General features: G+C 39.5%; 9 protein-coding genes, 1 long non-coding RNA gene, 1 other non-coding gene and 1 pseudogene across 30 annotated transcripts in view; 4 read left to right on the top strand and 8 right to left on the bottom strand.

Annotated features, from left to right (window-relative positions):
* ZKSCAN4 (zinc finger with KRAB and SCAN domains 4) overlaps positions 1–7,117 on the top strand; it is a 10,811-nt gene extending 3,694 nt beyond the window's left edge. Inside the window, exons 3-5 of one of the 2 annotated variants that reach the window (XM_023191630.3) lie at positions 724–806; positions 1,759–1,882; positions 2,867–7,117. In XM_023191630.3, coding sequence (XP_023047398.1) covers positions 724–806; positions 1,759–1,882; positions 2,867–3,729 — 1,070 coding nt within the window. In that variant the 3' untranslated portion in view covers positions 3,730–7,117. The remainder of the gene's footprint in view (positions 1–723; positions 807–1,758; positions 1,883–2,866) is intronic. The other variant, XM_023191631.2, reaches the window with a different exon arrangement.
* Positions 7,118–15,393: 8,276 nt separating this feature from the next.
* Positions 15,394–23,939, bottom strand: ZSCAN9 (zinc finger and SCAN domain containing 9). The gene is made up of 4 exons (XM_023191655.3): positions 23,882–23,939; positions 21,702–22,194; positions 21,383–21,515; positions 15,394–16,336 (listed from the first exon to the last, which is right to left on the bottom strand). The coding sequence occupies exons 2-4, from the start codon at positions 22,119–22,121 to the stop codon at positions 15,720–15,722; spliced, it is 1,170 nt and encodes a 389-aa protein (XP_023047423.2). The 5' UTR covers positions 22,122–22,194; positions 23,882–23,939; the 3' UTR covers positions 15,394–15,719.
* A 6,125-nt stretch (positions 23,940–30,064) lies between these two features.
* On the top strand, positions 30,065–31,491 carry LOC111525981 (protein Tob2-like). Its single transcript, XM_023191656.2, has one exon. It carries the CDS (start codon positions 30,550–30,552, stop codon positions 30,961–30,963), a length of 414 nt encoding a protein of 137 aa, XP_023047424.1. The 5' UTR covers positions 30,065–30,549; the 3' UTR covers positions 30,964–31,491.
* A 2,976-nt stretch (positions 31,492–34,467) lies between these two features.
* On the bottom strand, positions 34,468–34,815 carry LOC111525982 (annotated as a pseudogene).
* Positions 34,816–43,394: 8,579 nt separating this feature from the next.
* TRNAS-GCU lies at positions 43,395–43,476 on the bottom strand. The gene has a single exon. It is a non-coding gene; the product is annotated as a tRNA-Ser (tRNA).
* A 45,133-nt stretch (positions 43,477–88,609) lies between these two features.
* LOC111525997 lies at positions 88,610–89,735 on the bottom strand. The gene is made up of 2 exons (XR_002726255.1): positions 89,677–89,735; positions 88,610–88,806 (listed from the first exon to the last, which is right to left on the bottom strand). It is a non-coding gene; the product is annotated as an uncharacterized LOC111525997 (long non-coding RNA).
* A 4-nt stretch (positions 89,736–89,739) lies between these two features.
* On the bottom strand, positions 89,740–97,362 carry LOC111525994 (zinc finger protein with KRAB and SCAN domains 8-like). 5 transcript variants are annotated; one of them, XR_002726252.2, is made up of 4 exons: positions 96,392–97,362; positions 95,451–95,636; positions 90,641–93,618; positions 89,740–89,797 (listed from the first exon to the last, which is right to left on the bottom strand). XR_002726252.2 is itself a non-coding variant. In XM_023191672.2 (4 exons), the coding sequence occupies exon 4, from the start codon at positions 91,654–91,656 to the stop codon at positions 90,847–90,849; it is 810 nt and encodes a 269-aa protein (XP_023047440.1). In that variant the 5' UTR covers positions 91,657–91,722; positions 93,316–93,618; positions 95,451–95,636; positions 96,392–97,362; the 3' UTR covers positions 89,825–90,846. The 5 variants fall into 5 exon arrangements, 3 of the variants coding, with proteins under 3 accessions (XP_023047440.1, XP_023047441.1, XP_023047439.1); XR_002726253.2 differs by having other exon boundaries at positions 89,743–89,794; XM_023191672.2 differs by lacking the exon at positions 89,740–89,797 and having other exon boundaries at positions 89,825–91,722; positions 93,316–93,618.
* Positions 97,363–98,730: 1,368 nt separating this feature from the next.
* LOC111525992 (zinc finger protein with KRAB and SCAN domains 8) lies at positions 98,731–121,634 on the bottom strand. 5 transcript variants are annotated; one of them, XM_023191666.3, is made up of 7 exons: positions 121,481–121,634; positions 120,577–120,704; positions 109,614–110,122; positions 108,804–108,945; positions 106,256–106,347; positions 105,810–105,933; positions 98,731–105,140 (listed from the first exon to the last, which is right to left on the bottom strand). In XM_023191666.3, the coding sequence occupies exons 3-7, from the start codon at positions 110,028–110,030 to the stop codon at positions 104,179–104,181; spliced, it is 1,737 nt and encodes a 578-aa protein (XP_023047434.1). In that variant the 5' UTR covers positions 110,031–110,122; positions 120,577–120,704; positions 121,481–121,634; the 3' UTR covers positions 98,731–104,178. The 5 variants fall into 5 exon arrangements, with proteins under 5 accessions (XP_023047434.1, XP_023047435.1, XP_023047436.1 ...); XM_023191667.3 differs by having other exon boundaries at positions 120,577–120,747; positions 121,481–121,632; XM_023191668.2 differs by lacking the exons at positions 120,577–120,704; positions 121,481–121,634 and adding an exon at positions 116,806–117,426.
* Positions 120,935–184,141, top strand: LOC111525995. Of its 10 annotated transcripts, XM_023191676.3 has the most exons (4): positions 120,935–121,772; positions 126,441–126,497; positions 137,876–138,036; positions 146,706–146,808. In XM_023191676.3, exons 1-3 carry the CDS (start codon positions 121,429–121,431, stop codon positions 138,000–138,002), a joined length of 528 nt encoding a protein of 175 aa, XP_023047444.2. In that variant the 5' UTR covers positions 120,935–121,428; the 3' UTR covers positions 138,003–138,036; positions 146,706–146,808. The 10 variants fall into 10 exon arrangements, with proteins under 10 accessions (XP_023047444.2, XP_023047449.2, XP_023047443.2 ...); XM_023191681.3 differs by lacking the exon at positions 137,876–138,036 and having other exon boundaries at positions 146,706–148,911; XM_023191675.3 differs by lacking the exon at positions 146,706–146,808 and having other exon boundaries at positions 137,876–138,387.
* Positions 128,467–133,999, bottom strand: ZSCAN16 (zinc finger and SCAN domain containing 16). Its single transcript, XM_023191670.2, has 4 exons — positions 133,878–133,999; positions 132,737–133,154; positions 131,733–131,871; positions 128,467–129,124 (listed from the first exon to the last, which is right to left on the bottom strand). The coding sequence occupies exons 2-4, from the start codon at positions 133,121–133,123 to the stop codon at positions 128,604–128,606; spliced, it is 1,047 nt and encodes a 348-aa protein (XP_023047438.1). The 5' UTR covers positions 133,124–133,154; positions 133,878–133,999; the 3' UTR covers positions 128,467–128,603.
* Positions 184,142–185,207: 1,066 nt separating the features above from the next.
* ZNF165 (zinc finger protein 165) lies at positions 185,208–194,411 on the bottom strand. 2 transcript variants are annotated; one of them, XM_023191635.2, is made up of 4 exons: positions 194,010–194,411; positions 188,941–189,351; positions 188,522–188,660; positions 185,208–186,208 (listed from the first exon to the last, which is right to left on the bottom strand). In XM_023191635.2, the coding sequence occupies exons 2-4, from the start codon at positions 189,349–189,351 to the stop codon at positions 185,301–185,303; spliced, it is 1,458 nt and encodes a 485-aa protein (XP_023047403.1). In that variant the 5' UTR covers positions 194,010–194,411; the 3' UTR covers positions 185,208–185,300. The 2 variants fall into 2 exon arrangements, with proteins under 2 accessions (XP_023047403.1, XP_023047404.1); XM_023191636.2 differs by having other exon boundaries at positions 193,450–194,399.
* A 34,830-nt stretch (positions 194,412–229,241) lies between these two features.
* LOC111525915 (olfactory receptor 2B2) lies at positions 229,242–236,301 on the top strand. The gene is given in 5 exon segments (XM_023191576.2): positions 229,242–229,598; positions 229,601–229,790; positions 229,793–230,107; positions 230,110–230,206; positions 236,233–236,301. Coding segments are annotated over 4 exon segments (945 nt in total). The 3' UTR covers positions 230,193–230,206; positions 236,233–236,301.
* The last annotated feature ends 3,870 nt before the right edge of the window (positions 236,302–240,171 follow it).

Genomic DNA, 240,171 nt, shown 5'->3' on the forward strand with positions numbered 1-240,171 from the left:
TTCTTTTCTTTTCTTTTCTTTTCTTTTCTTTTCTTTTCTTTTCTTTTTTTTGAGATGGGGTTCTCACTGTGTTACCCAGGCTGGAGTGCAGTGGTGAGACCTTGGCTCACTGCAACCTGTCTCCCAGGCTCAAGCAATCCTCCCACCTCAGCCTCCTGAGTAGCTGGGACCGCAGGCCTATGCCACTACACCCACCAATTTTTTGTAATTTTGGTTCAGACGGGTTTCTCCAGGTTGCCCAGGATGGTGTTGAACTCCAGAACTCGGGCAACCCACCTGTCTCAGCCTCCCAAAGTGCTGGGATTACAGGGATGCGCCACTGTGCCTGGCCTCCTCCTAGTTTTTCATACCTGAAGTAGAAAGCATCCTAATGTCTACTAAAGACATTTTAACCAAAACAAAAACAAAAAACCCTCTTTACTCCCCGTCTCCTAGCAAAATTCAAAACCCAAAGGTCTTCAAATGGAAAGCTTTGTTACGTTACTTTCATTTCACCACTCCTACCAAGGATTCTGCACGTGGTTTTTGTATATCTGCAGAGCACACCAGATTTCTTTGGGCCCTAGGGTTGGAGCTGGTGGGAATCAGGAATTTTTGGAAGGAACACGTTCTGTATAAACTTACTGGCAAGAACTTACTGCCCCAGTTTTTGAACTTGGATTTTGCAAGGCGGGGAGGCTGAATACTAGGGTAGTTCTCATCCAGAGCTTCTTTCCTTCTTAGTTCTCCAGGTTCCTGGGCTTGCCCAGGGAGGGTGCTGCAGAGAAGATGCAATGGTAGCTTCCAGGCTCACTCCAGGGTCCCAGGTGAGCTGGAGCTCCTCTCCCTCCCCAGCACCCCATACCTTTCACTACTGTTGGGCTCCGCATTAGGTTCCTCCCTCCCCGGTCCTACCCCACCCCTATCCTAGATCTCTATGGATTTGAGTTTTCTCATCTATCCCAAAGTTGCCTATTATTGTCTACCTTCATTTTGGTGCCCACCTAAGAGGATTTTCCTGTTTCACAATAACCTTGGAATGTTATTTGTGCTTCTCAGATCTTTCCTACTACATTTCTTAGGTCAGCCTCTTCCTCAATGTGATTTTTCTTCTTCAACAAGGGCACCGCAAAAGCAAACTGAAGGTTTTGTTGGGATGGTCATTCTGTTTTGCTTTTTAAAATATAATAAGCTGTGCTGTTGGTGAGGGATATAAAGGCCTGGCCCTTGCCCTCAAAGAACTTATACCTGAAAGGTCAGATAAGGCATAGTCTCTTAAAGTTATTTATATTACAATATGAACAATCTTTTCTCAACCTAGATTTCAATTTACTATGCAGCCTTGCATGTCCTGCTTGAAGATCTCAGTGTTTGAGGCTCTATAGTATCCTTTTTCCCCCTAATTTTTCTCCCTTCAGTCCTAGATTTCATTGTATTTTGAAAACTATTAATGTAAATGAACCTCTACCCTCACTTTGCCAAAGCATACTGCAAATCTTTTGAAAATTTTCAACATAGTTCCATTCCTTTTGCTGCATTGACCCTTGTTTTCCAAACCTTTTCACTTTCTGGACTGTTTCGATATTTATTGAAAGTACGTATTTTAAAATGTGTGTAATATTGCTTTCATTTGGCAGGTGTTTTTGGTAAAGACGTTATTAGAGATAAAGCTAAATCGGTGTAGGTGTGCCACACTTGCTCTTTAAAAGTGATGTTCATTCTTTGTTTTGAGAGTAATTTTAGGCAAGAGGAGCTAGTTAGGACTACCTATTGTTTTAGGGGTTGCTGAAAATGGAAGATGTGGCTCTGACCCTCTCTCCTGGGTGGACACAGCTGGATTCATCTCAGGTGAACATCTACAGAGATGAAAAGCAGGAGAACCATAGCAACCTGGTCTCCCTTGGTAAGACTGAGACACTAATTTGTCTTAAGATTGCTTGGCATTCTTTTGTGTATTAGAACCTATTGGGCTGTTAGAAGCTGTTGAGTCCCCATTATGTTTGGATTCAGAATCACCATCCCTGAAAGCCTGTTACTCACTACTAGCTTCTTACTCCTTCTGACCTTGCTTTCTCCTCTGCCATGCCAGTGTTCTAGTTAGGATAAGTGGGGTGAAATTGACACAACTCCTAGTACAGGTCTGGCTCATAGGAGATGCTCAGTAAATGTTGATGTCCTCTTGTTCCTATCCCTGACTGAAGAGGAAAGCTGGGGGGCCTCTTCAGGAAATGAGCCATGGATTCAGAATGTGAGAGCCAGAAGCAACCTTAGACATCAACTACAGACCCTGACCTTAGGGTTGAGGGTACAGAGGCGTAAATTACCTCAATTGTTTGAAATTTCATAGCTTATTGGTGGATAGTGGGGACTCTAACTCAGAACTCCTAGTGCCAGTGCCAGCTCTGTTTGAGAACTTTGCCTCTGCCTGGGGCACAGTTAGAGACGACGGCCCATGTCATTGATCCATCACCAATTTCCAGTCTTTGCTTTTGCCATTTCTTGCAGATGCTTCAGAAATCCTTCCACTTGCCCGGTTACTATCACCCTCTGCTCAGCCCTTTCAAAATCTAATCCTAGGTGCATGGCCCTGCCTTACTATTCTTAGAGCTTAGAACCACTACATATGTCCCCTGCATAGTCCTGGGTCCTCACCACTTTCCCTCCATTCCCAGTTTGAACCCTTCCAGTGGCCCCATTCTCATTCTTAGGTCTCCCTCCTCCCCAGCACCCCTGTTCTCCCCTTTTATTCCCATCCTTATTCTAGCACTTAAATCCTCATCCTGGGCATATATAGACTTCTGTAATTCTTGCTTCCCTGGTACTCATCACAGAGCTTTCCTCCCATGGCAGGGCATAACCCACAGTTGCTGGCCATTTGTTGTTTCAGGTGGTGAAATACAGACTGACAGCAGGGACTTGCCTCCAGTCAAGAAACTTTCAAAAAAGGAGCATGGGAAGATATTGTGCCACCTGAGGGAAGACATTCCCCAGAATCCTACATGTGCAGAAGCTGGTGAACAGGAGGGCAGGTTACAAAGAAAGCAGAAAAATGCTGTAGGGAGTAAGCGACATTATTGCCATGAATGTGGAAAGAGTTTTGCTCAAAGTTCAGGCCTGACTAAACACAGGAGAATCCACACTGGCGAGAAACCATATGAATGTGAAGACTGTGGGAAGACCTTCATTGGGAGCTCTGCCCTTGTCATTCATCAGAGAGTTCACACTGGTGAGAAACCATATGAGTGTGAAGAATGTGGTAAGGTCTTCAGTCACAGCTCAAATCTTATCAAACACCAGAGAACCCACACTGGGGAGAAGCCCTATGAGTGTGATGACTGTGGGAAGACCTTCAGTCAGAGCTGCAGCCTCCTTGAACATCACAAAATTCATACTGGGGAGAAGCCATACCAGTGCAATATGTGTGGCAAAACCTTTAGGCGGAATTCACATCTCCTGAGACATCAGAGGATTCATGGTGATAAAAATGTTCAGAATCCTGAGCATGGGGAGTCCTGGGAAAGTCAGGGTAGGACAGAAAGCCAGTGGGAAAATATTGAGGCACCCATGTCTTATAAATGTAATGAGTGTGAGAGAAGTTTCACCAGGAATAGAAGTCTTATTGAACATCAAAAAATCCACACTGGTGAGAAACCCTATCAGTGTGATACATGTGGAAAAGGTTTCACTCGAACCTCATACCTTGTTCAACATCAGAGAAGCCATGTAGGAAAAAAAATTATTTCACAGTGACCCATAGTATTCATGCCAACATTGGTGCTCATTTGTCACTGAACTGAAGCCACCTTGGAGCCCTTAATGGTTACAGAAGTTGTGGACCAGGGGTTTATTTACCACTATACATCATTGGGTATGGGAAAATGTAGTCTGGCTGAGATGATGAGTTATCGTCTACATTCTAGAAAGTGATTAGAAGAAGAAGTCATTTGATAGGAGGCCATGGGAGAGTGGTCTGGAAGTTGTAGGACCTAAAATAGTTTGTTCTCACCCAGTGGATTTAAATGGCCTTCTGGACTTGTTAATTGCCCTCAGCTAGCACTTTAGGACATCTGGTTGGATGGCTCTGATCTGGGGGGCTGCTGCTCTGACCATTTTGCCTCAAATGAATCTTTCACAAATTGGTCAGATCGATGAGGTCTTTTACTCTTCATTGTGCCTTGCATGATAGGTGCTAATAAACATCTATTAAATGTACCAGTAAAATGGCTTTTGTAGCTCCAAAAATTTGATGTTGTCTGTATTTCTGAGAAATTTCTAACTTATGCCATTTTTGTTTATGTATTCTTCTCTGAGGTTCTAGATTCTGGGTCAGTCTAGTGTATTTGTTGCCATGTACATACTGTTTTCAGAATTGGGGTGGGGGAATCCATATTTCTCTACCATGATAGTACAGATGACAAGAATGCCTTAAACAGCTTCTTTATCATTAGGACATTGTGAGATTGCTCCATCCATAGAACTCCACTGTTTAGTCAATGTTAATTATGTTAGTTTACATTAATTTTGCTACACTTTAGGGGGAATCTTTCACATTCAGGTAAATAAAAATCAACCTATCAAGTTAGATCAAAATGATTATTATGAATTTTGAAGACATTCTGTAAGACTTACCATCTTGTTTCTTACCTTTTAGTTATCTTGGGCCTAACCAAGTGCTAAGACATCATCTGTGTCCCTCTTCCCCAGTTTATAGCTGACTGTGCATCAAGGCTTATGCCAGCTAAGCTTAAACTTTCTCCAGGTCTGAAGATTCATACCAAATATTTATAATTATTATTCATGGTTTCAAAACTGCCCTGTCAATTGGAGACAGGAAGATCAGGTTAGAGGCAGCCTACAAGGAGAGAAACTCACGTCTTGAGTGGTAGGAGAAAATGTATCTGTTCAGGCTGGGTGCCATGGCTTACACCTGTAATCCCAGCACTTTTGGAGGCTGAGGTGAGCAGATCACATGAAGTCAGAAGTTTGAGACCAGCCTGGCCAAGATGGTGAAACCCCATCTCTTCAAAAAATACAAAAATTAGCCAGGCATGGTGACACATGCCTGTAATCCCTGCTACTTGGGAGGCCAAGGTAGGAGAATTGCTTGAACCTGGGAGATTGAAGTTACAGTGAGCCGAGATGGTGCCACTGCACTCCAGCCTGGGTTTCAGAGTGAGATTCTGTCTCAAAAAGAAAATGTGTCTGTTCAGAAGCACATTGGGAATCCTAAGTATCTGATGAAAAGAATTTCACAATATCCAAAGTGTTGATATGTGATGTCAAGGCTCAATGCTGTGAGTTATTCACAAGAAATAAGACTTTTTTGATATCTTCTGTTTTCACCCAAATCACCTGTGTGCTTAAAGACTGATTTCTGAAGTGCTCAAGTGCCTCTTACCATCTTCCAGCATTGCCAGATTTTCATGAATGGATTCTGCTTCTGATGAATTACCTGACCATGTTTTATTCAGTCACCAGCATAGTGTTCTTATCTATTCTCAAATACCCTTTCTGGATTTCTGCTCTGAAATACCACAGGCTGACCAGAGACTTTCAAAACCATAAAGCTCTCCCTTTATTAGTTCCCTACAATCTTTTATTGCCTTCATTATCTCCTTCTTTTCAGTCTAATTTAAAACTTCTTTAGCATTCCAAAGTTCTGTAGACTTTCTCCACTCAATCTTTTCTAGCCTTTTAATTTCTTTAAAATCAGCTTTATTTATGTTATTTCCACAAAGCTAGCCATTTCTTTTTCTCCTTTAATTTTTACTTTTCCTAAATATTTGCTAATAGCTCTGATTTTACACACTCAAACTCATTACAGACAACTCTATTCACTTTTCTGTGGTATTTGTTTCTGATGTTACATGAAGAGATACATGTGAAAGCTTTTTACAAACCAGAAAGTATTATATGAATAGAACTTCCTGAGATTAACTAAGGACCACTGTGCCTCCTTTCACTCCTGCGCCTCCAAACCTAAAAGTCTTCTCTGTAGAGGAGGAAAATTGTTGAAAAGTACTTTTCAGTGTCTGCTATGCTAGACAAGGGAAGAAATAAAGCCTCTATTTGTGTGTGTGTGTATATACACACTTGGGTTTAGGCCTTTAGTACAATCAGGTTGGTAAGACTTGCACACAAATAAGGCAGTGCAATGATAAATGCCTTATGAGTGGTAAACTGAGGCTTATAGAAATTCAGAGAAGAAAAAGGATACTTTCAGCTGTGCAAGCTGTTATTATTATATGGACAGCTTTACATGTTAGAAACTGAATGGACTCACAACTTTGTCTAATTGAGTAAATAAAGCAAATTTTAAGAGATAGGGACATTGTAGGGGCCTTCAGTGCCAGAGCAAAAAGTTTAAATTTTATTCAGTAAGCACTAGGGAGTCATGATATTTCATAATCAAAATATTATCTAGGAAACTTTATCTGGTGTATTATATAATATCAAGTAAGAATTATTTTGCTTACAGTCTTTTAGATACTCCACTTTTGTATAAAACAGAGGTATGTGTTTATAAATAGCTGAATTATAAAATGGATTCATCTGTAGCCTATTGAAAAGGATGGCCAAAAAAGTTATTTTCCAATGAAATCAGATCCAGTAAAATAAACTATTTAGTTAAGATATAAGCAGTATATAAAGCATAATAAAATGTCACTTTTCATATTTTCTTAAATTGTTTTTAGGAATTTTAGTGGTAACTAGTCTGCCATTCTATTTCATTTCTGTAACTGAAGCAATGCAGAAATCCTCTATTTTCTTTTTTCTCCCTTTGCTTGAATAGTAACTGGTTATAGCATTTTTTTCTACTTTCGATAGAATGAATGGTTATAATGAAAAAGCTTTTGATGAATGGCACTCTTGGATTTGTTCTTAATTTTGGCAAAGACGTATATAATTCTGCAAAAGACTTTCTCTGCCTCTTCCTTTAGTGAAAAAAAAAAAAGTAGGAGTGACAACCTACTTCACAGGATTCTGAGGATCTGCTTATACAAATAAGAAGTGCTATGTAAAAACTCTGAAAATGTTGCTAATTGGTAGAGAAGTTGAGATTGAACACTTTGTTAATGGAAACCTCCATATAAAGGTATTACAATTATTTAATAATAAAGACTATATTTTAAAAATGTCCTGTAACTATTTGACAGTATTGGTCTTCTTATCTTCGAATAATTTCCCAAACCTATATGGTACCATTTCCTCAATTTATTCATAAGAACTTTAACTACTAAGTAAATTCAATTTATCTACTTTTCTCTAAATACCTGTTTTAGTCCATTTTTTGTTTTTCCTCATGATAGTCAAAATTGGGTCTGATAGATTCAAATGAGTAAACTTTATTTTTCAGTCAGCTTTGTGTAAGTAGTTTCTCTTTTGTACATTTCAAAGGGAGTTGCTATGACAAATTTTTCGGGATGAATATTTTCCATGACTACTTTCTTGTGAACTTTTTTTTTATATGTATCATGTTCCCTTATTATAGAAATATCCTTTCATTGTTGTATTTACCCAGATTTCTTACTTAGTTTCTGGCATTTGCAGTCTCCTTCTATTTACAATGTCAACCTATGACCCTGGAATTTGAATGCAGTAAGATTTCCTGGACTCCTTTCTGAATTAATGGTTGAATATTGGGGTATATTCCTGCCTGTTTTGTGTATGTTGTTGAGTTGGAAGATTACCCAAAATCCTCTGCACATTTTTTCAAATTCCTGTTTTTATTGCCATTTCTAAGGTTGGTACTTCAAGGTTTTCAGGGATCTAGGAAAGCAGTCCTAATGTAACTTATTTGTATACAAGTAATAAACCATATGATTATTCCTTTCCTCTCAATGAATTCTTAAGTAAGACAATGGACTGTGTAATTTCCAAACTGTCAGAAAATAACTATCATTTCAGGTATTAACTAAAGCATTAAAACCTTTAACAATTTTCTCCCTTTTTTTCTCTCCCACCAGTTCTCCCCATAAGCATTGGGAGCCTGGGAAATGGAGTTTGTAGCCTTACAGACCCACTTATAGCACAGGGTATACAAGGCCTGCTGAGGGGCTGAGAGATATGAGGGACACATGAGATATACGAGATATATGACTGGCTTTTCATTGTAACCTCAGCACCTAAAAGAGTTCCTCTTAGATCAGTGAATGTGGAAATTGTCTGACTCAACTTTTTCTTTTGTATTATTTAAGTAAATCAAGATTCCTTGATAGCCAAAGTATTTGCATATCTGCTTCCAGAAATACTAGGCTTTCCCTATTTCTAAACAAGTTATGTATTCCTAACCATTCATTCAACAACCCCCAATTGCTTATGTCATGTCTATGCTCAGGCACTAAGGAAATAAAGATGAACAAGGTGTTGTCTTTGCTTTGGAAAAGCTTGAGAGCTACTCTCTATTTTTACCTGCTAGGTTTTGATTTGTAGCTCACTTTTAAGGTAGATTGAGAAGCTGATCATTTCTCACCACCTCCACTGCTACCATCCTGGCCTGAGCCACTCTTGCTCTCCCATGATTATTACTATGGAAGCCTACAAATAAGTCCCCCCTACAGTTTCTTCTCAATATCTCAGTCAGAATAACCCTTTTTAAATCCCTGCATAATCTAAGTTGGATCACACACATCATTCTTCCACTCAAAACCCTGCAATGGTTTCCATTTTCACCAAAATTAACAGCCCAAGCCCTTACAGAAGTGGGCAAGGCTCTTCATAGTCTGGCTTCACATTACCTCTCTGACCTCAGCGTTTTTTTTTTTTTTTTTTTTTTTTTTTTTTTTTTGAGGTGGGGGGTCTCACTCTGTTGCAATTTACCTATATAACAAACCTGTGCATGTACCCCTGAACCTAAAATAAAAGTCTAAAAAGAAGTACTTAAAGTGTTGAAGAATACGACTGTCAACCTGAGCAGACTGAGTTAATGAGGGCTCTCTAACTTACTGCAGACACATGGAAACTACCATTCAGGGGTAAGGGTTAAATAAAAACATGTTAACACAAAGCCTGAGAGAATTTGCAGTTGCTATACAAACCACTGAAACATGTGCTTCAGTGAGAAGAAAAACGAATCTTCAAGAAAGCCCCAGTGAGTAAAACCAATTTGTTAAAATGTATACATGGAAACCTAGTTAATCATTGATGATAAAAATCCAATAATAACAACAACGATAATAACAATGATCACTTTGGGTAAAGGAAAGCTTAAAAACAAGAAGAAATAAAGTATTAATCAATAACGTTATAATATTGGAGGGGGTTGATAGGACGCATTCCAAGTTTTGTATAATATGGAGAAGGGTGGGGAAAGAGATTAGTTTCATAATCTCACAAGCTAGGTGGGTATATGGACACTTTATGCTCATGTGTAAATGTATGGTTTTCAAACATGTAAATGGGGGAAAAGAAGAAAATATAAATTAATCAACACAAGACAGGAACTAACAAAAAATCAAAGAAAGATCATGAAAAATAGAATGACAAAATCAGGTGGTGGAAATAAATCAATAATCATAAAAATGTCTATGGATGAAAGGGATTCATAGTTAAAAGATAAGATTTGGACATAAAAATATTGTAAAAGGATATTAAAATCAATTAAAACATACTACTTAGGAATGCATATATATGCAATAAAATTTTATATAAAAAAGGAAAGCAAGAAATGATAGAACTGGGATTCAGGATGATGTTCCCTCAATTGGAAGAAGTCAGGTGGCTGAAATAAGGAGTACCAAATGATTAGATATATATGTGGTTTTCAAGGTCTTTTGTTTTGAATGGCAGGTTAAAGAGTGCTAATTTAATTATTTAAAATAACTACTTAAATTAAGAAAGTAATAATCAAAAGCATGCCATTCATGGGCTGACATGGTTTGGATCTGTGTCCCCATGAAATTTCATGTTAAATTGTAATCCCCAATATCGGCAGCAAGTCCTAGTGAGAGGTGACTGGATCATGAGGGTGGGTTTCTCGTGAATGGTTTAGCACCATCCTCCCTGGTTCTGTCCTTGCAATAGTGAATTCTCGTGAGACTGGGCTGTTTAAAAGTGTGTGGCATCTTCCCTCTCTCTTTCTTACATCTGCTCTAGCTATGTGACATGCCCACTCCCTTTTTGCCTTTCGCCACAAGTGTAAGCTTCCTGAGGCCTCCCCAGAAGCCAAGCAGAGCCAACATCATGCTTCCTGTACAAGATACAGAACCATGAGCCAAGTAAACCTCTTTTCTTTATAAATTACCTAGTCTCGGGTATTTCTTTAGAAAAATGAGAGAATAGACTAATACATGGACCAATGATATCAGTGTGTTATGAATCACATAAAGGAATATGAATAATAAAATTCTGTGCACTTGATGTCCAAAGGAAATAATTTTTTTTTAAATGCAAAGGGATGAGAAAGAGAGACGAGGCTAATAATCTCTAAAAGATTTTGGCCTAGTTACATTAATATCAGACCACACAAGCATTGTTAGCGATAAAAACATCATGATTAAAGGAATAATTCCTCAAGATTTATTTGCATGTCAAGAAGACATGCAATTCCTGAACTTCTATATACCTCAACTCATAACCTTAGAATATGCAAAGCAAAATTGACATAATACAAGGAGAAACTGACAAGTCTTTTCCCCACAGCAAAGTATTGACAAACCTCTCCCAATAATCAATAGATCAGGCCAGGTGGGGTGGCTCACACCTGTAATCCCAGCACTTTGGGAGGCCGAGGCAGGCGGATCACTTGAGGCCAAGAGTTCAAGACCAACCTGACCAACATGATGAAACCCCAATTCTACTAAAAAATACAAAAATTAGCCAGGCATGGTAGCAAAGGCCTGTATTCCCAGTCACTCAGGAGGCTGAGGTTGCAGTGAGCTGAGATCATGCCACTGCATTCCAGCCTGGGTGACAGAGCAAGTTTCTGTCCCCCCACCAAAAAAAAAAAAAAAAAAAAAAAAAAAAAAATCAGAGGGCAAACAAAAACTTAGGCTATAGAAAAATTTGAATAGTTAACAAACTCGAAAAACTGATATTTTAACAACAGAAAATCTGTTAATTCACATTAAGATCAAAGGAGGAAACACTATACCATCATTTTAACATATGCAGAAACATTATTTGATAAAATTCAATACCCATTTGTGAGAAAGAGTTTTAGTAAATGAGGACTAAATGGGAATGTTCTTAATATTATGGAGGATAATTATCAGAAACTCACAACAAATATGATATGAATCATTAGATGCATCCATTCAAAATCAGGAATAAGATGACTATTAGTATGATTTCTACCCAACATTGTCCAGGAGAGATTGGCCACTGCATCAAGACAAGAAAGGGAAATAAGCAAGGGAAGAAATAAAACTCTCCTTATTCACAACAATGTTATTTTTAAAACTCAATGTTAGTTCTCAAACAGAGCTAAAGAAACAATTGAGGGAGATGTTTTGAGAGCAGAATAGAGGTAGTGAGGCAGGGTGGGAAGAGCAGGGAAGGAAAGAAGTTAGGATCAAAGAACATTTAGATGGATTAGTTGAGAGACTGTTGCAGAACAAATGGAATTTATGTATGATTAAATGATTAGGTTGGGTAGAGACATATATAAAAAATGGAGAATTTCATTCAATACAGAAACCTTTACTTTTTAATATTAATTTACTTTTAAAACCCATGTGAGTACAGTCTGTAATACACTTTTAAAAAAAAATGAGGCAAAAGAAAAAGTCTCACAAAAACTTCAACTTAAAACTCTCTCACCAGTATGTCAGATACTCCTTTTACCTTGGCATATTATATGCAAATTTGGTAATATCTCCTTCTATTTGTTTGATGCAGCATTTTATAGATTGCATTGTCCTTTCATATAGTCATGTGCCACATAACGTTTCAGTCACCTAGTGACATTGTAGCTATCTTAACAGCTTAACGCAATGCATTATTCATGTGTTTGTAGTGATGGTGTCAACAAATATTTTAAAAATAAATTTGGTGTAGTCAAAGTGTACAATGTTTATAAAGTCTATAGTAGTATAATGTCTTCACATTCACTCTTCACTCACTTACTGACTCATCCTGAGCAACTTCCAGTCCTACAGACTGCATTCATGGTGTCCTATACAGGTATACCGTTTTATCTTTCATACTGCATTTTTACTACATTTTTCTATGTTTAGATACACAAATACAGCATTGTACTACAAATGTCTGCTGTATTCAACACAGTAGCATGCTGTACAGGTTTGCAGGTAGGGGCAACAGACTATACCACCTACCCTACGTGCGTAGTAGGGTGTATCATCTAGGTTGTGTAAGTACATTCTATGATGCTTGCACAGTGACAAAAATCATACAACAGCACATTTCTCAGGATGTATCCCTGTCATTTATAGGACTGTAATTGCTAGCTGCTGGTTTTCAAAAACAATCCTGCAAATAGGAGGATAAGTGAAGAAACTGGGGCCTGAGAGGTTAAGTGTGGTGATGGATGCCAGTGGTATCCTGCCCAGGTCCCCTTTTCCAAGTCAGTACACCCATTCTCCATTTGCCAGGAAGGTCAGTGCACCCATTCCCTGATTATCAGGAGCACTGGCTGCTACTGGCTCACAGTCTTCACCTTCTCTGAAGAATTGTCCTTGGAAAAGGGAGATAATCTATTATCTCCAGGAAGTCCTCAATCCACACGGCACTGATTGAGGTACAAAAGGCTGGCCCCTTTCCTCAAGGGTAAGGTTTGTTCCAAAGATCCTTCTTCCAAATTAGACTAAACTAGACTTAAGCTCAGACCACATCTTGCTCAGCCCATTTCCTCTTCCATATCTTGCTTCCCTCTCTGCCTTGCAGCTTTTTTTCTGCAGCTTATTTTGCCTCAATAAATTCCCTAGACTTGAATCCATGTCTAGGCTCCGCTTCTAGGAAACCCAACCCAAGTGACTTATCTAAGGTCCAAACTCTAGAATTGATTAGGCATGGACTCCATCTCAGAGGTCCCAACTCCTGGTCCACTCCTTTTTTTTTTTAACTATACCACGTGGTATTAAGACATAACAAAAAAAAAAAAGAGAAGAGACTACTTTAACATTTAAATTTTTGAATTTTAACTCACTCAAGACAATTAATGTCATCATTAATAAGTAATTCCCATACCATTTGTTTGGTATAGGAAGGTATTATATTTAACATTTCTGTCAGATGATCCTGGAGTTTATCCTTTAAACCTACTATGACACAAAAATTCTTCTTAGGCTTCCCTACAATGTGTAAAACTTTTTCCTGATGCAAAAGGAGAAATGAGTATCTTAGTTTAAGCTGATATTTTGTGGCGTTTTTAGGTGATGCTAAGTATTAGGTAATTTATTTTCCCTCTGATGGGAAAGTGTTGCTAAGGGTTTTGACTTAAAAATCCAATTTCCTTGGCCACTCATTCAGTGGAGAAACAAGAAAAAAGAAACATTTACAACCTGCTCTCTCTCTGAAGTCTGCTACCTGAGAGATTCCTCTGTACGACAAAACTTCATCTCCACAATCCTTTCTCTTAGCCTAAACATTCCTTTCCATTAATCCCAGGTCTTTGGATAAACTCAACCAATTGTCAACCAGAAAATGTTTAAATTTACCTATAGCCTGGAAGCCCATGCTTTGAGTTATCCCGCCTTTCTGAACCAAACCAATCTATTTCTTAAATGTATTTGATTGATGTTTCATGCCTCCCTAAAATATATAAAACCAAGCTGTACCCTGACCACCTTGGGCGCATGTTCTCAGGACCCCCTTGAGGGCCGTGTCACAGGCCATGGTCACTCACATTTGGCTCAGAATAAGTGTCTTCAAATATTTTAGAGAGTTTGACTCTTCTCATCAACAAGTTCATGGGGTTCACTATGCTATTCCATTTCTGTTTGAATCTTATATAAAAAAGTTAAATTACACAATCCCCAATTCAAGAGTTGGCTGCTCTGCAAAACATTTAGGAGTTACTGAAAACAGTGCAAAATTCAACTGTGTATGGACTCATCCTAAGCAAATTGCAGCATTTTTCCTTTTCCATCTGTCAGGAAACCTCTGAACATTTAAATCAAATAGATGAAAGGACAGAGATGGGGTTGCAGCCTTAGTAATCATAAAAGGGAGTAAGGGAGGGCAGGCAAAGAGCCTTGGAAAACCTCAAGTCTCAAGTCTTTAGTCCTAAGAAGGGGAGATTCCTCTTCTCCATGAGTAAACTTCACTGAGAAAGAGTCTCCTCTGGGGCAGAACACCTAAGGCTACGTAAGTCTTCTCTGGTTTTTTAAAAAATTTTCTTCCTTTTTACATTTTCTCATGGAGGCAGCATAATTGGATTTTTTTTTGAGACAAGGTTTCTGGGTTTTTGTTTTGTTTTGTTTTGAGACAGGGTCTCTCTCTGTGGCCAGGCTGGAGTGCAGTGGCATGATCACTGCCATCTTGAACTCCTAGGTTCAAGTGATCCTGTCACTTCAGCCTCCTACCTGGGGACTACAGGCACATACCACCACACCCAGCTAATTTAAAATTTTTTTTTGTAGAAACAGGGTCTCACTATGTTGCATAGACTGGTCTCAAACTCCTGGCCTCAAGCAATACTGCTGCTTTGGCCTCTGAAAGCTGTGGGATTATAGGCTTGTACCACCACGCCTGGCGTACAATCGATTTTCTTAAAGATCTATACAGGGAAGAAATTTTTTTTCTCTAGACCTAAGCCAAGCAAACAGAAGAGAAAGACTGAGGACATTTTGGACAGTAGCTAGCATCTTATCTGGATTAATCCAGTTCTCTAATGTGGCCTGGTACTCAGGATACAGATGACTTTCTAACACTGAAGTTGTGATAGAAAAACTCTGAGGGAGTTCCAGGTGACTAAAATGTAGAAATCTGATATCAGTATGAAGCATGACATCGTAAAGAAATTGAGATTTGGAGTTAAAAGACAAGGTTTAACTAAAAAGATGTGATGTTATAAGTTAACATTAGGGGAATCTAGGTGAAGGGAATATGAGAACTCTATCTTTGCAACATTTCTGTAAGTCTAAAATTATTCCAAAATTAAAGCATTACTAAAAACGAAAGTTCAGGGTTTCAGCCTTGGCTCTGATGCCTGGATTTTCTGAGCCTTAGAGTCCTCATCTGTAAAACAGGATAATGATAACGCTCATTTCCCTGTATGGCTGTTGTGAGGACCAACTATGGTTAAGTAAGTGGACACACACTGCAGACACTGAAACACACGGCCCATGCTGGTCACCTTCCAAGGGAGAGTCACATAGGTATCAGAGAGAAGCAGTAAGGTGGAAAAGGTGTTTATAGTGTAGACCCTGGTCACAGGGAACACCAAAGACCCAACTGTTATAAACCATCAGTAGAACTCTGTTATCCTTTGTAGTTAAACATAGACACAAAATCTTTCAGGCATGCTGGCTCTGGCAGTGCCATTTATTATATTATTAGAAGGGTTTAGCAGCCATCTCAAAAAATAATAATAATAATAATAATAAATAATAATGAATAAGAGGGACACAGTTAGTAAGAATAAGAAAGAGGTAAAACGAACAGAAGGGAAAACAGTAGCTTCAAACACCCAACTTTCCTTTTAGGAAGTCCCTGGGCTGTAAGTCATTATTTGTTTCAAACACACTTAGTGGAGAAAGGAAGAGAGAGAGGCATTTTCTAACCTCAAGCTACCCCACATGACTTGGCTGGTGATCTGGAAAACTTGCTCATAGCAAGCCCTAGACCAGCTCAGCCAGTGTGTGGATCTTCTGATGGCGAATGAGGTTGCAGTGTCGATTAAAGCTTTTCCCACATTCAATGCACTGGTGAGGTCGCTCCCCTGTGTGGCTTCTCTGATGTTCAATGAGAAATGAACGACGACTGTAGCTCTTACTGCACTGGCTGCACTGATACGGCTTTTCTCCTTTGTGGATTCTCTGATGCTGGATAAGACCCGCACTCTGACTGAAGGCCTTCCCACACTCCTTACAGTGATACCGTTTCTGTATATTGTGGATTCCTTGGTGATTAAAAAGACCAGAACTTCGACTGAAGGCTTTTCCACACTCATTACATTCATAAGGTCTTTCTCCAGTGTGAATTCTTTGATGTCGAATGAGACCTGAGCTCTGAGTAAAGCTCTTCCCACATTCATCACATTTGTGTTGCCCCTCTCCTAAGAGGTTTCCCCACTGCCTCTCTATCCTATCCATATGTTCACCAACTTCTCCATGTGGGGGATCCTGCTGTGATACCTCCCAGGTCTGCTCATTAAACATTTTCTCATGTGGTTCCACTATCTTAGGACAGTCTTTCCTTAGCACCAACTCTCTGTCCTCAGTCTTGGTTATTTCATCTGAAACAAAGAAATAGGCTAGGTAAATGTCACTTGTTCCCTGAGCATATGGGAAGGTGACTATGTCTATAAAAATATATCAAAGGAAAGCAAGTGGGCTAGAAACAGAAGGGCTAGTGTGGTAACACCTTCCCCTAGATAAGGAGGAAAGTTTGCCCTCTTTGGCAAAATGCAGGTCAGTCCATCCCCACGTAGACTTCAACTGGGGAGTTGTTTTTTTTGTTTTGTTTTGTTTTTTTGAGACAGAATGTTGCTGTGGAGCCCAGGCTGGAGTGCAATGGTGTGATCTCAGCTCACTGTGGCCTCCACTTCCCAGGTTCAAGCGATTCTCCTGCCTCAGCCTCCCAAGTAGTTGAAACTACAGGCACGCACCCCCATGCCCAACTAATTTTGTATTTTTAGTACAGATGGGGTTTTGCCATGTTGGATATCCTGGTCTCGAACTCCTGACCTCAGGTGGTCCACCCACCTCGGCCTCCCAAAATGCTGGAATGAAAGGCATGAGCCACTGCACCCAGTTGGCAGTATTTTTTTATACTTCTTCATGGGGAGGGATGGGTAAAGGTCAGGGTGGCTTCTCTGGAGTCTTCCCTTAGACCTCTCTCTTCTTTCTGAGATAACCTCAAAGTGACCCTTTCCAAGGAAAGTTACTTAATGTATTCATTCATTCATTTTCAGAACAAGTATTAAAATTCTACTATTCTAGGTGCTTCAGACAGCACAGTAGTCCCCACTTACCTGTGGTTTTACCCTACAAAGTTTCAGCTACCCACAGTCAACCACAGTTCACATATACTAAATGGAAGATTCCAGAAACAAACAATTCTTTTTTTCTTTTTTTTTTTTTTGAGACGAAGCCTCACTCTGTCGCCCAGGCTGCAGTGCAATGGTGTGAACTTGGCTCACTGCAACCTCTGCTTCCTGGGTTCAAGCGATTCTCCTGCCTCAGCCTCCTGAGTAGCTGGGACTACAGGCACATGCCACCATGCCCGGCTAATTTTTTGTTTTTCTTTTTTGTATTTTTAGTAGAGATGAGATTTCACCATGCTGGCCAGGCTGGTCTTGAACTCCTGGCCTCATGATCCATCTGTCTTGGCCTCCCAAAGTGCTGGCACTACAGGCGTAAGCCACTGCACCTGGTACAAACAATTCTTAAGTTTTAAATTTGGCACCATTCTGACTAGTATGATGAAATCTCATGCCATCTGGCTCTGTCTCACCCAGGATATGCGTCCTCCTTTTGTCCAGCATATCCGCTCTGTACATGCTGCCCGCCTGTTGCACACTTAGTAGCCATCTTGGTTATCAGATTGACTGTTGCAGGGTCACAGTGCTTGTGTTGACATACCCCTTATTTTACTTAATAATGGCCCCAAAGTGCAAAAGTAGTGAGGCTGGCATATTATTATAATTGTTCCATTTTATTATTAGTTATTGTTGTTAATCTCTTACTATGCCTAATTTATAAATTAAACTTTATCTTAGGTATGTATAGGAAAAAAAATAGTATTACAGAGTTCATTCAGTATTAGCTTTGGTTTCAGGCATCTACTGGGGGTCTTGGAATGTATCCCCTTAAATAGTGGGGACTACCATATTATATGACTTTCAAATCCACAATTATCCAAGGTGTATTCCCATCATAAGACCTTTGCTCTAGTGCTTCTCTCTTCCTGGAAACTTCTCACCTCAAATGAAAGCAAGGCCCACTCTCTCGCTTCCTTCAAGTCTTTGTTCAACTCACCTTCTCAATGAGGTCTATCTTAATTCTTCTATTTAATATCACGATCTGTTTGCCTTATCCATAGCACTCTTAATCTCCCTTATCCTGTTCTATTTTTGCCTTATTCCATAGTCTCATCACCTTCTAACACACTGTATCATCTCTTTACGTTTATATTTATTATTGTCTCCCTCTTGCTACAATCTAATCTCTATGAGAGGAGGATCCTTCTGTTTTATCCCTGAGAATCATGCCTGGCACACAGTAGTTGCTCAAAAAATATTTGTTGAATGATTGAACAAATAAAAGGGGAAGGATTGAAACCAATTCTACTACTATGGCCTCAACCGACTGGCCCAGGAACTGGCATCTGGAGCAAAGGCTGCCACACAGGACTGGTCCATAATGAACAGTGTCCAGCCAACCCAATCAAACCCTTTCTGCTTGGAGGAGTTGAAGGTAAAATGGAGAGAAACAGACCCAAACTGTCTAAACACTAAAGAGCAGATGCTATGGTATCCTTAGTATGTCTTGGGTTCCCCAGGTCTGATTTCACTTTGCAACCCAGAAAAAGGCCAAGGACAACAGACCCAGACCTCCTCTTTTGACCAAAATATTTGCCTCTTTCTCCCACATCTAACTGTCCTGTCTCTCACACACAAGAATAAGTACCTCTTAGAACTCCCTCTGTTGTTAGGCTGTGGTTCTCCTCCTCCTTTTAGCTGGGGGATCACAACAGGTTTGGAAAATAAAAATGTGTCTGCAGAGAAGAGATGGGCCCCAAGTGGAATCAGTAGTGCCCTTTTGCTCAAACTTCGTATTAAATGTGAAATCCATAAGGGAGCTGGGTAGAATATAAAAACTCAGACATTTCCCACCTTTTAATGATTACCATTTATATAACTTTCATGACTTATGAAGCACTTTCAAATATATTATCAAACTGACTCACCACAAAACTCCTTGATGTTATTATTCCATCTCTTTAAAGAACTACAGAAAAATATGGCAAGATACATATGTATGGGTAGACAGACTATATAGAGAAACATCTGGAAAATATGCAGCAAAGTGACAAGAGTAGTTACCTCTAGGGAGTAGGATGTGCAGAACTTTCATTTTTTTACTACATAAACTTTTGTATTATTTGGATTTTTAAATAATCAGCATTACTTAAAAAGAAACTCAAACTTACCTATTAAATATTGCTTGGCTAAGAATTTGAAAAGCTGGAACTTGAACTTGGTCCTTGTAATTTCAAACACTATGTTGTTTTATAATATTGGCTTTACCTAAATTTGTAACACATACCTGCACTGATATCCTACAAGGAGAACTCTACAATCTCTAGATGCCCTCTGGACACTCTCCTACAGCCATAGTAGATGCTTAGTAAACATTTGTTGAATGATAGATGGATAGAGGAGTGGACAGATGGAAAATGTAGACGTGCTTCTTGGAAAAGGGGGTTCTCAGCAGGGTTCTAGATGCAGTTTGGAAGGTAGAAGAAAGGAAGTGGCTAGAAAATAAAAGGTCCAAGTTCATAGAGAGAGGAAGAAGAAAGAAAGAAATTGACTGGAAAGATGCTCATAAAGAGGGAAAATGATATCAGAAGTAATTTTAACCTGATAAAGCCATGGGAACTATAAAGGTCTGCACAGAATTTACTCAACACATACACTTTAATTTAAATCGAGAGATGTGTTCCATGTAACAGAAATCCATAATTTTTTTTTTTTTTTTGAGACGGAGTCTCGCTCTGTTGCCCAGGCTGAAGTGCAGTGGCGCGATCTCGGCTCACTGCAAGCTCCGCCTCCCGGGTTTACGCCATTCTTCCGCCTCAGCCTCCCGAGTAGCTGGGACTACAGGCGCCCGCCATCTCGCCCGGCTAGTTTTTTGTATTTTTTAATAGAGACGGGGTTTCACCGTGTAGGCCAGGATGGTCTCGATCTCCTGACCTCGTGATCCGCCCACCTCGGCCTCCCAAAGTGCTGGGATTACAGGCTTGAGCCACCGCACCCGGCCCATAATTGTTAGGGTAAATGAAATAAACAGAAGCTAGAGACAAAGAGGCAAGGGAAGTTGCAGCTTTGATGTATATGGGGGTAATATGAAACTGAAAACAGCAGAACCTTGCCACAGATTGATTGTCAGAAGATTAACAAAAAGTCAGTAAGAGGGTATGATTTTATGTGTAGGAAATCAGACAAGCTGGAGATAATTCCTGCAGAGAGGGCTAGAATGGGGAAGCAGCTGACTCAGTCCCATGTGCTCAGTTCTATATCCACAAGGGTGGCCACTGCCACCATTCAGAAGATTACAGAGAAGGAAATGGTAAAGTCTGATTTCACTGGATTCTCCCATACAGTCTGCCACTTACTAAGCATATCTCATATTTTTCTACTGCAACTATGAACCCAAATCAGCAAGGGTGGCACTGGTGATTTGTGGCAATAGCGATCATGTATCAAGCATAATGCATGCCAGGTGCTTTTCATAAATTGTTTGTATTTGATGCTCACAATGACTTTCTGAGGTACATACTGGTTATGGACTAAATTGTATTCCTCACATATGTTGAGGTCCTAACCCTCAATATGATTATAGTTGGAGATAGGGCCTTGAGGGAGGTACTAAAAATTAAATGAGGTTATAAGGTAGGGCTCTATCTGGTAGGAATGGTATCTGCCTTTATAAGAAGATGAGAGAGCTTGCTCTCTCTCTGTATGCACACAAAGAAAGGCCATGTGAGGATACAGCAAGAAGACGGCCATCTATAAGCCAGGAAGAGGCCTCACCAGAAACCAAACCTGATGGCATCTTGATCTTGGACTACTAGCCTTCAGAAATGTGAGAAAATAAATTTCTGTTAAAGACAACCAGTCTGTGGTATTGTCTTAAGGCAGCGCAAGTAGACTAAACCAAAGCTATTATCAACCCCATTTTGTAGATGAGGGATCTGAGATCAAGTGGTTAAGTAATCTGCCCAATACAAGCAGCTTCCATGAGGCGATGCCAGGATCTGAACCTGTCTGTCAAACCTTGAAGTCCATTCTCTGAAGCTGTGCTCCACAGCGATCCCTGAAAGCCTTCCTCATGTACCATGCATCAGAAGTCCAGAGAGCTTCCAGGATGGTACTCAGAGAGAAGTCTGCACACAGGGAGAAGGGTCAAAGATGAGCACACTTGGGTCTAAGAAGCACTGAACATTGCTGCTATCTGGTAAGTCTTTGGATCTCCTGTTTTCCCAGCTCTGGGTTTATTGTTTGTTTTTGCTTGACCAGGCGAGATTCATTCAACATCAAATAAATGCTGTCCCTCACCTGTCTCTCCAATAGAATGGCACTTCTGAGCAGAGTCATGTGTGGGCTGGGACTGAAGGCTCAATGGTGTCTGCTCTGCTAGAGGCACCATCTCTTTAGAGAGGACTTCTTGTCTGTGTCTGTGGGCTACCATCTGGAGACAAAAAGACAAGATTTGACTTTTGAAGAAATCAACTGTCTGAAATAAACACTTCCAAAAAAGAAGGAAACAGGAAGGAGAGTATTTTATCACCAATGTCAAGGAGACACAAAGCAGAAGATACAAAGATTCTTGGCATGCCAAAATACACTTTTTTCTCTAGCAAATCTCCCTTCCTACCTCATGTTGTGGTTCATCGAGCTCTCTCTCCAGATCCTCCAGCAAAATCACAGCCTCTTCTCCACTCTCTGGACAGTGTTCCCTCACCCAGCCCTGGAGCTCCTTGGGCAGGATGGACAGAAACTGCTCCAGCACCAGCAGATCCAAAATGTGCTCCTTTGTGCTCACATGTGGCCTCAACCACTGGTAGCAAAGTTCCTGGAGTCGGGTAAGAGCCTCCCTTGGTCCAGGGGTCTCTTGGTAGCACAGCTGTCGAAAGTGCCTTCGGAAGATTTCCCTTGCCAGTGGATTACTGCGTTTCATTCTGGATTCCTGCCTTTGGAGGTGACTTTTTGCTTCCACTTTCATTGTCAGAAGTTCTTCCCATGCCTGGGGAACTTGAACACCCAGGGATAAAACCTCCTTTGAGTTTGTATTCATCTTGACCTTGAACAGCTTAAAAGGTACCCTCCAACTGCAGCTATGCTTCAAGACAAACTTTGGAGGTGCCTGCCTAAGTAGTAAAAATAAATTATTTATATGGAAAAATGATAATAACTGATGACAGAAACTGATAATATAAGCATTTATCATAGGCCCTAAAGCTCTCCTCTGAAAAGTGATTTGGTGACCAAAGGATGGAAAAACGGAAATATATATATATATTCATAATGTGCAAAGAGTATAGGCTTTTAAGTTACCCAGATATGGGTTTTCTTTCTTTCTTTATTTTTTAAAAAGGGGGAATTTCACTCTGTTTCCCAGGCTGGAGTGCAGTGGCATAATGACAGCTCGCTGCAACCTCAAACTCCTGGGTTTAAGGGATCCTCCCACCTTGGCTTCCCAAAGTGCTGGGATTACAGGTGTCAGCCACCACACCTGACCCAGACCTAGGTTTTATTCTGATCCTAACATTTACTAATTGTGTGACCTTGTGCCAAGTTTTTAAATCTTCTTTCAGTCTTGGTTTCTTTATGTGAAAAAGAAATAGCAATAATACTTTACAGGGTTTGTGGAGGAAAACAGCCCATGAATTTGGGAATGCACAGATCACTCAGAAAGTCTGAATAAAAAGTTTGAGCTCACTGTATAAACATCAAATTAGAGAAAGAATAAATGGAAATATTGTTACTGTCGACTAAATGAATGAACCAACATTTACTTTACCATTTACTTCAGTTTTCTTAAATTAATCTTCAAAACAACCATTTAAAGTTGGTATTATTTACACTAAATTTAGAGAAAGAAAGGCTTGGGTGGATTCCAAGCCCTGGAGCTTTCCACACCACCCTGCTGCTACTTAAGAGTTAACAGTCAACATTGCACAAGTCTACAATATGCTTTCAGATACAAGACCATATTTCATCCTCACAATTACCCACTGAGGTTTTATTATAATAATTATTTCATTAGATAAGAAATGGAAGCCAGGGAAAGTTAAGTAGATTGCCCAAGGTCAACTTCTTTGCGAGGACAATCCTAAGAAGCCAAAGAAGCCCAAGGGAGAAGTTTTCTCCAGAGACCCAGACAGCGCCTGAAACACAGGGGGTGTTCCCAAAATGTGGGTCTCCAAAATGTCACAAGGCACAGCGCAGCAGCTTAACTGCAGCTTGACAGGTTCTATGGCAGACATCTGGGGAATCTGAATTGGGAGGTGGAGAGAAGTACAGGGAACCCCAGAATATGCACCTTTAACGGGCTCCTCAGTGATTTGTATGTATTATAAGGTTTGAGAATCAAAGAACTAAGGAAATCGGGAACTGTTACATTCTGCACTTTAAAACCAGTCCATTCAACGCCCCTTAATTTGCTTTTAGAATCTAGAGGTGAGAGGGTATACGGGCTCTCCATCTTGAAGGCTGCCAAAGTCTTAACTGTCCTTAACTTCCTCTCCCGGGTGTTTCTTTCCCTGAGTCCTAAGCCTGTTGTCGTTATTCACCGAGGTGACCCTTCAGCCTCTCAGTCTTCCTACAACCCTTTCTCGTACAATGTCCCCACAGCTGGGGATGACCACCCTGGTCTAGGGGACGCCTGAAGCCGGGCACTGACCGCCGCCCGCTCCTCCGTCTCCCACTTCCCAGCGGCTGAGGTTCACTTTCCACACCCCTTTCCCAGCCCCACCCTCCCCAACACTCCTCCATTCTCGGCCCCCACAGCCAACTCACGAGACCCGGCACGCGCGAGGAGGCAGAGGGGATTACCGGCGCGGCGTTGCTAGGAGCCCGACACGAACAATGGCGAGGCGGGGAAGATGCCCACCCCTCCTCGAAGGCGAACGGAGCAGAGGCACTTCCGGGCCGGTCTAGGATTCCGTGTCTCGTTGTCCGGCGTCCACCTTGCCTCGGACTCAACCCCGAATTTCTTGGCGTCCACTTCTTTTTCAGCAGTGAATCACATAACCAGAATGTCATACGTGTATGGGCCGCACACAGGTTTTAAACGGAAAACGTTGATGAAGCATAGACCGTTAACTATTGAAAATGCTGATTTTAAAAGCATTTTTTAAATTAATACATTATTTATGATTTTTAAAAAACCCTCAGACAATACCAAAATTAATAAAGTAAAATGTCAAACCCCACCTACCCCTTCTTAGTCCCATTCCCTGAGGCAGCCACTTGTCACCGTTAGCCTGGAATTTGTATATCATTGTGATCCTCTCACACACGGTGGCATTATTTTATATTTAGCCTTTTCTCCACCGCTTATTTAAATGTTTTCACGTCATGTATCCTAAACAGATTTACTCATCATGTAGGTCTAACTTATTCTATGGGTGCATAATAGTCCATAAAGCAATTTATTTGTCCAGGCCCCTATGTATTCTTTATTTAGGCATCCGCCTGCCTGCCTGCCTGCCTTCTTTCCTCCCTCCCTCCCTCTTTTCCTCCCTCCCTCCCTCCCTTCCTGCCTTTCTCCTATCCTCCTTTCCTTTTCTTCTTTTTTGTTTTTGTTTGTTTGTTTGTTTGTTTGTTTTGCTATAAAAGTTTTCTGGAGTTTTAGTAATAATATGATAATACAAAGTCAAACCAAAACCAATTAAATAAATTTGTCACCCAGGCTGGAGTGCAGTGGCACCATGATAGCTCACTGCAGACTCCAACTCCTGGCTCAAGCAATCCTGCTTCAGCCTCCTGAGTAGCTGGGACTACAGTCACATACCACCTTGCCCAGCTTTTTTTTGTGGGGGGAGGTAGAGATCAGTGTCTCGATTTCTTGGCCAGGCTGGTGTCTAACTCCTGGCCTCAAGCGATCCTCCCACCTCGGCCTGGCAAAGTGCTGGAATTACAGGCATGAGCCACCATGCCCAGCCTTAAATAAACTTTATTGGTACAAAAGAGCATAATTGTAGGTGCCGTTAGTCATTCATCAGTTTTACTATGCCAACTAGAATGATGGTGTTGCATAGATTAAACTATATTCTGTTTGTTTTAACAGAATCTTATCATTTATTTTATTAAAGCAGTAAGAAAGTATCTTGTGTGTTAATGGAGGCTCTATGATCTGTTTTAACTCCCAAACGGTAGTAGCTCTGAAAATTTCTTTATTGTTTTCCTCAACCTAGCCTTCTGAGGGCATTAAATAAACCTGAGTTTTATGCTTTACTTCTATTTCTTTCAAATATCCAATAAGTATATAATCATCAAGAGCACTAACATGCAGAAAATTTGCTCAAAAATTCTCCTCACTTTTTCCACCATACCATGTTCACTTGCAAATTCCTCATTACAAACTTTCCTAACAAACTATGAAATGAGAGTAAATGCTCAACTTCTCTTGGACTTGAATAGACTATTTAAATATGTTATTCTTTTCCATTTTGGATGACCATCTGTGACAAGTAAACGTGATTTAATATTTGTATGAAACTTCTTAAATGTCTCACTGGCAGTTGGTTAGGGTCTCTCACTGGTTTACACGTGTTTGCTAAGTGGGTCAACTATAGGGCTGAGGCAGGCTCCAGCTCAGAGTCAAGTGGGCAGCACATTGGACTTCACAGTGGTTAAACAGCCCTGATAGAGACTAGCTTTCATTTGTCTGTTTCGGGGAAGATTCCACTATAGCAATACTTTGATGAGTGTCCTGGGACAGAAGAGATTATTTTTAACTTATAATTGGAAATCCCTACTGAATATTGAAAATGCCACACCAACTCAAAGACAAGAAATACTGACTGCAAGATCAACCCAAAAGGTTGAGGATTACCTGAATCTAGAAGCAGACATATTGGGATACTAACTCTGCTGTGGGTTATGCCATAAGCTAAAAAAAATTAAAATGAAATAAAGCAAAAAAAGAAAAAGAAAGAAAGGGCAAGCAAGAAGGAAGGAAGGAAAGAAGGAAGGAAGGAAGAAAAAGAAGAAAGAAAGGAAGGAAGGAAGGAAGAAAGAGAAAGAAAGAAAGAAAGAAAGAAAGAAAGAAAGAAAGAAAGAAAGAAAGAAAGAAAGAAAGAAAGAAAGAAAGAGAAAGAAAGGAAGGAAAAGAGGGAGGGAGGGAAGAAGGAAGGAAGGACTTGGAGGATTGGTGACAAAGAGATTATTGATGGAACTAGCTCACATGTGGATAGATCTTTTAGAATGGATACCAAATGTACAAGTATTTGTATCCTGTATGAATCTTCATTAACCCACTATGTCAGAGGGTTTCACAGTAAGCAAGTGAACAAGATGATGTTGAAAGAGAACATGGACTCCTCCTCTTCACAGCCTACTGGGATGTCTCCTTAAGCTTGAAAATAAAGGAAAAATTGTGAGTCCCTTCAAGGGAAATTCCGGGCACCCTGCAACCAGCAACTAGGGAAATAAATTAATAACCTGCTAAGCAAGAAGATAATAATAGCATAAACAATAGTCACTCAAGTGAGTCAGTCATGAGATGTTTGGTTCCTTATAGAAACTAAAGATAACATTTGGACATATGTCCTTGAGTTGAGTTGTTTTTCAGAAACCAGGACCTCCACCAGATGGAAAATGTTGGTCACTGTCATATAGACTTTGACAAACAGGAACCAGAAGATGGATAAGGAAGTCCTAGAAATTTTCCAGCCTTTAACTCACATTGGAGAACCCCTCATCCATGGCTTAAAAACTCTTGCTTGTAAGCCATCTTACAAAGATTTCAGATCTTAAGTGTTAGTGGCCCATTAACCTTGCTTGGTGCTCTGCAATAAATGCCTTACTTTCTCTCACTGCAAATCCTAGTGTCAATGTTTGGCTTTGCTGCACTGGAGACGCAGACCCAAGTTTTGTTGCTTAACAATCTGCTCTATGGATATCAGCAACTCTTTTTTCAGCTATTTCAGCATTTGCTCAAGAAACTTTTGAACATAGTGACCATGACTGCCATGATGAAGGCTGTACATAGGCTCAAAAAAACAAGACAAAAGCTTTTCTGTTGAAATCCATCTTGCAAGAGCCAAAACCAATCCTAATCCCTAGATATGATGTAATATCACAGTGGAAACAGCCAGTCACCTGATGGTAAATTGATTACATTCAACTCTTTCCATGATGGAGAGGACAAAACTTTTCTTCAAAGCAACAGATACTTTGGAATTTGGATTGACTTTTCATACCTACCATGCTCTGTCAGTACTGACTTGTTGAAAGCCCCACTTACACCAGCCTCAACTTAGGTGGGCATTAAAATATAATGATTTGATTTTTTCCTTTTTTTTTTTTTTTTTTTTTGAGACTGTTCAACTTGTTCTTGTAAATCCTTTCCTGTCCCTTAATGATGCCTTGAGCAGCTCCCATAGCTTTCTGGCAATTTTAAGTATTAAAGGTCTTATTCAGTTTATTTTTAATTTTAAATTTTATTGTTTATTGAATAAGTTACATAGCCAAGGATTCAAAATATAAGAGGTACAAAAGGGCATGCATTGAAAAATCTCTGTGATACTTTAAATTTTGTTATGTGTGATGACGATATTGTAGTTCTGTAGGAAAATGTTCTTACTTTTTAGGGATGGGTACTGAAGTATTCAAAGATGGTATGCCATGATGTCTATAATTTAATTTAAAATACTTCAGCAGAGAGAAAGAAAGGCGGGGAGTTAAATATGACAAAATATGAACAATTATAAAATCTAAATGATAAGTATATAGATGTTCATTACACATTATATAACGTAAACTAGAAATAAAATCCAATCCCCACCCCAACCCTGGCCAACCAAACAGACCCCTTGTGGCAAAAGTGATACCAGAAAAAAACTTAAAAACTGAATTCCCAGCCCTGACAGAGTGAGAGGTCAGACACAACTCATTATACCCTCCTCCCTTTTGTGGTTTAGACACAACTGATCAGCATTAAAGTTAAAATAGAGATCATTAGACTCATAGAATAGACTCTTTGTGGCAATAAGATACCAAATTATAAGCAGAACCTAAGTCCATGCCAGGGAAGGGTTAAGTCATGCATTCTTTCACTTAAAGAAGAAACTATGTTCTAACTGCCCCAAGGTTTTCCTTTTTCTCTGGCAGCTAAACAAGCACTGGCCCTGAGATAAGCAATATTCAAACAATTTGCAGCTACACTAGATGCTGACTAACTGTATCCTCTTCCACCAACTGTAACTATAGCTTTGATTGGACATGAGACTGATTTCAGTAGCTTTCTCCTGATAAGACCAATCATGGACTGATTCTAGCTCTTTTACAGAGATTGTGCACTTCTGTGCTCTCCTGTCCTAAACTGACCATTTGACATATACAGTCTAGTTGTAATACATGCAAATGTTAAGTCTCCACTTCAAAGTGAACATGTAACATGCATGTTTGTTCAATGTGCATGTGTCATGGCCCCTTCCTGAATATTCATAGCTCCTTCAGTAACCTGTTGAATATGTATGTTTGGTCAACTCATTCAGTATAAAGCTTCCACTTCAACCCCTCCTCCTTCAAAGTGCCTGTCTCTGGATGTGGCCGGAGGAAGGCTTCCCAGCCTGCAGTTTGGCCACCTGGCAGGCTGTAACCCTTAAGAAGAAATACAGTCTTTTCTCTCCTTTTCTAAATTTGTATCTTTTTTTTTTTTTTTTTTTTGAGGCGGAGTCTCGCTCTGTCGCCCGGACTAGAGTGCAGTGGCCGGTAAATTTGTATCTTGTGATCTTTTCTTTAAGCTAAAAATACATAAACCTTTGGGAGCAGATGTGTTTCCAAATTCAGGTTTTTTTTTTTTTTTTAATTTTAGAAAGATAATGTGCATACACTGTATATAATGTAACTTCCAGCAGAGTTTCAGAGCATATCAAACACCTCAATATTTCTGCTTTGAGATTTATGATTACTCACTTTAAATGAGTTAAAGGCTATAAAGAAGTTCAGGTTTTCCCTTCAGATAGATTGTAGTGCCAAATTTATGGAGGAAAGATTTGGAGTTTTTAGAATTTTATGGATTTCGGAAAAGGAAGATCTAACGTTTTCAACACTTAAGATCGGAAATCTTTGTAAGATGGCTTACAAGCATTTTCAAAATAAAAATTTTAACATTTTCAAAATAAAAAATTTTTAAATAAAAATATACAATCTATTCCTACCACTAGTCACCTAATTTCATTCACTAGAAACAGCCAAAGGTATTGATTTGTTTTTTTTCTTCTAGACAGGGTCTCTCTCTGTTGCCAAGGCTGGAGTGCTGTCACCAACACTGGAGTGCAGTAGCATGATCTCAGCTCACTGCAACCTCCACCTCCCAGACTCAAGAGATTCTCCCACCTCAGCCCCTCAAGTAGCTGGGGACCACAGGCATGCACCACCATGCCTGAAGAATTTTTGTATTTTTAGTAAAGACGGGGTTTTACCGTGTTGCCCAGGCAGGTCTCGAACTCCGGAGCTCAAGTGATCTGCCCGCCTCCTCATCCCAAAGTGCTAGGATTCCAGGTGTAAGCCACCATGCGCGGCCTTCATTTCTTATACAGCCTTTCAGAGATATTTTAGGTATGTAGAAGCAAATATTTATATATAATTTTGCCCTGGGATTTTACAGAAATAGTAGAAATTTTTCCTGTAGCCATACATACAAAGCTGCATCTCTATTTTGACAGCTGCATACTATGTCATTATGCAGCCAGTCCTTTATTGATGGGCAATTAAGCTATTAATATTTCCTATCACTTTCCATTTATAAACGCTGCTGAGCTTCAGACACTTATTATCTTACATATGTGTGAGTCTGTCTCTAGGATAAATTCCTAGAAGTAGAATTCCTGCGTCAAATAATATGCACATTTAAAAAATGTATAGACTTCGGGCCCGGGCGCTGAAAGGTAGGGGTCTTCCGCGGAGAAAAGCCAGCAGCTCGAGCGACGCAGGGCCAGGAGGGCAGGACCGCCCCGCGGCCGCAGCCCGGAGCTTCTTCAGCCCCCCGACACGGGCCACCCTCTGGTCCGTTCTCCCCGCCAGGTCGCCGCCCGCCAGCCCTCCATCCCCCAACCGCCCCGACCTCCTAAAAGCTGAAAGAATCATTTTTGAGAGTCATGACCCATAGCTGCCTGCTTCGTCCCCCAACCCTCGACGACGAAAAGGACTTCGGCTCCAGGCCGCGCGGCTCCGGGGAAGGAAGAGAGAGCGACCTCCGCCCCGCGCTCAGGGCCACTCTAGAGGGAGAAGCCGCCCCGAGGCCGGCAGAGCGCCCAGCCGCGGCGGAGACCTGAAGCCTTTTGGAGCCCAAGGCTGTGCACGAGCCCTGTGCTGATTCTCTGCCTAGGAAAGGACTATGCTGCTAGAGATCAAAGCACCCCTGAACTTCATCATTTTCTACTCTTGTACAACAAGCTACTCTGGCGCTTCTGAAAAAGAAATAAGAAGTCCACTGGTACCCTGACAAACCGCTGAAGGGCTCTGGCTTCCACCATGTCCACACTGGGGAGATGGTGGACCCCTTTGGGGAGCTGGCCGCCAAGCGAGGTGGCCTGGCAGTGGAAGATGTGCGGGCCACTGTGCCTGAGGAGATAAGCATATGGATTGACCCCTTCGAGGTGTCCTACCAGATTGGCGAGAAAGGAGCAGTGAAAGTGCTCTACCTGGATGACAGTGAGGGCTGCGGGGCCCTGGAGCTGGACATGGAGATCAAGAGCAGTTTCAGCCCTGACGACCAGATACTTGTGCCCATCGGAAGCCAGGACAGCTCCTTGTCCAACTCCCCGTCGCCATGCTTTTCCCATCACCCAGCCCCACCTTCATCCTCTGCCTCGCCAGCCCATCACCTTCACCATAGACTCCTTTGCTGCCACCAAATTAGGCTCCACGAAGATAAAGAAGAGGGGTGGGGCAGCAAGTGGTAGAGGAGCAGCCAGCGGTGAGGCAGATGGCCAGCAGCCACCACAGTAGCCTCCATTGCCCGCTTCAGCACCAACAGCTTGTTGAAACACAAGAGTCTTTGTCTATGCATGCACTGAACTTCGTCCCACTCACGGGGCCCTCAATCCTAGCTCTCGCCCAAGGCCACGTACAGTCTCAAGTACAACAGTGGTGGCTCGCCCAGTTTCTTCTTTGATGGGGCCAATGGCCAGGGTGGTGGCACTCCATCCCCCTTTGGAGGCAGTGGGACTGTCACCTGCAACAACAGCAGCTTCTGCATGGTCTAGGTATTTGGAGGCCACCCGCCTCTTCCTGGAGAAGCCACCCTTCATGGAAGGCCTCAGCTACAACCTGAACACCACGCAATATCCTAGTCAACCGTTCCAGTCCGTGGTGCTGGCCAACGGACTGTCTACCTGCCCTGGGGCCAGGCACCCAAGACCACAGAAAAGAGAAAGAAAAGGAAAGGCCAAAAAAAAAAAAAAACCAAAAAAAAGGAAAAGAAAAATGTACAAGAAGATTTTCTCACTCTCACTTCTAGAAAAAAAGATCTAGTGCAGGCACGGAATGGGAGGGGCTCCCAAAGCACCAAAATGTGTTTAACTTAACCCCCTACTACTTACAACTTGCCCATCGGCCTGTATGGTTTGGGTTTTATATTTATTTTTTCTGTCTTTGTTTTTTTAACATGTAGTTCTTTATATAACATCTTTAATTGGTGGCTTCCTTTGCTAAGAATGGTCCAGAAATTAATTTCTGCTCCCTGTTCCTCCCTTCCTCCTCACACTCCTGGTTTAGGATTGGTGTGTCCAAGCTCACATGGAAGGAAGAGCTGCAGCTGGAACCTGACTCTCCCTGGAACAGGGAGAGGCTGGCCTGTGTCACTGCCTCTGTCACCCAGCTATCCTCACACTCAAAGCCATCCAATCTTGGCAGGCCTTCTCAGGCCCTGCCACCGAAATAGGCCTGACTCCAGCCCCCACTCCATTTCAGGCTGGGCCACAAGGAGCTGCCAGTTGGCCACTTGACACCCCCCACACACACCCTAGAGCTGATGTCTGTGACTACAGTAAGGTTAGCATTTTATCTAGTTTAATTCCTGTCATCTCTGTCCTGAGGCCCCACCTCACCATTCCCTCCAGGCCCAGACCATCATCAAGGCCCTGGCCACCCAGCCACTGATGCATATGGCCTTTTCTTTCTCTCATGCAGCTTCTTCTCCCCTGGGCCAGAGAGGTGGTGTGTGTGTGTGTGTGTGTGTGTGTGTGTGTGTGTGTATGGTTTTATGTCCAGTTTTAAAGGATTCCAAGCCATGTGAAACTTACTCTCTAGATGTGATTCTGGGTTGCGACAAATGCTTATTAATGAGTGAGGCTGGGGAGTGGGCTGGGAGTATTAGCAGTCCTTTTGCAGTGTGTGTGGTGGGGTCACACCACTATGGTTAAGCCTAAGACACTCCCAGAGAGAAGCACTGCAGAAAGAACTGGTTTCCAGACTGCAGAGGGATCTGCACTTTTGTTTTTGACCACCTCCACCAGAAAAATAGGTTAGCTCTGAAGGGCCGAGGGAATACCCAAGCCTCTGATGCCTATGAGAAGTCCTTGGACTTCGACCCTCCTGTTGTGTGACCTTAGCCACGTGGGAAGCTGCTCACCTGAGCACCTATGGGGGTGAGAAGGGAGGCAGGGTGGGATACTGGAGTCAGCATCTGCATTGGGCAGCCCTGAGCCTGGAGTGGATACTTTTTGGTCTTTTGGTTGTAGATGTTATTTGAGTACATTTGTGCCCCTGCCTGATAGAGCTTCTCAGTACTTCCTACTATCCCCCTCACTGCCCTGACCTAACCCCACTGGACCTTAATACAGTGAGGGGTAGTGTCCTGGACAGGGACTCTGCACTCCCAGCTGACGTGTTTGGATCACAGAAGAGTGTTTGTTCCTCTGCCTTTGCTAGAAGAGGGTTTGTTTCTCCAACCCTAGAAGGCCAGGCAAACGTGGGCAGGAGCCAGGGGAGCAGGGTAATAAACATTTTATTCTTTGGCAAGTGGGGCACTTGGCATCAGGGTCCCATCACCAGAAAGCACCAAAACCCCTGCCGCCACACTCACTCCATCCTCCCCAGGGACCTCAAGTGGGCAACTGCTGTGGCTGTGGGTCCAGCCCAGGCAGGCAGTGCCAGCCTCCTCTCCCTGCAGTGGGCACTAGCTTTACTTCCCCCAGCAGGAAGTGCCCTGATTTCTCAGCCCAGCACTATCTGTTCCCCTAGACTTCTCAGGGGCCAGCCCAGTTTGGGCCACGCTGTCCCTCATTCACAGCTCCCACATAGGTGATAGGCCCAGCAGATACCTTCTCTCTGGGAAAGGTTGGATGCTGTCTTACATCCCCTTCTAGCCCTCCTATCATCCACGCACACAGGCATCCGCCCACATCTAGGTCAGCTTGTTTCTCACCACATGCAGGGAGAAAGGGGTGACCAATCCCTTCGTGTCTTTTGAAATATGAGAAAAACTGTGTGTTCAGGAGCATGACTTCAGTGCTGGGCTCTAGAGCCCAGTTCAATCTGTCTTGTCTCAAATCTAGGCATTTTCGCTTCAATTTTATTTTTTTAAGAAAACAAAAACAGAAACCTGCACTAATTTACATGGTTTCATAGGAAAACTTTCTAAAAATTTTTACATTTTTTGATGTCCATTTGTATTGAATAATTTGCTATACTTGTGAAATGTAAGAGGTATGTATAATAGATGTATATTTCTAACACAATAAACATATTTTTTTACTTTTCAAGATTTTTCCTTAAAAAGATGAGAGAAACATTTTTTTTTTCAGGAAAAACAAACTTTAGAAAAGAGAATAAAATCTTTTCTCCCCTTTCCCCATCCTGTCTCTATCTATCCCTCTTTCCCAGGAACAAATCAGAAGGTAGATTATCTTGTGAAGAACGTGAACTGTTAGTCTGGAATGATGTCTTTTCCTCAATGCAGTGAGCTATGGATCCTCTAGTTTTCTCCCTAGGGATGGGAAGGGGGCATTGAGGCAAGCCTAGAGAGGAACCAGGAGAGCAGGGTCATGAGCTTTTTTCTTTAGCGAAGGAAGAATACAATCAAGGGGCTTGTATTCAGAATGTTGTGCAATATTTTGGAATGGGACATTGGTATGTTTAGAAATTTTTAGTTTAAAAACAAAACAAAAAGATTTATGAAATCGGTAGAGTTTCTACTGTTCCAGATTGTTTTAAGTTTATATGGAAAGCATGATATATTATATAATTTTTAAAAATGTGTACATACTGCTAGATTGCCCCCAAAGTAGTTATAAAAATTTACAGCTCTCTAACAATACCTGAAAGTTATTTCCCCTCCTACCTTCACCGAAGTTTTTGATCTTTGACAGTCTTATTGGGAAAAAATGGCATATTATTGTGGTATTAATGAACGTTTTTTAAAAAACAAGCTCTGGCGAGTTTATTTAAAGAAATTTTTGCATGATTTACTTTTCACTAGTCTGTGCTGGCATGCTTCTAAAGATATCAGAATCACCTGGATCAATGATAGCCAGTGTGCATACTCTATAGTATTTTCCGCATCCTGTGGCCAGTTCAATATTATTGCTGCTATAGTGATGGACACCAGTTTTGGCCAAAATTGTGTAGTACTCTATTTCAGATTTCTTCAAAGGTAGGCAGTTGTTAGCGAGAATGACCAATTTCGCTTTGCCTTGTCTGATCATCTTCAGAGTCCACTTGTACCCCAGCACATCCTTTCCTCTTTTCAAAACAAGTTGGAGCCTAGAGTTGCTGGACTCCAGTGATTTTTTCGTTTTCTTTGCAGCCACCATCTTCCTGCCTTAGGTGCCAGATGGCCTCCAACCAAAAGCAGCCACCAGGATGCTGCAAGGGAGTGAGAAAGGAATATTTCTTTAAATATGAATGCGGTTGAATGAATTAGTATTCATGCATATTTCCTTCCTGTGAATTTTCTGTTTATGTCTTTTCCATTTTTTCTGTTTGTGATGGTGTTTCTTTTTGTTTTTGAGACATAGTCTCCCTCTGCTGCCCAAAGCTGGAGTGCAGTGGTGTGATCTTGGCTCACTACAACCTCCACCTCCCAAGTTCAAGCGATTCTCGTGTGCCTCAGCCTTCTTAGTAGCTGGGACTGCAGGCCAACACCCTGCTAAGTTTTGTATTTTTTGGTAGAGACAGAGTCTCACCATGTTGGCCAGGCTGGTCTTGAACTGCTGAACTCAAGTGATCTGCCCACCTCAGCCAAAGTGCTAGGATTAAGGCGTGAGTCATTGCAGGCGGCCTGTGATAGTATTTCTTTTGTTGACTTGTATGATTATCATGTATTAGGGAAATCAGTCCTTTGTGATAAACACAGAATTTTTCTATTTAACTTTGTTCGTGGTTTTTGTTATACGGAAATTTTAAATTTTTAAGTAGTTTAATTTAATAATCTTTTATGTTTTCTAGGTTTTCTGTGATACTTAGAAAGACCTCCTCATGCCAAAACTATAAAAGAAAATTCTCTCTTTTATTTATTTTTTTTAGTGCTTCTATGGGATTTTTTTTCTGTTTAAATTTTGAATTCCCTGGTTGTGAGATGTGAGATGTGGATTATGCTCTATTTTTTTCAGATGTCTATCTAGATATTCCAGTACCCTTTATAGCATAATTCATCTTTTCTCCACTGCCTTGAAATGTCAACTTTATCAAATGCTTAAATATTTGTGCCTGCTTCTGGATTTTCTATCCTATTTGTACTACAATGTTTTATTCGCTGTGCCTTAAAATATGTCTAAATACCCAAAAGGTGTATGTCTGCCTCATTATTCTTTTCTGAATTTTCTTGGCTACTAATGTTGTTTATTTTCCATGTAAACTTTAGAAGCAATATATACAGTTTGAAAACAAAACTCTATTTTAATTGATATTGGCATTATGTTAAATATGTAGACTAACTTGTAGAGAAGATTGACAAAGTGTTCTTTATATTCGTCTTGTAATTTCCTTCTAAATTTATTTCTCAATGTTTTATCTCTTTTGTTGCCATTGTAAATGGGGTCTTTTCTTCCACTGTGTGTGGGTAGGAAGGCAAGTGATTTATCTTATTTATTTGTATAAATATCTTTAATTTCATAAATAAATCCTGTGTACCTTCATATATCCAATGTAATGATACTTTTATCCCCTTCTTTTGAATTTATTTATTTAAATAATTCTGACTAACCCAAAACACTACAAAATTCTTGTGATGAAAGTGGACATCTTTCTAACTTGTTGCTAACTTCAAAGGCAATGCATATAATGTATTCTCTGAAAAGCAGGATGATGACCATTGATGTAAGTTAGATATGTTTTCTAATGTGAGGTAAGGAGCTATCCTCTTTTATTAAAAGTTTCAAAAATTACAACCAAAAAAATGGATCTTAATGCAACCAAATGCCATTTCCACATTTACCTAAATCCTTATATGCTTTTTCTCCTCACGTATGCTAATGTGGTGAATTATGTTTAAAGATTTTTCTATTTTAAATAATACTTACGCTTATCTCCATTTTGTCATTGTGAATTATTTATTCCTTTAGTGTGCTGCTGGATTCTGTTCGCTATCATTTTATTTAGGATTCGGCATAAGAAAGAATGAAAAATGGGGTTTTCCTATTGGTAATTATCTTGAGTTTTGAGATCACTCTTAGAATTGTTTCTGAAAAAAATCGAATATTCCCTTTGCTTTTTACATTCTGGAATCATTTTAAATGCATTGAAATTATCTGTTCCTTAATGGTTTATTAAAATTTATCTGTGAAACTGTTATGTCTAATGCTTTTTTCTGGGGGAAGTCTGTTGACAACTTTTATTTGTTCTATTCTAATTGGTATGTTTGATTTTCCATTTCTTCTAAAGGTTGTCTGGTATGTTTTGTAGAAATACATTGTAACCAGGTGTTTCAATCATATTGCAGAGCATTAAACAAAATAATATCTTTTAATTTCATCTGCATTTGCGGTACAAGCATTGCTACCAGCACTGACTCGCTGGAGTGAGAGCAGTTACAGGAACTAACCACTGAGAGAATGGCAGAGCTCAGAATAGAAACTGAAGCGGAGGGGGAACTCAACTTCCACCTAACACACGGTTTTGGCAGCGCGCGCTTTGTCAGCCAGGGTATTTAAAGTTCACGGGAACTAGAGGTGCAAAAGGAGGAAAAACCAACAGGCTGCGCGCCGGTGGCTGGCTGTAATCCCAGCGTTTAGGGAGGCCGAGTGGGAGGATCACTTGAGCCCAAGAGTTGGAGACTAGCCTGGCCAACTTGGCAAGACTCCGTCTCTACAAAACGAACAAACAAAAATCAAGAAATTAGATCTGGATCAAAAAGGAAATTCCTCGAAAGAAAAAGGTCCGGGCCGCGAGATTCTGCCAAGAGTGGGGAAGCACAGTATCCATTGCGTGGCCAGCCCGGATTGCACCGCCTGCTCTCACTGCACACTCCAACGAGTAAGAGGTGCTTGAGGAATATTTATTAAGTAGATCTTCCTCACTCTGTTGTTTTCCTGCTTTGTACTCTGATTCTTAAATTTTGGTCTTTCTGATTCAGACATTTTAAACCTAGAAGGACCTGGGAACGCATCCAGTAAAGATTACACGTCGTCCCACCCACTGCTCTTTGCTCTGAGATTCCATCCCCCAATCCCACCTTAGTGTCCTACCTTGAGGTTCCTGGATGGTCGCCAGAGAATCTCCCAAACCGTGAATTTCAAGAGTCTTTCCTCAGATCCTTAAAGGGCTACCCAAATGGTCCCGCTGGACGAAGATCAGATCTCCCAATTCCTTTGCCCAGACACTACTAACACCTCACCCCCACCCCCGCCCCGTGCTTTTTAGCACTCCGAATCCCCATCTCTGCCAGGCAAAGCATGACAAATCCTTTGCAGGTAGAAATTCTACCTTTTACTTTTTTCACAGTCTTCACACTACCGTCACCACTAAGCTCAACGCAGTAGGTGGTCAGCGCCGAATGTAACATTGACTTTGGAGTCCTATGTAAGTGACTATTAATTGTATTATACAGATTATTTATTTATTTACTTAATGCTGGATCTCGCACAGTCTCCCAGGCTGGAGTGCAGTGGTGCAATCCTAGTTCAGGGCAGCCTCCAACTCCTGCGTTCAAGCAATCTTTGCGCCTAACTAAGCCTCTCAAAGTGCTGGGATTTCGCGGGTGAGCCACCGTGCCCCACCCCAATTTTTAAAATGATATAAAGTTATATGCTCCTCTGCCTGCCAACCCCTTCAGACCTTGCAAAAGCAAATTTAGTATTAACCAAAAAGCCCTTGCACCCCCCCCCATTCAGTTCCTAAAAATAAAAACATAATAATCTGCAAGAGTTTGGCTTTGACGTGTATTCCTCAAAGCTACTTAAAAATGAATATATAATTGTATGTGTACTTCTAGACTTATATTTACAAAAACAGAAACTGCTACACAATATTGTTCTGCAGCACGCTTTTTATATCAGTTACTACCTGTCTATTTTATTCTTTTTGATGGTTGTATAGTAGTACAATTAAGTTGATGCACCATAATTTGTTTAACCAACCTTACACCAACCCTCTTTCAAAGGCTGCTACCTTGAACATTCTTTTATGCTCTTGTTCATACCTTGTTGAATGTATGCAAATATTTCTGTAGAACAGAGTTTTAGAAGTGGAATAGCGAAGTGATGATATCTACCTTTTAAAAAATCAGTTTATTGAAGTTTAATTTCCATTCAGTACAATTTACCTTTTTATATGTAGTTGGATGAATTTTGGCAGACACATGTAGTCATGTAAAGATCTCTACAATAACAAGATATACATTTTCAATTCTTCCTCACTTCTCTTTAGTCAGTCTTTCCCTCTACTCCCAGGCAGACAATTACTAATGTGATTTTTTACTTTATCTTTTGTCTTATCTGGAATAGAATCATACAGTACAAGCATTTAAGTCTCGTTTCTACTTTCTTTCACTTGGCACACTGCTTTTGAGACTCATTTATGTTGTGTTTATCTGGTTTGTTCTTTATGCTGCTGAATAATATTCCATTACATAGATGTACCACAATTTGCTTATCTATTCACTAGGTGATAGACATTTGGATTGTTTCCAGTTTTGGCAATTACACATAAAACTGCTATAAACATTTGTGTACAGGTGGACATGTTTTCAGTTTTTCTGAGTAAATATCTAGGAGGAGGATTATTGGGTCATGGAGTAAGAATATACTTAACTTCATTTTAAAAACCTGTCAAACTGTTTTTCCAAGTGGCCATACCATTTTTACATTCTTACTGACAAAGTCTGAGAGTTTCAATTTTTCCATACCCTCATCAACACTTAGTATTGGTTTTTAATTTTTGAAAAAGTTTTGCCATTGTAATAGGCATGTAGTGGTTTTAATTTGAATTTTCCTAATGACAATGATATTGAAGTTTTCTCATGTGCTTGTTTGCTATCTGTATATCATTTTTGTTAAAGTGTAATTCAAATCTTTTCCCCATTTTTACTGGGGAGGGTGGAATTGTTTTCCTATTGTTGTGCAAAATCTACACGTTTTCTCTGAGTCAGAGAGTTGTCCATTTTTACTAACAGTACCTTTCAAAGAACAGAAGTTTTTAATTTTGACTGTCAAATTATCAATTTTTTATGATTTATGGTTTTTTTCTATTTTAAAATCCTTGTCTAACGAAGTCATAAGGATTTTCTCTGAAGTTTTCTTTAAGAAATCTTAAAGTCATAGGTTTAGCTTTAGGTTTTATTTTGGTCTGTGGGCTGTTGTGAGTTAATTTTTGTATACAGTGTTAGGTAAGGATGGAGATTCATGTTTTTGTTTTGTTTTGTTTTTGCACATGGCTCTTGTCCAATTGGTACATCACCATTAGTTGAAAAGACTTTCCTTTCCCCTCTAAAGGATTAACTGAATCACCTTGGCAACTTTGATGAAAATCAGTTGATATCATGAGTCTATTTTTGAACTCTAATATCTACTTTTAAATTGTGATAAATGATAGGCAAATTTGCCATCCCCGCCAGAAAAGTGTTACATCAGCCTTACAACTGACTCCCAGTTCATTTGGACCCTTGCCTCTTCCTCACCAGAAACAGAAGTAGTACCCTGTGCTCCAGTTTCTCTTCCCTCAGCCCAAACCCAGCTCTTCTTAAAGTCTCATGAGCTGATGCCACTGCACAGCTTGGTAGCAGACAACATAGCAACTTCTATATTCACCAGAAACTCTTTATGAAGCAGCCAATTCATTTCTCTATGCTAGATATGTGGAGGCAACTGCTCTTGGGCTGGGTAAGGATTTATTACTGCGCTTAGAATCTGGGGATGTGAGTTCAAGACTCAACCAGACCTGGGGGTCTAGTTTTGCTTTTACCTCTCCAGTAACTGCTCATTTCTCTCCTTTACTGAGTAAAACTCCTTTCCAAGTTGATATATTTAATTCCAAGGAGTGAGAATGTTATGTTTCAAAACGAAAGTGTTCTCACGTTGTAATTTAATGCCTCTTCTCTGTGAATCAAGTTGGGCTGAGCCCTGGAGACCTCAGAAAAGGACACTATCTTAGGTTTATCAACTGCTTGGCAGCCAGGTGAAAAAGCCCGAATGGGAAGGTTTCAAAGGATGCGACACCCACTGGCCTCATCTTCCGAAGATCCTCGGCTCTCACTTTGCCCCTTAGCCTGCTCACAGACGCCCGGCCTCACCAGGTCACGTGTTGCTTGATTTGTATGCAAAAATTTTGTTCGTCCTTTATCTGAAATTCAAATTTAATTGGGTATTCTGTATCTTATCTGGCAATCCTACCGCGAACCCGACCTCAGGCCGGCGGAGGAGAAATTGCGTTCAGTGTAACTTCCTACCCCACTGAGCCAGAGAACAGTTTCCTAAGTGTTGGGAAGAGTGAAAACCTGTCACCATGAAAAGAAAGGAAGTCTCCAATTGAAAACAAACAAACAAAAACCAAAAGCTGTTAACCGGGGACTGGGAGGACAGGTAAAGCCAGATGCAAAGTTAACGGGAAACACTGTTTTCCAAGATCATGCAGCAGCTGTAAAATGTAGCAGTGGCCCCTCTTTGAGCAATTGCTGCCTTTTTACGAGTGCGCAGACCCGCTTTGCCACACCCATCCATGTACTACTGGGGATATCGAAGATCACCCTTTCCTTATGACCAAGCCCAATCCCTAGCTAATCCCCGCTACTCTTAACCCCGCCTCGGAAACACCAAGCAACCCAGAACTGATCCCGCTTCTCTTAGAGACTCCTCAGAATCCTCGAATAGGAACCCCAACCTTACACAAGACAGCTCTCTCTAGCCTCTTGTTGAACTGCATTTCTCCGTTACTCTGGAATACCTTGTCACTTCATCTATGTATTAAATCTGATTTTGGTTTGTTCCTGGTGGTCTTCGGCTAGTGTCTTTAACACCACATTACCGCTCTGTGGACACCGACAGTGCAGGAGTTAGAGGGATTAATTCTGGCGTTATAGACAGATTAATTCTGTAATTAATTATAGACAGATTAATTCTGGCATTATAGCCATCGCATCAGGCCAAAAGCTAATAATGCTTTGAAGCCAGTGATCCAATTTCAGACCTCTGACTTAAGACGCTTTAAAATTCTCATTCCCGGTGGGGCGCGGGGGCTCACACCTGTAATCCCAGCACTTTGGGAGGCCGAAGCGGGCGGATCACTAGGTCAGGAGATCGAGACCGCCCTGGCTAACACGGTGAAACCTCGTCTCTACTAAAAATACAAAAAATTAGCCGGGCGTGGTGAGGGGCGCCTGTAGTCCAGCTACTCGGGAAGCTGAGGCAGGAGAATGGTGTGAACCCGGGAGGCGGAGCTTGCAGTGAGCGGAGATCACGCCACTGCACTCCAGCCTGGGCAACAACGAGGAAGGCTCCGTCTCAAAAAAAAAAAAAAAAAAAAAAAAAAAAAATTCCCATTAAAAAAAAAATCAAATGAGTCGTACTCTCAAATCACACAAAGCTCAACACCATTAATGCCTAAAAGTCCATTAAGTATTGAATATTTATGAAGCCCAATGTATAAACTGCCAGTAGTTACCCAGAAAATCTGAAATAAACTAAGGTCACTGAGTTTATGAGAATCCAGATTCTCAATCACTTCCTCCTGCCTGTGAGTACTTAAGCTTCCATTTAGATGATCTGGGACAATGTTAGTTGAAACAACAATCTCTCTTGTAAGGGCTGTGCATAAGCAGGTGTGGTCTGACCTCCTTTTCACTTTGTTGGGAGGGTAAATCAACACAACTTATATGGAAGAAATTTGACAATATCTTACAAATGAATATTGCCTAGGACACAGTATATCTACTAGACATTAGTATTGTAAATATAGACACACACATAAAATGCTATGTTCAAAATTATGTGTGTATATATATATTCAGATACAGGTATGTTTACTGCTTTTTACAAGTAGCACCTATATATATTGTCTTACATCATGCTTTTTTCACTTAATAGTATATCTTGGAGAGATTAGTAGTCTTATATATGCAAGTCTTATAAATAATAGTCTTAATTTGTTTCTGGAAGGATACATGAAAGCTAATAAGAGTGTCCTACTGGTGGCAACGGTAATTAGTGACAAAACTTTGCTATACAACTTTTCATACTTTTTGAATCATGTGAATGCAGTACTTATTTTAAAAATGAAAATAATTAAATAAATTGAATAAAATTATGTGTGTTCCTTTTTTTCTCTCAAAAGATCAGCCAAGATGGAAGTTACAAATAGAAACTATGTAATATTGACATTCTTCTTTCCTTTCTCAAGAGGAAATACTTTAGTACTAACTAGAAATGTTCTATGGAATGTATTTGTAAGCTTTGTTATATCTCTATGAGACACTCTCACTCTCCTTCCTTTTTCAAAGACAGGGATCCTTAGACAATAGTGACTGCTTTAAAAGTTAGCATTAAGATAATAAATGAAAATTGCAGTAGAGGTATACAATTAGGCTGAAAATGCCTTAAGTAACCCATATGGTTCAATACACATAATGTTGTGTATGTAACTCTTTATGATTTTATAAGTACCTTTAACTTTTTTAGGCAATGGTTTTCTTTAGCCCTCAATTAAATCTTCAATTGTTGCCTCAATGGGGAATCATGCTAAGTAAAACTTGTGAAGGAATGAAAATTTGAGTGAGAATGAAACATGAATCAAATAAATCAACTAACAAATTACATTCACAGCAAAGACAAGTGTTACTAAAGAAGCAGAGAACAGGAAAGATCAGAGGGAATTATTGAAATGGCTGGTGAATGGGGAATGAATTCGCCAAATAAAGTGTTTACCACATCATTTGATTCCTGGAACAAAACGGTTGCAAAGCAGCCGACGAGGATGGGATTCGAACCCACGCGTGCAGAGCACAATGGATTAGCAGTCCATCGCCTTAACCACTCGGCCACCTCGTCACACAAAGAATTGACAGCTTGAATTTCTTCCTCTGTGTAGTGCTCCCAGTGAGTCTTGTAGCAACACGATCTAATCTTTTTTTCCTGGTTTAATCCCCATAACTACACTCTGACTCAGGTGTCTTAATTAAGGCACATTTCACAACCACCATAAAGATGACGGATGTCACTTAGAGTAGTGAACTTACTTGGCAAATATCTAATAATAGGTTGAACCAGTGCCGGCATTCATTGGTAGACACAAATCAGCTGCTTCGCTGTTGACCCGGCTCCAGTTGGCTGACCTGCATGCCCCTCGAGACATACGCTGGGACCTTCGCCGGGTCCTTTTGCCGCTTTATTCTGCATTCGAGAGATTGATTTGCTTCCCGATCTAAACTTTGTCCTTAGATTCCTGTTTTATGTGACGTACCAGAAACCTGACTGTAATTCCTTTTCATTTGCTTCTGTAATATCCCCGAGGGCCAGGAGATGCCCTCCTTTCTCTTTTGTTACTTTCTCTAGGTGTTGTTATTGATCAGTCTATGATAAATCAGCAACAGGTGAGAACATGCTTTTTTACAAAAATTAGAGGCGCACAGGCGCCCCAATGGCGCTCCTGTTGGCTTTGGTCAGTACACTGAAAGAAAGAAAATCTTTCTGTGTCTAGCACAAGATTGGCTCAGTCCAGTTGCTGCCGACACTGGGAAGGGCCTGTGGGGTGGGTAACTCCCTGGTGCGGGAGTCAGGATGCATGGTCCTAATTGTGGCTCTTAACTAAGCCACCTCACTAAATCCAACCCAACTTGGGAAGCAGAACAGTAACCCCTAACGTTCCTTCCAACTCTGACAACCTCAATTATAAAATGATCATAAAGAAAAGAAGCCTGAGGCTGGGTGCGGTGGCTCACGCTTGTAATTCCAGCACTGTGGGAGGCCAAGACGGGTGGATCGCTTGAGCTCAGAATTTCAAGACCAGCCGGGGCAACATGGAGAAACCCTATCTCTACAAAAATTGCAAAAATCAGCCGAAAGCGGTGGCCCGCACCTGTGGTCTCAGCTACTCAGGAGGTTGAGGCGAAGGATCGCTGGAGCACTGGGGGCGTAAAGGCTGCAGTGAGCCCTGATTGCAGCCATTGCACTCCAGCCTGGGCCACAGAATGAGACCCTGTCAAAAAAAAAAAAAAAAAAAAGAAGGAAGGAAGGAAGGAGAGAGGGAGAGAAGGAAAGAAGACTCTTAAACTCGTTAGAGTTTGTGTGCTTTTTGATATTTGGTGCAGAATTTTGGAGGGGAAAGTTTTCTTTTCTACCAGAAGAATGTTCGTGCTTTTTTCCCTCCCTGTGAAATGTCCTACCTCTGTTCTCAGTTTTGTTGGGAGAGGCTTTTTTTTTTTTCTCACACCCGTGTTAAACATTAAAACTACCAAATGTCCACCAAAGTGGAATACTTAATTAAATAAATTATGATTAAGCAAAACATTAAAGTGGTATGTGATTATTAATAAAAATAATGCCGTTCTATACATAGTAGTTTGTAAATATTCTCCCACTTTTTTTTTTTTTTTTTTTTGAGATTGAGTCTCGCTGTGTCGCCCAGGCTGCATGCAGTGGGGTGATCTCGGCTCACTGCAATCTCCAACTCCCGAGTTCAAGCGATTCTCCTGCCTCAGCCTCCGGAATAGCTGGGATTACAGGCACATGCCACCACGCCTGGCTAATTTTTGTATTTTAATACAGATGGGGTTTTGCCATGTTGGCCAGCTGGTCTCCAACTCCTGGCCTCAAGTGATCCGCCCCACTCGGCCTCCTAAAGTGCTGGGATTACAGGCATGAGTTACTGTGCCCAGCCTATTTTCCCACTTCTAAGTTTTAAAAAAAGGCAAGTTGCAGAACAGTATGTATAGTACAGTTGTTTGTTTTAGATGATAGAGAGTTTAGATATTTAATATTGGTGAGGGGCATTTAGCTTCAGCCTCAGTTTTATGAAGGTTCTGAACATAGACTTTTCATGTTATCTTTAAAGGAGTATTGTGTATGTATATCTGTGTATGTATTATACATAAAACTACTGTGTATTTTTTAAGAGCGAAATTAAAGGTTTTCAATATTCCCAACATTTTCAAATCTTATTTGGGATTTTTTTTTTATACACTGAAAATGAAGATGTCATGAACCTTTTGGACTTCTGGAAGGTTCTGCTTGATATAAACATTAAAAAAATCCAGAAGGATATATACTACATGTTAATAGCTGGTATCTCTAAGAGTGGGACTATGAAGCTTTTTAACTTTCTATATTAAACATTTTTTCAAGATTTTACTTTTTTCATGATGAATACGTTACTTAGTAGTTAATTTTTTTAAAGTAAAGATAAATTTAAACAAATTACTTAAGGCATAAGAGTGAACAGAGTCAAATGCAGCTGAGAAATAAAGTATAATATTAAGAAATGACCATTAGATTTACCAATGAAACCATTTTATGTAGGACAAGATGGAGTTTTGCCCTAACATCTTGCAGTTCAAGCTGCAGACACTAACCATAAAGGGTCTGATTCCACAGACTGCTTCAGGACAGTGGAAACCCTTCTTTTAATTATGTTCTCTAGTATAGTGATTCTAATTGCTATTTTTTTCACCAGGTCCTGCCTGGGCTTTCTTCTTACCAAAGCTTTCTAACTTCATTTTAAAATTCTCACTAAGTTACAGGGGATCAGGACTATAGTTTCCCTCCTTTTTTCATTGCAGATCTGGGGTATATTTCCCATTTCCACAGGGAAAGCAAATGATTTCCAGGAAAAGATATTTGATTACAAACCCCTTTGAAGCAAAGTCTCAGCAGAATTCTCATTCAGCACTGTGCATTAGTTTCCCACGTTCCAGTTCCTCTCCTGGTAACCTGATACCTAACCCTTCAACTCTGAGAGCCTTCAGATGATCTCACTGTCCTCTGTGTCTGTTCTGATTTTCTCCTCTTTCCTGGCATGAACAAATGTAGCTAAATCACTGAGTGGTCTGGGGGATTTACTGTTTCAGCTTGGACCATCTTAAGATCATTTTTTAACATTCTATAGTTTCAGAAAAATGAGGGATTGCTGCATATCTACTGGACAACAAATGTGTATTTGTGTGTGATGAAATCACACCATCTATATCTGTTTTCTCAACAGTTATTTAATAAATGCCTCTTCTATTCCAGGTGCTGTGCTATGCAAAGTTTATACAATATAGTGGGGAAGACAGACATGAAACAAAAAGAACACAAATAAATACATGATCACAAATTTTATTGAGAGATGTGGAAAATGTACAAAATGTCATGAGAAAAACTACAGGTGAGAATTAATGTAACTGGGAGATCAGAAAAGTTCTCTCCAAATAGATATCCTTTGGGTGAATGAGCAATATTAGGACAAAACCTGAGAGAAGAGTAGAAGATAGGGTGGGAGAAAATGAAACAGAGTGTTCTAGGCAGAATGAAAAACATGTGTGAAGGTACCAAAGCAGGAGGAACTGGGAAAGTTAGAAAATTGAGCGAAGGTCAGTGTGACCTGAACAGAACTGAACAAGGGAGACAGTCAGGAAATGCGACTGGAGAGATTGGCCAAATCTCACAGGCAATACACACCATCTTTAGGATATAAATACTGTAATACCCAAATTGCAATGGGAGCCTACTGAAGTTTTATAAGTAGGGAAGAATGTGACCTGTTCAATTTTTTTTGAGATGGAGTCTTACTCTGTGACCCCAGGCTGGAGTGCAATGGTGTGATCTTGGTTCACTGCAACTTCCTCCTCCTGGGTTCAAGCAATTCTCTTGCTTTAGCCTCCTGAGTAGCTGAGACTACAGGCACACACCGCCACTCTTGGCTTTTTTTTTTTTTTTTGTATTTTTAGTAGAGGCAGGGTTTCACCATGTTGGCCAGGCTAGTCTTGAACTCCTGACCTCAGATGATGTTTCACCTCAGCCTCCCAAAGTGCTCGGATTACAGGCATGAGCCACCGCTCCCAGCCCTGTTTAATTTTTTTTGAAAGATCATTCTAGCTGTTCTGGAGAGACTAGGTGTCCAGAAATAGTTGTGAGTAGATCAGTTGGGAAGCCAGCACAGCAGTTGTCATGAGAGGTGGTGGTGGCTCAGACTAGGAGAGTGGCAATAGGAAAGGAGAGAGATGGACGGGTCCAAGACATATATTGGAGATAAAATGGTGGACACACACTGTGAGCAATGAGTAGGGTGAACAATTCATCCTAGTTTGCTGGGAACTTTTCTGTTTCAGCACAGAAAGTTCCATGTCTTTGGAAGACCCCCCAGTCCCAGGTAAACCTAAACAGTTGGTGACAGGGAAGGACCAATGATGAGTTTCCTGCTTCTTGCTTGAGTGGTGGGGCAAGTGGAAGTAGTGTTTATTAAAACTGGAAAGACTGAGGAAGTGGTAGGTATTGTGGAAATGACAATTTAGCTTTTACGTGTTAAGACTCGTCATAAACCAACCTATGCAGGCCGTCTGCAGTAGAATGATTTTTCCTTTGACTTTGAGTCAGGAGAAGAATTTGTTATTTCAAAAGACTATAGGAAATATGAGATTTATATCCATCATGGGGAACTCTCCTTATTCAAGATTTTAACTACCAACGATTAATATTCTCGAATTTCTATTTCTTGGAGTAAATCTAATTTACAGGAAATCATTTGCTGATTCCTTAGCTTATTTCCCATTTTAAATAAATATATTCTTTATTTTGTCCACTTTTCTAAATACTACAAGGGCAAGTTGTACGTATTTAGTTTAGTCAAAAGAATAAAATCTTAAAAACAAAATATCTCCAATCTTGCACAAGTTTTAACAGCTAATTTTTTCGTATCCACATCAACTGGAATAAAAATAATTTATTAGCAGACGTCTTCTTAGCAAAGGTGACAGGTGAGCCTTGAATACTAAAGATCCTAGGTGCAAACCTCTGAAAAGAGTATGTTTTCACCAAAGTAATATTCTGGGTTAATTATAAAGAGTACTATGTGAAATCCAGGGAAAGGAAATTTTTAGGAGACAAATGCAAGGCACTCAATTAGAGCAGAGAGATGAGGGAAATACCACACTCTGTCAAAGACATTATATTTAGGTGACTCTGTTATTGAACAATATTGTGGATTATGTTCAAATTAAATAGGGATAAGATCAGTATTTAACATTGGCCAATAGAAGGAAAATTATCTTGCTGCCCATGAAAGTAAAAGTCTGCCCTAGCAACTTTGTGCTATGAAGTAATTCACCTAATCCTTTAAGTCCATTCTAAGAAAATTAACACACTGGTGAAAATAGGAAAAAACAAATCTGAGAAAGCCGTTTTAAAAATTAGACATTCCCAGTAAATAAGCAGTAAGATATAGTATTTTAATATATAATGTTTTAAAATGCTATTTCTCAAAATAAAATTAAAAAGCTCTCACTTTTACACAGTGAAGTTTTTATGAATAAAATTATATGCTTGCTTTAAAATGCAGAAGGAAAAAGTTTGAAATATATATAAAATATTGACAAAATATTGTTAATTCTGAGGTTGGGTGATGGATATACGAGGCTACATCATATGAGTTTTTTCCATTTTTTTTTGTATTTTACATTTCCATAGTGAAAAGTTATAATATGTTTAACCCCTTTTTTTTCGTTGAGTATCCCAAATGTTGCAGTCTCTGCACAGAAAGAATTAATAAAATGGTCAGGGAGAGTGTCAGTAGATAAGCAAACACACTATGCTGACAAGAAAAGCAAAGGCTGAGTGAGGCTTAATACCCTATTTGTCGGAAATTCCTCGACAATCTAAAAAAAAAAAAAGTAAATGAGACTACAAAACTGAAGAAACATCACCTTTCATGGGATTCAAACCTGTGCAGAAAGTTCTCACTGGCCTGCAGGCTCTCGGTAGTTGCGACCCCACGCTCTAAGCTGGGGCTTTATGTGTGTCAAAGTGCAGGAGGTGGAGGTGCACAACTTGGTGGCGACGCCACGAAACCTAACATGCTCCACGAGGTCTTGCAGGGGTAGGGGCCGGGGTTTGGGGAGGGACGTCTCTGTAGATTTACTTTATTCCCGGTTCTGTCTTCCAAGATCCCTCACACGTTAACAACAACAATAATAATGGCAAACACCTAAATAGTGCGGACTCAGGCTAGCGCTCTCGCAAGCGCTTTCCGTGCATTAATTCATAGAATCCCAGAATCACCCTTAGAAGGTGAGTGCCTGCCCAGGATCACGCGGCAAAGAGTGGCCGAGCTGAGGCTTTCCCCGGGTCTGTTTCTACGGCCATGCTCTTAACCATCACGCCGTATTTTAGACGCGAGAATCTTAAAGTATTTTTCCCCAAAGCGCAATGGAGACGCAATCGAGTTTGAGTGGTTTGAGTCTGGGGGAGGGGGTGGGGTGTGAAACCCGTGGTGTCAAAAAATCAAAAGCGGAACAAAGCTTTTTGAAGACCAGAAGCCACTTTTAGGACCCAGTTTCCCAAATATCAACCAAAAGCTGTAAAGCGAAGTTTGCTCAGTGAGCAGCTAAGGAGCGCCCTGGGTATCTCCGGTGGCTTTCGAACCACGCTACTCCGAGCCGCGGCTCGCTCGGGGGAGGGAGTTGGGTTTATAAACAGTTCCATGCGCTGCCCCGCGGCCCTTCCCCTGGCCACAACCTCCGCATCCACCCAAATCAGCTGCCCCTGTTTGCAGCCGCGAGGGAGTCGGGGACCAAGTCCTGACCACCGTCTCCTAGAGGATTACATGTCCCTGCACACACGGAGAATAAAGCCGAGAAGGATAAGTGGTAAATTATAGGGAATTTGGGCGGTGGTGACATCGTTAACGCCATTCTCGCCCTGCTAGGACGCGCACTTTGCGTTTCTGAAATTATCAGTCTATAGTGTGATATCCCAGGAAAGCTGCCCGAGTCCTCCCATTTGTTAAGTACCCTTCGATTCATTCTATGGGTAAATCAACTGTTAGTAGAGGAAATTGAAATTTTTTAACTATTCAAAGCCGTGAGTGCGGGAGCGGGATGTTAGGGTGGATGGTGACCAGGAGGAGTTTCCAACATTTTTCCATCTTAAGATCTGGAGCCCAGCAGGGCCATAATTTTCCACTCACTTGTGATTGGTGCCAAGTAGCTTTTGGACATTCCAAAACCACAGATGTTTCTCTCAAATTGTCCTCCCACTCTGTTAAAATCTGTTGGGGAGCGTAGCTGACTTGCTGTCTCACCAGAAACGCGAAGAAGGTGGATGCAAGAAGGGCTCTGTGGAAATTGATCCAGTACTGGAGCACTGCCTGAGTGCTGGGTTTAACAGCCCTTATCCAGTCAGCCAGATGAGGCCCGTTCTGTAGTTGAAGGAATTGCTTTCCCAGACTCTAATGAATCAGTGCTCACTTGTGATTTTGCCCTAGTTTATTTTTATTTTTATTTTTAAGATTGTGGTTACCTTAAAAAAAAATTACAAACATTCCTAAAATTCTTCCTTTAACATCCCTTTTAGTAGAATACAAAACTGTCATATACCCAGAGTTAAATAATAAAACCCTAAAATATTTTTTCTTTCTCCGTTTTCTGGGAGTGTCTGTTTGCCCTTGGTGAGGATCTTTGATATGGTTTATACGATTGTATATTGGTTGATAATCCAGTGCTGAAGGCTGGGAACCAGCATTTCCAAGGAGATAAGAATTCCTTAGAAGAAATTACATTAAACTTTGATCCTTGACTATTTGTCTTATTTACTATTTGGAGACAATTCTCAGAGAAAATGTCTGCTTCTCAATAAATTGTGGCAAGAAATAAGCCAAACATTCTTCTTACCCTCTCTCAGTTGATCTTCCAGCGATGAATCTTTGATATTTTCCACTATTTTTTATTTCCCCCAATTTCATTCAAAACGTTGTCTTTATTTGTGATTTGCATTCAGGTCTTTCGAATTGTGGATGGCAGTTGCTCTCCTAAGTAGACACTACCTTACTTTTTCCTGATCTCTAGAGTTTGGGCCAGACTTTTGCTTGGTTGTAGATGTTCTTAAGTGTTAATTTCTCCTAACTGGCTTGAAATGAGCAGATGATTAAATAAGAAGGTAGCTGGTCCATCAAAGAAAAGTTATGTCATCATCCAACTTGTATTAGAGACTAAGAATTCATTCAATTAATGTTACCCAGTCTTCAAATTGTTCCACTAGTATAATTTGATTTTTAAAATAGTGATACCATAGCTTGTCCAGCAAAGGGTTGGCAGATCCTTGACACTTTTCACATTTTTGTTTTGCAACACTCTTTACTAGTTGCCTAACAGGGTAATTGTTTCCTAATGGATTCTCTCTGAAAGAGAAAGAACAGCCTCTGCTAATTGGGAGTCTTCCTCACCTCTTTTCTTTTTCTAAAAATTAATTTTCTTTAAAAATAATCTCTGTTCAATTTTACCCATGCGCAAGACTGTTCTGTTGGAGATGGCCAAAATAAAAATTGAGCTTTAAACAACTGAAGCTCAAAGAATTGAGCATTAAACAACTGGGCGTCCAATATTTTCTTGCCTTTGTTTTCTATTCTTCTCTTCTTTCCACATCAACTTGAGACCGCATCAGTATAGCATAATGTCAGCAAGGAAATTTTCTGATATTTCTCTTTCCAGTTAAGGATCATCTGGAAAGACTAGGGGTATGTGTTTGTGTGTGTGTGTGTGCGTGCGTGTGTGTGTGTGTTGAAAGAGAAAGTAGATAGCATACTTCCCACATCGGTGATCTTGGATTTACTTCTCTCACACATGCCCTATTGTAGAGTGATGACAGTCACATTTTTAAAAATTAATAAACTTTCTTTTTATAGAGCACTTTTAGGTTCACAGCAAAATTAAGCTGACGATACAGAGATTTCCCCCATATCCCCTGTTCCCATACTAGCACAACCTCCCCCATTATCAATATCTCCCACCAGAGTGTTACACTTGTTACAATCAATGAACCTTTATTGACACATAATTATCACTCAAGGTGCATTGTTTACCATTCACTCTTGCTGTTGTACATTTCGACAAGTGTATAATGACATGTATCCACCATTACAGTATCATAAAGAATAATTTCACTGCCCTAAAAATCCTCTATGTTCTGCCTGTTTATCCCTTCCTCCCCTCTAAACTCTGGAAACCACTGATACTTTTACTATCTCCACAGTTATGCCTTTTTCAGAATGTCATCTAATTGGAATCATAAGTATGTAGCCTTTTCAGATTTGTTTCTTTCATTCAGCAATGTGGATGTGTCTCCTCCACATGAAAAACTCCGTGTTTTTCACAGCTTGATAGTTTCTCTTTTTTTTTTTTCCCAGAACTGAATAATATTCCATTGTCTGGATGTATTACAGTTTACTTATCCACTCATCTAGTGAAGGACAGTTTTGTAAGCTCAGTTGCTTACAAATTTTGGCAATTACAAATAAAACCACTATTAACATTCATGTGCATGTTTTTGTGTGGGCATAAGTTTGGGGTAAGTACTAAGGAATGTGATTGCTGGATCATATGGTAAGAGTATATTTAATTTTGTAAGACACTGCCAAGCTGTATTTTGTATTTCTTTCAGGAATGAATGAGAGTTCCTGTTGTTTCACATCCTTGCCAGCATTTGGTGTTATCAGTGTTCTGGATTTTGGCCATTTTAATAGATGTGTGGTGGCATCTCGTTGTTTTAACTTTTTGTGGTTTTAAATGAGCACTTTATATGATTTACTTTTCTCTCCTTTCTTAGTATATCAATTATCTTATCTTTCTGTATGTCCTTTTTTTTTTTTTTTTTTTTTTTTGAGGCAGTCTCGCTCTGTCACCAGTCACCAGGCTGGAGGGCAGTGGTGTGATCTTGGCTCACTGCAACCTCCACCTCCCGGGTACAAGCAATTCTCCTGCCTCAGCCTCCTGAGTAGCTGGGACTACAGGAGCATGCCACCGCATCCAGCTAATTTTTGTATTTTTAGTAGAGGCGGGGTTTCACCATGTTGGCCAGGATGGTCTCGATTTCTTGACCTCGTGATCCGCCTGTCTCGGCCTCCCAAAGTGCTGGGGTTATAGGCATCAGCCACCGCACCCAGCCTGTATTTACTTTTTTTAAGTGGTCGCCCTGGAGCTTGCAATATGCATTTACAGCTAATCGAAACACACTTGCAAATAACACTATACTGTTTCTTGGGTAGTGTATGTACCTTTTAATAACAAAATATTCCTAATTCCTGGAACCCTCCTGTCCTTTTATCATTGCTGTCATTGGTTTCACTTATACATAAGCATACATAATTGAATACGTTATTGCTATTATTATTTGAACAAACTGTTATCTATTAGATCAATTAAGAATTAAAAAAGTATTTCACTTTAATGTATTCATTTTTTGATGTTCATCCTTTCTATAAGTAGATCCAAATTTTGGACCTATATTATTTTCCTCCTCTCTGAATAACTTCTTTTAACATTTCTTACCAGGCAAGTCTACTGGTAACAAATTCCCTCAGTTTTTCTTTGTCTCAGAAAATCTTTATTTCTCCTTCAGTTTTGAAGGATAATTCTGCAGGGTACAGAATTCTAGGTTGATAGTATTTTCTCTCAACAGTGTAAAAATTTTATTTCGCTATCTTCTTGCTTACATGGTTTTTAAGGACAATTGGATATAATTGTTATCTTTGATTTTTCTATAGATAAGGTATTTTTTCCTCCTTTGGATTCTTTTAAGAATTTTTAAAAATCTTTGATTTCATGAAGTTTGAATACTGTGATATAACAAGAAATATATGTGTTCTGTGCCCCTGGTTCCTGAGCTAATATTTGGTCTTTGACCTGGGTTCCTGACACAGAGCTCCTAAGACTTTTGTAATTTCCTGAATGATAGGAGTGTGTCTAACACTAATCTTCTAAATCTCTTGGAATTTCCTGAGTTATAGGAACATCTTTTGTTCTAACAAGAAAAATCTTGGTGAGCTCCTAGGTAACCTCAAGAGGAGGGCTGGTTGCCAGGGCAACCAACCATACTATTTGAGAGTTTGAACTTTTAGCCCCACCCCCTACCTCAAGGGAGGTAAGAGGGACTGAAGTTTGAGTTGATCACCAGTAGCCAGTGATATATGCAACGAATCATGCTTACATAAGGAAGCCTCCATAAAATCTCAAAAGGACAGGGTTCCTGGAGCTTCCTTGTTGCTGCACATGTGGAGGTTCTTGAAGGGTGGTGCTCCTGAAGAGGGCTTGGAAGCTCCATGCTTCTTCCCACATACCTTTCCCTATGTACCTCTTCCATCTGGCTATTCATCTGTATCCTTCATAATATCCATTATAATAAATGGGTAAGCATAAGTATAGTGTTTTCCTGAGTTATATGAGTCATCCTAGCAAACTAAACCCAAGCAGTGAGTAGAGGGAACCCCAATTTATAACTGGTTGGTCAGAAGTATGGGTGACAATCTGCTACTGGTGTTTGGCATCTAAAGCTGGTTGCAATCTTATGGGACTGGGCCTTTAACCTATGGGATCCAACTCTAACTCCAGGTAAATTGTGTCAGAATTGAATTGGATTAGAAGACACCCAGCTGACGTTTGCTACAGGATAGACTGCTTGCTTGTTGGTGGGAAGAAATTCCCACACATTTGGTCACAGAAGTCTTCTGTGTTGATTGCTATGGTGTGAAAGCAGAAGGAAAAAAAGATAAAATTTTGAGTCTTTTTCCATTCAATTATTCTTATTCTTAGTGGATCTGCGGTAGTTCCTCATTGTGCTTACATATTTGTAAGGATTAGCATTGCAGGAGTCAATTAAGCATCATTTCCTGTTAGGGCAACATTTCACAGGAAATAGGCCCATGGTTTCATCTATTCAGAGACAGATGGAACTAAGAAGATAATTTTAAAATGTTTTAAAAATCAGACTGTTGATAATTTAACAAAATTTTAAATCAACTTGTCTTTCTCTTACATATCAGTAAAGTATAAATGAGGCTAAATGCATTTGTTATGCTACCTTCTGATTTGCCTTCTTCAGTGTGATGTTATGTCATCGTATGAGATGAATTATTATTTGTGTGAACTGGGTAGCTACAATCCTACCACCATAGCATAAGCATTAGAGGCACATAAATGCTAGCAGGGCCAAAATTAGGCATTGAAATAGCCATCCCTTCTATTCAGGTAGTAATTTGGCAAGCCTAGGCCAAAGGTTGCAGGCTTCTGAGGAGTCATCTGTTATACCATGATTAGGCACTCCAGTTTTCGTTCTTTGTTTCTTTCCAGCAGATGGTTTGTTACATACTCCTTAGCAGATTCTGACATCCATGACCACTGTCTTGCCCAGTTTTCTTATTTTTAATATAATGTCTTTCATGGATTGCAATAAATTTTAAAATCCCAGATAAATTGGCAACAATATAACATTCTTCCCAGAGTTTCTTTCTCTCTAAATAATAAGAGAGTAGTAAGTTTATTCTAACTCAACAGTCAAAATAACAGCTATTATCTAGGACAGTGATGCTTCCAAGACTGTAGTAAAGCCTATAAAACATAAAATAATCAAGTTAATGTACGGCTGTGAAGAATTTAAAAAATTAAAAATACCTCTGTCTTCCTTTTAGAAGCTAAATCTATCATGTATCTGAACTCTCAAAGCTCTTTATCTATACCTACTATAGTATGTACAACATTCTCTGGATATTATAGTTACTTTTGCCCACGTCTCATTTTCTGTACACAGCTATAAAAATTTTGTAGGCAAGACCTTCAGTGACTGATTAATCTTTACATGCCCCAGAACATACCACATAGGCTTAGGTGTGCAAGTAACAGAGGTGAATTCTGTTGGGATTAAAAGTTAGTGTAGGAGAAGCAGACACAAATAACACTGAAAAACTAGGTACTGTCTAGTGCCTGCCATTAGTGAGGCAGAGTTTCCAAGTGCCAATTCCAATATTTATTACGTCTTTCCTAAGCAACAAGAACATTTATTGGAAAGCCCCATCACTACCATCACCACCAGATGTATACCAATGACATGTATAAATAAAAATGTTATGTGACCTCACATCTGTTAGAATAGCATATGTGTGTGTGTATACATATATATATATATAGAGAGAGAGAGAATTGTACAGACAACGCTTGTTACTTTCATGTATATTATATATATGCTATTCTAACAGATATGATACACACACACACACACACACACATACCTATATATGAAAGTAACACGTGTTGGTGAGAATGTAGGGAAATTGGAGTTCTTGTGCATTGTTGGTGGGAATGTAAAACGGTGCAGCCACTATAGAAAACACTATGGTGGTTCTTAAAAAACTTTAATATAGAATCACCATATCATCCAGCCATTTCATTTCTGGGTATACACCCAAAAGAATTGAAAGAATGGTCTTAAAGAGATATTTGTACACTCATGTTCATAGCGATATTATTCACAATAGCCAAAAGGTAAAAGCAACCCGGGTGTCCATTGATAGATGAATAATAAACAAAATGTGGTATATGCATATATAATGGATAATTGTTCAACCTTAAAAAGGAAAAGAATTCTGACATATGCTACAGGGATGAAACTTGATGGCATTACACTAAATGAAATAAAACAGTCACAAAAAGGCAAATACTATATCATTCCACTTATATGAGGTACTTAGAATAGTCAAATTCATAGAGATAGAAAGTAGAAAGCTGAGGGCGGGGGAAAATAGGCAGTTGTTTTCTAATGGGAATAGAGTTTAGTTTTGTAAGATAAAAAGAATTCTGGAGATTGGTTGCAGAACAATGTGAATATTCTTAACATTATTAAACTGTACACTTGAAAAACAGGATGATACATTTGTGTTACATGCACAGTAGTGCCCCTTTATCCACAGTTTTGCTCTCTATGGTTTCAGTTATCCACGGTCAGGTTCTATTCAAAAATATTAAATGGAAAATTCCAGAAATAAACCATTCATATGTTTTAAATTGCACAGTTTTCTCAGTAGTGTGATGAAATCTCTCACTGCTGTGCTTCGTCCCACCCAGGATGCAAATGATCCCTTTTTACAGCATATCTGAGCTGCAGATGCTACCAGCCCATTAGGCACTTAGTAGCTGTTCTGCTTATCAGATTGACTGTCATAGTACCACAGTGCATGTGTTCAACTAATCCTTATTTTACATAATGGCCCTAAAGTGCAAAAGTAGTAATTCTGGCAATTTGGATATGACAGATAGAAGCCATAAAGTGCCTTCTTTAAGTGAAGAGATGGAAGTCCTTGACTTAATAAGAAAAAAGATCATACGCTGATGTTGTTAAGATCTACAGTGAGAATGAGTCTTCTATCTATGAAATTGTCAAGAGGAAAAAGAAATTCATGCATAGTATATATAGGGTTTGGTGCTATCCACAGCTTCAGGCATACACTGGGGATCTTAGAATGTACCACCTGCAAATAAGTGTCTTTTATTATAATTAAATAATTATAATTAAATTACAATAAATAAACTGTCTTTTATTATAATTAAATATTAAAAAGTTATGTGAGGCCTCCAATAAGTGGCCCTTCTGTTTTCTCCCTTCCTAGAACAGATATGTGGACTGAGGTTCTAGAACTTCATTGGACTATGAGGTGATACTGAGAAAAAGAGCTACAAACCATGTTGTAGCAGAGATAAAGGGAGAATGGGTCCCTAATGCTCCTAGAGCGATTGACCAACCCCTGGACTGCTTTCCTCTCAGCATCTGATATGGTTTGGATGTTTGTCATCTCCAAATCTCATATTGAAAATTGATCCCGGTGTTGGAGGTGGGGCCTGGTGGGAGGTGTTTGGGTCATGGAGGTGGATCCCTCATGAATGGCCTGGTGCCCTCCTTATGATGAGTTCCTGCTCTAAGTTCATGTGAGATCTGGTTGTTTGAAAAGCGTGGCACCTCCTCCATGGCTCTCTTGCTTCCTGTCTTGCCATGTGACATGCTTCTCCTGTTTCACCTTCCACCATGAATAAAAGCTCCCTGAGGCCTCACCAGAAGCTGAGCAGATGCCAGCACCATCTGCTTCCTGTAAAGCCAGTGAGCCAATTGGCTTCCTGCAGAACCGTGAGCCAATTAAACCTCTTTTCTTTATAAATTACCCAGTCTCAGGTATTCCTTCATGGCACCACAGAACAGATTAATACAGCTTCTACCTATTCAATACCTTTAAATCTTTCCCTCTCTGTCTTATAATCCAATTGTATTTTGACCATGACATTTACTAGTGCCTAAAATGCTTTTATTTGTTATTTATCTCTCCTTCTTACTTCATGTTCACTAGAATATAAGCTCCATTTTCATGGAAGGACTGTCTGTTTTGTATGCCACTGTTAGTTCCATTGCCTAGAAGTGCCTGACATATAAAAAAAACAAGCACTTAATACATGTTTATACAATAAGAGAAAGAATAACAATACAAATGGAAAATAAGGGACATACTCAAGCATTCTGTAGAGATAGAATAGTTCTGCTTGACTGTGGAGTGGAGAAATAAGATAGATGGAAACAAGGATGACTCCAAGATTTGGAGCCTGGGTGACTAGGTCAGGTGGCATCAATACAGGAAGTCATCAGAACAAGATGATGAAATATATAGCAAAGGGAAATGAAAATAAAACCTACATATAATAGGATACCAGGGGGTGAAATAAATGTAATATGGTGAAAATGTGGGTCATGGGTGTTTGGAGGAGCTGCTACACACCCACTAAAGCTCAGTTAGGTTTCCAGTGTGGGATGGAAAGAGAGACAAATGATCTAACACCAAACTCTTTTTATATGTCAATGACCATCAATCACTATTAAGGGGGGAAAAAAAGTAGTACCAGTACTGGCTACGCCAAAAATAATTAGAAATAAATATAATGTGCACAAAATAACATAAATTTCAAAAGAAAAAAGAATTTTCTATGGCAGTTTCAGCGTAGCTATTTTATTGCATGAACACTTTATTGTACTGAATAGGGTCAAATCACAAATAAAGTTCTCTAAATCCTTGTTTTTTTCAGAATTTATTACCCATGCAGACTCACTCTCCAATGTGGCACCAAAGATGTTCCTTATTTAATAACAGATTAATAACATTGAGTCTCATAATGGATAAGCCTTTTCATAGTGACTGATTCTCATGTTGACAAAAAAAAAAAAAGAAAAGAAAAAATCAGCCTTGCTTACAGTTCTCACTGAACATTGCACCCCAGAGATTGCTAGGTGTCATAATTTTCAGGTTCAGACAGGGTCCTATGGAATCCTCGTAGCAGCAGCAGTGTCTAAACTGCTGGCTGAAGGTCTTTTCTCTGGAAGGTAAAAACCCTAATCCCTGAGGTGGTCTTCCTCAAACTTCACCTTTACTATCACAAAACCTTCCAGGAGGAGCTGCTAGTCAGCAGGCTTCTTTGCATCCACAACCATCTGGGACAACAGGAGCTGTGACCTCAGCAGTGTCTTGGTCGGGAGATGTTAAAGGAGCACCCTGAGGAACAAGAAGTAAATGATAAATGTAAATTGAATTTTTTGCTAAAATTGACATAAGTTAAAAAGATGAATTAATGAGAGTACTTCATTAAAAATAAAGTGAGGATTCTGGGATGGTGAAGTAGATGTACTTTTCCCTGTTCTTTCTACTAAGTACAACTAAAAACTCTGGAGACTATATATAAAACAAACATAAGAAGTCTCTAAAAGGTGAAGAGAAGGCAGACTGGATAGGAACCTCAGGATTCAAGGAATTACCCAGTAATGAGTTCCCTAGGTTTTCTTTTGGCCATATTTATCCTAAACTTGAAAGTGAAGACAGTAGCAACCTGAAAATGCCAACAGAAGCAGATTTAACAGTAACAAAAGCTTGCTGCTGCAGCCCAAGGATCAAGAAAGGGGCAGCTTAGCAAGATAAAAAACCCTTTTAGATAATAACTGCTCTACTCCAGCCAAACATGTCAGAAAAACTCCCCCTGCCAGAGTAGTATCAGAGAAAGCCAGGTTAAACAATAGATTCTGAATAAGATCCAGAGTTTCAGAACATAATATAACAATTTCCAGGTTTCAGTCAAAAATCCTTTTGCATACCAAGGAGCAAGACATTCTCAGACTGAATGAAAAAAAAAAAAACAATTAATATTAAAACTGAGAGGACAAATATTAGAATTATCTAACAAAGATTTTAAAGCCGCCATGACAAAAAAGCTTGACCAAGCAATTACTAACATGCCTGAAACAAATAATAAGAAAAAACAGACACAGCAAAGACACAGAAAATTTCAGCAAATAGGAGATAAAAGAAGAACCAAATGGAAACTTTAGAAATGAAAAACACAATAACTGAAATAAAAAAAGCTCCGTAGATAGGCAGAATGGCAGAATTGAGGGGGGAAAAGGAAAGAATCACTGAACCGAAAGAGAACAACAGAAATTAACCAATCTGAATACCAGAGAAAACAGACTGAGGAAATTAAAAACAGCCCCAGGAATCTGTGAACTACAACCAAAGAGCTAATGTTCATATCATTGGAGTACCAGAGGGAAAGAAGAGGGGGGCAAGGATGAAAAAGCAAAAAAAAAATAATGACTGAAAATTTCCCAAATTTGTCAAAAGACATAAACCTACTAAATTCAATTAAGTTGAGAAAATCCTAAACATAATAAACCCAAAGAAATCCATACCAAGACAGGTAATAAGTAACCTTCTGAAAACCAAAGACAAAGAAAAAACTCTTGAAAGTAGCCAAAGAAAAATGATACCTTAAAAATACAGGAAAAACAATGAGAATGACAGGGATTTTTCATCAGAAACAATAGAGGCTAGAAGGAAGTGTCACAATATTTTTCAAGTGATGAAAGAAAAGAACTGTCAGTCCAGAATCCTATATCCAGAGAAAATATCCTTTACAGATGAAGGCGAAATCAAGATACTTTTAGATGAAGGAAAACAGACTTTGTTATCAGCAGAGCTACCATAAAATAATGGCTAATAGAAATTCTCTGAACAATAGGAAATGATTTAAAAGAAAAAAAAAAAAAAAGGAACATTGTAACACCAGAAAAGAAGACAAACACAGTAAGCAAAAATATTGGGCTGGGCACAGTGGCCTACACTGTAATCCCAGTGCTTTGGGAGGCTGAGACAGGAGGATTGCTTGGGGCCACAAGTTCAAGATCAGCCTAAGCAACATAGTGAGACCCCCATCTATACAACAACGACAACAAAAATAACTGGGTGTGGTGGCACTCACCTGTAGTCCTAGGTACTTGGGAGGCTGAGGCTAAGGCTGGAGGATCGCTTGAGCCTAGGAGCTTGAGGCTGCCGTGAGCTATGTTCATACTACCTCACTCTGGCCTGAGAGGGTGAGACCTTGTCTCTAAAAAGCAAACAACAACAACAACAACAACAACAACAACAAGAATTGGCACATGTAATAGACTTTCATTCTCCTCCTGAGTTTTCTAAATTGTGTTTGATGATTGTAGCAAAAACTACAACACTGTCTAAAGTAATTCTAAATGTATGTAGAGTATGTATTTACAAGAATTATAAGTTGGGAAAGGTAAGTATGGAAATACTTTATGTGAACTTGACACTGGTAGACTGTGACAACTTATATACATATAATGCAATATATAGAGAATCCCCTAAAAATGCCATACAAAGATACACACACACACACACACACACACATATATATATACAGATAAAAATGGACTTTAAAAAAAAGTCCCAGTTACCCACAGGAAAGCAGAAAAAAAAAAAAAAAAAAAAAAAGAAAATGCAACACAGAGAACAAACAAAAAACAAAAAATAAAACGGCACCAAGTATATGCTGTCTACAAGAAATTCACTTCAAATATAATGATGTAAGTATATTAAAAGTAGGCCAGATACAGTGGCTCACACCTGTAATCCCAGGACTTTGGGAGGTTGAGGCAGGAGGATCACTTGAAGTCAGGAGTTTGAGACCAGCCTGACCAACATGGTGAAACCCCATCTCTACTAAAAATACAAAAATTAGCCGGGCATGGTGGCAGGCACCTGTAATCCCAGCTACTCAGGAGACTAAGACAGGAGGAATCACTTGAACCTAGGAGGTGTAGGTTGCAGTGAGCCAAGATCATGCTACTGCACCCCAGCCTGGGCGACAGAGCAAGACTCTATCTAAAAAAAAAAAAAAAAAAAAAAAGTAAATGGGGCCAGGCACAGTGGCTCATGCCTGTAATCCCAGCACTTTGGGAGGCCAAGGCGGGTGGATCACCTGAGGTCAAGAGTTCAAGACCAGCATGGCCAACATGGTGAAACCCTGTCTCCTCTAAAAATACAAAATTTAGCCAGGTGTGGTGGCTTGCGCCTGTAGTCCCAGCTACTCAGGAGGCTGTGGCAGGAGAATCACTTAAACCGGGGAGGTGGACTTTGCAGTGAGCCAAGATCGCACCACTGCACTCCAGCCTGGGTGACAGAGTGAGATTTCCTCTCAAAAAAAAAAAAAAAAAAAAAAAAAAAGTAAATGGATGAAAAAGGGTAGACCATGCAAATATCAGTTAAAGTAAAGGAGGAGCAACTACATTAATGTGAGATAGAGTAGACTACAGAACAAAGAAAAGTACCAGTCACAGAGGGGACATTACATAATGACAAGAGTGAATTCTCACTAATGCGACGTAATAATCCTAAATGTATCTGTACCAAAGAATAGGTAGGCAAAATATGTGAACAAAAACTGATAGAACTGAAAAGAGAGATAGACAAATCTACAATTATATTAGAGAACAATTGATAGGACAACTAGACAGAAAATCATCAAGGATACAGAAGAACTGAACAATACCATCAGCCAACCAATAGACATTTATAAAACAGTCTGCCCAACACCAGCAGAACACATATTTATTTTTAAGTACCTATAGAATATATAACAATATGGACCATATCCTAGGCCAAAAGACAAACCTCAACAAGTTTAAAAGAACTAGAATGCGTTCTGCATCCATAAGGAAACCAAACTAGGAATTATAACAGAAAGATAGGGAACAGCTGCCAAATTCTTGAAAACTGAATACATTCCTAAATAAGTCAATAACCAAAGAGGATGTCTTAAGGAAAATGAAAAAATACATTGAACTAAATGAAAATTGTAAAACAATAATATTTGTAGGACATAGCTAAAGCAGAAGAAGCAAATTTATAGCATTAAGTGCATATGTTAGAAAAGAGAAAAAGTCTCAAATCAATAATTGAAACTTTCACTTCAAGAGCCTAGAAAAAGAAGAAGAAAACCACCACAAAGCAAGCAGAAAGAATCAAATAATAAAAATAAGAGCAAAGCTCAAATGGAAAAATTTAAAAACTATAACAAAATCAATAAAACAAAAAGCACGTTTTTTGAAAAGATCAATAAATTAAAACCTCTAGTAAGATTGATAAATAAAAAATTAGGGAGGACACAAATGACCAATAACTACAATGAAACAGGAGCTAACACAGCAGACTCTGCAAACATCAAAAGGATAATAGGGAATACTATGGACAATTCTCCACATATATATTTATTCTGTTTTTGAGACAAGGTCTTGCTCTGTTACCCAGGCTGGAGTGCAGTGGTGTATGTGATCATAGCTCACTTCTAACTAGAACTCCTAGTCTCAAACAATCCTCTTGTCATCCTCCTGAGTAGCTATAACTATAGGTGTTCACCACCATGCCCAGCTAATTTTTAAATTTTTTTGTGGGGATGGGGGTTTTGCTGTGTTGCCTAGGCTGGTCTCCAACCTCTAGCCTCAAGCAATCTTCTTGCCTTGGCCTCCCAAGTTGTTGGGATTATAAGCGTGAGCCACTGCGCCCAGACTGTACACATAAATTTAACAACATAGACCAATTCTTTGAAAACACCAACTATCGCAACTCATCCAATATGAAATAATTTTAATGTCCTAATAAATACCAAGAAAATTGAGCTCAAAATGATTAACTTTTTTTCAAAACAGAGTTTCACTGTCACCCAGGCTGGAGTGCAGTGGTGTGATCACAGCTCACTGCAGCCTTGATGTCCTGGGCTTAAGCACTCCTCCAGCTTCAGCCTCCTGAATAGCTGGGACTATAGGCATGCACCACCACATGTTGCTATTTTTGTTTTTTGTAGAGATGGGGGTCTTTCTATGTTGCCCAGGTTGCTCCTGGGCTCCTGCCTCAGCCTCCCAAAGTGCTGGGGTTACAGGTGGGAGCTACCGTGCCTGGCCAACATTTAACTTTTAAATCCATGATCCATTTTTTGTTAATTTGTATATAAGGCATGATACTTAGGTCAAGGTTCATAGTAAGACCGTCTCTACAAAAAATTAAAACACTTAGCCAGGAATGGTGGTGCACACTTCTAGTCCCAGCTGTTTAGGAGGCTGAGGCTGGAGGATCGTTTCAGTAGCTGTGGTGGCACACATCTGTAGTTCTAGCTATTTGGGAGGCTGAGGGGGAAGGGTTGTTTGGGCCCAGAAGGTCAGGGCTGCAGTGAGCTGTCATAATGCCACTGTATTCCCACATGAGCAACAGAGTAAGACCTTGTCTCAACAAAACCAAAAGAAAAAAACAGTAAATGTAAAACTATAACATTTTTATGAAAAAAAGCCATAGAAGATCTTTAGGATCTAGGGTTAGGCAAAGAGTTCTTAGACTTGATACCATCAACATGATCCATAAAAGGAAGAATTGACCACTGGGACTTGATAAAAATTTAAAACTTGTGCTCTGTTAAAGGTCCTCTTAGAAGGATAAAAAGATAAAGTTGTAGACGGGGAGAAAATACTTACAAACCCATATCTGATGATACTAGTTTCTATAATATATAAAAAACCCTCAAAAATGAATAGTAAGATAGCAATAAGAACATGGCAAAAGACATGAAAAGACATTTTACCAAAGAATGTTCAACATCATTAACAATTAGGGAAATGGAAGTTACAAGCATAGTAAGAAATAACTGTTCTATCAAAATATCTATTAGGATAAAAACAGAGACAAACACCAAATGATAGAAAAAAATGTAGAGAAATTGGATCACTTATATTTTGCTAGTGGGAGTGTAAAATAGTAGAGCTACTCTGGAAAAGTCTTGTAGTTTCTTTCTTTTTCCTTTTTATTTATTTATTATTATTATTATTATTATTATTTTCAGACAGAGTCTTGCTGTGTCACCCAGGCTAGAGTGCAGTGGTGCGATCTCGGCTCACTGCAAGCTCTGCCTCCCAGGTTCACACCATTCTCCTGCCTCAACCTCCCGAGTAGCTGGGACTATAGGCACCCGCCAAGGTCTGGTAGTTTCTTTAAAAAAAAAAAACTGAACATGTGGCCAGGTGCAGTGACTCACACCTGAAATCCCAGCACTTTGGAAGGTTGAGGTGGGCAGATTTCTTGAGGCCAGGAGTTTGAGACTAGCCTGACCAACATGGTGAAACCCCATCTCTACTAAAAAGACAAAAGTTAGCCAGGTGTGGTGGCAGGTGCCTGTAATCCCAGTTTCTCAGGAGGCTGAGGCAGAAGAATTGCTTGAACCCGGGAAGCGCAGGTTGCAGTGAACCGAGATCATGTCACTGCACTCCAGCCTGGGTGACAGAGTCTCAAAACAAACAAACAAACAAACAAAAAACTAAAAACTAAATATGTGACTATACCAGATGACCTGACAATTGCATTTCTGGTCATTATTGCAGAGAAATGATGACTTATGCTCACACAAATACCTGTACATGAATGTTCACAGCAGCTTTATTCATAATAGCCAAAACTCCAAACAATCCAGATGTCTTTCAATGATGAATGATTAAACAAACTTTAGTACACACATACCATGAAATACTACTCTGCATCGAAAAGGAACAAGTTATTGATATACCCAACAACCTGGATAAATCTCTAACAAATTACAGTGAGTGCAAAAAGCCAATCGCAAAAGGTTACATACTACATGATTTATATAATACTACTGAAATGACAAAATGATAGCAGTGGAGAACAGATTGTAACTTATCCACACAATGGAATGCTACTCAGCCGTAAAAAGGAACAAATACAGGCAACATGAATTAGAGGTGGGTAGGAGCCTGACCAAAGAGACTCAGAGCTTGAGTGTTAAATTTTCCAGAATTCTGTAAGACATTAAAAAATACATTATTAAAACTGAAAACTAAATTATTAATGTTAATATTTTTTTGAGACAGGGTCTCACTCTGTCACCCAGGTTGAAGTGCAGTGGTGTGATCACAGCTCACTACAGCCCCGAACTCCCATACAATCATCCCACCTCAGCCTCCCAAGTAGCTGGGAACCACAGGGGTGCACCACCACGCTCAGCTACAATTTAATTATTAAAAGGTAATATATACTCAAAATATATCAATTCCCAATTTACTACATTTTACTATTACTTCTGCTCTTGAGGTTGTCTGTATATCTATATAGTAGAAAGAATCTATAGTCCTGTGCTACCCCACATCTCTTCTCAACTCCATGACTTCAGTGATTTCACTGGTAACCAGCCATGGTGCAAGTACTGTACACCACAGAAAGCTGGATGTTGGCAAACACTTCAAATCAGGGCTTGGTTTATTATTTTCTTGGCCGTGCAGATTAAGGAAAATGTTAGATAAAATGTTAACAATGCAGAGTAAACTTAAAAGTATGTCATGTCTAGAGCTGTTACACTGTGACTAGCACAAAGAAATCCAATTCTTCCAGTGTTTGAAAATAGCTTTGGCAAAGAAGTCCCTCATATCCTTGACCAGTGAGGGACAGTTAGTGCTGAAGTTGAAAGGGGTTTCAGTTGAGGAAATATAATTTGTAGGAGGGTGAAAATGCTGAAATGAAAGGTTTGTCCATCTCCATTTGAACTCAAGGAGCTGTGTTCACAATGGAAAATATATCCCCTGGGCTTTAGCCATGATGGCCCCACTAAATTTTGAGTTACTAGGGGCCAAAATTGCTATGTCCTCCACACTACTTAGAATATTACACATCCTTTTTTCACTAGGAAATGATGATTCTGGAGTTGAGATGTGGAAGGGTCTTTAACCCATCTTCTAGATTGTGGCTTGCTTGGTCAGGTAGCCAAAGTAGGAAAGAAACAGAGACAACGTACCTCGCACATTCCAAGCTCTTAGATATTCCAGTGTCCTCAACTGGTACTCAAACAAGTAATTTCAACACTAGGCTATGCTAAAGTTAGTTAGAAATTGAAATGACTTCAAAACAAAATAAACAGAATCAGTAGAAAAATATATTTTTTAAACAACTGCCCTTGTATACTTTTTTGTTGCACTGATACTTCATTGCATTTAAAAAAGGTAATTGCAGGTAAATTCCTTGATGTTTATTTTCCTAAATTCTCAACTTTCACAGTACTTATGATTTTTATAAAAAGTCTTCAATGTGGCATCCGTGATGTTCTTAAACAATGAAGTTCAAGAAACAGTTTATCTCAGTAAGAAAAAATCCTGGATACTATTTGAAGTTGTCACCAAACACATGGGCAAGGTGTTCAGTTGTAGCGGATTCTCTGGTGATTAATCAGGGCTGAGCTTCCACTGCAGGCTTTGCACCACTTGCCCCACTCCCAGGTCTTGGCACAATATGGCTTCTCTGATGTTGAACCAGGGTTGCTCTCTGCCTATAGGCTTTCCCTCACTCTTCACATTTATAGGGTTTTTCCTCAGAGTGGACTCTTTCATGTTTGTTGAGATCTGACTTCCAGCAGAAAGCTCGCCCGCATTCAGAACACTCAAAAGGTTTCTCTCCTGGGGGGATTCTGAGATGATAACTAAGACCTGTCTTCTGACTGAGGGTTTTGCCACACACTTGACACTGATAGGGCTTCACCTTATTGTGAATCCCCTGGTGTTCTATAAGATCCTCTCCCCTTGTGAGGGCCTTTCCACCCTCAGGACATTGGTATATCTTATCTCCAGTGTGGATTCTTTTGTGGTTCCTCAGGCCAGCTGACCGAGTAAAGGTCTTTATACACTTATCACATTGATATTTTTCTAGGCTCAGGAGGATTTCCATGCTTGCCTCCTAACTTGTGTTTATTAAGCCTGAACATTGACTAAAGGCTTCAGACACTCATCACATTTGTAGGACTTTTCCCCAGTGTGACTTCTCTGATGTATGATCAGGGTTGAGCTCACATTAAAGGTTTTTCCACACTCAGCGCATTCATAGGATTTTTCCCTTGAGTGGATTCTGTGATGTATTAGTTCTGAGCTCCAGCTAAAGGCTCGTCCACATACAGGACATTCAAAAATTTCTCTCCAGTGTGGATTCTCTGGTGTTGGTTAAGTCCGGCATACTGAGTGAAGGCTTTTCCACATACTTTACATTCATAGGGCTTTTCTTCACTGTGAATTCATTGATATTTATTTATTTATTTATTTATTTATTTATTTATTTATTTATTTATTTTTGAGACAGAGTCTCGCTCTGTTGCCCTGGCTGGAGTACAGTGGCCAGATCTCAGTTCACTGCAAACTCCGCCTCCCGGGTTTACACCATTCTCCGGCCTCAGCCTGCCGAGTAGCTGGGACTACAGGCGCCCGCCACCTCACCCAGCTAGTTTTTTGTATTTTTTAGTAGAGATGGGGTTTCACCATGTTAGCCAGGATGGTCTCGATCTCCTGACCTCGTGATCCGCCCGTCTCGGCCTCCCAAAGTGCTGGGATTACAGGCTTGAGCCACGGCGCCCGGCCAAATTCATTGATATTTAATAAGAGGTGAACACTGCCTGAAGGCTTTCCCACATTCATTACATTCATAAGGTTTCTCTTTGTTGTGGAATTGCTGATGTTCAATGAGGTGTGAACTATGGCAGAAGGCTTTCCCACAGTTCATACATTTCAAAGGTTTATCTCCAGTGTGGAGACTTTGATGCTTCTTAAGAACTGATCTCCAACTAAAACATCTGCCACATTTACTACATTGATGGGGCTTTTCTCCAGTGTGGATTTTAAGATGTTGGAAGAGTCCTGCCTTTTCACTGAAGCTTTTCCCACACTCTTTACATTTATGAGTTTTTTTCTTGCTGTGAAGCCCCTGATGCTGGGGCATATATATGTATATGCATGTATACATACACACAATACATATCTATGTGTGTGTATATACATTTATACTTATGTTTATATATTTGCATGTGTATGACATATAAACAGAAAGTAGAAGAAAATTATATTAAGATCAAACATAGCTGTCATATCAATAAATGCAAATAGGCTTAATCTACCTGTTAGATCAAATTAGATTTGATCAGAACAAAACCCAATTTTATTATGTATGTAAGAGATATAACTAAAATAAAATGATTGAGAAAAGTTGCAAATAAAGAATGAACAAGGGTAAATTAAGCAAATACAAATAAAAAGAAAGAATTCATCAAAATCTAAATTTCAGAAAAAGACCAAAGAATAAAGTGAGACAAAGAAGAGTACTTTATAATGTTAAAGAATACAGTTTAAATGATGATGGAACAGATATGAATAATTATGCAGAAAATAACAGGAGTAACTTTCTTAAAGCAAAATTTATAGGAGATAAAAAAACATAGACTTTGTCCTCCGCCTAAAAAAACACCAAATGAACAAAAGTGAATGAAATCAATAAATTAAATCTCATGGAATATTTACATATGTCAAGCTCTATACCCTAAAAATAGAGAATTATCTTTTTCAGGTATACAGTGAACATTAATGAAAACTGATTACTTATTTGGCCACAAAAAAACCACAATAAATTCTAAAAGGTACCAAGAACATAAATATTCTCAGATAACAATGCAACAAATCTAAAATTAATAACACAGTCAGAAAACAAACAAGTACTTCCATTTAAAAATTTCAAAATTTTCAACCAATTACTGGTTCGAAAGCAAAATACAAATATAAATTTCATATTTTCTAGAAAATAATAAAAATACTACATTTAAAACATTTGAGATTCATCTAAATCAGTGTTCAAGGAAATATTCATAGCACCATATAAATCAGTAATAGAGGGAGAGTGGAAACAGAGGGAGAATAAAACCAACCCAGCTTAAAAGTTAGGAAAAAAACACACAACAGAATAATCCAAGATAGCCTGCTCATTAATGCACACTTTGTTGACTTTTTTCCCTTTCCTGTTTCAATAATCCCTCCTTGTGCTTCCTGGAATCACTTCTGATACAATCTACTACAACTTAAAATATGTAAATAAATAAATGAACCAAAGGAGAACACATGGAAGGAATTAACCAAAATAAATGCAGAAACAAATTAAATATTAAAAATAAATGCTATCATGTTAAAACTGAATTGAATACATCAATAGGAACTCATGAATTTTTAGAAAAGAAATGTCCATTGAGCTCTGTCCAGGAAATGTCCTAAAAGCAGTGTTACCCTAGTGATAAGGACACCCCTAGCACCCAGATTTTGTTTTCCAGTACTAGTCTCCATTAAAAAGAACCAAAGCTCCTTCAGAAATGCTCGAGACCAGATCTGAGAACAGGGGAGGTACAAAGTGAGCCTGGAACAATTAATTTTGCTCAGAAAGCAAGCATTCAAAAATTAGTAGGGTCATGGCAAACAGATGTAGACGCAAAACTTAAGATGTCTACACAAGCCAAAGATGTGTCAATTTGAGCATTAAAAAATGTAATGACTATGGTGGATTAAAACCCTGATTCAATGAAAATCTGTAACTCTATTACGATACTAACATAGAGAAAGTCCTAAAATCTCATGTCACAATTTGAAGTGCCTATTAAACCACTCCTTGGACTTAAACATTGGTAAATAAAGGGAAAAAAAACTAAGTACTAATCATAACTTCCTAGTAGGAAGTGACCAAACTGACATATTTGATGAGGGAAAACTCTACTATAAATAAAAATGTCAGTTAATAATGTAGAAGGAATGAAATAATTATAAAATCATTCTGTCACCCTTGATAAAATGACTGACCCATAAAAAGATTATCCAACATTATGTATTTTGTTGATGAGAAACTGGCCATTCACATAGTGCCAAAGTGACACCACAAAGTTAGTAACAAGGTGAAAAATTAGCTGTTCAATGGAGGGATCAGACTCTCGTCATACTAAGAAAGTGATTTAATAGTGGGTCACCCAGATATCAGTGTCTCCTATCACCTAATATTAATTTTATCCCCAAACATTTAACTTGAATCCTTCAAGCCTTTTGATCTAACTTGCAGTTTATAGGAAATATAGGGAATGTGGGTATCAAAGAAAGTGACATAATGAAGAAACAATCAAAATTTCAGAGGGTGAGACAACTAGCCTGGACTCATCGAAAAGACTGTTTAATGGGGGGGAGGGGGGCAGGCAAGAGACAGTAGGACTGCTCTAGAATAAAAAATTAAGAGGCATAACAGCCATAGGTATCATGTAGCTCTGGTTTGGGCAAATCAATGTTAAAGACATTATGGAAAAACTGGGCTAATTTGAATTTGGGCTGAATTTAGGTAACATTAAAATGTAATGACAGGGAAAGGAGATTATAAACTGAAGAGAATCGGTTATAAAATACCATACATAATATAATCAGATTTTTGTAAAAGGTATATGTGTGTATACATATACACACACACACACATATATAAACATGGAAAAAGATGTACAGATATAAAAGGCATCAATCATAATCTCTGGGTGGTAGAATATAATGCTTTATTTTCTTTATTTTTATTTTTATTTTTTGAGATGGAGTCTCGCTCTGTCGCTCAGGCTGGAGTGCAGTGGCGCAATCTCCGCTCACTGCAAGCTCCACCTCCCGAGTTCAGGCCATTCTCCTGCCTCAGCCTCCTGAGCAGCTGGGACTACAGGTGCCCACCACCATGCCTGCCTAATTTTTGTATTTTTAGTAGAGACAGGGTTTCACTGTGCTAGCCAGATGGTCTTGATCTCCTGACCTTGTGATCCACCCGCCTTGGTCTCCCAGAGTGCTGGGATTACAGGCATGCACTACCATCCCTGGCAAATTTTGTATTTTTAAGAGATGGGGTTTCTTCATGTTGGTCAGGCTGGTCTCGAACTCCCGACCTCAGGCGATCTGCCTGCCTTGGCCTACCAAAGTGCTGGGATTACAGGCATGAGCCACTGCACCTGGCTGGCTCTTTTTTTTTTTTTTTTTTTTCAATGCACATTACAGTTTCTGACCTATATCATTATGCTCCTTTCTAAAGAACTATTTTTTTGCAAATGATGTGTATGGGCGACAAATTCTCCCACTTTTTGTCTGAGGAAATCTTTTGTTTTTTCCTTCATTTTTGAAGGATAATTTTGCTGAATATAGAATTCTAGGTTGGTGAGATTTTTTTCAACATTTTACATATTTCACTCTACTCTCTTCTTGCTTGCATGCTTTCTGAAGAGAAGGCCAATGTAATTCTTATTCTGGCTTCCATATAGGTGAAGTAAATTTTCCTCTAGCTTATGATTTTATTTCTTTGGTTTTCTGCAGTTTGAGTATGATATGCCTAGGTGTAGATGTTCTGTTTATTCTGCTTCACATTCTCTTGGGCTTCCTAGATTTGTAGCTTGGTGTTTATGATTAACTTTGGAAAAAACTCAGTCATCATTGCTTCAAATATTTCTTCTGTTCCTTTTTCTCTTCTCCTTATGGCATTTCCATTACATGCTGTTATGGACTGAATGTTTTTGTCCCCTGCTCCCATTCACATATTGAAGCCCTAACCTCCACTGGGGTGGCATTTGGGGATGGGGCCTTTGGGAGGTAACTAGGGTTAGATGAGGTCATGATGGTGGGGCACTTATAATGGGATTATAAGTACCCTTATATTAAGAGACACCTAAGAGCTTTCTCACTCTTTTTGCCACGTGAGTATACAGCAAGAAGGCAACCCTCACCAGAAACCACATTTTTAGCCTAGGGAAATGTAGTAGGCAGAAATTTCCCCACCTACCCAAAGATGTCTATGCGCTAATCTCTAGGATCTGTGAATATGATGTTATGTGGCAAGAGGGAAGTTTAAGGTTCGCTATCACCTGACCTTAAAATAGGGAGATTATCCTGTATTATCTGTGTAGGCCCAATGTAATTACAAGTATCCTTAAAAAAGTAGAAGGGGGAGTCCAAAGAGAGCTTGGAATGATATGACATGAGGAAGACTCAACTCAATGTTGGCTTTGAAGATGGAAAAATAGGGCCAAGGGATGTGAACAACCTCTAGAACCTGGAAAAGACAATAAACCAGACTCTCCTCATTAAGTCCCCTAAATGAATGCATCTCTGCTGACATCTTGATTTTACCCCTCAAGTTCTTCTGCTCTGGAAAAAAGAGATTTTAGCCCAGTAATACTCATTTTGGACTTTTGATTTCCAGGACTGTATGATAATACACTTGTGTTAAGTGACAGCTTGTGGTCATCTGTTGTAGCAGCAATAGGAAACTAATATAGCTACCTATTACTCACTGTTGAGGCAGACCCCTTCCAAGTGCTTTACCCAGTGCTTTGTGAATTAGGAGATTCTTCCATCTTGCTGGTGGGAATATGTACCGTTTCCAGCTTTGTCTTGAGTGTTTTGAGGACCTATAGATGTTGATTTATCTCAGCTTCTATTTATCTGAAAATGTCTTTACTTTTGTTCTTAAAATGTTTTGCTTAGTACAGAATTCTGTGTTGGCAGTTACTTTCCACAAATTTCAGTGTCTTTGGCACTGACTTTTTTTTATTTAGCTGCCAATCTAATTGTTGCTTCTTTTAAGGTACTTTTTTTTCTTGCTTTTAAAATACTTCTGCTGGGTGCAGTGGCTCACGTCTGCAATCCCAGCACTTTGGGAGGCCGAGGTGGGCAAATCGCTTGAGCTCAGGAGTTCAAGACCAGCCTGGCCAACATGGCAAAATGCTGTCTTTACAAAAAATACAAAAATTAGTCAAGCATGGTGGTGTGCACCTATAGTCCCACCTACTCAAGAGGCTGAGGAGATAATTGCTTGAGCCTGGGAGGTAAAGGGTGCAGAGATTGCACCACTGCACTCCAGCCTGGGCAACAGAGCAAGACCCTGTCTCAAAGAAAAAAACAAGATATTTCTGTCTTTAATTTTTAGTAGTTTTACTATGATATATCTAAATAATTTTTTTCATTTATCTTATTTGGGGTTCATATGGTTCTTATGGTCCCTGAATCTGTGCTTGATACCCTTCATAAATCTTAGGAAGTTCTCACCTATTCTCTCTGCAAATATGGTGTCTGTCTCATTTCCTCTCATTTCTCCTGCAATCCTAATGACAAATATTTTGGATCTATATTCTCTGTGTCTTACCCTTTTCCTATATAGCCCATACTTTGTCCCCTTGTGCCTCATTCTGGATATTTTTTTCTAAACTATTGTCTTCAGCTGTTTCATCTGATGCTATATCCATCCACTACTATTTCAGTTGTTTTCCAATTTCAGGATTTCCATTTCATTGTCCGCCCCCAACTGCCCCCCTTGCCTGCCTGCCTCCCCCTCCCCCCGGCATTTTGTTAAACTTTTTTTTTTGTTGTTGAGACGGAGTCTCACTCTGTCACCAGGCTGGAGTGCAGTGGCATGACCTCTGCCTCCCAGGTTCAAGCGATTCCCCTGCCTCAGCCTCCCGAGTAGCTGGGATTGCAGGTGTGTGCCACCATGCCCGGCTAATTTTTTGTATTTTAGTAGAGGAGAGGTTTCACCTTGTTGGTCAGGATGGTCTTGATCTCCTGACCTCGTGATCCACCCGCCTTGGCCTCCGAAAGTGCTGGGATTGCAGGTGTGAACCACTGCGCCTGACCTGTTAAACTTCTTAATCCTGTCACTTATATTTGAACACTGTATACATAGTTATTTAAAAATCTTGTATGATAACTGCAATTCTATATTCCTCTTCAATGTATTTCTATTATCTGTTGCTTCTGTTGGGTTTTCCTTTGTGTCATTTTTTCTTCTCATATGCCTAGCTTTTAAAATGTTTTGCAAAATTGTTTGAGAAATAATTTGAGAGCTATGATAATATTTCCTCATAGAGAGGATTTCCAGGAAGCTATAGCATTATGGAATCACTGAAATTCAACTGCAGAAGAATATTCAAATTTGAGCTACAGTCCTGGGAAGGCCTGCCTGTCTGGTTCACCCTTACTTATCCTTTGGGGGTCCCACATCATCAGTGAGGAAGTTAGTCAGTCCTGTCTTTCCCCAAACCGCAACTTGGAAGTTCCCAGAATTCAACTTTGGTGTCTTTTTCTTTTGTGAACTTATCAAACATTTGACTCACTTTCTCAGGTGCCCCTCCTAGAATCAGAAGATACCTAGAAAAACAATGGCCCCAAGGACAGGGCTCATCTCCGTCTATCTCCATGCTCCTCTAATCTAGCAATCTTTCACTCTCTAATTAGTTTTCTAATGCCATTAGGTAGATTTTTTTTTAAAGCATTCTTCCCAGCTTTTCCACTTCTCCTCAGTGGAAGAGTTGGTTCATAGTACCTTGTCTGCTATTATCAGAATCAGAATTCTGGTCATATGTTTTTGCAGGGTAGACGTAATTAGAAAAGTGATTTCAGCTCCAATTCCTATGAATTATTTTGACATTCTAACTTAAGGAAACATTTACATTTAACTTATTTGATTAAAAGTTATTTAAAAAAGAATATATTATAAGCAATTCTTCCTGAGAAACTATCAATTTTGAAAAAATTCTCTAATTTTAGACCAGATAATTTCAGAATGTCCTTCAGCGTTTTAAGCCTAAATCCTTTAAAAAATCCCAGTGAGGGCCGGGTGCAGTGGCTCATGCCTGTAATCCCGGTCTGCAATTGCCTGTAATCACCTTGGGAGGCCAAGGTGGGAGGACAGCTTGAACTCAGGAGTCCAAGACCAGTCTGGGCAACATGGCAAAGCCCCATCTCTACAAAAAATACAAAAATTAGCCAGGCATGGTGGTGTGCGCCTGTTATCCTATTCGGAAGTCTGAGGCTGGAGGATGACTTGAGTTGGGAGGTCAAGGCTGCAGTGAGCTGAGATCGCACCACTGCACTACAGCCTAGGTGAGAGAGACCTTGTCTTAAAAAAAATAAAAATAAAAATCCAGTTGAGAAAAATATTGCTTTCTTAACTCTTGGTCTTTAGCAGTGTCTGGGGTGAAGAGAAAAGGGGATTGCCTGTAATTAAAACTTTCACCGGGACTGACAGGTGTAGCTGGGGAATGCTTCTGGACTGAGGGGCAGAAGCTGTCTCAAGAATGCCCCTTTTTTCTTAAATGTCAAACTTTGTGTGAGGTACTAACAGATATCCCAGACTTAACATGTTCAATAAAAATAAAAAAAAAAAAAAAATAGAAAAAATCCCTGCTCCAACTGCATTCTCCCATCACTGTTAAAGTAACTCCATTCTTTCATTCTTTCAGTTGCTCAGTGCCAAAACATTAAGATTCTAAATAAAAAATGAGTCAAAAGAAAATAATTTTGAGACAGGGTCTTGCTCTGTCACCCAGGCTGGAGTACAGTCACCAGATCATGGCTTGCTGCAGCCTTGACCTCCCTGGGCTCAGGTGATCCTTCCCTCAGCCTTGTGAGGAGCTGGGACTACAGGTGCATGCCTCCACACCTAATTTTTTGTTGTTGTTGTTGTTCTTTGCAGAGACGGGGTTTCACCATGTTGCCCAGACTGGTCTTGAACTCTGGAGCTTGAGCTATCTGCCTGCCTCAGCCTTCGAAGGTGCTGGGATCACAGGCATGAGCTACCAAGCTGGGCCTTAAGAGACATTCTTGCCTCTTCTCGTTCTCTGTAGCTCTATGTCTAATCCATCAACAAAATCTTCTTGGCACTGCCTTCAATGTATATCTAGAATCTGATCACATCTCGCCACCTCTGCTACCTTTATCTAAGCCATTCTCATTTCCTTTCTGGATTAGCTTTAATTCATTAATGCAAATAAAAACTAAAGAAAGCCTAAATAGCTCCTAACTGTTCTCCCAGCTCTCACCCTGGCCCCATATAGTCTATTATAAGTTTTGACTTTTTAAAAACTGACATGTCATATCTTTCCTTACAATCCTGTAATAACTTTCAATTCACTTGGGATAAAATTCGAAAGTCCATAAACTGGCTTACAGGTCTATTTCTTTTTCTTTTCCTTTTTTTTTTTATTTTTTCAGGCTGAGTCTCACTCTGTCACCCAGGGTGGTGTGCAATGGCATTATCTTGTCTCACTGCAACCTCCACCTCCTGGTTCAAGTGATTCTCTTGCCTCCTGAGTAGCTGGGACTACAGACGTGCACCACCACGCCGGACTTATTTTTGTATTTTTAGTAGAGACAGGATTTCACCCCGTTGGCCAGGCTGATCTCGAACTCCTGACCTCCAGTGATCTGTTCACCTCGGCCTCCCAAAGTGTTGGGATTATAGGTGTGAGCCACCATGCCTAGCCTGCTTACAAGTCTATTTCTACAGGCCCTCTCCCCTGTCTCTCTGACCTCATTTCCTACTACTGTCTCACTGGCCTTGCTGTTTCTCCAATGTCAGCATCTTTGCAATGGCTGTACTCCCTTTCTGAGATGATGCTCTTAGGTAAAAAGGAATAATATTTTATTTTCCCTTTGCTCATAGCATAGTCTGATATATGCCTTCTTAGTTTACATTGTAGTTTAAGTAGTATAATCAGTTTGCATCACCAGACCCTGAAAAGTCAGGCATTATTTCTGAGGTTGAGGTTTTCTCATTCTTTTATGTTGGAGATTCATCTCACTCCAGGCTGCTAGCAGATGAGAATATGCCTGCCTGGTTTAGTTGTCAGTTGCTCTCAGAAATTCATGCAGAAAAGGGGCTATCACGATCAGGCTAAGCTGCCAGACAGGTCTCTTAGTTCACAAAGAACAGAAACCATTACTTGCTAGTGATATTGACACGGTGCATACTTGTGACCCAGCAATTTGACTCCTGGGTATGTTCTCCAGAAAAACACTCCCAAAAGTGTTCAGAGCAAGACTGTTTATTATAAAGAGTTGTTTAAAATAACCTTCATTAGAGGAATGAATCAATGACTAAGCATTGCACAGCAGTTAAGGGGGTGAACTAGACTTTCATATATTAACATGAATAAACCTCAAAAAGCAGAATGGCATAAAATGAGACATATTAACACAAGACCAGTTTTGTAAATCAAGTATTTAAAGATGGGAGAAACACGACTGGGATGAAAGTAAGGAGAAAAAGTATGTAAGAATGAAAGCAAGGCCTCACACAGACCAATGATCATGATGTGCCAGGAAGTGAGTTCATAATCAGTCCACACTGAGTACCCGAAGTTATTCATTGATCAGGTCTGGGAAGAGGGTAGAATCCTATGGCAAACATAATTAGAGGCCCCTCTGTAGGCTGGATTGAGACCAACCCATAAACAGAACCCTTGGAGTAGTCAATCAACAAGCATGTTTTGAGGGCCTTTTCTGTATCAGTCATTATTCTGTATATTAGAGACACAAAGATGAACAAGGCAATAAGGTCTGTTGTTCATCATACTGCAAGTTCACACAGTCTATGCACATTTCTACGCCTTTTTTTTAAACAAAGGAATAGGAAATTTTGGGAAATATTTGCCAAAACACACATATTTATTTGCAGCATTTCTGAGACTAACATCATAAAAAACAAAAGGGAGTAAGTCTGGAAGAAGTGATACACTTATTGGGTCCCAGGAATAAATGTCAAAATCATTCTTAGAAAAATTTTAGTGAGCATTATTAATTCCAAGCAAACAACAATATAGTCAATAATGTTTGGATTATCCAGGTTATAGTTATGTGATTAGTTATAAAGACTTACCCTCTACTCTCTACCTCTACTACAGAAAATAAAAAGTTAATAGTATCAAAGACAGTTAAATATCCATAGAGATTGGTCACAGATTAATTCCTCAACTCTGCCCATGAAGTGACATGCCAGTCTTTTTCTAATAACAATTGTCTTTAATTCCATAAAATAATGTCAAAGTGATAATATGCATTTGGTCTACTTTTTTTACTGCCACCATTTCTATTTAATGGTCTTTTCCTTAATCATGACAGATGACATTGAAAAATTACTATCTCTCTACCACATATTTGATTATTGAGGTCCATTTTTGTTGTGTATCCTTTGTTGCTTAGTAAAGGATGAGTTCATCGAAATGTTTTCTTACATTTGTCCAAGTCATAAAGCTTCTATCTAGTGTGGACTCTGATGCTGGATAAGATCTGAGCTTTGACTGAAGGTTTTCCCACATAATTTACAAAGAGCTTTTCCCTCTATGGGAATCTTGATGCCCTTTAAGCAATGAGCTAATATGGTTAGCTTCCCTATGGTGGTATGCATACAGATTTGTTCCAGTGTGGATTTTCTGATGTATACGATTGAGTTTTTTTACATTTTTACATTTATAAATTTTCACTTCAGCATGGGTATTCTAATGATTGGAAAGTGCTAGCTTCCAAAGAAAGGCCTTCCCTCACACACTACATTCATAATGGTGCTGCTCTCCAGTGTGGATTCTCCGGTGGGTGACCAGAGCTGAACCACAATGAACCTTTTACTATCTTCTTCAGACCAATGGGGTTTTTCTCCAGTGCAGATTCTCTGATGTTTAATAAGGCTGTCACAGCACTTTGAGGCTTTGCTACACCCACGAATATAGATAAGGCTCTTGTCCAAAATGAATTTACTTATGTTCAATAATACTGAGTTCACACAGAAGGCCTTCCACATTGAAGATATCCATAAGAGCTCTCTGATGTCTGACAAGATCCAGTGTCTTAAGATTTTGCCACATTCTTTACTCTCATGCAAGCCCTCTTCAGGATGGCTTCTCTGTTGTTTCATGGAACTTGGGTTTACACTGAAGGTCCTTCCATGTTGAGGATAAACATAGGGCTTTCCTCCAGTTTGGACATGCTGGTGTTTAAGTCAGGGCTGCTGGTGTTTTAAGGCTTTTCTAAATAGGAGGGATATTTTCAGAAAAATGACTTTCCCACTAACTTTACATTGAGAGCCTGCTTGTTTTATTACAGTTGCTGAGGTTGAAAATCATGTGCAAACTGAAAGGAGGGTTTCCTACTCTCAGAGCATTGGCAGGACTGAATTTCAGAGCAAATTCTCCCAGGTGTCTCAGGTTCCTTTATCAGTGATACTCTCCTTAGCTTTAGGCAATGTCTGTTGTGCTTCCTCAAAGGGGATCTCCCCTCACTTGGGAAAACTATTCAGAAGCCCATGAACTTGTTCAGTGTTGGGTCCCTAATAAATGTTTCTATTTAGTCCCCTGGACATCACTCTGTGTTGGACTTCTTCTGGAAAAGTCTTGCTTTGAAACAGACTCCTGTTTAAGGCCAGGAGTCACCATCTGAAAGAACAGGTTGATTATGCAATTAGCACCTTTTTCCTGAAGACAGAAATGGGAATTCTAATGTAACATATATGAGTAGCCTACAGAGAGAACCTACCTAAAACACACTCTTTATATATGAAGGCTCTAAGTAAGGATATATGTTTGCTTTTTCATTGATTTCTGCTCTTATCTTTAGTACTTTCTTTCTTCAGCTTTCTTTGGGTTTATTTTCCTGTTCTGAAACAGCAGGTCTCAATAAATGGTAGATAGTAGTAGTAGTAGTAGTAGTATCGTTAAAGTAAAACAGGAGAAGTAAAATAGAAGTAAGAGGATTGGGGAGATTCAATACTGATACAAGATCTACTATGAAGATAATAACATAGAAAGCAGAAGATGAAAGAGGTCATATCAACACCAACAATGTATTTTACTAGGTACTTGGAGAAAGGATAAGAAATTCAAAGCTGACGGGGTATCAGAGAATATCTGGTCTATTTACCTCATTTTTAAGGATATAGAAATTGAGGCCCAGGTATGGGGCATGAGCCTAGGTAATATGGTTACTCAGAGGTAACGACTGGATGAGACCAAGGGCTCCTGAATCTCACTTTTAGAGTTTTTACTAGCACACTTCATGACTCTTTAAAGCCCAACATGGTACATAGACATAAACCTTCAGATTAAAACTCTCATAATACAGCACTGTGGTTAAAAGATTGTGAAGTCAGACTTCCGGTTTCAATTCCTGGCTCTACCATTTCCTAATGGACAGGATATTCAATGTCTCTGTTCTTCAACTTCTTCAGTTGTAAAATGGGAATATAGAAGTATCTGTCTCATAGCATTGTTATGTATTGAGAAAAAATTTATATATAGGCATTCAGGAAAAGCCCTGGTATAGAAAGCATACCATAAATATTGGCTATCAGGGTAGATACGCTATCTCAATAATAGATTATTGTTATTACACACTGACTTCTTTGTAAGGATTATTTTCCCCACCCCACAGATACTAGGCTTGGTAATTTGAGTTGTTTTAGCTAACGAAGTGGAAGTTACATATGCTCCTCCAGAGTAGCTAATTTAAATCCATCACATAGTCCTACAACTGTTTTTTCTATTGCTGTAAGAGCAACACATTCAAGGTAGGCCTGCCCCTCTAGCCTGGATCGTAGAACAGAGAGAATGTATTGCACAGCTGCAACTGACTCATAACTGATGTGCAGTAAGAATAAACCTTTGTTATTGCAAGCCACTGAGATTTGGGAGGTTGTTGGTTACATGACAAAAAGTTAATTGATCCTAATTAGCCCAAGATGGCTTGTACAATCTCAAGCCATACTAAGGGCTGCAAAGAATCCATAAAGAATAATAATAATAATAATAATCCCTGCAGTCAAAAAACTCACAATCAAAGGAGCAGGACAAGAGAGACAGATACAAAGTAAAACAGGGCCGGGTGCAGTGGTTCACGTCTGTAATCCTAGCACTTTGGCAGACCATGGCAGGTGGATTAGCTGAGCTCAGAAGTTTGAGACCAGCCCAGGCAACATGGTAAAACCATCTCTATTGAAAGTACAAAAATGAGCTAGGCAAGGTGGCGCATGCCTATAGTCCCAGCTACTGAAGAGGCCGAGGTATGAGAATCGCTTGAAACTGGGAATTGGAAGTTGCCTTGAGTTGACATTGTGCCACTGCATCCCAGGCTAAGCAAAAGAGTGAGAAACTGGCTCAAAACAAAAAAAAAAAAACAAACAAACAAACAAAGCAAAAGAGAAGATGAATGTTCTAAGAAAGAAACAATGTGCTATGGGAGGTGAAAGAAGGGGAAAATTGGAAGTAGTTACAGAAATGCAAATATGTTTGTTTAGAAATCAGACATCAATGGAGCTCAACCTAAAATGTTTTAATGAACTGTGCAACTTGTTCTAAACATCTTCCAGGTTGAAGCTTTCCTACTTTTTGATAAAGAAGTTTGGAATCCCAACTAAGCACCCAAACTGTGATGTAGAAGATCCAGAGTTTTTTCCTGAGGAACAAATTGTCTTTACTTGGAAATTCGTCTACTACTCATGCTCATGCTGAAGTGGGTTGGCTTTATAGCTGGGCAAGAATAAAGTTTAGCTATCTATTCACACATCCATCCCCTAAATCATCACAAAAAGAATCTGAGGTAGCTATAAAGAATATGTGATCAGATACTTGTCACAGAATTCAATCATGAATCTTAAGCCAATACTTGCTTAATGTATGTGAAATCTGAGAGACACTACTTGATAATCATTTAACTTTCCATGCATTTAGATTCTTGAAGTTGAACCCTTTTGATTATCAAAATCAAGATTATATAAAGCAAATCCCTGAACATACTCTTAGCATCATGTAGAAATGCTTCACTAAGTTAGAAATTTCATGGGAGAATGAACTAAAATTATATTCAATAGCATGGATCCATCTCACAATATCAAAAGAAACAAGTCAGCCACAAAGGAGTTACGTGGTATACACAAAGTTCAAAAATAGGCATAATTCATCATGGTGTTACAAGGAATCATGGGGATAAAGGCTCCTGGAAGGCTGAAAATATTATTTCTTGACGTGGGTGTGGGCTACACAAGTGTGTTCACTTAGTTTAAGTGATAAAATTGTATGCTTATGATTTGTATATTGTAGGTGTGTTGTAATTTAATAGAAGTTAACACAAGATTTTGTGGGATTGTTTTAGGGTTCACTATGACCCATTTTTTCTCTTTTAAAAACTATAGTTGAAGACAATATCTATTATTTAATATATTTTACACGGGGATTCAAGCAATATGTTTATTTGAATTTAGTTCCAGGAAAAAGTTTACCTCTGCAGTCAAAGACAGTTGCTTTCTTTTGTTAGGCAAATAAAAAACAATATAAAACAACCTATTTTCCCTTTTGCTAATTGCCAGAAAACTTCCACTTCAGTGCTCAAGTATGTTAATTATTTCTGAGAAGAGAAAAATTTATCATCTGCAGTAGGTTGAGTGGTAGCCCCCAAAAAGTAATGTCTATGTCCTAACCCCTGGAATCTGTGAATGTGACCTTATTTGAAAAAAGGGTCTTGGCAGATAATTACTAAGTTTATGATCTCAAGATAAGATCAGCCTGGAATATCCAGGTGGGCCCTAAATCCAGTGACAAGGATCCCTATAAGAGATAGGAAAGGAGAAGACAGAGTAGACAAAAGCTGTGCGAATACAAAGGCTGAGATTTGAGTGATGTGGCTACAAGCCTAGGGTTCCTAGAATCTGGAAGAGGCCAGGAAGTACCCTAGAGCTTTCAGATGGAGTGCAGCCCTGCCAACAACTTAATTTGGACTTTTGGCCTCCAGAGCAGTGTGAAAATAAATTTCTGTTGTTTCATGCCACCAAGTTTGTGGTAATCTACTATGGCAACCCTATGAAACTAATACCATCTGAAGAGTTCAAACAAGGGGACACTCTGCCTTCGTTTTAGCTCTCATCAAGTTTCCTTTTGGGACATAACTAGTGCCCCATTTTGGGGGTAATTTTTGTTTAAAATGGTACCCAGATATAGTGGTAAAGTGCTGTCTAGTGTTCCTAAGTGCAACAAGACTGTCATGTGCCTTACAGAGAAAATAGGTGTTAGATAAGCTTCATTCATGCATGAGTGATAGTGCTGTTGGCTATAAATACAATGTTAATGATTCAACAATTCAGTACATCCAGAAAAAGGAAGACAAAATTTGGTCATCTGTACATGAAGTCACTAGGGAAAATGCTAAAAAGCCACATCTACAGTGTGAGATGAAGCTAGGAAAAAGCCAGGCATGGTGGCACATGCCTGTAATCCCAGCTACTCAGGAGGTTGAGGCAGGAGAATCGCTTGAACCAGAGAGGCGGAGGTGGCGGTGAGCCAATATTGCACCATTGCACTCTAGCCTGGGCAACAAGAGTGAAACTCCATCTCAAAAAAAAAAAAAAAAAATTGAGAATTCATGAGATGACAACTAATTAAAGAAAAAAACCAAGAACATGTGAAACCCTTCTAAGCTAGTACTGGCTGGCTCCCACATTGATAGTAGGGAAAATGTTAAAGTTTCAGGCAAGACAGGTTTTAAAGATTAGAAGGCTATGGAATATTTTTAAAACACCTGTGTAGTATTATACAGAAAAGGGTTATGTGGAAGAGCTGCTTTCCTTATTTATTTTTATTTTTTATTTCTAGAGACAGGGTCTTGTTATGGTGCTTAGGGTGGTCTCAAACTTCTGGGCTCGTGATCCTCCTGCCCTGTCCTCCCAATGTGCTGGAATTACAGGTGTGAGCCACCTACCTGCTCAGCCAAGGAAGAGCTGCTTTCACAGGCTCATGGGAATTTAACCCCCCATTAACTCTAGGAACAACAGTTCAGTACTCATTAATTCAGTGTTTGTGGTAACATTATAGGACCCAACTAACTGTAAGTAATGCAAACTGACTGTATATAGTCGTTCCTCGGTATCTGTTGGGGACTGGTTCCAGGACACCTCAGCATGCATAAGTCCCTTATATAAAACAACATGGTATTTACATATAACTACACACATCCTCCTATATACTTTTAAATCATCTCAAGGTTACTGATCATACCTAATTTAATGAAAATGCTATGTAAATAGTTGCTATACTATATTTTAAAAATGTTGTATTATTTTAGAACTCATCTACCAACGGAGCTCAACCTAAAATATGTTAATGAACTGTGCAACCACCAAGTAACACTTGTTCTAAAGTCTTATTTTTGTGCAGGTTAAACAGAGTCAAGAAAATGTGAAACCCTTCTCAGCTAGTGCTGGTTGGCTCGCACACAGGTAGTGTGAAAAATGTTAAATTTTCAGGCAAGGCAGGTTGTAAAGATCAGGATCAAGATAACTATTTATTTATTTTTGTTTTTTTATTATTATTATTTCTGAATACTGACAATACATGGTTGAATCCATGGATGTGGAACCTGTGGATGGGAAGAGCCAATTTCTGAGGGTAACAAATGGGAAAATGATTTCGTTTGAGTCTAAGAGGTTGGCAACCTTCTATTTCTCTTTTGCTGAGTGTATCCAAAGAAGGGAATGGTTAGCAAAGGCTTGGAATATCCAAGTCTCAAAAATGTTGGAGGTATGAGAGAAGGGTAATCTCAAGATGAGTCACTGGAGAAAGGAACCTACAGTTGAGGTCACAGCAGGCCTTCCAGACAAAGACGCCAGCTATTACTACTTCTTTTTATCATGGTAGTAGAGGTCATACTAATGTAATAAGGGGGAAAAAAAGTATAAAGATTTGAAAGGAAGAAATACAACTGTCATTATTTGCAAATGGTATATGTAAAGACCAAAAATATCTATATGTTGTTAGAATGCTGGCTACAAAGTCAATATATAAAAATCAATGCTAAGTCTCTGTAAACAGAAATTTTTTAAAATGACACTACTAACAATTACATGGAAGCAATGCAAATGTCTAGAGATAAATCTAATAAAGATCATTAAGACCAACACAGAAAACCATAAAATATTATTGGGAAAAATTAAGACCCTAAAGAAATGGAATGCTATACCATGTTCATGAATTAGAAAATTCATGCAAGAATGTTGATTCTCCCCATTAATCTATAGATTCAATACACTCTCAATCAAAATCCCAATAATTTTTTAGAAGGGAGTGGGTCAAATTTGACAGCTGATCGTAAAATTTATATGTAAACGCAAAGAGCCAGAACAGTCAAGGCACTTATGAAGTAGGAGAAGAAGGTGGTGTTAAGAACTAAGCTGATGCAGAAAGAAGTGAGCTGTCAGGTGTTGTGGTGGTCAGTTAAAACATGCCAAAACGGTAAGGTATCAGTCAAGCCTTCGATCAGCAGTAGCATTCGATCAGCAGTAGCATTAGCAAGAGGCTCAGCAGGAAAATGTGCTGGCTCCTGCAGTGTTACATTCTTACCCATGGAACAGAGTCAAGCAAGCGTCAAAAGAATCAGCAAAGTATGGGGATCATCTCACTACTAAGACAAACCTGAATAAAAGGCTCCATCCATTTTATGGGCCTAAGGGCTGGTAGGAGAAAGAGGGAAAATTGCTAGGAGTGGAAAAGTACTAAATATTGAAAGTGAAGACAAGTGGCATCAAGGTTCCTGATCCCAGTAAAAAGGTCTCAGAATTGTTTAGAGGAGGCCACCAATAAAGAGACCTCCAAATAGAGGTGCTTGGACTAGGTATGCAGATATGCCTAACAGCATGGCTGGGCCGGAGGTCTGGGTCCTTGACTGCAGCTTTCTTCAGAGACTGCAATGCATTGGCTGTGCCCCAAGTCTGGCATGGGGAGCGTAGCTTTCCTTCATGAGGTGTACGGACTTTTTGGCATGGAGTCTGACTCTTCAAGTAGGATGATTTGCTCCACTGGATACCAGAACAATGTAAAGCTACAATAATTAGGAAAATCTCGTATTGATGTAGGGAGAGCCAAATAAAGCAATGGAACGTAACAGGGAGACTAGAAACAGATCCATGCATTTTTGGAAAATTAATTAATGACAAATTGGCACTGTATAACAGTGGGAAATAACAGGCATTCCCATAAGTGATGAAGGATGAAAAGCATATCCATATGGGAAAAGAATGAAATTAGACTTTACCTCACTCAGGCAGAAAAATAAATTTCAAATGGATTACAGATACAAATGAGAAAGCAAATTAGAAAACTTTTTAAAGTGGTAGAGATTATCTTCATGATCTTAAGGGAGAGAAAGAATTATTCAAAAGACACAAGACACACATGAAACAAAAAGATTGATAAATTGGACTATATTAAAATTAAAAACATATTCATCAAAAGACACCATTAAGATAATAAAAGGCAAGCTATAAAGATGGAGATAATATTTGCATCCTCTATGAAAAGAGCTCATATCCAGAATATGTAAATAATTCCTATAAACATGTAAAAAAATTGAACAGGAACTTTCCAAAAGAATACCAAACAGTAATAAGTAAGCAAGCAAGGTAACCTACTCTTAGTCAAAGAGATGTCACCTCATCTTTCAAGGTTACTAGCTGCATGACAATAAAAAGTGGCCTGAGTAAGAGCTGCTATGCCCTTGCAATGTTGGCACACCCAACAAGACATGTAGGAGTGCAAGGCCCAAGGAGGATGGTCTCTCCCAAAAATGGTACACTGAGTTACAACATAAAATGGGTTTTTTACTGCACAAAATGTTTGAAGAAACACTGGTCTAAAGAATATGCTTCACATTTCTTAGCAGAACAAAGAATGTCATGGTCTGGTCATAATATACTACTTTCATATGCATATTCTATGATTCTCGAAATATAATCAAGGTCCGTGAAAACTTCCTTCTTTATTCCCAGATGCATTGTGCTTTTTCACATGCTATTCTCACTGTACCTTCCCTCATTCTTCTTTATCATGTGGCTCAAGAACTCATTTTTTTTCCTTCAAACTTTCGTCCTCCTCCAAAGCCTTTTCAATTGTTTTCGTGAGTCATTGTTAAACCTTCTTCAGTGCAAAGTACTCTACAAATCCAGTGGCTTTATCACAGTATTCATTGTTTTCTATCTACTCTCTTCTCCCTGTCACCAAATAACCTGCAAGTCCCCTGAGATTAGGGTGCTTTTTTCACTTATTGTTGTATTCCTAGCACCTGGCACAAGACCCAACCTAAAACAAATAATTACTAGTACCTTACTTTGAGCTCAAAAGGAATAACCACAGTACACATATCCTGATTGCTTAATGGTTAAATTCTTCAACAAAATAAATTTATTTTCAGAAATAGCTCCTCCTTCAAAGTCTTCAGAATACCACTCACTGCTTAGTATTTATAGTTGTGCTGGTTTGGAGTGGGATATGGCATCACATTCAGTGCTGATCCCAAAAGGGTGTCCTCCACCCAGATGACTCTGTCTGTTAATTAACCTCCATTCTAGAAACAAACCAAGACAGCTGGGGTTAGAAAGGTAAACACTAAAAACATTGAAGATAACAGCACAGAAATGGGGTGACAGGTCAAATCAAGGAAAACCTAGTCTCCTTCAATTGCCAAAGACAGGAAGAAGCAGGGCAAAAGAATTCACACATGAAGTCAGCAAAGCAAAGAGAACTTCTTGAAGCCCTTCACTTCTGCTATAAGTACAGTATGTGTTTTACCTTCTCTAATGTGCCCCAATCCCTAAGGTCCATTTCCTCAATGTGAGCTCCAGAACCATGATCTTCTTTGCCTTCAATCCCCATATCCAGGCCTTGGGCAGGGCTGTAGGCACTACTCCAATACCAGAGGCTTCATCATGTGCTTTTCCACATGCATCTCTGACCTTAGTGCCTACTGGCCACAAGTTGGCTCAGAGCTTCATGAGGTCCAGTGTATTTTACAGCTGACTTGCCTGAAGTGTTGATTAGGATAATTCATGGAAACTGTGCATCCCTTTGCAACACAGAGCTTCTTTCTGAGAAGTGAATAACATTTCACCTTCCCAGAGAGCGTTCTCTATAATCTATTCCAAATGTGAACCACCAAAGCTATCTGTAATTTCTATCAATTTGGCATATTCATCTTGAACCTCACATTAATTAAATTTCAGGAATAAAAAATTTCAGGACTATTACTCAGGAGGGAGAAATCACTGTTAAAATAGAAAAATAGCCTAACCCGGTGGCTTATGCCTGTAATTCCAGCACTTAGGTAGGATAAGGCAGGAGGATTGCTTGAGCAGGGGAAGTGGAGACCAGCCTGGGTAACATAGTAAGACCTTGTCTCTACAAAAAATAAGAAATTAGCAGGCATGGTGGTACAAACCTGTAGAACCAGCTATTTGGGAGGTTGAGATGGGAGGATCACTTGAGCCCAGGAAGCTGAAGCGGCAGTGAGGTGGGATCACACTACTGTACTCCAGTCTGGGTGATAGAGCAAGATCCTGCTTCAAAAGGAAAAAAAAAAAAAAAAAAAAGAAAGAAAAATAGTAACAAAGTAATTTTAAAGTCCAGATTTCTCTCCTGAGTTTCACATGTGCAAATACATGTGAGATTAGGGTAAGGAAGTGAGATTATGGTCTGGTGGACAGCTCTAGTGGGATTCCCATAGACAAAGCAAAAACATTTTCAAAATCAAACTCACCTCTCAAATCTGAGTACTCTTGGTTGACACTAGTATCAAGCTTCACAGTCATCCTAAAACCAACACCGACCTCGAAAATTCCCCAAATGTCCCATTATTATACCTCTGAGCCTTTGCATATACGACACCACACACAGCAGTGAGCTATGATCAGCTATGAGCAAGGGTCAGAAGTAAGAAACACTTAAATCTCCTTGGGAAGTTTTCGTCTTTGTTTTGTTTGCGTTGGTTGAGGAACCTCAGTCAAACTCAAAAGCTTATTGAGTCAGTAAGTCAAAAAAGGTTTAAGGCTTTTTGACTATGCAAGAATCACCCTGAAAAATTATCTGTTGGGTTTCCTACCTAAAAAGATGCTCTACCTTCTGCCAAGAAGTCACAAACACATCTAATCATCCTAAGAGCACAGTGGTACATCAAAGGCAAAGAAAAATAAATGGGTTGGTATTTTCCAGATGCAACTAAGGATATGTCCTTTCTCTCTCACCAATTGCTTCCCATGTCAAAATCGAATGTTTTATCTATAACACCAACAGCAACAAAACAACGACAAAAGGCTTGCTCATAAGAGGAAAATGTTTGAATTGCTAGTTTGCTCTAAGCCAACATAAACTACATTATATACTATATAGTTTTTAAATGGCTTTACCTTATGAGTTGCAAAATTACATTCTCAGAAGTAGATGTGATTTTAGAGCCTTAGAAACAATGCTGATGGAGTTACTTTTCAGTGATTTCTCACTTCAGTATTTTAAGGATGAAGTGTCAATTAAGGGATTAACTTTAACCATACTCTTCTTTCGATGGTATCTTCTGATGTAACAAAAGCCCTTTGGAATATATTTGCCACATAAATCACTGATGACACTTTCCTTTGGCATGTATTTTCTGGTGTTTAGTAAGATTAGAACTCCCACGGAAAGCTTTCCCACACTCTTCACACTCATATGGTTTCTCTCCAGTATGGATTCTCTGGTGATGAATAAGGGTTGAGATCTGGCTGAACGCTTTTCCACACTCTCCACACTCATAGGGCTTTTCTCCAGAGTGAATCCTCTGGTGATTAATAAGCGCTGAGTTCACATAGAAGGCCTTCCCACATTCCTTACACTCATATGGCTTTTCTCCTGTATGGATTCTCTGATGCTTGATGAGGGCTGAGCTCACACTGAAAGCTTTTCCACACTCATCACACTCATAAGGTTTCTCACCAGTATGGATTCTCTGGTGTTTGATAAGGTCTGAGCTCACACTAAATGCTTTGCCACACTCATTACATTCATAGGGTTTCTCTCCATTGTGGATTCTCTGATGTATAATCAGGTGTGCCCTTACACTGAAGGCTTTCTTACACTCATTACAAGTATAAGGCTTCTCACCAGTGTGGATTCTTTCATGCACAGTAAGGGTTGAGCGCACGCTAAAGGCTTTTCCACAGTGATCACACTCATAGGGTTTCTCTCCAGTGTGGATTCTCTGATGTCGAACAAGGCCTGAGCTCTGGGCAAACTTCTTTCCACATTCATTGCATTTATACCGTCTTTCTTCCATGCGCCTACCCTCATGCCTTTCTAACTGGTCCTCATACTGAGAGACTTTTTCATACTCAGGAGTCTGTAAAGTATCCCCATTATATATGCTAGGGACCTTCTGGTGTGGGTCCATCCTTAGAAAAACCTTCCCTTCAGCCCTTCAAAGTTGACACCTTGTTCACACTTCTGGCCTTGAATCCTAAAATAATAAACAGACCTTTGAAATGTGCTTTATTCCCTGTTGCTAAAGCAATATAATATGATACAGACTAGAGCTCTCAAACACGTTCAGTAATCCCAGGACACGCCAATCATATGGTACTCACATAAAATGTTTTCATTCAGCCTGTATCATGTCTCAATAACATCAAAGAACTGCTGGAATGAATATCTAACTCAAACAGCTATTTAAATATATCTTCATGGCACACGCCTATCATCTCAGCTACTTGGGAGGCAAAGGCAGAAGGATCACTTGAGTCTGGGAGATTGAGGCTGCAGTGAGCTGTGATCACGCCACTGCACTCCAATCTGGGCAATAGAGCAAGACCCTGTCTCAAAAAATATATATTAATAAATAAAATATCCTCTATAAAGGCATCTAAAACATACACATATAATCTGGAATATAAATAAATATAAAAATAATATATAGTTCCTACTTTTAAAGGCGAATCATATGTAATTAAATTGGAAAACAAGACAGAAACTCAAGAGATTTGCAGATAGAGCAGATGAAGGAGTATGGGAATAGAAATGGCAATAGAAACAAATTCAACTGATAAGAAGTTTGGAAAAATGACAACAACATCATTAACAGGTATGTTGTACCACCCACAGGAGTCCATACTATTTGAGATGGAAGAGAGAAATGGGGACGAAAAAAGCTCTGTTCATTGCTATGCCACTACTATTTCTGCAGCTGTTGTTGCTATGATAAACAGTATCTCAGCAACAGGGATGCTTTGTCTCTGCTGGAATTGTGACAGAATAAACCCTTCACCTCTCCAAAGAAAACGGATGGCTGCTACTTTCTTGGGAACAAACCCAGTTTTGTGTCCAAACTTGATAAAATTTTTGCTCCCAACTCAAATTACACTAATAACGTCTCTCTGCTTTTTTCCACCTTACAAACTGTTTTATGTCTCGACAGTTATAAGTTAATAGTATGCACCCTTGATATGATGAGAATGGCACTTCAACTTTGTGGCCTTCCTCCCCAGAATGTATAACCTCAGTATAATAATGACAAAAACAGTTAAATCCCAATGGAATGATATTCTACAAAACAAACAACAACATTAACAACAAAAACCAACACAAAGCAGAACCGAGGATCCAGACCAAGAGAAAATAAGGTCTCCATTCCTGCACCCCACTCTCGCAAATTTAGCCCTGTCAGAAAAGCAAGTCAGAGTCACTCCTCTAATTAGGAGTTTTAAGAGCCTCAGAGACAGCCAAGGACAGGACTGAAGACATCAGCCTGCCCCAGCCATCCTCTCTCCCAGGGTTTCTGAGGGTCTACTCTGCCAGTGCAGAAGGGCCAGGCAGGAGATGGGGTAGTGAAGGGAAAGAAATATAAAAGGGAGGATGATGGAGAGGGAGGAAAAGGGAGGAAAGAGAAAAGAGGAGGAGTGTGAGAAAGTGGGTGGAAGAGGGGAGGGGTGGGGAAGGATGGAGGGAAAAGGCAGGCCTGAGGTGACCTGGCGCAGTACATAGTTTTTCCCATCCTCCGAGGGTGTCCCCCCAGGGCACATGCAAAACCCTAGAAGAAAGTCAAGAGGGAACTCACCTGAAAAACTGCGGTTAGACTATCTGACCAAGCGACTGAGGACAGCTGTTGGCCTAGAAAGCTTGACTTTCCCTTCCACAGATCCCACGCCTGGGCATCTGGTCATCTACTCTAGGATCCTGGAGGCTTCCCTCTCAGTGGTTTGTGAACTGGCCAGAATGGACCGTGTGAAGAAAGGATCGCTTACTCCCAAGAAGGCATTTTATGCTTTTTATCTCATTTAATCCTACAGGGCAGACATTCAAGTCCTCCTCGCATATATATAAAAACTGAGAAGCAAATAAATTTTCCGAGGTCAGGCACCTGTTAAAACAGCCAAGATGAAATTTCAATCTAGGGCTTGCTTCCCAGATTAAGCCACTTTATGGCTCCTCAGGGGTTAGTACTCAGAGAGTAATCTCCAAATTAATTTGTAAATTCAACACTATTTCCATGAAAATATCAACTTTTTAAAAGATTTTAATGTTCACGTAGAAGACTAAACATGCAGGACTACCTGGGGAAACTGAGAAAGAAGGGCACTTGTCCTAAAGAACTTACACATTATAAAGCTTTAATACTTAAAGTGTGTACTACTCATGAAAATGGTACAGAAGGCCCAGAAATAGGCACATACATTTAGCATACGATAAAGGTAGCAAATAAGTTAAAAAAAAAAAAAAAAGTGAACTCTTCAAATGCATGGTGAGAACTGGATAACCATCTGGAAAGATGGTAAATTAGATTTCTACCTTACTCTACAAACTAGGATATATTCCAAATAAACCAGTTTTAAATGTTATAAATGAAACCATAAAGTACCAGAGGAAAACATGAGGTGAGTCCTTTATAACCTCAGAATAGAAAGGCCTTCCTCCTGGCCGGGCACAGTTGCTCACGCCTGTAATCCCAGAACTTTGGGAGGCCAAGGTGGGTGGATCACAAGGTCAGGAGTTCGAGACCAGCCTGACCAACAGGGTGAAACCCCATCTCAACTAAAAATACAAAAATTAGCCGGGTGTGGTGGTGCATGCCTGTAATCCCAGCTACTCAGGAGGCTGAGGCAGGAGAATTGCTTGAACCCGGGAGGCAGAGGTTGCAGTGAGCAGAGATCGCACCACTGCACTCCAGCCTGGGTGACAGAGCGAGACTCCATCTCAAAAAAGAAAGGCCCCCCTCTATGAGACAATATCCAGAGGTCATTAATGAAAAGATTGATAAACTTGACCCACATAGAATAAAAACTCCCGTGAGGTAAAACAAACAAACAAACAAACAAAAGCACTTTAAGCAAAGTCAAAGACAAAAAAATGGAAATACAGTTACAATTTCTATTTCTGAAAACTGGCAGCCAAGATGAAGCTCCTGAACGATAGAAAACGTGGAAATGGCAGATCTGAGCTGGATTCTCTCCTGCTCTAGTCTCACTCTGAACTTAATCAGACTCTGCTAAGCATTCACAACTCACTTATCCTGATCCTGTCCTATAGCAGTTGTTTTTAAGTCTCCTCAGGTCCCTTACTTCCAGAATCCCCAGAAGACCACAAAACGCCAAGTTTAGCACAACTCTCCTGTAGAGGGAAGAGTCTGTCATTGACACCTCAGTGGCATATTCCTGGGTGGCACTAGAGAATATCTTATTCTCCCTCTGCTTCCAGAGCTGGCATTTCTTGCCTACTTCCTGACTGTATCTAAGAGCTGTGGCCAGAAAAAAAATAAACACATGAATTTATGAAAGAATTGCTGTAGAAATGAATAAATCAGCAGAACAGGCTAATCCCAGGGAGGTAAGGAGAATAAGAAATAATTACAACAAATACCTGGATAGCACTTCCTATGTAGTAGGTACTGTTCATGTAATCCTCATAACAACTCTAGGCAGGTGCTTTTATTATCCCCATTGACAGATGGCATATAGGCACAGAAAGATAAAATGACTTGGACAAAATCAGTTAGTCTGGCTTCTGATTTAAGTGCTTAAAAAGTAGAGGAAGAAAGGGAAGAATCCCTAAGGGACCAAAAGTTTTAAGATAACTTGATAATATCTCTCCCCACCTGCTGTCTGGATTCACTCAATTCCTTGAAATCATCCAGCTTAGCCACTTCCCCAAGGAAAATCCTCCCTCCCCTGGTCAGTGCTGCTCCCTATCCCAGACCTGGTGTTCCTCAGATAGGATGATCAGGAACTGGTCTCAGCCACTGTCAACTGGACTGCTGGAGCCAGCTTACAGAATGCTGGCCTGTGGGGTTTTCTCATTAACAGAATCCTTGGAACCAGCGAAACCAACTCCTCTAAAGATGCAGTCAAGCGGCTTTTCTTGTAAGAGTCTTCAGGAACACTTCTGTAAAAGAAACATTATTTTACTCAAAGAAAAAGCATATTGCCATAGGTGTTACACTACTAAGGGTTATGGGGGGAAAGAAGTGCAATGCTAAATAAGGAGCTAATTTGCAAAGGGCTCTCAGATCACATGCTGGGGCAGCAGGTCTGCAGTGGTAATCTTCCCCATTGCCTATGAGCACCGGTTGGGATAGTGGAAGGGCTCATGACAGAACAGCATTAAGGTTGCTGTAAGGTGGTCCTGGCGTGGATGGAGGTGACTGTTAAAGGGAAGGGTAGCCATTTATTGCCAGGGTGAAGTAGAGAGAGAACGAATTCTGCATTCAAAATGAAACGTCACGGGCACAATTAAGTGGTGGAAGAAGCCTCTCCTGAATTTAGAGCTCCGAACACTTATTTCCAATTATTTGCAATTTCCCCCTTTTGTTTGAAAAAGCTGAAGATCTGGTGGGCAGTGATACCAATTGGTACCAGAAGCACACTTGTAGTTGGTACTCAATGAAGTTCTGAAGATGGCAGTAAAGACCAGGGTTGTAGCTGAAAGGGAAGTAGTCCCAACTCTGGGCCCCTGCAGCACTAAATCTCAAGGAAAAACCCTTTCCTGGAAGACTGCATTTGGATACAATCCCCGCCGTCCCAGGAGGGGTTGCCTCTCCTGGGGTTCCTGCTCACATTCCACCCAGGCAGGGGCGGAGAGAGGAGGTCTAAGGGGTTGCAGCTGTGCAACACCCACCCCAGCGGCACCCAAATGCATACCAGCGTTTCTGTGCCTGTGAGCAGCAACCAGCTCCGAGGCCTCGCCGCAGGGAGGAAGTCCCTCTCAGCACTTCCGGGGCGTGCCCCGGAAATCTCTGGGCGGGGCCTGGCTGCGCCCGAGTTTGCCAGAGAGGGGTTGAAACCTCAACCTGTCCCGGCTGTGGTGCAGGCGGGGTCTAGACCGGGAGCGATTTGCTCTGCACCGTCGGCAATGCTATGACTTCCTACCTCACCTCTCCCGAAGGTTGTTTTTGCTTGCTGAGTTTTATCCAGGGCAGGACCACCTGTGTATGTTGGAATTTAAAGATAGTGCAGCTGGTGAAATATCTCGTGTGGGCCCTACAGGATCCCTTAAACCGACAAACGGGGCCACAGAAATCTGGTCTTATTAGTGATCTGAAAGCCAACACACTATATCCTGTGTGCTTTCTCAAAGATTAGAGACAAGAACCAAGAGCAATCTTTTCAAAACATGGCTGCGATACTGCAAAATTTCTCCGGCTATTCAATTATTTATGAAAGAATTTAACTCAAAACACTGTAGTCAGTAAATATACTGGCTTGAATATAAAGCTGATAAAAGGAGTAGTTCGTAAAACTAAACATTAGAGGTGGAAGCACAAAGTTTGAATCCATCTTATGGCAGAGCATGAATTAATATACAAGAGTCACACCTGAGAGCATAACTAGGGGAGAATGGGCAAAGCCCCAGGAAACCTAACCAAGTGGCCTCTTTGAGCCTCCATTTACAGAATAATGGATTGGAACACTAAACTTAGCATTCTAGACTATGAATATTTAAATATGACAGAACAAGCTGTTATTTCTTTGGTGTATTACACATTTAAACTGATTTTCTAACTTGGGTTAAACTTTTGAGACCTCTGTCGCCCAGTGGCATAATCATAGCTCACTGCAAGGGCTCAAGGGATCCTCCCACCATATTCTTTTGAGCAGCTGGGACTACAGACGCATCCCACCACACCTGATTAATTTTTTTATTTTTTAAGTTTTTTTGTAGAGACAGTCTTGCTGTTGCTCAGGCTGCTCTTGAACTCCTGGCCTTAAGCAATCCTTCTGTCTTGGCCTACCAAAGTGCTGGGATTACAAGCATGAGCCACTGCACCCAGGGGTTGAACCTTTTTAAACCTGCTGGATTAAGTACCACTGAACTGCAAAAGGAAGCTAGTGCTTCTAAAGGCCTGCTTTTTAACGATTTAATTTAGGAAATCACATTTCCTCCTACATATTTGCCTTCCTATATAGGATTAACACAGTATGTTAAAAACTATGTTAAAAACAAGTAAAGCTGGAATACTTTTTACTTGGCAAACTGACAATATTCTGGCTTGTGGTTTCCTTGGCGTGCTGGTAATTCCTGCCTAGTGGCTGTCCAAGGGACTGAGGGTCATATGTTGACCTCAAGGATAAATCTTTGATGTTACAGCCCCTCTGCTAAAGAGACAGCCCTCAGCATTTTACCTTTGATGCTATAATGAATCAAGATGTAGAAGACTAAAACTAGTACTTCTGTAACACTTGTATGCTGAAACACTTGGCATAGGGATGATGGCATATCTGAGGCTGAAAGCAACCTTAAAACATCATCGATAACTTTATTGTTTCTCAATAACCTGACATATGTTGCTATGAATGCCAAACACTAAGTCTTCTTTTTCTTTTGTAGTCTTAAAAACCACAAAATATGCACACACTTAGGATTCTCTTAAAGCTTGGCATAGCTAATTTTTCTAATTGTACTGCCAGTACTTCATATCTCTTTCTCCTATTTACCTTAAATATATCAAGTCTCGCAACCTCAGCATTAAGGATTTTGGGCCAGATAATTCTTTGTTGTGGGGCGGGGGCAGGGGCGGGGCAATGTGAGGGGGCGGGGTTGTCCTGTGCAAACATGATGCTTAGCAGCATCCCCAGCCTCTACCTACTAGATGGCCAGTAGCATCCCAGCTGCCCACCAATGGTATGACCAAAAATGTCCCCAAACACTGCCAAATTTCTCCCAAAGAGAATCACTAATCTCATATACCAAAGCCTATTCTCAAGCACTTTTGGAATTATAACCTTAACACAGTAGTCTTAGTGCTTCTTATTTTCTTTCTTGACCAATAAGGCTGGCCAAATGGAGAGCTTCAGCTTTTTACACATAATTTCCTAAAGTTGAATTTTTTTGGCCTTACTCTTAGGTAGAGGCAGATCCTGATATACTCTATTAGCATACGAAAATAGGTCTGTACATTTTTGAGCACCCAAAGTGGTAAGACACGTTCTTGAAAACAGCTTAAAAATTTCTGTAGATACCACCACAAATAATCCACACAATACTTCAACAAGCATTTATTAAACGCCTACTATGTGCTCAGCACTATACTAGGCACTCGGGGGTGCAGAGATACAAATGTAAAAGTTATTATTCCTGCCCTCAAGGAGCTTACAATTTAATTTTGGAAATAAATACAAATATGAAACTATAACACAGAGTGCTAGAAAATAATTACAAAGCAACATATTAGTAAGTACATGGACCACAGTATAAACTCAAAAGATAAGTGCTGAGGCAGCACAGAATGAGGGAGGTCACCACATGAGGTGATGTCAATCAGGGAGAGCTAACTCAGAAGATATAAAGATAAGCTTTGAAGGGAGTGATGAACATGAGCTGGGACCAAAGAGCAATCTAAGCAAAAAGAATAGCATGAGAAAGGCACAGAGGCAAGAGCTTGTAAGACATCAGTAGAAGGCTGTAGGAAGTTTGAATCTGTTGAATCAAGGTGAATATGCTAGAGAGTAATGAAGGCTGATGAGTATTAAGCATAGAGGTAATGGAGAATTTGGAACACCACTGCTCCATAGGAATTATCTACTGGGTGTTACTTAGTGAAATGAAATTTTACAATAGAGATATTGTAAAAAACAGGTGTTTGAAGAGGATTGCCTTGGAAAAATTATCTACTGGGTGTTACTTAGTGAAAATGAAAATTTTACAATACAGATATTGTAAAAATGGAGTTTGAGGAGGACCACCTTGGAAACTTTATACAAGATGGGGATCCTGGGAGCAAGGAAATTGGAAAAAAAAGAATTACAGTAACCTGGACCTCAGATCTACATGAAAGGCTATAATGGGATGTGAGAAATGGGAGATCAAGCCTCAAGGAGAAAACTGATTAAAAACTAGACTGACAGCAAGTTTTTGGACATGGAGAATGGAGAGCAGAAAAAGATAACTCCAAGGCTGGGGTAAAAATATGAAAGGTGGTGACACTTTTCAGGAATTAGGCAATGAGGCCTGTTTAAAAAGAAAACAGGGGTTGGCGATATATGGTAATGAATCCTATTTTCAAATATCAAGTTGTACAGGTACCTGTGGAAAATTCCAAAAGTCACAGACTGACCCACAGGGTGGGAAAAATGAAGTCATTCGAATACAAATAGTAGGTATAAACAATCAAAATGGATAAATAGGAGTATAGAAAATGAAGTGAATAAAAGACAGGGAGATTATTCTCAGCAGAGAAGAGAAGGGGGAGTGGGTGGAAAGATCAGTTGAAAAAAGAAAGCCAGATATTAGACAAAAAGGTTCCCACAAGCCAAAGGAGGGAGAATTCAACAATATAAAATATAAATTAGATCAAAAAGGACATCAAAAAAAAAAAAAAAAAAGGCCTTACTATAAGGCCTTACTATTCGCCCACTGGTGAGTCTACAAACATTTCACTGGAATGCTAAGTATGAAAGCCAGCAAGAAGTTGTTTTAAGAACAGATTAAAGAAAAAGGGGGGTTGAAAAAACGGAAGACATGTTTGAAAAACCACGAACAACAGAGGAGAAATAAATGGTAGTTAGAAATGGGCAATGAGGTTGAAAGCATTTCACATTTTATGCTGCAGTTGAACTTACTATTGTTATCCTAACTGACCATCTGCCTGGCCTGGTACATGGATATTTCATTTCCCTCCACAATTCTACTTTCCCTTTGGCAGTTTAGAGAAAAATTATATTTGAATTTATTATTGCTGTATCCTTCCAGTTACTCTGTTAAATATGTTTTTTTTTTTTGCACAATTTAGCTTTATGGTACTACAAAGCATCAGCACTTAAAAATGATATAACTATAACCCCAAAGGGCATTTTCAACCAATTTTCCAGTAATTGTAATGTATGTGTACTCTACTGCATCTTCTTTTCCCCAGTACCTCTCATGACAAGGGCTACATATTTTTAAACAGCTGACTAGATTACCATGTACGTTATACACAGCATAGCACAGTAGTCAGGAGCACAGGCTCTAGCCTAGAATCAAACTGTGTGGGTCAGAATCAGTTTTATCACATACTGGCTGTGTGATATTGGTCAACTCACTCAACTCTCTAAGCCTCCGTTTCCTCATCTATAAAATGGGGGATAAAATAATACCTATTGATATGGTTTGGCTGTGTCCCCATCCAAATCTCATCTTGAATTGTAGCTCCCACAATTCCCATGTGTCGTGGGTGGGACCAAGTGGGAGATAACTGAATCATGGGGGCAGAACTTTCCCGTGCTGTTCTTGTGACAGTAAGTCTCATGAGATCACACTGTTTTATAAAGAGGAGTTCCCCTGCACAAGTTCTCTCTTTGCCTGCTGCCATCCATGTATAAGACATGATTTGCTCCTCCTTGCCTTCCACCATGAGTGTGAGGCATCCCCAGCCATGCAACTGTGAGTCCATTAAACCTCTTTCCTTTATAAATTACCCAGTCTCAGGTATGTCTCTTTATTAGCAGCATGAGAACAGACTAATACACTTATCATGAGCCTGAGAAAGGCATAACAGGGTTGGGCACACAGTAAGTGCTCAATAAATGTCAGCTATTATTATCTGGAGACTCAGAACCAACAGTAAAGTTAACTGCTCTGTTTGGGAATCAACCACCATATTCTAGCACTGTACATTGCTCCAAGGAGAAAATCTCTGAAACCTAACATGCCTCTCCCAGGGCTATGTTGGATGGCATTAGAGTTATGAAAGAACCACCTCACCATGTCAGTTCCTAAAATGAGCAGCTTAGGATGGGAGGAAAAAGTACTGATGAATAGTTCATTTCAGATAACATAAAGATAGAATCTACAGGATAAAGGAGCTTAATGAATGCCATTCATAGTTAAGAGCTCAAAATAACACACAGCCTGGTCAATAATATTCTATGCTAAGAGTGGGAACTTGAGACAAAATGATTTATAGTGATGTCCTCAAAGAATCCACAGCCTTTTTCTATTGTCTTATACCGTTTGGCTAATTCTATATATGTGCTCTATCAGCTTTGATAATTCTTTAAGACACAGTCTTTTCTCATACCCAATATAACACTAATTTTTCTAGTCATTATTTTCTCCGAATTTATGCCAGATGCTTAGTAATTCTGAGATTTAAGTAATCTGGCTACACATTACTCTGAATACTGACACATAAAGAGACTTTAGCTAGTACATATGTACACATTCAATATCTTGCTCTGGTCTATCGCCATACCACCCTGAATGCACCCAATCTTGTTACTATGTTGCTTTGCTAAAAGGGCTTTTTATTAGAATAGAAGAGAAGCATTCTTCTAAAGTGTATACACACACACACGTGTACACACACATGTATTTTCCCTCTGACAATGTACCTATCATATGTAATACCTGCATACAAGGTAGTACTGGCCCCAGGAAGCCTCAGTATCTTACAGAGGGTAAGGCACAACTGAAACAGAGAGTGAAGATCTAGATACAACCAGATTTACTTGTTTCTGGTTTCTTAAAATTTCAAATACAAAGAAATTAGGAATGGTAACTTATAAATTAAAAAAAGAAACAAGAGAAGGGAGGATAATAAAATAATGGATAATGAAAAGGACTGTTGGAAACCAATATGACAAGTGATGGGTGCCTTCATTCACCAATAGCTCAATGAAATTGATGTAGATAATTCTGATGTTGTTAGTAGTCAAAGTGGGCCATAGGGAGGCAGAGAAGGAATGTTATAGGGAAAGAATTTATGATCCAAAAGGTGGTCCTCTATGAGATAAGATTTTGATTGCTATTTTTGACCCATCAATCATAAAATAATATGATTAAGTGTTATTTCTTTTCAAGATAGTCATAGGGTGAAATTATGAAGCTTTCATCAGAACCTGTATTTTTTTTTTGTCTGAATAGGCTTAAGTAATCAATTTTAAGTTTGAAGGTTAATTTTGGAAAGCCCAAAATTAATTCCAACTCTGGTAAATAAGTGGCTACTCAAATGGTAAAACTAAAGTGTAAGAGTAATAGAGGGTTTTCTCATATGGTTTATTAAATGGGAATTCTAAGAATGTTCCAAATATTTGGAAGAATACAGTAGTACTATTGGAATAACAGTACTTGGGAATAACAAGTGACAACCCACATTGGATGCATAAGTTCTGGCATGTTACTTTAAACCAGTCTCATTACTTTATATAGTATTCCTTGGTATAATGAAAGCCTCAAAGATGAAATATAGTGCCTGGTGATACCGAGTTTAATGTACATCTCTGTTGGTAGATTACAGACATGGATTACAGATGGAGTGCACCAGAGTTCAAAAGAATGAAAAACTGTGAGGTAAGGTATTAGATTACCACTGTGGATATTAAAGTCACATAAACTAATGGCAAGAAACAGATGGAGAATAACGAGTGAGGTCCTAAGGCCATCTAAAGAGGTGGGTGCAAGGTAATGGTAGGAGTGACAGACCATCTAGTCAGGGAGTTTGCACAGGCTGATAAAACCTGAGAAAGCAGTACTGTAATGGGCCAAAAAGGATGAATATACATTCTTTGTAAGGTTTTTATCTTCCTAAAGCATCTTTGTCTCCTTCTCCTACCTGATGCCATAACTAGGATAGTGCAAACTATTTGTACCACAGTGTACAGTTGGGAGGTAGAAGGAGAGTCAGAAGTCAGCAAAATGTATAATTATCCAAGCTCAAGAGCAGCTGGGCTGAGTCTCCACTCACCTCTTTCTCTGTATTACTCCCATAACCATAACTAATGTGTCCACTTCCTTTGCTGACACAGGTACTGAGACTAGGGGTGGTGAAGGATATGTATAGATGCTCAATGACTCAATGGAGTCAGTGAAGGTGATACATGAAGAAAAATGCTGGAGTGCTGTTAAAAATACAGCATTCTGAGTTTGTATGGGAATACAAATTTCCACTGACTAGAAGGAATATTAGAATAAAAAAATGCACACTTAAGCATAAATACATTAAGTGTCTGTAAAATTTTCCTAGAAAGCTACATACAAATATAAGTTTCACACAGAAGCTACTTGTGACTCTAAAGCAGCTTCTTAGATCAGATTAGGAATACAAGGGCACCTTCAAGGGAATAAATGGGAGAAGGGGATCACAGGAGATAGGAAGAAGCAGAGGAACTAGGAGTAGCAGCCTCTCTCAAACCTATAGCTACTCACCCAAAAGACAAACTTAAGCGCCTCAAGCCACGACAAGCAACTTGCTCTAATGCTATTTTAAATTTCTAAAGGATACATTAGGTCATCAGGAGCTCCATCAGATACTTTCAAAGACAGTCAAGCTAATCAAACCCCAAAGCACTGGACCCAAATTACTGAAGAGCTATCCTAATTTTGCCACCACTATAGATTCTGACACTAAAGTTGTGATGACCTTTCTGCCTTTTAGTACACTGAAAGACCTCTCACTAATGTGTGGTTTCTCTAATGCTGAATAATGCTCAAATTGTAACTGAAGTTGTTCCTAAATGCCTATGGATTCAGATTTTTCACCACTGTGGATTCTCTGATGTCGAATGAGACTCGACCTCTGAATAAAGGCTTTCCCACACTCATTACATTGGTAGGGCTTCTCCCCTGTGTGAATTCTCAGGTGTTGAATGAGACCAGTGTTCCCATTGAAAGCTTTCCCACATTCTTTACATTTATAGGGTCTTTCTCCAGTGTGGATTCTCTGATGTTCAATAAGGCCTGACTTCTGACTGAAGGCCCTCCCACACTCATTGCATTTGTAGGGTTTCTCCCCAGTGTGGCTCCTCTGATGACCAATAAGATGTGAGCTCCGCCTGAAGGTTTTCCCACACTCATCACACTCATAGGGCTTCTCCCCTGTGTGGATTCTCTGATGTCCAATGAGGTGTGAGCTATGACTGAAAGCTTTCCCACACTCATTACATTCATAGGGTCTCTCCCCACTGTGGATTCTTTGGTGCAGAATAAGGCCCGCACTCTGACTGAAAGCCTTCCCACACTGATTGCACTGATATGGCTTCTCCCCAGTGTGGATTCTCTGGTGCAGAATCAGGCCTGTGTTCTGACTGAAGGCTTTACCACACTCCTTACAGTGATAGCGTTTTACTTTGTTGTGGATATCCTGATGTGAAAGAAGGGCTGACCTGTAACTGAAGGCTTTACCACATACATTACACTGATAGGGTTTCTCCCCAGTGTGGATTCTCCAGTGGCGAACAAGGCCTGAGCTCTGAGCAAAGCTTTTCCCACATTCATCACATTTATGTCGTCTCTCTTGTGTGAGATTTCCCCGCTGCCTCTCTAATCTGCCCAGAAGGTCACGGGCTTCTCCATGCTCAAGACCCCCGATAATATCCCCGTTGCATTTTGCAGCTGTCTCTCCATGTGGTTGGATTCCAGTAGATATTACCTGTTTTGATGCTAATTCTCTGTTCTCACTCCTGGTCTCACCACCTGAAATAAAAATGTAATAATAAACATCAAGCCAATGTCACATCCTATTCTTTATGGTAGGAGAAAGGAACTGAAGATAGGGGAAAAGGAAAGTACACATGAACAGCTATAAGTAAACACAAAACTTCTGTCTCCAAAACAGCTTCTTAATAGTGACCTTGCTTAATATGAGTCAACTGGGAAAGAGGTACCATTAAAAAAAAAAAAAGAGTTAATTGGAAGGGGAACTAAAGTCAGGAAAGGATCAACTGAGGTAAGATGAAAGCTGGGGAGTGAGACGAATATGAAACTACTAAAAAAACTAATGAGCAGGACAGAAATGGGAAAATGCCCCAAACGGGAGGAGATACAATTAATTTATGTGAGAAAAATCTATGTAGGAATCTCATGACAACTTGGAGAAGAAATGTATGCACTCAGAGAGCACCTGTGAGATGTCAATTTCCAACTGGCAAACATGCCAGTACCCTAGTACAAAATATAAGGAAGTTCTGGACAGGAGAACAGAAGTTTCATGAAAGATGTCAAGAAGTCTAAACATTATAACCCTCTGTTGGATCCTGAGCTTAAACTCAACTATGTCTTTCAGAAAGGCTGTAGCTACTATACACATAAACAACAAACAAACAAAAAATCTAAAATGACAATAATAACCACAGCTCTCCTTACCCAGGGAGAACACGTTTCTGAAATTTTCTGGCCTGTTATCTCTACTCAGATCCTTCTGTGATGGATCAAGAAGCCACTCCTCTCGAATAAGGGACACGGCCATGTCTTCAATCTTCTCCAAAGTCTGAAACAAAACAAGATACCCATTTGGGGACTGTGATTCTTCCACAGCTCAAACCTAGAGCTTGGGAGATCCACCAGTATTGGGAGAAGATTACAACTTGGAAATGTACTATGTAAAGGGATCTGAATAGCCAGGAAGAAGAGGAAAATGCATGAGATCAATTGGGGGAAATTTAGGATCGATCTGTCCCTAGGCAAAAGAATTTTTGGGACAAGTTTTTGGGTAGGTACTGCTACAAACTAGACAGTCTAGATATAGGGCAGATGCCACAAACACTGACAAGCACAGCTATGGGGTTTCAGTGAGAAGGAGCACAACTCACCTGGAACCCTGCTGTGAGAAGTGTAGCTGTCATTTCCTGGTCTCCAGAACTTCCTTTCTGGGAAGGAGTAGGACTCTGGGAAGTAGACATGGCTGAGAGGAGAAAGGAGCTATGAATGAGACCAGTCCTGTCCTGTGGTTGTGGGAGTCGGCAGTCACCAATTCCAAATTATTTGTATTTCAGCAGATATACATGTATGCCAAAGATTTTGCACATGAAATGCTGATATCTTGGATTCTGGGCCCATATCTATGGTTGCCCCACAAAACATATGCACTCCAATGTCCCTGAAGTCAGACTGAAGTTACACTCAAAAATGGAAAGTATACTGGTTTCCTAACAGGAATCACTTTTCAATTTCTTCTCTACCATCAAAACTACTTCTATCTTTGTGCTTGTATACAGTATTTCCTTAGGTCCTGTTCTCTTGGCAAACCAAGTATTAGCATCAATCAATCTCTATTAATTCATTATCTTTCTGAAATGTCTACTATGGCTTCCAGTATTTGCTTTCTATAAATATCAAACAACTTATTATTAAAATATAGATTACTGTATCTCAGGCAACAAGCTTTAGGACTTTAGACAAGAATTATTAAGAGTGTTTTAATGCTTCTTTAGAAATATTAAAAATTCATATTTATAAACTAAATCACATAAATGAAAAAATATGAAATGCAGGGGAAGATGAGATTGGAACATCTCATTCTGCAATAAAGTAAAAAAAAACTCTCAAAAACCGATGGGAAAATGTCAAGAGGATACAAAAGCCAGACTGAAGGGGCCTTCTGTGGCCAAATCTGAGATGATTTAGCAAAATAAAGACAGTGGCTGAGCACAGTGGCTCATGCCTGTAATCCCAGCACTTTGGGAGGCTGAAGTGGGCAGATCACTTGAGGCTAGTAATTTGAGACCAGCCTGGCCAATATAGTGAAACCTCGTCTCTACAAAAATTAGCCAGGCATGGTGGCGTGTGCCTGTAATCCCAGCTACTGGGGAGGCTGAGGCATAAAAATCGCTGGAACCTGAGAGGCAGAGGGTCCAGTGAGCTGAGATCACTGTGATCACAGTGAGCCACTGCACTCCAGCCTGGATGACAGTGAGACTCTGTCTCAAAGACAAAACAAAAACAAAATAAAGACAGTAACAGAATATTTATGGAATAAATAGGAATTTATGAGTCCATACTGATAAAGAAAAAATAATAAAATTGGCACAAGGGAACACTCTCCTTTACAATAAAGAAATGTAGAAGAAATGACAGAGTTAGAAAACCACTATTTCATAACTATTTCAGTAATCACTAAGTCAGTCAAGAAGCACCAATGAACACTAAAACTAGTGTTTTAGCAACAAAAGTTTAATGAGGACTAAGATATTTAAATACATTCAAAAGTATCTTCCACAAATTATTTATTACTTATTAGTTACAAATTACTTATTAGTTACAAAGGGAAAAACAGTAACTATACAAGAATAACCTTAACCAAGTCATCAAAGATAACACCACCAATAACAGGACAAATTCCTATTATACCCTTAAGAAGGAGTACAACATCTCTTGTTAAGATTTAGGTCCTGTATCCTTGGCAGGGTGAGGTGTTCCTGCCAAGTATATATGACCTCAATGTAAACATGATCAAACATCATGCAAATCCAAATTGCAGCCATTCTACAAAATAACACACCTGTACTGTTCAAAAAAAAGAAAGGTTGAGGAACTGTTCCAAATTAAAGGAGATTAAAGAGCCATGACAACTAACTACAAAGTGTGAATCTGGACTAGACTCTGAACCAGAAAGAACATAATTGGGGCAACTGGTAAAATATGAACTGTGGCCTAGGTTGGTATTGTAGCAATACTACATTTCTTAATTGTGATAAATTTAGGAATGTATTTATTTAAGTTACCTAAGAAATGCTCTTGTCTGAGGATACACATACTGAATATTTCCAAATGAAGTAGCATGACACTACCAGCATAACCTCAAAAACGCCTGTGTTGTAAACGTACTGGGCTAACAGAAATATGTAACTACATAAAAAATAGCCAAATTATTTAATTTGTCCATGAGTTTACCACTAGAATGAATAATCTATATTTGAAGCCTAAACATTTAAACACAGACATTGGGACTGGTTTGTAAACAGGATTTTAGTTCCTGGTTCTTCAGGAACGAGATAGGTATCCCAAATGGACTTTTTTTTTTTTTTTTGAGACGGAGTCTCGCTCTGTTGCCCAGGCTGGAATGCAGTGGCGCGATCTTGGCTCACTGCAAGCTCCGCCTCCTGAGTTCACGCCATTCTCCTGCCTCAGCCTCCTGAGTAGCTGACTACAGGTGCCCGCTAATTTTTTGTATTTTTTTTTTTTTAGTAGAGATGGGGTTTCACCATGTTAGCCAGGATGGTCTCGATCTCCTGACCTCGTGATCCGCCCACCTCGGCCTCCCAAAATGCTGGGATTACAGGCATGAGCCACCACACCGGCCCCAAATGGACTTTTATTTCTACTTCCCTTCCTTATTATCAATGAAATCTGGCTACTCACCTCTCTCTTGTGACCCTTGGGGCACTGGAGATTTATGCTGGGTTGCTTCAGATTGGAGCTCAGTATTTGGAGGCTCTGGTGCAGATTCTGAATGTACTACCTCCTCCCAGAGTACCCTACGTCCATGTACACGAGCTGAGACCTGGAAACAAAAGACTGTTGGATAGTAAGAAATTCCTTTGCGAAATGTAATGAACAATGAAAGAGGACGAAGAACACATCTATAGGGATATATGCTTGGGGAAGGAAGCAGCAGACTCTCCCTTACTCCTTAGGGACAGTAAGGAACACCAATATGTAGATGAGCACAGAAAGAAAGGCATCATTTTTGCTTAGCACTAAAGGAAAAGATTTCTGCTGATGCCTTCCCTGCTACACAGAACACCAGTATTTTGTGCTCCTAAGGCAGAGGAAGGAGGAAAACAACAAACTTAAAGCAGTGCTATGCAGTAGAAAAATCTTTTAATAAGGAACTAGAAAGCCTGATTTCTGGTCTCAAATTTACCTTTAATTATTTGAATGTCCCTGAAAAAGTAACTTAAGCTTCCTATGCATCAAGTTCTCATCTGGCAAATAAGAACAACACAGTTGTAGGGACATTATGACGACAAAAAAAAAAAAATGGATTTATATCCTTTACAAACATAAAAAGAACTCTACAAGTATGAGTCATACTACACTAAAACTATTTTCATCTTTATCCAACAGAAACTGATGCTAAGCATCTGTTCTCCCACTGTGATGCCTATGTCCCTCTACCAAGCTTCCAGGACTCCCACAGTCACAGCATGCACACCTCCTTCTACTTACTGGTCGTCCTAGTATATCAATCTGCCTTTCCAAATCCTCTAATAGGGTCACCACCTCCTCTCCGTTCTCTAGCTGATGTTCCTTAACCAGAGTCTGGAGTTCCTCAGGTAGGATGGTCAAGAACTGCTCCAGCACCAGCAGCTCCAGGATCTGCTCCTTGGTGTTCAAATCTGGCCTCAGCCACTGATGGCAAAGTGCCCGTAGCTGGATCAGAGCTTCTCGGGGTCCTAGTGTCTCCTGGTAGCATAACTGCCTGAAGCGCAGGCGGAACAGTTCTTGGCCAGGAGGGTTATTCTCATGCAGACTAGATTCCTGGTCCCAACCATGATCCTCCTCTACCTTGACAATTACAAGATCCTCTTCAGGAGTCTGGTCTGGTGGGGATGGGGCTGACGGCTTTCTTGATTCTTCAGCCATTAGAGCCTGAAAAGTTCAGTAGGCTCGTTTCCACTATCTTCTTTATCTTCTTAAGAGAAGACTCTTCTGAGGGCCTCTTTCTAAGGGTACTTCTTCATGAAGAAAATATGATAGCGTTAAGGCAAGTCAAAAGTCACTGTAACTTACTACAGTATCTTAACAAGTTCCTTATCATGACACGGACTTCACGGTTCAGCCAACTAAATGATCCTCCCCACTGTTCCAGAAATAACTTCTTACTTCCTTAATTTTCCGCCATGCCAGTCATGCCAAACCCATCCACAGAAAAACTCCTTTCTTCTGCTTTCATCACCATGTTTGGGGATGTGGAACATGGCTAAGCAAAGTCAGGAAACTATGTAGACTGGGTCTAGTTGAAATTCACTGTTCAATCTCAGCTAGCCTTCAGGGCTGCTCCTTTAACCCCTTTTAGCCTTTGTTACACCAGCTGTACTAACCTGGTTCTACACCCTTCAGCTCTCAACCTTTCCCTTACTAATTTCCATATAATCTAATTCAAGGTATTGTCAAAAACTTTCCTAACACTTTGCTCTTCTCCACCCAACATTCCTTATCCTACCTGTGCCCCCCATCTTTCCTCCTATCTCAAGGTTAATTTCCTCTACTATGGACGTGACCTCCAACTCAAAAACTCTCTATGGAGCACTCCAAGAAACAGGGATGCCCTATTGACACCTACAATCCAAAAGTCTACTCCTACACTAAAAAGGCTACATACTATATGATTTTATTGATGTGAGATTCCTATAAAATCATATAGTATGTAGCCTTTTGAGTCTGGCATCTTTTACATAGCACAATACATTTGTTTTTAATCAATGATGCATCAGCAGTTTGTTCCTTACGTGGATGAATGTTTAAATGTTTATGCATTTCCCAGTTAAGCAATATCTGAGTTGTTTTGTTATCACTGAATAAAGCCCCTATGAACATCTGCATGAGTTCTGGTGTGAGTGTAGTTTTCATTTTATTTGGGCAAATATTCAGAGGTAAACTTGCTGTGTCATAAAACACATATATGTATAACTTTATAAGAAACTGCGAAACTGTTTTCCAAAGCCCTTTGCATTCCACTACCTGTATATGAGAACTGCAGTTGCTCACCAATCTGACCAGCTCTTGATATTGTTTTTGTTTTAAATTTTAAATATTCTAATAGGTGTATGTGTAGTGGCAACTCATTATGGTTTTAACATCTCGTATGATTTTAGTATGCATTTCTCTACCAATAATGTTGAGCATCTTTTTCTATGCTTACTTAACATCTGTATATCTTCTTTAGTGAAGTATTTGTTCAAAACTTTTACCTATTTTTTAATTTAGTTATTTTAAAATTAGGTTTTAAGCGTTCCTTATATACTCTGGACACAAGTCCTTTATGAGATATGTAATTTGCAAGTATTCACTCTTTTTCATTCTTTACACAGGGTCTTTTGAAGAAAAAAAGTTCATTTTTTTTTAGTGACTGTGCTTTTTGTGTCATATCTAAGAAATCTTTGCTTAATCCAAGGTCACAAATATTTTCTCCTGTTTTTTACTAAAAGTTTTATAATTTTAAGTTTTACATTTAGGCCTATGATCCATTTTGAGTTAATTTTTGTATAGATTTTGAGGTATGGATGGAGGTTCATTCTAAGGATTCTCCTTTACGTACTCAACTCTCTTTGTATATTTGTCAAATATCAGCTCACTATATGTATGTATATATATAAGGGTCTATTTCTGGAATCTCTATTTTGTTCTTTGACCTATACATCTATTCTTTCACCAATACAGAATAGTCTTGATTGTGTGACTTTTAAAATCTTGAAACCAAGTAGGTGTGAGTCTTGCAACTTTGTTGTTCATTTTCAAAATTATTTTCACTTTTCTAGTTCTGTTGTCTTTTGATACACATTTTAGAATCAGTGTATTAATTTCTACAAAAATTCTTGAATTGGATTTGTACTGAATCCATAGCTCACTTTAGGGACAACTGATTTCTCAACAATACTGAGTTTTCCATTCCATGAATACAATATGTCTCTCCATTGAAGTCTTCTTTGACTTCTTTCGTCAGTACTGACACTACCTTCTTAAAGAACAAGATAAAATACTGTTGCCTTTAAAATCCTTCCCTGGTGTCTCCAATTCTAAATTATTTTCCTCTCATTCTATACCTCTGTTACTTAAATGTGTATTGCTTTAATGTGACTTTTCCCATAACTGCATATTTATTAGTTCTAAAGGAATTCTGACTTTGTAACTTAATTGTATTTTCCCCATGGGCAAAGGTCCGTATCTTTATCTTATTGATAGAATCGAAGAACATTAGCTGTATTTACAATAGCAAACACAGAACATGTTTATATTTCTTGTAAGAGTGAGGTTTAAAAACAAGACCTGATGTCCAAGAAAGTTCAATTTCATGATTTTATTTCTTTGTGAAATATGTCTATGGTTTCCATCTTTGGTATAGACATTATCTCTTGCCTAGAATTGCAATGGTAACTTTGGTTATGCTTTTTTCCCATTCATGTTCTACAGTATTGCCTAATGTGGGTTGAAATGTGTCCCCCAAAAAGATACACTGATTTCCTAACCTCTAGTACCTGTTGATATGACCTTATTTGGAAACAGGGGCTTTGCAGATGTAATCAAGTTAAGATGAAGTTATACTGGAATGGGTAGGACATTAAGCCAATAAGACTGGCACACTTTTAAAAGGAGAAAAGACACAGAGAGACTCTCAGAAAGGAGAAGGTCATGTGAAGACACAGACACAGACACAGACACAGATGAATGACAGCTAAGTGACTACAGAAGCAGAGATGGAGTTATGCAGCGCAAGCCAAAGTTTGTCAATGACAAGAAGCTAGAAGAGCATGGCTCTGGCGACACCCTGATTTTGGACATCTAGCCTCCCTAACTATGAGACAGTTAAGTGTCTATTGTATTAAACTACCAGGTTTATGATACTTTTTTTTTTTTTACAGTAGCCCTATACTGCCAGAGAGATTTTTTAAAAATATGTAATATGACTCACCTTCTGAAAATATTTCAATAGGAACCAAATTATTTAGCATGGTATGCAAGGCCCTTTATGAATGTAAACCTGGCTGGTTTTATCTACTTTAAACTCACATAAAGCCTTTTTGGGCTGTGGCTTTCTCATACTTCCATTCTACTACAGAGTTCTTTACTTTAGCTCAGTGGTTCAAAACTGATGCCAATATTGTTCTTACTCCCATCCCAGGGACCTTTGGTAATGTCTGTAAATATATTTGTTGTCACAACTTGGGGGGAAGGGGTGTTACTATTATCTCATACATAGAGGCCAGGGATTCTACAATGCTCAACACAGCACCCACCACAAAGAATTATTTGGCCCAAAGTGTCAACGCCAAGGTTGATAAATCTGGGTCTAGCTAAAACCATTCAACTTTTTTTTTTTTTGAGACAGAGTCTCACTCTGCCGCCCAGCCTGGAGTGCAGTGGCGCAATCTCAGCTCACTGAAAGCTCTGCCTCCCGTGTTCACGCCATTCTCCTGCCTCAGCCTCCCAAGTAGCTGGGACTACAGGCTCCTGCCACCATGCCTGGATAATTTTTTTGTATTTTTAGTAGAGATGGGGTTTCACTGTGTTAGCCAGGATGGTCTTGATCTCCTGACCTCGTGATCCGCCCACCTCAGCCTCCCAAAGTGCTGGGATTACAGGTGTGAGCCACTGCGCCCGGCCTAAAACCATTCAACTCTTAACTATAATTTATCTATTACCTTTTTCATGAGTTCTTCTCTGTCATCCCCCTGCCATTTGTCATTCCTACAAAGCATTTTTTACATGGTCCAAATTTAGGACTTACTACATTGTGAGAATGTGGCCATAGCCTTATTGCAAATGTTTATTGACAGAGGTGATCATTAGCTTTGTATTTCAGGAAACACTGTAGAGAATGAAGAAGAGCGTAAGTAAAGGTAGCATACCCAAAACCAGTTGTCATAAGATGCTAACATCAAGATAAAACTAGAGATCTATAGTCCACAAAGAAGAGACAGGTACTTAGGAAAAAAATCAGATTACTGTACATATAGTTCCCCATACGGATCATCAAGGCAGTGCTTATCTTTCTAGTTTTTGGAGTTGCAGCGGGGGGTGGGGGTGGGGGTGGGGGTTGGTTTATAGACTCTTCAACCTAAAGAAAACACAGAACTTCTTTCCAGCAAAATGTCCACAGACACAAAATTGTACATTCAATTTCAGCAGGGTTCACAGACTCAAAGGCCATCTAAGTATGACAGAAAGGTTAAAAACAAACAAACAAATCCTACATAGAGAGTATGTACAGAAAAGGAAGCGAATTTGAAAATTATTTTTAAAGTTAGACAAGGCCAGAACAACCGGGTGGAGAGTAAACTACAGATTAGAAGAACCAAAGAGCAAAAGATATGGTTAAATATAACAACTAACATCAGGGGTATAGTTCACTGATTACGACTTTACAGGAAAGTGGAGGAATTTGCTAGAATAGTGAGATTTGGGGGAAGAGTGAATTTAAGGAAGATGCTGAGATTTTGTTGAGAAAGGGTAATCAATTTGGTTTCAACAAATTACCTATTTGTTTTTGTTTGAATAAATTATAATTTTAAGATAATTTATTTTAAAATGGTCTTAGCTCATTTTAAAATAATTTAATTTTTCAAATCAAAACAAACTCTTAAATTTTCTTAAAATAGCTACTTATGGTTTAATGTTAAAAAACTTAAAGGTCATTACACGGGACATAAATTCTAACTGTTTAGAATGTGATGTTATATAGTGATAGTCTTACCATGTTTTCTTGTAAATTTCCTTAAAGCCAAGGTTCATTTTTAACTACTGAACAACTGGCCATCTATTACTGAACAATCCTCATCCATAATGGCTATAAAATAATAATAATTATTATTATTATCATTATTATTATTATTATTTAGGGACAGGGTCTCACTATGTTGCTCAGGCTTGAGTGCAGTGTCTATTCACAGATGCAATCCCACTACTTACCAGTACAGGAGGCTATAAAATATTTTAATGTGAAGTGTGCAGCATTCAAGAACTTTATATTGTTGATGTGGTATTAAAAAGTCTCAATAGTAATACTGATGAAAACCAGCTATTATCAGGTTTGTTCATTTTTTATACCAAATCGGCCAACAGGTCTTGCCCATTGCCCATCTTGATTATTATATTTAGTGGCTAATTTTCCATATTTTTAAGTCTCTTCCCTCTCTAATCAGCTAGTTTTTGAGAATTACAACCTATAAATAACTGAGTGCAAAATTACTCCACTATGTACTTTCCTCTCAGTTTTGTGCGTACATGTCTGTATTAAGTTGGTGAGCACTGTGTGGCTACAGACTGATTTTTAGTCTCCTTAAATAACACCTAGTCAAGTTTACATGAGTTTAATATGCCATCTTTAAAGCTTCCTCTGAATTTTAAATGCTGTAATCCTGTGAGATACTGAAGGCATAACTCAATTTTAACGGCATTATTTTTTCAATAGTTGTAGAAGGAATGTATTCTTCCTTCAGACTAAGTCTAATCTGAGAAATGTTTGGGAACTGAAAACAAAACAAAAAAGACATTTTCCAGGATTTAAAATCCAAAAAAAAGTAGGTGAAGCAAATACTATGCTTTGTTATCTCAAATTGCATTAGCTGAAAGTTTTAATTAACATCACATTTTACATTTAACCACAACAGAAATTCAAACATGTATGTATTTGCTAAAACAATGACTGTACGTAAATATACTCAACGGAACTAACAAATAACAGAAATATATTTTTAAAGGTGGTGGTGGCAGTCAAAGTAGCCTGACAAAAATTATTCATGACTAACCAGAGTTTTGGAAATGGGGACCTCCCAGAGTTCCTCGTTGGCTAACTTAAGTTTGCTTTAACAAATGAAATAGGCATTCTGATAACGCTGAATTCTGAATTACCCTGAAATAAAAAAAAAAACCAAACAAACTTTCGTACAATTATGTAGTCAACACACCACCAATTTCTGAAAACACTAAAGAAAGCAGAGTAACAGCAAAAATCGGTTTCCATGGAAAACTGAGGCTTCCAAAAGCAAAATATGTCTTTGTTAAAAACTGAGAATTTTGTTGTGCCCGAAACGCAAAATAGCGCTAAGTGAAAACAATTCAGACCCTAGAAATAGTTGGATAAAAAAATAACATGGGGGGGGTCAGTTCCCCATTTTAAGATAAACACGATCGACTACAAAATCATACCACAAAACGATTATCTATGAAGAAAGCTTCATAAAAGGTTCTCTCGCAAAAAGTTCGAGGGCAATGCGTGGGGACGTACTCTTACACCAGCAACTAAGGCGTCGGAATCGGTCCACCGCGACGACCACCGCACAGGCCCCTCTGCGGACCCCTCAGGCCAGTCCTCAGCTGAGGCCTGGACCAGCCACAAAGCACCCACTTTCCTCCGACCCAGAGCCCGACCGTACTCACTGTGAGTTGCAGAGGCGCCCCGGCGTGGGGAAGGTACGCTGCAACGGATAAACACACCCGGAGAAAGGTCGGGAAGTAAAGGGGATGAAAACTGTACTCCGACTAGGCCCCTCCGGACACTAACTTCCAAATCTGCGGAGGCACAACACAGGCCAGCACGCATCTTGCCCCAAAGGCACTTCCGGAAGCTCTCTAGGAGTCCTGGAGGTCTAAAAGCTCTATGGTCTGCCGACTGAGGGTACCGGAGTACCATGCCCCTCACCTGCTGTGTGCTGTGCCTCGGGTTCGTCCGCGTGCCTCAGGCTTGCCCCGTCGCTGGGGCAGTGAACGTGCTGGGGAATAACGGACCTTGGTGTCCCCTCCGCCTTGTGTGCCTGTGCAGCTCCGCGCGTTCGCTGACAATAGTAACGGTCCCCTGGGGGTAGATATCCGACGTGGGGAGGCTGGAGCTGTGTACAGGAGGCTAGGAAAGTGTTGGAGGAGGGAGCACTTCATGGTTCCTTAGGATTCCAACTGGACTAGCGTTTGGCCCCGTTACATACCCTGTACTTTACTGTTCTCGATTCATAAATATATCCAGTCCCCCCCACATAGAGTACAAACTTCATGAGGAATTCCTGCTAATCACAGTTCATAGTTTTGTGAAATCCCTATGGTATGGCACTTAGGAATAGCATACTTTATTAAGTATTAAAAAAATCGTAATTAAATATATATTCTTTTTGGATCTTTACATATTTCCCACTCTTTCCTATCTTAATGAATTTCAATCGCTTACAACATCTGCTTTGCTGTTAGCTGTTTTAATGCTAAACCTATGATGTAAGCTTGGGGAGTAGACCCTAGTTTTAATACCACAAAATTTGGGGAACAAATCTATGTTCATCCTTTTTTTGCTAGTCTTTTTTTTTTTTTTTTTTTTTTTTTTTGAGACAGGGGCTGTATTGCAGAGTGTGGTGGTGTGATCATAGCTCACGGCAGCCTCAACCTTCTGGGCTCAAGCAATCTTCCCACCTAAGTCCCCCAAGTAGCTGGGACTACAGGTGTGCACCAACTTCGCTTTTTAAAAAATTTTTTTGTAGATACGGGGTGGCGGGGGGCCTCACTATGTTGCCCAGGCTGGTTTTGAACTCCTGGGCTCAAGTGATCCTCCTGCCTCAGTCTTCCAAAGTCCTGGGATTACAGGCATGAGCCACCGCCCTGGCCCTATGTAATGAACAGACCTGTTGCATTACAGCTTTTTGACTTTTGGGACTAATAGGATTTCAGGGGTGGAGGTTGTGGCAAGTGTTATTTTTTGTTGTTTAGGTCTCATGTATTTATTTCCTTCAGTGCCTTTCCCAACCACCTATTTATTGAGTTCTCAGGGCTCCTCCAATTTTCACCTTAATTTCCCTCTTTATCTGCTCCTGCTGGTAGCCACCACCACCGTTTCTATCCCTTTCCAATTACTAACTTCCCAATATTTTGTGTACTGACAAAGTTGTTTTGATTTAAGGGTTTTGTCATCTAATTATCACATGAAAACAAGTAAATAATAGTAAACACTAGGAAGCTACAGTGCTTCTGGACTCCTTCAAAGTACTTATTTTTGCTTTTTATTTCACAGCTGTTGCTTTCCACCTGGGATGGTAACTGGAAGTAACTGGTGACAGACTAGAACTCTACTTTCAGTTTCTTTTTTTACATTTAAAAAATAACTTTTTTGGCTGAGCAAGGTGGCTCATGACTGTAACCCCAGCACTTTGGAAGCTGCGGGAGGATCACCTGAGCTCAGGAGTTTGAGACCAGCCTGGCCAACATGGCAAAACCCCATCTCGGCAAAAAATACAAAAATTAGCTGGGCATGGTGGTGGGCTCCTGTAGTCCCAGCTACTCCAGAGGCTGGGACAGGAGAATCACATGAGCCTGGGAGGCAGAGGCTGCAGTGAGCTGAGATCCTGCCATTGCACTCCAACCTGGTCAGTGGAGCAAGACCCTGTCTCATCTTAAATAAACAAACAAATAATTTTTAAGTCTGAAGTTGTGTACATATGTAGTTGTACAAATTCAACGTGCACACAACTATGCACATACTATGTATAAAATTGTGTACACATAGGAAGTAAAATAGCATCATGCTATAGGCAGTTTTCTCAAACTGGACACACAGACACTGATTATAAGATAAAATTGATAAATTTGACTTCAAAATTTTAAATTTAAATTCTCATCAGAATTTAAATCTTCTCAAAAAAAGCACCATTAAGAAAGTGAAGAAAAAGCTATACACTGGAAAATATTTGTAATACATCTATCTGACAAAGAACTATCCAGAATATATAAAGAACTCTCACAATTAAATGAATAAGATAATTCAACACAAATAGGCAAAATATTTGAACACTTTGTTTACAAAAGATAAAAGAATGGCCAGTATGCACACTAAAAAGTAATAATTATTCATCAGGGAAATGCAAAGTTAAAACCACAATGAGTTACCACCACATATCCATTAGAATGGTTGATAATATCACCAATTTCTAAGTTATCCAGGCTTGAGAGGCTTCCTTAGCTTACTCAATGAAATATGGAGATAAAAGAGAAATTATCAGCACCAGATTTCTCCTTTGAAATGTTACTTTTCTCCATTAATGTAACCACCATCCTCAGTTCTAATTACTTCATACCTATGTGACTGCAACAGCCTTGAGATAGTCTTCCTAACTATCCAAGACATGGTCCTGAAATATCATGATCATTCTTCCAATCACTAACCCTGAGTGGTTCCTTATCTCTAAGTAAAATTTAAACTTCTCTGCTTGCCTTTTATTTTTTGTATTTTTAAAAATAAATGAAACATGATACAAATTAATATTATATAAAATTATTAAAAGCTGGTATCTCTACCCTCAAATGGTATTTACCTAGAATGTTGGGAGATAATTCTTTAATGGTCTCTCAGATTACTCCTAGTCTTATGGTAGATTTTTCTTTCAGGTTAGCTTTTCAAGGCTATTTGTCTCTCCTTTTAGAGCACAGTTGTTTCCTGACCAGAATAAAGATAATGGCTCATTCTGGAGCAAGGCTAAGCAAAGGATGGGCTTCCTACGCTTGGCATTCCTCTGTTAGTTTGTAAACCCACTGTTCCATCCTAGCAGAGGAATGCCAAGCTTAGGCCACTCTGTGGGCTTTGGGAACATAAGCTTTGGGAACAAGGGAATATAAAGCTTATGTTGCCTGTGTTATTAAGTAATAAAGTCTTATGTCTCTGACACAGGAGTCCAGTGTCTTCTGTTAGTATTCATAAAACTGTGGCAAGTTAAATTGTTAGCTTGCAAAGTAGGGTAAAAGTTTCACAATTTTCGACATGGGGTAATCACTGTTAAGTTTGGAGTGCATCCTTTTCCTGTACAAATACCCCACAAATTATATCTATATACACAAAATTTTTCAACAAAAATGGAATATGTATTGTTCTGACACTCCTTTTGTCACTGATCATTTATCATTTTAACGGCTGAAAGGTATTCCTCAATAGCATATGTCATATGCAATTCTTCCCCCATTGATAGACATTGATAAACAAGTGTTTTCCTTTTTTCATACCACTAGCGTCCAGTCTGCCTTTTATTGCCTTCCAGAATGACCTTCTCCCTATCCCATACCCCTGGTCACAATTCCCTTGTACCCCCATGTCAAAGGACTTACCTCGTTGATCACTACTCAATCTAAACCCCCCTCAAGACTTTATTATTCGATTTTGCACTGATCACATTCTGTCTTATATTACTTGCTATTGTTACATTTGCTGTCAATAGATTAAAGCTTCTGTAGTTGAGGTGTGGGTTCTGAGATCTCCCTCCCAGTTTTAGTGAGTGGCAGCCCTTGAAATATGCAGATGTGCCATACATTTCTGACAGGAAAAGTGGTTTGCCTTTTTTTGTCAAGTAGTTAATCAATCTGATTCATCCTCTTCCTTCAATTCTAGTCTTATTCAATAATTCCTTCTTAGGTAGGTCCTCATTCACCCAAGTACTTATCAAGCACCCACCATGTGACAGACGACAAGTGAGGAGAAAGTGCTGGGATGAGCATCTCTGTGGATCATCCATCCATCTTTTGCATCCTTCTTGGTTTTTCCTTTACCCAAGTCCTGCACTTCACTCTTCTTCACCCGTGCTTCAGAAAAGCGGAAGTTGGTTAATTAATTCCATTTGTCTGACTTGGATGAGAGTGACAGCAGACAAGGGGAAAGACAGGGAAATGCCCTTAGACTGTTCTTACATGCACTCTCACACTTAATAGTCAAAGCCACCCTATGAAATAGGCACTACGTTATTAGCCTGACTTACATAAACGAGTAAACAGAGGCTTGAAGAAGTTAAAAAATAAATTGCCCTAAGTCCTAGCTGGAGAGTGGTGGAGTCCGGATTTGAATCCAGGTTTAAATAATTCCAGTGCCGGCACTCTGCACCTATTTCGCTCTAGACACTCATTTACCCTAAGGACCAGAGAAACTCAATATTTTGAGTTTCCGTAAGTCCGCAAGGTCCTGCCAGTTCACAGTGAGCAGGGCACCGGCAAATACAGTCTGCGACCGTGAGACGTAAAGGGAGGAATGCTCCTCGGCGCCCCTCCCCAGTCTATCCTAAAGTCAAGAACGGCCGAGGCTGCCTTTCTCCGGGGGCGGGCTGCACTAAAACAGTAAAATCCCCCATTCCCCATCAGCAGTCGATTGGGGGCTCTCCCGAAGCGGCAGCTCTATAGGACCACTCTTCTACCCCAAGATCCCTGGGCTTCGGCCCCCTCGGTGCCAGGGTTTGCGGGACCCCACGCTCAAAGCCTCAGGCTGGGGTCGATAACTGCAGAGAGGGTCGGGATAGGAAATTGCGGGTAGCGGCAGATGCGGGTCCCCAGGCATCCCGGAGGTTCCCACAGGTCTGCAGCGGACCTACTTTGCGAAAAGGGCCCGGCTGCGGCGAGCCTCGTTCAAATCAGATGCCAGACAGTGTTTCTTCGGATCCATCCAAATAGGTCCCTAATTTCTCCTTGTGGGAGCCCTGGGCCTCCTTCCAGGCCGGAACCCAAGTGTTTAGGCAGCTGGGAAAGACCGGCCCCCTTTTTCAGTTCTCTCGCGACCTCTAGCCACTTCCGGTTGCTAACGGTTCCCAAGCAGCCCACGAAAACGCTACGTGAGCGGGGCCCTGGGCCAGAGGCAGAAAATGGACGGAAGAAAAGTTCTGGCCGGTGAGTGTCAGAGTGAGGGCGAGGTTGGGTGGTGTTCTCTGCCGGTGGATAGGCTCGACCGTCCGGTTTGGGATTGGGGTTAACTATTAGGGAGTGGTTCAAAATTATGCTAATTGTTAAGATTACGAGTATTATTTAAAAATACACACAACAGCAATAATACAATGAGTCCGTGAAGATCAAATGTCAGTTAACTGATTTAAGCAGCTTTGATAGGAAAAAAATGCTGAATTTAAGGCTAACAAAAAGATCTAAGTGCGCTAATGTTAAGGACTAAGAGTTTTATAACATTATGGGGCAGTCACTCTTCTAAACCTTTCACATTTGGTCACTCATTTAATTCCTACTTTATGAGGTAGATATCATTATAATACTGTTTTACAGATGGGGAACCTGAGTTTCAGAGAGAATAAGTGTATTAGCCAAGGTCATATAATTAGTAACTGGCAGAAAAAAGATTCATATCCAGGCATTCTTCCTTTAAATTCTGTACTCTCGCCTTTCATTGATAACCTGGTTTTATCAGCTTAGGAAATTTGCTGTCCAGATGAAAGTATAAGTTTCTACAGAGATACGTTATTGCAGCAGTGTTCTGAATCTCATCGGGTTTGTTGGCAATTTGTCTTTAAACAAAGGTTTTTCTTGTTTTGTTTTTGTTTTTTCTTTTTCTTATTTTTGACAAGGGTGCCTTCCACGGAGAGATTTAAGGAGAAGAGAACAATAAAAATTTTCACTTTAATAAACAAGCCCTATTTCAATGTCCCCTCTCCAGTTTCATGCCTCTGATTCTTCTCTGTCATTATTTGTTTCTATTAGGTTAAATAATTTTACCTTTCCGGTATTTAACCGTTTTGACCCACAAAAACAGGGATTTCATTTGTTTAACCTAATACAGAAACATCTTTTCAAGCAGAATTTAGGAATCTACAACAATGAGCAAGATTATATTTTCATCTCCAAAATGTACCTTAAATCTGTTTGTTTCTCTTTATACCCACTGGAAACCCATGGTCCATGCCACCACCTTCTCTCACTTGGATTACTACAGTAGCCTCTGGACTGATTTCCTTACTTCTGCTATTTTCTCATTCTTGCCTCTTTAAGGAGCCAGAATGATCTTTTAAAAACAAACATTGGATTATGTTCCTCCCTTCTAGTAGTTCCCCATCACGTTTAGAATACACATCCCGGGCCCCTGCTCACCTCTCTAACCTAATCTTGTGTCACCTTCCCCTTAATCCAGAGCTTTCAACACGTGACCTTTTTCAGTTCCTGTAACACACCAAATTCATTTCTAATCAGAGACTTTGCATTACCTCTCCCCTTTGTGTGGAATGGTCTTCTGCAGAACTGAAGGTCAGTTCTGTCTAATAAATAGGAATATAATAGGATTTACCTATGTAATTTAAAACTTTCTTATTAATAGCCATATTAAAATGCAAAAAGGTGAAATTATCTTTAGTTTAAACCATCATATCCAAAATATTACTATATCAACATCTAATCATTATAAAAATTATTAATATCCTGTATTCCATTTTTTGAAAGCCAGTGTGTTTATACTTATTGGACATCTCAATTCACATATTACATTTTCATAAATAATTTATATTGAGATTACATAAAATTTAAAGTGGAAAAAATAGATTCGCATATCCAAATTATTTCAAACATACTTAAAAGTTATCTAGTGAATTATGAGTTTTAAAGTTTAATTAAAATTATAAATTTAGTTCCTCAGTGGCAGAGCCGAATGTACCTCGTGGCTACTACACTGGACAGTACAGATTTAGATCAAGGATAAAATGTCTATATTCATGTTTGGGTCAAGGGGCAAAGAAGAAAATTGCACCAGAAGTGTGGCAAGGAGGGAAGGGGAAGGTCTGCAAAAATGCAGTGTAAGCTCTTTATGCAAGTCACATTGAAGTCACATTATTAGTCCTCACTAGTAAATAAGGTAAGGCTTTCTAAAGTAGACTACTTTTTAGCATCATTGCTGCACTGAGTTTAGGTATGTTGGGAATAATTTTCTGGGGTAGGAAAAGGGTCCAGTAGTGCTGGTCACATGTAGCATTTCTTTCTTCTCTTTCCTTCCTTTCCCTCCTTTCTTTCCCTCCTCTCTTTCCTTTCCTTCTTTCTTTCCTTTCCCTTTCCCTTTCCCTTCCTTTCGTTTCTGCTGTTGTTGCCCAGGCTGGGGTGCAATGGCACGATGATCTCGGCTCACTGCAAACTCCGCCTCCCGGGTTCAAGCCATTCTCCTGCCTCAGCCTCCTGAGTAGCTGGGATTACAGGCATGCGCCACCATGCCCTGCTAAGTTTGTATTTTTAGTAGAGACGTGGTTTCTCCATGATGGTCAGGGTGGTCTGGAACTCCCAACCTCAGATGATCCACCCACCTCGGCCTCCCAAAGTGTTGGGATTACAGGCGTGAGTCACCACGCCTGGACACATGTAGCATTTCTAAGTAGAATTTTATTGTATATGATACAATAAACAGTCATAGAAATCTGATCATTTTCCTATAGTTCAGGGGTTCTCAACTGGGGGTGATTTTGCCTCTCAGGGGACATTTGCCTCACTCAGCCTGCCCACCAAATTGCCTGGAGACGTTTTTGGATATCACAAGTGGAAGTACTAGTAACATCTAGTGGGTAGAGGCTAGGGATACTGCTAAACATCCTACAGGGCAGAGGACAGCCCCTGACATCAAAGAATTGTCTGGCCCAGAATGTCAATAGAAATAGTTTCTCAAGGTTGAGAAACCTTGCTCTAGAGGATCTGAGTAAGAAAGACTGAGATACCTACTCTTTTAAAACCTCAGCCGAACTCCCTTGTAATATTATGATGGGAAAAACAGGTTGTTTTGAAGCATTTCCGTTTCCATTTGTTTCCACTGTTGATGGATTTTGTGATGAGACTATAATAAAATAATTTCATCCCCAGGATAAGAATGTAGACCATTTAATAAAGCTAATACAGTGTGTGCTGTACACATAAGACTCAAAGCACCTTGGGATCGGGAGCTAGTCTTTTTACCTTTATATGGCTTGTATCAGATGATTCTACTGTCTCCAACAATGATTGATGCCAATATATTAGAATCACTTGTCTATCTTTCCTGTCTCCATCCCTTGTTTTATAGTTGTTCCTCTCCCTATGCCCTTGCCCTCCTTTTAAAATCATTCTCTTTTCATCCCTTTCTCCTCATTTTCCCCCTCTTCATCAATACCCACTGACACCTCCTATAGACCCTCCCTCAACACTCATCTATTCCATTCATACCTGTTGACACCCTCACTTAGAACTGCCAGTTCACTACCAACCCATCTGTGTCTGAGAGAGCTGACTCCCATATTCCCTATAGCTGTCGTAATTACTGTCTTGTTAGTCCATGAAACTACAAAATATAAATTCTTGACTCCTCCCCCAGAAAAAAAAACCCTCCGGAAAGATATGAAGAACAACAACACATTTGCTTTTGATACAACTCTCTGAGGAACTGCTTTTGATGTTCAGGGTTTTTTGTTTTTTTGTTTTTTTTTTCAGACCAGGTGCTGTCCATTCGGGATGGCTCTCTTCTAGAACTGATGCAGTGTCCAAAATATTACACCTCCTCTTCCAAGAAATGTGGCTTGATTGAGCTGTGTTATTTCCAACTGGTTGCACTCCCACCCGTTTCTTCTGTGGGTTTCTACATGCTTACTAAGACACCGCCTGCGTCTCCATAGTACCAGCAACTACTTCGATTTCCTTTGACCTCATGCCTCTTTTGCCTTTTGCCTGCAATTATCCTACATCCCACTGACTGTTCTTCTCTTACCTACATCATGCTAGGCTGTCTCTGGCCCCATGTCTTTCTGTCCCTCCCTGACTCTTACCATTACCCTTCTGATTAACATTAGACCAAACCTGTGGTGGGCACTGTGGTGGCAATTTGGAATCAACATAAAATCTAAAAAGGGTAGAATGGTTGTAGTGCTCCAGACTACTCTTCACTCAGCCTTTAAGGGTGCAGAACTCTAAGACTAGAACAGCTCTTTTTACATAATACGTATTCAAAACTACTAGCTGAATGGAATGTTCTGTCATATATAGCAGGAGTCCCCATGTCCCCGCCATGGCCAGGAAAGCAGGAGGTGAGGGGCCAGTGAGCAAGCAAAGCGGAGCTCTACCTCCTGTCAGATGAGCAGTGGGATTAGATTCTCACAGGGTCGCAAACCCTATCGTGAACTGCACATGCGAGGGATCTAGGTTGCACTTTCCTTATGAGAATCCAATGATAAATGAAACCACACCCCCTTCCCTGTCCCTGGAAAAATTGTCTTTCATGAGACCAGTCCCTGGTTCCAGAAAGGTTGGGGACTGCTGATACAGAGGATAAGGAAAATCAGTCTGTCATGTGTTTATCAATTTTAGGAAATCTAATCTTGGGGTAGCCAAAATCATCTTTCTTACCATTGCAGAAGCCTCCCTAAATTCAAGGAAGGATAAGATCAGAAACGTGAGTTTCCCCTTTAAAGATATGAACAGTTTCTAAGCATTGTAGTGTTTCTCAGAAAGACTAAAGGTAAAAGGGGAAAAGCCATTATTCAGAAAGCACCTAACTTTATTTTTAAAATAAGGATGTTTCTGATACTAATATTAAATATTTCATATTTTACTTTTCAGGACCATTAAAGAAAATCCTTTCTTTGACTGTTTCAAATACTTTGAAATATTGCTCAGGTAATTATAGTAAGTCACAAAACAAGTATTCATGTGAAACCTGACTTTTAAAAAATGTGTTGATGTAAGATATTCAAAGTAAATATACATTTTTTTTAAAGGATCATTATGTTAAAGGGACATAAAAGCTCAGTTTATGTTTAGGGCATTATGAGAAATACCTCAAGATTCATTTTCTTGGCGGGGCATGGTGGTTCATGCCTGTAATATCCAGCATTTTGGGAGGAGGATGGGAGGATTGTTTGAGGCCATAAATTCAATACTAGCCTGAGTAACACAGTCAGACCCTATCTTTAAACAAACAAACAAAAGAAACCCAGACACAGTGGTGTGTGCTTGTAGTCCCAGCTACTCGGAAGGCTGAGGTGGGAGGATCGCTGGAGTCCAGGAGTTCCAGGCTGCAGTGAGGTATGATTGTGCCACTGTACTCCAGCCTGGACAATGAAGCTAAACTCTTTATTATTATTATTTTTTAAAGATCCATGTTCCTATAGTTGTAGACATAAAAATGATTCTTGTAGTTTTCCTGATCTTAAACACAACGATAAAGCAGGTGTTCTTAATAGATATCTTCAATTGAAATATCTTAATTGAAAACAACAGATTTGAAGAGATTAGATCACTTCTTTCCTGATTGTTTTGGTGATCATTATTCCTAGAACTAAGCAAAGAACCAGAGTTCTGCTCTTGGCAGTTTGATTGGTGGTGTAAATTTGAATGTGCAAGGCCTTCGGCCATAATTCCTGTCATGCTATAAGATTCTCAAATTAGAGATGTGGCCAGGTGCGGTGGCTCACACCTTTAATCCCAGCATTTTGGGAGGCTGAGGTAGATCACTTGAGTTTGAGACCAGCCTGGCCAACATGGCAAAATCCTGCTAAAAATACAAAAATTAGCCAGGCATGGTGGTGCATGCATGTAATCTCAGCTACTCAGGAGGCTGAGGCAGGAGAATCGCTTGAACCCGGGAGGTGGAGCTTGCAGTGAACAGAGGATCACTCCAGCCTGGGCGAAAAAAAGACAAAAAAAGTGTATATCTGTGCTGTCCAATATAGTGGCCACTAACATGTAGCTATGAGCACTTGAAATGTGAGGAACTGAATTTTCCATTTTATTTGAGTTAATGTGAGTACTGGCCACCAATCTGGACAAACTGGACCAAGTTAGATCAACCCCTTCCTATCTCCCTCAGTTTAAAATAACCTGAAATCCAGAAAAGAAGTTATTTATCTAGTTATAGATCCTTTCCTCTCCCCAGCAACTCCTAATGATCACAGACTGCCTTCTCCTCCATTTTGTTTTCCTCAGCCTCCTTTTAAGGTCTTGCTGTTGCCTAGGCTGGAGTGCAATGGTGCAATCACGTCTCACTACAGCCTTGAACTCCTGGGTTCAAGTGATCTTCCCACCTCAGCCTCCTAAATAGTTGGGTGGGACTACAGGTGTGTGCCACCATGCCTGGCTAATTTTTCTTAAATTTCTGTAGAGGTGGGGTCGCTGTGTTGACCAGGCTGGCCTCCTGTCTTCTGATGGCTTATTCTTTATCGTTGGCAAACAAAAATTTCCAAAAAATAATCATACTCCCCATTTTAAGATAAAAAAGAGATATTCAGGATATTATATGAGTAATGCTGGAAAACAAATAATTAGCATTGTTTTATATCTTAATCTCAAAAGTAGTTTTCATCTGTTTTAACTTGTCAAAACATACCTGGTGAGCTTCCATTATCATCTGTACAGAAGGGGAAATGAAGGCAGAGAAAAACTGTATGTCTTGCCTAAAGTCAGACAGTGAATGGTCAACTAAAAGGATCTAGAGCAGAGACAGAATTAATTCACTGTCTTTCATCCAGGAACCATTGATCTTGGACTGCAGGTGGCCAATGTTGTCAGTGGACAAGGCTTTCTGAAAGAATTCTTGATTCCCCCTCAAAACTGAACTAATCTGAAATAAAAGGACATTTTACTCAGGTAGATTCTTTGGTGCCAGAGTAGTTTAATGATGACTGAAGCTTTGACCACATTGAGGAAACTCAAGGTTTCTAAATTAGATTCTCTGATAACTAGTTAGGCCTGAGTGTCTAAAGAACTTTTGATATCACTACCATATTAGTAGAGTTTATTTGCTGTATGAATTCTTTGATGTCTAATAAGAGCTGAACTTACTCGGAAAGGTCTTCCACACTCATCACATTCATAGGGTTTTTCACCTGTGTGGATTCTCTGATGTTGAATAAGACCTGTGCGCCCACTGAAATCCTTCCCACATTCTTTACATTTATAGGGTTTTACTCCAGTGTGTACTCTATGATGTCCAATGAGATGTGAGCGCTGAATGAAGGCTTTTCCACACTCATCACATTTATAGGGCTTCTCTCCAGTGTGAGTTCTCCTGTGTTTACTAAGGTCTGAGCTATGACTGAAACTTTTCCCACATTCATCACATTTATATCGTCTTCTTTCCCTCTGTTGCCATTCTGATCCGCCCTCATTTTCCATAATATCTTTGGACTTGGGATGCTGAGGAGTATCTTTGTTCAGTCTGTCATTTATCTCCCCAAGGAATTCCTTGTCTTTGGGCATATCTTCCTTCTGGAACAACTCTTCATTCTTAGTCCTAGTTTTATCACCTGTAACAAACAGTACACAAATGGGTCCTATTATATGTTTGAGAAGCAAACAGCCTATGGAAGAAAGAACATGTAAATGTTATAAATGTGTTATAAAATAATGAGAAGTCAACATACAACACACATATCAAATATTTGGTACCATCTTATTTTTGGTATCATTGTAGCACAGAGTCACAATGGAGGGAAGAAATTAAGAAGGAAGATACCAGCAGAAGAAGTTGTTTGAGAGTAGATTAAGAAGAAAAGGCAAAAATAGAGCTCAAGAGATAAGCTAGCAATACTGTGTAAGGGAAGAAGGATAAATGAGAGGACTACCGATATGCCAAGGATAATGAGAGAGACTGGAGAACAGAGATGGGGATGGAGGTAAAAGTTTGGGAGAAACATGCGGGGGCCTGAAACATAGGTGGCAAGTAAAATCAAGTAAAAGTGAATGGAGAGGATAATAGGATTTGGGGTCTGAGAGGAATACAGTGAATAGGAACCATCCAAGGAGAGGCGTGTGTTTGAAGGATAATAATTAGCTGGAAGCAGGGTGACAACATGCAGGTCAGGGTAAATAGAGGAATGAAAAGGAATAGGAAATGACAATGGATAGTCAGTGTATATGCTGGATAAAATATTTTTTTCCTGAAACTGATGTTCTTGCTGTTATCTCCTCCTGTCTAAATCCTAGCTTAGTGGTTTCTAACCTTACTGTGCATCAGAATCAGCTGGATGGTTTATTAAAACACAGATTGCTGATTTTCCCTCCCACAGATGACTCCTTATCAGAATCAAACTCAGAGCAGTTGCTATTCTTAGAATGTTATTCTCTGATGCTATTTTTTTTCACTGTTTCTTTGCCTAAAATGTCACCCCCTTTCAGTTCCCACATGACCTTCTCAGCTCAAGCAAGCCTAGTCTGTGATACTTTTGCAGGTGCACCTTAGGGATAGCTATCCTCTTTGCAGTTCACAGTGTATCTCTAGTACAGTAATTATTATACTATTGTAAGTGCTCACTCTCCTGCTTCTTGAAGAGAAGTAATGTGTCTTACCTTTGGATTCCTTACATTTAGTATAGTGCCTGGCATATAGCTGCTATTTAGTAAATGCTCAATGAAAGATGAATGAATCAAAAGATGGGTTGAGCTAGGCACAGTGGCTCACGCTTATAATCCTAGCACTTTGGGAAACTTAGGTGGGAGGATCACTTGAGCCCAGGAGTTTGAGACAAGCCTGGGAAACATAGTGAGACCTCTCTTCTAAAATAACATAACATAACATAACATAACATAACATAACATAACATAACATAACATAAAATATAAAAAATGTAAAATAAAATATAAAATATAAAATAAAATATAAAATAAAATATAAAATAAAATAAAATATAAAATAAAATAAAATAAAATAAAATAGATAGGAGGTTCTCAATCTCACTTCTAAAGTCAAACAGTAACCAGTACTCCACTCCTAGAGTTAAAGCACTTAAAGGCTTCTTTATGTTACATATAATTAAATGTCATCCTTTCCAGATAGCAGCTAGGAACATCTTCACTCAAAATAATTTTTCAGATTAGACAAATCATCTGGTAGGGATCCTACAAAATGGGAGAACTATATTGGTAAAACTTAAGTAGTAAGAATACAAAATAGGCTGGAGTATAAGGAACTACCCGGAGAGGCATTATTAGACACGAGAGCCTCTAGAGAAAGGGCGGTAAGCACTGAAAAAGGTAGGGTTTGGACAAACTGGAATTTAAAATTCACCTGCTTTTTAATGTAGCCTGGGGGATACACTAGACACCCTCATTTGTAATTAGGGAGCTGGGATGGGGGACAAAACCCAGTTAATTTGACATGCAGATAAAAACAAGAAACTTTGCTGTACTGACTGATCATTGTCTCTCTTCCCTACTTCTTTCATCATGGGAATGTGTTATGGATTAACTTGTCTTCCTCCACAAATTCACACATTGAAGCCCTAACCCCTTTCAAAGATTACTGTATATGATGATAGGGCCTTTAATGAAGTAATTAAGGTTGAATGAATTCATAAGGGTAGAACCCTAATCCAGTAGTACTAGTGTCCTTACAAGGGGAAGAGACACCAGGAGTGTGTGTGTACAGAGAAAGGCCATGTGAAGACACAGCAAGAAGTCTGCAAGCCAAGGAGAGAAGCCTCACTAGAAACTAACCCTGTAAGCATCTTCTTCTTGGACTTCCAGCCTCCAGAACTGTGAGAAAATAAATTTCTATTGTTAAGCCACCCATAAGTCTATGATATTTTGTATGGCAGGCCTCACCAATACAGGGTGCCATAAGTTCACCTGTCTCAAAATGGAAATTTAGGGAGATTTGGAACTAGAATCATTAGATAACAACAGAATTATAAGGATATTAAATAAACTCCATCCTCATCCCTTAGGTTTTTTTATCCAGTGAGAAACTAAAATATAACTCCATCATGGAGCAAGGGTAATAAGAGGATAAAATTATCCATAGTGAGGTGGAGGACAAGCAGGGAATCTTTAAAAGGAGAAAGTTCTCCCCTAACCTAAGGAAGCACCTCTTCCCTCATATACTTCCCTCATATACTAAGAGCTGTTCCTGCTTACCATTCCTTTGTGGTTTCCCAGCTTCCTGCTCCAGTTGGGTCGTCTTGGGATAGAGCTGGACAGTCAGTGATTCATATGGCCTTCCCAAGGGGGCCAACTTGTCCATGAGTATGTCCTGTCTTTCTGAATTGCCTGGGACCTAGGGAAAATGAGGTGTGTAAGGTGAACTTTATGGAAACTTAAGTAACTTCACATAAAACAATCAAAGGAAACATCTGCCACGGACATAGGAAGGGGGGACAAATTCTCATTTCATTGTAAATGGCAATAATGGCTAGGAAAAGGAACAGAGGCTAATCTCTACAATTCAGGACACTACAGAGTAAAATTCAGTGTCTCTTCTTTCATTGATCTGCAGAAGTCCAGGATCAGAGCACTGGGATTTGGAAGGTAGCTTAAAAATCATCTAGCCCAACTTCCAGCAAATGGGAGCATTTCTTCTATAACCATGCTGTCTGATATGGTAGTCACTAGCAAAATGTGGTCACTGAGTACTTAAAATATGGCTAGTACAAATGAGATAAATATTGTGGGTTAAAAATATATTTCACCTGTTTTTTTTTTTTAATGTGGCTACTAGAAAATTTAAATACATATACAACTTTCATTACATTTCTGTTGGACAGTTCTATTCTGCAATATCCTTGACATCTACTTGAATCTCTGCTTGAATACCTATTTGGAAAGGGAGTTTCTTATGGGGTAGCCTATTTTATTTATGGGTATCTATGAATGGCAGAAAATTATTTCTTTTCCTCTGATACCTGATTGCCTTTTGGTAACTTCCCACTGATCTTAGCCTTCCAAACAGGCATAGAATCAGTCTAGTGACTCTTTTCTCTTTACCCAGCCACACTTTAATTATTTGACATAGGTAGTCAGGTCCCTTCCTATGCCTTGTTCTTTAGAGTATAAATATTTTGAGATTTTTTTTCATATGCGTTTTGCTTTGGCTCTGTCCATATGCCCTGATCACTCACAGCCAGATGACTGCCCCTCCACACCTGCTTTCCAGGTTCATCAAGCTCTCTCTCCAGATCCTCCAGCACAGTCACTGCCTCCTCTCCAGTCTCTGGATGGTGTGCCTGCACCCATGCTTGCAGGTCTTTAGGAAGAATGCTCAGGAACTGTTCTAGCACCAGCAGGTCTAAAATCTGCTCCTTGGTGTGGCATTCTGGCCTCAACCACTGACGGCAGAGCTCCCACAGCTGGGTAAGAGCTTCACGGGGTCCAGGTGCATCCTGATAGCACAGCTTCCTGAAGTGCTGTCTACAGAGTTCCCTCCTGTGAGGACTGCATTTTGGTGAGCTGGAATCCTGTCCCCAGTAATGGTCTTCTGCCTTAATTATTGGAAGTCCTTTTTGTTCCTCAGGTTCCAGGGCTGTGGTCATTATGGGCTTTGTCAGGAGATTTATCCTCTATCTGGGATTAAGTCAAAGAGAATCTCTTAGAATCCTGCCTCAGAGACACTCCTAAGGCATAAAAAGTTGTTACCATAGAGAAATTACAAAAATTGCTGTGAACATAAACACATCATAATGAAGTCAAGCCACCAGAAGTCAATCAGAGAAAACAGTCTTACAGGAAGCTGAAAACAACAAAACAATAAACAGTGACACAGGGACATGGTTTGAATCTGTGCTCTATTGTGTAACTTAGAGGAAGTTATTTATCTGGACTAGAACTACAGATCCTCATGTACAATTCTCATGTGTGTTACAGGGTTGAAACATAGATTACATGAGAACGTATGCAACGTCTCTGGCATGGCAGCAGGCACTAGTAAGCACTAAATAAACACCAAATATTATTAACTGCTTTGTTAAAAGGCTCTTCATTCTGTTACCATGAGATGCATGGGCCATTTGTGTCCCCAGGATTCACTGGTTATAGGATATGTGTGCCAACCCTGGAAGGGGATCAGACAGATGCCTCTGCAAAGGAACCCGCAACCAGTGTCCCCCTTCCACCCGTCCTCTCCCAGAAGGTCGGGCCAACTCCTCTCCTGTAGATCTGTTGGGGGACGGAGGGAGGGAGAGCAGTATTACACTCTGCCCGCGACAGGGAGGTGTGGGGAGGGTGTTGCTGCTGACCACAGCTGCGCCTTGTCCCCTTTTCTCCACCTGGGAGCCGGGAGACACTCACCTTATGCGCGGGGAGGAACAGGTGCAATAGCTAGCGTCCTTTGGACAGCCCCGAACAAAGACTAGACTCAAAGACACCAATCAGCGCCCGGCCACTTCAGCCGGGCACTTCCGGGCCGCTCTAGGAAGCCTCGCCTCTGTGGCAGCTTTAGGGCTTGCCTCCTCAGCCCTAGGCAGTGGAGGACCCGGGTTCTACGCCTCGTATTGATGGGACTGCGGGGCCTGCGAGCAAGTCTTATTTCTACTTTTTAAAAATGTTTTCCGGTTTAGTTATTAAGTACGTAATATGGATAAGTAATGCATTCACATACATTTATTAAAAAGAGTAAATGTCCCCCAGCGTCTAGTGTGACAGCATTTTTCGTGACTTGTATATCCTTCCATAGATATATTACACCGTTATAGATTGTCCGCGCTTTTCCCCCTCTGCATAAAGAGTAGCATTTCTGTAACTTTCTTATTTTTCTTTTTACCAAGTGATCTTGGTAAAGACTGTACATAAGTATTTCCTTGATCTTGGTCTTTTTTAAACAACTGCACAGTATTCAACTGTGTATTATGTGCCATAATATATTAATAAACTACCCCATTGGTGATCATGAGGTTGTTTCCAATTTTTCTTTTTCAAACATTGCTGCAATAACTTACTGTGAACTCACATTTTTCATGTGTAAGGATATATCCATAGTCTGTATTTCTAGAAAGGGAGTTACTACAGCATAGAAGAGGGAAATTTGTACTTTTGTTAATGCCAAATCACCAATCATAGAATCTACTAGCAATATTCTTATTTACCTATACCTGTCAACACAGTGTTATAAAATATTTTGATCTTTGCTAAACTGATGGTTGAAAAATGCTCTTAGTTTTTTCCTCCCTCTTCCTGTTTCTTCCACAAATATTGATTTACCTACTATGCCAGGCACTACTGTGGAAGCTGGAACTAATTTTGAGCAAAACAATGCCCTTTCTTTCGTGGAATTTATAATCGTGTGTGTGTGTGGTGGGAAGGCAGGCAATAAACCAAAAAATATATAGTGTATAGATGGTGAATATTAGTGCTAAGGAGAAAATAAAGGAAATAGAGAATTTGGGGTGAGAATGAAGTGATACAGTTTAAATAGGATATTCATGGAGGACCTGACTAGTAAATTGACATTTGAGCAAAGATTGAGGGAGCTGAGGGAATGGGCCATCAGGGATAAAGATGTTTCAGGGAGAGGGATAACAAATGCAAAAGCCTGGAGTGAGGTGTGTTTTAAGTAATTTGGGCAAAGGAAGGATACTTGTTTTTCTGGAGCTGAGTGAGCAAAAGATCATTGGGTGGAGAGAGAGTGAGAACCTTCCGTGAGTGCAAGGGTATTTTTACTCTAAAATGATAAAATACTAAGCTACTGAAAGTTTATTTTCTTTTCTCTTTTCTTTCCTTTTCCTTTTTTTTAAGTGATGGGTCTCATTCTGTCACCCAGACTGGAGTGCAGTGAGTGGTGTGATCATAGCTCACTGCAGCCTGAAACTCCTGGGCTCAAGTGATCCTCTTGCCTCAGCCTCCTGACTAGCTGGAACTACAGGTGTGAGCTACACAGCATGGCTCATTCGAGATTTCTGAGTAGAGAAGTAACATGATTAAACTTGGGTATTGAAATTATTATTTTGGCTGCTATGTTAACAGTAGACTTGAATGTGAAGGGGTTGGGCAAGGGCAGAAGCAGGGAGACAGTTTGGAAAACTGGACTGGGAAGGGCCTTTTTAAGAATAACACAAAACCCTAAAGACATAAAACTGAAAAGGCCATGAAGGAAAAGATAAATGAAACTGGCCTTGTAAAATTAAAATATCTGAATGAAAAAAGTAAAAATAAAATATAAACTAAAAGTAAAATATGCCATACATCTAAAAGACACAGCTGATTTTCGTTATATACAAAGACCTTTTATCTTACCAAAAAATAAAAATATGAACAAGCCAATAGAAAAATAGACAAAGTACTTAACCTACATGCATTTATTGTCAGGCCTCTGACAATATGATAAAAAGCCATCATAACCCCTGTGACCAGCAAGTATACATCCAGATGACCTGGAGCAACTGCAAAACCACAAAAGATGACATTCCACCATTGTGATTTGTTCCTGCCCCACCCCGACTAATCAATCAACCTTGTGACATTCCCCCCACCCCTGACAATGAGTCTCATGATCTCCCCACCCTGCACCTTGTGACCCCCGCCCCTACCCACAAGAGATAACCACATTTAACTGTAATTTCCCACTACCTACCCAAATCCTGTAACACTGCCCCATCCCTATTTCCCTTTGCTGACTCTCCTTTTGGACTCAGCCCACTTGCACCCAAGTGAAATAAACAGCCCTGTTGCTCACACAAAGCCTGTTGGTGGACTCTCTTCACACAAACTCACCTGACATTTATAAAACACAAAACTAAGAATAATGAATATGAAAAGATTCACTAATAAGAATTTAAATAAAACAAGAAAGATGTTTAAAAATCTTTCAGATTGCTAAAGACAGACAATTTATAATATTCAGTGTTAGGAAGTGTATGGATATACGGGCATACTTAGTTGTACATTTTTAGAAGGTAAGACTTATTTAGAAGGTGAGAAGTTGTCCATATCCCTTGATTCAAAACTTAGCTTCTTGGATTTATCCATATAGAAATGCTTACTTAAATGTTTGAACGTATGTACAAAGAAGCACCGTTTATTTAAATTGGGAAATTTGAATGCCTATTATTTGGAATTTAAATTTCTATATGTCTATTCATTAAAATACCACCCAGTTTTTAGAAACTAAGAGATGCCAAAGGTATATTGAGTAAAATAAAAAGTTACAAAAGATATGGTATGATGGTTTTTGTGAAAATTTTTATCTTAAAAATGTTGGCCAGGCACAGTGGCTCACACCTGTAATCCTAGCACTTTGGGAGGCTGAGGCAGGCAGATCACAAGATCAAGAGATCGAGACCATGCTGGCCAACATAGTGAAACCCTGTCTCTACTAAGAATACAAAAATTAGCTGGGCATGGTGGCATGTGCTTGTTAGTCCCAGCTACTCAGGAGGCTTAGGCAGGAGAATCACTTGAACCCAGGAGGTGGAAGTTGCAGTGAGCCGAGATCATGCCACCGCACTCCAGCCTGGTGACAGAGTGAGACTCTGTCTCAGGAAAAACAAAACAAAATAAAATAAAATAAAATAAATAAATAAATAAATAAAATTCACCGTGAGTATCAGCTGGGGGTAATCTTAAGGAGAACTTGCATTTTATACATTGTATATTTCTGGAATATTTCAGTTTCTTATGAAGATTTGCTACTGGTATAAATGGGAAAAGATAATTGTTCTTAAAACCCTATTTATTCTCCACAACCTACAAAAAAATTTTCCTATTTGAAGAATTTCATCAATATCTATTTTCCTCCTCTGAAATTCTTTGCCTGACAAGTCAAAGATAAGTAATGCATTCACATAAATTTATTAAAAAGAATAAATGTCCCCAGCATCTAGTTTGACAATTTTTTTTGTGAAATGTATATCCTTCCGTAGATATATACCTTTTGTAGATACATACCTTTCATCTTACCCTTTTACAAGGGTGTAATTCCTTTAAGATGAAAATCAGATTCAAATTCCATGTGCTTTTAAACAGTAAATATAAGTAAGCAAATAAATTTATGTGGAACATTTAGAAAGTGTAGATATAAATAATTTTCAAATAAGCTTTAGAACACTCTCCACTCTGAGAAGAAAATTTTAGAAAAAGGATAACCCCTGCATTTCTTTCCATTAGAAGTACATGATCAAAAGCCAAAGTCCCTTTTTTGACTGTGACATAACATGTCCCTCATAGGCAACTGAACAGATAAAAAATCCAGACAATGCTTAGTAATTTCCTGCTTCCCCTTTAGTGCACAGTGTATTATCAGTATGTTTTGCTCTCTTTATTTAATATCTTACTGAATTAAATTATCTCATCAGGTTTTTAAGCACAAGCCCAGCCTGCTTTGTGGATGACACCTGCCACAGATCAACCTTCCTGTACTTCCTAAATAGCCCAGAATATTCAAATGTGCCCCTGGCTCATCATCCAACTTCAGAGAATTAACTGGCTAGCACCTTGGAGCACCTGCTGTGGTAACGTGAGTGGCTGAACACCAGACAAAAGGAGGATGCCAATCACTGTTGCAGATCTTGTTAAAATCCTGGCTCTATCCTCAGCTTAGGTGTATTCTTCCTGTACTAGGATAAAGCCTCTCTGACCTCTTCATTAAGGTCTAAGTATACAGTCTGGTATATGACAAGCAGGACCTTCCTCTCCTCCCCCTGTATCTTCCAAAACTATAAAAACAGAAAGCCCCAACCTTCTCACCCCTGCCACACACAAATCCCCACAGTGGACTATTTAAAAAATAACAGTACTTGGTAGATGTATATTCTCACTTGCTTTCGTTATAGAAAAAAGAAAGAAAATAAATGAACTAAGCATCCAACTCAAGGAATTACAAAAAGGAGAAAGCCTCCCCTGCCCCCAAGGAAAAAGCTAGAAAAAAATAAAGTAAAAGCAGAAGAGAATGGATTAGAAAATAGAAAAATAGTGACATTAATAAATAAATACAAAAATAAAATCTTTGTTAACAAGCCCATAAAAGCAACAAGCCTATGGTAAATCCAATTGAGAGAAAACATGTAAACATTATAAATCACAAATAGCAGAGGAAAATAGCCTGCTAACATTTTTGAAAATCTCAATGAAATTAGTGATTTTCTGGGAAAAAATATTAGTTCCAAAATTCATTTGAGAAGTAGAAAAATCTAAAACCAACCCTACCCTAAAGACAATAATTGAAAATGTTATGAAAGAATAATCTCTGGACTCAGATAATTCTGTAGCATTTTAATTTTTCAGAAGCATTTACATGTGTGTGATGAATTCTTTCTAACTTTTGCATTTGGAATATACAGAAATTGGAAGAAAAAGGGGGAAATCACTATTTTCATCACCTAAATACAGTTGAGTTTGTTGTCATTTCCTTTCAATTTTTAATATTTTAAATATTTTACATAGTTGTGATTATATTATGTAATATATTCAGTGATGAAAAGAACACAAACACGGCTATGCTGCTTGACTTTTTTTTTTTTTTTTTGAGATGGAGTATCGCTCTTTCCCAAGGCTGGAGTGCAGTGGCGCTACCTCAGCTCACTGCAGCCTCTTCCTCCCAGGCTCAAGTGATTCTCCTCCCTCAGCCTCCCGAGTAGCTGGGACTACAGGCACACACCATGCCCAGCTAATTGTTGAATTTTTAGTAGAGACAGGGTTTCACCATGTTGGCCAAGATGGTATCAATCTCTTGACCTCGTGATCCACCCACCTCAGCCTCCCAAAGTGCTGGGATTAAGGTGTGAGACGCCATGCCTGGCCCGCTACTTGACATTTTAATGTAATAAAAACTTGTCATTTTATTATAAACTTTTCATAAGAATAATTTATATCTATACATTGTTTAAGAAAATATATAGAACCTAAAAGAAGAATTGGAAAGTTTACATTAAATATATAAGGTGCTTGGTACAATGTTTGAACCACAGTAAGTGCTCAACAAATGGCAGCTACTATTGCTATACTTTATAAGGGCTTTTCCTTTTGCATGTATCATTTATTTAATTCAGAATGAGTGTTATTATCTCAGAAAATCCTGTTGCAGGGTGGAGAGGGGGAATAGACAAACTTCTTCCCACAAAGGAGCACTCTGGATGCCTCTGGAGAAGCCAAGCATATATTTTTGCTCCTCAGGAGAACCTATTTTGCTGAAGTGGCATCTAGGCTAAGCAGGATTCAACAAACTGGGGCCTAGAGTGGTAGACAGAAGAGGTATCCTGTGTCAGCACTCAGAGACTAACACAGGACAAGGATCCTGAGTGGCCCTTAAGGAATAGTAGTAAACTTAGATTTGGGTTAGGATCCTTCATATAAGGCATTTGGCCTACATGGCTTGGAAATAAAAGGTTGATTATTACTCTGAAGTCAGTGATAAAAAGAACATAAAGTACTCCTACCTCCAGAGACCTTCAGCTTCCATCTCACATTTCTCTAAAGGTTGCTGCGTTCTCCCCTACTATACTTTCACTAGCTTGGCTTCCATTTCCTCTTTGCAGTTTGTTTTTGTCATGTCCTTGTCCTTTTAAACCACTTTTTCCCTCCCCTCTCCCAATTTCTCTTCACTTTCCTTTGCTCATAGAGTTTATTCCCATCCTTCCCTTATTCTTAGCTGCTTTTTTCCCCCTACCTCTCCATTTTCCCACTTTGGCCCCATTCTACCATTTTCCCACAACTGCTCCTAATACTAAATACTTCAAATGTAAATGATTCTCTCCTCAGTTTAATACCTGCTTTTGGCCCAGTGTTTTTTCACTATTACACTTAAGGTTGACCCCCTTTTTTTTTTTTTTTTTTTTTTTTGAGACGGAGTCTCGCTCTGTCGCCCAGGCTGGAGTGCAGTGGCCAGATCTCAGCTCACTGCAAGCCCCGCCTCCCGGGTTCCCGCCATTCTCCTGCCTCAGCCTCCCGAGTAGCTGGGATTACAGGCGCCGCCACCTCGCCCGGCTAGTTTTTTTTTGTATTTTTTAGTAGAGACGGGGTTTCACCGTGTTAGCCAGGATGGTCTCGATCTCCTGACCTCGTGATCCGCCCGTCTCGGCCTCCCAAAGTGCTGGGATTACAGGCTTGAGCCACCGCGCCCAGCCAATGTTGACCCCCTTCATGTGTTTTTTATCTTACCCAAAGAACTAGTCTCTAAGGAGTCTCCTAGAAGCTATTATATTTGACTTCCTGTAGATTACCTACAAATTCTATCCAAATAAAATTTCGAAGTGGCTTTCCTCTAACTTCAGGTGTTCGAAGAATATATTTAAAATTTTTTATCTAAATCTTCAGATTTGTTAGCAGAAATCTGTTCTTCATAGAAAACTTTAATTGGAAGGCTAATATATAAAACTAATGAAAGTGAAGCTGTTTGGGTGGTAAAGCATCTAGAGTCCTTGAAGCCTCACTAAGAAATCCTTAGGGCACACAGTTTAAATGGGTGAATGAAGGGGACAGTATAAAGCAACAGAAGCTGTGTGGCAGTGAGGACCGTGTCCAACTGGAGAGTAGAATGAATTTGAATGAATTATTAGAATGAATTATTATTTACACAGGTAGGATGGTTCAGTGAGGGTAAAACAAGATTCGTCATGCAAATTCCCAGTGACCTTTCACATCTTAAAGATGGCAGACAGTCCAAATGGGCTGTATTTGGCCTGCATAGGCATTTCCCCACCCAATGCAGTATTTTTAGTACTTTATGTTCTAGGTGAGAGTAGAATGAATCAGCTCGTCAACTGTTGCCATGTGGGAATGTGGTGTCTAGTGTAGTCACGTCATGCATTTTTGTAAGAGTATCTGGAAAGTTAGATTTTATGTGAAATCTCCAGATTCTTAAATAATGGCAATAGTTTTAAATATTTTTAAAAATACTGCATTGGGGGGAAATGCCTGTGCAGGCCAAATACAGCCCATTTGGACTGTTTGCCTTCTATAAGATGTGAAAGGTTACTGGGAATTTGTATGATGTATCTTGTTTTACCCTCACTGAACCATCCTACCTGTGTAAATAATAATTCACTCTAATATTACAAAATGGCTTTTGTATTTCACAATGCTTTTAGGGTAAGTAAGTAAAAAGCTATAGTATTTTATCAAGTTAAAAAAATACAGGGCTTTTTTATGTAGATCAGATGTTCTAATTTCACACTCTAGAGAAGATTATTACTCCAACTTCAAAGAAAGCAAATAGAAGAGGAGAAAAAGGGAAGGGGAAAGAGAACAGTAGTAATTGCTAAAACCTCCAATATATGTCTAATAGAATTTTTAGATTTCCTGAGCCACTTGCTTTAGAGACATTTTGAGAGTATGGAATAAGCCCCTGCAGAGTCCCAGTTTATCAGGTGATGTGCCTAATGGCAGAGAATCAGAAAGCCTTGTTTAGCAAGCCTGCAGGTGCTTGCCCATTTCAGCCTTCACATGTATTTTCTTTCCTTTTTTCTGGGACAGAGTCTTGCTCTGTTGTTCATGCTGGAGTATGGTGGTGTAACTATAACTCATTGTGGCCTTGAACTCCTGAGCTCAAGCAGTCCTCCTGCCTCAGACTCCTGAGTAGCTGGAACTATAGGCATGCACCACTATGTCCACCTAATTTTTAAATTTGTTGTATGTTGTATGTAATTTTTTGTTATATGTAATTTTTCTATGTTGCCCAGGCTGGTCTTGAACTCCTTGTCTCAAGTGATCCCCCACCTTTACCTCCCAAACTACTGGGATTACACGCCTGAGCCACCATGCCTGGCTATATTTTTAAATGACTGCTGAAATTGCAATAGTGATTGCAGAGTTCCCTACAAGATTGTATTGGTAGCATCTTTTTCTAGTTGGGCTTTTTTGATGTTCCACAGGAATAAGCGTAGATGAACAATGTTGCACCATGCTTGACATCACCGGGGCTTCTTTTCAGTGTGGATTTGCTGATGTAAAATGAGGTGTAAGCTCCGCTGGAAAGGTTTTCCATATGCACCACATTTGCAGGGCTTTTCTCCAGTGTGAGTTCTTCAGTGTCCCAAAAGATGTGAGCTGTTACTGAAAGCTTTCCCACACGCATCACACTCATAGGGCTTCTCTCCACCATGGATTCACTGGTGTCCAACAAGAGCTGAACTGTATCTGAAGGCCTTTCCATGCGTGTCACATTCATATGGTTTCTCTCCACTGTGGATTTTCTTGTGACAGAAGAGGCCCAAGCACTAGCTAAAGCTTTTCCCTCACTCACTACACTGCTATGGCTTCTCTTCAGTATGAACTCTGATGTCTCAGATATGAGCTCAGAGAGGATTTCCCACAATCATTACACTGGTATGGTTTCTCTTCCGTGTGAGTTCTCTGGTATCAAATAACATCTGAGCTGTCATGAAAAACTTCCCCACACTCACTACATTGGAAATGTTTCTCCTGTGTGGGTCCTTCAATGCTGAATAAGATATGAACTGTAATAAAAGACTTTCAGACTCATCACACTGATAGGGTTTTATTTGGCTAAACTAAAATTTACTGATGGTCAGTAAGTTGTGAGCTCTGAGTAAAAGTTTTGATACATACATTACATACATGAACAGGGTGTCTTACTGGTACAGATTCTTTTATGTCTAATGAGGCTTGAGTTTTGAGTGAATGTTTTCCCACATTCATCACACTTATATTTTCTCTCAGTTGATTGTGTTTCTCTGATATACTTCTTTGCTTTTTTTTTTTTAAGACGGAGTCTCGCTATGTCGCCCAGGCTGGAGTGCAGTGGTGCGATCTCAGTTCACTACAACCTCCAGCTCCCAGGTTCAAGTGATTCTCCTCTCAGCCTCCCAAGTAGCTAGGATTACAGGCTTGCACCACCACACCTGGCTAATTTTTGTATTTTTAGTAGAGATGGGGTTTCACTATGTTGGCCAGGCTAGTCTCAAACTCCTGACCTCAGGTGATCCGCCCATCTCTGCCTGGAGTGGTGGGATTACAAGCCACTGCACTCGGCTGTCTGATATATTTCTGTCCGTCCTTCATGTTCTTGGGTTTCTCCTCATTCAGAAGCCTTTCCATTGATTTTGCCAGGCAAATTTTCTTGGGATTCTATATCGACAGTAAGTTCCTGCCCTTGAATCAGTTCTATATTATTGATTCTGATAACATAATCTGAAATAAAAAGTAGAGCATTCAAATGTCACTGGGGTATACAGGAACTAAAATCATATACTAGAAGTAGATGGCTTAAATATACCAACAAAATGGTTTTAAAACATTTGAGGAGGAAATTGGGGGATGGCAATGGAAGAGAGGATGGACAGAACTTCGAAGGCATGATTGAAGAAAAGAATGGAGAAAAATAGGGAGGAATGATAATCATGATCCAATGAGCAAGCACAGTAAACAACAGAAGAGATCTAAGATAAAAATATGTTCACCAGGAAAGGCTGAAAGTTGAGTAGAGAAAAATAAAAAGACAGGAAGTCAACAGTGGCAGATACCCCATGAGTGCCATGAAATAGTTCTGTGCAGGTTGCCCTGAAGGCCTCTGGGAATACCGAAAAAAATCAGGGAATCAGAGCACAGGGAAGTATCCCATTTCCCATGTGCAGAACAAACAGATTAGGCACCTTAGACAAAACAAGATGTTATCACGGGGATAGAACAGAAATTGCTTTAGTCCCTAAAGACCTCACTACTTTTTTTGTAGAGAACACTGGGGATCTGTCAAGCTTGAAGCTGCATTCTGTGGGTCATTTCAGACTCCCCGGCTAACAGTCACTAAGAGAGAGAAGCTTCTTTAACAGACCCTCAACTTGCATCTGTCTTTGCCCAGGGGATCCATGTTCCTATAATTCCTCTGCCTATCTTTTCTGGAGAGGTTCCTCTGAGCAGGGTCTCAATACCCTCATTTCTCCAGGGCAGGAGATGTGGCCATATCCTCAGTAATCTATGGTTTTTGAAAGCATGAGATTTTCATACCCAAGGCATATTTGCCTGAACTTAATCCCATTTTTAGGACCCAGAGTAAAGGGGAGAATTTGTAACTACATAGGAAGAACACAGAGAAAAGCAGTGTTTTGAGTGGATAAGGAACATTAAATGGAAAAAAATCAAAACAAATCATGAAGACAGTTGAAGCACTAGGACATGGACAAGTCACAGCTAACTCTAGGCAGAGGCAGTGGGATTCATTGTGCTAAAATGTGTTGACTAAACAGACTCGGATGAAGAAGAGAAGGAGCCATGGTGAGACAGTGAATTCAAATCTTCGAGAACGTGGATGAGGAATAATGTCTGAGAAAATGACTCTCATCCGGGTCTTGGAACTTTTGTGAAGGGCAGGAACAAGGGATGAGGCAGAGCTGAGAAAGCACATTGCCAAGAGTGAGATCAACCTTCTCTGGGGGCCTTGTTTTACACCAGAGCCTGCAATAATCTCACCATACCAGCTTGCCACACTGCTTAAAAACCCCTCACTGTTAGTGGCTATTTAAGGTTATCTTAAAGTCTTTGGGTACTTTAAAACTTTATGTTACAGCTACCTGTCTTGGTCCATTTCATGCTGCTATAACAGAATACATAGACAAGGTAATTTATAAAGAACAGAAATTTATTTCCTGACTTCTGGAGGCTCGAAGGTCCAAGATCAAGATGCTGACATCTGGTGAGGGCCTTCCTGCAGTGTCATCCTATGTCAGAAGATGGAGGGGAAGAGAAAGAAAAGGGGAAAGAGGTGTTGGAGGAAAAAACACACCAAACTCATCCTTTTATTAGGAACCTACTCCCATGATAACTAACCCACTCCCACAATAAAGACATTAATCTTTTCATGAGGGCAGAGCCCTCATAACCTAGTCACCTCCTAAATATCTCACCTCTCAACACTGTTGCACTGGGGAATTAGTTTCCAGCATGTGAACTCTGGGGGACAGGTTCGAACCATAGAGCTACCTGAAATATATCTGTGTGCAGAATCTGAAAGCAAATTGCACTGATACACATTTATAAAAGAACATAGTCTTTTAGAACCATTAGCTGATAAAAAAGTGACTATCATAGATGGCATCCAAAAGACTACTACAGATACAGTAACTAAAATCCATATTAGCATCAGAAGAAAATATATGGATTATTATAAAAAAGAAGCACTACATAGAAACTTAATTAGTAACTGAATAAAAGAGGTTGAGGAAAATGGTGTATTTCCAGTCAAGATGGCACAATGAGTTTGAAGGGGTGGCCTGCCCCTCCACACCTGTGAGTGTTTCTCGTTAGGTGGAACGAGAGACTTGAGAAAAGAAATGAGACACAGAGACAAAGTATAGAGAAAGAAAAAGTGGGCCCAGGGGACCAGTGCTCAGCATACAGAGGACCCACCCACACCAGCACCGGTCTCTGAGTTCCCTTAGTATTTATTGATAATTACCTTTACTATCTTAGAAAAAGGGAAGTGGCAGGATAATAGAATCATCATAGGGAGAAGGTCAGCAGTAAGACATATGAATAAAGATCTCTGTGACATAAGTTTAAGGAAAAATGTTGTGCCTTGATATGCATATGCAAACATCTTCATAAACCTTTTTAGTGCATAAAGAGCGGCGTTGCGCTAGCAAGTCCCACCTTTTGCCCTAAGACGGTTTTCTCCTTTCTCAGTAAACAGAACATACAATCGGGTTTTACACCGAGATGTTCCATTGCCCAGGGACGGGCAGGAGACAGATTCTTTTCTCTATCTCAACCGTCAACAACCGCCGAGAGGCCTTCTTTCCTCTTGTACTAGTCCTCCTCAGCACAGACCCTTCACGGGTGTCAGGCTGGGGGATGATCAGGTCTTTCCCTTCCCACGAGGCCATATTTCAGACTATCACATGGAGAGAAACCTTGGACAATACCTAGCTTTCTTAAGCAGAGGTCCCTGACACATTTGGCAGTGTACGTGTCCCTGGGTACTTGAGATTAAGAGAATGGTGATGACTTTTAACCAGCAAGCTGCCTTCAGGCACTTGTTTAACAAAGCACACCCTGCACAGGCCAAAATCCTTTAAACCTTGAGTCACCACAGCACATGTCTCTTGCAAGGACAAGGTTGGGGGTAGGGTTACAGATTAACAGCATCTCAAATACAGAACAAAATGGAGTCTCTTATGTCTACTTCTTTCTATATAGACACAGTAACAGGCTGATCTCTCTTTCTTTTCCCCACAGAGTTCATACTTCACCTCCAAATACAAAAAGTAATAGATAAAAATTAAAAATCTGTAAACACATCTGTGCTAAAAAAAAAAAAAAAAAAGGAAAAGGAAAAAAACCCAACAAGATAAACATTTCTGTGTACCAGAAAGGAAGCAAAAACACAGAATGGTGGCTATAGCTGAAGCTCTGGGCCTGCTGGGCTCCTGGTCTTACAAAATGACTGAAGTCTTGTCACCAGGGGAACCTGGAGAACTACAAGTGCTCCATGAGAGGAAGGACTGGCACCATCACACTGCATGGTGCCAAAGGCTAGGTGGAACAGACAGGCACCCACATACACAAGTACCTTAACATGCACAGAGCAAGACAGTACCCTGTGACCAAGAACCTCATGTGAAGCCATCTGGAAGCCTGTGACTACGTTGATGATATTTGTGATATCACATGGAACAGGAGTCCTAAAATATCACTGTATAAAACTCGTTCTGGGGGAGGAGGTGCAGGTAAAGGTACAACAGAATTGGTAAACAAAGAAGAAGAGAAAGTAAATAGACCAGAACTCCAAATGAGCCTAGAAATAGAAATTTCAAAACGAATGAATTGAATGCTAAGAAAGATGGTGACAAAATCACCAACTGGAAGATGAATTCAATCTAGATGAAATTGCTTTCATCAAACAGCCTGATGAAATTAATAGATTAAAGATATGGGGAAAAAAGATAAATAACATACCATCCATGGCAAATAAACATAAATTTATGAAACGAAATAAGCAGAACAAGGATAATTGCTATGAAAACCGAATAGAAATTTTAGAAGTAATAGTTTTTGAAATAAAATCTTCAGTGGAATGGATAAGCTGAAGACAGTCAAAGGGAGAATAAACTGGAAGATAGTAGAAGAGGAATCCACTAGAATGTACCACAGAGAGACAAAGACATAAAACATGAAAAAGCAGTTAAGTGGAATCGATGATTGGTAAGTGGTTTTAATGAGTACATGTTGGAAGCTCCAGCAGATGATAATATAAGGAATAAAAAAGATGCTTATTTAAGGAACTCATAGCTGAGAATTCCCCAGATTGAAGAAAAACATGGGTATTAGAGCAAAAGTGCATTTATAGGCCAAGTGAGCTGAATAAAGATAAAACCGTATTGGACATACTTAGTGAAACTCAGAGCATAAAAGTTAAGAGTAAATTTAAAAAGCTACTAAAGAGAAAAAATGGAATCTTTTTTTTTTTTTTTAAAAAAGGCAGACTACTAGTAGCTTTTTGCTAGCAAACAATAGAAGCTAGAAGAGAGTAAAGTATTAATAGTATCTTCAAAATGCTAAAGGAAAAAAAATGTCAGTTTAGAATTTTATCCCAGCTACATGATTTCAAAGGAAAGGCAAAATAAGAGAACTTTCAAACATGCAAAAGCTCAGTCTACCACCCAAAGAACCTCACTAAAATAATTTTTAAAGGATAGACTTCAACAAGAGTGAACCCAGAGGAAAGGTGTTAGTATACAAGAATGGTGACCTCAGAAATTGATAAAAATTATCAAAAAATTTAATTTACTATTAAAGAACTCATCTGTTGAGCGTACAAGCCCTTCATGATCCTAGAACTGGGATTCTCGACGCTAGCTACACCTGGAGAGTTAAGAAGAAAAAGTAAGCCCATGCCTGGGCCCCACTGTAGTCCAAAGAAAATCAGTTTCTGAGGGTGAGGCCCAGCCACTGATAAATTTTTAAAGTCATCCAGATGCACAATCACATCACTCTGATGTGAGACTGCCCTGCCTACCTTTCCAATTTCATTTTCCTAACTCTTCACCTCTCTCACATTTTTACATTCCATCTCTACTATAGAGTTAAGAACATGGGCTCTGGAGACAGGCTATTTAAATTCTACATCTGCTATCTATTAATATGGCAGTCTAATACCATTTTAGGATAAATCTGATAGACCTACCTACCTAGAGCCTCTAAGGGCAGCAGTGATTTGCAGGCCAGAGTGAGCACTCATGTCCATAATTTATAAAAATTTCTAAATTATGAACAATAGTTTTATTAATTAATTATAATTAATTTAAATCTTCATGAAAAGGATCATTTGTGTTCACCCTACTCCAAGAATATGTTATACATCTCAGTAAGATGACCATTAAATAATAAAGTTTGACCAACAAATGGCAAGCTTCAGTTATTTAGGGAAACCCTAGCCTGTAGAACACCTTATTTTCTAATAATGCTATTTATTACTATCTATTTCTATTATTACTAGAAAATTTGGAAAACATGCATTTCACAATATACCAGAATGAACAAACATACCCCTATAGGTAAGATGTATTCTACAGTCATTAAAAGTCCTCCCTAGGTATAATGAGGAAGACCATAATGAAGAAAGTATAGCTCATATTTTTTAGATGACACTATTTCCAAAAATGATGTTCTTCATTTCCGTTGGGAAAGTGAGCATCATTTCCACCCATCAGACACAGGAAGATTCCAACCCTGATACCTGGATCCTTACTGAAGCCAGGAGAGGTGTCAGAAAGAGCCATTCTGTCCTCTTTCCAGTACCCTCAGGAGCTTTAGAACAAGTGATCTAGCTACATCTCTCACTCCCTCTCCATCCACCACCTGAAACTATGCTACTGTTGGCCCTCATAATGTTGAGTTGGAACTATAGCAACAGTCTTCAAAGTGGTCCTTTTTCTCCTCCCTCTGCAATACAGCTTATCTCTAGTTTATAGGGCACATGTTAGTTCCTGCTTGTATAGTCAGTTTTCACACTGCTATAAAGATTGAGACTGGGTAATTTATAAACAAAAGAGGCTTAATTGACTCAGTTCTGCCTGCCTGGGAAGGCCTCAGGAAACTTACAATCATGGCGGAAGGTTAAGGAGAAGCATTGCGGAAGGTTCGGGAGAAGCAAGTACCTTCTTCACAAGGTGGCAGGAAAGAGAAAGTGCACAGGGAAAACTGCCACTTTTAAAACCATCAGATCTCATGAGAACTCCCTCACTATCACGAGAACAGCATGGGGGAAGTTGCCCCCATGATCCAGTCATCTACCACCAGGTTTCTCCCTGGACACATGGGGTTACAATTCGAGATGAGATTTGGGTGGGGACACAGAGCCAAACCAACTGCTCAAATCAACCCCCATCTCAAGAAGAAAAGAAAAATAGGCTGTCTACAATTTTGTTCCAGACCACCTTGTTAGCATTATTCCTCTATTGGCTACTCCGTCTCAGCCAAACTGATACACTCACATCCTCTTATCATTGTTTGTACTTTTCCACAGTATTCCTCTGCTTAGACTTCATCATTCACCTTTACTGAGCATTTTCTACATATCAGTTGCAGGGGATATACAGGAACTTCAGACAAGTGAAGCAGTAATACAGTATGCTAATACTATGACAGAAGTATGCACAAGACGCATCATATAACTCAAACATGTGGGCGGGTATCAAGAAAGGCTTCCTAAAGAAGGTGACAACTGAGTTGAATCTTGAAGAATAGCTATGAATTGGGTTGGCAGAACAATGGAGAAGGTTTGGTCAGAGGTGGTATTTTACAAGACTAGCTCAACAAGGTGGAAGTGTGTGTGTACATGTGAGTATGTGGCAGTGGGGTAGAAAAATGTTGGCCATATTTGCAAAAAACTAAAATGTACCATGGGTCTGATGCAAAAATCTGAAATGTACCATGGGTCTGATGGGACAGGGAAGGAAAGAAACATTGAGAAGAAAAAAGGGATGAATGACTATAAGTCTTAATGTGACAGAAGAAGATAATACAGGGACAGAGAGCTAGAAGAGGGGTAAGTATGAGGAACATCGTTCCTGATACTGTCTGCCCAGTGAAATGTCACCAGTTCTTTATGATCCAGTTCAAATTCCAATCATTCCACTAACATTACCACCAGGGCCTGAAAAGACAGATTTCTCCCTTCTCGGAACTGTTATCTCTTATTTGGCAATCATTCATTGCCTCAAATGAGGCAATCTTTTTATTGGTACCCAACTCCTTTAGGGCAGGGACCCTCATAGAAACCAGAGCTAGGTTTTACACACTGTGAAAGCTACATATTTAGTGAAGTTTTGGTGGGGGGACTGGAGTCTTGCTGTGTTGCCCAGGTTGGTCTCAGACACTTAGACTCAAGCGATCTTCCTTCCTCAGCCTCCTGAGTAGCTGACATTTTCTTTCTTCTTAACAGGAGCCACGAAGCTCTCATGTCCTGGTCCCTGACCACCTCTTCTCTGGGGCTCTGCCTCCATGCACCAGTCACACTGGTTTTCTTTCAATTCCTCAAACCCACCAATTTCTTTCCCACTCCAGTTTTTGCACATGCTCTTTTGGTCTGGAATGCTTTCCTTTCTATTATTCACTTGGCTAATTTCTACACCACCTTTAAGATTCAGCTTCCATATTACTTCCTCAAAGAGGCGTTCCCTGACTACCCTCTCTCCCCGTATACAATCTGTCACAGTGTGTTTATTTGTGTGTTTAGTACCTATGTCACAAGACTGTCTCCATGAAAGCAAAGATCATGTCTGCTTTGTTCACTATTCCTAGAGCTTTGCACAGTGCCTAGCACATAAAAAGTAAATATATATTTGCCAAATGATGGATGATTCTAAGGTCTCCAGGGGAGCCATATGACCCAAGTGTCAACACTAACCACAATCCTTTTGCTGTTGAGAGTCCTGAGAGTCACTTTTAAGCTGATCTCCACGGAAGGATTGAGAGGCACTGAAGTCTCAGAAAGCACTTCCTGACCGGGTGCAGTGGCTCACGTCTGTAATCCCAGCACTTTGGGAGGCCGAGGCAGGTGGATCATTTGAGGTCAGGGGTTCAAGACCAGACCGACCAACATGGCGAAACCCCATCTCTCCTGAAAGTACAAAAAAATTAGTTGGGCATGGTGGCATGCACCTGTACTCAGCTACTCAGGAGGCTGAGGCAGGAGAATTGCTTGAACCTGGGAGGTGGAGGTTGCAGTGAGCCAAGATCGTGCCACCACATTCCAGCCTGGGTGACAAAGTGAGACTCTGTCTCAAAAAAACTAAAAAGAAAAGAAAAAGAAAAACAGAAAGCACTTCCTGCACATGGACCTGGGCTGAAACCTGAGGACTAGCAGGCTCACTTGGGCATCTGAAGGGGCGACAGTGTACATGATCCCCAGAGATCCCACAAAGGACCAGCTTGGATACCCTCTCCAGGCTGTTCTACCTAAGTGTATAGGACCCTTTCTTACCTCCAGCAAAGCCACTGCCTCCTCTCCATTCTTTGGATGATGCTCATGCATCCAGGGCAGGAGCTCCTTGGGCAGAATGGCCAGGAACTGCTCAAGCACCAAGTCTAACATCTGCTCCTTAGTGTGCATCTCAGGCCTTAACCACTCACAGCAGAGCATCCAGGGCTGGCTCAAGGCCTCATAGGGCCCAGGAGTCTCCTTGTATCAGAACTGTCAGAAGTGCTGGCAGAATAACTCCTGTTTGTTTGGGCTACTCCTTTTTGGGCTGGATCCCTGCTCCATGGCAAGGCTTTCTTTGTTGTTTACTTCAAAGAGCTGCTTTGTCTCTTCAGGAACCCATGAAAGGGACACAGTGGGCATTCTAGCTCCAGTGGGCTAAGAGGATTACTGCTGTAAGTGTTATGTTAAGGCACACTCCTAAAGTAACAGAAACTATAGTTGAAAAAATAAAAGTGTAAAGCAGTTCAAACCTTTTCTCAAATAGAAGGAATGTTCATCAAGAAACAGCAGTTTTCACAGTCCTGAGAAAATTTTTGGATGCTTGTTTCCCAAAAGTAACAACAAAGCATGTTGGTAAGGCAAAATGAAGTTTATTCTTGTGCGTGATAAAAAGCACTACCTTGACAGAGTCCTAGTAGCATCTCTGAGGGAGGAAGGCAAAGTCAGGATATTTACAAGATTTGAAAGGTTTAATGATGATCTTTCAAAGCAGAATTAAGACTGGGCAAGGATGGTGATACAATAATTTAAGATTGATGGACACATTCATTAAGATGAAGGTTTTGGCCGGGCGCGGTGGCTCAAGCCTGTAATCCCAGCACTTTGGGAGGCCGAGACGGGCGGATCACGAGGTCAGGAGATCAAGACCATCCTGGCTAACACGGTGAAACCCCGTCTCTACTAAAAATACAAAAAACTAGCCGGGCGAGGTGGCGGGCGCCTGTAGTCCCAGCTACTCCGGAGGCTGAGGCAGGAGAATGGCGTAAACCCGGGAGGCGGAGCTTGCAGTGAGCTGAGATCCGGCCACAGCACTCCAGCCCGGGCGACAGAGCAAGACTCCATCTCAAAAAAAAAAAAAAAAAAAAAAAAAAAGATGAAGGTTTTGAGGTGAGGTTTTCAAAAAGTCTGGACGCTAATTATTTAAAGTTGAAGAATGTGATGTTCATTTAAATAGATTTTTTGAGGGGGAAGTTCTTGAAACAAAAATATTTGTAATTTTTATCTCCTACAGCAATAATGTCCTGGAATACTAAAGTCATGTTAATAAAGACAGTGCAATAGTAGTATCACATTAGTAAAGACAGTTGAATAGTAAAATTATGCTGTGTGGGTATAGGCGTTTCCAATTTTCCAAGTAATAACTGATTTAGGCGGGGCCTGTCTGTTACCCAGGATTAACATGGTGGGCAGTGGTTAAGGGCATGGGCTGAGGATTCCAAAAGTCCTGGGCTGGAATCTTATCACATTCTCTTATGTGTAGTGGCCTCATCTCTCTAAATTTCTATTCCCCTTCCGCTGTTAAAAACAAACTTCTAATTTTGTTTGTAACTTTTTATTTTGAACTAATTTTAAACTTACAGAAAATTTCCAAAAAGGTATAGAATAGTCCCTATATCCTTCACCCAGTTTCCTATTATATTAACATCTTACATAACCATAGCACAATTGCAAGGCCAAAAAATAGTATTGGTACAATGTGATTAAACCACAGACCTGATAATATAGGGTGTTTTAGAAAAATTACAAAAAGCATTAGATGCAGTGCCTGGAAAGCGTTAGACTCAGTGCCTAGCACTTAGTAAGACCTCAGTAAAGGACTGCCGTTATTGCTATGACCTGGTCATCTAGGGGCTGGCAGGGGAGTCCACACCTGGTGCTCAGGGACACTTCTCTGTTTTTTGGCACACAACTTACGACCACGCAATAAGGCCCTCTACTGCCTTCTCTGTGCTTAACTTCTGTTACGCAATCGGCATCTCTGAAAGATATCTTCACTTCCTGGGCTGTAAGGATTAATTCAGGGGCTTCTGGAGCAGGTTTGGAGAAAGGCTGTTTCAGGAATCATTCAAGATAAAGGACATGTAAGCGGGTTCTACAGGTTGCCTTCCACTAGTTTAGATCTTTGAAAGCATAAGGCAAAATACAGTCTTAACCAACCAGACTGCAAACACCTTCCCTGTTTACTCTGTAACATAAACGAAATGGCAGATCATCAGTGGACAACCATAACGAGCCTCGGACTCGACAAGATCTGGCTATGTTCCTTAAGCCATCAGGGCCTGACAGATCCCCAAATAATTCCAGTAGTCGGCAGTCACGTTGGAGAAAAGGGTGGTCCGCATAGACCGACCAGGTGGGCATCTGTGAACCAGAGTCGGACTTAGCAACCTCTGGGGAAAAACGTCTGGGCCGCGTGGGGAGCTGGGCTCCGGTTGGCTAGGGCAACCCGGCGGTGAGAGGGCCGGGACGCCCACCAGTCCGCCCCGTGCAGTGTCTCCGGACGGCGCTTCCAGCGCGGGGATGAGCAAACACGGGGCTCCTCCTGCCTGCACCTGGCTGAGCTGGGAGACTCGGGCGGCGGCGTCCTGCTCTCTTCCCGCCAGTCCTACTACCTGGGCCGAGTGGCCACTACAGCCCAGCTCTAACTAGCTCCTCTGCGCCCTGCCTGGCCGCCGGCGGAAGTGCGTCTGCGAACCCCTTCCGGCCTTGCGCCCCAGCTTCCAGAGGCTTCAAAGAGGTGCGCGCCGTGTGAGGTCCCCAGTGCGCGCCGCGGAGTCTGTAAATGGGGTCACTTAGGCATGGGGTTTTGTTTCACAACTTGTCTCATCCCAAACAAAGGATTTGAGTGCCAGTTCTGCAGCGATGAGTCCGTCAGTCCTCCCCGCTCGGGTCAGCAGGCAGGAACCTCCCCCACTTCATCCCTGTCCACATACCTGGAATTTCAGTTTTCTCACAAAAGTACACTTTTCCCAATCACTGTAACCATAAATGGCTCAAAGTAAAAATGAAGTTTTTCTTGACTCTAAAAAACAAAACAAAACAAAAAGAATCAGAATTGTTTCAAACAAAAAGTCATAAAAGATCACTGCAGTCCTCTATCAGATTAGGCCCATGTTGTTTAGTCTTGTTCTGCTTGATGTTGGGTTTGTAATCTTCATGAATCCATCAGTTTTTGTTTTGTTTTGTTTTGTTTTTTTAAGAGTTCTGGAAGTTTTTAGTTAGTCCAGTGGTGTGATTTCCAAAGTCATTGGAGGCCTGCATTCAAGAGTACTTGGCAGTGTCCTTTCCATGAATTTCCTTGAAGAAAAATAAAATTTTAGACTGTAGCGAATTGTAAATCACTTTTGGAGAAGTAAAGAAAGACAATAATTGTCTGGGGATGGCAAAAGGCTTAGAGTAGCCATGGTTAAACACACAGTTAACAAGAAAATTTAGTTACTTCTGTGGCCTACAAAATTTGCCATAATCATAATTATGACTGATAACAAAGACACGTCAGAATTTAAGAATATACGATTTTGGAACACATGTTAATAACACATTTATACAGATGTGACTGAACGTTTTGGGTTTTTTTTTTGTTTTTGTTTTTTCTCACATCTTCTAGTCAATGGAAGTTAAATGCCATTTCTTATTTGACAATGCTTCCTGTGTGATTTTAACGTGCGAAATAAGCCTAATATGTCTCTCTTGGACTATCAGGCATTCCTTATAGAAAATAGTTAATTTTAGAATTTGAAATTTGATTTTGGGAAGTATGCCAAATATCAAAGTCTTAAAACCTTTGATATCAAAAATAAGATCACAAGTCATAATAATCATTTATTTAGCAAAAGTGATAATTGAAATATTTCAAAAAGCATAAACCTTTACTCTTTGAAAGAGAGGAGATTCAAAACAAGAATCTGTCTCTCCTTTTTAAATTTTTAACAGTTTATTCAAAAGATGAACACCAGTCTTATATCTCTTATTAATATTATATTGTTCAAGCAAGAAAATGAAATTCTACTTTGTATCAGTGTATTGTTAATATTAAACCTAATTTTAATAATACCTTATAAACAGATCCATCTATTCTCATTAGCTTTGACCATGAACTTTTTATAACCTTTTCCACACTTTTTATAACCTTTTACAATTTTTCCTATTCTCTTTTCCCAAATTTCTGTATCCATTCAGTTTATTATTCTTTTTAAGCCTTTCACTTTAAAGCAACCATTTTTTAAAAAATTTTACTTTAAATTCCGGGATACAAGTGCAGAACATGTAGGTTTGTTACACAGATATATGTGTGTCATGGCGGTTTGCGGCACCTGTCAACTCGTCATTTAGGTTTTAGGCCTGCATGCATTAGCTATTTGTTCAAATGCTATCCCTCCCCTTGTCTCCACCCCCAGACAAGCCCCCATGTGTAATGCTCTCCTCCCTGTGTCCATGTGTTCTCACTGTTCAACTCCCACTTATGAGTGAGAACACACAGTATTTGTTTTTCTGTTCCTGTGTTAGTTTGCTGAGGATGATGGCTTCCAGTTTCATCCATGTCCCTGCATAAAGGACATGATCTCATTTCTTTTCATGGCTGCATAGTACTCCATGGTGTATATGTGCCACATTTTCTTATCCAGTCTATCACTGATGGACATTTGGGTTGGTTCCATGTCTTTGCTATTGTGAATAGTGTTACAATAAACAGACGTGTGCCTGTGTCTTTATAGTAGAATGATTTATATTCCTTTGGGTATATACCCAGTAATGGGATTGCTGGGTCAATAAGTATTTCTGGTTCTAGATATTTGAAGAATCACCACACTGTCTTCCACAGTGGTTGAACTAATTTACATTCCCACCAACAGTGTAAAAGCGTTCCTATTTCTCCACAGCCTCAACAGCTTCTGTTGTTTCTTTTTCTTTTTTTTTTTTTTTTTTTGAGATGGAGTCTTGCTCTGTCGCCCAGGCTGGAGTGCAGTGGCCGGATCTCAGCTCACTGCAAGCTCCGCCTTCTGGGTTCACGCCATTCTCCTGCCTCAGCCTCCTGAGTAGCTGGGACTACAGGTGCCCGCCACCTCGCCCGGCTAGTTTTTTTGTATTTTTTTAGTAGAGACGGGGTTTCACCGTGTTAACCAGCATGGTCTCAATCTCCTGACCTCGTGATCCGCCCGTCTCGGCCTCCCAAAGTGCTGGGATTACAGGCTTGAGCCACCGTGCCCAGCCTGTTGTTTCTTGACTTTTTAATAATCGCCATTTTGACTGGCATGAAATGCTATTTCATTGTAGTTTTGATTTGCATTTCTCTAATGATTCGTGATGTTGAACTTTTTTTCTTATGTTTGTTGGCCATATAAATGTCTTCTTTTGAGAAGTGTCTGTTCATATCCTTCACCCACTTTTTGATGGGGTTGTTGTTTCCTTGTAAATTTGTTTAAGTTCCTTGTAGATTCTGGATATTAGACCTTTGTCAGATGGGTAGATTGCAAACATTTTCTCCCATTCTGTACGTTGCCTGTTCACACTGATGATAGTTTCTTTTGCTGTGCAGAAGCTCTTTAGTTTAATTAGATCCCATTTGTCAATTTTGACTTTTGTCGCAATTGCTTTTGGAGTTTCATAATGAAGTCTTTGCTCATGCCTATGTCCTGAATGGTATTGCCTAGGTTTTCTTCTAGGGTTTTCATGGTTTTGGGTTTTACTCTTAAGTCTTTAATCCATCTTGAGTTAATTTTTGTATAAGGTGTAAGGAAGGGGTCCAGTTCAGTTTTCTGCATATGGCTAGCCAGTTTTCCCAGCACCATTTATGGAATAGGGAAACATTTCCCCCATTGCTTGTTTTTGTCAGGTTTGTCAAAGATCAGATGGTTGTAGATGTGTGGTGTTATTTCTGAGGTCTCTGTTCTGTTCCATTGGTCTATATGTCTGTTTTACTACCAGTACCATATTGTTTTGGTTACTGTAGCCTTGTAGTGTATAGTTTGAAGTCAGGTAGGCATGATACCTCCAGCTTTGTTCTTTTTGCTTAGGATTGTCTTGGTTATATGGGCTCTTTTGTGGTTCTATATTAAATTTAAAGTAGTTTTTTTCTAATTATGTGAAGAATGTTAGTGGTAGTTTGATGGGAATAGCATTGAATCTATAAATTACTTTAGGCAGTATGGCCATTTTCACAATATTGATTCTTTTCTTCTGTGAGGATGGAATTTTTTCATTTCTTTGTGTCCTCTCTTATTTCCTTGAGCAGTGGTTTATAGTTCTCTTTGAAGATATCCTTCACATCCCTTGTCAGCTGTATTCCTAGGTATTTTACTCTGTTTTTAGCAATTGTGAATGGAAGTTCATTCATGATTTTGCTCTCTGTTTATTACTGGTGTATAGGAATGCTTGTGATTTTTGCACAATGATTTTGTATCCTGAGACTTTGCTGAAGTTGCTTATCTGCTTAAGGAGTTTTGGGGCTGAGATGATGGGGTTTTCTAAATATACAATCATGTCATCTGCAAACAGAGACAATTTGACTTCCTCTCTTTTTATTTGAATGCCATTTATTTCTTTCTCTTGCCTGATTTTCTGGCCAGAACTTTCAACACTATGTTGAATAGGAGTGGTGAGAGAAGGCATCCTTGTTTTGTGCCAGTTTTCAAAGTGAATGCTTCCACCTTTGACCATTTAGTATGCTATTGGCTGTGAGTTTGTCATAAATAGCTCTTGTTATTTTGAGATATGTTCCATCACTACCTAGTTTATTGAGAGTTTTTAACATGAAAAAGATGAATTTTATCCAAGCCCTTTTCTGCATCTATTGAGATGATCATGTGCTTTTTGTCATTGGTTCTGTTTATGTGATGGATTATGTTTATCGATTTACGTATGTTGAACCAGCCTTGCATCCCAGAGATGAAGCCAACTTGATCATGGTGGATAACCTTTTTGATGTGCTGGTGGATCTGGCTTGCCAATATTTTATTGAGCACTTTCACATCAATGTTAATCAGGGATGTTCGGGACTTGAACTCAGCTCTGGATCAAGTGGACCTGAGAGACATCTACAGAACTCTCTACCCAAAATCAACAGAATATACATTCTTCTTAGTGCCACAGGGCACTTATTCTAAAATCAACCACATAATTGGAAGTAAAACACTCTTTAGCAAATGCAAAATAACTGAAATAATAATAGTTTCTCAGACCACATTGCAATCAAATTAGAATTCAAGATTAACAAACTCACTCAAAACCACACAACTACATGGAAATTGAACAACTTCCTCCTGAATGAGGTCTGATGTTAGTGTGATGGGCTTCTCTTTGTAGATAACCTTGCCTTTCTCTCTGACTGCCTTTAACATTTTTTCCTTCATTTCTACCTTGGAGAATCTGATGATTTTGTGTCTTGGGGTTGATCTTCTCATCGGGTATCTTAGTGGTGTTCTCTGTATTTCCTGAATTTGGATGTTGGCCTGTCTTGCTAGGTTGGGGAAGTTCTCCTGGATGATATCCTGAAGTGTGTTTTCCAGCTTGGTTCCATTCTCCCTATCTTTTTCAGAAACTCCAATCAATCGTAGGTTTGATCTTTTTACATAGTCCCATATGTCTCGGAAGTTTTGTTCATTCCTTTTCATTCTTTTTCTCTAATCTTGTGTGCATGCCTTATTTCAGCAAGAGGGTCTTCAAACTTTGATATCCTTTCTTCTGCTAGGTTGATTTGGCTGTTGATACTTGCGTATGCTTCACATACTTCTTGTGCTGTGAGCTCCATCAGGTCATTTATGTTTCTGTCTGAACTGGTTATTCTAGTTACCAGCTCCTGTATTTTTTTTGTCATGTTTTTACCTTCTTTGCATTGGGTTAGAACATGCTCTTTTAGCTCAGCAGAGTTTATTAGCCACCTTCTGAAGCCTACTTCTGTCAATTTGTCCATCTCATCCTCTGTCCAGTTCTGTGCCCCTACTGGAGAGGCATTGCAATCATCTGGAAGAGAAGAACCACTCTGGCCTTTTTGGTTTTCAGCATTTTTTCATTGATTCTTTCTCATTTTCATAAATTTGTCTAGTATCAATCTTTGAGGCTGCTGACCCTTGGATGGGGTTTTTGTGGGGAGTTTTCTCTTTGTTGTTGAGCTGTTGTTGTTGCTTTCTATTTGTTTTTCTTGCAGTGGTCAGGTCCTTGTTCTGCAGGGCTGCTGCAGTTTGCTGGGGGTTCACTTCAGGCCCTATTCACCTGGTTCACTGCAGCTTACAGTGAGACCAATGCAGAAGGTGAGTGATTTCTGCCTTTCCACCTGAGGTAACTGGTTCATCTCACTGGGACTGGTTAGACAGTGGGTGCAGCACACAGAGGGCGAGATGTCACTCGAGGAGGCTGGAGAGCACAAAATGGGTGCCTGCTCCTTCCTCTAGGATCTCTGACCTCAAGGGGCACCGAACTGATACCAGTAGGAACACTCCTGTATAGGGTGTCTGACAACCCCTCTTGCAGGGTCTCACCCAGTTGGGTGGAACGGGGAACAGGACCCATTAAACAAAGCATTTTGACTGTCCCTTGGTGGAGGGGGTGTGCTTCTTGGTGGGGAAGCCCACTCGTTTGGTCTGCCTGGATTCCTCAGAACTAGCAGCAGGAAAGTCTACATCTTTTGGTCTGTGGAGACTATAGCCACCCCCTCCCTAGGGGCTCAGGCCAGCAAGTGATCCTATTGTCTTGGCCTCCCAAAGTGCCAGGATTACAGGTGTAAGCCACTGTGCTGATCCCGAGTAAGCAATTTAAGCAATTTTCATTGTTATGTACCAGATGAAGAGTCCAGGACAAAAGATAGATTTGTGAAGAGAATGTCTGGTGAAACTAACTCTTCCTAGCATGTCCAGGAGATACAGCTGGGCCAGGGAATATACTTGTTTGGTACTTCCCTGCAGCTATTGGCCCAAGTGCTGTCATCATACATATATTCCCAGGCCTTAACATGGCCACTTGTCTAGATTTCAGAATTTAATGGCTCTAAGACATATGCTCACAGACAAATTGAGCAAGTATTGAAGAATATGACAGAAGGAACAGTTTTATGACTTAAAACATTTAGTAGAGCTAAGCCTAAACCTGTCTGACCAGCAGACCCAAGCAATATGTCTGAATTATATTTAATACTGACAATTCTGAAGACATTTTTACTTTACCAACAATGTTTTTCCTAGAGATATGAACACAAAAGAAAATTTACCAACAACTTTAAAACTAGTTTTATTTACTGAAGATTACTAAAGCCCCATGAACCTGAAAAATATTTGGGCTTATTAATTTATGAGTGCTCAGTTATTTATAAGTCAACTTGGTACCAAGTAGATAATATACAAACAGATAGGTATACAGGTATACATAAAATTAGAGACAAAAACTTTTATAGCATTTTTAAAAATTATTTTATTTTTATTTATTTTTTCTTTTTTTGAGACAAAGTCTCGCTCTGTCACCCAGGCTGGAGTGCAGTGGCATGATCTCGGCTCACTGCAAGCTCCACCTCCTGGGTTCACGCCATTCTCCTGCCTCAGCCTCTCGAGTAGCTGGGACTACAGGCATCCATCACTGTGCCCGGCTTTTTTTGGTATTTTTAGTAGAGATGAGTTTCACCATGTTAGCCAGGATGGTCTTGATCTCCTGACCTCATGATCCACCCACCTCAGCCTCCCAAAGTGATGGTATTACAGGCGTGAGCCACTGCGCCCAGCCTATAGCTTTTATTTTAAAACTTTTGCCATGAAGTAGATAAAACTCACTAGTTTAAAAGGATGATTGTGCCTTTGTAAATGGAAGAAGTTAAAGTTTATCTATTTCACAAGGCTGAAGCCTTAACTGAGTTTTAGAGAACAAGTTAGCAAGTTTACATCTCAAAGTGAAGAGAAAGAATTTAAGCTTTCCAAAAGGCCAATTAAGTTTTACATTTTTCTCAGCAAAAGTCATGACAAAGGGATCTGACAAGATGGCCTAATAGGAACAGCTCCAGTCTGCAGCTCTCAGCAAGTCCAATGCAGAAGGTGGTTATTTCTGCATTTCCAACTGAGATACCCGGTTCATCTCATTGGGACTGGTTAGACCGTGGATGCAGCCTATGGAGGGCAAACAGAAGCAGGGTGGGGCATCGCCTCACCTGGGAAGTGGCAAGGGGCAGGGGACCTCCCTCCCCTAACCAAGGAAAGCTGTGAGGGACTGTGCTATCTGGCCCAGATACCATGCTTTTCCCATGGTTTTTGCAACCCACAGAACAGGAGATTCTCTCATGTGCCTACATCACCAGGGCCCTGGGTTTCAAGCACAAAACCCAGGCGGCTGTTTGGGCAGACACCAAGCTAGCTGCCGGAGTATTATTTTTCACAGTGTTGCCTAGTGTTGCCTGAAACCTCAGGGAGACCGAACCATTCACTTCCCTGGAAAGGGGGCTGAAGCCAGGGAACCAAGTGGTTTTGCTCAGCAGGTCCCACTCCCATGGGGCCCAGCAAGCTAAGAACCACTGGCTTGAAATTCTCACTGCCATCACATCAGTCTGGAATCAACCTGGGACAATCAAGCTTGGTGGGGGGAGGGGCACCCACCATTACTGAAGCTTTAGTAGGCGGTTTTCCCCTCACAGTATTAAGGAAGCCACCGTCAAGTTCGGATTGGGTGGAACTCACCGCAACATGGCAAAGCGGCTGTGACCAGATTGCCTTTCTAGATTCCTCTTCACTGGGCAGGGCATCTCTGAAAGAAAGGCAGCAGCCCCAGTCAGGGGCTTATAGATAAAACTTGCATCTCCCTGGGACAGAGCACCTGGAGGGAAGGCAGCTGTGGGTGCAGCTTCAGCAGACTTGAACATTCCTGCCTGCCAGCTCTGAAGAGAGCAGCAGATCTCCCACAGCACTCGAGCTCTGATAAAGGACAGGCTGCCTCCTCAAGTGCGTCTGTGATACCCATGCCTCCTGACTTGGAGACACCTCCCAGCAGGAGTCAACAGCCACCTCATACAGGAGCACTCTGGCTGGCATCAGGCAGGTTCCCCTCTGGAATGAAGCTTCCAGAGGAAGGATCAGGCAGCAATCTTTGTTGTTCTGCAGCCTCCACTGGTGACACTCTGGCAAACAGATCTGGAATGGACTTCCAACAAACTCCAGCCAACCTGCAGAAGAGGGCCTGACTATTAGAAGGAAAACTAACAAACAGAAAGCAATAACATCAACTTCAACAAAAAGGACACCTACCCCAAATCTCCATCCAAAGGTCATCAGCATCAAAGATCAAAGGTGGATAAATCCACAAAGATGAGGAAAAACCAGCCCCCAAAATGCTGAAAATTCCAAAACCAGAATGCCTCTTCTCCTCCAAATGATCACAACACCTCTCCAGCAAGGGCACAAAACTGGACAGAGAATGAGTTTGATGAATTGACAGAAGTAGGCTTCAGAAGGTGGATAATAACAAACTCCTCTGATCTAAAGGAGCATGTTCTAACCCAATGCAAGCAAGCTAAGAATCTTAATAAAAGGTTACAGGAACTGCTAACTAGAATAACCAGTTTAGAGAAGAACATAAATGACCTGATGGAGCTGAAAAACACAGCACAAGAACTTTGTGAAGCCTACAAGTATCAATAGCCAAATCGATCAAGCAGAAGGAAGGATATCAGAGATTCAAGATGAACTTAATGAAATAAAGCATGAAGACAAGATTAGAGAAAAAAGAATGAAAAGGAATGAACAAAGCGTCCAAGAAATATGGGACTATGTGAAAAGACTAAACCTACGATTGATTGGTATACCTGAAAGTGACAGACAGAATGGAACCAAGTTGGAAAACACATTTCAGAATATCATCCAGGAGGACTTCTCCAACCTAGTAAGACAAGCCATTATTCCATTTCAGGAAATACAGAGAACATGATTAAGATACTTCTCAAGAAGAGCAATCCCAAGACATATAATTATCAGATTCTCCAAGGTTGAAATGAAGGAAAAAATGTTAAGGGCAGCCAGAGAGAAAGGTCAGGTTACCTACAACGGGAAGCCCATCAGACTAACAGTGGATCTCTCTGCAGAAACCTTACAAGCCAGAACAGAGTGGGGGCCAATAGTCAACTTTCTTATAAAGAAGAATTTTCAACCCAGAATTTCATATCCAGCCAAACTAAGCTTCATAAGCAAAGGAGAAAAATAGAATCCTTTACAGACAGGCAAATGCTGAGGGATTTTTGTCACCACCAGGCCTGCCTTACAAGAGCTCCTGAAGAAAGCACTAAATATGGAAAGGAAAAACCAGTACCAGTCACTGCAAAAACACACCATAATATAAAGACCAATGACACTATGAAGAAACTGCATCAACTAATGTGCAAAATAACTAGCTAGCATCATGATGACAGGATCAAATTCACACATAACAATATTAACCTTAAATGTAAATGGGCTAAATGCCCAATTTAAAAGACATAGACTGGCAAATTGGATAAAGAGTCAAGAGCCATTGGTGTGCTTTATTCAGGAGACTCATCTCATGTGCAGAGACACATGTAGGCTCAAAATAAAGGCATGGAGGAATATTTTCCAAGCAGAAAAAAAAAAAACCAAAAAAAAAAAAAAAAAAAAAAAAAAGGGGTTGCAATCCTAGTCTCCGATAAAACAGACTTTAAACCAACAAAGATCAAAAAAGACAAAGAAGGGCATTACATAATGGTAAAGGGTTCAATGCAACAAGAAGAGCTAACTATCCTAAATATAAATGCACCCAATATAGGAGGACCCAGATTCATAAAGCAAGTCCTTAGAGACCTACAAAGAGCCTTAGTCTCCCACACAATAATAGTGGGAGACTTTAACAACCCACTGTCAATATTAGACAGATCAATGAGACAGAAAATTAACAATCATATTCAGGATTTGAACTCAGCTCTGGACCAAGCATACCTAATAGACATCTACAGAACTCTCCAACCCAAATCAGTAGAATATACATTCTTCTCAGCATCACATAGCACTTATTCTAAAATTGACCACATAATTGGAAGCAAAACACTTCTCAGCAATTGCAAAAGATCAGAAATCATAACAGTCTGTCACACCACAGTGCAATCAAATTAGAACTCAGGATAAAGAAAGTCATTCAAAACCACACAGCTACATGGAAACTGAACCACCTGCTCCTGAATGACTACTGGGTAAATAACGAAATTAAGGCAGAAATAAATAAGTTATTTGAAACCATTGAGAACAAAGAGACAACATACCAGAATCTCTGAGACACAGCTAAAGCAGTGTTTAGAGGGAAATTTATAGCACAAAGTGCCCACATCAGAAAGCGGGAAAGATCTAAAATCAACACCCTAACATCACAATTAAAAGAACTAGAGAAGCAAGAGCAAACACATTCAAAAGCTAGCAGCAGACAAGAAATAACTAAGATCAGAGCAGAACTGAAGGAGATAGAGACACAAAAAAGCCTTCAAAAAATCAATGAATCCAGGAGCTGATTTTTTGAAAAGATTAAAAAAAAAAAAAAAAAGACCACCAGCCAGATTAATAAAGAAGAAAAGAGAGAAGAATCAAATAGACACAATAAAAATGATGAGGGGAGTATCACCACTGGTACCACAGAAATACAAACTACCATCAGAGAATACTATAAACATCTTTATGCAAATAAACTAGAACATCTAGAAGAAATGGATAAATTCCTGGACACATACACCCTCCCAAGACTAAACCAGGAAGAAGTCGAATCCCTGAATAGACCAATAACAAGTTCTGAAATTGAGGCAGCATAATAGCCTACCAACCAAAAAAGCCCAGGACCAGGTGGATTCACAGCTGAATTCTACCAGAGGTACAAAGAGGAGATGATCCGATTCTTTCTGAAACTATTCCAAACAATAGAAAAAGAGGGAATCATCCCTAACTCATTTTATGAGGCCAGCATCATCCTGATACCAAAACCTGGCAGAGACACATCAAAAAAAGAAAATTTCAGGTCAATATCCCTGATGATCATCAATGCGAAAATCCTCAATAAAATACCGTCAAACCAAATCCAACAGCACATCAGAAAGCTTATCTACCACAATCAAGTCAGTTTTATCCCTGGGATGCAAGGCTGGCTCAACATACACAAATCAATAAACGTAATCAATACATAAACAGAACCAATGACAAAAACCACATGATTATCTCAATAGATGTGGAAAAGGCCTTCAAAAAAATTCAACACCCCTTCATGCTGAAAACACTCAATATGGTGGATGACGCCCGTAATCCCAGCACTTTGGGAGGGCAACGTGGGTGGATCACGAGGTCTGAAGATTGAGACCATCCTGGCTCACACGGTGAAACCCTGTCTCTACTAAAAATACAAAAATTAGCCTGGCGTGGTGGTGCACGCCTGTAGTTCCAGCTACTCAGGAGGCTGAGGCAGAATTGCTTGAACCTGGGAGGTGGAGGTTACAGTGAGCTGAGATTGTGCCACTGCATGCCAGCCTGGGTGACAGAGGGAGACTTCATCTCAAAACAAACAAACAAACAAACACATTCAATAAGCTAGGTATTGATGGAACATATCTCAAAATAATAAGAGCTATTTATGTCAGACCCATAGCTAGTATCATACTGAATAGGCAAAAGCTGGAAGTATTCACTTGAAAACCAGCACAAGGCAAGGATGTCCTCTCTCACCACTCCTATTCAACATAGTATCAGAAGTTCTGGTCAGGGCAATCAGGGAAGAGAAAGAAATAAAGGGTATTCAAATAGGAAAAGAGGATGTCAAATTGTCTCTGTTTGCAGATGACATGATTGTATATTTAGAAAACCCCATCATCTCAGTCCCAAAACTCCTTAAGCAGATAAGCAACTTCAGCAAAGTCTCAGGATACAAAATCATTGGGCAAAAATCACAAGCATTTCTATACACCAATAACAGAGAGCAAAATCATGAATGAACTTCCATTCACAATTGCTAAAAACAGAGTAAAATACCTAGGAATACAGCTGACAAGGGATGTGAAGGATGTCTTCAAGGAGAACTACAAACCACTGCTCAAGGAAATAAGAGAGGACAAAGAAACTAGAAGTGGAAATGGAAAAAAAATTCCATGTTCATGGATAGGAAGAATCAATATCGTGAAAATGGCCATACTGCCTAAAGTAATTTATAGATTAAATGCTATTCCCATCAAGGTACCATTGACTTTCATCACAGAATTGGAAAAAAACTACCTTAACTTTCATATGGAGCCAAAAAAGAGCCCATATAGTCAAGACAATCCTAAACAAAAAGAACAAAGCTGGAGGCATCATGCCTACCTAACTTCAAACTACATACTACGAGGCTACAGTAACGAAAACAACATGGTACTTGTAGTAAAACAGACATATAGACCAATGGAACAGAACAGAGACCTCAGAAATAACACCACACATCTACAACCATCTGATTTTTCATAAACCTGACAAAAACAAGCAATGGGGAAATGATTCCCTATTCCATAAATGGTGCTGGGAAAACTGACTAGCCATATGCAGAAAACTGAACTGGACCCCTTCCTTACACCTTATACAAAAATTAACTCAAGATGGATTAAAGACTTAAGTGTAAAACCCAAAACCATAAAAACCCTAGAAGAAAACCTAGGCAATACCATTCAGGACATAGGCAGAGACTTCAAAGACTTCATGACGAAAACTCCAAAAGCAATTGCAACGAAAGCCAAAATTGGCAAATGGGATCTAATTAAAGAGCTTCTGCATAGCAAAAGAAACTATCATCAGCGTGAACTGGCAACGTACAGAATGGGAGAAAATGTTTGCAATGTATCCATCTAACAAAGGTCTAATATTCAGCATCTGAGGGAACTTAAACAAATATACAAGGAAAAAACAACCCCATCAAAAAGTGGGTGAAGGATGTGAACAGACACTCCTCAAAAGAAGACATTTATATGGCCAACAAACATAAGAAAAAAAGTTCAACATCACTCATCATTAGAGAAATGCAAATCAAAACCACCATGAGATACCATCTCATGCCAGTTAGAATGGTGATCATTAAAAAGTCAGGAAACGAAAGATGCTGGAGAGGATGTGGAGAAATAGGAACACTTTTACACTGTTGGTGGGAGTATAAATTAGTTTAACCATTGTGGAAGACAGTGTGGTGATTCCTCAAGGACCTAGAATCAGAAATACCATTTGACCCAGCAATACCATTACTGGGTATATACCCAAAGAAATATAAATCATCTTACTATAAAGACACATGCACACGTATATTTATTGCAGCACTGTTTACAATAGCAAAGACTTGGAACCACCCCCAGTGCTCACCAATGATAGACTGGACAAAGAAAATATGGCACATATACACCATGGAATACTATGCAACTATAAGAAAGAATGAGTTCATGTCCTTTTCAGGGACATGGATGAAGCTGGAAACCATCATTCTCAGCAAACTAACACAGGAACAGAAAACCAAACACCACATGTTCTCACTTATAATTGGGAGTTGAACAATGAGAACACACTGACACAGTGAGGGGAACATCACACACTGGGGCCTGTTGCAGTGTTGGGGGCAAGGGGAGGGAGAGCATTAGGACAAATGCCTAATGCATGCGGGGCTTAAAACCTAGATGATGGGTTGATGGGTACAGCAAACCACCATGGCACATGTGTACCTATGTAACAAACCTGCACATTCTGCACATGTATCCCAGAACTTAAAGTATAATAATAATTAAAAAAAAAAAAAAAAAAAAAGTCATGCAAGCAAAGCGAGGGACCAAACATATAATTAAAAGGTGGTTTATGTTGATGGAAAAAACAAACAAACAAAAATTCCTGGAAACAGAATCCAAAAGAGAAAAAGCAGAAAGGCCATATATACATACATCTCACGCACACACACACAGACTCACACACACACACACACACACACGCCTGATTATCAGCTTTTAATTAAGCTGACTTCTGACCATAGATCTCTTAATAAAATTCTTTTCACATCTTTTATCAGATTTCATCTGGGACAAACAGCCAATATTCCTAGTTTTTAAGCTTTTTTTTTTCTTTCTTTCTTTTAAACTAAAGATACCTTTTCAAGTGACTCACCTGAACCAATAAGCCTTACCTAAGGCCTTGTGCATCTTAACCAAAGATGCACAAGGAAATCTCTAAAGAGGTGCAAAGTAGTCCTCACAAGACCCAGAACCACCTCAAATGTCAAAGAAAGAAATTCTTGCAAGCCACAAATTGTATACAACCCATGTTTTAGTCAGGCCATATTCTCTAGGGTCTCTGCTTCTCAGCTGATGTCCTACACATAAAGGCCAAATGGAAGATTGAAAGAGACAGCTGGTAAAACAGGAAAACCAAAGGTGCCTATAGGGGTAGTGCCAAAGGTGGCAAAATATGGAAAAGTGAATTTATGGGAAGAGTAAAGTCTGCTTCTAGATTCTCTGGGGCTGCCTCTGAGCTGATATGTAAGCTTTGTAAAAGGACTAGTCTTCAGGTGGGAAAAGGCAGGAAAACCTTTGTCTTTGAAAATGGCTTTCCTGCCATCAGGCAAGCAAGGAAGGAGGCAGAATGTCCTCATGCATTTTTACCTTTTCTAGCTCAGTATTTTAGAGAGGAGTATTTTAGTTTCCTATAGTAGAAAAAATTACAAATGGCCGTGCGCGGTGGCTCAAGCCTGTAATCCCAGCACTTTGGGAGGCCGAGACGGGCGGATCACGAGGTCAGGAGATCCAGACCATCCTGGCTAACATGGTGAAACCCCGTCTCTACTAAAAAAATACAAAAATCTAGCCGGGCGAGGTGGCGGGCGCCTGTAATCCCAGCTAATGTAGTCCCAGCTACTCGGGAGGCTGAGGCAGGAGAATGGCGTAAACCCAGAAGGCGGAGCTTGCAGTGAGCTGAGATCCGGCCACTGCACTCTAGCCTGGGCGACAGAGCGAGACTCCGTCTCAAAAAAGAAGAAAAAAAAAAAAAAAGAATCACAAATGAGTACCCCAAAATGTCAAGAGTCATGCAAATAATTTGAAACAAATAACTCAAATTTATTCTAATATATGTTTGTTTATTTGTTTTCTCCTGAGCTAATGGTGTCTGCTAGAGGTGTGTGAACCAGAGCAACCCCATCCTGAAAAGGGGCTGGGCAAAATACAGGCTGAGACCTATTGGGCTACATTCTAGGAGGTAAGGCATTCTAAGTCACGGATGAGATAGGAGGTCGGCACAAGATACAGGTCACAAAGACTTTGCTGATAAAACAGGATGCAGTAAAGAAGCTAGCCAAAACCTACCAAAACCAAGATGGCTAAGAAAGGGATCTCTGATTGTCCTTGCTGCTTATTATATGCTAATTATAATGCATTAGCATGCTAAAAGACACTTCCACCAGCACCATGACAGTTTACAAATGCCATGGCAACATCAGGAAGTTACCCTATATGGTCTAAAATGGGGAGAAACCCTCTGTTCTGGGGAATTACCTATCCCTTTCCCAGAAAACTCATGAATAATCTACCCCTTGTTTAGCACATACTCAAGTATTATCAGTCAAGCAGCCCAAGCTGCTGCTCTGCCTATGGAGTAGCCATTTTTTATTCCTTTACTTTGCTAATAAACTTGCTTTCACTTTACTCCATGGATTTGCCTTGAATTCTTGCACGAGATCCAAGAACCCTCCCTTGGGGTCTGGATCAGAACCCTTTTCTGGTAACATATCCACTGAGGAAAGGAATTTTGTGATGGCCTAAAGAATTTTAACTCTTTCAAATCTGATCTCAGCTAGAATGCTGCTTAGCTAATTCCTTGGATGTTAACATTTCAAATAAATAATAAGATTTATATCTTCAAGAGACTGCAAAATCCAGCAAGACATTCAAAGGGTATTGGCTGATATTGGGTAAGGATTTAATCGGGTTTACTTCCACTTTAATGGTGGCAGCTGAATACATTTTACCAATGTCAGCGGAGGAGCGGGACCATAAATGATCTGGCAAAGCTTGCAATAAATTATCAGTGGCATTTATTAGTCCCAGTGTAGAAAAATATTATTGGATATATATTTTTTATAATCTTAGGAGTTTCATTCTTATTCTGTAGTTGTTCATTTGCTCCTTCTGTTACAAATTTAAATACATTTCTCCCTTTCAAGAGAAGAAAATGTGTGCATTTTGAAATTCCAAAAAATATTTGCCTAAGAGATATATGGGAGCTGAGGGAACAAGCAGAAAGGAACAACACTGAGTAAGCCTACCTGGAATTCTAAGGTTTTGGACTTACATACAGTAATAGGTTGATTAGATACCCCTACCATTTAGTTTCATTACTCTGAGGAAGCAGACAGTTTAAGGTCGTAGGGTAGAGGACAGAAAAAGTAGCTCTGGTGTTTTGAGGGTATGTGTCTGTTCTCCATTCATGAAGATTTAAGATACATTTGGAGAAATGGGAAAGCCCCCTTTTGGTCCTTGAAGCAACCCTACTTATCTTGTCAGGCCCTGTCCTCTTGTTGTTCCTGCTGTCATTTAAGTTTTCCACAATCCTTTTAAAAATGGCCAGGCATGGCCGGGCACGGTGGCTCACGCCTGTAATCCCAACCCTCTGGGAGGCCGAGGTGGGCGGATCACCTGAGGTCAGGAGTTCGATATCAGCCTGACCAACATGGAGAAACCCTGTCTCTACTCAAAATACAAAATTAATTGGTCGTGGTGGCACATGCCTGTAATCCCAGCTACTTGGGAGGCTGAGGCAGGAGAATCGCTTGAATCCAGGAAGTGGAGGTTGCAATGAGCTGAGATCGCACTCTAGCCTGGGCAACAAGAGCGAAACTCCATCTCAAATAAATAAATAAATAAATAAAATGGCCAGGCTTTTTGCAATAGAAGCAAATGCCTCTTTTGTCATTAGAAAGAGGATCATTCATCTTTTCTCAAAAGGCCTAGTTTGACTAGTCAATTGTCGTAGTTACAAACTAAGGCCTCTTTGAGGCCTTAGTTATTTTCTTTTTTCTTAGTAGCTTTAGAAAGTTGATCTGCTAAGCTTGCTAATTCATGAATTTATATACTCACCCAATTAAGCTGGTGTCTTTTAACTAAGATAACCAAGTCCTCATTTAAGTCGTTGAGGAAAGTAGAATTTATAAGATAATCATTCTGGTGATCTTGGAGATTAGAATCAGCCATTCGGAATTTTGTTTAAAAGTTGTCTTCAAATCGTTCAAAATAATCAAGTACAGAATCAACTGATGTTTGAGTACCTTGTGGAATTCTACTCTAATCTACATGTTTAGAAAAGACCTAGGAGACTTCCTCAGGCAGTGATAATGGAAGGAGAGGCAAGTTAGGACAGGGGAGTTCAGATAAGAAAGAATATGAAGGCATAGGGATGTAACCACTCAACAGATTTACCTTGCCCACTGCCTAGACAAAGTTGATATATCAAGACAGGGGAACTGCAATAGAGAAAGAGTTATTCATGCAGAGCCTATGGTGTGGGAGACTGGAGTTTTATTATTACTCAAATTAGTCTCTGAAAACTCAAGGATCAGAGTTTTAAACTATAATTTAGCAGGTAGGGGCTTGGGAAGTGGGGAGTGCTGATTGGTCAGGTTGGAGATGGAATCACAGGGGGTCCAAGTGAGTTTTTCTTGCTGTCTTCTGTTCCTGGGTGAGACTGCAGAACTGGTTGATCCAGATTACCCGTCTGGTGGTGTCAGCTGATGCACTGGAATGTAGGATCTGCAAAATATCTCAAGCACTGATCTTGGGGTTTACAACAGTGATGTTATTCCCAGGAGCCCCTTGAGGAGGTTCAGACTCTTGCAGCTGGAGGCTGCATGGTCTCAAACAGTAATCTTACAGCTAATTTGTTAGTACTACTAAAGTAGACTGGTCCCCAGGTAGGAAGGGTTTGTGTGTTTTTTTTGTTTTGTTTTTCTGGGAAAGGGCTATTATAATTTTTGTTTCAAAGTTAAATGATAAATTCCTTCCCAAGGTTAGTTCGGCCTATGCCCAGGGATGAACAAGGACAGCTTAGAGGTTACAAACAAGATGGAGTTGGTTAGTTTGATCTCTTTCATTGTCATAATTTCCTGAGTTATAATTTTTGCAGAGGCTATTTTAGGAGTAGAAGGAGGAAGAGCTGGAGGTGAAAGAAAGCAAGTCTCTGAAGTCTTTTAAAATTCAGAAATAGTTTCAGATATTCTTTTGTTTACCTCTTGTGAACCCCGAAAACTTGAGACAGGTCTCAGTTAATTTAGAAAGTTTATTTTGCCAAGGTGAGGACACACACCCGTGACACAGCCTCAGGAAGTCCTGACAACATGTACCCAAGGTGGTCAGGGCACAGCTTGGTTTTATACATTTTAGGGAGACATGAGACATCTATCAATACATATAAGAAGTACATAGCTTCGGTTCAGAAAGGCGGGACAACTGGAGGCAAAGGCAGGAAGACTGGAAGTGGGAAGGGGGCTTCCAGGTCACAGATAGATGAGAGACAAACGGTTGTATTCTTTTGAGTTTCTGATTAGCCTTTCCAAAGGAGGCAATCAGATATGCATTTATCTCAGCGAGCAGAGAGAAAACTTTGAATAGAATGAGAGACAGGTTTGCCCTAAGTAGCTCCCAGCTTGAGTTTTCCCTTCAGCTTAGTGATTTTGGGGGCCCAAGGTATTTTCCTGTCACATTCTTGAATAGAGGAATTTTCTCAGAATTTCTTTAGAAGTTTCTAGTTGCTGTTGGAAGTAAGTCTCCCCATTCAATTTGTCTGGTTCTAAACCAGCTTCTTCCAACTGTGTGCACCAATAAATGATTTTAGCCATTTCTAAAGATGCCTATTTTGGCCATTGCTGCTATGACCATCCTGGTTTAGGTGGGTCCACGTTCCTAGGTGTTTATAAGAGGACACTCCATAAACATTATAAATTCAGTTGGTATTTCTAAAGGTGGCTGTCCCTTAAAAGAGTGCTCAGATTTTTAGGCTTGATTTCTCATATTTTAGGAACTTTTCAAAAGTGACTAAGGCTAGGAATGTGTTTAGAGTCCAAGTGTGCTGCTTGTAAGTGTCACTGCTCTAGGTGTCACCCAAGAGTTGTGAATTGCTCTCTTACATATCTTGGGCTATCTCTAACTACCAGGTGACATTAGAGTGCTCAAGGTATAGGGGACCATACCCTCATATTATACCTGAAGAGCAGAAAGGGATCCCTAAAATGTTATTTTGGTGAGGAATGCTCTACGAGGCCACTTCACATCCTAGGCCATATACCTGACACCTCTGCAAAGTCTTCAGTCATCTGGAACACCTGAATGGGTCAGAAGGCGCAATTGCTTCTTTTCTTCAGGGCAAGAGAACTCACCCTCATATATTTTTCAGTTATAACTAACAGGAATTGGTAACAAATGAAAATCTACATCTGGATTTCCAGCAATAGAAAACACCTGTAGTCTTAAAAGCATGCCATGTAAAATGAAACCACCAGTGCCTAATTGCCAGTACTTTGAACCGAACCCTCTGTGGGACAGAGGTGGAAGAGGCAGGAATTCTCTGCAAAGCTCATTGCCTGACTGTGACCTGAACCTTCTGTCCTCAGGCAGAGGCAGAAAAGGCAGTTTTTCCTGTAACCCAAATCTTCTATCTGCAGGGTAACAATAGAAAACCTTCATTCTCGAAAGGGAGGATTGGAAAGAATAGCTGAAACAAAGTATAGACTTTAAACCAAAAAGTGAAAAGGTACAGATTTTCAGTAGAACTCACCCCTTTATCTTCAACAATTTCTCTCGGAGTCAGAAGAATGAACATAAGGGGTTGGAGGTGGCCAACCTCTTGAGTCCAGGAGGAATGTTGTATGGTAGGGGATGGGTTGTTCTGAATCCTGCTCACAGTGGCAAAAATGTCAACCTAAAAGGAAGAGATTGAGGCACAAAATATAATTTAAGGAGTTTACTTGAGCCAAAGTGAGGACAGCTGCCCAGGACACACTTCCAAGTTGCCTGGGGAGTGCTGTGCCAGCCTTGGTTACAAGGCTTTTAAAGTCAAAGGGAACAAGGAGTGAACTGATGCAACATTGTTTGACAGTAATTCTCATTGGTTTACAGAGATAACATTGATTAATGATTGGCTATATGTTAACATTGGCTATATGAACTATGGGGTATGAGTTATGGTGTCCAGCATATTGTACTTTATTGCTTCTTGGCATCAGTTATTTGAGAGTCCACACAGCAGGTGGCTTCAAGAGATAATTATTTAACTTGAGGTAGAGTGACATGACTGCTGTTTCATTCTAATGTCTCTCTGGGCCTGATAATTTAAAGGGGCTCACATTTCTTAGATAAAAGGTTTATTTTCTTTTTTCCCCCCACAACCCCAAATACACTTTTTTGACATAAGGATTATTCTGAGAAACAGCAAACACAGGAGAAGATCTGAAAACAAGGTAGAAGTTACCCTAATGAAAGTGAAACTTGTATTTATAAAACAGGACATCTCTGTTTATAAGGGTGTCTCCCTCTCTATACCAGGAAGAGAAGGAAGACTCTGAATTACAAGACAGTCATATCAATAGAGAAGGCACAAACTTTAATTTGTACAACAAACCTTATTCTTGTTTACTTTTCCTGGTCATTCCCATAACTGGTCTCTCTCACACCTCTTTGTTTTTAGCTAAAGATGGTGTTTAAGCCGGAATTCTAAGCCATCTCTTTGAGAGTTACTCTTTCTTTGAGCTTTTCCCCATGCATACATGAGATATAATACTACATGTTAACCATCTTATTTGTTTTTTTCTTATTAATTTGTCTTTTGTTACAGGGGCCCCAACAAAAACTTAGAAGGGTAAAGGGAAAATTATTTTTCCCTCTTTTATAGACCAGTCAGGGAAACATAATAGCTAGGGGTGGATTTTAAATTATTAGCATTAATTTTATTGTTCATCTTTATATTATGCAATGCCAGTTTTAAATGCAAACATAAAAGCATTTATCTCATGTAGAATTACCAAGATTACACAAAATTCATATTTTGTAGCTTCTACATGCATATGTATTTTGTTCTTACCACATTAGTGAAAACACTGTATAAAACGAACTCATCACTTGAAAGGCACACAGTCTACCAAAACTCTCTATCTTTAGCTTACTGATGAGTTAGGAAGGATTGAAAGAAAAAAGAACTATGAGTTACTCGATCTTTCCCTTTCCTTCTGTGTCATTTTCAGGAAGTGTTTGCCTAATATAAAAAGTAACATGAATAAAAAAGAAATACTTTTTCCTTATGAAACACAGGAGTCATGGCTGACACACCTATAACAAAAGACGTATTAACAAGAGGAAAGCATTACAAATTTATCTAATTAAAGTTTTACATGCCACAAGAACCTTCAGAAATGAAGACTGAATCAGGGAAAACTGTATTTTTAGCCTAAGTATGATGAAAAAAGCAGATGGTTGTGAAGAAACCTGATTGAACAAAAAGGGTATGATTTTATGGTAATAAACTGAGCAAGGTCTCTTTGTTCAGATTCTTCTTGGTCTCTCTGCATGAATTCCTTTCCTTTAAGTATAAGGCAGGACATCTGACCCATGAGGATCTTGTGACCTACTTTCAAGGGAGGTAGGTCAGAGAGAGTGACCTTTTATAGTTTGCTTGCAAACTATAAAAAGAGAAAGATGGGCAAGAGACAGGAGGCAGGAGAAGGTCAGAGAGACTTTCTTGCTTCTGAAGTCCTCCTATCTCCTTCAGCACATGCCAAGGTGCCATACTTTGGCACACCATGCTTTGAGCCCTGACAGTTCCTTGGCTACTCCAGTTTTTTAGACCCTGCCATTGACAGATTTCTGACTTAAAAGCAAGTTCTAGCTCCTGCAGAAAGCATGATCTCTCCAGGCTATGAGTGCCCCAGCTTACTCAAATACTTTCCTTGTACTCACTTTGAATCTTGCTGAATGAACTGTGATGCATTGTTGACCCACCAGAATTCCATGCTCATGGAGGATCACAAGTGCCATACGTGAATGGTGCAGCAAGAAATCACAGATAACACATATAGCATGGAGAGCTTCTGCTCATGTGTATGCTCTATTGTTCTACTTACCTCACTTACAAAACACAAGTTCAAAGGTAAAATTAACAGTTTCAAGCCTGTGACAACAGAGCACTAAACTGTGCTCAGGGCCCTCTAAACACAGTACCCTCGTGAATACTGGGCCCTGTGGCCTGTGTGACTGCATAGATCACACATCTTTGAGGCCAGGCATGAAGATCTAGCAGACTCAATGGGGAAACTGACAAGGAAGACAATTGCAGAGAAGCCTTTAAACATACAGGTTGTAATTGTGAGGATAATTTTGCCTGGAACTCAAATCTCATTAGACACAGAAGAAACCAGACTGGAGAAAAACCTTATAATTATATTGAGTGGGAAAATGTTTATTTAGTGTTTCCAACTTAACTGGGTATCTGAGAAGTCACTCTTGGGAGAACTGTATCATTGTAATAAGTGTAATTGGTCAACACTCTTATCCTGAAAATCTATGTCAAAGTGAGGTTTTATAAATGTAAAGAATGTGGGTAAGCTTTAAATTAAAGTGCCAGCCTTATTCAGTACAAGAGACTTCACACAGTAGAGAAACTCTATGAATGCAATGAATGTAAGAGACGTTTTTGGGTGAACTCAGCTCTGATAAGGCACCAAACTTCCATGTAGATAAGAGACCCTAATAATGGAATAAATATGGGGGCCAATTTTGCTAAGAATTCAGGCCGTTCCCAATGGATAATGCATTTTGGAAAAGGATGCTATGAGAAGGAGCACAAAGAAAGCTCCAAGGTCATTTCCTTCTCACATGGCACATTTTTTCCTGACTTGATGGCCCTCATATGGAGATGATTCTTCAAAATGTCTTGCAAGGTGAAAAGACTTTCCCTCTACCCTCTGAGGATTTGATAACTGAGTCTATGACAGAAATTGATAACAGGCAGGTTAACATGAGAAGATGTACAATTTTATTATGTGCATGGAGGCAGTACAGAAAAAAAAGCATACACCTAAACCACCAGTGAGATTCAGGAGTTTATATCTCTGTCTACAGGGGAGGGGAGGTGAGATGTAGGCAATTTAGGGGAGAAATAATTTTTGGGCAAGATGAATGGGTCCTCAGAAGAAGAGATGATAGTTTTTGAAGAAGTTTGTCTAGGTGTTGTGTCAACTTCTAGCCCCTTCTCTTGTGATAAGAGTTAATCTTCCCTGGTTGATGAAACTCTCAGGGAGGGGACTGATGACAACTGAGCTCCTTTTGGAGGATCTGTCTTTAGGCAGATAGGGGGAGTTCAGAGAAAGCTTCTCCTTATGTTTGTTGTTTTTCAAGTGGCTTTGGCTAGAATTAACCCATATACCAAATTGGCATATTTTGGAGTGACATTTCCTGAATTCCTTCAGTCTTCTAGCTAAACACTCATAAGTCTTCTTTGCAACGCACTAGACACTTATAATGTAAGGGTTTATGTATTGTCTTTGTATAAATAGCTGTAGCTTTGGAGATTGTTGCTGCTTTGCCTCATAACCGTGTAACTGTTGACAAGTTATTTGACTTCCTTATACTCAGAATTTTCTTCAATAAGATGAGGGTAATATCTGCCGTACTATCTGCCAAGGATATCTGAGGATAAAAGAAGGTAATACATGGAAAGCATTTTGAATACAGCGTTCTTGTGCTGGCATAAGAAAGCTGTAGTATAGGTGAGTATTGGCTCTGCCAAATCAAAACAGAAGAACAAAAGGATTATATGACATATAAGTAAAGAAATAAACAATAATAAAATACATGTTAAAATGTCATGAGTCTCATTTAAGCAACATATTACAATGTTTCTAGGCTATGGACCAAAATCTTTTCCCAGGGTTTATGTTATAAAGGGTTTTTAATTTTGTCTTTATAAAATGTACATACTCAGAAGACAAACTTTGCTGTGTTTCTAACCAAATTTTTTTCTTGAAAAAACATGGAATGTCAGTGCTTTCAGATGAGAAAGATGGGATTAAAATATAATATTTTAAGACTTCTACAAAATTTTAGGAAATGATGTGGATACATAAAAAGTTATGTTTGAGAGTTAGTGTATTAGTTCATTCTCACATTGCTACAACGAAATACCTGAGACTGGGTAATTTATAAAGAAAAGAGGTTTAATTGGCTCATGGTTCTGTAGGCTGTACAGGAAGCATGACGCTGGTATCTGCTTGGCTTCTGAGGAGGCCTCAGAAAACTTACAATTATGGCAGAAGGCAAAGGGAGAGCAGGATTCTTACATGGCAGGAGCAGGAGCAAGAGAGACAGAGAAGGGAGAAGTGCCACACACTTGTAAAGAACGAGATCACACAAGAATTCACTATCAGGAGAACTGATGGCGCTAAACCATTCAGAAGGATCCAACTCCATGACCCAATCACCTCCCACCAGGCCCGATCTCCAATATTGGGGATTACAATTCAACATGAGATTTGGGTGGAGACACATATCTGAACTGTATCAGTAAGTAACTTTGGGTTGAAATGAAAAGAATAAAGAGGAATTATTTCTAAATTCAAATTTGTTACACAGTATGAATTTAAAATTTGGCTTATTATCTGTAATAGTGGATGACTAAAGAATGTTTATTATATTGTATTATGAACCTTCATAATTTGCCTTTTTCAGTGCTTCTGAGAAGTGGGTTCCTTTGTAGGAGCTACATATCAGAGAGCTATCTTGGCCTACATTTCACTGCTGGAGACACATTATTTAGAGCCAGAGCTGGAAATGAAAAATAATTCCTTAACTCCCCCAAACTGGTGCTGATTGGGAGGAAACTAAGGGGTGAGAGTTTCCAACTACAGACTCATTTGGAAGATGGGGAACCAGAATAAAGAAAAGGAAAACTAGGCTAGTTAAGTCTGAGTCTTGAATCGTAAAGATCTCCATATCTCAAGGGTATAATCTCAGTAACTAAAGTTTCCCCAAATTAAGGGAAAGAAATATAGTACAGAGTAATACTTAGGGATTTTCTAGGATATAGCCACTGTGAATGGAGTATGCATCCTATATTTTTAAAATTTTTCATGAATTCTATTCCTAAGTATATGTTTCACTTTGAATAAAATACTAAATTGGGTTACTTATACTTTTGGGAGCACACACTGGTTTTCTGTGAAAAAATGGCCCTTAGAAAATGTAAATGGTTCTTCAGTCAAAATCTACTATTAATACTTTTGTCCTTTTCTTTAAGCAAGCAAGCTATGCCGCATGCAGATAACTATCTTCCCTGCTTGTGATATCTCTAAGAATATATTCCTTGTAAGTGAGGAATAAGATAGCTGGTAAATGGAAGGAGACCTCTCGTGCACATTATTGCCACAGAATTGGGACATGAAGTGGTGTTAAGTTGGGCTGCCATAACAAAATACTATACTGGTGGTTTTAAATAAGAGAAATTTATTTTCTCACAGTTCTGGAGGTTGAGATCAGGGTACTAATATGGTTGGTTTCTGGTGAGGGCTCTCCTTCTGGCTTTCAGATGATCACTTTTTTGCTCTTTTGCTCACAAGACCTTACCGTCACATGTGTATGGAAGAGATATCAAGCTCTCTGGTGTCTGCTTTTAAAAGGGCATTAATCCTATTATACTAGGGCCCTGCCCTCAAACTAATTACCTCTCAAAGGCCGCATCTATAACACCAACTGATTGGAGGTTAGGGCCTCAATGTATAAATTGTTTGGGGGTTGTTGGTGGGACCACAAACATTCAGTCCAAACCACTGAGCAAAGGAAGAGACAGAATAAAGGAACAACCAAGAGGAGAGCTATGTTGAGTAATGGGATTAAAAATGAGTGTCAAAAGTAGAGGAGGATGAAAGTGAGTGGAAGGTCTGAAGATGGCATGTGGAAAGTGACAGGTAAGAGAAAAATAATTTGTTTCTATTGAGAGTCAGGACAAATTCCAACATACCGAAGTTAGAAGTAATGGGTCCAATGAGGAAGTAATACTGAAGACGACTGACCTAAGGGACATTTTAGAATTATTTGTAATGTTTGAATTAAAGACAACAGGGACTAAAGAATACAAATGTTTAGATGAGTCTAAAAGATCAGGTCAATGATGTAGCTTCTATTACAAGGGAACAGAAAAGAGGGTACAAAATGGCTTTAGGTGATCCAGGGGATTCAGAAAAGGTAATTTTAAGACAAAAGAGTAAAGTCTACTTTACAGAGAAAGCACTAAGTGTGTAGTAGAGATTGGTATATGAAGTTATATATTATGAAAATATTACAAAAAAGTAAAGGTACTTTTGTTTTATAAGAATGGCCTAGAATAGCTTTTTAAAAGAAATTAGGGAAGCTAGTGTACAACTTCCTGCTGAGGCTGATATGAGGGAGGACAGCATTATGCCATTCTGCATCAGGTCCTTTGTTAGTGCCACATAAGCTGGAATGTAGTACTTCGGGGGATGGACCTTCAGTCTGATTCAGCATGGTGTTATGTCTGAGATGCTCCTGATGCTGTTCAGCCTGGGTAACTGGCAGAGCTTTCAACTACTCCCTTTCTCTTGAGATGGATTGCGATGCTCACCTTGCTCATGAATGGCCTGGAATTCTGGATATTCCCATTTAAACTGTCTTTTCATTGGCTGGAAAGGAATAGTTGGTGGCTCCTGTGCTGCTTGATGATGATATTCTGAGTGCAGTCCCATTCCACATGCACTGGCTGCAACTTGCAAACAATTAGATATGGCTGGGCTTATGAAAGACTCAACGAGGGAACCACAGTTAATATATTTAAAAGACATCTTAGAGAACACATCTCAGGGCATAGAATAGAGAAAGAATGCTGACACAGTCTTCTTCCACCCTTAAGAAGTAAGGAGCAACCAGAAAGGATGAGAGTGAGAAACACAGAGAAGGGAGTGGAGATTGAGCTCTGCAACCTTGCTTCCCTGGGTGTGTGGCTGCTTCTTTCTCTGGCTAGGGTGTTCATGTGCCTTTTAATCACACCTGACATTCTGTTTCATTAAGCTCTCCTTCCAAATCCTCCGCCATGATCACCACGTCCTCTTTGTTCTCCGGCTGATGCTCTAACATCTGGGCTTGGAGCTCCTCTGGCAGGATAGTCAAGAACTGCTCCAGCACCAGCAATGGATCTGTTCTTGGGTGCGGGTCTCTGGCCTCAGCCACTGATGGCAAAGTTCCCAGAATCAGCTCAAAGCCTCACAGGGTCCAGGTGTCTCCTGGTAGCAGAAATGCCTAACGTTCTGATGAGCTACCTCCTGGTTGCTGGAGTTCTTCCATATGAAGTAGCCCATATCTTGGCCCCAAGTGTAGTCCTATGCTTTAACTGTCAGGCGACTTTTCTATTCCCTTTGAGATTTAATAGTCAAGACTGCAGCTGTTATGGGCTGTAACAGTTCACGTAAAGTCTTATTTTGCAGGTTGGGGTATATGGAAGTCTGCTTTAAGGAGGCTGTCCTTGGGCAAGTTTCTTTTGGGTCACTCCCAAGGCAAAATAAATCATTACTAACTTCCAGAAATGAAAAGGTTGCTAAGAACATTTATTTATTTTTTTAAGATTAAAGACATCCTAGTCATCTTGAAGCTCATTGATTGAACCACTAATTCAAAAGGAAAATGGACAATTCGGGTGAATTTTATCATGTGCGACAGAAAGCACAAACTAGGTAAGACAGACATACAATTAATAATATGATTTGAAAACTGCAGATACGAGGATGAAATCACTTTTGTCAGACCCAGGTAAAATACGGCTGGGAAGGCATGAAGGAGAGGAGGCTCATGCTTACATGTTTGAGATAAGAACTGTTTCCAAGGACTTTCTAAACACCGCACAAGAAACCCTTTCATTTCCTCCATGCATCTCCTGCTTTGACAAGGTTTATCAGTAGACATTCTTTATGACTGCTGTAATTCAGATGCGATGTTCTGGAAAGAACACTTGCCTAATTATGGGATCTCCACCATGAATTGACAACTCCAGCTTTGAGCCTCTGAAACCAGTGAACACGACCTCTAAGCAGCTTATATGAACCTCTCTTTTTGCTAATAAAAACTTGCCTTTACCCTTCCCTCACTGAATGCATTAGTGGCTTGCCATTCTGTGCATTCTAGGTTATAATCTTCATTTCTCATTTGCGAGTCAACTTTTTTTAAGTTTAACAATGGAAATGATGTGAAGCTTGACTACAAATATTATAAAATTAAGACACCAAAGCAAGTATACTAGTGTGTCTCACTACAAATACATCTACATATAACACTTCTGATCATTAGAAAATGATCCAATTGTGTTTAGAGGTTCAATGACAGCATAAACAGATTTAATTGTGATTATACACCTCATTTCTCCCACAGGGCTCCTCTACTAATGCCTCTGGGAGCTTCATACTGCCAGCGCCAGGAGGGGAGAGGAGAAGAAAGGAAGTCTTCTCTCCATGCCCTCCTGGGGCCCATCTTGGTGTTGTGTGTGGTGGAGGGGGGACGAATCTGGGGTCTCAGTTGCAGCCTCCTCTTGCAGCTGCCACTTTCATCCCCGAAATCCTGTTCGTAACAATCAACAGGAACCCTGAGAAAAGTTAGAGGTGTGAAGTCCGCACATAACCCTGGGCCACAAACTTGGTCCCGGACGCCACAGGACACTCACTCACCCCGGACACACATCCCTGACGGAAGATGGGCGTGTACCGGGGCTCCTGCTGCTTCTGGCCCCTCTAGGAAGAGGCTCTCCGTGGTGGTCTCCCGCGCCCCGTACAGGGAGGGAGCCGCCGCGGGGTTTAAGGGTGCAGTCGGCTCCTAGCCTAGCGGGTGGCAGCTCCCTCCATGATTTTGAAATGTTGATGGATTAACCTTCTACAAGGGTGCTAGGTCTCCCTCTTTCTCCCGCCACCAACTTTAGAGTTGTGGTGTACAAGCGCTATCTTTTCTGATGTTATATTCCATAGGAATATTTTCAGTGACATAATCAAGTTTAAGCGTTAAGAACTAGGGCCCTGGAATAAAATGTGCGTGAAAATCTTGGTTCTACCACTTACTATGTGATCTTTAGCAAGATAGTTAACTTCATTACTGCTGAATTTTCTCATCTATAAAATGTGAAAAATAATAACCGTTACAGAATGAGGTAGGACATACTAGCACAGTACCTGTAAAAAACTGTGGGCTCAACATTACCTTAAAAAACAAACCAAATATTGTGTTACTTAGATCCCGTCAGGACATTTTTAAAGTCATTGAAAGTAAATGCTATCTCTTACAAAGCCTCTTGGTGGGAGATTTTGTACATTTCACATGATCATACATAAAACATCAAGCTCCTGTTTACATTTTATAATGTAAAAAAACCTTACATACTATGGAATGTTTCAGACTTAAATCATTCCTCCCTACCCTCTTTCATATACTATCGCTCTACACTCTCTTCTCAGTCTTTTCTGTAGACAGCAGCCAGCAGCAATGAAATAACATTTCAGGACCATTATTTCCAGTACTAACTTCCTCAGTAATCTACCACAATTGCCAGTAGCCAGAGAATCCTATCACTTTCTGTCAGGAGAGCTCCCTATAGTCCCTATCAACCTACCCCAGAAAGGTGCCAAAAACCAGTAAAAGCCCGGTTATCCTGTGTCTATCCTCCAATTTCTGAGGTTTAGTTCAATTTGAACACATTTTCTCACTCCTAACCCAATTCTATTCTCTTCCTATCTTACTTAAATATCTGGATTCTGGCCTCTTCCCTGGGGTGCTCTTCTGCTTTTTTACTTCCTGGTATGACCTCTGGACACAGATTTTGGCCTTATATAGGAATGCCACCATTACATATGTCCTTATTTGACATGACTCTCTAACTTAACATGAGCATCTAACTTAGTTTTGTGGTCTTCAGTTTTTAAAGGGATGCTCTGAAAACACTGTTCTGCAGTGCACTGTGCAAAGCTGACTTCTTTTTGTGCAAAACTAACTAGGAAAATAAACTAGGACTGATTATCAGTCTCTTTACTGATAAATAAAATAAATCTTTATTTTCTTCCCACACTGTAATCACGCTTGTTTCCCCAGTCTCTATTTCTTTACATTGCACTGCCATAGACTACCCTATTTATTAGGCCCCCTAAATGTAGCTCTTTTGGTTTGACTTTAGTAGTCAATGAAAGAAGGGGTACATCATCAGTCTCACAGAAAGCACACACACACAGATGAAGACCAGACACTGGTCTTTCAGTCTTTCATCTTGCCCAATATTTATTTTTTATTTAATATTTTTCATATTGTGTCATTTCCTCAGCATTTACATACAAATTTAAGTCCCTTACATTAATAGGTTTTCCCTCATGTGAATTCTCTGGTGTTGACTAAGGTTTGAGCTCCTACTGAAGGCTCTTCCACACTCACTGCATTCATAGGGTTTTTCTCCAGTGTGAATTCTAAAGTGTCGAATAAGATGTGAGCTCACTCGGAAGGTTTTCCCACATTCACTACACTCATAGGGTTTCTCTCTGGTGTGAATTCTCTGATGCCGGATAAGATGTGAGTTCAGGTTGAATGCTCTCCCACATTCTTTGCACCCAAAGGGTCTTTCCCCAGTGTGAATTCGCCGATGTCTAGTAAGATCTGAGCTCTCTGCAAAGCTTTTCCCACATTCATTACATTCATAGCGTCTCTCTCCAGTGTGGATTCTCTGATGCCTAGCAAGTTTTGAGCTGTGCCTGAAAGCTTTCCCACATTCATTACACTGATGAGTTTTATCTGCACTGAAAACTGCTGCATGTTTAGCAAGTTTTGGACTCTTGAAAGATTTTCCATATTGGTGAATTTTTTCTCCAGCATAAATTCTTTGAGGGTTAATAAAATCTGAGTTCCATTTGAAGCTCTGGTCACAGGTACTATGTTTACAAGATTTCTGATGTGTGAATTCATTTGAGTTCAGATTTAATCTCCTCTCACATCCATCATGGCTTATTATTTCACCTCTGACTGTATTTTTGTGGGCGAGGATTTTACCAAAACCTTCATCCTGGGCAGATGACAGTCTCTGAGACTCCCCTGATTCTTTTTCCCATTGCCTCTTTACCCTGCCTGCAGACTTACAGATGTCTTGAGATTCACCAGATGCTTCTGATATGTATCCTGAGATTCTTCCAGATGTAATTCTCTGTGATTCAATTTTTTCAAAAATTTCCAGCTTTGGCATGGATCTACTGTTTTCACTCTCATTATCTAAAATAAAAAAGAAAGAGGTAAATATCACCTGTTTGCTGCACTAGAAGAAAGAAAATTTTGCAGCATGCTCAAGATAGTTACATATTGATATGCCCACTTTAATATATGACCTTTCATATAAGAGGAATGATAGAAGGAAAGAGGATGACAGGAATGAAAGAAACATTGGTAAGAACAAGTAATGCCTGCAGTGGTTGGCAGAGAGAGGAATCAGACATGTGAAGCATATATATTAGAAAAGATTGGGAGGAGGATTGCCATCAGCAAGAACTCAAGAGACAGGGGGAGACAGAGTAAGGAGAAGGAACTCTACAATGTTGACTGAAGGGGATCTTGGGAACCTTGGATCTATGATACATTTCTAGAGGGAAAATGGAGGCACTACCTCAAAGAAAGCAGATGAGAACACAAGAAAAGTAAAGCTATGAAGTATGTGTGAGAAAACTTCCATCCAACTATCGTCTATTTCTCTGAAGTATGTGTGAGAAAACTTCCATCCAACTATCGTCTATTTCTTCCTCATATTCCAGGGTTAATCAGTCTTCTAAATCCTGTCATCTCTGTCCGCTAAGTGTCCCTTGTATAAATCCCTTCCTTTACATTTCTGCTACCATTGCTATAGCCTTCAACCTCACCATTTCCTATCTAGACTTTAACTGCCTCCTTGCTGTTTTGACTGCACTTTTCTTCTTCCTAGTTATCCTAAAGATCCTTACTAGACTAATGGTCATTAAACACTGTCATCCTTACATACTCTACTCAAAAACCTTGAATCTCTCTCTCTCTCTCTCTTTTTTGTTACAAGACTAAACTCCCCAGCCTGGTTTCCAAGATCCATTTATGATCTAGTCTTCACAAATCCCACCTTGTAGCTCACAACTCTATACCATGCTGGAGTTGAACTGCCCTTCGTTGTTATAAGGTATCCTTTGTCTACAATATGCTAGGGCAGGAAAGAGGGTTAGGGAGTGCTGTTCATGGGGTGAAGGAAATTTACAATTTTATATAGGATAGATGGAGATGTTTCCAGAACAAACCTGAAGGCAGAATGTGTAGAAATTAAAAATTAATGGTGGCTGGGCACGGTGGCTCATGTCTGTAATCCCAGTACTCTGTAAGGCTGAGGCAGGTGGATCACGAGGTCAGGAGTTTGAGACCAGCCTGGCCAACATGGTGAAACCCCGTCTCTACTAAAAATACCAAAATTAGCCAGGCTTGGTGGCAGGCACATGTAATCCCAGCTACTCGGGAGGCTGAGGCAGGAGAATTGCTTGAACCCAGGAAACAGAGGTTGCAGTAAGCCGAGATCACGCCACTGCACTCCAGCCTGGGTGACAGAGCAAGACTCCGTCTCAGGAAAAAACCAAACAAAACAAAACAAAACAAAACAAACAAACAGCAAGTTATTCTTGGGTTTACTATAGGGACCATTCACACCTTAAGTGATACTGTATCTATGAATCTTTTAAATAGATGAGTTTTAGAACAGAGATGCATAGTCTATGGAAGTAGTCTCTAGAAGTATAGCTAACTTTCTATAAAAGTGTAAAAGAGCTTTATAAGACCAAGAGCATAAGAGGAAAAATATGGACCACGGTCTATGTTACTTGTGAATTATATACTATTTCTCAGTATATCATCGTGTATCTGTTTCTCTTGATCATTATATGTACTTCTCTATGAACATGTTTTGCTTCTGCCCATGTATTTCTTTTTCTTTTGCTTCTTTTCTCTTTTTATGATATTTTCTCACTCATTCACTTTTATTTCCTTTAATTTGGTCATATCATAAAAATGTCCTGTGTTTTGGAAATATTCTGGATAAGGAACAAAATTATCTTTTCCCCCACAATTGGCCAAAGACTCACAGGAAAACAAGTTCTCTCTTTTCATTTTTTTTTTTCTTTTTGAGATTGAGTCTCGCTCTGTCACCGAGGCTGGAGTGCGGTGGCGCGATCTTGGCTCACTGCAAGCTCCGCCTCCTGGGTTCACACCATTCTCCTGCCTCAGCCTCCCGAGCAGCTGGGACTACAGGTGCCTGCCACCATGCCCAGCTAATTTTTTAGTACAGACGGGGTTTCACCATGTTAGCCAGGATGGTCTCAATCTCCTGACTTCATGATCTGCCTGCCTCGGCCTCCCAAAGTGCTAGGATTATAGGCATGAGTCACCACACCTGGCCACAAGTTCTCTCTTTTCATTGGGTAATAAAGGAAAGGACCACCTACAGTTACCAAGACTAGTTTGTGAAGGGAGATTCATTCTCTTGTTTCTTTAGTGATGTGCACTGTATGGCATTCTGCCCCTTACCACAGTCCCATAGGAGCTGGGGTTCTGATGAATCAAAATGGGCCTTGGTTTCCACTGGCTGTAACTGGACACTAAGTGCTGGTCTAGGTGGTGACACTTTTTTCCTGAATATTTCTTGTCCATGTTCATGGGCTTGAACCTGAGAAAAATAAAGTACATTTGGACTTATAAAAGAATCTCTGTGTTAAACATCTTCTAACAACGAAGAGAAACTCCCATAGGAATACAAAACTGGGGAAGGAAGAATCGAGTCTGAGTCATTTGTAAAATGTCACGTGGAATCAAACAGACAGGAAAGGAGACATAAATGCACATTCAACCAATAGCTCCTGCAAGCTAGATACGCAATCTCAGGCCTCTCCTCCCATTGTGGGACTTTATCCATTATGGAGGTGTTAGATCTCCCATACCGTATGTACCTGGAGTACTGCTTTATCAGTGCCTCTTTCCAAATCTTCCACTATGGTCACTGCCTCCTCTCCACTCTCTGGGTAATGTTCATGCACCCAGGCCTGCAAATCTCCTGGCAGGATGGTCAGGAACTGCTCCAGCACCAGCAGTTCCAGAATCTGTTCCTTGGTATGGATCTCCGGCTTCAACCACTGACAACAGAGCTCCCGGAGCTGGCTCAGTGCCTCGCGAGGTCCAGGAGAATCCTGGTAGCAGAACTGCCTAAAAAGCTGCCTGCAGAGCTCCTGCTTAAGAAGTTCACTTCTCTGTAAGCAAGCGTCCTGCCTGTGGATAAATTCTTCCTCTTCTATCTTCACTATCAAAAGTCCTTCATCCTCTGGAGAGTTCTGGGCTGCAGCTTTCTTTGATTCCGTAGCCATCTGTGGAAAGAATATATTATCAGAACTGCTTTGGAAAGGGTCTTCTTTAGTTTCAAGAGTCCTCCTGAGGGATCACAAATTACTATTACTGTCTAAGAAGATGAAAGACCACGTAATAAAAATCATCATTCTCCATTACACAAAAATTTACTGGGCATTTATTGTATGCAAAAGCACTGACATACTTGGTTTGTAGAATACAACTGTTATGATTTCTGCTTCAAGATAGCTTAATGTTTAAATTTAAAAATAAGAATTTAAATTAGAAACAATAAACTTAAATGTAATACTAAATATTAACAAAGTACATGTTATTAAATTTTAAAAGTCACAGAGAAAATAAGGATGAAAAAGAAAAATGATAGAAGTGCTTCATAAAATAGGAGATGGGAAAAATACAGATGGTTGCAGTTGTCAAGGGAAGCTTAATGAAAAAATGAAATTCTGAAGAATAGAAAAGATTTGACTGGGATGTGGGAGAGAAAGAAATAGGAAACTACAAACAGAGAAACAGTCTGAACAATTGGGTAAGGGCAGGAATACAGAAGTGGGAAAGCAAAACGTTTAGTAGGTTTGTATAAGAAAATTATCGAGGCAAAGCTTGGAGATGTCACTGTAGAAAACATCAAATGTCAAGTTCATGAATTTGGAGTTTATCTTTTAGGCACTAAGGAGTCATTGAAGAGGAGTCAATTCTTCTGAGCAGAATGACCTGCTGAACACTGTAGAGATGAATATGTTCTTCATTTCTAGGGTGGGTAGTAATAGGAAAAGACAGAAGCCACTGTATTCATGAAAGTATGAGGTTCTTTTTTTGTTTGTTTGTTTTTTGAGAGGGAGTCTCACTCTGTCACCCAGGCTGGAGTGCAATGGCACAATCTCGGCTCACTGCAACCTCCGCCTCCCAGGTTCCAGTGATTCTCCTGCTTTAGCCTCCTGAGTAGCTAGGATTTCAGATGCACATCACCACACCTGGCTAATGTTTTTGTATTTTTGGTAGATATGGGGTTTCACCATGTTGGCCAAGCTGGTCTCAAACTCCTGACCTTGTGACCTGCCCACTGCCCACCTCGGCCTCCCAAAGTGCTGGGATTACAGGTGTGAGCCCCCGTGCCAGGCCTGAGGTTCTTTTACTGAACATTTCACTAAGTTGACTACTGACTGATGCAATCACATACATTTTATTAAGAATCTTATCACAAGCAAAGTGTTGGGCTATATGTTGTATAGCAATGGTTTACAAGAAAGTCTGAATATAACACTGGGCTTGCTGCCTAATCATCATATGGGATCTTTGGTAGAAACAGGTTCTTAGACCCTACCTCTGGAGATGCTGACTTGGGCCCTGCTCCTAGAGATGGTAACTTGGTCAGTATGGCATATGCCTGGAAAATCTGTATTCTAATATACAGCTTAATGGATTAAACAAGAAGTGTTTGAGTTTGTGAACTAGTTGGGAAGAAATGATAAAACATGGAAATAAAAGATTTAAATGAGAAAACATTTAACATGACATATACATTGCACATGTTTGTTAAATGTTGAATATCGAAGTATAAAATGAATTTATGGTGGAGATGCTGAATGTTCTAACTGTCCTGCGGTGGGAAGAGACTGTGAATGGTAGAAGGTATTTCCCAGAGGTGGTGGGTGTTAGAAATAAATTTTTGGTGCGGCAAAAGAAACAGCACTCAAACATGAATTTTCTCATCAAGGCAATTTTGCTTCTATAGAAAGGTGTGTCTCATAGATGGAGCAATGGCGAGAGCACACCTGAACAACGGAGAGGAAGGGGTTCTTATCACTGACGCAGGTAGCCCTTACTGCTGTGTCGTTCCCCTATTGGCTAGGGTTAGACTGCACAGTCTAAGCTAATTCCGATTGGCTATGTTAAAGAGAGTAGGGGTATGAACCAGAGTGGTGGGGTGAGCAGTTTCAGCAGGAAGGACAGTTATGGAAGGGGTAACTAAGGTGATGCAGGTCAGAGCAAGTGACCAGGGGTGACTCAGGTCAGAGCAAGTGACCAGGGGAATAGATGTGAACTACTGATTGGAACTGGTGGAAAAGGTTGTTTACTGAAACTAGGGGCAAGGAGACGAGGATAAACTTTAAAATGGAGAGCAAAGAAATGAACATACTGACATAATAATTCTTTGAAGAGAAATTTAGAATTCACTGTATTTAACATAGGGCTTAAATTGGACAATAAAGGATGAGAAAGATTCAGAAAGGAAAGGACAGGAACAGAGTTGAGGAAGTGGGAATGAGCAGCAGGTTGATGGTGAGATCAGCTTACAGGGTGTGGTGGCTGGAGTGACTAAGAATTCTACTGCCTCTGTTAAGAAATTGCTCAACTCTAGTCTGAGTTCTTACAATTCCTAACACATACATATATGAATATATAAGTCCTTGTATTATTTTTAGTTGTTTGGCTGTTTTTTTCATCAACTGATTGCTGTTCCATGAGGTTAAGGACCATGCATTCTTAAGTGTTCTTAAGGCTTCATATTTGTTGATTGAATGAAAGGAAAAATTTGGAAAGTTTCAGATGACTTCTGTTTTGGATGATCTGTATTTAAGATGATAATAAGACATCTACTTGGAAAAATATTTCCAACAGAAACAATGATATTTCAATAATGGAAAAGAACTTGTAATGGGAAGACAGATTTTGACAAGTGTTGGGAACAGGCCCCCAAATCTGGCCATAAACTGGCCCCCAAACTGGCCATAAACAAAATCTCTGCAGCACTGTGACATGCTTGTGATGGCCTTGATGCCCTCGCTGGAAGGTGATCGGTTTACCGGAATGAGGGCAAGGAACACGTGGCCCACCAGGGTGGTAAATGGCTTAAGGAGTTCTTAAACTGTGCACAAACAATAGCATGAGCGATCTGTGCCTTAAGGACATGTTCATGCTGCAGATAACTAGCCAGAGCCCATCCCTTTATTTCGGCCCATCCCTTTATTTCCCATAAGGAATACTTTTTTTTTTAAATGCTACTAATATTTAGATGAATTTATTTCTTTTATGCATATATCTATACATTTTTAAACATATAGAAATTAAATTCAACGTGCATTTACTTAACATTTGCAAGAAATTAACTTTATATGAATATTTAATATATATTCATTAACATACTTTTAGTAAATCTTATGACTGGCTTGCTGTCAATAAACATGTGGGTAAATCTCTGTTCAAGGCTCTCAGCTCTGAAGGCTGTAAGACCCCTGATTTCCCACTTCACATTCTATATTTCTGTGTGTGTGTCTTTAATTTCTCTAGCGCCTGGGTTAGGGTCTCTACAACCGAGTTGGTCTCCGCAGACAAGATTCATGAAAAGGGTAGTTGAAGATATCTATCAGTATTAATTCTCCAAGAGTATGAAATAAATATCACAGGTTCAGACTGAACCTTGGAAAACAAACAGTTTGAGTGAGTATAAGAACAAAATTTATCAATGATTAAAAAAAGTGTGTGGGGGGGGTTAGTTCCATGGTATATTAACCAGAGAGTCTCAATCCCTTATATTTTACTGGGCCATTCCTTTGATGTTTCTTGTTATGTTTCCTAGATGCCCTAACCAAGCAGTGTCCTAATGCTTAATGAGCATGATCTCATTTACCATAGTAAGATGGGTATAAAGTAGGCCCATATAATCCGAATGAAACTTCAATTATGCTAAACAGCTGGTTCTACGACATGTTATCTCAGCTGATAGTCCTATCTCCAGGTATTTTATCATTTCTCATCCATTTAAAACCTAGTCCTCCTAAAGTTAGTAGCTTTAATAAATATTTATTGAGCATCTAGTGCCTTATAATACTGTGTTAGGAGGACTTACAAAAACGGGTAAGCAGAAGTGTAAACAAACGCTAGGAGAACAGAGAGGAACGAGTAATTAATTATAAGAAAGGGGGAGGTTAAAGAGGAGGGCTCCTGATGGATGAACATGCCTTGGTGGGTATATGGAGGAGGGGAAGACGGGTGAGAGTTTTGTTGGTGGAGGAGGAGAGAGTCAGGGGAAATCCGGTAGAGACCACAAAGCAGAACAGAGGCTTCAAGGGGCATGCTGGTAAAGGCTCCCATAGTACCTTGTGTTTCTCAAGGGTAGGAGGCCAGTGTTGGTTTCACTGCATCCTCAGTACACAGGAAATACTATTTACCGTGTCGATAAATTTCAGGACAAGCCGGGGTTGTCCCCAAGTGTCCTACAAAAGGGCAGTTACTCTTCCCAAGGGAAGCAGGGGACTGGGGATGGTCGTCACAGCAGTTTCTTTTGGCAGACAATGACAGATCCGAGACATCTGACACCCTCCCCGTTCCACCTGGCTGGAATGGGCGACTCCTCTTACCAGTGACCCCAAATTCAGGATCAGCAGGACAGCCCCCACCCCACGCCACCACGCCCTCAGCGCTCCACTATGACGTCACGCGCGGCGGAGGTAACTATGGAGACCGCCAAACCCTCACTAAATACGTAAGCGTGCCTGCCCTCCCAACGCCGAAGCTGGTTCCACTTTTCTCCGGGATTCCTCTGAGGTCCAAGGTCTAGTCACCCAGAGGCTGCTAATTTCAAAGGCAATATGAGAGGGACTGGATGTTTGGAGGGGGAAACAGGGCTGGACGTCTGGGTCCCCAAACCCGGACTCACCTCTCGGACCGGGCTGATTCCGATCGGACACTTCCGGTGGAAGGACTGAGCGGCACTACACTTCAAGGATTCCGTCCACAGGGACTTGTGAGTCTGCGCAGAAGGCGGGATGCCTTTGGACTACGATTCCAAGAATCCTTCCTGGGTCGCTTCAGGCGCAGACTTTTCGCCAAAGTCCTGAAGCTCTCAGGGCTTGAAGGAGGAGGCGTCTTTTTTCTCCATTGTAGTAGTGTGTCTCGCTAAATAACAGAGGGGACGCTCGAAAAGAAAATGACGTTGGCCGGGCGCGGTGGCTCACGCCTGTAATCCCAGCACTTTGGGAGGCCAAGGCGGGCGTATCACGAGGTCAGAAGATCAAGACTATCTTGGCTTGCAGGGTGACACCCTGTATCTACTGAAAATGCAAAAAAAAAAAAAAAAAAAAAAAAAAAAAATTGCCGGGCGTGGTGGCACGCCCCTGTAGTCCCAGCTGCTTGGGAGGCTGAGGCAGGAGACTCGCTTGAACCCGGGAGGCGGGGCTTGCAGTGAGCTGAGACCACGCCACTACACTCCAGCTTGGGTGACAGAGTGAGACTCGGTCTCAGAAAAAGAAGAAGAAGGAAAAAAAAAAAAAAACATATACACTCGAGCACAAATTTTCTCAGCAAAGCGATTTACTTCTATAGAAGGGTGCGTCTCACGGATAGAGTAATGGCTAGAGCACACCTGATCAAAGGAGGGGAAGGAGTTCTTATCCCTGGCGCAGGTAGTCCCTAGTGCTGTGTGGTTCCCGTGCTGGCTAGGGTTGGACCGCACAGTCTAAGTTAATTCCGATTGGCTATTTTAAAGAGAGAAGGGGTATGAGCCGGGGTGGTGAGGTGAGTAGTTTCGGCGCGAAGGACGGTTACGGAACAGGTGACTAAAGGTGACTCAGGTCAGAGCAGGTCACCAGGGGTGACTCACGACAGAGCAGGTGACCAGGGGTGACTCAGGACGGAGCAGGTCACCAGGGAAACAGTTGTGAACTACTACTGATTAGAACTGGCAGAAAAGGTCGTTTACTGAAACTAGAGGCTAGGACATGAGGAAAACGAGGAAGTTAAACTTTAAAATGGAGAACAAAGAGCTGAAGTACTGACATACTGGTTCTTTGAAGAGAAATTTAGAACTCACTGTATTTAACAAGGAATTCAAAGCCAGCCTGGCCAACATGGTGAAACCCCGTCTCTACTAAAAATAGAAACATTTGCTGGGTGTGGTGGCGAGCGCCTGTAGTCCCAGCTACTTGGGAGGCTGAGACAGGAGTATCGCTTGAACCCAGGAAGTGAAGGTTGCAGTGAGCCAAGATCATGCCACTGCACTCCAGCCTAGGCATCAGAGCAAGACTCCATCTAAAAAAATAAAAAATTAAAAAAAAAATTTATTCGGGAATAGGAAATTGCATTAAAGAATAGACTTGCCAGAGTAAACTATGTTTCTATTCAGGGAGATAAGGGAAGACAAAGGTTTTTAAAAGAAGGATGAGGAGGTTTATGTGATTGTTTTGAAATTATTATCCTTGACTACAAAGATTGGTAACAAGGATGACACCAGTCTGAGGTTAGACAAACAGTTGCTGGGCAGATGTCCTTGCAGAAGTATTTTTGGTGTAAGGTGGGTTTTGCAGTCATATGTGATAGTTTTCTTATGAGGCATACAAGCCTGAGAAGGGCTATGAAGAGACCCTTGAAGAGACCTGGCTCTATCTGTCAGATTCTTGCTTTTGTTTTTATTTTTTAACACTAGTGTGTTGGCTAACTTTTCTAATTCCCCACTTTGCGAGGCAAACGTGGGAGGATTAATTGAATGCAGGAGTTCGAGACCAGCCTGGGCAACATAGCTGGGACCTCGTCTCTACAAAAATTAAAAAAAAAAAAAATAGTCGAGGGTTGTGGAGTGCACCTGTACTCCCAGCTATTCACGAAGCTGAGGCAGGAGGATCACCTGAGTCCAGGAAGTGGTGGCTGCAATAGTGAGCTGTGATTGCACCACTGCACTCTAGCCTGAGTGACTCCTGCCTCTATTTAAATCTCAGACGGTGAAATTGAAGCCCACGCAGCAGGGATGTAACTGAAACTTCACCTCCTCTGCAAAACCTTCCTGCATTCCCATGCAACTTTTCTTCTAAGGCCTTGTTTGATTCATCCCCTTACTCCAGTGGAACTCAGATATTCAAAATGGTATTAATTATAACCACTGGCTGTCATTGGTCCGTGCGTGGCCTTAAAGTATGAACATTTTTTAATCCATTACCTGATCTATAAGAACTATAGATTGACAACAACTTAGATTTAGTACTACTCTTTTTCTAGTCCCTCTCTGTACTACCTCTCATCTGAGGAAATACTATCACAAATTTCGTATTTGTTGTTCCCTTGCTTTTTAACAAGATGATTCTATTAGATATGTACTGTTTTGTCCCTCAAAAGTGGTGGCAGGGGAGTTCACACAAGGGAGTGCCCAAAACTGTCCTAGTTGGGGCTGGTTGGAATTCCAAAGAAAGAAGCACTATGTGCCAAGGTGATCAGTCTAAAGCATTTATTGAGGGAACTGACATCATGTTGCAGAAATCCTCCCCATGGATAGAAGAGAAAAGAGGTGTTCTACCTAGATATGTCTGCAGTGAGGGGGTCAGGGTATGGAGTTTATATGAGGGTTTAAAGAATTTGGCTCAGGGCCAGAGCTAGTTTCTTTCAGTGTTTTTGGCGACAACTTAGATACCTTTATCAGTGCCTGAGAATGTTCAAGACCCAAGTTTGGGTTCAAGCATGCTGGGAAAAATCTGCAGCTGGCTAGGTCAAAGAGAGGTCAAGGCACTCTGATTTTCAGTCACAGAATAGTTAAGGCTCTGTGATTTCCAGTCAGAGATCCTGCAATCCATTTTCCTGATTGGCTCTTACAATTTCACATGCCCATCTCTTCCTATATGTTCCCTGAGCTGGTCAGAAAGGGTGGGATCATTGGCAATTTTTTTCCCCTGGCTTTATGAAACACAGCAAACAAAACCTATGCTAACAGTAAATACAAGTGCACATGACAAGATCTAAAATCACATTTTCTAAAACGCTTGCTAGCAGAGCTTTCCACCAAGGACCCCATCCTGGAAAACATGACTTTGTGTAGACCACTAGGCATACCCTATGCGGTCAGTAAGCTGTAATTGCTTTTATAAGTGAAGGATGGATTGATTAACTTCAGCTTCTTTGTCTGGAATATACACACAATGTTCACTTTTGAAAAGGGCGCAGGTTCCCCCTTGCACAGATGTCAGCATCTCTAGGGCCATTTGGTTTTGTAGACCACTTTTTTCATTGCTGCTTTTTCAATGTTCAAGGCCTCCATACCATGTTTGGTGTCATTCAAAGCTGTGGAGACACATCTCTGAAGGGCTTCCAGCTTCTACATGATATCAGAAGAACCTACTGGAGGCACAAATATAGTCAATAAGTAATCCCACCAAGAAAAAACAGACCTACTCCACTGACTTCTCCAGATGGGCTCATTGAGGGATACAGGAATGGTGTCAGAGATTCTGGAGTCATCCAAGCCACCCCAGGGGAAGCCTGGGCTGGAGGTTAGTAGCACAGAGCCACTGGGTACCATTTGGGGCAATTCAGTATATTCCTGGCCTACAAGACTGTTTGTGATAAATCAATCTGTGTCCTTAAGGATAATGGTGTATTGGCATTGGGCAGTTGGGAGGAAACCTAGGTACTAGGAGAATACCTTAGGTATTACCTGAATGTCTTTAGTGTGATTAAGTTGTTCCTAACAGATCTCTGCAACTCAAGAGACCATCCTTGCTGTAGGGATGAGCTAAAGAAAGCCATCCCACATTTGCCAGTATGATCTCCATTGCCAGAAACTGGTGCTCTTCAGGGCAGTTTTCACTTTGATGGCTGCCTCCTGTGGGACATGTTTAGGGAAAAACTTAAATTTTGTCTATAGTTGTTCAATGTCATATCTCAATCACTCACATTTGCATGTGTGGTGTTAGAGGGATCTAGGGTATCTATTTATATGTATTGTCCGGGTATCCAAGTTTGTACAGAGATCCAGTCTTCACCCAGTAGTAGCTCAGTCCACCATGGAGTTTCTACATGGCTATTCAAGGTCATAAGTCCAAACACTCAGGAGTTAGGTTGGCCATGCAGGTGGGCTATGTGATGGCCCCAGGCCAGGAAGACATTTTGGAAGGATTTCCAGGTGCCACTGGGAATGATATAACAGCAAAGGAGAGGGCAACTCAAGCTAACAGTGAAATGACAAAAATTTGTTAGAAACACATGGGATGTCTCCCACCCTCTGGCATAATAAAACTGGTATTAACTCTGCCTTGCTACAATAATTTTGGTTTCCTTGGGAATCTTCCAGGAGCCTCTGCCCAGTATGGGAAGAGTTGTAGACTCTACAGTGATAGGGTTGGATGACACTGTACTGGTGTCTCTTTGGTTCCCATTGGTATGGGGGCACTGCCTGCCCACTGCCATTGTGCCTCCCCAGAGCCTTCATTGAAAAAGAAAATGAGGGTCAGTTCCAGGGAGATAGTGGCCTCCTGCCTCTATTCCCTCAGGGGATAAGGATACCAATCCAGCATGGTGGCACTTTCCTCCCCAGGTCTCATCTCAGTGTTCCCTGCCCAGGCTTTATGAGGCCAGGGGACTGCAAAATCGGGCATTTGTGGGGGACTGAGTTAGGGCTTAAGACAGTGTCTAATTTTTTTCACACCTGCATGCTTTGCACCAGACTATGCCTACCAGACATTCATAAACTCATTCTCCTCCCGTAACAGAGGGCCCATGCAAGAACATACAGCTTCCATTAAAGCCACAGCCCAATTTGTCAATGAGGGGAATCCTGTCAAGAGTTCAATTCATTCCTTTAAGGTTTGTTTTTTTTTTTTCTCTCTCTCTCTATAAGTCCTGTTCCCTGTGCGTTGTAGGGCAGATGAAATTGCCGTGTAATGCCCTCGTTTTCTGCCCAGTCTAAAATCAGGGAACCTGTGAAATGTGTTCCTTAATCACTGATAATTTTTCTGAAGTACCGTACATTAATTGCAAGTGTTGCAGACCCTGTATAGTCAAGGTCTGGTTTGCTTTTCGACAGGGAAAAGCTTGCAAAAGGCCACTCACATTGCCTATGGATGTGAGTGCATATCAGTATCCCTTCTCTTAGAGAGTGGGCCAATATAATCTATTTGCCATGTGTCAATGACTTTCTCTCCTCTTTTTATGTTTTTAGTGGTCATTGGCACTTGCTGGTGATGGGCCTGGCAACAAATAGGACAGTTCTTTATTGTCTTTTTTACTTTTGTTTGGACACTGGTAAGCCAGCTTGTTGGGCTAGTTTCTACATAGTATGCAGCCTCGTATGACCTCTCTTCCAATATTTCCAGTGTGTTGTATCTGTTTCTTCAGAGGTGATCACTGACTAGGCTCAGGCCAGAATATTCTCTTACATATTTCCATTAGGGGGTGATTGTTTGAGCTGCTACATGGAACACTGTGACTTCAGCCCTTGCTTGCTGTAATTGGTCCCAAATGTCTGCCCATAGTTGTGCTCCCCACAATGCCTTTCATTTATGGACCATTGATCCTTTTTCCACTGCTGGATTCCTTTTGCTAATATTTATATATATTTTTGCCTCATAATTATGAATGGAATTTGTCTAGTTCAATGTTGCCTAATCTCTGCCAGATGTTGATATTAATATTGCTCATTCTGAATACATTTTATAGGTTTTAAAAAATGTTCTGGTAATTGTTTAAGTTTGGTATAAATACCTTATGAACTCTTCCAGGTTTGGTTCTTTTTGGATGTTAGTCCTTCGAAAAGTTTATTCATTCTATGGAAATCAATCTGTCCTGATTTTATATCTGTCAGTTTTGATAAATTTGTTTACCTAGAAAATTGCTCATTTTGTTTAGATGTCCAGACTTTTTTGCATAAAGTAGTAAAACACCTTAGTTTTATGTTTCTTCACATTTTCTGTTTCTGTCGATATTTCCTCTGTTTCTTATTGTGTATATTTGTGCTCTTCTCTTTTTTTGTTAATTAGTTTAGGTAGTAGTTTCTCTATTTTCTTTTCTGTTTGTTTTTTTTTTTTTTCTGAAGGGGTGGCCTGCCCCTCCACACCTGTGGGTGTTTCTCATTAGGTGGAATGAGAGACTTGAGAAAAGAAATGAGACACAGAGAGAAAGTATAGGGAAGGAAAAAGTGGGCCCAGGGGACCAGTGCTCAGCAGACAGAGGACCTACGCCGGCACCGGTCTTTGAGTTCCCTCAGTATTTATTGATCATTATCTTTACCATCTTAGAAAAAGGGAAGTGGCAGGATAATAGGATCATCATAGGGAGAAGGGCAGCAGTAAGACACATGAATAAAGATCTCTGTGACATGAATAAATTTAAGGAAAAGTGCTGTGCCTTGATATGCATATGCAAACATCTCCATAAACCTTTTTAGTGCATAAAGAGCAGCATTGCACGTCCCACCTTCAGCCCTAAGGCGGTTTTCTCCTTTCTCAGTAAATAGAACATACAATCGGGTTTTACACAGAGATGTTCCATTGCCCAGGGACGGGCAGGAGACAGATGCTTTTCTCTATCTCAACTGCCAAGAGGCCTTCTTTCCTCTTACATTAATCCTCCTCAGCACAGACCCTTCACAGGTGTCAGGCTGGGGGACGATTAGGTCTTTCCCTTCCCAGGAGGCCATATTTCAGACTATCACATGGGGAGAAACCTTGGACAATACCTACCTTTCATAGGCAAAGGTCCCTGCGACCTTTGGCAGTGTATGTGTCCCTGGGTACTTGAGATTAAGAGAATGGTGATGACTTTTCACAAGCATACTGCCTTCAGGCACTTGTTTAACAAAGCACACCCGCCACAGCCCAAAATCCCTTAAACCTTGAGTCACCACAGCACATGTCTCTTGGAAGGACAAGGTGGGGGTGGAGAAGTAGTAAATGTTTCTAGCCATACGTGACCCTTGGATAGACAAAGTGGATTGGGCCAGGCATGGTGGTGGTTTACACCTGTAATCCTAGCACTTTGGGAGGCCAAGGTGGGTGGATTAACTTGAGGTCAGGAGTTCAAAACCAGCCTGGCCAACATGGTAAAACCCTATATCTACTAAAAATACAAAAAAAAAAAAAAAAAGCTGGGTGTGGTGGCTGGCGCTTGTAATCCCAGCTACTTGGGAGGCTGAGGCAGGGGAATTGCTTGAACCTCTGAGGTGGAGGTTGCAGGGCGGTGAGATCACACCACTGCACTCCAGCCTAGGTGACAGAGCCAGACACCATCTCAAAAAAAGAAAGAAAGAAATAGTGGTTTGTATCTCTGGATCAGAGAACCAGACTTGCTATTAGGTGAAATCTCATTCTAAATACTGTCTCATAAATACTGGAAAACCTAGAGTCATATCTAAACTCAACAAGGTGCAAGCGATCAAGCAAAATTTTAGGAAGAAGATTACTTCATTATTATTTATATCTACATCTCTGATCCTATTCATTTTATTTACTGGCATGACTCTGACATAGATGTGTCAGACAAGACAGCAATGAAAAGCTTATATCATCACCTCAATATCCTCAGCCTATCCAAAGCCTCTGTGATCAATTGTTTTACACCACTGAGATGTATTTAAACCCTGGGATTGAGTGACTTTTCTGATGTTGGGAATGCTTTTCCACACGGATAGAAAGACAGAAATAAGGCAATCCCCAAACTCAATTCCAATGGAACTAGTATTCCACATTTTATTCTCACAAAGAATCCACTTCTAAGAAGCCGAATCGAATATTGTATTTAGCTGATTCTTATGATCTCATAGAATGAAAAGATTTCATTCCTTACATCTTTAATTAGTTGGTGGTGATTTTATGTCTTAAGGTGAATGCACTATATAATATTAATTAACTAAAGGCAGAGTCCCACTTACTAATATTTTTGAATATTTTTCTTACTAAGCAGTTAGTAAAAAGTAATAGCATTGTGACTCTTAAAAGGGAATCTTTTGTATCTCTCAGGTACATTGAGGCACAAAATAGGGTTCAAACCCACTGTTATAAGAATGCTTTGCCATAATTAAATCATGTTATGACATGTGTTCCCAGCAACAGCTTTAAGATTTTATACATTAAACTTTGACACTTAATTTAAGTCACCATAATCTTTGCAGAAACATACACTCACACACAAATGTTGACACTGGAAATTAAAGGATTGTCAAAATCATCAGTACAGAGGCTGCAACAAATTTTTATAGTAGTGAAGGGTGGATGTGATAATATCTAGCTGGATAAACAATTCTTTGATTTGATAACTAAGAAATAATACTTTTAATCAAGCCAGCATTGTTAGTAAGGGCTTTCCCTCCACCTCTCATAAAATGGGAATTTTAAAAGATGATGTTATATAATGGTTAAAGAAGAACATATAGGTACCTACAAAAGAACTGGAAAGGTCGATACCAAACTGATGATACTGGATGCCTCTGGAGAGAAAATTGGATTAAGGACTGGGACTTTATCTAAAATGTTTTATTTCTTTAAAAATATCTGGAAGAAAATATGACCATAAAGGAATAGCTATTAATTCTGAATGGTAGAGTATACATATTTTCTTCTATTAGTTTTTGTGAATTTCTATGTTTTAGATATCTCAAAATGTTTTAGAAATATAAATTACAAGTTATTTAAATATTAATGTAACTGATATGTACCTCTTATGAGCTAAGGCACTAACGTTAACTGTGTGATAGAGTTTACCTCACTTCATTCTCAAAGAAGTCCCAGGAGGTCAGCAGTTTTATTTGTCAACATTAAGCTGTTGAGAGCGATGAAATAATCTGCCCCAGATTACAGGACTGGGTCATGGAGCCGACTAGATCCCCTGTGATTTCACTCCAAAGATCACTTCATCAATCACAATTCTCACCGTAGAGTTGAGCAGTGAAGTAATTATACTAAATCTGCACATAAAGAGAGAAAATAAGTTGTAAAATTTGACTAAACTAATGTCCTTTGACTTGTTGCACAAAATTCAATATAAAAAGACTTATTGGTTATAAATTGAATAAGGTAGGTAGGTAACTGTCTTGGTATTACCAGCAAAGATGTAGAGAAACAAATCACATTTTTATTCGGAAAATGAGAAATACAGTTAAAATTTGCCTGCTAGGATGGGTTAACACTAAGTTCACTGGACACAGAAACTCTGCTGCCAAAATAAGCCTAGGCCTGGCATCATCTGTACTTACAGGAAGAAAGTGCAAGGCGACTGTGATTGGCAGTGACTGTCTCATTCCATAGTTATCATAATCAGCATTTTCCCTATGAATATTTATCGGCCATAAAGTGGAATATAACAAACCCAAGTTGTTTTATTATTTTTCTTCTTTCTCAAATCAACCAGGGATTATTCAACTAGGATTATCTTCATGAATTTTTCATTTTGATTCAAAGTGGTTAAGCCATCTGTTCACTGCCTTTCTCCTTATATGGTCATATCAATTCAGTTATTACTCTTCCTTATCGAACCTTCCCTTTGTGAGAATTGCATTCTTGTGTTTATGGACTTTAAATAACTAATGCATAATTTTAAATGATATGTGTATGTCTATCCTTACTTGAATTCAATAGAATGGCTTCTAAACACAGTGACATGACAATTTTCTCGTAAGGGCCATACACATTAACTATTTAATTATAGTGTAGCAGCTGATCAATTCTGGCATTTAAATGTGTTACTATTGTTTTGGAAAACAAGACAAACTTGTTTTCTTGAGTGACTTCTGTAACCATGACCAGGTAATATAAATTTCACAATATTTTTAAAAAATTGAACCAAATAATACTCCAACACTAACTATTAGCTAATTAGCTTATAAAGAGCCAGAATGGGGATTTACTGCTTAGTTGGTTTGAAGGAATGGATTATCAGGTCCCAGGGTTAAGAAACATGTGGGCACACTTCATAGCTAGATAGGCTGCTCATTCTGTGCCAAATGGAAAATGAGGTAAATTCAAAGTCATAAGAAACCTAGAAGAACATTTTATGTTTCTTTCATTGACTCTCCATGTTGGAGTTCAAAGTCCCAGTATCAATACTTACCACTCACAATTACTGAGAGCTCATTATTCAACATACTCTCATGCAATGCAGAACTACAGTTCATAATTTTATTCTTAAGATTTTCTAATACATTAAGTTCTACTCTCTAAATTAAGTTTTTGGTAATAACTCCACTAATAAACTCAAAGATCTCTCTCTAGTTTCCTCCTAACATTAATGGTATTACACCACAATCTTTAAAATTTGACCAAATCTATGTAAATAAAGTGCATAGACAGACTGTGAGGTATTGGCATAATACATTTAATTGTCCATGGTTTGGCCACAGCCTAAGGTTCTAGGGAAACCAGATCCTCAGGTAGTTTAGAGGCCTAGGTCACATTTCTTACTACACCATTAACTTACCAAATTTGACTGCAATCTCAGAAAAGCCATGTCTGTGTTGCTTCTCTTTTGGGGACTTCACTTGGAAGTCCAAATGGGATGATCAGAGTGCAGACAAGGAGAGGAGAAAGATGACATTTAGGAAATCCAAAAGAATGGGAAAAAAACAAAGGGGCAACAGTACCTAGCAGAGCTAAATCTGAGTGAATGAAGAGAGAATGTTGATGAGCACGCAATAGTTACGTCACCCGAGGTACAGCTATGAGGTACATCCACATACTCCACCACCCAGCCCCAGATAAGGAGCCAGATAAGAAGCAGCATGAGGGAAGGTGGGGGGTCTCTAATGTACACCCAGCACAGGAAACACTTAAAGATTCAAGTCTGGAAAGGAAGCTCTCCTTATAGGGTTCGGAGTTGATATGGGATTGGATACTTCCTTTTCTGATCACCCTATGGAGTAAAACTTGCTTTTCAAAAACTCCCATCACTAATTATCCCTAACAAGGTTTGGGGGACAGTATGGCCTCAGAGGAAATATCACTCTTCCCAGCACACACAGACACACACATAGGCATGCACACACACACTGCAGATTCACCCAAGAGAGAGACAAGAGACAGCACCAAATCTTCAAGAGTCTATTTTCGTCATCAAGACCAGTACATAGTAATAAGCATTAAGGTACCAAAAGTGGCCACCTTATACTTAGTTCAGAGCAGAACCTAGAGTCATGGAAAAGATGTACCAGGATATATGTGTGCTTTGGTTTCTTTTTGTGTTTCCTATCCTCTACCACTTGCTTAGTGTATGCAGTGCAAAGAAGTGCTATTATTAAAGTGTTTTTACCATTTTGTTTACTTAAGATGAATTTTCTATGCAATTTTAAGATCCTTAACAATAAAGTTTAACTTGAATGTTTTCTATTTAAGACAAATATAGGTATATCAAGAGGAGGGTGACTTAAAAAAAGGAAAAGATTGATTTTTGACATTTAAAATTAATATTAAAAAGGCCAAAAATATTAAAATAATTTTATTTCAAAATTGCCAAATTTGGTATAAAATTATTTCAAGAGAGTTACTATCAATCTAACTGACAAATGACATCAGCTAAGTCAGAATAAATTAACAAGTTTTGGTTTTTTAAAAAGGCAGTAAATAACAGTATGCAATCGTTTCAGATCACTTGATTATCTGTTATAGTCATAAGGTAAACAATATAGAAACAACTGAATCTCAAAAGCATATGTTCTATATATCAAAGACTTCTAAGGGAGATAAATTTTACATTTTACCTCTGCAACCAAAGGTTTTAATTGATGATACACATGAAATACAACATATAAATGCAGTTTGTACTTTTAAAATGTTATTTAAATTTTAATAGTATGCTAATAGTCTACTAACTTCAGTGACTATTTCCAGGTACTTTTGTCAACAGAACAGAAAATATCTGGTCATTAGTTTGTCAAATACTACGTTTTAAATATAAACATTATTAAAGTCATGTAATCTTAATACCACTAACTATATAAGTAGAGATAGAATATATTAGCTAGAAACAATGATAATACTATCATCTCCATTAATTTACAGACAAATGACATGCAACTTGTTTTCTTTAAACAGAAATACTGAAACACATAGAGGTACAGTCAAAATTAATCACTATTAATTCTGTATGCCAACAAACTTCTTGGCATTGTCAGGTGACTATTCCTCCTGATAATTGCTTTCTATGCTTAGATTTAGTTATTAGCTCATATTACTATCTGTTAGCTAATATTTTCTCTTGGAAATTAGGGAAAAATACCTAGAGAATTTGATGCTCTCAAGAATTTCCTATCTGAGATAATGAGTCCCCCTGAGAAGTGAAGGAGATGAGGTCCTTATGGGGCAGTTAACTCAAGAAGGGATATTAAGTTATTAAACAAAGAAGAAAATTTAGAAGCAATATTTAAATTTATTTTTTGCCCCCTCGGTTCTACCCCTTTTATTCACTCTTGGCCCACCACCATTCCTAACTCATTACAAATACATTTAAACTTGTAACTGATGGAACTATTATAATCATGGAAAGCTACTTTCTGTGAAATAAAATAATGCAATCAAAGGGTTATATGTGATGCAAGAAGTACTTCCCAACGTGTTACCATACGACTTAACATTTTGTAATATGACATCATAGAATGTCTTCAGGAAAAGAAATGAAAGCTACATCAGTCATCTTTTCCATCAGATGCAATTACATTTAATTCAATCTTTTTTATTGCAATTTAATTGTTATCATTGTAGATTTTGTGGAAGTGAAGAACAGATTACTTATAATAGTTACATCACAAGTATGTATAAAATTTGATGTCAAATGTCCATTATTTCTTCAAACTTTATTTTTCAAACCTGCTCTTTTTGATTTTCATCCCTTTGTGATTTGTCCAGTCAACAAGTCTTGAAATACCACCATTTTCTTAGGTCATCTATTTCCCTGAATGCTCATATTCAATAAGTTTCTAGGGCTACTTTTAACCTCTGTCTTTCATACCTCCAACTAACTTTTTTGCTTTTACTCATCTTGTGCTAGCTTAGTAGCTCATTAACTTTTGCATGATTTGTTATACTAGCCTGTTCCTTTGTTAATCTCTAGTATCTTGCTACTTCAAACCATCTTTTGCTTTGCTACAGAAGGAGCCCTCCTAAAATATAGGCTTTGTTATGCCTATACGTAAAGTCCTGAAATGACCCTGTCTAGAGAAATACATGCATATTCTTTAATATTGATGTGGTTCTGTGCCAACTTCACATTTTCAACTCTATCTAAAGAGCGCCTATTGTTTTATGCTCCAAATGCATTAAACTACTGACCATTTTTCATAAAGAATAAGATTTTAAATCATCTCTGGAATAAAGAGAAAGAAGAATAGCTTTTAGAGAATGGCTGAAACTCCAGCTCAGAAACAATCACTGCAGGGTCGAAAATTAGGAAGGCTCATTTACTATCATTAGAGAGAAAAATTGCTTTGAAGAGTTGTTGTGAAAGTTAAATAAGGTAAGAAACACTAAATATTTAGCATTGTCCCTGACATACAGTAGCTCTCTGATAATTATCATTACGCCTTTAACTATATCTCCTTCCTTATGATGTTCTTTCAGATGAGGATGTTCATCTTATAAAAATAATACTGAAAGAATCAAGGCCCAGGTGAAAAATTCTTCCTGTTGCACTTGACTATTGATATGGTTTGACTGTGTTCCCACCCAAATCTCATCTTGAATTCCCATGTGTTGTGGGAGGGACCCAGTGAGAGGTAACTGAATCATGGGGGCAGGTCTTTCCCATGGTGTTCTTGTGGTAGTGAATAAGTCTCACGAGATCTGATGGTTTTAAAAATGGGAGTTTTTCTCCATAAGCTCTCTTTTTGCCTGCCACCATCCATGTAAGACGTGACTTGTTCCTCCTTGCCTTCCACTATGATTGTAAGGCCTCCTCAGCTATGTGGAACTGTAAGTCCATTAAACCTCGTTTTCTTCTCATTCTCGGGTATGTCTGTATCAGCAGCATGAAAACAGACTAATACAGTAAATTGGTACCAGGAAAGTGGGATGCTGCTGAAAAGATATCCGAAAATGTGGAAGCAAGTTTGGAACTGGGTAACAGGCAGAAGTTGGAACAGTGTGGAGTGCTCAGAAGAAGACAGGAAAATGTGGGAAAATTTGTAGTTCCCTACAGACTTGTTGAATAGCTTTGACCAAAATGCTGATAATGATATGGACAATGAAATCCAGGTTGTGGTGGTCTCAGATGGAGATGAGGAACTTGCTGAGAGCTGCAGCAAAGGTGATTCTTGTTATGTTTTAGCAAAGAGACTGGCATCATTTTGTCCCTACCCTAGAGATGTGTGGAACTCTGAACTTGAGAGAAATGATTTAGGGTAGCTGGTGGAAGAAACTTATAAGCAGCAAAGCATTGAAGAGGTGACTTGGGTGCTGTTAAAGGCATTCAGCTTCAAAAGGGAAACAGAACATAAAAATTTGGAAAATTTGCAGCCTAACAATGCAATGGAAAAGAATATCTCATTTTTGAGGAAAGATTCAAGCTGGCTTCAGAAATTTGCATAAGTAACAAGGAGCCACATGTTAATCACCAAGACAATGGGAAAATGTCTTTAGGGCATGTCAGAGAACTTTGCAGTAGCCTGGAGACCTAGGAGGAAAAAATAGTTTCATCGACCAGGCCCAGGGTCCCCATGCTGTGTGCAGTCTAGGGACTTGGTGCCCTGTATGCCAGCCACTCCAGCTGTGACTAAAAGGGGCCAATGTACAGCTTGGGCAGTGGTTTCAGAGAGTGCAAGCCCCAATCCTTGACAGCTTCCTTGTGGTGTTGAGCCTGCAGGTGGACAGAAAGTCAAGAATTGAAGTTTGGGAACCTCTGCCTAGATTTCAGAGGATATATGGAAATGCCTGGATATCCAGGCAGAAGTTTGCTTCAGGGGAAAGGCTCTCATGGAGAACCTCTGCTAGGACAGTGTGGAAAGGAAATGTGGGGTTGGAGCCCCCACACAGAGTCCTTACTAGGGTACTGCCTAGCGGAGCTATGAGAAGAGAGTCACTGTCTTCCAGGCCCCAGAATGGTAGATCCACCAACAGCTTGCACCATGTGACTGGAAAAGCTACAGACACTCAGCACTAGCACATGAAAGCAGCTAGGAGGGAGGCTGTACCCTGCAGAGCCACAAGGGTGGAGCTGCCGAAGACCAAGGGAACCCACCTCTTACATCAGCATGACCTGGATGAGAGACATGGAACCAAAGGAGATCACTTTGGAGCTTTAAGATTTGACTGCCCCACTAGATTTTGGACTTGCCTGGGGCCTGTAGCCCTTTTGTTTTGGCCAATTTCTCCCATTTGGAACAGCTGTATTGACCCAATGCCTGTACTCACATTGTATCTAGGAAGTAACTAATTTGCTTTTGATTTTACAGGCTCATAGGTGGAAGGGACTTTCCTTATCTCAAATGAGACTTTGGACTGTTGACTTTTGAGTCAATGCTGAAATGAGTTAAGACTTTGGGGGACTGTTGGGAAGGCATAATTGGTTTTGAAATGTGAGGACATGAGATTTGGTAGGGGCCAGGAGCAGAATGATATAGTTTGGCTATGTTTCTACCCAAATCTCATCTTGAATTCCCACGTGTTGTGGGAGGGACCTGGTGGGAGGTAATTGAATCATGTGGGCAGGTCTTTCCTGTGCTGTTCTGATCATAGTGAATAAGTCTCCCGAGATCGGATGGTTTTAAAAATGGGAGTTTTCCTGCATAAGCTCTCTTTTTGCCTGCTGCCATCTATGTAAGATGTGACTTGCTGCTCCTTGCCTTCCACCATAATTGTGAGGCTTCCTGAGCCATGTGGAACTGTAAGTCCATTAAATCTTTTTTTCTTTTTTTTTTTTTTTGTGGGGGGATACAGAGTCTCACACTGTCACCTGGGCTGGAGTGCAGTGGTACAATCTTGGCTCACTGCAACCTCTGCCTCCCAGGTTCAAGTGATTCTCCTGGCTCAGCCTCCTGAGTAGCTGGAATTACAGATGCCCACCATAATGCCCAGCTAATTTTTTATATTTTTAGTAGAGATGGGGTTTCACTATCTTTGCCAGGCTGGCTCTAAACTCCTGATCTCGTGATCCGCCTGCCTCAGCCTCCCAAAGTGCTGGGATTACAGGCATGAGCCACCGCAGCTGGCCTAAACCTTTTTTTTTTCTTTCCCACTCTTGGGTATGTCTTTATCAGCAGCATGAAAATGGACTAAATACAGCTATTCCTCTCTGTTGTATTTGGCAGAATACCAGAAGCTCTTTATTTGCAGTTCGACTTTAGCACTTATTTTACTCTACATTGATTTTAGTTTATTTTGAAGAAAATTTAGAGAGATGGATGATTAAGGGGTGAATTACTAATAAAAAGAACAAAATATACATAGAGAGAGAGGAAAAGGGATAATTTAGAAGAATTTACCAAAATGAAAGAATAAAAATGCTTACTGTGGCTGGTATGTGAGGAGATATGAAAGTAGGGGTGAAGGACAGTGAAGTGGAAGAAAATCTGCTTACTTGATCTACCTAAAGGAGAAACCCCTTTGGTGGCAAGTAACATCATCTATTGCTCCTATTGTCCACTTACACAATGTCTAGTATATAATAAAAAGTTACTAGACATGAGAAGAGCAAGAAGACCATATAATCAATAATCAAAAAATTTTAAAGAGGCCGTAGAAAGAGATCCCTAGATGAACCAGATTTTAAGGTTAGCAAACAAATATTTGATCATAACTATGATTATTTTGTTAGAGAAAAATATGGATAAAATACGTAAACTTATAGAATTTTCGCCAGAGAATTGAAATACACAAAAAAGAAAAAAATATGCATTCTAGAAATAAAAGGTAAAATAATAACAAATTACAAATTTAGTCTGGCTACACTGTTGTTGGGAGCGTAAATTAGTGCAGCCATTGTGGAAAGCTGGAGATTTCTCAAAGAATTTAAAACAGAACTAACATTAAACCCAGCAATCCCATTACTGGATATATATCCAAAGAAAAATCATTCTACCAAAAGACACTTGCACTTATAAGTTCATTGCAGCACTATTCACAATAGCAGAGACATGGACTCAACCTAGGTGCCAATCAAGAGTAGACTGGATAAAGAAAATGTAGTACATACACACCATGGAATTCTATGCAGCCATTAAAAATATCAAAATCATGTCCTTTGCAGCAACACGGATGCAGCTGGAGGGCATTATCCTAAGCAAATTAATGCAGGAACATAAAACCAAATACAGCATGTTCATTGGGTATGCACAGATATAAAGATAGACACTGGGGGTTACAAGGGAGAAGGGATGATATCAAGGTTAAAAAACTAACTATTGGATACTATACTCAATACTTGGATGACGAGATCAATCAGACCCCAAACTTCAGCATTACAAAATATGCCCATGTAACAAACCTACACATGTATCCCCTGAATCTAAGGTAAAAGTTGAAATTATTTTTAAAAATATATAAATGTAATTCATTTTTCAAGGTAAACCCTCCCCAAAGAAACAAAACAAAACAAAAAACCCCACCAAACCCTGTAGTCTTATTTTAACCTCATAATACAGGAATTGTGACTGGAAGACAAATAAGTAGAAGAAATCCCAAACTAAAAACAAGAAAGAAAAAAAGAATAGAAACAAATTATGAACATAATGATTTATATAGATATACACAAATAATTTAAGATACAAATAATTAGAGTACCAGAAAGAGAAGTGAGAAAATACAAGGCAGAAGCAAAATTTGAAGAGATAATGGCTAAGAATTTTTCAAAACCAATGAAAAACATCAGCCAACATATTCCAGAATCTCAGTAAATGCTAAAATGTGACAGCAAAAGTGTAATCCATAAAAGGAAAACAAATAAGTTGACTTCACCAAAATTGAAAATGTTTTTCTGTGAAAGGCCCTGTTAAAAGCATTAAAAAAACAGTTATAGACAGGGAGAAAGTATTTACAAACCATATATCTGACAAAAGACTCCTAACTAGAATATATTTTTTAAAACTGTCAAAACTCAACAGTGAAAACGCAAATAATCCAACTAGAAAATGGGCAAAAGACAGGAGCTAATGTTTACCACAGAACTGATGTTTACCACTGACAGCAATAAGCACACGAAAATATGTTCAACATCGTTACCTATTAGGGAAATGAAAATTAAAATCACAAAGAGATATCACTACATACTTAATAGAAAAATTTTTTAAAATAATGATGACACCAAAGCTGACAAGAATACAGAGAAATGAGCTGTAATACATCACTGATAGAAATGTAAATAGTACAACCACTCTAGAAAATAACTGCTTAAAAAATTAAACATACACTTACCATATAACCCAGCCGTCACATTTCTTGACAGTTATCTCAGAAAAATGAAAACTTATGCTCACAGAAAATTCTAGACATTGCTGTTTATCGTAGTTTTATTTGTAGTACCAAAACACAGACACAACCTAAATGTCCTTCAATGAGTGAATGGTTAAACAAACTATGGTTCTTCCATGTCATGAAATATTACTCAACAGTAAAAAAGAACAAACTATTGATACATGCAACAGCTTGAATGAATGTCAAAGGAATTAAGCTGAGTGAAAGAAGTTCATCTTAAAAGGTTACATGCTATATGATTTCATTTATGAGCAAACATTCTCAAAAATGACAAAGCAATGGAGATAGTGAACAAATTAGTGGTTGCCAAGAGTTAGGGATGGGGCATCGAGAACAGAAAGAGATAGGTGTAATTAGAAAGGAGTAACACAAGAGATATTTGTAGAAATGGAACAATAGTGTATCTTGATTGTGGCAATAGTTAAACAAATCTACATGTGACAAGTTACACAGAACTATATACACACACATGCTTGTAAAAGTAGTTAAATGAGTAAAACCTATGGATTGTATAAAAGTCAATTTCCTTGTTATTTTACTATTATCATGTAAGATGTTCCACTGTGGGAAACTGGGTAAAGGGATAGAAAAGACCTCTATTTTTACTTTTGCAACTTCTTGTAAATCTGTAACTTTTTCAAAATAAAAAGTTTTTTAAAAGACTTTTAAAATAGAATAAAGATCTGTATGAACTAATACAGAGTGAGTTCAGGTTATACTGTTAAATGGAAAAAGCAAAGTGCAAAGAGTATTATATATCATCATTCTATTTTGTTTGTTTGTTTGTTTTTTAGATGAAGTCTCACTTTATCACCCAGGCTGGAGTGCAGTGGAATGATCTCAGCTCACTGCAACCTCTGCCTCCCAGGTTCAAGCGATTCTCCTGCCTCAGTCTCCAAAGTAGCTGGGATTATAGGTGCACACCACCACACCCAGTTAATTTTTATATTTTTAGTGTAGACAGGGTTTTGCCATGTTGGCCAGGCTGGTCTCAAACTCCTGACCTCAAGTGATCCACCTGCCTGGGCCTCCCAAAGTGCTGGGATTACAGGCGTGAGCCACTGCACCCAGTCTATACTACCTTTCATATAATGTACTATCTTACAGTTCTTTCATATAAGAAAGAAGGACATGTAATGAACTATACACATATATGCCCCTTTATACAAAAAGAAAGACAGGAATGATAAACCAGAAACTAATGAGATTAGTTACCCACAGGGTTGGAGGAAGTGGTGATTTGGAATACAGTATAAAAAATGGGAGAATTAGTGGAATGGAAAGGCTGAGGGGGAGTGACACTTTTGTAAGTACGTATAACATTTTGTGTGTTCTAACTTTTGTAGCCATAGTAATGCTTCACATATCCAAATTTAAATAAACAATTAAAGTCAACCAGAATGAGAGGTACCCAAAAGAAATACAGAGAATAATAAATTAACCCACCTGCATTACAGATGAACAACAAAAGCAAGTTAAAGAGGGTAAGGAAGAAAAAAAAACTAACCTAATTAACTTTGGGAAAAAGAGTATCTTGACTATTTTGCTGATGACAGATTCATCTAAGGATAAAAGCAAAAAAAACTGTACATAAATATTGTACTCTAGTTAGTAAAATTGTTATTCCCAACAGAGTGGATTAGTAATTCTAAAGCTATTTGTGTATTAGAATTGAGCAAATAAGTACATATATTATGGATAATGAGAGCCAAATTTCTCACTGTCCAAGAAAGAAGGTACAAGAAAGGAATGGAGGGAGTTTATGCAGATAAACTCTGTGGTATTTGGATTGGAATTGGAGGCATTAGTATGAACTGTGGTCACACAAATACACATACACACACACACCCACAGAGCTAGGTATAGAAATAAAAATGTATGTGTGTGCTCTGTTCACTGAGAGAGTGATAGTTCACTGGAAGCAATAACAAATCAGTAGCAATGAGCACACCTGGTGCCTAGATCTTGATTTCTAAATATATTTTCCAGTAAAAGGAACCAAGGATCCTTAGAAAAATTATTGATTCCAGGGCTGGGGAAGTAAAAGTCCAAGATGACCCTAGAACAGCTGGTGGTGATACAGAGTATAGAAGTTCTCAAATAGTGATGGGGCGTGTTAAAAAGATACATGAGTCAACTTGAAGGAGCTCCCAAAGGCCAAATCTAGAACAATTTTAGCAGTAAATTAAATAATGATAGTATTGGGACTACAAATAATAGAATAAAACAAATACCCATGAGTCTATATGAGTTTAAATAAATGACTGAACAAATAACAAACGGGGGAAAAATAACAACTCTTCTTTACAGTAGAATTCCAATAAATAAATGTAGAATTAGCAATAGAAATAGAAAATAGATGCTACAGAAATAATGATTGCAGGCAAGAATCACTGATGAACACCAACGTAAGTAGCAAAAATATGATGAGAAACAGAATATTTGCATAATCTCAAAATATTCCCTCTCAAGATAATTATAAATTTAAAAAGGAAAAATGGTCACTTTACAGTGAAGACACCTGGAAGAAATTATCTTAACCAAGTGTTCAAAGTTATCGTCATAGTAATACAATAAAACATTGTTAACATCTTGATATGAGGTACTAAAATGGGCACCTCAACATTCTTGTGATATTCTTGCCAAACATGTATAACCTCAATATATGCCATAAGAAAACATCAGACAAACCCAAACTGAAGGTATTTCTGTAAAATAATTGGCTAATAATCTTCAAAGGTGTCAAAGTCATGAAAGACAGACTGAGGAACTGTCCCAGGTTGGAGGAGGAGACTAAAGAGATACAGCAACTAAATGCAATGTAGGATCCTGGATGAGATCCTGAGATCATTTGTGAAAGAGTTTGCTTTTTTTTCTTCTTTCTTTTTTTGAGACAGAGCCTCGCTGTGTCACCCAGACTGGAGTGCAATGACTTGATCTTGCTCCCTGCAACCTCCACCTCCCAGGTTCAAGCGATTCTCCTGCCTCAGCCTCCTGAGTAGCTAGGATTACAGGAGTGCACCGCTACACCTGGCTGATTTTTGTGCTTTTGGTAGAGAACTGGGTTTCACCATGTTGGCCAGGCTGGTCTTGAACTTCTGATCTTCGGTGATCCTCCCACCTCGGCCTCCCAAAGTGCTGGGATTACAGGTGTGAGCATCTGCAGCTGGCCCAGTTTGCAAAATTTTAACAGTATTTTTTCAATGGTAATTTCCTGTGGTTTGATAATTATGCTATGATTATGTAAAATGTCTAGTTGAAGAGTATACATGAGTTCTCTCAACTATTTTTGTAACTTTTTTGTAAGTCTAAAATTATTTCAAAATAAAAAGATAATAGAATCAGTAAAACACACTCAGCAATTCATTTAAAGAGCTTTGCATTTAAATATGCACAGATATATGTGTATCTATATATCTATAATCTATATTTCTTAAGACAATTAAGAATGTGAGGTCTCCTTTTATTTTATTTTATTTTTTTTAGCCGTGAGCCTGAAGATCTGAATGTCCTGTTTTTAAAGCAGTAATTTAGGATTCTCTACCTTTCTATTTCCCTCAGTTGATCTTTTTTTTGCTAAAGAAGGCGTGGCTGTGCTGCAGAAATCTGGTAGCCTCTGCTAAAATACTTCTATCAAGGCATATACGGCCTCCATATAGCATTCCAATCTGCTTCAGACAGATCAAGCACTTTTGGATTTTCTTGGGTATGACAGCTAAAAGCCACAATTGCTCACCCATAGATGGACAGATTCAAGATCTTTCTCTTGCTTTCAGCCACACACAAAGCCAACAGTCTCATGACTTGATTCAGAAATAGAAGCAGAACATTCAAATACAGTTAATTTCTTCTCCAAAGTTGAAATTTAGCTCACTTAGTTTATTATATCCCTGTGGCAGCTTTTACAAATTGCCACATACGGTGACTTAAAACAACATAAATGTACTATCCTACAGTTCTGGAGATCAAAAGATAAAAATCTATTTCAGTGGGCTAAAATCAAGGTGTCAGTGAGAGGTTGCCAGATGTCAAGGTGGTCAAATAGGACAGCAAGCCAAACTGAAAGTAACAATCAATTAAAATTGCCACCTTATGAAGCTTATAATAATCCATTTCATTCATCAATCTCAATTTGTTTTATGTACAGGCTAAAGAGATAATGCAACTGGAGTTCAATACATCTTTCAAGTCTTTAACAGAAACATTATTCTCTGAAATCTCCCCAGAAGGGAGATTCTACTTGGTCAACTACTGAGTGTGGAGATTCGTGGCAGTCAAATGATAAATACTGTTTTCACCTAAATTCATTTCATGTAGGCCTTGGGAGTCCATAAATCCAGTCTGTGGTCATTTCCTCTGATTCAGGATGTTCCCCTTTTCCTTTGCTAGGCAGAAAGGAATTTATCCAGGCAATGCCGGAGGTGAGGCAGTACTCGGTTGCCATATTGGAAAGGTTTGGCCGATCTCTTTATAGTCCTAGGGCTTTCAACTGAGAGACTAATATATTTGCCAGTGTTCATTCTCTGGGTTAGTCATGAATTCTAAACTTTAATTCCTCAGTACCTTAAGACGGTTGAAAATTCAGCTGCATTTTTCAGAGGTTTTTGACATAGCTTGTTAAATGTTCTTCCTTACACAAAAATGTTTCAAATGCCTAAGGGAAAACTGCCTTGTATCAGGCTCTCAATTGACGCTGTGTGACTTACGCTTTGCAAAAGTAACAAATTTCTGGGCTTTTTCCATGTATTCCCTATTAGTGGTCCTTTTACCAGCTTTATGCTTGCATCCAGAATCAGTAAGTTCCACAGGGTATGGTGGCTCATGCCTGTAATCCCAGCTCTCAGGGAGGCAGAGGTGAGAGGACAGCTTGAGCCCAGGAGTTTGAGACCTACCTGGGCAATATAGTGAGATGCTGTTCTCCATAAAAAGTGTATATTAGGGGAAAAAACAAAAAACAAGTGTAACTCCCCTCCGAATCAGCAAATTTCCCCAGGGAAAAAGCAACTTCAGCTCAACTTCATAGTTCTTCACTGCCTGGAATATGAACTTTTTTGTTTTTTGTTTTTTTGCTTCAATGGTTCTGCAATCTGTTATGCAAATTATTTTCATACTTATTTTCACTTTTCTAGCTCTTGAAGGATGGTTAGACTTCCAAAAACTATTCTGTTTTGCCTATGAGAGGAATTCATAATCTGGGTTTGAGCTAAATTTGTAGTAAACACTGCAGATTTTGCTGGTGTGGGTGGCTTCATAGGCAATGTCACAGGTAGATTTACTGTGAAATCAATGTAGCATAATTTCATAGTGTATCACATGCATAGGCCCTTTCCAAGACCCTGGGAGAGATCCTAGCAATGTGTTCATATAAACATATGTTTATGTAAAATTTGTAAAAATATATTTTATCCTTAATTCATTAGGGACACTCACTTTTCCATTTCAACTTCTCTCTATCATAGTTCTCATGTCAATTGACAATGAAATGGCCGTGAGAATTTTCATCATCTGGCTAGGAGAAAGTGTATTAGAGATATAATTATGGGCTTAAAGTCGTGTATACAGATAGGTAAGTTGTTGTTAGCCCTCCTGGTGTAGGAATGGTTTCTAGGAATACTCAGACTTTTGACACCACCTGCTGACTGACATTGCCAACTCAGCAGCATCAGGATGTAAGTCACAGAGCCAGAATATGAAGAGGCCTGATGATGTCAGGTGCCACACTTCTGCACTGTGAAGGCAGTGGACAGTGATAACAAATCTCATAAATATTAAACTTTTCTGCTCATCAAAAGATACTATTAGTAAAATAAGTAGGCAAGCCACAGACTGGGAGAAAATAACTTGCACATCTGACAAAGGACTTGTAACCAGAATATATATATATATTACTCTTACAAATAAATGATCAAAAGACAAACAATCCTATTTCCTATTTTTTAAACGAACAAAGGCTTAAATTGACACAAGAGAAGTTATATGGTCAATAAGCACATAAAATAGGGCTCACCATTATTAGCCAATAGTGGAATACATGTTAAACCATAATGAGAAATATCTACACACCCACTAGATTGGATAAAATTTAAAACACTGACAACATCAAATGTTGGCAAAGATATGAAGCAACCAGAACTCTCAAACCGCAGTTGGGTAAGTGTAAAATGGTATCTCTACTTGGGAAATTATTTGGAAGATTCTAATATAGCAATTATACACCTTAATATCTACCCAAGAAGAAGGAAAACACATGTCCACAATAGATATTATACAGGGATGTTCACACTAGTCCCATTATATAATAACCCCAAACAGGAAACAATAAAAATATCAATCAGCAAAAGAATGGATAAACAAATTATGGTGTATTAATACAATGTAATTATTCTTGGCAATAAAAAGAAAAAAAACAGATGCAATAATGTGGATGAATTTCAAAAACATTATACTCAGTTGAAGAATCCAGAGAAAAAAGTTTACATAGTATATGACTTCATTCACAAGAAGTTCCAGTGTAGAGGAAGAGTGTGATGCTCATACTGAGTACCCAACATGTGTGAAGATATCAGGACTCAAATGAGATGGCCTGCATGGTAGAGAGATTGATTACATATAGAGGACTGAGAAAATAAGCAAATATATTGAGAAGCTAGGTTTCTTCTAGTTAGAGAAAGAAGGTGTAAGCAGGGAAAGTAAGAATTGCATAAACCTAGTGAATTAGATTGAAATTGAAGGTATAATTGTGGACTCATGATATTTAATATATGTAGATGAGTGGGCATAGAAAGAGATACAGTGTGTCTGTGAGTATGTGTGGGTATAAAATAGTAATGAACCCACCATGTTCCTAGATTAGGTTTCTAACTACCCTTCTCCACTGAAAGAAATTAGGGCTCTTTGGATAAACAGCTGATTTCAGGCACCTCTTGTGCTTAAAGTAAGAAAGTGCCTATAGAAACAAGGGAAAATGACAAAATGATATAGGAGCTGGCTTGCAGAGGTTCCTACTAGCCTAACTTGGGAAAACTTGAGCATAAAAATAAAGATAGCAATAGATTACAACCAACTGAATTTAACTGAAATCCATTAGTCCATACTGCTTTAAAGCTGTGAGTAAGTAAGTCAGCATTTGGTAGAATATAAACTAATAAATACAGAGGAATGGTGGGATTAGAAAATCATCATCATTTCATAATCATTATAATAATTGATTCAGATAAGAATCAATGAAATGCTAAATCTGGGGGTAAAATTTCAATAAGAAGCATGATGTCTATATAGTTTCAAAGTAACACTCTACAACATACATCTCAGTTAATAAATGCAAAATACTTATTAATTAGTTTTGTAGCAGACAAACTTAGCAGACACTTCATAAACCAGGTAATAAAGTAAAAAATCTCAAATAATGAGACACATGGATATCAGATGCCTCTTAATATGATGAATGAGAAGACAACAGTATTTCTGTTGTATTCCTGCCAAAAATGAATAATGAAGAAAAGTTAAATGCCCCAAATTGACAGACAACCTACTAAGTGACAGGCCAACATTCTTGAAAAATACCATGTCATGAAAGATGAGGAAAAGCTGAAGAACTGCTCCTGATATAGGCAAACTAAGGAGACATCACAACTAAATACAACACATAACTCTTAGTTGGATCCTAGACCAAAAGGAAAAGTTGATTATGAAGGACACTCCTAAGGCAACTGACAAAATTTAAATGTGGTGTGTAGATTGGATGGCAGTCTTGCAATGGTGTGAATTTCCTAGTTGTGATGGTTATGCTGGAAATGGAGAATATTCTTGTTTGGAGGATATACACTCTGAAAACTTTAGGAGTAGTGGGTATTAGGTCCAAAACACACACAAATGCTTCAAAAAATTTACACATGCACACATACATATCTAGAGAGAGACAGAGAGAGAACTATAAAACAGGACTTGATTCTTTGTATAAGGCTTTGCATTTTTGGATTTCTTATGGCAACATGGAATTAGTTGAGGAAATTATTGTTGGACTAGCCTTGTTTGGAGAAAGCTTCATCATTCCCTTTGATTTCTTAGAATACTACCCACTCTCTTTGGACTCCAGTACTAAGGGTTCATTTTAAATGTTAGTAAAATTTGGTCCTTATCCCATCTCCATTTCTCCTGGGGAAGTTATTATATCCAGTCTTTCATGCTTCTATAATATTTATCTGACAGAAAACACTTTGCCCACCTTGCTACTTACAGAATTTTGTTCTAATATTCGATACATTTTCTATTTTAAAATGCTAACAAGTAAATTTCTGAAAAATAAGTCCTAGTGGTAAGAAGGAAGGCATGTAAAAAAAAAAAAAAAAAGAACAACAAAAATACAAAATACAAAAATAAATAAAAGTGGAACAGCCATATTATGTCACCAGTTCCCTGACACATTCTATTTTAATCACCCTAAGCCTCAGTTTCTACATCTATAGAATGGAGATAGTGAATTGCTTTCTCAGAGAGCACTTATGAGGACTGAGTGAGATAATCCTTTGAAAGGATGGCACATGTCTGGCTAGTAATAATAAATTCAGCAGATCCTTCCCTACTTCCAGAACTTGCATAAGTGGGTATCCCTTGATAGTTTCTAAGTTTCAGAACTTTTGAAATCATTCCCATTTATGCATAATTGGTTCATTCTACAGAATATTTATATTTATTCATATTTTCTTGCTTAGTTCTTTACTTTCTTTTCAAACTATACTTTTGTTTATTTAAATTACAACCTCTTAGCCAGGCCCGGTGGCTCACACCAGTAATCCCAGCACTTTGGGAGGCCGATGCAGGCAGATCACTTGAGGTCAGAAGTTCGAGACCAGGCTGGCCAACATGGTGAAACCCTGTCTCTACTAAAAACACAAAAAAATTAGTTGGGCATGGTGTTGCATGCCTGTAGTCCCAGCTATTCGGGAGGTTGAGGCAGGAGAATTGCTTGAACTCAGAAGGTGGAGATTGCAGTAAGCCAAGGTCACGCCACTGCACTCCAGCCTGGGCCACAAAGCAAGACTCTTGTCTAAATAAATAAATACATACATACATACATACATAAATAAATAAATAAAACCTTTTTGAAAATGTTGTAAAAAACCAAGTTCACACACCAGTACAATTTTTCCCCTTATTCCTGGTCTTCTAGTCAGGGGTAACCACTGCTATTACATTTTTTAAAAATCAATTGTATGTGAAATCTTAATTTCTTTATCTTTCCAGTTTTACTTCATGTCCCATCTACCTCTTTCTCCTCCTCACCCCGCTCTTCCTCCTAATATTACTGTCTGCCTCTCTCCAAGTTACTCTTGTTAGTTATGTAAGAAGTAGCCTTTCTTACTATTCTGGGGGAAAAAAAGGTCTTTTGTTATGTAATCTCACACAGACACATAATAGAGAAAATCATATTTATGGTGCCTTAAATAATTATTCTATAAAACTGGGACCATGTTTTTTTTACCTTTTTTGCTTCTTTATTTGCTCACTCAGCGATACCTCAGGAAAATATCTCCAAGCTGTCTGTTAGACCTATAGTTCCTTATTTTAGATAGATGCATATTATTCTGTTCAGTGAACATATTAATTATTTAGAAAACTATCTACCAAAAAAACACGTTTTTCCTCTATCTCTGGTCATTAAAATATCTCTACAATAAACGTCATTGCCCACGTGTCCTTACATACTGTTAATTTCCTTTCCCTAGGAAAGAGTCCCAGGAGTAACAGTGCTAAATTGACAATATATATAGTTTGTAAGCAACTATTGCCATATTTCTCACCAGAATGCCTATAACACTTTAAATATCCACTAGTAATCTGTGAGTAACTGTCTTCCTTCATCTACCTTAGCAATAAAATTCATTTATCCTTTTGTTTCTGATCTGGTGAAAATGGGGAGCTTTATCATCATTACTTTAATATATCCTTCTCTCAGAAGGAGATGTTGAACTAAAAATATATATCTTTCTATATTTGATAACTTGATCATATTTCCTTATATCTATTGATCATTTGAATGTGCTATTCTCTAAACTGCCTATGTAATTTATTTTCCTATTGAGCTATTTGTAGTATTTTTCAAAATTGTTAAAAGTGTTTTTTTCTATTTAATAGATACCAAATATTTTTTCTAGAATTATAAACATATGTCTTCTAATTTTATTAATCTAGAAAAGCAACTCAAATGAATCTGCATATTACAACATATAAAAAATAAAAGTATTACATTTGGATTAAATACTGTACTATAAATAAACTTCAAACCAGGCAATTTAAGGGGCCAGATACAATTCTGAACTGAGTAAGACCTTAGAAACTGAGAATGAAAACTCAAAATCCATCAAAGAAAATATATACTAGATATATTGCTGTACATTAACTTTTTAAAAAGCCATTTTATATAAAATATACCATAAATCAAATTAATGCACTATTTTCTGGAGATAAATGGTAGCTTATTTTCTGATATAGAAATCAAAGTTTTGGGAACATGATCTCAGATCGCATCTTAGAGATTTTACACTTGAAATAAAAAAATTCTTCCCTTGGGCTGGGCGCGATGGCTCATGCCTATAATCCCAGCACTTTGAGAGGCCAAGGTGGGCGGATCACGAGGTCAGGAGATTGAGACCAGCCTGGCCAACATGGTGAAATCCCGTCTCTACTAAAAATACAAAAAAATTAGCCCATGCGTGGTGGCACGCACCTGTAGTCCCAGCTACTCGGAAGGCTGAGGCAGGAGAATTATTTGAGCCGGGAGGCAGAGGTTGTGATGAGCTGAGATCATGCCATTGCACTCCAGCCTGGGCAACACAGTGAGACTCTGTCTCAAAAAAAAAAAAATGATTCCCTTGGTATGTGCAGCTGTGATTTAAAAAAATAGTAATAAAAATAAAGACTTTTTTCCTGATAGAAGTAATTGGCTTTAAAGAACTCATGAAATAGTTTACAGAAGAAAACTAACTTCAATTCAATAGCGTAAAATTCCAGTGTTTTTTGATAAAGTAGTTTAGTCTCCATTGTCATTCCTTTTGCATTAGAAAAAGTTGAGGATTCAGTCCCTAGAGAAAGGACTTTGCTTAGCAAATCAGTTTTGAAAGAGGAACATCACTTCATAGAGATCTCCTCTCTCTTCCCACTGGGTATGCTGTTAATTACTATAAACTGGGGTCGCCGGGGCGGGGAGGGGTTTTGCAGTTTAGTGATTGAGATTTCTGCCAGTGACCAAAACAAACACTACAATCAATAGAGAAAATTCTTTTATCCATTTTGCAAAACTGACTCGAAAGAGTCTCTGAGAATAGCAGTTGACACCCTAAATTCCAAGTGATGTGATGCTGCACACCACATTCTGGTCATCTGCAATGTTTCATCCTTATTATCTAGTTAACTCTGAGTAGAGACTTCATGACTTACTCCATATTGAGTGGAATTAAAATAAGTAAAAAAATTTCATGAAATCAATTATACAACTAAGTGTATGAAGATGTTTATCTGTGTACTTTAAATTAGTCCTGTTTGAACTCAAGCTTTCTTATACCAAAAAAAGAAAGAAAGAAAAAAAAAAAGATCTACCTCTAATGGAGGTAAGTAGAAAACATTTCTAAAAATTATGAAATAAACTTACATTAAAATTTGAGTGTTCTAAGTAAGCACTCATGTTATAGTCTGTAATTCAAATCTCAGCAAAGACTAAATTATCTGCTGGAAAAATCTGACTTAGCTTCATCTTTTAGGTGCTTTATTGTTATACATAATGTTATTTTGAGCATATCTGTAATTTCTATGGGAAATAAGAACTTTAGAGAAGGTCAGTCTTTTGTTCTAATCTTCAGTTTGCTGCTTACAAGACCTAGGACTTCGGGAAAGTAATTTCTTTTAGTATATAATTTCAGGTTTCTACCTACAAAATTAATCTTTTATAAACAGGAATCTTTTTCTTTTACAAACTTCCTTGTACAATGCATCAGCTGTGTGGAGAAAATGGTCCTATGATTCATTCTTATACTCCAGCAAAAAGAAATGTGGAAATGTATCTCACAGGGATATGAGAAACTTTAAGAAAACATAGAAGTAAATAGTTTTTATGCTGTAAGGAAAATAGCAACCCTATAATGTTACAGAAAATAAAACGGAAGGCCAAAGCTATTAACTAACTCGCCCAATTATACGTTGACTTCGGATGGCAGGTTTGGGACTAAAACTCTTGTTGCCTCTCTTGTCTCGATTTTTTTTTCCCACAGTGCAATTTAAAAAGATGCTTCCAAGACTCTGTTGAACCTCATCTTTTTTTAATGTTAAAAATATATAATGAGAAAATTCAAGAGGGAGATGACAAATATAAGGTCAACCAATACACAGGTAAGAAAAGAGGTAAGGATGCATATTCATCTAGGTAAGTATTCTAAACTAGGGATTAAAACATTCTAAAGTGATCACAGATAAAAACTATAAAGATCCCCTCAGCAGCTTTCTAAAATTCTCTTCCATTAACTTCTGTTTTAATCCAATTGCTATGCTCTCTTTCTGATCTGCTAGATATATCACATAATTCAAATGTTTTGTTTTGCTAATCAATGGAATGTTTGCTATTCAAAATAAGAATAATTGTATCTGGAGATGCTGGCAATGTGATTTTATTGGAAAGCACAGAAATCTACCACCTTTAAGACATTAGCCACAATTGCAAGCAATTGGAGCAGGTGTTAACAGGTAAGTACTCAGTAGCCTATTTGATATAATCTTAAAGATGCAGATAAGGACTTCTTAGTTTTGTTTTGTTTTGCTTTTTAGTTGTTAACAAACACTTTAATTCTAAAATTAGGGATATGAATCAGAATTTAAATTACGTAAAATGTATGAAATACAAAAGGATACCACAGCTATTTAAAGACATCCTTTTAACAGTGGATAAATATTTGAGGCAACTGTTTGTTCAGAAGATGAGAAAGTACGCAAAGATGAGTAAGACAGAATATTAGAATTCAGTGCTCTGAAATCTCCGGCTTCCTCCCCTCACTGCTTTCTGGCTGCATCATTGTTATTCAGCTCCAGGGCTTCCTACCTGAGTGATAAATATTTCCCCCCTCCTTGTGCCCTTACTACAGAATGTGAGGTGATATTACATAACAGGATACACTAATATGTTATATTGATGAGAAAGCAGTTTATTTATTTTGTAAGGACTGAATCTCAGAGTGAGGCAGTCAATTAATTTGAAAAGAGTTAATTGATTCTCTCCTTCTTCTATTATCCTCAGTGAAAGGGCTTTTTGGTGAGGCAGTCTCTTAGCTGAGTTCTAAGGAGAAAGAAAAGTCAGACAGCCTGGTCAGGAAGGAAGGGCCATTGACCCATGTTAAAGGAGAAAGCACATGCAGTGTCCTTAATAGTGAGATATCTCCTGAGCAATAAATGACAGGAAATGTTATAATTTATCCAAACAGGAACGCATCTGAGAATAGGAGTGACTCTGTTAGTGACTATGTCAAGATAGCAGGAGTACATTCAGCAGTCCTGAATAAACTGGGGCATTTCAGCCATCCCAAAATTATGGGTTTGAGGGGATCTCTTCAACACTTGTGGAACTCAAAGAAATTGTGAAGTATATGAAATCTCTCTTTACTGAGGCTATTTGCCTTGTTTTATCTGATTCCTGCATTCCTTGGCACGCTCTCTCTCTCTCTCTCTCACACACACATTAATTGGATCAGTCTGTAATTTTATGTAAATTGCTAGCAAAATATATTACTAGTTTTATATATATATATATTACTAGTAATATTCAAAATGCTCCTCCAATCCATCCTTTAAAAAACTCTTTGTACTTTCAGACTGAATTTTAAGGAATTATCAAGAAATAAAAAAACTATATTTCTTATAATATTTTCACCTTCATGGAGATCAAAGTCTTAACTAAAGCAATGCTAGTCTGAAAGTAGAATACAGAGAATAAATTGGTCAGCACGGTCGTTTAAAAAAAATATTACAAAAGTAATGCCTGCTTATTAAAAACTTGAACAAAAAATAGGTAAATTTATTAGTAAAGTCTGCTTTACTCACCACTATTTTGATTTCCTAGGAGTAATACTTTCTTCTGTATCATTCAAGGTAGTTTTTAATTTATATATTAATGTATAGATATATTATACTAATATTATATTCTTTTTATAAATTGATGGAATCATGCTATACAAATGTTAAGTAACTTCTTCTTTTCACTTAAAAATACCTTTGAATATCATTTCATATCCACATCTATGACTACGAATCTCAAATTTATTTTCATGTGAGAGTCAAGGAGACATTTTTTAGGGAATGAATGGTTCTAAAATAACTAGAAAAATTAAAATTCACATTGCTAACATTTTGCTGAACATGAAGGAAATTGAAAAACAAATATTCTGATATTGATAAAGTAATACAATAATTAAGTGTCCCATTAAGATTTGGGGGGGGATGAATACATGTTTAGCGGTAGAGTTGGCATATTAGTCCCTCCAGGAAATGTATGGGGCTGAATAGCCTCTACTCAAAGCATCTCAGAGTTCCTGCAGAACTGTTGTACTTTCTCTGACATGGCTGTGCATCTTTGTGCCAGGCACTTTGCTAGGCAATTTACAGTAAAGATCACATTTATACTCACATCATATGCTTACTATGACCCCCTCTTGTTGGAGTTGATGGTTTGTGGGTTAAGAAGGAAATCAGATATTGAGTTTTAACAGGCATAGTCATTTCCATTGGTAACCCTAGGAAATTTAGAGTTCTAAAAATCATAAGTAATTCCTCTCTGAGCACCTCAGACTTTGGATCACTATAGTTCCTTTCATCCACTTTTCTCCATTTCTAAAGGCGTGAGTCTAGGGTAAGTGTGTGCGTTTATACCTCACATCATTTATACTTCACATCAAGACAACTTAGAAAAATATTACAGTAGTCCTTCCTTATCTGTGGTTTTGCTCTGCACAATTTCAGTTACCCACAGTCACCCACGGTCTGCAAATATTAAAAGGAAAATTACAGAAGTCAACAATTCAGAAGTTTTAAATTCACGCCATTCTGAATAGCCTGATGAAGTCTTGTGTTGTCCCACCCAGTCACAGGAATCATCCCTCTGTTTAGAGTAGGGGTGTCCAATCTTTTGTCTTCCCTGGGCCACATTGGAAGAAGAATTGTATTAGGCCTCACATAAAATAAAGCAACACTAACAATAGCTGATGAGTTTTGTTTTTTTTTTCAATCATCAGTGAATATCATGATGTTTTAAGAAACTTTACAAATCTATGTTGGGCCACATTCAAAGCCGTCCTGGGATGCGTTCAAAGCCATCTTGGGCTGCATGCAGCCCGTGGGCCTCAGGTTGGACAAGCTTGATTTAGAGCATCCACCTGCCTGTTAGTCACTGAATAGCCATCTCGGTTATCAGATCATCAGAACACAGAGGGGTGAGTACACTAGAATAAGGTGTTTTGAAGAGAAAAAAAGAGAGGGCCACCACATTCACATAACATTTATTACAATAAATGGGGGTGTGGAGCTGTTATACTTGTTCCATTTTATTATTGTTCTTAATCTCTTACTGTGCCTAATTTATAAATTAAACCTTATTATAGTTGTGTAGGTATTTAAAAAAACATAGTATATATAGGGTTTGGCACTACCCACAGTTTCAGGTATCTAGCCACTGGTGGTCTTGGAATGTATCCCCCATTGATAAAGGGGGACACTGTATCATCTTCATTTTACAAATGAGAAGTGTGGAGATCAAAGGGTTAGAAGCATTCCAATATAATGAATGTAACTAATTAGAGAGGGTAGGGATATGAGACCAGCCTGTCAACTTCAAATATCATATTGCTAAGGAATCTATACAAATTCTATGAGCTTCTAAAATGAAAAGGATGTGTCTCCTTAAATTGTGTCTGATAACTTACTAGATACTGTCTACATGACTTTTTTGAGGGAAGGGGAATAATGGGAGGTGGCTTTAACTAATTTTAACTGATTCCTACAATCAGGGAATCTCACTGGCCTTGAGGAGAAATTAGAATGAATTCAAATGACAGGAAACTGTATCTACATCTACCTCACAGTAGATATCTAGGTAGGAAGAATGTAAAAAATACATTTACAAACAGTAAAATATCAAAGGATACATTATGTCAATTTGGAAACTGAAAATATGGCTTAAGATTTTTGAAATTAGGCCGGGCATGGTGGCTCACGCCTGTAATCTCAGCACTTTGGGAGGCTGAGGCGGGCGGGTCACCTGAACTTGGGAGTTTGAGACCAGCCTGAACAACATGGAGAAGCTCCATCAATACTAAAAATACAAAATTAGCCGGGTGTGGTGGCACATGCCTATGATTCCAGCTACTGGGGAAGCTGAGGCAGGAGAATCGCTTGAACCATGGAGGCAGGGGTTGTGGTGAGCTGAGAGGGCACCATTGCACTCCAGCCTGGGCAAAACAGCGAAACTGTCTCAAAAAAAAAAAAAAAAAGATTCTTGAAATTCACTTTGCTGATATGCTGTTACAAACGTATAAACACTTTTTAAATACTTGGATGGAAAAATATTTATATTTTTATCAATACTTTTTCACATTAATTGGATCATTCTGTAATTTTATGTAAATTGCTAGCAAAATGATTATAGCTGACAAAATCAGTAAGTTTGTTGTTAACTTCCTGACTTCTTGTATTTCAGAGAATGAAGAGTTGAACCATTCAACATGAATTGGGTAAATAAGAGTGTCCCACAGGAGTTCATTCTGTTAGGTTTCACAGATCAACCATGGCTAGAGATTCCACTCTTTGTAATGTTTCTGTTTTCCTATATCTTGACAATCTTTGGCAATCTGACAATAATTCTTGTGTCACATTTGGATTTCAAACTCCACACCCCTATGTACTTTTTTCTTAGCAATCTCTCACTCCTGGACCTTTGCTATACCACAAGTACAGTTCCACAAATGCTGGTAAACATATGCAACACTAGGAAAGTAATCAGTTATGGTGGCTGTGTGGCCCAGCTTTTCATTTTCCTGGCCTTGGGTTCCACTGAATGTCTTCTCCTGGCCGTCTTTGGCCAGGAGATAGGTTTGATAGGTTTGTAGCTATTTGTCGGCCTCTACATTACTCAATTGTCATGCACCAGAGGCTCTGCCTCCAGTTGGCAGCTGCATCCTGGATTAGTGGCTTTAGCAATTCAGTATTACAGTCCACCTGGACACTTAAGATGCCACTGTGTGGTCACAAAGAAGTGGATCACTTCTTCTGTGAAGTCCTGCTCTGCTCAAGTTGTCCTGTGTTGAGACAACAGCAAATGAGGCTGAACTATTCTTCATCAGCGTGCTGTTCCTTCTAATACCCATGACACTTGTCCTTATATCGTATACTTTTATTGTCCAAGCAGTGTTGAGAATTCAGTCTGCTGAAGGTCAACGAAAGGCATTTGGGACATGTGGCTCCCATCTAATTGTGGTGTCACTTTTTTATGGTACAGCTATCTCCATGTATCTGCAACCACCTTCACCCAGCTCCAAAGACCGGGGAAAGATAGTTTCTCTTTTCTGTGGAATCATTGCACCCATGCTGAATCCCTTATATATACACTTAGGAACAAAGAGGTAAAGGAAGCCTTTAAAAGGTTGGTTGCAAGAGTCTTCTTAATCAAGAAATAAGAAATATACAAATGGTAAGTTTGGCTAAAGACACAATGCTTACTCAGCTTACTAACTTCTCTGCAAGTTGCCCTATTTTTGTCATTACTATAGAGAACTATTGTAATCTCCCTCAAAGAAAATTTCCTTGACAAAAAGCTATATTTGTTTCTGTTGCCTAAACCGTTTCATTGAACAAGCCCCCAGAACTGGTCTTCCAATGCACCAAAAACTAATCACAACGTTTTCAAGGTTTGTCAAACTTTACATCATTGTTTGTATAATTCAATGTAAACTAGACCTTTCTGATCCAGAAATCATTTCTTCAGTAATACACACATACACACACACTTAGAAACAAAGATGTAAAGGGAGCTTTTGAGAGGTTGCTTGCAAGGGTGTTAATAAATAAATAAGGAATTCCTAAATTATAGGCCTTTTAAAGACTTCAATTTTACATAGCTTATAATGTAATTCTCTCCAAATTGCTTTATCATTACTATTCTTAGAAAAACTATTATGGTGGTCTTCAAATAAAATGTTGACAGAGAACTATATCTGTTTTCCACTGCCTAAATATATTCATTGCACAAGTCTTGAGAACTGATCTTTTATGAATTCTCAAAATAGCATAGCCTTAAAATCTTTAAGGTCTCAAACATCTTAGCACTAGTCTGTATACATCAGGAAGAGTCTTAGACTTCTCTGAAACCAGAATAAAAGCTTAGAAATTCTTTCCCTAGAAACAAAACATTTGATACACATACAGATGCCCTCATCCTTACACACATACACACACAAACTCCATGGCACAAATTATTTTTCAGACAATTGTAGATCTAACAGAAGTATCCAAAACCTTGTCTTAATTATCGATATAAGGTTAACAGCCCTAGCTTAAATTTTAACACTATTCGCACATCAACACAATACTAAAATCCACAATGATTCTCCAGCCCCCAGTTTTACTTAGATCTTCTGTTGTTTCTGTACTTCCCACTTCTCCTAAGTAGAAGTGTCTTATTCCATCTACCAAATAAAGTTGTAGCTACATTTTAGACTGAAATCAAATGCCTGCTTTTAAGCTTTTAAAATTATTCCTCTACTGTATATATTATCTCTCTCCTTTTAACTTCGAAAGCACTTAAAGGGGCCAGGCATGGTGGCTCACGCCTGTAATCCTAGCACTTTGGGAGGCTGAGGCGGGTGGATTGCCTGAGGTCAGGAGTTCAAGACCAGCCTGGGCAACAATGGTGAAACCCTGTCTCTACTAAAATACAAAAATTAGCTGGGCATGGCAGTGTGGGCCTGTAGTCCCAGCTACTAGGGAGGCTGAGGCAGGAGACTCGCTTGAACCCAGGAGGTGGAGGTTGCAGTAGAGATCACACCACTGCACTCTAGCCTGGGCAACAGAGTGAGACTCCATCTCAAAAAAAAAAAAAAAAAAAAAAAGGAAAAGAAAGCACTTATAGGTTAAGTCATAAAAAAGCACATTATATAATCATGTCCACAGCTTGTTTAATGCACATTTCTTGTACAGAAAGAAATGCTTATTAATTTCATGTGAGTTCCCTTGAGGTAGCATAGATCGTAATTTCAACTTCTTCCATATGGACTTCAGAGCCCATAAAAGTGCTAGAGAAAATAAACACTATAAGTTGGTTATTTGGTTGATTTTGTGAGTTACACTATAATTATATTAACTGCTTCATTATTATTATTTTTCCAATTTTTTTATCAAATGTCATAAAAGTATAAAATGCAGTAACTAAGAAATACAATTAGAATGTTTTACTTCAAAACTTTACAGTAACAACATAAATTTCAGCATAATTCTAACCCAACATGGTGGATCTTAAAACTTTAACTTGCATCAGAATCATCTGTAGGGCTTGTAAAGTTCAGATTGGTGGGGGTCACCTACCCCCAGACCTTCTAATGCAGTAAGTCTGGGGTGAGGCCTGATAATTTGCATTTCTACAAATTTCCAGGTAATACTTATGTTGCCTGTTAGGAGACCACACTTTAGGAACAGCTGTGCTAACAGTTAAAATAAATAAAGGTATGCTGCTTGCTGAGTTTCTATCCTTTATTTTTAGAAATGAGTTATAATTTAAAGGAAAATAGGAGAAAACACTAATAGAGTATATTGAAATATGAGGGGACATTCCTTAATAAAAATGCATTCATATTTTAAAGTCCAACTAAATGATATACCAGATTTCCAGAGACAAATTTTGATGTCAGCTCAAAGGCAATGTCAGGGTCCTTTAAAGAATTATGAGAAAATAGTAGAGAAACCAGAGTGATGGAGATTGAAGTATTTTATATATTTTTAAAAGAGCCATTAATTGATCTAATAAATTGCCTATTGGTAAGTTCTAAAGCCATACGACAAAATTTTATATGTATTTTGCCATCAGTTACCTTGTGACTATATACATATATATTCTGGCTTCATTTAGAATAACAATTACTAAACTATTTTATAGAGATACGTATAATAATAATTTTTTTTTTTTTTTTTTTAGACGGAGTCTTACTCTGTCACCCAGGCTGGAGTGTGGTGGCGCCATTTTAGTTCACTGCAACCTCCGCCTCCTAGGTTCAAGCAATTCTCCTGCCTCAGCCTATGGAGAGTAGCTGGGATTACAGGCAAGTGCCACCATGCCTGGCTAATTTTTGTATTTTTTGTAGAAACAGGGTTTCATCATGTTGGCCAGGCTGGTCTCAAACTCCTGACCTCAGGTGATTCACCTGCCTTGGCCTCCCAAAGTGCTGGGATTACAGGCATGAGCCACTGCGCCCAGCCTATAATTCTTGATTTCTTTTTTTTTTTTTTTCTAATTCAACTTTTATTTTAGATTCAGGGGGTACATTTGCAGGTTTGTTACCTGGGTATATTTTGTGATACTGAGGTTTTGGGTATGATTGATCTTGTCACCCAGGTACTCAGCACAGTATCAGTAGTTAGATTTTCAACCCTTGTCCCCCTCCCCACCTACCCACTCTAGTAGTCCCTAGTGTCTACTGTTGCTATCTTTATGTCCATGAGTACCCAAGGGTTAGCTCCCACTTATAAGTGAGAACATACAGTATTTGGTTTTCTATTCCTGTGTTAATTCACTTAGGTTAATGGCCTGTAGCTGCATGTTGCTGCAAATGACATGATTTTTTTTCTTTTTTATGACTCATGTTATTCCATGGTATATACGTACCACATTTTCTTTATCTAATTCACTGTTGGTGGGCGCCTAGGTTCATTCCATGTCTCTGCAATTGTGAATAGTGCTGTGATGAACATATGAGTTCACGTGTTTTTTTGGTAGGATTTGTTTTCTTTTGGATATATACCCAGTAATGGAATTGCTGAGTGGAATCGTAGTTTTAAGTTGTTTGAGAAATCCCCAAACTGCTTTCCACAATGGCTGAATTAATTTACTTTCCCACCAACAGTGTATAAGTATTCACTTTTCTCCACAGCCTTGCCAGCATCTGTTGTTTCTTGACTTTTTAATAATAGCCATTCCAACTGGTGTGAGATAATATCTCACTGTGGTTTTGATTTGCATTTCTCTGGTGATTAGTGATGATTAACATTTTTTCATATGTTCGTTGGCTGCTTGTATGTCTTCTTTCAAGAAGTGTCTATTTCTTTTGTACATTTTTAATGGGTGTTATTTGCTTTTTGCTTGTTCAATTGTTTAAGTTCCTTAGAGATTCTGGACATTATGCCGTTGTTGGATGCATAGTTTGCAAATATTTTCTCCAATTCTGTAGGTTGTCTGTTTACTCTGTTGACAGTTTCTTTTTCTATGCAGAAGCTCTTTAGTTTAATTAGGTCCCAGTTGTCAATTTTTGTATTTGTTGCAATTGCTTTTGAGGACTTCGTCATAAATTATTTCCCAAGCCCCATGTTCAGAATGGTGTTTCCAAGGTTTTCTTCTTCGATTCTTGTAGTTTGAGTCTTACATTTAAAACTTGAATCTATCTTTAGTTAATCTTTGTGTATGGTGACAGATAAGGGTCCAGTTTCATTCTTCTGCATATGGCTAGCCAGCTATTCCAGCACAATTTATTAAATAGGAAGGCCTTTCTCCATTGCTTATTTTTGTCAATGATCAGATGGCTATATGTTTGTGACTTTATTTCTGAGTTCTCTATTCTGTTCCATTGGTCAACGTGTCTCTTTTTGTACCAGTACCATGTTGTTTTGGTTACTGCAGCCCTTATAGAATAGTTTGAAGTCGGGTTATATGATGACTCTGACTTTGTTCTTTTTTCTTAGGATTGCTTCGGCCAGTGGGACTATTTTTTGGTTCCATATGCATTTTAGAATAGTTTTTCTACTTCTGTGAAAAATGACGTTCATAGTTTGATAGGAATAGCATTGAATCTATAGATTGCTTTGGCTGATATGGCCATTTTAACAATATTGATTCTTCCAATCCATGAGCATGGAATGTTTTTCCATTTGTTTGTGTCATCTATTATTTCTTCAGCAGTGTTTTGTAGTTATCCTAATAGAGATATTTTTGTTTGTTTGTTTGTTTGAGACGGAGTCTCACTCTGTCGCCCAGGCTGGAGTGCAGTGGTGCAATCCCGGCTCACTGCAAACTCCGCCTCCCAGGTTCAGGCCATTCTCCTGCTTCAGCCTCCCGAGTAGCTGGGACTACAGGCGCCTGCCACCATGCCCGGCTAATTTTTTTGCATTTTTAGTAGAGGCAGGGTTTCACCGTGTTAATCAGAATGGTCTCAATCTCCTGACCTCGTGATCCGCCCCCCTCGGCCTCCCAAAGTGCTGGGATTACAGGCGTGAGCCACTGCGCCCTGCCTAATAGAGATCTTTCACCTCCTTCATTAGATGTCTTCCTAGGTAATTTTGTGTGTGTGTAGCTATTGTACATGGGGTTGCCCTCTTGATTTGGCTTCAGATTGAACATTATTTGTGTATAGAAATGCTACTAATTTTTGAATGTTAATTTTGTATCCTGAAACTTTACTGAAGTAGTTTATCAGTTCCAGGAGCCTTTTGGCAAAGTCTTCAGGGTTTTCTAGGGATAGAATTATATCCTCAGTGAACAGAGATAGTTGCATTTCTTTTTCTATTTGGATGTGTTTTACTTCTTTCTCTCACCTGATTGCTCTGGCTATGACTTCCATAAATCTTGATTTCTGAATAGAATTTGCAAACAATTCTTATCTACTTCTGTTCAATACGGAGCAATAATGACCAAAATGTTAAAGCAGTTCCATTTGTCCCTATCTTTTTGTAAAATCTCACTCAGAAGGTGATTAATAAAACACTATCACCCTGAAAATATCATTATAAGACTTAAGTGTTTTGTCCTACTAGAATATGCACTTATAAATAACTTGCATGAATTTAAAGAGAACACACTTCGTAAGTTAAAAATGACACTAAACTTTGGGAAATTAATAATTCTAGAGAAATCAGAAGTAAAATTAAAAAATAAAAGCAATAAATAAAAGGATGAAATTTAACATAAATCAAGATGGACACATTTACTTCAATTGTATCCTACAGAATAGTATTAGTAGAACTATGACTGGCAGTGAATCCCATAGAAGCCCAGCTAAGACATATGGATAATAAAACATGTAGATTATTGGCTTTAGTTTGAGGATTTTTATCTTAAGAGATACATTATAAAACTAAAATGCCTACACAAAATAATGACTAGAGAATTGAAAAATCAGAACATCATGCCTCTTGAAGAATTATTGAAGGCATCGATTTTTTCAATGTTGAGTAGAAAATGCTTTGTCAAAGTATGAAGCAGTAGCTTTCCTCAGGTATTTAAAGGGAAATCATGTGCATAGCTTAGTTTGTCTCATAAAGGTTAGAAATCCTACTAATGCATAAAAATTAAAAAGTAGATCTGAGCATGATATAAGGCACACACACACACAAATAGATGTTATACCATGATGAAATAGCTGACCATTTCTGGCAATGTGGGAAAATAGAATTCTATATAAAATAGAGATTGAATTAAACAATCTACCTAATGCCTTTCCTCTTTAAATTCTGTTTTAGGAATTTTCTTTTGTGAAATAACATTTGTGATAACAATTTCTGTTAATGACCAAAGAAACAAAAGCAGGCAGAGAAAATGATAGATATAACTAAACCTTTGGAATAATGTCATGTAAAAGAAATTGAGTTGATTCCAAGGAAAGAACTGGATGGAAGCTATTCTGATTTAGCATATAGAAGTCAATGCTAGAAAACATGAAATGGCTTGAATGGGTAAGTATCTGTGGAACTATGATTTTCAAATATGAGAAGTAGTCCAAGGGAAGTTGGACTATGTGACTTATAAGATCCCTTTCAATCCAGAAAGTGTATGTCTCTGCCAATTACAATATAGGAGAAATTTGGTTAGATTTTTTAAAAACTTCCTGAAGATAAAAGATGGGGTATAATGGACTATTTAAACAAAGGATACAGTGAAGTAATCAACTGTATCAGTTTCCTAGGGCTATCATAACCAATTATCATGTACTTGACAGCTTAAAACCATAGAAAGTTATTATCTCACAGTTCTGGAAGCCAGAAGTCTGAAATCAAGGTACTAGCAAGGCCATGTTCTCTCTGGAGGGTGGTGGGCAGAGGAGGTGTGGTGGTGGTGGTGAACTTGTTTCTGCTTTTTTTGTTTTTTAGTGACTATTGGCATGCCCTGCTCATCCTTGTCTTGTGGCCACATCACTCTCAGCTCTGGCTTCATTTTCATATCTCTTTCTTTTCTGTGTGAGCCTCAGTCAAATCCCTCTTTGCCTGTCTCTTACAGGAATTCATGATGGCATTTAGAATTCACTCAGATAATCTAGAATAAATGCCTCCTCCCAAGATTCTTAATCACATCTTTCTCCATATGAGGTAACATTTGCAGATTCCAGTGATTATCACCTAGACATATCTTTTGGGAAGGGCCATCATTCATGGTACTGCATCATCTATATCATTTAGGGCTATATAGTCCATCATCTTCCAAAGAAAAGAGCGTAAAATTTACTTTGAAAGGGTCAGATTTTTAAATTTTAGATTCTTAAGGAAATGAGCAAGAATTCAACTTTATTCCTACTCGTAGTATCATTACTATCTTATCATGAGAATTTGTAAACTGTATACATTTTCCTGTTTAAAACAACAAACACACAGATTATATCATTTTTCAGTACATACACTGAATTGACCACAGGGCAAAAATTGGTGAAAAAATAAAATCTTTTGTGCAGATATAAGAAATCAATATAGTTTTTAAAAGGTGCATGAGTATTAGCACCACATGGATAGTGGAATTATTAGGAAGATAATACAGTCTGTCTCTCTGTGTATAATTTAAATATAGACACAAAATACATTGTCATATTTATCATGTTTTACTTTTCTAAGTTATTTACATTAAGAATAACAATAATATTCCCATAAATATGTCACAGGTTTATTTTTTTTTAAACACTATTTCCAGTACCAAAATGTGTCCCACATATGCTCCAATAAAAAGACACAGATCATCAGACTGATAAAAAACCAAGGCTCACTATATGCTGTCTATACGAAAGGTACTTTAAATATAAGGACACTAGCCGGGCATGGTGGCTCACGCCTGTAATCCCAGCACTTTGGGACCCCGAGGTGATCACTTGAGGTCAGGAGTTTGAGGCCAGCCTGGTCAACATGGGGAAACTCCGTCTCTACTAAAAATATGAAAATTAGCAGGACACAGTAGCAGCACATCTGTAATCCCAGCTACTTGGGAGGCTGAGGCACTAGAATCGCTTGAACCCGGGAGGCAGAGGTTGCAGTGAGCCATGAAATGTGCCACTGCACTCCAGCCTGGGTGATGGAGGGAGACTGTTCCAAAAAATATATAAAATAAAATAAAATAAAAATATATGTGTGTGTGTGTGCGTATGTATGTGTATATATATGTATCTATAATGACACACACAAGTAAATAGTAAAAGATTGGAAAAGGTAGCCACAGTAACATTAATCAAAAGAATTGGCTATGTTATTATAAGAAAAAGTAGATTTCAGAGTAAAGAATGTTACCAAGAATATAATCATTTAATAATAATAAACCAATCCATCAAAAGGACATGTGAATCTTAAACATTTATACACATGATAACTAAACTTCAAAATACATACAGAGAAATCTGGTAGAGATGAAAGAGGTAGGCATGCCATGATTATAGGTGATTTCAGCACCCCTTCATCAATAATAGATAGAACAAATAGACAGAAAATCAGTAGGCATATAGAAGACTTGAACATTATCAACCTAAGTGAACTATTTGACATTTATAGAAGGCTCTGCATAGCATCAGCAGAATATGCATTCTTCTCAAGTGCACGCAGAACATTTCCCATGACAGACCATGTTCTAGAGTATAAAACATCTATCAGTATAGTTAAAAGGATTCAAATCATAGCAACACATGTTCCCTGACAACAGGTTTTGTTGCAAGCCTGAGAGAATTTTAGTTCAGTTGTAGATGTTTGCTTCTATGCCCCACAGTTTATATTTCAAATTTCATAAATTTTAAGATGTATATTTTTTCACATTTAACTTCTCTCAAAAATTGCTGTTCATCTATAATCTATGACTTTTACAATCATGTTGGCCAGGTGACAGTCACAACATAGTTGCTATTGCAGTTGTGAATTGCAATGTGTGAAATTCACTGTTACTCCTGATAGCCTAGCTGGCTAAATGGAATCCTCCATGTTTCAGTCAACAAATGATTTTAGGACCATTGATGGAAGCACTATAAGTCTGAGTTGTATCCTGAAAACTTTGTTGATACTGTGAAAGAAAATCAAAATTACTAAACTAAAGGGAAAAGTCAAGCTGGGAACTGCCCAGGGCAAACCTTCCCCCCCATTTTATTTAAAGTCATCCCTCTGCTTGCTGAGACAGATGCATATTCTGATTGCCTCCTTTGGCAAGGCTTATCAGAAACTCAAAATAATGCAAAGTTTATCTCTCACCTACCTGTGACCTGCAAGCCCTTCCCTGCTTTGAGTTGTCCCCGCCTACCTGGACAGAACCACTGTTCTTCTTATATATTGATTGATGTCTCATGTCTCCCTAAAATGTATAAAACCAAGTTGTGCCCCAACCACCTTCGGTACATGTCATCAGGCTGAGGCTGTGTCATGGGTATGTGTCCTCAATCTTGGCAAAATAAACTGTCTAAATTAACTGAGACCTGTCTCAAAGTTTGGGGGTTCACAATACTTTCTGGTAAGCTCAAGAATGCAACAGCATTTGTATTTGCAGAATAGGTAGAGTAACTATTACTGGATTTCAGGGAATACTGTAAGGGTTCAGAAATTTAATGGTTCAGCATAATTCTGGGAACATAGTAAGTTCTCACTGAATATCTGCTACAATAATGTTTCAAATATTATTGTCCCTCAGTAGCAGGTAAAAACTGAGGCTCAGATTGACACATACTTTGTAACAGGGAGTTCCAAAATTTGAATTCTGGCCAGTACCTCCAAATTTCGGTTGTTTGCCACTAAACCACTCTTTTCATATGTGTTAAAAGTGTAATTGAATTACATCTTCTATTTAAGAAACAACTTATTCTTTTCAAAGAAATCACATTTCTTATCTCTTTGAACAGATGTTCTTGTTTCCATTGTACACAGGCAGAAATTGAAACATGACAATTATCTAGTCAAGGTTGTCCAGCCAGTCTAACAGAGAAATGTCCTTTTCACTAGAGAAATGCTATAGGTTAACTTGGTTTTTCACAGGAAAACTTGAGCAAAAAAATGGGAATATCAGGATTGTTAAGCATGAAGAAAATTCTAAAAACAAGCGACAAAAGTTGATAAAAATGAGAGTCGCTCATGCCTGTAATCCCAGCATTTTGGGAGGCCAAGGAGGGCAGATCAGGAGGTCAGGAGTTTGAGACCAGCCTGGCCAGTATGGTGAAACCCCGTCTGTACTAATAA

The sequence above is a fragment of the Piliocolobus tephrosceles genome, chromosome 5 (assembly GCF_002776525.5).
Source record: "Piliocolobus tephrosceles isolate RC106 chromosome 5, ASM277652v3, whole genome shotgun sequence".
Taxonomy (NCBI): domain Eukaryota; kingdom Metazoa; phylum Chordata; class Mammalia; order Primates; family Cercopithecidae; genus Piliocolobus; species Piliocolobus tephrosceles.

What these genes read in the sequence shown, in the direction of transcription:
- ZSCAN16 (XM_023191670.2), bottom strand. Translation starts at nt 133,123, where the DNA reads ATGACCACAGCCCTGGAACCTGAGGAACAAAAAGGACTTCCAATAATT. An exon ending in TTGATGAACCTGGAAAGCAG is followed by an intron (nt 131,872 to 132,736) that starts GTGTGGAGGGGC and finishes CATTTTCCCTAG; the next exon opens with GTCCCAGGCAATTCAGAAAG. An exon ending in TGGGAAACCACAAAGGAATG is followed by an intron (nt 129,125 to 131,732) that starts GTAAGCAGGAAC and finishes TGTTTGTTACAG; the next exon opens with GTGATAAAACTAGGACTAAG.
- LOC111525995 (XM_023191674.3), top strand. Translation starts at nt 121,429, where the DNA reads ATGCGGGTCCCCAGGCATCCCGGAGGTTCCCACAGGTCTGCAGCGGAC. An exon ending in CGGAAGAAAAGTTCTGGCCG is followed by an intron (nt 121,773 to 183,349) that starts GTGAGTGTCAGA and finishes TTTCTCCCACAG; the next exon opens with GGCTCCTCTACTAATGCCTC.
- ZSCAN9 (XM_023191655.3), bottom strand. Translation starts at nt 22,121, where the DNA reads ATGAATACAAACTCAAAGGAGGTTTTATCCCTGGGTGTTCAAGTTCCC. An exon ending in TCGATGAACCACAACATGAG is followed by an intron (nt 21,516 to 21,701) that starts GTAGGAAGGGAG and finishes TTTTGTCTCCAG; the next exon opens with ATGGTAGCCCACAGACACAG. An exon ending in CCATTCTATTGGAGAGACAG is followed by an intron (nt 16,337 to 21,382) that starts GTGAGGGACAGC and finishes TCTTTGTTTCAG; the next exon opens with ATGAAATAACCAAGACTGAG.
- ZNF165 (XM_023191635.2), bottom strand. Translation starts at nt 189,351, where the DNA reads ATGGCTACGGAATCAAAGAAAGCTGCAGCCCAGAACTCTCCAGAGGAT. An exon ending in CTGATAAAGCAGTACTCCAG is followed by an intron (nt 188,661 to 188,940) that starts GTACATACGGTA and finishes TATTTTTCTCAG; the next exon opens with GTTCAAGCCCATGAACATGG. An exon ending in CCAGCTCCTATGGGACTGTG is followed by an intron (nt 186,209 to 188,521) that starts GTAAGGGGCAGA and finishes TTTTTATTTTAG; the next exon opens with ATAATGAGAGTGAAAACAGT.
- LOC111525992 (XM_023191666.3), bottom strand. Translation starts at nt 110,030, where the DNA reads ATGGCTGAAGAATCAAGAAAGCCGTCAGCCCCATCCCCACCAGACCAG. An exon ending in TTGATATACTAGGACGACCA is followed by an intron (nt 108,946 to 109,613) that starts GTAAGTAGAAGG and finishes TTTTGTTTCCAG; the next exon opens with GTCTCAGCTCGTGTACATGG. An exon ending in CCAAGGGTCACAAGAGAGAG is followed by an intron (nt 106,348 to 108,803) that starts GTGAGTAGCCAG and finishes TTCTCCTCTCAG; the next exon opens with CCATGTCTACTTCCCAGAGT.
- LOC111525981 (XM_023191656.2), top strand. Translation starts at nt 30,550, where the DNA reads ATGGTGGACCCCTTTGGGGAGCTGGCCGCCAAGCGAGGTGGCCTGGCA.
- LOC111525994 (XM_023191673.2), bottom strand. Translation starts at nt 91,656, where the DNA reads ATGGACCCACACCAGAAGGTCCCTAGCATATATAATGGGGATACTTTA.